This window comes from Erpetoichthys calabaricus, chromosome 4 (assembly GCF_900747795.2).
Source record: "Erpetoichthys calabaricus chromosome 4, fErpCal1.3, whole genome shotgun sequence".
Lineage (NCBI taxonomy): Eukaryota > Metazoa > Chordata > Cladistia > Polypteriformes > Polypteridae > Erpetoichthys > Erpetoichthys calabaricus.
In genome coordinates, this window is record NC_041397.2 from 269141101 (window position 1) to 269429458 (window position 288358).

The window sequence follows — 288358 nt, forward strand, 5'->3', positions numbered from 1 at the left end:
TTCCTAATTAGGAGACAGTCCTCGCTGATAATGAAACTTGGTATTTAACAATTTGGCTTGTTAGTATGCTCATTCATCCAAGGGAAATCTGAATTGCTGTATAGAGTTTCCTTTTCTGAGTACATTATCCATGTGTTTCGTGGACCAGAACAGATTTAAACTTAACAGTCCTTCCAGTTCCTCTCTCATTCATTCATTCATTCATTCATTTATTTATTTTTAACACAGATACCTGATAGTGCATATGGACAGGTTTAAAAGGAAGCCCGTTAGCTGGAGAGCTGCTGGTTTCTTGGTTATCTGCATTTCATTATTAAGTAATGTCTGGTTAATTAAACAGGCAACAATTAGAACTTAAATGCAGCTGCTAAAAACTAAAATAGGCAATTAGGGGTTCTGAATTGTAACAGGCCAGATAACTAAAATCCCAAGAACTGTATTGCTTTAGTAGTAAATAAGTGGGTTCAAATTTAGAAAATGGTCGAAGTGAAAACCTGCAGCCACTGTGGACCTGCAGAAATGTAATTGAGGACCTCTGCATCAACAATGTAACTAAAATTTGTCTTTGACGAATGAAAGCGCTAACAAGGCCTCGAGTTAAATACCAAGTTTCATTATCAGCAAGAGCTGAATTCTAATTGGAGAAACTGGCTGGAATGAAAACCTGTAGCCACTGTTGCCCTCCAGGACTGTGACTAAGGATCCCTGGATTAAAGTCTAAGTAAACTGCCATACTTCTACACTGAATAAATGTTTAGTGGGCCTTGTAAAGAGTGCAATGGGTTACCTTGATTTTCAGAATAGGCAGAAAGGCAGAATATTTTGCTAAATTGCAGCTGAATTTTGCCCAGCTGAACAAGGATACAAGGGTCACATTGACTAGCAAAGTTGGCATATTCCCATATCTAATGAAAGGAACTATGACGTTTAATGGGCCACGTATTGCAGGAGACTGCAAAGTCGGTCCAGGAAGGCTGTAGTGGCAGCAGATTTTTAATGCTTAATGTAAAAAAAATCCTTGCCAATAACGGATTTTATTTAATTTTACGGGTTGTTAGTGTTTTCATTCTGCCATGTTTGGACATTATTATGTTGTAGGTTTTTTCCTTTTTATGTTCAGTTTAGATGGCAATTCTGTTCTCTCAATATATTTGCCCCCCCCCCCCTTTGTTGTGGTAATCATGAATTGAATGATTTTATTTCTTTGTATTTTGAAACATGTGCTTGTTCTATATGTAACCTTTTTTCCTTTTTCTATATAAAATAAATGTATTCAACGTAAAATAAAAATAGGCACAATACGCCAAAATAGATTAAGTGATTAGTAATCTTTGCTCTTCTACCATATCTAGTAGTCATTTATTAGAGGCAGTTTATGATTTCATCCATATTGCTTTTTTAAGACTGTTTAATTTCTCCACAATCTATGAATCCTAACTCAATAAAGACTCTTGCTTTCAAACAACGAAAGCATAACAAGCTAAACTCTATATAAAGATAAGTTAATACTGTATTTCTGTACTGCAATAAATAAAGTCACATTTTAGTATGGCACAGAAAACACCTTGACACCAGCTGGATTCCATTTCTTGAGGATACTATATCCCAACACACTGTTTGTGAGTGCCACTGCAAGGTCTCAAGGCATGGTGTTAGACTGACAAGCCAATTGAATTAACTTCTGTCTGCATGGTTACATGAATGTGCCAATGTTGGATGGTCATCTGTTCAAAAATGAGTCTCATTTTGCCCTTATTGCCACTGGTATAGGCTCCCTAATGATCCTGTACTGGATAAGCAGGTACAGAAAAGGGGCAGGTAGAAGGACGGAGTGGGAAGTGTGCTAGATACAAGGCAGACAAGTCGAAAAAGCACCATATGTTGCTATCTTTGTTCACTACCAATCATTAGGTTCTTACTTGCTACATTCATGTCAAAAGTATGGAAAAAATTCATGAACGCTGACCACCTGTTTCAACAGATGTTTGTAAAACTTCCAGCAACATAATCTGTGCATTACGTTCAAGTCTGTCTGCACATAATGAACAAGTAAAGATGGCCTGAAAAGTATACTTACTGTCTAAATACTGCCTCTGTAAAAACCATTGCTTCTTAATAATAAATAAGCAGACTATTTGTTATAAGTTTTTTAAGAAACTTTATTGGCATGTATACCCAAAGAACCTAAAAAAACCCCAAATAATGTAATAAACAACCGATGAACAAAAAGACTAATCAAAATTGTAATAACCTTCACAAGAGTACATTACATTATAGATCAATTTTACATGACAAAAATAAAAGACTGTAAATGGGAGGTAAATTACCTGCCAATGACCTTTGCGTTTTGGTTTGGGAGAACATTTCTTGTTCTGCAACATCAAGCCTTACATTAAAACATTTGAAATGACCTTTTCTTTTTCAATACATTAAACTTCTTGGTCAACAGTTACAATTTAAGGCACTGATACTGCAATAAAATTATGTTAACAAAATGGTGCAAAAAATAATAACCTAAAACTGTTAAATACCTATAGATGACATTGATAATACTAACCGATATTAACTTTATAACAAAAGGTATATTATAGTTGCTGGGTCCAGTGTAATTTAATACCTGGAGTGATAACACCAGACAGATTAACTTCTCAAGTTTTGGTTTCCACTTTTTCATGTTCAGTAAATTCTACAGAAGTACTAATAACACATGGAAGGTCAGAGTGGACTGCAACTTCTCTTCTAGCTTGTTGAAATATAACTAGCAACATCTCCATTCTGCTATATGCATTTACTTATAACACAACAAAGATCCAACACAGATTACATTGCACAAGTCTTTTATCTAACATGCTGTAGAAATTGTTCAACGTGTACAACTATTCTATACCTGTTTCGCCTAGGATTCATTGTGATGTTCCGAGACCCCAAAATCTGGTATAAATACTGTTTGGATAGCTTTAAAACAAATTATCAAGAGCACCATTTAAGTTACAGTCTGACTGTTTGCCTTCTTGTCTAAAGTATGTTTGTAAAAAATTATTTTCCTCATTTTATTTTATTTGCTTGTCTTTTTTCCAAAATAGAGACCTAAAGAACTACAAAGACATTAGTCACTGGTAAAATGTTAATTTCAATACTGTCTTAACAATAACCTGTTACTAGCAAATGAAAGCCATGGATCTCTACCAACACAATGTTATTTTACCAAGCTAGAATAAAAAAAGCAAAATCAGATATATGACAATCAAATTAAAAAATGTCTATCATAAAATTAACGTGTGTAAATGTGATTTGACAATATGTTTTTCACTCTCACATCTTTCCTGCATTTTGCTTATTTATTGATAACTATATAGTGACACAAATATTTATAGTGTAGAAGAAGAGTGAGATCAATGCACAAGCAAATAAATGAAGGGAAAAGCTTCAGCAGTTATTCCTGAACTTTTTACAAAGCCAAAGATTATTAACGCTGGCAAAAATAAGCAGCAGGTACAACGCAAATAAAAAATAACTAATTGCATACAATGTGTAGACTCATAAAGCAGTTATATATATATGATAATGGAATATTTGTAATGTGGGAACTTCTCATAGAAGGGTAAAATATCACATTACAAATTACTCCTGTGCTGACAATGTTAGTTCAGTTTAGAACAGGTTTTCTTAATATTTGCTCTGGACAGCTCCATTTGAATGCACCTGCTTAGGACAAATCTCCCAATTCCCAGGAATCACCTAAATGAATATGCCGCTATCTTAAGCTATGCTCAGCCTCTGACTTGGTAACTCAGTCTTATGTTGGTTTACTCTAGGGTGCCACCACTCTCTTGAGATCTGTTTACACTATGTTGATGAAAATGTGTCAATAAATCTGCATGCGAACACATGAACCGCTTCTATATAACTCTATTTTTCATGTAAGGGTGAACAACTCAGTAAGTGTTCAACTGTTTAGAAATGGGTAACTGTAAAAATTTCTGGATAGGTGTACATGACTAGGGCTTTAAACATTAACAAAAAGTGTGACTGGACACTATTTTAACAGTGAATAAAGGCTCAGCACATTTTGGTAAAATAAATAGAATGTCAGGCCAGGATCCAGGTAAACATCTTTTTCATTCACCAGGAAGGCAGAAACCTTTACCAAACTCATTCTATAAAAGGGGACTGAAACTTATCAGATAGTCAGAATTGGCTATAGAGGAATAGAGGAAGTGATACCCTTTAGAACAGTGCAAGAACATCATGACAAAAATATTATCAGCTAGAAGAATGAGCTGCTCGATAGCAGATCTGGGACCCAGCATTTCTTTTGAAGTATGTGAGATTGGTGCACAAAAAAATAAAAATTTCAATGACCAGTGCTTCTGGGGCAGACTGCTGCTTCCTTTGTCACCTGAAAATCTTACTTGATATTAAACAATGTGTATAAAAGCAAATGCATCAAGTATCGTTAAACACAATAAATGGACAGTACAATTGCAAATCAGCTGAGCACAAGTACTCAAGTTCAAGTACAAGGTGAGCTCTTCTTTATACAGCTTTTTCATTTTTTTTCTGTTTGACATATAATTAACTCCATATCCTATTGTAAAACACACCATATATACTTAGAAACAAATACGGTAACATAAAAAATGGATTACAGTTTGACTTTAATAGTCCGATTACAATCTTCCTCAGCGCTTAAAAATTCTGAAGACGGCTCACAATGATGGTATCTTCTCACCATCTGTCTTCCCTAACACAGCTTTACAATGTGCCTTTGACAGCTCAGTTTACACAGTGGGCTGCACACTGAAAATGCAATTGAACTTTGTATAAAGAATGCGGTTTACATTTAAATTTATGAATAATTATAAAACAAAAAGAAGTAAAATCGGACAGAAATATAACTTTGTTCAAAGAGCAGCAAGATCCAAGATTCTTGTCTACTCTCCTTCTGAAGCAGAGTGGATGGCTGCTGGTCAATCTGTGATGTTTTCCATCTTCCTAGATTTCCTTATTGTTCACTTTCTTTGATTTTTCAATGGTTTCCTGCAGAAATCAGAAAAAAGAATATTTTTTTTTACCTCCTCTTTGATCAATCAGCTGCTGGCTTGCTACTGCTGCCGGACTGCGTGATCTGCACTTCACTCTCCTACCACTTCCCCGAGCGCTACACAGAGACGCGGGTCACTCCTCTGAAAACCCCTCTTTAACGGTGATTATCCAATGGAAATCATATAACAGTTGTTTTATTTTAACTCCTCTTTGCTCGATCAGCTGCTGGATTGCTGCAACTCCTGTGTGGGGCGTGGTCTGCATTTTTGTGCGGCGCTTCAAACGTATTAAAGTCACTGCCTTGTCCTCTCTTCTCCCCTAGACATCCTCAAACACTATTCAATCTCTTTTCACTGTTCCGTTATTTTACTGAGTAATTTTCCATTTGTTTGCGCAAATGCGATCTTTACTCTACGGCTACGCACCATTGCGAAGAGGGGGGCTGAATGCCCCCCAAGGAGACACGTTCACTCCTCCAAAACCCCTTTTAAACGTTGATACAATAGGAAACAAATAACAGTTGTATTTTTCAATACTCTTTGCTCAATCTGTTGCTGGATTGCTTCTACTCCTGTGCCGCATTTTGTGCGGCGCTTCGAACGTTTTAAAATCAATGCCTGGTCTCTCTTCTCCCCCAGACATTCTCAAACACTATTCAATCTCTTTGCACTGTTCCGTTATTTCACCAAGTAATATTTTCCATTTTTTTGCTCTAATATGAGAGTTACTCTCATTTTCTTAAGATTTTTGAATTTTCCTACTTCCATTATCTCTAACCTGCTCTGTATGTGTATCATGGGACTTGCTTCCAAAGGTTGTAAGTATGATGTGACTTGCCTGTCTCGCGGGACGTGAAAGTGTCTCTCTGTCTCTCAAAGATCTCTCTTCAAAAGATCACGTCTCGTCGCAAGTTTTTTTTTATAATAGAGAGACTTAAAGTGACTGACATACAGTATATCATGTGCAGCAAGTTACAGTTTTTCATTTTGACTCTCTTAATTATTCAAGAGATGGTAAAAGAGTTAGTTCTATTCCTAAAACTTCACATGGTTCTCCTGCCCACTCTAAAAAGTAAGGCTGTGAGCATGTAACCTTGCCCTGTGAATAAATGATTTTGCCTTTTGTTGTCAGTTCCATGAAACTCTTTTCTTAGGCTGACTGGCAACGCTATACAGGCCAGGTATGTATGTGTTTAGGTGTGTGTCAGTGTACCTTGTGGTGAACTAGTAACTCTGTCAAAGATGATTTCAGCACTTCTCTTTAATATTTTTTTAACAAAGGAAAGTAGTTTGAGAATATAGTTGGATGAAAAATGAAGTGCTTTCAAGGTGATTAAATATAGGCTTAACAAATGAATTATTTTTGATTTATAATTAAATAACCTTTAGAAAAAATGTACCACTCTAGGGCTGTTCCTCACCTGGTGTTTGTTCAGCTCCTCCACACGTCTGTTCCATTCCTCCTCAGTCATTTCCTGTGCATGTAGATCAGCATCATCGTCAAATACTTCTTTCTTGTCCTTTGCTGAAAAAAAAGTATTATTTCATACCTTTTCTCCCACTATCAAGACCTACACAGGCTGATCAACAGAATGCCAGCTTGTTATTTGTTTCCTCTTCTCCGCTGTCACTCACTAACCTTTAGCATGTTCTGTAAATTTGTACTATAAGGTCTTTTTTGAAGTTCTGTTTTTGGTTCACATGGGTATGTGTAGATTTTTTGCACTTGGGGTAGCCAATTCCCTCTCATCTGCAGACAGCAAACTATTTTTTTCCTGGAAGACTACCATGAACTAGGATTTGGAGGTGCTGACTTTCATTCTGACCACTATACATTGTGAAATGTTCCAGTGTGCAATGCAGAGCAAGTTAAAGGAGATTAAGCATGGTGATAAGTCTTCATACTAGACAGCAACAATCATTACTGTGCCTTAATATCTTTTCCATCAAAGTCACAAAATAGAGAGAAGACCACACCCTCTTTGTGAAGCTTAACTGGACAAAACATACAATTCTTCATTATAATTACATCATGAACATTATATACATAAAATAAACATTTCACTAACACCTATAGTTCTTATTCGTAACTCCAGTTCAATTTGTATTTAGAAAATATATAATTCCTTATGTTATTTCTTAAGTTTTATTACATTAAGTCTATGTAAGGTAAAATATACCACCATCTACAGTATATTTTATTAGTTTTAGTCCTTCAATATCTGAAGACATTGCAAAATTTTGGGAGGTCTTAATGTATCACTGCAGTTGCAAATTGTTCGTTAGGAGTTCCATTTTAATCACACGATATACTCAACCATACTCATTCATACCATGCCAATTTAGTGTCACTAATTAATCTGTCATGCTGTCTTTATAATATGGGAGGAAGCTGGAGTCCATGGAGAAAAACCCATGTGATCTCAGGGTGAATGTACAAACTGCACAGAAAGTGAACTAGAAATCCAACTCAGATTCCTGAAATTATGAAATAGCAGTAATGATTTAAATTATACCCTAGTGATGTGGTGCAAGTTCCTATGTGTTTGGCTAATTGTTAATTTTAGATTGGCCCCACGTGAAAAAGTGAGGGTGTACTGTACGGACTGGTCACCATCTTATTTACAATGCAAGCTATGAAGCTTGGTTAGCTATACGATATTGGATTAACTGGCATGTTGTGCTGTGCATCAAATTCTTATTTACACATAAGGGCAGATGGGATAATGAGATTAACCAATGGTTTGGCCAGAAAATTCTAGAATTATGATTGCCATTTAACTTAGTTAGATTTATATGAATATACTATGGATATTGTACTGTATGGTGAAGGTTAATTCAAAAGCAATTTAGTGGCCAATCTTAATCTCCAACCTCACCTATGATCAATAACTCTTCAGTCCAAAAGAATATTGTAGTACTGCATCAAGTCTTTGGGACTGAGGGACTCTAGTTAGAGTAGAGGGTGTTTTTATTCCAAGATGTACACTAATAGGAGACCCAGCATTAGGCTAAAGACATACAGTGGGGGAAGGATATCTCCCAAGTATATTGGAAGCACCTAGTAAATCTTCTAGGTGGCATTGGAGACTGTTGTTGGGGAACAAGGAGCAGTCTGGCTGGCCCTGCTCAGTTTACTACTTGTCTTGGACCAACATCAGGGGAATGCTGCTTTGTAAATGAGAAGAGAAATTTCTCACTATATTAATTAAAATATTTCAATGTGAAAGTGGTGAGCCCAAATTGATTAACATCAGAGTTTCTGAATGACAGTTATGGTTACATCCTATGACTGGGCAGTGTTTGGAAGTGATTTGTCTTTGCTAATGGTATTGATTATGCCAGAAATACTGAAATAAAACTTGCTTCTTCACTTACCATCACAAGTCATGGCAGTGCACACCCAGTTTCCACAAGCACAGACACAACGATTGCACTCCACCTGGGTTTCTGCTCCATCTTCATAGGTTTCATCCTCAAGTGCACACTCTGGAAAAAGACAGGTTAAAATTATGATGGGTATCTAGTTTATTGATTTATTTATGTGATGCCTCTATACAAAGTGACTTACCAGTCACAACCTCATAAAAACAAAATAGGGAGCACAGTGACACAGCGTTTAGCATTGCAGCCTCATTCTGACAGCTGAATGAATTTAAATAGTGGCTGGATTGCTATCTATGTAAAGTCTGCATTTTCTACCATGGCCAATTTGGATTTTTCTACAGGTAGTCCAGTTTTCCCGTATTTTGGAGATGTGCATGCAAGGCTATTTGGTTGTTCCAAATATGCCTTGCATGAATTCACTGATTACACATGGATTGATAAGAGTAGAAAAATACCAGGGCAACTATAAAAATGCCAGCTAAACTGAATCAGGTATGCACAAGTTCAGGCTACAAGCAAAGGCTACCAAATAGGAACTATTATATATCCCTCCATTTTAAAAATCTGTTTCAAAATATCAGGAAGCTGTATCCTATAATGGAAGGAATGAGCACAAGACAATAATCAGAATCAAACCAAGCAAAACTCCATTACTGGTCAGACTCAAATATATACTTAAACTCAGTCATTTCATGCTAATTTGAAAGATGCTATTTAACATTGCATGCAGTACCGTTACTTCATGCCTAACTGTTCCTTTTTTCATAATAATTATGTAAGAATAGTTTTTATTACACTTTATAATGAAGCTATGTACTTTAATATATTTTGTTTATAACAGTCTGCTTTATTTGCGTAAGGATGAACTGCTATGCATCTGTTTCCTCTTCATACTGCACATCCACCCCTGTTCTATTTTCTTCTGTGAATGTCACAAGCAAAAGAAGAAGTAGCTTTAAGAAATGTGCATGTTGTCAAATCTTGTTGAGCATAATTTGTAGTAGAGAGGAGATTTTCTGTGACACATATTCTGTTGTTACCTAATGATTAATCAAGTTTAGATTGAGGTAAAACATCAATATCTAATTGTTAATTCACCTTATGTAAAGGTAAAATGCCAGCAAGCTCCACAAATCAATGATCAAAATAAAAACAAAAATCTGTTAATGATTTCATACGCACTGTGACACTCAATATTAATCATTAGGCACTATATCTTACTTCTAAAATAGTCAGCTTTAGTACAGGAAAAAAACTCATATAAATAATGCAGCTTGCAGCTCCTGCCATGACGTTAACTTGATTTGCTACTGACATCTCCCAAGACCCACTTGTGCTCTCTTTATTTACTGATCAGTTTGAACTGGATGCAAATCATAGGAAAAGTAAAAGATGAAAATAATAAGAAAGACCAAAGCTACTAAAGTGGTTGAAAGTAAAATACAAGTTTTCTTCATTTTATAAGTAGCAACTGGGCAGTTCCGAAATGGAGAGAACACTTAGGTCTCTGGGGCATTGCTGCTTGGTGACTGCTGAATATTTGTTCTTCCTTATTATGCCAGAGGAAGGACACTTTAAATTGTTTGTTGTGTGGTAGGCATGCAGTGTGGGCATTAAGTGCTCCCGATGCGGCTTTATTTTACGCTTAGTGCTGACTTTATTAGGCACACCAGACTTTTAAGTCTTTGAGAGCTGAATATTTTTTCCAAAAAAGAATGGTTTCACACAGAAACCAACATAAAACATCTGTTGCTGCATGCTGTGGCTGTCAGTTTGCCAATGAATGAGTGGCAGGCTTGCTGCCAGGCTGTCTTCACATGGCTGGGACAGCAGCAATGGCAGTCATGGTCACAGTGCATTACAATCTGGTTTCTAGCTCTTATCATTGTTAAGTGGCAGTCCACCCTGGCAAACATTGTCAGTACTATGACTAGCTGGGGACCGATCAGCTGAAGCTGGAACCTCACATTCGTTTTCGATCACTTGTATCAAAATCTGACAAGTCATAGTCCAGTTCAGAGTTAATAGACAAGACGTCGTCCATGGAGTATTTAACTTTTCGCATTTACTTTGATTTCTCACCAGATGTCAGTGCCATTTTTGCCGTTGTGTGCGCCTTGCTACTCACGTGAGCACAGGGGATCTCGGTCAAATCTAGCATTCCTTCTAGCTACGAGAGTTAAATGTAACAGTTGGTTTTGTCACAGTTTACAGTTGATTACCATTGTCAACTCCTCCTTTTGACAAAAGTCAACATCAGCCTTGAAAGAGTTAATACAAATAGCCTGCTCCTGCAAACAGCTAATCACGAGGCCGCAATTCTATATATACAGACATGGTCAGGAGGTTTAGTTGTTGTTCACTATCTAAGAAACTTTGACTGTGATATGATTGTTGGTTCCAGATGTTTTGGTTACAGCATCTCAGAAAAAGCTGACAAGCTGCCCTCTGGAACAGTCACACACTACAGTCTCTAGTTTTAATGAGGGAGGACAGATGTGTTCAAGCCAACAGAAAGACCACAAATACCCAAATAACAGCTCTTAACAACAATAGTGTGCAGATGAACATCTCTAAATACATAATTGTTAGTTTTTTACAGTCATTTTTTGGCCTCAAAAATTGTTATGATATCATTATAGTAATTTTGTAAGATCACAGAATTAAGTGGTGGCATTATTTTATTTTTTTGTGTTTTTATTGATGTTTAAATTAGGGATGTGAATAACAACATTTAAATATTTAGCTGATCTGAAAGGTTAGTTCCTAAGTTTCCCCATTTCCCTCAGCCACAATGCACTTTTCAGAGAAAACATATCAATATAGCTTCCTTGTCAAAATGCATATTGATACTGTAATTCAATATTACAGAACTGAATTAAGTATTATAACTAGGAAAGTGACATCTGACAAATCAGGTAAAATGGGTTAAGGAACCCATCCACGTCAGCTATCCTCCTCATTTTCGTGAACAATTACCATCCATCCATCCATCCATCCATTGTCTCCCGCTTATCCGAGGTCGGGTCGCGGGGGCAGCAGCTTGAGCACAGATGCCCAGACTTCCCTCTCCCCGGCCACTTCTTCTAGCTCTTCCGGGAGAATCCCAAGGCGTTCCCAGGCCAGTCGAGAGACATAGTCCCTCCAGCATGTCCTGGGTCTTCCCCGGGGGCCTCCTCCCGGTTAGACGTGCCCGGAACACCTCACCAGGGAGGCGTCCAGGAGGCATCCTGATCAGATGCCCGAGCCACCTCATCTGACTCCTCTCGATGCGGAGGAGCAGCGGCTCTACTCTGAGCCCCTCCCGGATGACTGAAGCTTCTCACCCTATCTTTAAGGGAAAGCCCAGGACACCCTGCGGAGGAAACTCATTTCAGCCGCTTGTATTCGCGATCTCGTTCTTTCGGTCACTACCCATAGCTCATGACCATAGGTGAGGGTAGGAACATAGATCGACTGGTAAATTGAGAGCTTTGCCTTGCGGCTCAGCTCCTTTTTCACCACGACAGACCGATGCAATGCCCGCATTACTGCGGATGCCGCACTGATCCGCCTGTCGATCTCACGCTCCATTCTTCCCTCACTCGTGAACAAGACCCCGAGATACTTGAACTCCTCCACTTGGGGCAGGATCTCGCTACCAACCCTGAGAGGGCACTCCACCCTTTTCCGGCTGAGGACCATGGTCTCGGATTTGGAGGTGCTGATTCTCATCCCAGCCGCTTCACACTCGGCTGCGAACCGATCCAGAGAGAGCTGAAGATCACGGCCTGATGAAGCAAACAGGACAACATCATCTGCAAAAAGCAGTGACCCAATCCTGAGCCCACCAAACCGGACCCCCCTCAACACCCTGGCTGCGCCTAGAAATTCTGTCCATAAAAGTTATGAACAGAATCGGTGACAAAGGGCAGCCCTGGCGGAGTCCAACTCTCACTGGAAACGGGTTCGACTTACTGCCGGCAATGCGGACCAAGCTCTGGCACCAGTCGTACAGGGACCGAACAGCCCTTATCAGGGGGGCCGGTACCCCATACTCTCGGAGTACCCCCCACAGGATTCCCCGAGGGACACGGTCGAATGCCTTTTCTAAGTCCACAAAACACATGTAGACTGGTTGGGCAAACTCCCATGCACCCTCCAGGACCCTGCTAAGGGTATAGAGCTGGTCCACTGTTCCGCGACCAGGACGAAAACCACACTGTTCCTCCTGAATCCGAGGCTCGCCTATCCGACGGACCCTCCTCTCCAGGACCCCTGAATAGACTTTTCCCTCTGTAGTTGGAACACACCCTCCGATCCCCCTTCTTAAAGAGGGGGACCACCACCCCGGTCTGCCAATCCAGAGGCACTGTCCCTGATGTCCATGCAATGTTGCAGAGGCGTGTCAACCAAGACAGTCCTACAACATCCAGAGCCTTGAGGAACTCCGGGCGTATCTCGTCCACCCCCTGGGCCCTGCCACCAAGGAGTTTTTTGACCACCTCGGTGACCTCAGTCCCAGAGATGGGGGAGCCCACCCCTGAGTCCCCAGGCTCTGCTTCCTCATTGGAAGGCATGTTAATGGGATTGAGGAGGTCTTCGAAGTATTCCCCCCACCAACCCACAACGTCCCGAGTCGAGGTCAGCAGCGCACCATCCCCACCATATACAGTGTTGACACTGCACTGCTTCCCCTTCCTGAGACGCCGGATGGTGGACCAGAATCTCCTCGAAGCCGTCCGAAAAGTCATTCTCCATGGCCTCCCCAAAACTCCTCCCACGCCCGAGTTTTTGCCTCAGCAACCACCAAAGCCGCATTCCGCTTGGCCTGCCGGTACCTATCAGCTGCCTCCGGGGTCCCACAGGACAAAAGGGTCCTGTAGGACTCCTTCTTCAGCTTGACGGCATCCTTCACCGCCGGTGTCCACCAGCGGGTTCGGGGATTGCCGCCACGACAGGCACCGACCACCTTACGGCCACAGCTGCCGGTCAGCTGCCTCAACAAATAGAGGCACGGAACATGGCCCATTCGGACTCAATGTCCCCCACCTCCCTCGGGATGTGGTCGAAGTTCTGCCGGAGGTGGAGTTGAAGCTACTTCTGACAGGGGGCTCTGCCAGACGTTCCCAGCAGACCCTCACAACACGTTTTGGGCCTACCACGCCTGACCGGCATCCTCCCCCACCATCGAAGCCAACTCACCACCAGGTGGTGATCAGTTGACAGCTCCGCCCCTCTCTTCACCCGAGTGTCTAAGACATGTGGCCGCAAGTCCGACGACACGACCACAAGTCGATCATCGAACTGAGGCCTAGGGTGTCCTGGTGCCAAGTGCACATATGAACACCCCTATGCTTGAACATGGTGTTCGTTATGGACAATCCGTGACGAGCACAGAAGTCAATAACAAAACACCACTCGGGTTCAGATCAGGGGGGCATTCCTCCCAATCACGCCCTTCCAGGTCTCACTGTCATTGCCCACGTGAGCATTGAAGTCTCCCAGCAGAACGAGGGAGTCCCCAGAAGGTATGCCCCTCTAGCACCCCCTCCAGGGACTCCAAAAAGGGTGGGTACTCGAACTGCTGTTCGGTGCATACGCACAAACAACAGCTAGGACCCGTCCCCCCACCCGAAGGCGAAGGAGGCTACCCTCTCGTCCACCGGGGTAAACCCCAATGTACAGGCTCCAAGTTGAGGGGCAATAAGTATACCCACACCTGCTCGGCGCCTCTCACCGGGGGCAACTCCAGAGTGGTAGAGAGTCCAGCCCTCTCAAGGAGATTGGTTCCAGAGTCCAAGCTGTGCGTCGAGGTGAGCCCCGACTATATCTAGCCGGAACCTCTCAACTTCGCGCACTAGCTCAGGCTCCTTCCCCTTCAGAGAGGTGACATTCCACGTCCCAAGAGCCAGTTTCTGTAGCCGAGGATCGGACCGCCAAGGTCCCCGCCTTCGGCCACCACCCAACTCACACTGCACCCGACCTCCTTGGCCCCTCCCATAGGTGGTGAGCCCATGGGAAGGGGGACCCACGTTGCCTCTTCGGGCTGTGCCCGGCCGAGCCCCATGGGTGCAGGCCCGGCCACCAGGCGCTCGCCATCGAGCCCCACCTCCAGGAACAATTACAACTTCTAAATACAGCAAGTGTACTATAACACAGGCATAGAAACAATGGTGAGGTTACAGCAGTGGAGAGAAAGCTTGAGACTGAGATACAGGAGTGTGTAGTATGGGCACACTAAGAAAACAAGTGTCACAACTTTCTTGGATTCAGGCCACAGTATTGTGAGTATAATCAGAAATGTTTATCATCATATGCTGCTGTATAGCCACTGTTGATGTCAGTGAGCTTTTACTGCTTTAATAATTAACACCATTTTATGACTTAGCTTGCAGGTAAGCTTCTTTACCTGAATGTACCGAGGTTGCTGCAAGTATAGGCTCTGGCCCGTTAAGACTCTATATTTGAATGAGTGGGCTCATAAAAGGGGTGGCTGGATAGTTATAATAATAATAATAATAATAATAATAGTTGGGTGGCTTTGAGCAAGCTGGGTTTGAGTCCTGGCCTTGCCAATTTGTTTGCCGAGTTTGCACATTCTATCCTAGATTCCTCTCACATCCTGAAGCTGTGTATGTTAGTTTAAATAGTATTTTAAGATAGCTCTGTATGAATGAGAATGTGTATATATGAAGGGAGGACCAGCAATCCATCTAGTCTCGCCTGTTGTAATGCAGTAACGTGACAGTTTTGAATACGATAGATATACATGCCTCTTTCAGAAAGCTCTAAATTCCAGCCCCTCAGAACACCAGTCATTATTGCTAAACCTGTGTAAATCTGTAGGATATGGTCATCTCACACCCAATGGTCTACTTTCTATGAGTAAGCAAAATGGGCTGGATGGACTGAATGGCTCCCTCTTATTACTTATGTTCTCAACAAGTACTCATGACTCATGGATTTGACCAGGGTTGGCATTTCATCCTTTGACCGTATCAAAATATTTTGCTGTGTTTGCCACAGAATTTGCTGCGTACTGATATAATTTTGGTAATTGATTTACTGGATTTGGAAATCATTTTCTGTTAACCACTATTCTGTTTTCCATTAGCACTGATACACACTCTGATTTCACTACAGCAAACTTTAAGCCAATTCTCTAGGAATAATATTTTCCAACAGTGTTAATAATTAATCAGAATTAAATAAACCTCTGTTTGGATCCTGCATTAGTGACCCTCAATATGAAAAAAAAGTTGTGTGTGAAACAGATGGATGGAGGTATTTTTATTAATGGTTATGCAAATAATGTATAAAAATTTACTGTATATTCTGAATTGACTAGCAAAACTGACTTTAATATAGCAGCTAATAGTGTCCATGTTACTTCCTTACATGATGGAGTCCACCTGACAGAAATACATTTATGAGATTTGAAATACACACAGAAGAAGATGAGGTTTTCAGGTTTATATAATGTGTTAATGGATCGGAATGTGCAAATTCATGTTTACAAGGCTTTTTGATTACTCTGGCTGAAGTGCTGATTCAGCAAAGTCATATAGTACTGGCAATGGGCAGATACCCTAAATCAGGGGTGGCAAACTCCAGGCTTTGAGTGCCACAGTGGCTGCAGGTTTTCATTCTTACCATCTTCTTAATTAGTGACCAGTTTTTGCTGCTGATTACTTCTTTTAATTAACTTGACTCAGGCCATATAGTTGTTTCTTTTTCTTTAATTAGCAGCCAAACAATAATGAGACACAAAACAAGCCACCACATGACCAGCTCCCCTGTGCCCATTACACAATTTCTGAAATTAAAGAGAGGTGATTGTCTTGGAAAGGTTGATCTCTCAGGTCACCAAAACATTTTGACGGAGCTCTTAGAAAGAACAGAAAAACATCAGTTTTCGAAATGTGTGCTGTGGCAGAATGAGAGCAGCAACAAGCCATGGAATTAAATAATGGGTTTAATTAACAGCAAGAACTGGCTTCTCATTAAGAAAGCGATTGGAGTGAAATTGGTTGGAGTTTGAAGCCCCAGTTTAGCTGGTCATCTGTTAGCTCGTTTCACAGCTCATTTCTGCTTGGTTGTCATTTAATGAAGAAAGGAATCAATTCAGAGGGCTGAACTCTTCTAACAGGGTTATTAAAGTGATGGGGAAAAGTTAATTAGCAGTGAGAACTGGTCACTGATTAGGAAAAGGGTTAGAATGAAAAGCTGTAGCCACTGCGGCCCTCCAGGCCTGAAGTTCACCACCCCTGCCCTAAATGATGACAGCTTAAAAAAAAAGTAGTCTAATATTTAAAGGGAATATTTTTTATGCACAGATTTGGATATTATAGCATGAAAAAACAGGTAAAGGTATTTTATAAATTAAAAAAGGAAGAGATATGTAAAATCCTCTGAGTAATTCTTTGGGAAAATATCCAGTGATGCCGCAAAAAAACAAAATATAACTGCTGTAACTTTCTTTTTGTTTTATAGCAAACATTATAATACCTTCAGCTTATAAAATATTACTCATAAAATAGCATTTCTCCATAGAGATGCAAAAAACAGAAGGACATTTTCTGCTTACTTTTCTCTGGGGGGTTGAATCCTGGCTTCAGACAATTGAGAAACTCATTGAAGCTCAGTTTCCAGTCAGCATTTTCATCAGAGAGTTCAATCAGTGCATCAACACAGAGGCTCCTATTTATAAAAAGATCATGCAGTTCACAGTTGCAGTACACATATAAACATTATTCAGAAGCAATAAAATCCAGTCTAGAAAGTCTAATTCATTAATTTTTAAATCACTGGGTGAAAAGAGACTGTTCAGGGCTATTCATTTTAATGAGGCTAAAGGGCTTTAAATGCTAAGAAAATGTCAGCAATGCTTTAACATTTAAAGCCCTCAAGACAAATCTCTCAGTAGGACTCATAAATCCCTGACTGATCAATTTACCAAGCCATAGTATGGACCCCTTTAAAGAGAGGAATTGCAATTATCATGATACATGGGAATACAACATGAAAAATATTGTGATTTTGATGTTAATTATTGCTATTTTAGGTTTCAGGCCTACTCATGCACACCGCCTGTTGAAATCATATAGGCAAAACAAGTGTCAGTCTATTACAACTTAAAGGCACTTGACTCAATCAATTATATTTTTATTAAAAATACTTTTAATATCCAGTAAGCTACATGGTTAAAATTAGGAATTTACTGTACACTTATTTTATAAAATACATATGGGTATATAAATGTATCTATTGAAGAATTTACAGTATGTGCGAGTAACCCCGTATGTTTATTTTAGGACTATCAACCAATTATCATAGTAAACATTTATTATTAAACTATGAATGTGCATGTAAAATTATAAAAGACTACTTATATATGCATTCCTACATGTGGTACATTTCACATTTCTTATGTTGGTACCATTTTCACAAAGAAATTACTGTAATTTCATACTTCAATATGCTACTATAATGTTTTAAAAACTTTCTTTTCTGAAATACTATATAAATTCAATATAAATAAATAATGAAAAGAAAAAAAATCCTGTGGTGCTCTGTACAACCTTCCTTTTATTTTTTTTAGTTGCTTGTGATGGACCTTCATTATTTTCTGTTCACATAGATGAGCTTTGGTCAATCAGCTTATCTGAGTCAATTGTAAAAGCACCAAAAGAGCAGCATGATATGTGTGCACATGGCAGATACAGTAACTGAGATGAGCAGCTTCAAATGAGGTTTTTTGTACACAAAATTCTCATAATATTCTGTGAACAACAGGAAGAAAGAGACGCACAATGCAGGAAAAGTGCTTTTTTCATTTTCTCTTTGATTACTTTGTTGTGATTAATGCAAATCCTCCAATTTGATGTGGATAGAGCACTTTGATTCTGAATCTCTGAGTTTCATGCTGCTACGTTAATGTTCCAATCTATGGCAATGCACAGGCAATTTGCTATACAAGTAGAAGTAAAATGCTTTGCTTATAAAATTCCAAAAATTGTGAAAAATGCAAAAGCAACCCAAAAAACTACCAACACTTGTCCATGGTGATATATTTTTATGAAAAATTCTACAATATTACCTGAGAAGTCGATTGTTTTCCTCATCCATGTAGGAGGTAATGTTAACAGCTGTTTGGTTGTGCTGAACAAAGTTAAGAAATTCATTTGAATCCAACTGGGAGTCTCCATTGTCATATTTCTGTGAAACAATCACCAGAAAATGTCCTATTAGATATAAGCATATCCATCACCCCACCACACGGAAACGTGGGATGTCATGATTCTAGAATTTTTATATTTGATACCAACACCAGTGAAATTTTCTGATACTCGAAATCTATGTAATACCATGGCAAAAGCAGAAATCCCATTCAGTGGTGTTTTATTAAAAGTACCTCCATTATTCAAGTGAACAATATTATGCCCTTTTCTGTAACAGAATATAAAATATATAAATACTAATAGTCGTAGCAGCTTTAAATAGTGATATATCCGTCAGGTAGTTACCCAACTATCATTTCAGTAAATGAACACTGATATTCACTGATATTTGTGAATTTCCCCTTGGGATTAATAAAGTATCTATCTATCTATCTATCTATCTATCTATCTATCTATCTATCTATCTATCTATCTATCTATCTATCTATCTATCTATCTATCTATCTATCTATCTATCTATCTATCTATCTATCTATCTATCTATCTATCTATCTATTCATATATAGCAAAATACAATGCATGGCTTAAGTTTTAATGTGTGATAGACATGGGGACTTATTCAGAGTAACAATAAGTGGGGGCAGCAGGGAAGGGGATGTTAAGCATTGAGTTTATAAAGAATTACCGTATATACTCGCAGATAAGTTCTCCCATGGATAAGGCAGGACTTGATTTTATCGTATAATTTCTGGTGTTGTATAATGTAGGTCGTATAAGTCGAATGTGTAGTTTTTGCTTAAGTTTTCCCATGTGTTATTGTGCTTTCTGAAGTAATTTGTCTACTTGCAGTCACGCATGCTTGCATGCATCGGTACTACTAATAATATAAAAAATATTAGTTACATTTTGGAATTTTGGTATTGAACTGGTACTGAAAGATTGGTTCTTGTGACATTCCTAACACACACATCTACAACAGATTTGCTCATCTATGCATTTTTGTATCTACTAATCCTCATTCTGTTCAAGAGGAGTTATTGTAATTTATAAAGTAAAAGACTGCAGTTAAGCACACAGATTCTAAGAGGAAAACAGAACAGCCAGATTCATTCAGATCCATTTTGCACCCATAATGTTTAATGCCAGCTCTGACTCACAATTTCATTCACTTTGGTTATCCCATAAAATACAAAATTAGGAGAACAGTCTGCTAAATATTCTTGTAGTCTCAGAGGATTCCCCTTTTTTGCAGGTTTGTGGCAAAGACTCCATGCTGAGTGCCAGCTCAGTAGCTGATGGCTTTTAGAATATGTGTGAATGAGATACTGGGTCAATTTACCTATTAGCTAGCCAAAAGAGCTTCATGCACTGAATGGTCTCCTTGTAAAACACTTTGGCATTCATCTTAACTGACACTGTGTAGAGGTAGAGATCCTCATTGCTTACCAATAGTTTTTCTCATGTTGGTGATTCTAGCCATCTGTAAAAACATAATCTTTTTCTGTATGTGAGAAGAAAAGTCTCCAGCATGATACACTTCAGTGCAAAACCTCCCACTGCTAATATTCATGGCCTTTTACTTCACATATTCTGCTTTGTTGACTAATGTGTTGATTTCCACTCTAGATTTTCATTGATACAAAATAATAATGTTTCCTTAAAAGCAATGAAAGGACCACCTCAACAGATGGACCACCTACGTGCCTTTTCTTAAGACCTCTAGATCTCCACAGGCAGCTTTTGCACCCATTGAATTGCCTTAACACAAAGATCATCTGTATATAACAGACACTCTAAGCTGTTGTTTCATTGGGCTGTTAAAAGATGATTTGTTTGCAATGCTGAGGACTTTGCAAGATGAATTTAAAAAAAATATATTCCTCAAGGATTTTAGCATCTTCATAACATCACTGTGATTTGCAGAGCCAGGCTGTCTGCTGTTAGCAAGAAGAGAGCTAACAAAAGACAATATACAGCGCTAAATGTGGCATTCTGTTGAGTGGCAGACTTGTGATTGTTCTCATAGTCCCACATACTGAAAGGAAAAGCTCTCCATTCGTCTCGTTTCCAAAGATCACAGGACTGAGGATTTAGGTCTAAAACAGTTGCCTGGTGACAACCATCATTAATTTTAGTCCCATCATCAAGGCCTTTAGCTTACTCTTTTCACCCAGCTGGTTTCTTTAGGCTTTCAATTTAATTCTGCACATTTCCTTTAACTGCTCCAAAATTAAAAGCACTCTCCTTCTCTTTTTCCTTATAACATTCCTAAAGTAACTAATGTTTTAATCCATTTTTTTTCTCATACCTAAACAGCTAGAACAAAGGAGTAGAATATGTAAATGCCATGAGCAAAACGAGCGGTACTATTCAGTACCAGTTTCAAGTGTGGTTGGGAGAAGCCAATGTGCTTCCCGGCTGCTCTCCACTTTACCTTTAGCACCTAATTTATAAGGTAGTAACAATATGTTGGGCCAAATGGCACAAAAAAGCAGACCTTTATGTTAACAGAATAGTACGGTAACTCATATGAAACAAATTGAAATTCTGCCCCTAATATTGCAATTCATTTGTTATTTTAATTATTGCTATTTGTTGTTTATTATTACTGTTATTAATTATTGTTATCATTATTATTTGAATATGATAATTGAGAGCAATAGATGGATAATAAAAAAGATATGGATGAGCTGCTGAGCTACAATTTCTTTGCTGCCTACTTTAGCTGGTGATTATTTGTCTATGATTTTCCTAGCTGTTTTTGACTTAAATTTTTAACTTTAAATTATTTGTGAACAGAAGCTCTGCAAACCTCAGTACTAGTGCAGTTAAAATACACGCTTGAATGTTGCCATTTTCTACAGGCTTTGTAATCTTGTAATGAAAAGTTAAGCATAGTAGATGGTCAACATGAGCTCAAAGACAACAAAAATGATACCCCAATGCAAGTGTTCCTGGGAGTCCTGCATTGGGCCAAAGTGCCTCATTTTATTCCTTAAGTCTCGTCCACTGCATTATGGTATAATTAATGTAAAAAAATCCATCTTTAAGTAAATGTCAAAATAATGGTTGGTCAGAGCTGTCAGGATTTAAAAATTTTAACTTTTCATCTTTATTTCATTTTTGTTTAACCCTTTTTGTTTTTTTCAGTTTTCAGTTTTTCAGACTGGCTCACCAACCTTTTTCTCTTCACTCATGAACAACACCCCGAGTACTTAAACTCCTCCACTTGAGACACTAACTCACCTCCCACTTGGAAAGGACAGTCCACCCTTTTCCTACTGAGGACCATGGCCTCAGATTTGGAGGTACTGATCCTCATCCCTGCTGCTTTACCGTTCCAATACTTGCTGGAGTTCGCAACACAAGGAAGCCACCAAGACCACGTTATCTGCAAAAAGCAGTGACGTGACTATAAGGTCATTGAATTGGACCCCCTCCCCTCCCTGGCTGTGACTTGGTATCCTGTCCATGAAAATCACAAGCAGGATAGAAGACAAAGCACAGCTCCAGCGGAGTCCCGCACCCATTGAAAGTGGTGTTGATGTTTTTCCGAGTATACAGCCATAGCTTTCACTGTGATTATACAGGGACCCAATAACCCTTATTAGGGGTCCCGGAACTGCATACTCTCTCAGCACCCCCCACAGAATCCCTCGAGGAATATGGTCATATGCCTTCTCTAAGTCTACAAAACACATGCAGATCAATTGGAAATACTCCCATGTCCCCTCCAGAATCCTCATAATGGTAAAGGGCAAGTCCACCATTTTATGGTCTGGATGGAATCCATGGAATTGTTGGACAGAATTGTTATAATTCAATTAATAATATTTCGTTTGTTATTATAATTAGAAGGTAATGACAATTCTGTTGGAACACAGACAATTCAGTATATTTATAGAGTTTTGCATACTATTTAGCATGCATTTCACACACATAACATCCTGTTATGGGAAGTTAAGAGCATCAGTATTAATTTTATGGCCCTTCCTTTATCCACCATATCAGATACTGTCCAGTTTTGAGACTAATTTTCAGAAACACTCCATATCTAATGTCAAAAATATGTTTAAAAAATTGGCAAGACACTGAGGAAACATATTTTAAAAATAATTTTTGATGCTGCATTAATAAATGCACAATGTGCACCCAGAACATTTCTGTACTGTTTATCATTTCTTTGCCGAGAGGGATGTGGTGGTGTTAATTATTAGCTGACAAATGAATTAGGAATCTGAGTCTTAACACACTAATCCCACTACGGGGATGGCTCCCATTTCTGTCTGCCTACAGGAATTTACTTCTTGATTTTAGTCATGAATGGTATGCAGACAAGGATTTTATTAATGTGGCAAAGTGATTAAAACCATTTGGGACCGTATAGAACATGCCCAAGATAGAGCAACTGTTATATTCTTTAATTAATAACGAAGGTTTCAAAACACTAGTGATGTAGAGCTCTAAAATTTATAATCAGTAACTCTGCAAGGGTCCACAAATTATAAAGAACATATAATTTCCACTATATAGCAACCACCTCAAATTACCTTTCCATTCATCCTAGGAAACCACTTTTCCATTGTAGGATTCTGAACAGCTAAAATCATTCAAGGCAATATTGGCCACAAGAGATTAATCAGTTCTGTTCAGAACTTGAGACCTTAGCATGATATACTCCACTCACAACCATACTCAAGCATTGTGGGTCCATTTAAAGAAGCCAAGTATCGGTTTTGAGATGTTAGAGGGAAGTTGACATGCACACACTAGGACTTGAACCAATGTCCAGTTCTGTAACACAGTTGTACTGACTGCTGTATCAGCATACCTTCCATCTCCAATTATTTTTAATACCTTCTTCATTTCAGACATTTCTCAATGCTGTTAAAGTTGATGGGATTGAAATGCATGCTGGTAACAAAGCACTATGGTAGCACTGTGGTTCAAATACTTACTCTATCTGTATGAAGTCTACGTGTTCACCCCTTTATCTGCATGAGATGTTTTTTAAATGCACTAGTTTTCCTTCAACAACCCACAATTATACATGAGGTTAAGAAGCCCTATGTGCACGAGTATGTCCCGAGATTGACCGGGGTCCTTTGCAGGGTTTGCTCATGCACACATTCACATTCACACACTGCGCAGATTTAGTGTAGTCACTTAACCTAACATGCATGTTTTTAGAATTTGGATGCAACAACTCCAACAGAACATTCTGCTTCCTCGCAGACAATTACCAGGCTTGCATCCGAGAACAACCTCCTAAAGTTTAGAGGTGGCAGCAATAACCACAGCATTGCAGTGTCATTTCAAAACTGATTTATTTAAAAGGATCACCTTAATGAATAAATATATGAATTTGATTTTTATATTTATTTCTTAAAGCATATGAAATACGTCAATGTATGTCTTTAGTTTCATATTTCACTGCTCGGCCATTTACAAAGATTTACCTTGAAGTATTTCTGCAAGATTTCACTGTAGTTCGAACCCTTAGAGAACCAGCCATCTGGGATGACCTCGGCATTGAGCCACTCAATCACACGGGCCCGCAACTCATTGCGATCAGCCAGGTAGCACACAACTGTGAAAAAAAAAACCAGGAAACAGAACTTTATGAACACTTTTAATTAAAAAAAAATATTGACCCTTTTGTATTTACTTCTTACAGTGTATCATTACTAATAAGTAGTATATCACAAACAGTAATAATCATAATAAAAAAAAATAATTGTGAATTTCCCCTAGGGATTAATAAAATATCTATCTATCTATCTATCTATCTATCTATCTATCTATCTATCTATCTATCTATCTATCTATCTATCTATCTAATCAAACTAAGTTACATACAGTAAAATATTGCACACTTCAAAATGTTCTTTATTGATAGTTTTGCCTTTATGTGTTAAGGGTCTAAAATGTTTTTGTTGATATTGTACTGATAAGAATGGTTGGGATTGTATTTGGTGAGACTCTTTCCTGGAAAGCACAACAAAATTAGTACGTCTTGGCTGGAAAGCTGACATGATAAATATTGGAATGAGTCCTAGAAAAAACTACTGTATTCTGAAGATATTATTTGGCAGCAAGGAAAGCATGTGGCCTTGTCCATGGCCCCCTTCTTTGTTTTCAGGCGTATGCAAGGAAGCTTAAGCATTGTAATATACAATAGGGTTCAAGACAACAGGGACATTTCAGACTGCCAGTGGGCTTATGGGTGAGTGGCTTTAGGAGTTCTGTAGGTCAGTCCTGACCCTCAAAATGGATTGTGGCTTTTACCTAAAAGTGATCATGGAAGGAACATTAAAACCTTCCTCTGTTCTCCAGTATGGCGAGCCTTGAGAGTGGTATAGAAGATTAGCCAGGATTCACCTGGTGGGGAGGAAGAAAGGCCACCATGTTTATAGAGTTAAGTACAGGAGATGGGAAGAATTACTTATCTTGGAGTTCTTGATGCGGGCAACAGGGCCATCTGATCCCCAGGTTATGAAGGAAAATCTTGAATGTTTGCATTTGATGTTCATAAGTATTGTTTAACTTCTTCTGTATTTGTGTGTTTGTTATGTATAATAAATCACTTTTTCATATCCCTGGGCATCCTTAGTGTTTTGGGGGGAAACACTCCCTACTAATCACTATATCAATATCTTTTTCAAAGGCTCTGATTTTTTTCACTTGCACTGAAGCCAGACTTAAATTTAAAACATTGTTTGTTGTTTATTTCTGCGGTGGGTTGGCACCCTGCCCGGGATTGATTCCTGCCTTGTGCCCTGTGTTGGCTGGGATTGGCTCCAGCAGACCCCCGTGACCCTGTGTTCGGATTCAGCGGGTTGGAAAATGGATGGATGGATGGATGTTGTTTATTTTTTCACTTTTTACTTTGGATATGGATATTCCTGTAGGCTTTAAAATATTTTTATTGTATTCTCCCAAAGTACTTTTAAAAGCAATTTGGAGAGTTGATCATGTGATATATCATAACTATGGCCTTTCACAGTGGCCATGAACTACATAGACATCTTAAACCATTTTTCCTGTTACAAAGTGGTGGGGATCAAAAATCAATCCACAAACACTGGTCAGCGCCAAAATCCTCCTGTGCAAAAGATGAACTTTATAGATTTAATTGTGCTGATTTAATTTCTGAAATTGGAATTTCTTTTCCTTATATTAGATTCACTGAAAAATGCTGTTACATTTGCTTTATGGCATATATTCATACTCAAAAAAGTATTTGAAGTATATTTTAAGCTGAAAAATGACAGTTTTTTTACTCATTCGTAATGCTAGTTGTGGTGGAAACAACCCCAAATCAGTTCTTATTCCTTCAAAATAGCCAGGACTGTATATTTAGGAGGTCAGAAAGATGCTATTTTATGTCCAGAAAAAGGAAAGCTGTTTTAAATGACTTTTACAGAACAAGGCAAGGTTGGGCTGATCCATCCATTGTCTTGACAAGATAACAGGTAAGCAAATGGCAAAAGAATACACAACCATCATTTGTGTGAAAAAAAGGTGTGACATAATTTTCTAGGGAATACAAAGGCAGAAAACTGAGAAGAACAGGTTGATGAGCTTCTCTCTTCCTACCTAGCACTTGGGTGCAACATGTCTGTAAAAATCAATTTCCTACAACAGCGAGCAGAAGCTCAGACCTTATTAATAAGAATAACTACACGTTTTCCATCCATTCATATACTTTCCAAGCCAACCCTAGAAGAGACACCAGACCACTGCAGGACACAGTCACACTGACAGCCATTTATACAATGCTATTTACAGTGGCATCTAAATGCTTTACAAAGCAAACTGGAGCAACTAGTTAACAAAATTTAAAAAAAAATCAACTAAAATACTCATTTTACATTTGGGGAAATCCAAAGTATGCATTTAAGTAAAACAGCCCAATGCCACAGAGAGAAGTCCAAGGCCTAAGCCACAGGGCACTATACAGTGAGAGAGTGTCGTAGATAATTTAGGTCAGAGTGCTCATTTGGAAACGCTAATCAACTGATATTTTAATATGTTTCAAAGTTAGGCATTACCGCAAAGTAATTTACAGGGGAACATGTACATGTATAAAACACATTAACATTATCAAACCCGCTTAATTCAGTAAACGATTTAGGGGGTGCCTATGGAGGGAACTTGCCATGGACAGATTATCAGTCTGTGGCAGGGCCCATTCATCCACAAATTTTATAAACCAGAATTGGAGGGCACTTGTCCTCAAGTTTTGACCTTAACTAACCAATTTTCTAAGTGTTTCAGGTTTTGAATTACGTCTATGATTTATCAACAGTACTTTCTGACTGCTATTTTGTCCTGTACTTTAATGATGATAAAAGATTACACTGATTTCTCTGTTTTTTCACTTTAACATGTTCTTGGCTTGTTTCTTTCTTCTGACCTGTCATTAATGGTTCTTGTGGTCTGGTTCTAATATATCTTAGCAGTACACAGTGGATCTATGAGACAGTGACACTAACTTGTACTGTATATGCTCAATTTTGATAATTTACAGAACAGTACAGTGGTGCAATGATTTTCAAAGTTCTAAAGTTCTAGGTTGAAATTTTAGCCATCATTTGTATGAAATTAGCAACTCTGTCTATGTCTGCATGGGGTTTTCTCTGGGTTCTTTGGGTTTTCCCCACACATTTCTATAATAATGCAATAAACTGGCACCTTGTCCAAAGCTATTTCCTACCTTTGCCCAGTGCTTCTATAATGGGCTCTGGCACTCTGTGAACCTTAATGGAACAAGCAGGTTTAAGAATGTTACGCTATGCTATTTTATTGAAAAAAAACTTATATAATGCCCTTGATATATAAATATGTAGTCAATTAACCCATGAAGTATTAAACTAAAAAATGCTTATTTAATAAAGCATCTCTTGTTAAAATTTTTCACTTGCCCATTACTAAATTACTTCACCTGTTTGTGATGTACCTACATCAACATTTAATGCGTAATGCCATTCAAAGAATGTGTATCTGCCCTGGCCGTTCATTTGCAGATGGTTCTTCTTAAACCACTTTTTCTTAAACTCGTTTTCATCTTCTTATGTTATTAAAGAAGCATCTTATTCTGCAGGCTTGACCTTTTACTGAAAGCCTTTGTAAAAAGCCAAGTTTGAAACAGTGCCACTAGTCTTATTCAAACTTCTGATGTATGAAAAAATGTCATTTATTATTTAATGAACCACTACTCTTCTCATTAATGTGTAGTAACCTTATCCTTAAGAAACCCATGCTGGTAAGTAGGCGAGACCAGACAGATAATGATTCGAAGAGACAAACCTGGAACAGCTGCTTTGTGGTCAAAAGTGCATGTTTGCCACCTAGCATCTGCAATATGAGGGTGCGGCCTGGCACTGTGCTGGCTGATTTACAACCGGCAGCTTCCTTACAGGAAGATACCATAATGGTTTCATCATTCACCTGCGGTTTTACTTCAGTTTCTTTAAAAACACTCAAAAAGCACCAAAGGTTACAATACAGAACTCAACATGCTGATCACATTCCTACAAGAGAAAGAACAAACTGCTTCAGCTATTTGTTCGATAGTGGAAGTGATGGGGTAGGGATGAAATAGTAAAAAGGTAGCAAGTATCCACGGAAACCTAAAACGAATAGACGTCAAACTAGCATTTAAAATGTGAAGCTGAAAACATCAACTGAGAAAATGTTCATTAGGACAACATGATGATGCAGTGGTTGGAGTGAACATATCTTAAGATGAACTAGCACCCCATCCAAGGTTAATTACTGCCTTAATAATAATAATACATTTGATTTATTCGTAGGCGCCTTTCTAAACACTCAAACGATAGATAAAACACACATTATAAATAAAACTAAACATGTAAAAATTAAAATCAGACAGAGCAATTGTAATCAAAGAGAAAAAACAGTCTTAAACAGATGAGTTTTATATTTAGATTTGAAAAGTGAGAATGAATCAATATTTCTAACCTCAGATGGTAATGAGTTCCAAAGCTGGGGAGCAGAGCAACTGAATGCTCTGCTCCCCATGGTGGTAAGAAGGGTGAAGGGGACAGTCAAGTGGATGGAAGAAGAGGATCCAAGGGTGCGGGAGGGAATGGCAACATGAAGGAGGTCAGACAGATGTGGAGGGGCAGGGTTGTGGATAGCCTTAAAAGTTAACAGGAGAATTTTGAATTGAATGCGGAATTTAACTGGAAGCCAGTGAAACAGCTACAAGATGGTAGTGATATGGTGAATAGAGGGGTTCTAGTAATGATACGGGGAGCTGAATTCTGGACCAGTTGAAGCTTATGAAGAGATTTGCGAGAAAGACCAAAGAAAAGGGAATTGCAATAATAATAATAATAATAATACATTTTATTTATATAGCGCCTTTCCCATGCTCAAGGCACTTCACAGAGTTTAAAAAAGAACAGCAGGGTATACATTATATAGCATTGTACTAAACCAGATAAATAAATAAAGAAGAGTAAGACAGTAAATTCAGAGAAAAAGCCTAACAGACAACATAATTGACGGTCTAGCACACACACATACAGGTTACATTAGCATCTTGACAGAGAAGTAAACTGACAGAAGGGTAATAAAGTCAGGTAGAGCTAAAAGCCTTCCTGAACAGATGAGTTTTGAGTTGTTTTTTTAAAAGAATTCATGGAGTCAGCTGACCTGATTAATTTCGGTAGGTCATTTCAGAGTCTGGGCGCTATACAGCTGAAGGCCCTGTCACCCATGGAGTGTAGATTAGTGTGGGGTACAACAAGACTGGCAGAATCAGAGGACCTTAGTGGGCGGACAGGCACATAGTGATGGAGAAGGTCACTGATGTAGTTTGGCACAAGGTCGTTTAAGGTTTTGTAGGTTATTAGTAGGATTTTATATTCAATTCTGTAGGACACAGGGAGCCAGTGAAGACGGAGCAGGATGGGTGTGATGTGCTCGCTGCTGCTAGTTCGAGTAAGGACTCTTGCAGCCAAGTTTTGAATAAGCTGGAGGTGTGATATAACATTAGAAGGGGCACCTGCCAGTAGGGAATTACAATAATCGATGCGGGATGTGATAAAACATAGACAAGTTTCTCAGCATTAGAAAAGGAGAGGAAGGAGCCAACACGGGATATGTTACGGAGGTGAAAGTAAGAAAGTTTCTTAATGTGATTTATGTGGGCGGAATAAGAAAGGAAGGAATCAAAAATGACACCAAGATTCTTTACAGTAGAGGCAGGTCTGATGAGATCACTGCCAAGATGGACTAGGAAGGAGATCATTTTATTAAGTTGCACTTTAGTTCCTAATTTGCAGGAGTTCAGTTTTGTTGCAATTTAATTTTAAAGAGTTCTGCTCCATCCAGGTATTAATTTTACTGAGGCAGGTTGTGAGCTGAGAAAGCTCTGGTGAAGTTCCACTTTTAACATTGAAATAGAGTTGAGTATCGTCTGCATAAAAATGATAACCCAGTCCAAAGCTACGGATAATATGGCCAAGGGGAAGCACATAAATACAGAAAAGCAGAGGACCGAGGACAGAGCCCTGAGGAACTCCTTTTGTGACTGGTGCTGTGCTGGATCTGCTGTTGCCAAGACTAACAAACTCTTGCCTATCAGTCAGATAGGATTTGAACCACTGGAGGGCAGTGCCAGAGATACCCAGCATGTTCTCCATTTTGGACAGTAGAATGTCATGTCTGACAGTGTCAAATGCTGCACTGAGGTCTAATAGAATTAACATGCTGGTTTGTCCAGAGTCTGCTGCCATAAGAAAATCATTGGTTACCCGTAGCAGAGCAGTTTCACAGCTGTGCTGAGCCCTGAAACCAGACTGAAAGCTTTCCATCAAATTATTACCGGTTAAGTAATTGGTGAGTTGGGAAGCTACAACACGCTCAAGAACTTTTGACAGAAAAGGTAAGTGGGAGGCCGAAAATTGATGATTGTCAGCATCAAGACCAGACTGTTTTAACATTGAGGTTACAGAAGCGATTTTAAAAGTGAGCGGCACAGAGCCAGTGTCAAGGGATGAGTTTATTATTGTTGTAACAGTCGGGATGAAAGCATGAAAGCAGGATTTAAGTAGTGTGCTGGAGATGGGGCCCAGTACACAAGTAGTCGGCATCATCTTACAAAGCAGGTTATTAATAAACGCATATGTGACTGGTGAGACTGGAATCCAAATGAAAGGTGACAAGGCTATGAACAAGGATAGCAGTGGTCTGGGGAGTGACGGAGGGGTGAATACGATTAATGTTATGCAGGTGGAAATATGCAGACCGGGAGATGTTATTGATGTGGGACTGAAAAGATAGAGTACTATCAAGGATGACACCCAGACTCTTAACCTGTGGGGAAGGGGAAACAGAGGAATTTTGTACTAATGAGGAGAACCTCAGTTTTGTCACTATTTAATTTAATAAAATTCCACGATTTAATTTCTGCTATGCATTCAATAAGTGAGGAGGGTGGAAAGGAAAAAGTAGGTTTGCTAGTGAGGTAGAGCTGGGTGTCATCAGCATAACAGTGGAAGTTAATGTTATACAGTATATATGAAAGATATTGTTGAGGGGATGGAGGTAAATAATAAAAAGGAGCATCTGATGCTGCTGGCATAAGTTCCTGCCTCCTGTGATCCTGATCTAGTCTGAGAGCTTTCAATAAGGAAAGATGGAAAATTATCACTGCTGCATGCTGGGTATGATCCAACCCAGTGATTCAGTCGCACCCTATAGAATGAGGCATGATGATGTGGTTATAGGTACATATCAGTCCACTCTATAATTTACTTGCCTGATTCATTTTGCTTTATTGTTATATATCTAGTTGATTTATTTCATGTATTTGTGTAGATCTTTGGCTTAAGAATAATATTGCAGTTTGGAAGATTTTGAAGAGTTCTCACATATCACAGTGCTATATAACAAATTAACAAAAGTAAAAGACAGTTTAATTCATTTTTTAACATTCATTAATTGAAATATACATATGGAAGGGTCTGATAGAAGAGGCAACCTCATAAATTAAAATCCTTCACCCATGGAAGCGCTTCATTTTGTAGTTTACCGATTCTCTGTACTACAGAACCATATGGCTGATAGGGAGTTTTAGCTTTACCATTCAGTCATTGCAGTTGGGGCCTTGTACACTATTAGAGGCAAAAGAATCACAGGAAAGATGCCATGCTTGTAAATCCAGGTATGCAGTTTTTCAGGTAACCCTGATTGGTCCATCACTATTAACAAAACCTTCTGCCTCTGGCTGGTTACATGAATGGGTGCTTTGTCTCTCAGACTACTGTTGTGTATTTTCCTCAGACTTTTGTCTGGGTTTTCTTTGATGGACATGGTCATAATACCAGCAATTGGGAAGATCTTATTATGTCAGTACCAGGGACCTAGATTTCTATCAAAGATCTGCAGGACTTCAGCTGTCTTCCTCACAGTGTTTATGACCAGTTGAGTCAGGCTTACTGAAATGCATGCATCCACTTAGCGTCTCCAGCGTGTGCAATTCAAACAAACTTTAGAATGAGATTTCTGATCTTGTCAGGAACACGAGACCAGCCTACAACTATTTATTTATGGCAGTGAAGCTATATGCATGGGGAAAGTCCAATAAGAGCACTAGCAGACCAGACCTCCAAACAGCTAAGCAGTCACCACTATGTAAGGCAGCGTGGCACTTTTAATATAATCTTAAATACAATATGCAGTCAATCAGATAATCAATTTTCAGTTTCAGTTTCCTTTTATTGCGCACACATATGCTTAAAAACTTAGCACAATATACTCTGCAACAAATATACTATAATTAAAATAAAGCACAATAATATATAAAACAAAAACACAAAATCAATTAACCAACAAATCAGCCAGTGAATCTTCAAATTATAATTTCAACATATTTTTACAGTAGATATTGTGCTGATAAGCCTAGCATAGCATACATGCATACATAGATACATCCAAATCAGGGTAGCGGTGGCATTTGCACACAAACACTTGGGTCAATTTAGAGTTGTCAATTGTCATGTTGTGCCTTTCTTGGTAATGGAGGAAAACCCACTCAGACATGGGCAGAATATACAGACAATAACAAAGATAATAATTGGTCTATTGTTATGTTTCAGCCAGGATTTCTCCCCTGGCTAGGGTTCAAATTTTTGTTTAATGTCTGTTTTGTCCGTTTATTATTTGCATTCGTATGTCTTTTAATGTTATCTGTGTATGTATATCTTTGTTATGTGCCTTGTGTTCTGTGAGTGGTTTCCCAAGATGCACAACCACCAGCCCATCACCTCCAGGGACTGCCCTCATCCCTATAAAGGCAAGAGTTTCCCACAGTTTCTGGTGGTTCATTGAAACATGCTAGGGACTTGGTGAGAGTTTATTGTGTTTTTACTTTGCTTATTGTGATCACTGGATTTTTAACCTTCTGCTCTGTTTTTTGACATCACCAGGGATTTTGTATTGGGACTGCTGCCTCGCAGTAAGGAGACCTGGGTTTGCTTCCCGGGTCCTCCCTGCGTGGAGTTTGCATGTTCTCCTTGTGTCTGTGTGGGTTTCCTCCGGGTGCTCCGGTTTCCTCCCACAGTCCAAAGACATGCAGGTTAGGTGCATTGGCGATCCTAAATTGTCCCTAGTGTGTGCTGGGTGTGTGTGTGTGTGTGCCCTGCGGTGGGCTGGTGCCCTGCCCAGGATTTGTCCCTGCCTTGCACCCTGTGTGGACTGACTAACTGACTGACTGACTTTGTTCGCCCTGTATTGCCTTTGATGGCAACTCCTTTTTCCCTTTTTGTGCTCCAAGGAGCTTTGTGTTCTTATAACGCATTTTTGTATTAATAAGTCATTTATTTAAAGCAATTTTATGTGTCCCTCTGTGTTACCAACTGGGGCTTTTGACAGTATTTCCCCCTCTAGTGGACATTTTTGGTATTGTTCAGAGACTCTCAAGCAGCATAACATCTATTAAGAAGCAACCGCTAAAAATAAATTCATTCAGTTTTTAATTTGCTGATCATGTTTGGATTAAGAAGGGTACCTCTACCTGACAGTATTGGGCACAATTCTGTAAGGCAAGAAACCCAACCCTACACACTGAACTGGTGCAGAGTTCCAGTTAATGTTGGGATGTGGTGGAAGTGAGTGGGGATAGCATATTCTACATGGACAACGATCAGGCCAGGGTTTAAACCATTGCACCATCATACTTTCTCGTAACAAGTACAGTATAGCTAAAATAAAACACAAAAGCACAACATCATTCAATCAACTAACCAAACACACAATTAGTAAGTAAATTTAAAAATTTTAACTTATTCTTATTATTACTCTTGTCTGAATGTCAGTTATATATAATTATTTATTATTTAATTATTCATTACTTTGATAATTTAATTATATTAATCAGTTAATAATTTTAATTTAATCAGTTCCTTAATTGTTAAATTAATTATTCCCAAAAATGCAGGTAAGCCCAATCATAATTTCTGCACTAATAATTCACTTACTTAATGTATTTGATCAATAACTAATGGATCATTGGTTAAGTTACCAAATAATTAAATAACCTAATAACTAATAATTGTTGTTTAACTTTTCTTAATAAATATATCAGTCAGGTATGAAGTTATCTTAACTATCAAGTTAAGTTACTCACATAAGCACATGATACTGTATTTTGCTTGTCGATTACTCAAGAATGCCTGAATATAATTTATCAGTGTAATAATAATTGTGAAATAGTTAAATAGTCAAATAATCATTAATTATGAGGTTGATTAATTCACCCTGCACCCAAAGTGCAACTCGAAATGGTTGGTTGGCTAAATAACTATAAAGTAATCAGTAAATTAATTCATGAAATAATTAATTATAAGGCTTGTTTAACAATCAAGAAACCATTTATTTGGTTGAAGGATTGTTTTGTCAATTATTTAAACAGCCTATTAGTATGATTATCATTCAAACACTTAATTAGTTGATTCATTGCTTGATTAATCAATTTTGTCATAAAGGTTTTATTAATTTTGCTTCCTGACTCTATAGTCCATAGCAAAGCACCCTAGTTTTCTCACAGCCTTATAACAGAAGCTCACTCTTTGCGTGTCCTGCTCAAAAGGGACGAGACTGCTGCCCTCTTCCAAAAGCAAAGCTAACAGAAACTCAATAAAATCAGTGGGATCAGCCCAGCACGCAGCATACAAACATGTATAAAATAAAGCCTTCATTACGCTCAAGCCATTTAACTAGCCTGTAGTATAATTCAAGTGAAGCAAAAAGTAAGTTGAGCATGTCTCCTGCAGTAGTATTTAACAAACAATTTGAACTATTTTATCTTTTATGACAAAACTCTCAACAAATACTGAACTGACTGAATTTGTTTTGCTGGTATACTGAGAATTAGCAGTCCAGGTCATATATTATTTCTTTTTTTATTTTTCATTCTGTTGTTGTTGTGTTTATTGTCCTTTTTTGTCTGTTTTTACAGTATTAGTGTCACTACTTTGATGGAAATATGTATGTAAGAATTTAATTGTACACATGACAGTGAACTTGAACAAAAAGTCTGCAATACAGTAGTTCATAAAAGAGAGAAGCAGCTCCCTGCAAGTTATAAAGTTGTACTCACTTGGACTTGCTGCTGCCTTTTCAGACTTTTTCTCTGTAAGAAAAAAAAAATCATAAATGTTACATAAATAATCTCAGTTGTGCCTAAAAATAATACAATAATATGACATTTAAACTAAGCAAGGTCTACTATCATCTACCTGTTTCTTTGTTAGCTTATTTAATTAATTTATTAGCCTTTATTTCCATAGTTTTTCTAAAAATGTCACCTGCATGGAATTTGTGTCTGTGAAGTTCATACAAATTAAAATATGAACACAAACATATAATATAAGGAGAACAGTAATTATGCCCCAACAGTTGTAAATATGTAATTTAACACTAATACACTCAGACATATTCTTCTAATTATTGTTGACAATTCTTATGATCAAGGGTTTAAAGTCATAAATGTCACAGATTTTGGGTCTCTACTGTAATTAAAAGGTTGTTCTGGTCTTGACTGAGTGGAGCTGTTTACTAGACATAAGGAGATGGATGGAGGGAGGGACGGAGGTGTCTGATTGGTTAGACTTGTTTTTCATTCTGGATAATTCATTTTTATTTTTCATTGATCCACTCAAACCAAATTATAATAGAAAGCAGCTAAACAGGCACTGCTAAGTTCTCATAATGGAAAATACTGTATATACTCGCGTACAAGTCGGGTCTTGAAACCCAAAAAATCGAACATAAAGTCAGACCCCGACTTATATGCCCATTCAAAAATACGACACTTAATTTTTTTTTTTTTTAGCATCTTCTTGCTTCCTCCAATCTTGCACCAGTTTCTCAGACACATCGATTTTTGTTGCAGCAGCGCAGTTACCAATTTCTTTCACCACTTCAACGACTTTGAATTTAAAACCAGCTTCATATTTTCCTCTGATCGAATGCTCCATCGTAGATAAGGAATCCTCTTACAATAAAGATGTATGAGGGTGTGAGATACAAAAAACACAAAACAGTGCAAATGTCGCGTTGGAATAGTTCAGGTATTACTGTGTGGTCATGTAGGCACAATACATAGAAAAAAAAGGCGGTGTGCTCTGTGGTCACTCTCTCTCTGTTGAGCGTTAGCATATCGTAATTTTTTGGATCAATAGTGTGAGTTTTCCGCATTCGAGTTATACGACCGTCATTATAAAATACCAGAAATTATACAGTATAATCAAGCCCCGACTTATCCACGGGAGAACTTAAACATGAGTATAAACGGTAGCTCAATAATTGATTGATTGATTGATTGATTGATTGACTGGCACCATCAGCACACTGGCATTGGATCTACTGTTTGACCCATTGTTGGGAGGACTCCTTATAAGATTGATGGCTTCACAAAATAAATGCATGAATGACTGATGAGTAGGAAGATGGCTACTCCACAAAGTAGTATTGCTACCTCTTGGGATTTGGGCCATGAATGATTTTTGGCTGTTGCATCTTATTTGCATGTTCTTTCTGCATCTGCAAACTATCCAAAGACAGGAAGATTTACAAGAAACACGAAGCCTCATGAGTACACAATTGAGAACTGTAAGCTGAATTGCTTCCTGCGCAGTGGCTGTTCCTACCTGGACAGGCTCAGTGTCCCTGTGATCCTGATCAGGCAGAACTGAGTTCAGAAAATGGACTGATAATATTATATTATATACAACATATAGTCATGTTATATACATAGTCCACTATAGTGAAAGCACACACATACATCAACACTCACATTTTGTAGAGATGGGAATATCATTACTAGGCAGAGAATGGATCCTGGGTGTGATATTGGCACTGTACACTAAGCAAAGACTGTAACTGCAGTACTATTTCCATAGTGGGTGACAATACTAGGACCCCAAAATGTCCAGGTGGTCATTAACAGTGACATCACGCCGCTATGCCCCAGTTCTGTTTTCAGACAGTTTGGGAAGTATATATAAACACATGCATGTTAGGTTCACTGGTGATTATAAAACTATCTGGCACCCTGTTAAGGCTGGCTAATGCCTTGCACCCAGGGTTGTGGACTCAATGAAAAAATATATAAATGCAACTCTAGGAAACTTAAGAAATACAACTTAGAATCTGACTTCAGCTTTAAGACATACCAAGTTTCTAGTAGTTTTATAGAGGATATTACTATTCTAATTAGATGGTAATTATTCATTTATGGTACTGTAAATCACAATACACAACCTCATCTTGTATTGAATTTGGGCGACTGAAGAACCTAGCTAATAAAAATGTGCATTGGGATTTGGTGTAAAATTTATTGGTGCAGGACTTTTGTCTATAATGTGTAATAAACATTAATAATGTTACTGCTTTGAACATGAGCAAAAATCATTACAGCAATTCTTGTCTATGTTTTAATGATCCAATCATATTTATTTTTAATGATGTTATGGACTAGGCAGATGTGCAGAGGACAAAACCGCCCAGGATCACAAGCTAAAAAGATGGGGAAGTCAGACATCTGGAGCAGGTCTTCACTAATTTTAGTTTCAGATGAAAGTTCTGAACTATCTGAGCTATTTTAATTGTTGCTGGCCAAATTCAATTTTGTTTCATAGAGAAGCACAATGTGCTCCCTACTAGCATTAAGCAAGAAATAATAGCAAATTATGTTGAACTTGTATGTGCAAACACGTGTCCTTATGATTTTGTACTTGGGCTCTGTGGAGCTTGCTCAATACTGTATTGATAAGGCTGCGAAATATGGCAGATTTGACATCCAGATGTGAATAATGCTTGTAATTGCAATATACATCAAAGTATAACCAGGCATATTTTGTTTTTTCTCATTTAATTCTGAGTGGCACAGAAGTGTAGATGTTACTGTCTAAGGGAGACTGTGACAAGTCTTTGACAAATGTGTGCTCATCAGGAACACAGTTTTACTACATGGAATGCAGTTTCCATATCAACCTTAAGTAAACGAAAGCCAAATTAGTCAGTAAATGAAAATGTGTGTTTGTGTTAAACATACTTAGTTTGTAATTGTTAACCCAAAATTAACTCTAAATAACCCATGTGTCCTCATGTACTAAAATGCTACACTCCTTGCTATTTTTCCAACAAGCAATATAAAGCAGCCAGTCACTTTTTTCAGGCAGCTTACAGCAGATAGTCCTTTGTAAAGTCTAAACGTAAGTTTAATCTTGGTTATGGAAACTCTAGTTTTCAATTTTGGGCTTTGTGTACAACTATACTGTGTTTTTGTTACACTTATATTATTTTATCATTATTCTGATTAAGTTATTTTATAATTCTGAAACTTGGGTGGTTGTCATCATTTTATGACCTTCTCTGCATAACCACAACTATATTGTCAATAACTGCTATGTCTGTTGAAGGCTGCAACATGAACTGTTGCCATTATGATTTGTTTGTTCCTGACAACCATGCACTGGATCTCATTCTTGGATATCTCTACCTTTTTTTTAGGATTAGAAATTTTTTGGCAATGTAGTCTGAATTTGAGTTCTGGTTAGTTTTACTGGCTCATTCTTTCTGCAATGTTTGCTCTCACATCCTCACCTGTTTTTTGACTTTGTTTTGCTAGATCTTTTATTTATTCAGTTCCTGGTTGCAAACTTCTATTCAGTCTCCTAGAGATCAAAACAATTGCTGCTTCAGCCCCATTACCTTCACCAGTGTCACAATCAATTATTGATTTGCCAAACTGCTGTTTACACTAATATTCTGCATCTCAGTACACTTTCCAAAGTACTGTATATTTATATAGTACTTAGTATACAGTACTATATATTTGTGCTGTGCACTAGTGATGATGCCTCTCTATTTTTTGATCTCAATTTTGCATTCTCATCACACTGTGTCAGACACATTGTAATACTAGAAATAAACATATATTGATTCAGAGCTTCTTATTAAATGTGAATGTGCTTTTTCATCAGTAATGCCACATTATTATAATTCTTCAGTTTGTTGTCTATAGTTTGAGCAATTTCTACTCACATCAATTTACAATTTTTGTTTGATCGGTTATTTATTTGTAATGTAAAAGCAGATGATTTCTTGATTAGGCTTAATTGTTCATAATTGTTTGATTAGGCTGCTAACTTCTCTCCTTGACATTTCCACATAACTACAGTAGGCTGACCAGTACCTGTCTTTTATACAAGAGTATATACAGGACTAGGATAAGAATTTGTCCTACCTCAGAGTAGGAAATGACAAGCAGTTATGAATCATCCTAATTCCAGCCCCGGTGAGGTGTAGGAGGCCACATGTGAGAATGAACGGCATCACGAGTTTACTCTGCCACCAATTGACATTTATAATGATGTTGTACAGTTTTCTGACACTGACGCTGAGGCTTTACCACAAAGTAATAATAATAATAATAATAATAATAATCGAAGAAGAAGAGGAAGGAAAACATAATAAGGCATTATATTGCACTATGCTGCATGAAATTGTTGCCACTTCATAACATCATGAATAATATTGTAATGAACACTGAGATGGAAAGGCCGAGACACATCCACGGCATGAGAGTTAAGCCCGATAACAGGCAAATTTCTTTACCAATAAATGATCCACAGCCATAATTCCAGAAGAATCACACAGGAAATGCCTTGTAATGTAACTGCTATATGGAAAGCATGTCACTCTTCCAGTGTTCCTAGTCATCTTCCAGAATTGCATGTCGTGTCTCTCTCTGCGATCCCTCTCTTATCCTCTGAAGTTTCTATTCTGAGTTTCTATTTATCCAATGCCCTAGAAATCTGCCCCTGTGTTCTTGAACCTTCCCAAACTTGTAAGGTAAAACGCAAATGTTTCAAGGGTTCATGGAATGCAAAGTTCTGTGTACCTGTGTGACATTTTACTGTCAATCATCCATCTAACCCCATCTATCTTCCGGGTAATATACTGGCTACTACGATACAGTTTGCATCATTGTTTAAGATTAACATACAGTATGCATGCTCATCCACACTTGGGGAAATGTTCTTTATGTGCGTGCTGATTTGCATGGATGCGGCTTGTTTTTCATGTGAAAATACTGGGATTGGGCAAACGTATAATCTACGTATTACCTCATGTGTTGTATGGGCTTTCAAAGTTTGGTGCAAAATTCGGGAAATGCTTGGTTGTGACTTACCCAAATCATCACTATTACAAAGCTGCCTTTTTACCATTACCAACACCAACACTTTAATTTTGGCTGACAGCACATGGCTTCTCCACATAAATGAATCAATAACATAACGTACAAGATTTGTTAGGAGTACAGTATTATTATGCCTCTGTCGGAGTTAATTGTCCAGCATTTTCCAAAAACCTTTCCCAGGTTGTGTGTGCTCAGCTCTGTCTGAACTCCATCTTCTGGCAGATCCTAGCAAGTCAGGACAGCTTACGGGCTCTTTTAAATCCTGGTGAAGTTAGGAGTAGTTTCTTAAATTACAGAAATTGATACAATGCGCAGGAACAAATCTGGGTCACTTTGAGATTTTTGAGCTGGTTAGGACTGCTTTCACACTCTAAAATGCTTGATAAATATGGGCACAGATGTCCCATTTTTCTTGCGACACTCCCAATTATCAGCCTCATTTTAGGCGTCTTAAATATTATGAAAAAGAAAAGTTTATTTCTCCTGTATTTTTCTGAGTTTGGTTCCTGGCTTGTCCCTGAAACTGCCAGGATAGACTCCAGTTCCAGAAACAAGAATGGGATTAAGAGGGTGTAACAAAAGTTGCATAGATGGATCACAGCTAAAATATATTTGTTTCCCTATTTAAATAATGTAAGTACTGACAATTTCAGTGGCATAAGAATTTTTATTAATTTATTTGTGACCTACTTGGTGCCCTCTGGATGCTGCACAACCATCTGACTTTTTTGAAGATCTACCATTTCAGGTGTTGCATTACCCATGGCAGGTGATTAAATATAAAGTCATGAAGAAATACAATGACTCACTGAAGACACAGTCATGCTGTAGTAGTATAAAGGTGCCAGTAAGCAGTTGGCTGCACATGTAAAGGTGAATCTGCTGGGGTATACCATTAGTGTGAGTTAGCAACTGTTTATATCGTCCAGCCACATGACCCCAGGGGGTATGAATCTTCAAGCGAAAGAGTCACAATAACAACATACAGCAAAAACATATCATTGTGAGTAGGCGGTATACATAATTCCTTGTCTCATTGCATGGCATAGAGCAGGATGCTCATGTGCAAATAGAATGTGGATGTCATATTTAGTTTTCTTTCTTTTTTTTTTTGCTACATGGGATACCACTATTACAGCAGTATATTAATCTTGATTGACAGGAGTCAATATTGTATCTGAGAGGTACTAGATGTAGAATTTTCTGCTACGTTGGAGCATGGAGGTTGGTATATTTGTGTGAAGTCTGGCATGAAGGTTTACTACGTTCTATTTTCTATAATACTTTTACTGGTGGAGCTTTTGGAGGCCACAAATTGATATTGTCCTTTTCTTCGACACAAAGTCCTAGTCAAATGTCTTAAAATCAGTGAAGTTTATCCTGGATCTATTTTAGGGTCTGCCCTGCCCGGGGTTTGTTTCCTGCCTTGTGCCCTGTGTTGGCTGGGACTGGCTCCAGCAGACCCCCATGACCCTGTAGTTAGGATATAGCGGGTTGGATAATGGATGGATGGATATTTTAGGGTCTCGTCCTCAGACACCTACCACTACTTGGGCTAAGTAGGAAGCCTTAGAAGATATTCAGAAACTATGGTCTCTTTTCGATCAAGACGGACATTAGTTCTAGTCTGTTTCTCTCCTGAATTTCTGAGCTCAGATCCTCAACTTGTAGCCTGAATGCAATATTTAGTTTTCTTATAATAAACCAACCATTATTTAAAACAACATTTTTACAATCATTACCAAGGTCCAGTATAGCGACCAAAGCACTGCAACCATTGTCTCTGTTTAGGACTCACTCTTCAATTTCTGTTCACTTATCTTATGTTCAAGACCCAAGATCTATATCCTTAACACACAACAATTAACTTTATTTATATAAAAAATGTATATAAAGTGCTTCTTTAAAAAGCTAAATTTCCCCCAAGGAACAAATAAAGTTCTATCTATCTATCTATGGATAGCCAAAAGAATTCATTGCCAAAAATCAGATTAAAACAGTAATTAGAATGCTAAGATTTTTTTGTGTTGCATCCACAAACTTGGACAACAAGAAGTGCACTGACCTTTATACCTTCAACATGGTGATGGCACACGCAACATAATTGTGGTTGAGCTTACCTAGCAACCATCCAAAAAATGGTGGAGCCCACAAGATAGACAACATGGCAATGCTGGAGAACATATTTTATCTATCTATCTATCTATCTATCTATCTATCTATCTATCTATCTATCTATCTATCTATCTATCTATCTATCTATCTATCTATCTATCTATCTATCTATCTATCTATCTATCTATCTATCTATCTATCTATCTATCTATCTATCTATCTATCTATCTATCTATCTATCTATCTATCTATAACAATACAAAAAAACAAAAAAAGCAGTAACTTAAAAAAAAAAAAAAAAATCAAAGCTGAGTGTTGTGAGATCCAGAAAAGTCTTCTTCTTCTTTGGTCCCAGCAAAGAGCTGGATAAGGGTGACCTCAGAGCCAGTATGCTGCTGTGGGTCCCACTGTGTCCGAGATTTCTTTCATGATGCGTTTTTGCTCCTGTCGGTCGAGTGCAGTATTCTTAGCTTCACTTACAGTATGTTAATTCGGCAATTTCTGTTGTCAGCTTTGATTTGTTTGATCTAAGTCTTTTTCGGTGCTGCCTTCTGCACCTTCCACTGTGGTGATTGTTACCGCCATAGCAGCCTATGTGGAAGCCTGCTGTCAGCCATCCTGCATACGTGTTTGAACCATCTCGGTCTGTGTCTCCAAATTTCTTCTTCAATTGTGGGCTGCTGCTTGCATCAAATTCAGAAGGTGTCGTTTTGGATGCTGTTACACAGCCAGACACCCAGAATTTGACATAGGCACCACGTTTGGAAAACTTCAGGTTTATTGATGATGGATTGAAGCATCGTTCAAGTCTCTAATGCATAAAGCAAAATAATCAGGATCAGTGTTTTGAAGATGTGGACTTTGATCATGGAGAATATGTTTTTCTTTCGCCACAAGCACCATTTAAGGGATGCAAAGGCTGCAGTGGCTTGGCCAATCTGGCTGCTGATTTTGGTGGTGCATGCAACATTTTGCTCATGGACCAATGATCCAAGGTACTACAATTATTTGACTTTTTGGTCTTCTCCACATTGATCTTCATGCCATAGGACTGAGTGACATGGGTGATATTGTAGAGGATGTCAGTGGCCTCAGTGTCAGTTACGGCAAAGATGGAGCTGTCATCAGCGAACATGAGGTTAGTGGTGAAACAGTTTATGTTGTACTGGGTCCCACATTTGCCATTGAAGGCTTTCCTCATAATGGTATCGATCATGATGTTAAATAGCACCGATGATACTCTATCGCCCTGACGAAACCTAGTTTGGATGGAGAATTCTTCTGACAGCTCGTTTTGGACACAGACACAGCTAGCTGAATCATGGTCCATTGCTTGAAGAAGGCCGATAATTTTCTGCAGCATATATTAACTGAGTGTCTGGGTTTGCAAGTGTCCTGGATAAAAAACAAGATCCAGTCCTTCAATGACCTCTAGGGCACAGCCACCAGCTGTGTATTTGTCTGTAGAGAGAGTGTCAACCTTTCAAGAGGCTTACTTACCTTGGCAGCGACATTCATGTCTCTGGTGACTATTCCTATGAAGTCAGTAGACAAATTGGAAGAGAACGGGGGTGCATGGTGTTCCTGATATCTTTGCAAAAGGACGAAGGTCCAACTCTTTAGAATCCTGGTGCTTCCCTTTTTGCTGTATGGTTCTGAGAAGTGGATGCTATCCAGTGACCTGAGATGAAGACTGGACTCCTTTGATACTGTGTCTCTTTGGAGAATTCATGGCTACCGCGGGTTTGACTTTGTGTCAAATGAGCAGTCGCTCATGGAGTCCTGAATGAGGCACATTGCTTGCATTATGAGGGAGCATCAGTTATGGCACTATGGCCATGTGGCATGATTCCCCAAGGGTGATCCAGCTCACAGGATCCACATTGTTGAGGACCAGAGCAACTGGACCCATAACACCTGGCTGCAGCAGATAGATGGTCATTTTTGGTAGGGGTGGTGGTGTTCTGGACCACTTGTCTGCCTGGGGAGGTTGCCAACCAGGATCCCAAACTGTTTCGTCATGTGATGGGTGCAGAAATGCGCTGTACCAATGCATGCTCCCCAGCCTCACATGACCTAATATTAATTCTCTAATGATCTCCAAAAAACTGGCCAGTGGATGCAGCTGAAGGCAGATTTAAGTCGATAAACATGATCACAGTATTTTGGTCACAGCGAGTCATTTCTTCCATAAGCTGCCTAATGACGAACATTTGGTCACAACATCCCCTGCTCGGCCAAAACCCTGCCTGCTCTTCACAACTGGTTTCTTCTTGATGTTTCTACAGGTGCATTTGAACAATTTTAGCAAAGACCTTGCCAACAATAGAAAGCACACCAATGCCTCGATAGTTTTTGTAGTCCCAACTGTCTCCTTTCTTCAGTATTGGCACAATGATCTCTCATTTCCATGTCGCGGGTATTTATTCAAATCAGCCTTAGCAGACTATGTAGTTGCTGGAGCTGGGTGTCTCCATCAGATATTACTTTACTGGCACTGTGACAGATAGCGGCTCAGCAGCTGATTGTTGTGGTAGCTCTTGATGGTACAGATCCAGAAAGAATTCATTCCATCATCCAAGGCTCTTTGCTGGAGATCACACAAACTCTATGTGCTTTTCTGATGATACTTCGTTCGCCCACTCAGAGGCCTCAGGGTGCTATACAGCATCCTGCTTGTTTGAGGTCTTTTGCCACAGTATTCCAGTATGCTTCTTGTTCAGCTTTCATATTGTGGCATACTTGGCGGTTGAGTTGCATGTACTGGACATGGTCCATCAGCTTTGTGTGTTTGCATTGATCTACCAGATTGAGGAAGCCATCAGAAATCCCAGGTTGCATTCGTTGGTGAAGTGGTGGGCACAGTGGCCTAGCGCATTCTAGAATCACATGTGAAATCTGTTTTTCCTCTTTGTCTGTGTCATCGGATGGTGCAAGTGCTGTGAATCAGTTGGACAATGTGATCTGGAAGTCCTGCTTGCATCCAGAGGTCAATAAGTTTATCCAGTTCAGCTTACTAGGTGGAGGCTGTTTCTGTTTAGCATGCTGGAGTCAGAGCTTCACCACTGCACGGACCATGAAATGATCCAAAGCGTAGTCGACTGCACGCATCACACCAACATCTTTGAGCGATGATCAAAATCGGGAGCTGATTAGCACATAGTTGAATAGGTAACCACAGCCTGTCCCAAGCCAGGATGAAAGAAGAGTGTTGGCCTCATGCCAAGGGACTGTAGAAACCAGGCAAGAAACCAATGGGTATTCCTGAAAATATTTATTTTGCTAATGCTACAGTGTCCGGGGTATCCAACGCACCAGCACTGAGGAACCAGAATGCTGCTGAGAAGAGGGCTACAGTTATCGCGCCACCGACTTATCACTCTGAAATCTGAAATTTGGCTCACATCATGGAATGTGAGAACTGGCCATCATGCAGGCCAGAATGAAACAATTATGTAAGAATTATTGAGATACTAGTCATTTAGCCCGTTACAATAACGGGCGCTAGAACAGTAGTGCATAAACATTAGTAGGAACAGTCTATATTACATGGCAAGGGACTTTGACCTCATTCTTTTTGTTGGTCGTATTTTTCTTTCTTTCAGCCTTTCTTTTGTTGATGTTTACTTGCTGAGCTGACCGTTCTTCGTGGGCTGCCGCCGTGTATTGTGTGTCTTTAATTTTCTGTGACAGTAATACTGTCTTGTACGGCTCTATTCAATAAGGGTGCGTAGATAATTTAGTTCAAATGGCTCTGGAATATGTGAAGAGCAACAGGTGCAGATCTTTATTTACGCGCACCTTTATTCGCTGCGCCCAATTGAGGATGCCTGTGCGCGCCCTTATTGAAGGATACCATCTTGTACGTCCGCTGGCTTGTATGTCCGTAATATACGTCCGTAATATACCTTTAATTTTCTCTGGCGGTAATACAGGCGTGCGCGTCGGTAATATGCCTTTAATCTCCTCTGACAGTAATACTGGCTTGTATGTGGCTGTAATATGCGTCACTGTATTGTGTACCTTTAATTTCCTCTCGCAGTAATACTGGTTTGTATTTCCGTAAAACGCCTCTAACTTTCTCTGACAGTAATATCGCGCATAGCACCATGCCCCGCGCATGCGCACGTCACCAGAAGACACCCACACACGGACACCTGGACGCACATAAGGATTTTATATATATAGATGTAATATTGATTGCGGTGTTATCTGAACTCAGACTTACAAAATCGGGATCTATGACTATTCAAATACAAGAGAGTGATGACACAATGATGCTGTATTACTGTGGCGGCAAGAAACATGAAGCAGGGGTTAGCTTTATAGTTGATATTGGGACCTCTAGAAGTGATACTGTCTTTCAGCCACTCTCAAATCGCCTTGCACTCCTACAGATTGGTGGAACTTTCCGGACGCACATCTTCTCAGTCTACACACCAACAGAAACGAGCCCGGATGACATCAAGTACAACATAATTTACCACCCTAACATGAGGATGAACTGACTTTTGTTTGATGTGATTTTGTTTCTTATTTACATATAAATATGCTTGCCTGAAAAATCATGTAAGTTCTACAACATCCTCTGCTGTACTATGGTTCACAGTGAAACATAGTTTACCTTAAAGTAATACCTTTCCTTTAATACTTACTGACATTCCAGAAAAAATAATTACTAATTTAGGGGGCCATATACACAGTTTGTGGCAAATTAATTGGTACTATACTGCATATTTAGGGAGATACCAGTGACAACTCTATATTGATTCAATGCTTCTTATTAAATGTAATATGTGCTTTTTCATCAGTAATACCACATTATTATATTTTTTATGCTTTTTATATATTATTATATATGTTCAGTTTGTTGTCAATAGTTTAAAAAATCTCATCTCACCTCAATTTGCATTTTTTGCCTGGTTTGTAATTTAATTGTTATATAAAAGAAAATATTTAGCTGTATAAATGCAAATTACTATTCTGACCTTAATTTTCACTTCACTGCTATCAACTAGACAGCCTCCAATGGTCTGAAGTTAGCTTTTCAAAATCAAGAAGAGTATTGTTCATGATTTCTTGATTAGGTTTTATTATTCACAATTGTTTCATTAGGCTTCTAAGTTTTCTTCTTGACATTTCCTTTTAACTAGACTGACCAGATATCCCATGTTACTAGTGTCAGTCCCAATTATCAGCCTCATTTTAAGTGTCTTACATTATAATTCTTAAAATAAATCTTTATTTCTTCCGTATTTTAGATATGACTAATTTCTTAGCGCTGTAACTCATGCAGACATTGCATTGTGCATATTTTGCATGCATACTCTTGCTACTGTAGGTACACTCATGCACGTTGTTTCATTAAAACAGGTCTATTCAAAACACACAAGGCCTGACCAATGAGATGGTCTGTGATTGTGTGGTTCACAGGCTGGCAACAATGCTAGCCCTAAGGAAGTGTGCTTACTAGCTACAGAACTTGATTTTGTCAGCAAAGTAATATTCATTTGCTTGCATTGTTTCCATATGCTTCTGTATGCATTTCATTTTAATTTTACTTATTTTTATTTTCTTATCAGTAGCTTCGTGATATTATCCCTTCACTAGTTTGTGAATTTGTCTTTCTGTGTTGTTACCATCTTATGTGGTTGTTTGCATGAGTGCTACCATTTTGTGTGTCTGATCATTATGTTGTTACATAGTTGCTGGACATACGACTCACATTCCATGTGCCCCCTGATGTCAGTTTTGGTTCTGACTTTTGTTTTGTGGTGACTTTTTTCTTCTGAATTAGTGAACAATTGTTGCGCTCACTGCATGCCGAACATTGTTCTTGTTTTTTCTTTTGGAAAATCTCTTACATTCTACCCTTATTTCTGTTCTCTGCCACTTAATTAAAGATCTTACCTTTGTAACAGCTTTAGCCATGTATGCAAAATGTAGAAATTACAGTTCACTACTGCTTTTTATTTAATGTGTTTTCACTTAGTTTCATATTATAAAGTATTCTCTCATGTGCCAAAGCCATACTCTTAAATTGAATGCTGTCTCTTAGTTACTCTGATGTAAGTAAGCCTGTGACTGGCACCCCATTCCAGGGCTGCCCATTGCCTTTTGTTGCTGGGTTAGAGTCCAGATCTCCATAAACTAACTGATTTAGAAGATCATAAAACAGATCAACAAATATGTTAACGATAATAGCCCCTTTCAACATCTAAATCTCCTGAATAAACTCACAGAAACATATTGTAAGACCCTGCTGCTCCCTACAGTGAAGATATGAAATGATAGCAAGAATTTTAGTACCTTGCAAATTGTAAGCAGCTGACAGTGCAGGGTTATTTTTCGATGTATAAATCTCCCTGTTAGGATAACCTCACTCTCCTCAGGTACTTAAGATAAAGCAGGTATATGAAGTATGAATGGATTTTTGTGAAGCTTTTACCTCACTGATAATTTTTACTTTTGACATTGTATCCCAAAACCTTTTATCACTTTATCCATTGCTCCATCCATTTCAGTAGCATTTTAATCTAAAATGGAGTTGCTAGAGATAAAGCCTCTCTTGGTAGTACCTGGTGCAAGTCAGCAATCAACCCTGGATGGATTGCCAGTTCACTGCACACCCCTGTGCTCACACTTACACATACCAAGCTAAATAAAAGATGTCAGTCAGGTTAGCCTGCACAGTTTTGAGATGTAGGAGAAAACTGACGTACCCACTAAAAAGTCAAGTGGACATGGGGGAAAAAACACAAAGTGATGAAAGTAATCCAACCAGAAAGTGAATCTGGCTCTTCAGATATGTAAAGCGACAGAGCTAACTGTTGTGCTACCCCTTGATTACTTTATCTTTCTTTATAATTTAATCTGTGCAGCATTCTGGGGCAACTTCCTAAGAAAGGGGCTATGTTTAGAATAAATATTCTGCTTGCTCTCACCTTCACATTGTCCATCATGGAGGACCTGGATCTTCAAGCCAGTTAAGCAAGCATCACGATGGAGTTCACAGTGGTTGCGGTAGGTCTTCCCATTGCTGCCACAGACTGGTCTCTTGTGAATTTTGCATTGCTGTTGAGAAATGAGGTGAAAAACGAAATTAAAAAAAACTGAACAAGGGACTATTATAAGAAGAAGCACTTCTTGGTAAGGCATTTGTCTTCCTTCTGATTTATGACCTGGATGTTTATATACATCCCCTCAAACAGAGCTTTATGGTTTATCTTTCATCTATAAAGAGCGCTTTGAGTAGTGAGAAAAGTGCTATATAAATGTAAAGAATTATTATTATTATTATAAAAATATTTCACCTAGGTGCATTATTTCTGCAGTGTAAGTCAAAGACTGAGTAAGAGATACAATTCACTAATTGTGAGTTGAAATAAACAAACTGATGGGGATACACCTGAATCACTTCCATTATCTTATAAAGGACTACTTGACTGTCAGGGGGTTGTTGGGAAAGAAGCAGAACATACAAAGCATATGACAGAAAGGGCTGGATAGACCATATAGAAGAGAAGTCTGCACATAGATCAGATGGGGATCCCTGAAGAGCACAATGTATGACAGGCTGTTGTCTATTACTGACGACAGTTAACTGGCTCAAAATGTTACCCCTTAAGCAAAAGTGTGGGTGTAGGAAATATGAGAACAATGTAGTCTGGTGGCCTGAGGACTTTTTTAGAGAGGCACTAGTTATCCCCATAGTGGATTTTAAATGTCAACAGCAATACAAGCCTGAAGTCAAGATACAAGTTGAAATTAAGTGTCACTGGCAAACAAGCAAAGAAAAGATAGATAAGGAAGGTAATAGGACTTGTTTTTGATGTTTTAGTGTTGGAATGAGTGAATGAGCCCCACCACCAAAACAGTCATCTACTCTATATAAAATCCTAAGCCTAAAAGTGCAATGATTTTGTGTGACATTTTTATGTGATGTTTTTTTGTCACGCTTTAAATCGGGCTTATTTTAAAACCTACATATACATCCATCCATCTATTATCTAACCCGCTATATCCTAACTACAGGGTCACGGGGGTCTGCTGGAGCCAATCCCAGCCAACACAGGGCGCAAGGCAGGAAACAAACCCCGGGCAGGGCGCCAGCCCACCGCACCTACACATACATGTTTGGTATAATTCTTTTCAGAATATATCAGACTTTAATGTGATGTTCTTAGATTTTTATTCTGTTTTTAAATTATAAATTAAAATATCAAGAACTCATGTCCCGCGAGACAAGACTTTGTGCCAACAGATTTAACCATGCCCGTGGCTAGAAATAAAAGATAAAGAGTAGACAAAAAAGACAGCTGCTGTACAGGCTTTTAAATGTTCGAAGCGCCGCACAAGATGCAGATCACTCGGTATGGCAGCAGCAGCAAGCCAGCAGCTGATCGAGCAAAGAGGAGGTAAAAAAAAAAAACTGTATGTGTTTCACATTGTATCACCATTTAAGAGGGACTTTCAGAGGAGCAACCACATCTCCTTGGGGTGCGTTCAGCCTCCCTCTTCACAACACGAGCGGCAGAGACGCAAAATGGCTGGCACGTAGCACAGGCCATGGGGGTGGGCGAGCAAAGCGAGCAGGGGGCAAACACCCTAAAAAAGATGTAACTTTCATGAGAGTGACTGAGCAGGACAGGCAATGTTTTATTTTGTGTGTCCTCATTTTTAGGTACAATCTCATAAATTGCAAAACAGACACCATATACAAATTATTGAAATGTGGCAGAATTTAACATAGATATTTCATTGTCCATTCAATTTGTATTTAAAAAACTTTTTGTTACAAATTATTACCTACACTTTGTCATAGACCCACTACGACCAATAACTAAAAACAGGACATCAGTTGATTTGTAAGTCACCCTGAGAGTCTATGAAAGCTATTTCATCTACCACAAGCCATTCTGGGCCTGGTTTTATTTACATGATATTGTAAATTGCTATTAAAAAACATTAATTTACCGTGTATACTGTATATACTCTAGCAGGGCGGCACGGTGGTGCTGCTGCCTCGCAGTTGGGAGACCTGGGGACCTGGGTTCGCTTCCCGGGTCCTCCCTGCGTGGAGTTTGCATGTTCTCCCTGTGTCTGCGTGAGTTTCCTCCCACAGTCCAAAGACATGCAGGTTAGGTGGATTGGCGATTCTAAATTGGCCCTTGTGTATGCTTGGTGTGTGTGTGGGTGTGTTTGTGTATGTCCTGCGGTGGGTTGGCACCCTGCCCGGGATTGGTTCCTGCCTTGTGCCCTGTTTTGGCTGGGACTGGCTCCAGCAGACCCCCGTGACCCTGTGTTCGGATTCAGCAGGTTGGAAAATGGATGGATGGATATACTCTAGCAATGCATGTAATTAATTCTATTATAACTTATTGTTGAAAATTAATCATTATTATGAAATATGTAATAATCCATCCATCCATCCATTTTCCAACCCGCTGAATCCGAACACAGGGTCACGGGGGTCTGCTGGAGCCAATCCCAGCCAACACAGGGCACAAGGCAGGAAACAATCCTGGGCAGGGTGCCAACCCACCGCAGGACACACACAAACACACCCACACACCAAGCACACACTAGGGCCAATGTAGAATCGCCAATCCACCTAACCTGCATGTCTTTGGACTGTGGGAGGAAACCGGAGCGCCCGGAGGAAACCCACGCAGACACGGGGAGAACATGCAAACTCCACGCAGGGAGGACCCGGGAACCGAACCCAGGTCCCCAGATCTCCCAACTGCGAGGCAGCAGCGCTACCCACTGCGCCACCGTGCCGCCTATGTAATAATCAAAAATGCAATATCTCTCCCTTTTGATTAAGTAAATGATCACAAATTAAAAATGCTCCATTTTTCAAAACAGTTAAGCAAGTTCTGGTGCGCACCTTAATGTTAGGCCATACAACTTGTTAAACCTTGTATTCTGTCTTTGCTCATCCCTTCATGTTTTATTTTGGACTGATAATAATGATCTGATCTCTTGGAGCACCAGTGTTGTTTGTTACCCAGTTCGAGGCACCCATTTAGAGACCTGCTGTTCCAATTTGAACAAAGCACTTTTTCCTTCCGTTAATTAATACCGTATTTTAATTTGGCACTTTCACTTGTAAGCACAGCACAGTAATTGTATTGTATGCATTACTCCCAATTTGAATTACAGTGATTGGAAGAAGCAACACCAAAACGAAAGGGTTATGGTGACAGGAACTTTTTCTGAATTAGGCAATGTTAAAAATGAAGTACTGTTTAGTCCGCTGCTCTTTGTAATATAAATAAATAATTTTGGTAAGATTGAAAATAACAAGCTGGTTATGTCTGCAGATAATACTAATTCAATTGAGCAACAGACAATGTCTAATTAGCTGAATTATTACAGGGAGACTTACAGACAGAATTACAGGTTTGGGCAGATGAAGCTGAGTTTAAGTAAATGTCAAATATTACACGCAAGATGTAAAAATGTTATATTTTAAATGCTTAATGGTAGGTTTGAAACTTGAATGAACGCTTTAGGTGAAGGACCTAGAAGTAGTAGTGAACTCTTCACTTTCTTTATCTAAATAGTGTGCAGTGGAGATTAAGAAGGTGAATGGAATGTTAGGATATATACTGTACTGCAGCTTAAAGTGTTGAGTACAAGACAAAGAAGTTGGTGATAAACTACAGTATACCTGTATAACACACTAGTGAGGCCATTCTGGTACACAGCAACACTACAGGAGATTAAGAGTTGACATACTTGAATTAGTACAGCGAATTCCAGCATCCATCCATCCATTATCCAACCCGCTATATCCTAACTACAGGGTCACGGGGTTCTGCTGGAGCCAATCCCAGGCAACACAGGGCACAAGGCAGCAAAAAAACCCCAGGCAGGGCACACGCACCCACACACCAAGCACATATTAGGGACAATTTAGAATCACCAATGCATTTAACCTGCATGTATTTGGACTGTGGGAGGAAACCCACGCAAACACGGGGAGAAAATGCAAACTCCATACAGGGAGGACCCAGGAAGCGAACCCGGGTCTCCTAACTGCGAGGCAGCAGTGCTACCCACTGCACCACCATGCCGCCCCATTCTGGCATTTACTTTAAAATTAATTCTTCTGCAAGAAAATGGACATACAAATGGAAACTTGTTAAGGTTAGATTTCACACAAACATTAGAAAGTTTCTCTTCATACAGAGAGTCATACACATACGTAATATATCACTAAGTAGTGTTAAAGATGATAGTACTTTAGGGACCCTTAAAATTCAACTTGATGTCACTTTGTAGTAATTAGGTGAATAGGACTGGTGAGCTTGATCGGCTAAATGGCCCATTCTCATTCTCAAAATTCTTCTAATATTCCAAAAATGTCTCACAAAATTATACATCGTAATTGCTGGATTGAGTGGACTAACATCCCAAATGAGGTCAGGAATGATTATCTGCCTGGCCAGGAGGCCATAATGGATGAAGCCTAACTCTTTCACCCTGACGTCCTATTACTATTACATAAACATGCATTTTGCAAAGCACAAGTATGTTTGCAAGCATTGGGACCGGGCATGCTACTATTAGTGCAGACTGGAGAGACTGGCATACAGTCCACGAAACACGGAAGTGAAAATGGACACTTCTGGACTGTGCGCTCCACTTTCAATTTTACTTCCTCAAGAAGATTGCAGTATTTGGCAGCTATTGTATAATAATAGCGATTTATTTATTTTTTTTTTGAGCTTCCTAGACACCCCAAAGGTAGACTATCTCACAAAATAATTTTTCCCTTAAAAACACAAAATCCAGGGCCGAAAAGGCTAAGATTGGAGACACAACCCACCCGGGATAGTCCTCAGTTTTTATCCCAGCTGTGGTGATCAAATAATGGATGGACAAGGAATGAGTGGACCTTTAGTTCCCCAGCACGAGAGGTTGCAGTGCTCTTCAGGCTGGAAACCAGTATAGACACCGACAGGGTTGCCTGGGTATTGTAGTCCAGAAGGACGATCGTGTCAGGGTCCTTGGGCACCACAGGGGATGGCACTGTGAAGAATGGATATCATTATTTTGGAGAGCTTCTGTATGACATGGAAATGCTTCTGGCATGCGATGCCATGACACCAGAAGTGCTCCCAGGTCTGACATAATAACAGAATTGCTCTGCTTCATTCAAGGGTGAGAGTCGGGAGACAGAGGGCAAAAGCTTATGTGGAGGAGTGACAGGCGATGGAAAAGGAGAAAGGGGCTTCATTAACAACAAACACAGTGTTGGATTGTTAAGGAAAGTCTGTGAACATGTCTCTGGGTAATAAAAAAAACTTTACTTTATCCTTAAACTGTAGTGAATTTGTGTCTAATGTTTGATGCTTCATGGCTCCCCCCTGTGGTCAAAATATATTATCAACATTAAAAATAAAAAAAATGGATTTCTTCCATTTATGATTTTTTTTTAGGTTTTCATTGAAGGTTTAAAAGGTCTGAGCATTTCAACTACTGTAATTTTCCTTTTGGCAAGGTCACATATAAATGTTAACCTCAATGCAACATGAACCTTATTCTGCAGCTGTACCTGCCATGGATTCTGCATTCTAATGAGGCTTCAGTGCAATCTCTCACAAGAGAGAAACTCTCAATGTAAAATGTCTTTTGGCAGGCTCGGTGTTTCTCAATGTGTAAAGAGCAAAATAGCACAACATAAATGGGTTTCATTTTTGCATCAAGATTTTCACTTATGAACTAATTAAAAACATCAGAGCCTCGCAGCTTCAAATTCAGCTAGTTTTCAGTATAAAGTCAATAAACATCATGTAAATTCTTTTATACAGCATTGTGTCAGGCATGTTAGAATCCTTCAGCAAAACAGCACTTAGTGAGTGGCAGAGATCCTTTATAAGGCTGTAAAGCAGTTACTCATCAACATGTCAGTGAGATCGTTATGTGGAAAGATCAGCTGCATAACAAAAGGGCAAAACAAACTCAAAGTTGTCAGACAAGCAGCCTACATCTCTCTATTACAGTAAAAAAAATCCTGAGACGATATGAGACTTTTTAGCCTGGGACGAGACGTGACTTTTTCAGAGAGATACTTTCATGTCCTGCGAGACGAGACTTTGGGCCAAGAGATTTAACCATGCCTGGTGCCGGAAATAAAAGACAAAGAGTAGATGACAAAGTAGAACTTCGTAAAGAATTCAAAAACGTTGGCACGATACACATGCAGAGCAGGTTACAGATAATGAAAGTACTAAAATTCAAAAGTCTCAAAAAAATGATAGTAAAGATCACATTAACGCAAACAAATGGAAATTATTACTCAGTGAAATAACGGAACGGCGAAAAGAGATTGAATATATTGTTCAGATTTAAACTTTAAGTCAGAGACTTGTAGATCATCTGATTCGTGTTGCCATCAGGGAAAAGTAGTTTCTTCCCAATGAAGAGGCGTATCCACAAGAATTAAAAGATTTGTTGTTTGGTGAAAGTGAAATCCACATACATTAGCGGCAGAGACGTGAAGGGGCTGGTGCGTAGCGCAGGTCAGGGGGGTTGGCAAGCGAAGCCCCCTATCCATCCATCCATTTTCCAACCCGCTGAATCCGAACACAGGGTCACGGGGGTCTGCTGGAGCCAATCCCAGCCAACACAGGGCACAAGGCAGGAACCAATCCTGGGCAGGGTGCCAACCCACCGCAGGACACACACAAACACACCCACACACCAAGCACACACTAGGGCCAATTTAGAATCACCAATCCACCTAACCTAGTTATTCCTAAAATTAAATGACCAAACTGCATAATTACTGAGTGCACGGTTTACCTTTAAATACGAAGGCTACCAAAAACGTGTCCCTATGCTCCCCAGCGTTCAAATGGCGACACTTAATGACTTGTGTGACTCAACAATAAGAAACACAAAAATAAATACAAAAAACATAAGTATTCCTGACACAGTTTCCTGCAAATGCTTGTGATCATCTAACTGTAAACTCTTCCTATTTAAAAAAAACAAATACAGAAACAGATTCTGTTAAATGTTTTTTTCTTAAATGTACATACTGTGTTTATTTTAATTTATATTCTTTATAGTTAGTTTAGTTTTGTTTTTTTAATGATTAAAGCCACGATGAAGAACTTCTGCTCACAACACATTGGCTGCCCTGAATAAACCACATAACCACATTTTTATACCTTGTTTATAAAAACATCCAAAAATAACCATACTTATCTTCTGTTGTAACTTTTTAGTTAGTTCATGCATTTTTAATACTTAATAATAATTCTTTGCATTTATATAGCGCTTTTCTCACTACTCAAACCGCTCAGCAATTGCAGGTTAAGGGCCTTGCTGAAGGGCCCAACAGAGCAAAGTACTTGGAGCTTCAGCAAGTTTGCAACAATTGTTTTTTATTGTGTGGTTATCTGCTGTATGAATAAAATCTTGGGAACGCCTATCTTAAAACATAAATATGTTCAGAAATGAATTATGGGGCATTAAAGCTTTTGGCCATGATTAATAGATTTAATGTCTAATACTCAGCTGGTCATTCAAGTGAAATATTAGAAGCTGAGGGTTTTAATGCTAAGCAGTTATTTAAGTGAGCCCCTCACATGTCCCCAATGATTTAATTTATGGCGCTCACTGGTGTTGCAGATGAGAGAGACTGAAGAATGTAAAACCTTTACATTTTAAAGGAAAGAAGTGCCTTAAAAGTATGAAAATGAAAAACGTCTAATTTGGTTGTGTCAGGAGTAGCTGAGCAATCCCAGTGGGGCATCAGCACGGAGTGGTTACAGCTAACCCCAAGACCCCAACCTTTGACCTGCACATTATTAGTTCACAAGGTTACCTGCTGGGCTGCTATTATTAAATTCTGACAAGTGAGCTTTTACTTATAAACCAAATCCTGTTTAAAGATTTTTTTTCAAAACAATCAAGTCATCAATTCAGAAAAACAGAGACGACATATTAATAATCAATAAAAGACGATATTTATGACGGTTATCAAATTAGACAGAAAGAGCCGTGTGCATTTTTCCTTGGCTTTATGTGCATCAATTTTGTAGGTGACTTAAAAAAGAAAAACTTTTAATGAGTACTGCTTTTTATCTTCTCTAATTCAGTTTCTCAGCTTTACTTCCTGCACCTAATCCAATTAAAATTTAGAGGTTTTATAAATTCTTTGATGTTAGACGTTGCAATAATCTTCTCTGGGCCAGCTTGACACCAACTGAAACCTTACTTGCTTCCTCCCACAAGGGCTTTCCGGCTTATATTTGTGAACCGCACGCTAAGGATTCATTGGAACAAAAGGGTCATTTAGGAAAGTCAGCAGAATGGAGGCGAGCTTCACTGTAAATTGCGTCAATTAAGAACTGTGAACATCTCCTGCATTCGTGGAGCGGTTTTCAAAGATTCACAATAAAAATGTTGTAAAAAATGCAAAATAATTTACAGTATACAACAATAAGTGGAGTTCACAATGTTAGAAGCAGTAGAGAACATCTTGGTAAGTTCTATGTACTTGACTTAAATTGTATTATTTTAAGCTGTGTTTGAATTTTAAAAATATATCTGGATGCTAACAGTCATACAATGTTCTTTGTGTATATTTAACCAAAATGTACTTTATGAATACATTCTATTAAAATATAAAATTGAACAAGCCTGATGGTAAGTTAGTTAACCCTAACTCCATTAACCTTTATATTATATTGCACATTTAATAGTTAAAATTCATGGTCTAAAACTAAGCATTAACGTAACCTGAGTATTTATTGGAGCAGCTTTCTTTGAAAAATAAAACCGGCTTGATGCTAGCCAAGCCAGTTAGCCTGCTTGTCCCCATCCTACTGTACCACACTTCAAAAAAAGTTAAATCAATCAATCAAAATCTTAATTTATTCACCTTTACTTTATATTGTGCCTGTAGAAGGTTCACAAAAACACACGTCCTCATAGACAGCACCTAAAGCTGTGAAGCAGCAGCAGTAATACTGACGTCAACAGTGCTGACTCCAGCATCCCGGATCTGAATCCCATGCTCTGATGTTATTCTTGTAAAGTTTACATGTTCTCTGCATGTCCGAGTGAGGTTTCTTTGAGCTACTCCGGCTTTCCTCTCAGATCCCCTAATATGAGAAGGCCACGTTAACTAGAGATTCCAAATTTGCCCCGTGTGCCTGTGAGTGTGTGTGCGTGAGTGAGCACTATGATAGCCTGGCACCCTTCCAGGGCTGTTTCCTGGCTTGCATCAAGAGTGACTAGGAGAGGCTCCAGCCCCTTCTAACCTAGGACTGAATTAAGTGTGTTTGGGAATGTTATATGCTTTGTAAGTGCCTGAGAGGAAGGGTGGGCAACCTGGCCCGGAATTTCTTGTCTTGATGGAAGACCAGAATGGAAGGACAGAAGAGCATGCCAGCTGATCAAGGAAACGGCTTCTTGCCTGGCCAGAATAATATAAACAATGGACCAGCGGATGCCAGAAACTGGAAGCAATTCCATCCCTCATACGACAGGTGGCAGTGGTCCTCCTGTGGGTCTCTCAGTTTGGACACCTGCAGAGGTACTTGGGAATTGGTGTTCGGAAGTGCAATCCTGTTGGGGTCTCTAGGTGCTCTTAGAGGAAACTGTCGATGGAGGAACTCCCAGGTTTCTATATGAGGACACGCTGTGGGCACCAGAAGCATTAAAAGGAGCCGACTGCCTCACATGCAGGAGTCAGAATCAGGAGACAGTGGGCGACACTCTTGGGGGAAGGCAGGTGAAAGAAATTGTATTGTGTATTTGTGACTGATCTTTGCATAGGTGTTTTAATGAGAAGGATGGTGGTTAAATAAATCTTTTATTTAAACCCAGACTCGTATTGGGCAATACTGTGACTACAGTTTGGGACTCAATGGAGTCCCCTAGTGGTTACAGTTTATAAATGTGTATACATACAGTACATATATACTATTGTATATTTTGAAATTGTCTAGCATTTCATTTTCTCATACAAAGATGTAATTAAACGGGGTGTTTGCGCAAGTGACATAGCTGCAGAAGTTTACCTCAATACAAAGGCAGGTGGGCTCCCCTTTCTCTGTTACAGTGCACTCTCTTCCAGCACCACAGAAAACATTGGCACAAATCTTGGATTTGCTCTTCACTTCTTGCTGTAAAAGAAATAAAAAATAAGTGACGGTTGGTTGACAGAACCATTGTAGAAAAAATAGAGACTGAACATGATACTGTATCATACCCAACCTAGTACTTCCAAAATGTCTGGAGCAGGAGTCTTCCACTTCTCTAAGGACTAACAAAGGACTGCCATAACTACACATGTTGGTTTCTACTGTTTTCTTAATCAAAGGTTGATTCCTGATTTTAATTGAGACATAATACTGCAAATATGCCACAGTAAAGTGTAGCAAATGATCTGTTTATTCGCAATGCTATAGGAGGCATCATCATCATTGACTATTGTGGCAGGTATTTTGAAAATCGACAGACCCTACTGAAACACATTCACAGATGTGATACACAAAGACAAAGCAGACCCTGGCAGACATTACATATCAGAGAATGTCATAAAAGGTAGCAGTTCCCAATTCAAAGACTTTAACATCAGAGTAAGACCAGGAGTTAGAACTGAAAACCAGCAGCCACTGAGTTCTACAGGGACAGGATTATGGGAGCAGCAACAGCAGTTATTTAATTCTATTGATAATGCTTATGAATGTCACTGCCAGAAACTTGGGCACTTTGTCTTATTAGAAAAACTTATCCCAGCATTGAAACTTTGAAAGAAATTCTAACATAAAATAATAGTTTCTAAATGTTAAAGACTGAATGAGATATGACTGAATGGGAATTAAAAGAAAGAGTTTGATTGGACTGAAAATAGGGATTCCCCATGGTTAGATGGTGAAAAGAGTGTTGTAATGTTCTTAATGAATATACTTCAATTCAGAATTCAAGACAATAAACAGACACATAGCAAGATATTAAATGCCAAATACACTGTAAACAGTTATGCATATAAAAGATAGATATATAGATAGATATTTTCTTGTAATTACATGCCAATTGCACTACTGGCATTTGTTATTTTCCCTTGTAGCACCTTCTAATAATATAACCAAGGGAAATAAGAGGTATTGTGTCTTTTGCTAATAATTTACTAAATTTGACCCAATACCTCCATCTTGTGGAGAATGTGCATGCAGCAAAATACACCATTAATGCTCAGTAGTGCCACTAGAGGGCAGTCAGGATTACACTTTCATGAACTTTCCATTTTAGATTCTTTCCTGATGTCTCAATAAAAGTTCAGTTTCTTCCCACAGAAGCATCAGGCACAAGGCAAGAATCACCCAGACAAGGGCAACTACCCAGCACTGAACACACATATAATAACTATAGACATTGGCTGATTTGGTTTTTTGAGTAATTCAAGATGTATAGTTCCTTGATCAAGTGAATACAGACAGTTACATGATGTGCATTGTTGTAAGTTATGAGATATACATGGATTATCATCAAGTGCATGTAAACATTGAATAGTACTGCACATACTAACACAAACTTAGGTGCTAAAAGCTAATACTCTGAACTAATTTTTTAATAGATTTTACCTCCCACTGCCACCTTCTTCCAATGACCAGTCTCCCCACACCATCTCTACTGCATCTACAACTCCTACCACGTTAACTGGAAAGGCCAGTGACAAGTTCACCTCTGACCATCAATGTGGACTGTCCATAACTGAAGGCCATGGAAGGAGACAACTGAGGAAGCTACACACAGGCAAATCTGCAGGACTACAGAGTCATTCCTTGAGTTCTTAAGGTCTGTGCTGAAAAACTTTGTTGTGTCCTCTGTCACCTGTACAGTTTTCCCTAAGGCTTCAGAAAGCGCCACTGCAATGGAAAATACCTTGCATTGTTCCTGTTCCAAAGAAAGTAGGTGCCTCTACACCTAATGACTACAGACCAGCGGCACTTACATCTCACATCATGAAGACCTTTGAGGGACTGGTCCTGGACTATAGGTGTCCTTTTGTGGTAGACCACCTGGACCCACTGCAGTTTGCCTATCAGACAAAGACAGGTTGGACTGGCTTTGGAATATAGAGGAGCTATATAAGAAAGGACAGAGTAGGCTCTTTTTTCTAATGAAGCTGTGTTCCTTTAATGTGGGTAGTGACTTCTTTCACATCTTTTAAAACTCTGTGATGGCCAGTGCGGTTGTCTATGCTGTGGTGTGCATCACTTCAAAAGAGGCCCACCGAATCAAAAAGTTAATTAAAAGGGCTGGCTCAGTTATAGGACACACTCTGGACCCCCAGGAGGAGGTTGTAGCAAAGGAGAGAATAAAGACAAAACAGAATGTCATTATGAACAATGTTGCACATCCTCTCTATGACACACTAACACAGAGGACTTTCAGTTAATGAATTATTCAGCAGAAGTGTGTCAAGAATGACTGGGGTTCCCTTATAGCAACAGTAATATGTCTGCATAATGCCTCACTGGGACTGTGACAGCCAAGTCAGAAGTTTTCTTTTGTTTGAATTTCCTCACTTTATAGTAACATTTGAGTGTATGTTCAGACCAAAATGTGTTTTTATATTTATTTATGTATTCACTTAATTATCCGACTATTTATGCATGTATTGTTTTTTCTGTTAAAAGCCAAATTTCCCAGTGAGGACAAATAAAGCTTTCTTTCTTTCTTTCTTTCTTTCTTTCTTTCTTTCTTTCTTTCTTTCTTTCTTTCTTTCTTTCTTTCTTTCTTTCTTTCTTTCTTTCTTTCTTTCTTTCTTTCTTTCTATTCACCTGTATGTCTCAGATTTAATGTTTTGATCTGAGGTAGTCTATATGCGAATTTTGGGAGCACGGAAGGTTGTGTCTGAGTGCTGCTCAGTCTGAGTAAACAAAAGGATTGCTTTAATGCAATTTGGAACTGCAGAGATGAAAACGTTTGACTATTGTCTATTTGTCAGCGGCTGATAGCTACAGATTATATAAGAGGGAGGATGAGGTGCTCAGTAGTGGGAGCTTTACTTGAATTTGAGGAGTCTATCCAAGCAGGGCTAGGAGCTAAACAGTAACCATTCACGTAACCTGCATGTCTTTCATGCATTAAAGCAGCTAAGCAAGAGTTTGGCAAGACAATGAAAATTCATAGCCATTTTCACGATATCAGAGACAGATGGCACATGTGGCAAGGAATCCAAGCCATCACAGACTGTAAGGCCACACGACCTGTCTGCAGTGGTGATGGCTCCCTTCCAGATGTTCTAAATAACTCCTATGTGAGAGTTGATGCCCTGGAGGTTCCTGACAGAGAGACCCCAGACAGTCTGCATTGGAAAGACCATCTCAAACACCATCACCATCACTAAGCACTGGTGCACCCAGGGTTTGTGTTCAGCCCACTTTGGTTCACTCTGCTGACTGCATTTCAAAACCAGATTCTGGAAGTGTGAGAGAGCAGCACAAACCACTGTGCCACTATTCCATCCACAAGCTAATAAGTAAAGTAAAAATGAAGCACTGAGAGAAGAATTAGAACACATTTAATGAGAAATACCCTAAAAAGGAGCTTAATAACTAAAATAACAAAGAATGCTGTACAGAAAAAGTGAATAAAGTTCTGCTGAAACTTGCCTCATAAGGATTTAAAGTCTGCCCAAGGCTTAATCACCAAATGATAGGCTCCTGCAGTATGGCTACTCAGTATGGTGATGACAGAGCTCACCGTGCTTTCATGTCTGAAAATTAGAGGGTGAACAGAAAAACCCACTAAAGAAGCCTTCAGAAAGTCATAAAGAAGCCCTGATTTTCAGCACAACCCTCTCCTGACAGAGGCTTTTAAAATACCTTACTTTTAAAGTGGACACCTACTCAGAATATTTTGAATGAAGACACGGTAAGAGCTAGAGGTCATTTGATGACTCAGGATGAATAAATAAGATGCCACTCAGACTATGTAGCATCCCACCTTGTCTGCTAACTTTAATTGGAAGGATTCTCGGAAACAATGATTTTGGAAATATCTTAATAATGAAAGGATGGTAGGAGTTGCTGAACAAGGCATTGTTCACCCGCTGGGTCATTAGGTTGTCGCCATTGGTTGCTGCTATTTGTGTTATTTAAACTTCTGTGGGGTCACTTGGCCATTTATAGTATGGAAGGACCAGTGAAGTTGAAGAGATGCTAGGGGGCTGACAGGTAAAGCTCTGCAAGGATGGCTCATGAGCTGTAATTTCCAAGTTGACCAGCAAGTGATTTAGGGCTGGGTCTTAAAAGGACCTCAGTGCCACAGGTCCAAGGAGCTTGCAGTCAGATATTGAGAGCTGGCAAGAGCTCCTCAGGCAGGGAGGAAGAAAGAGGCCATTTTGGTGCATGAAAAAGACAAACGGAGGTAGAGAAGAGTGCTTGCAAATACTCTGGTATGGTAAAGTGAATGGGAGGCAAGACAAGGTCTCTTTGTGTGTAGAGACACCCAGAAAAGCTATGGAGTTTCTTAGTTTATTTTCCTTAATCACTCCTCATTTAACATCACACCCATGGTACCAATGTGCATTTTACTGTTGTATAATAAGTGTCACTTTTCTTTGGTAAAAAGAGCCCAGATGTGTTTTAGTATGGGGTTCAAGCAAAAGCCTCCCCTTGAAAATTCATATACCCAACCTGAGATCAGGAAACAATGGACTTCATATTTGCCAATTCTGTAGATCAAAGTTAACTTCAGAGGCAGGTTAGTTTTGTCATAGAAAATATTTATTTGACCAGTTGCTCTATAGGGGAACTTGTGGCCTCACAACTACAGAATCATGGGTTCAAATCTCACACGTGGTTGCTGTGTGTCGCATTTGCACTCTCTTGCCATTTCTGCATGGGCTAATCTCTATTAATAATATAGATAGATAGATAGATAGATAGATAGACAGATAGATAGATAGATACTTTATTAATCCCAAGGGGAAATTCACATACTCCAGCAGCAGCATACTGATACAAAAAACAATATTAAATTAAAGAGTAATAAAAATGCAGGTAAAAACAGACAATAGCTTTGAATAATGCTAATGGTTACACACCCCCAGGTGGAACTGAAGAGTTGCATAGTTTGGGGGAGGAACGATCTCCTCAGCCTGTCAGTGGAGCAGGACAGTGACAGCAGTCTGTCGCTGAAGCTGCTCCTCTGTCTGGAGATGATACTGTTTAGTGGATGCAGTGGATTCTCCATGTTTGACAGGAGCCTGCTGAGCGCCCGTCGCTCTTCCACAGACGTCAAACTGTTCAGCTCCGTGCCTACAATAGAGCCTGCCTTCCTCACCAGTTTGTCCAGGCGTGAGGCGTCCCTCTTCTTTATGCTGCCTCCCCAGCACACCACCGCGTAGAAGAGGGCGCTCACCACAACCGTCTGATAGAACATCTGCAGCATCTTATTGCAGATGTTGAAGGATGCCAGTCTTCTAAGGAAGTATAGTCGACTCTGTCCTTTCTTACACAGAGCATCAGTATTGGCAGTCCAGTCCAATTTATCATCCATATCTATATATGGATGATATCTATGGAATTTATCATATCTCCCATGTCCTCAAAAATGTTACTTTTATAGATGGTTCTAAATTGTCTCAGTGTTGGTGTGACTATGTGTGTGGTTTATATTATGTGCTGACCCCCCACATGTGGCTCCTGCCTTGTGCTCAATGCTGCTGGGTTGGCTCTAGCACCCTGCAACCCTGAATTGGATTAGTTTGGAAATGTCATGAGGATTAGTATCTTGCTTTGTGAAAAACTGATCAAGCATCTTAACATACCAGAGATAAAACAATTCATCACTTCAGATATGTTAGCTGATTTAAATCTAAGGATGAGTTAAGTCAATAAAAGCTTCTGGGGATGTGCATGTACTCATCCGTACATCACTTGCATCGACATGGCTGCACCACAAGAGGAAGCCACTTGCTGAAGGGCCTAGCACAGGTTTCATCTTGTTCATCTGAGAGGGGTGAATAAAACATTTTTAAAGGGGTATTCTAAGGTTTTGATTCTGTACGTTAGCTCCAGTGTACTAATATACTGTATATCAATTACCACTTTCTAGCATTTGTTGTTTATTGTATGACTTTGTTCTTGCAGAACCAAACTGTTGATGGCAAAAGCGGCAAAAACAAGTACCATGACATTATTGAATTTCAAATCTTATATAACAATATACTTTTGTAGACTCATTTGTGCTTAATTAACGTTTTCCAAGACGGGTCCACTTCATATGCCACAATTAAGAGATGGGCAGCAGAATTCCAGGTTGGCGGGATGTCTCTCAAATATGACTCAAGGTCTGACCAGCCGTTGTCACTGATGACAGAACGAAAATTTTTAATGGAGAACAGAACATTGATGGTGCATAAGATAGCAGGCATTACATGTGTTATGTATGGGTCAGTTGAATCCATTCTTGAACAGTGCATTTGGATGGAGTCGGAAGACAGTTGGGATGAAACCTTGGCACACAACTATTGTCCAAAGTCCAAACAACAATTGTAATAATGGAAACATGGGGATTCTCGAAACAACAAAAATTTCAAGGACCAATCAAGCATAGGAAAGGTCAAGTATACAGTTTTTTAAGATGTCCAGTGTGTTGCTTCAAAAAGGCCTTTATAAATGATCCTTATTGCGTTGATTTGCTTGGGTGTTTACACAGTCATCCAGGGACAAGCAGAGAAGAAAGCTATTGACTGTCCCAATTCTGCTTTATGATAATGCCTTCAGTCACACAAAATGAGCTGCTTTGTGAAATTGCAGATTTAAGGAGATCTATCACTCACCCTATTCTCCATGTCTGTTCCCCAGTCTGAAGGCCTAAATCTGTGGCACGTGTTACCGCATTGATGAAGACGTCAAGTCAGCTACAGAAGAGTTTTTGCACAAGCAAGACAAAATGTTTTATTTGAGTGGCTTAGAAAAAGTTTGTGAAAATTATAAAAAATATATTCTTGTATCTGCGGTGGGTTGGCACCCTGCCCGGGATTGGTTCCTGCCTTGTGCCCTGTGTTGGCTGGGATTGGCTCCAGCAGACCCCCGTGACCCTGTGTTCGGATTCAGTGGGTTGGAAAATGGATGGATGGATGGTATTCTTGTATTCAGGGGGATTATTAAAAAAAAAATCAAACATTTTTGGTTTTACTGGGGGTTTCTTTTAATAGGTCCAGCTCGAAAATATTTTGATCATATATTTGGTAGTTTGGCTAAAACAGGTTGGATATAGGTGTTTTCTCTTTAATTCTTGAATTCTTGACTTTTCAAATAATCCCAAGATGCCATTTGGTTAGTGTGATCAGTGGCTGTTTGACAATACAAGACTTGAGGTCAGGCGGTAGCCTCATCCATGATCCTGCAGGGCCTTTTCAACAAGCTCTACAGAAAGTATTGTGCCACTCTGAGGCTGGTTCCCATCTTAAGTGGCAAATTGGTCAGCAAATAAATGATGTTCTGCGACTACAGTATGCTTCATCCTGTAACAAAAACCTGGCTGTAACATGCTGGCAGTTTGCTTCAAGTTCCCTCCCCAATTAGCAGACGAGGTTTGACTTTCTGCAAGCAGATGCTGTTAACCCAAATACTTCCCAGCACATCTGCTGACGCACAGATGGGAAGGGCCAGATTACAAGCAGCAACATCAACCAGTCACAGATGTGGAAGTACACAGGGAGACCAATAGGAACTTGCCAGGCAGCCTAAAGAATGAGAAGCAGCCCCCTTTAATTACCCCCCTAAAATTCCTGCACTCAAACCCCAGGAGAGCCGCCTGCTGTCGTGAAATGCTGCTCAGTTAACCCACATGCTGCTGCGGTCATGTAGGCAAAAGAATGGAATTTGTTTTTTGTTTCAAGTGGACGATGACTGTTAAAAGAAGGAGTTTATCATTATTATAGACAATACATTGCTATTGTAAACATGAGGCCTAAGTCATATGATGTGGCTGAAAACTCCACCTCTCCTCACTTTGAAGCCTACAGTCCAATGCACGCACCTTCATCCTGCAGAAATTCAATTTTGTTTTCTGGTTGCTGATCAGGCTTGAATGGCTCCAAATTATTTAGTAAAGCATAAAATATTCCACAAGTAAACCTGCTCAGTTAGGGTTACATTTATTTTTACAGGGTTAAGGATTGGAATCAGCCTATAAACTGCCCACCCACAGACTGCACTTGGGGTGATTGCTTCTAGTCATGGGGCACTACAGGTAAATTAATGGGAGGACAGTGAGAGTCTGTGATTAATGATTAATGCTGTGTCATACTTGATACCTTCTTATCCACTATAACAGGCAGGTGACTTGAGGGTGTCACACATATGTGCCTTTGGATCACCTTCCTGGTTCTATTGAAGTAAGCAGTACCACCCCAGGACGAGAGGGGACTCTGTCATTAACACTTCCTTTTCACTCGCAGTTCCAAGAGGCAGCCCACGGAAGAAGCCTAAGCCCGCATTCAGTCCTGAGAAGGCTCCGCCCCTTCTGGCCAGGATACCATAAAAACAAACAGTTTCCAGAAGATGGCGGCTCAGTCTGGAACCAACCAGCAATGGAAACGGAGCCTTTTTTTTTTGTTTGTTTGTGTCTTTGGCTCGACACCTATAATTCAGCAGGGTAGCTTGGGTGATGACCCAACTATTTTCTTTGCTCATTTACGGTCTGTCTACTGATCATAGAGAGCTGGGGTGTGGAGCTGCATGGACACCTGGGACTGCTAAAAAAGAGTGTGAGAGGTTCCAAAATCAAGTCCTGACTCTGGAGCTTATTCCTGAAGGAGTAGAGGATATTATTCTTGGCTGCATAATAAAAGTCCTTTACACCCACAGCTGATTTGAACTTGACATGGATAGTGGACAACAGTATAAGAACATAAGAAATTGAACAAATATGAGGAGGCCATTCTGTCCATCACTCTCATTTGTTTAGCTAGTAGCTAACCTGAGACTGACTGAAGGAAGCAAGGCCAAAGCTTTGTGAAAGAGATTCAAGATGTAAGCAAGGAGCCTTTTGTGGTGCCCTCAGTTGTGAAAATCACCCTGCCAGCTAGATGGGATTAAAGAATGTTTAGTCAGATCCAATAGCACCATTAAGGGTTATTTTCTGTTGGCTTATTTCATACTTTACTTTTGTAACTGTTTTATCATTTCTGTAATAAACCAGAATTTCTTAGACTTTTGTCCTTAGTAGCTCTTGAGTGTCCACTCAGATTACTAGCCAGTTTGTTGTTCAGAGCATCAAACCACATGTAAAAGTAATTTAGAAATGACAGCAATAAAAAATGTATCCAAATAAGATCAATACACAAACATTTTATCAGTATAAATAAAAATGTAAGGCAGTTGCTAGTAATGCACACAGTCTTCTTAGTACATTAACTCTTTCCTAATTCCTTTTCATTGCTCTATCATCAATAGCTAGTTATAACAGATACACTGGACAATACTTCTTTATTTCAATATTGTACTGGCTCCTGCCAGGCAGCACCAGTACTGAAATAAAAAGGGAATCGGGATGAGTCGTGGTGTTATTAGCAGACACAGGTTAACACCAGGAAGATGATAAGACCAGGAAATGAAATACAAATCATAATTCAAAGAACATAGGGGAAGAGATGGAATCCAAGTCAATTTCAAGTTAGTCGAGCTAAAGACAAAAGAACTCATTGCCAAAAATCAGATTAAAACACTAATTAGAATGCTAAGATTTTTTTGTGTTGCATCCACAAACTTGGACAACAAGAAGTGCACTGACCTTTATACCTTCAACCCAGTGATGGCACACGCAACATAATTGTGGTTGAGCTTACCTAGCAACCGTCCAAAAAATGGTGGAGCCCACAAGATAGACAACATGGCAATGCTGGAGAATCTATCTATCTATCTATCTATCTATCTATCTATCTATCTATCTATCTATCTATCTATCTATCTATCTATCTATCTATCTATCTATCTATCTATCTATCTATCTATCTATCTATCTATCTATCTATCTATCTATCTATCTATCTATCTATCTCTGTGGAAAGGGTGGTGCTGCTGAATTTATTGCTAAAGATATTTGCAGACTCAAATGTATCAATTCATCCATTTTCCAATCCTGCATACTTTAACTAAAGCCAATGTCACATTACACGACATCATGAGGTACAGTATGTCAGATTTACTGACTGCTTCACTGATCTTGTTGATGTACCCTTTCAAATTACATGACTGAAAATTGTAGCCAATGTCATATTTACATGACTGAGTGCTGTTCTTACAGCCATTCTCACACCTTTTTCTGACAGCCAATAGCATGCTGCTTGATGGAGCTGACACTATACAAAAGGGTAACGGGTATAGCGCGTTCAGAAGAAATCTTGGCCCTTTATTTTTTTTTTACTCTCTGTTATGGTGTGTAAAATATAAGACATCTAACAGAGGAGCTTCTCTTTCTGTTTGTGAGCTCCACAGCCTTCATGCTGCCTTTTGAAGCCGGTGACAGTGAGTTCAGCGGCAGTCTTAGTCCCTTTTTCTTTTTATCATTCTATTTTAGTATGAAAAGCATGAAAAAGCAGACACATAAGCTTCTCTACTATTTGTGATGTTCAAACCACATATTACTCATTTCTCATTGCTACATTCTATGCATTATAATTCCACATGAGTATTCATTGGTTGTCTGCGCTCTTGCATACACAACCCACCCTTCCAACTGAAAACAAAATCAAAGCTCTTTGGTTTTATCATAGTGAGTCACAGACTAGTTGGACTGAGTTGCAGGGTATGTCACATTAGGCGATTGACTCCATGGAAGATGGCCTCCAACTCACTAAGATTATGTAAATAAAGGCTACAACTGAAAATTGCTAGAAAAGTCACATAATGTGAGATAGGCTTAAGACTGACAGACACCCTGAGTCAATTATTATTGCTATATAGAACATATGCTTACAGTATGCTCAAATTGAAATATTGACAGTTGTTGTTCCTTCTTGCTAAGCTGGTGCTTTAAATTTCAGCCTGTGTAAAATTATTTGAATGTTGCCTAATGTTAAGTTACTACCCATGCATAGCAAGCTTTATCCCCACACCTCACCATCACTTATTCCCATATAATAATTGAAATTCTCAGACGGATTTGCCACTGAAATGCTCCTAGCATCCCTACCTTGTAATCAGAATGTCCCATAAGGCACATGAAAGTAATTCCAGTCAGACATTAATTGAATCCAATTCTCTCAATCATGTCCTGTCATTAAGCTCTCTGGTTCAGTACCCTTAGTGGATTGTTTCTCTGCTTTTTAAGTTTAAAGCCTTTGAGGAAGCCATGAGGGGACAATTTTTTTTTTTTTTTTATCTTCACAGCAAATTGTCAGAAGCTTCGACTTTTCCATCTGCCTTTGTCCTTCAGGGTGGGCCACAGACTGCTACAATACACTAAACTAAGCAAAATAAATTCAGCTTCTAAAAACCTAGAACAGTTGAAAGCTTTGTTACTTATAAATACTGAGGTCTCCTGGCAGCTCCAAGTACATTGTGTTAAAATCAAAAATGAGTCATACCATCCCTGAGCTCTGCTGCTAAGGACTAATGTACGCCCCATCTAGTGCATGAAGCCATATGTTTTCTTAAAGCAAAGAACATGAAAGAATATACTGTCACAAGCATAATGCCCCGCACAGAAATCTCGTTGTTCATGTTCAGGAAAACGTCCAGGTTTTTCCACTCCACATCTGACCCAGTTCCTTTAAAACAATCTGTCTAAAAAATCAGGCCCATGAACACTTAAAAAAGTAAGCTCGATGACTGCATTCAGCTTGTCTGACTGTAAGGGGTGTGTGGGGGGGGCTGTGGTTAAAGAATGCCACATCTGGCTTTCCAGTCATGTTTTCTTTGCTCCATTCCCACGGAAACTATAATTTGTGCTGCAGTTAAGCCCCCCCCCCCCCAACCCCACCTCGACCAGCTCCTCTCCCTGCCAATTCATTAGTCATAAAGTTTCCTGACTGAGATGGCAGCAAATCTCTATTCTGAGGCTTTGAGCTCACCCTTGCATTCTTTGTAGCTTGATTTAATTGGTTAGAATATTTATTTTGGTGAAGCTTTAAAACCCCAGGAGCATCATGAAATTCCTTATCTCCGTCCACTTGTGCAATGAAAAATGAGGGCCACATGCTTATTTCTTGGGACTTAATTACCTCTGTGCTGTAACTGCATAGTCACCCCTGGAGCCACATTTAAGCTGAGAGAACAGTCCAATGTCTAGTTTGGGAGAAAAACAGGATTACCATGAATCTATTGTTATCTTGGTTCAAGAAAACTACAAGAAATGTGATTAGTGAAGCTATGCACAGCAATTGGCAAAGCTGGGATGATGAGTAGCTGTAAATGATTTGCATAAACTTGGCATCTCCGTGCAAACCAGACTTCTGAAACCCCACTGGTATGATAAAGTATATCTCTGGGGATTCAGCTGAGAACAGAGTATTTCGAAGGCATCTCCCTTAGAAATCAGGTTAGAGATAACATATATAAATAATTATCAAATTCAGAAATTCATCCAGCAAAAGGTGCTCAAAATGAGATGCACCCAGAAGATGATGATGCACATTATGCAAACTGATTAACGGAGAACTAATAAATTAGAAGGATGTGTGAGATGAAAAGAAGGTGCAGTCAACATCTGACAGCCCTCATAATCAAGATGTGATGAGCTGTCTAGTGGATAAGTGGTTGTCATGTAGGAAAAGTGGAACCTAACAAGGTTGTCAGAACGTAAGAAGTAAAATTGAAATGTACAGCAACATTCCTGTGAAGAAAGTAGGGCAACAACTCAGGGTAAGCATACCAAGTGTCCTTGAAGGGCAACAGGAAGGGATACACTTGAGAAATACAGTTGCAACCTATAAGGAAACAGGCAGTGTTTTCATGGGGCACTAATGGGCAATCATTTCAGCAGACACCAGGGGTACATGACCTGATAGATGTTATGGAGGACTGGCCTAAGGCCAAAACATTTCTCAGGAAAGAGATGGCAGAAAATGCTCCCAGCTTGTAACTGGGATCATGCATTGCTGACCTTCTCGTGGTGGAGACCAGGAGTCTCATTTATAAAACTTTGCATGGATTCAAGTATGGATAAAAATATGTGTGAATCAAAAAAAAACCCTATTTGTTGGCAATTTAAACCTTATAAATCACAATCGTCTTGTAAATGTGCTTACATGAATGTGCTGTGAACCCTGTCTGGTTCTCACCCTAAAACAACTATATATGCACCATGATAATCAGCCTTAAACATATATAATGAACAGATTTACAGTACCTGTGACAAGAGAGGCAAAAAGTGAAACTTTGAAGATTCCACGGTCAGAGTGTGGAAGATTATTATGCTGTGCCACGTTATGTAGTACAGCACATGCAATCATGTTGATGCAGACCTTCCATGGTTGACCAAGCAGCATCCCACCTGATGCATCCAGACACCACCCCTTACATCTGAACAGTCTTATGTGCCTCTCCTCTGAACTCCGGGTTAGGGGAAAGATATAAGGCATCAGAGTCTGAGCAGGTTCCCTTCATATATGACCATTTGCATAGTATTTTAAGCAAATCCAAACAAGCCATGCTGTGTCAAACCATTAGGCAATGAGTAGATTGTAGGGCATGATATTTACAGCCTTCTGTATGCAGGGAGTGAATCATGTCTGTGGTTATACTTCATGCAATTACTGACAAGTGACTGCATTGGTTTCTAATCCTGAGAAGTGACAACATGTAGTCTTTAAAAAATGAGGAAAACCCAAGTAAGTTCTTCAGTGCAAATCCACAGCCCTCTTAAACATCAGCTACAATAGAGTCTACACATCATATTCATCGCTTTTAAGGTTTAACATGTTTGGCATGTCAACGCACATTACAGTAACGGCTTGGTGATGTAAAATATTATACACGTGAGTCGACACTTTGCTGGTATGGTTACATTTCCCTACTTGATCAAGGGTACCATCGTTTCCCACTTTCTCAGAAATGTTGTGTACACATGGGTCAGCGTTGCTGTAAACAAGTTCTCCTGTCAAGTTTCTTTTAATACTGTAAATCCCGACTTCTGTGTGGAAACCTGCATATGCACATTTTGGGCCTCTTTTTGTGCATATACAAATTTTATAAATCTGACCCCACATATAAAGACCATGATGACTACATGTAATTACTCACCAGTCTTTCTCCCAAAATACTTTATGAAGACAATATATAAAATAAATTGAGATAAGGTGATTTCAAGGGTGCAATAATTTCATAGTGTATAGTGCCACTGTCTCACAGAACCAGAGAACTGGCCCTTACTTATGTGGAGGTTTCTTATTCTGTGTATGGCTGCTTGATTTGTTTTCCAGGTATTTCTTGCGTTCCTCCTAAAGACATGCATGTTAAGTTGAATCAATTATATCTGCCATGATGACTGCTACAGCTGTAACAATTATCTCTTGTGTAAATGGTTGATTTCTGGTATTTTCCTTATGTTTTTTTAAATGAATGTTTAAATGAATGTCAGGACCTCTAGGAGACATCCATTGCATTGTGTGCAAAAACTGGATATTTTATTAGATCACTGCCTGACATGCGCACAAAATGCTATTAAAATCTACTAAGGTACTGAAAGAAACGTTCTCTCGAATTCTATACCAGAATTACAATATTTGTTTAGCATTCATTGACCTTCAACATTTTTTTGTTATTTAATCAATGTTATTCTACAGTTACAGTATATACACTCTGCTTTTTCTGTATGTACTGTATGTTCTCACAGTTCAATCTACCTGCTCTTGCTAGACCAATGGTAGAACATGAAAGAGGGCTGGGGCAGTGGATAAAGCACTCTTGATGCCTTGGAATCTTTTCTTGTTTCTCTGTCTCTCCTCTGAGGAGGTGAATGAACATTGGTAGCCTTTTGTCAAAGCCCAGGAAGACCTCTACAAGGGGAAGGCACATGATCACCACCTAAGAAGGATGAGATAGGATCCAAAAGACCACACATTCCAGTGTTGTCAAGGTAACTGGTAACCTTCTAGGTGAAATCTAATGCTAATAAATTAATGGAACCAGAATGGCCACTCTTGCTTTTTGCTTTGCGCCCTCCCCCACCATAACCTATCATCTATGGAGGAGGAGCTTTAGATTCATCACAAATGTCGATCTCTGGTTTTCGATGGATCTCAAAATTTTAGCGTCCCTTGATACCTAGAACATTGATATCTTGATGATAGGGATGTGTGTGTGTCTGTGTGTCACAGTTTCTTGAGAACGGTCTAGAGCTAAAAGAGCTGGATGGCAAAATTCCAAACTCGAAACTTGAGCCTGTTATGAGATGACAATGTGTTGATTAGTTTTTGAGCCAAATCATGCAAGAGAAAGAGGCACTCTAGAGGAACCCTCAAATATCATAATTCTGCAATTAATTATGAATTCTTCTTGTCAATTGCTATCGTAATTACCTATTTTGTGATCACGAAGATCAGCATCAGAGTGGTAAATAATTACTATAACGATATAGAATAGTTCAGGTAACTCGGTTCCAAGGGTGCAAAGCCAACTGACACTCAAATCCAAATTTTCTGATAATTGTTGCCAACCTAACTGCTGACTATCCCAAACCAGTCATAATGTAAATTTCACATGTTAGCAATTAATTATTGCTTGATTTTGATTTCCAATTAAGTATTTTAAATAAAGTTTTATCAGTTCTATACTGTAAGTAATTTAAATTTGCACTAGAAAATGTAATTGTCCTGCTACATTGCAACACCTGATACAGATGTGATTTAGAGACATAATAGACACATGAAGGCATTGTAAGCAAAACCTCAGATTTTACATTTTACACAGAACAGTTGTTTTTAGCGGAAATGAAGCATGCTTAACGCAATGATTTTGAACCACAAATTCACAGTTTGCGGCAAACTGTCTAATCCTGTCCTGAAGAACGGCACATCCATTACCACGTGCAGAACAAGCATTCTGCTAACCAGATCTGACCACAGTAATCTACCATATTAGAGGCACTAGCAAAGAAAAACTGTAACACTCAGAGGAAACCAAACTAATGCTGCGTGCAGTGTCAAAAAACATTAAAAATGAACATAACCGATGGAAAAGGCTTCAATAACTAATCAGTTTTCCTGAGCCATAGTGAGACATTTCATCTACAATCACTATCACATTTTAAAAAGAACAGCTGAAATTTCAGGTAGCCACAGCTAAAAAGCTATGATTCACAATTAATTTTTAAATGTGCTAACACCAAGAGGGGATACAAGAGTGGATACACTTGGAATGTGCTATTTTTTGTTGGAATCCCATCTACCCATTGACACGAAGCAAGAACCTTCTGCAAAAGACATCATGTAGACTTCTTAGTCTTATATGTTATTCCCCATGAAGTGTGGAATCTGAACAAGTCCCTGCCTAAAATCCTGTTTGTCTGTCCTTCTTACCATTTCTTTTCACCCCTTCAGTAAACTTTGTACCATGGGGAGTTCTTGAAAGCTGTATGCCTTTCCTGGACCTGCATTATATTTTGGTCCAAGGTGTGTCACCACATCAGGGGCACACAGGTGCAGCCCTGGTTGACGGTATAGATAATATACTGTGTGGGGGTTGGTGTCAAAACCTAGAATAAACTAATACTAATATAATTCATTCATTTCTTGTACCCACTTAAACCCAACTCTCGGTGGTACCTTCGCCCACAGTAATGCACACTCACTCATTATGTTCCGGTTCATAATGCTAATGAGTTGCTAATGAATCTAAATTGGACTTTTTGTAGTAAAAAAAACTTAAATACCTGAAAAAAAGTTAGAAAGACACAAGGCGAACATGCAAGGAAAGTGTGCTTTTCCCCTTCTCCAGCCTATTTCTTTGATGAATATTTCAAATTAATACTTTAAAAATGCTGTGAGGCTGACAGAAAGAGTCAGTGAAGGTGGCTTGGAAAAAAAAGATGAATTGAATCATCAGCAACCTGTCTTTAAATGTACAATAAGAAAGCAAAGCGGCACTTAATTTTAGCCCAGCAGCTCATTTTAATTTGTAGCTTATTGAAACAAAAGAGAGTGAAATGTAAAATCAAAGCACATTCTCAGTCACTAATGTGTGAAGCGCGGGCACCAGTGAGAACACTGCGACTTAAGCTAAAAGTCAAGGAACAGACGTGCGTGACCGTTCATTAAGGAGATCTATTCTGCACAAAAAAGGGTCAGCGTGGGAGGGCTTACTTGTGCTACTTCTGTCTAATGTTTTCATTTTCTCTGTGGAAGAAATGTCCTTTTGCCCATTTCTTAAATATCTATTTCATTTGAAAAGCAAATATGCTCTGTACGATGCTGAGTAACCTGTTTTAATGTACTACATTGTGTAAAATTACCTCAAGTGAAAGGAAATAAAAATTGCAGATGTGTTCAGGTACCTGATATTTAAGGAATTACTAGCTTATACACTATGTAACAAAACCACAATTTATAGAGGTGCAGTATTGAGCTATCCTGCCTTATATGTGTCTGTTGCTATCTGTGTGGAGTTTGCACATTCTCCCCATCCCTGTGTGGGGGCGTTTCTCTGTTTATTGTGCTAATTTAAAGCATAAATGTTAGATTCCCTAGAGACTCTTAACTGACTTTAGTCTGAATAAGCTTGAACACGCCCAGGGTGAAGAGACCCCCTATCTAAGGCTGATACTTAACCTAACACCCAATAAAGCCAGAATAGGCTCTGGCTTTCTAAACTGGAAATAAGTAAGACTTGTCTGGACATAATTAGTAAGTAGTACATAATTTTGAAAGAAAAGTGCATTGCACTGGCATTCAACTCAGATGATTACAATACAGTATGGAAGAAAAAATGGACTGGGTTGTCAGTAGGTGTTAATCAGCACCATGACTGGTTGATTCCAATGTACCATCTCTCAAAGTTGCATTGCTCAAGAAACTCAAGATGTGAACCATATGGTGTGCCCAAGTTGTACGCGTCAATGAAGTACACTGGTGTGTTACAGGTGGAACAATGCTCTGAGAATAAAAGTTGTCATGATCACAGGGTTCAGGCAACTCTCAAGGTGACATTTGTACCTGAATCAGCAAGCCAATAATGAGAAATTGAGTGTGAGTGTGGGTGTCAGTGGAAGTGGTCTGGTCTGGTCTGTACAATGGAGTGGCTTCCCATTCAAGACTGTTTCCGGCTTTGCACCAAGTGCTGCTGGGATTTAATTGAATGAATAGGTATAAAACCATGATATAATATAATTTAATCTGTGATAGACCACATAAAATAAAAATGTAAACATAATAACATTTACAGTAGGTAAATCGTGAGTTGAACGCTTGTATGTGTTATTTGGAGTACAGTAAAAAAACAGAACAAGATGTGTGACATTCAGGCACGTTTGGAAGCTTAACTTTTGTCTGTTTACTTAATCAAAGAGACAAATATATTTTTTGTTTATTAAATATTACTGCATCAATAGCCAGGTTTCCATCCAAGGAGTTTTTGCGAAAAAATATTTAGCGCTTCAATTTTTTTACCGATATAGCGGATGGAAATGCTAATTATCGATAAAATGTTGTACATGTCGACATAATATTTTTCCGTTTAACTTTAGCGCATAAATTCCATATCGATACTTCAGATGTCGCAAAAACTACATTGGAAACAGTTTTTGTCGCAAAAAAGGGCTTTAACGCAAATAAATGTGTCACATTTTCATCACGTGCAATCAAAACGAGAATGGCGGAGCGGTTCGCATGGTCTGATGAAGAGAGGTTTTTTTTTGATTAAACGTCGTTATTTTGTATTAATTCAAATTTCAGTTTTAATTAAAAACCTTAAGGGAAGCAGGTTAATTCAGTTGTTATCGCACTGTGAAGGGATGTTGAAAGGTAGGCTCACCTGTACAGATCCGATGCAGCAAACACAGCTGCATCATGGGCACTTCCAGGAGTGCCAACGCAAATGTCTCATATCATGCACCTGTCATCAACAAGGGCCTGGAGAACAATAGATGGCCACCCTTTGCGATTAATGTAATCGCGGTAGCCTTCCGTCGGGGGAAGAATAGACACATGCGTGCCATCCAGCGCACCGTAAATCTGTGGCACAAGATGCACCAAGGAATTGCGGTATGCAATTTCATTGGCCTCCGCTACAGTCGGAAGTCTGATATAACGCCGCATTAATTTTTCTTTAATAGCGGTGCACACAGCATATACACATCGATGGACGGTAGTTTTACTAACCCCGAAAGTTTCTCCAACTACTCTATACTCGGCGCAGGTTGCCAGCTTGTAAAGGGCGATGGCAATCTGCTTTTGGGTTGGAACCGGTGGTCGGTGGCAACCTGTGATGGGCGCAACATCAGGACTGATGAATCCACACAATATCTCAAACGTCGGCCGTGTCATAAAATGTTGCAGCCAGAGATTTTCTGTTAAGTGTCTCTCCACCACCTCCTCCCAGAAGGTCTTATTCCGTCGTCTCTCCCATACCCGTGGGCTTCGTCGCACTGGGGTACTTTCGAGCTCTAGGGCTATCAGACAAGCAACTGCTTCATTCTGCTGTCGTCTTCGGATATTATGTACAATTCCAATTATTTGTGAAACTGAAATAACAGTAAGCTGGCAAATTTAAAAAAACTGTCTGAATAATCTCTCCATTTCTTTGTTTAGTGGAGGGGGGTGTAACGTGGAAAAACATAAGGTAGATAATTTGCGACATACACAAAATTATGTATGGAAACGGCTCAAGGGCAGATTTTTTTCGCGATACAACAAAAGTTATGCGACAGTTCGTTTTGGGGGAGATGACGTCATCACGCACACCATTTTATCGATAAAAAGCCAGTTTGATGGAAACAGGCTGGAGACAGCAAATTTCGCACATTTTTTTTACGTATATTCTGTTTGTCGATAACAAAACGTCGCAAAAAACTGGATGGAAACTTAGCTAATGATTCCTATTCTAAAAATACAGTAATAATACAATGTAATTACATGTATTAGTGGAGTAAGTAAAAGTTTTTTAATACTATCTATCTATCTATCTATCTATCTATCTATCTATCTATCTATCTATCTATCTATCTATCTATCTATCTATCTATCTATCTATCTATCTATCTATCTATCTATCTATATACTGTATTTGTAACTATATATATATTGTCATGCACATGCGAATGCGAAGCAGCTAAAGGGCCTGAATAATGATAGTTCCATGCCAGACCAGGGGGTGGTGAGGTGCACTGACTTTCTCTCTCGATCTGCCGTAGACCATTTATGGGAAATCTTATCCAGCTCTGGCGCCCTCGATGATGTCCGATGATGTCACTTTCCAGTTCTGAAGACGTCACTTCCGTTTTCAGAGCCCTCAAGGACACCACTTCCGGCCATAAAAATGGCATTTCCAGTTCCGGCGCACACAATAACATCACTTCCTGTCCCAATTACGTCACTTCCGGTCTCGGCCTTTAAAACTGCCATTTTGACAAACTTAAATTAGTTATGTTTTGGACTCTGACTTCTGAACAGCACAATTACTTTACCCATTTACAGCCAGGGCATTTGATGTGTATGATTCATTCTTGTGACTATATATATATATATATATATATATATATATATTATATATATATATATATATATATATATATATATGTACACAGTCATGACTTGGTTAACACTGTCGTATTACAGTATTAAGATCGTTATTAATGTATTATTATTATTGTATTCCATTAATTATTCATTTATGTGATGTACTGTATATACTGTATTATGCTAATGTTAAGTTAGGTTACTTGAGGTTAGGATGGTTTAACACACTTAATAACAAAATCAACTAACGACGCACTGGTCAGAAACATATTCTGTACAAAGACAAATCTGTATATACAGTAAGTTTATACACACACACACACATATATATATATACATATTGTATACATATATATAAAGTACGTAATATATATATATAATATATACTGCACATATACTGTATATATAATACAAAGTTGACATAATGACTGTCTGACTGACTCACTCACCAACAGAAACACTGTTTTCCATTTATTTAAAAAGTTGAAATTAGGCAGGATGGTAAATCTAGGCCAGTGTGCAAAGAAAGGGCATTTTGATATAGCAATATTTAGGAATAAAACCCCCCAATACAATAGAAACACTAAATGACCAAAAATCTCAAAAATGACTTTATGTATTTGATTGAAATTTGGTGACATTATAGGAAAGAAAATTAGCTGACACGTGTTTTTACATTTACTGATAAATTTTATTATTTGTTCATATTAATTAATATTGTGCTAACTTTCATGCTCTGCACTGCACTAAGGGTATGCTTTATGCAAACAAAAGACATAGCAGAAGCCACTGACAGGCCACATGAATAGCACCACTAACCAAAAGTGTGTATAGATGACTGAAGACAATGCATTGTCCTGGACAGGAAAAAAGAGACATGATTATGTTATGAAATGGAAAAAAGAAAATTTGGTTGAAGCCAAAGAAAGATTGTTAGCAAGTGTTTTTTGTCTGCTGACTACCTCCTCTTTTAGATGATTATCTGTTCTGCTCCATTGACCTCCAAGTCCCCACCTGTGGCACTGTAATTTACAATGGGAACTAACCCCCCAACCCTGCTCTTCGATCGTGGTGCTGTAAACTCTAAGGAGACCCCCTTTTAATTGTGATGCTCAAATCATGCAATACCCCAGCATCAGTCTTAGAAAGTGCCGCATGAATTTCTAATGGGGAAGCAACAGCAATTGTGTCATGACCGTGCTGTATCAATGCATGCTCCCAATGTCCTCTTCCTTGATGCAACTGTTCTGCGCATCTCTCTCTTTACATTAATAATATGTATATCCACTTTAAGCGCTACTTTGAACGTACAGTTATAATTGTGGACTTTAAAGGCAGACTTCATACAACTGACAAAAAACAAGAAATGCCACACCTGAGTGAATGCCATAAATAAAGAAAATTTAGCAGGTGATTAAGCTGAGCTTTAAAGCGTCAAACCAACATACAATAAATGCCTTACATGGTACAGCTGACAGATGGCGGGTCATCCTGCAGAAGCAAGCTTTTAAGCTGTGTTTCTTCTGTTTTGAAAGTGTGTATGAAGGAGTGTTTTCCCTACGGGTCAACGGACTCCTGGGAACATGTTACAGTGTGATTGGTTGTAATATTTCAACAAAAATGGAAATTTCCTCTAAGAATAAATGTACCGAATTTCAAAAAAATCGGTCCAATGCAAGAGCAGTTGTTTAATGCAAAGAGAAATGACAACAATCTTACAAAGTTACAAAAAGCTAGAAATCTAGCGGAACTTCAAATAATTTGTTTATGCTTTAAATCCCTCAAATGTTGAATAGTTAAATATTTAACCTTGGCCAATTGGCCAAAATTATTCCAAAGAGATACAAGAGACTTGTTGACTGTTGCAGTTAAGATGGCATTGCCATTTATTCTGTCTGCAGTAGATGAGGGATTTATTACATACAGTATGCATACTGAGGTAAGCATCCAAACATGCTTTAATATATTCACCAACATTCTTTTCAATTACTAAAATTTGGATGATGATTTGATAATAATCAGTGCCAAATATTCATGCAGGTTTGAACAACTGGAGGAAGAGGACTGAATATCTTCCACTGACACTTTTTTAAATCCTGCATAATCCAGTTTAGAGTTGTAGATGTCTATATCGGCAGCATATCACCAGCAACCCCAGATATGGTCACGCAGACTCCCACAATTATACTTGGTCAGTTTTTATACACCAATTAACCTGAGTTGTGAGCTTTTGAGAAGTGGGAGGAACCTGAGTAGCAGAAGGAAGAGTTACACCGACAAATGGAGAACATGCAAAAGCCACACATAGAAGGTAGTCAGGCCATGACTAAACCATAGGAACTCTTTGTGCCACCATGCCTCACATTTTAATGAACTGCAATGTCATGTCAAAGGACTAAAGATATGCGAAAAAGGGATGACAGTATGTGAATGGCTAGGCATTGCTATTGTGTATCTTCTAGTTATTAGTCTTCGAAAATCCAGTTCGCTTATTCAACAAAGCTGAGCCCAATGTGGCTATGCTAGTGATAATTGTGAATAAACAATTACACTGACCTTCAGCTTGAATGCTTACAATTTCATTTTTTTGTTTTTTAAGGAAAGTTTCATCAGTGGTCAGAATTTCAGTTCTACAGCACAAAAAATAAAATGAACATTATTACATTAATACCTTTATACCATATGCGTGGGCGAGCAGCCCCATTCAATAGTCTCTTTACATTTTTTCCCCCGCAGATTTCACTTAAAGGACTTTTTATTTGTATTACTTTTGAAGGACTTGATGCACTCTGCACCCAGCCATTAAAATGAGTACAATATAAAATGTCTCTTACACAAATGAAGCAGTCATCCTGACAGGCAGCTCTGGGTTTCATAAAGATGTGACAAATGGGAATTTTTACTTAGGAGAAAGAATTAAACCAGAGACGAGTGACCTTTTTAAAATATGCACAGCATCACAATTTTATTTAGCCAATCTCCTCTGTAAATCATTTCTTTCTATCACATTTTACCTTTACCATGAGTGAAACTACACTTTTAATAATCAGTTAGCAAAAATGCAACACTACAGTCAACTTATAAGGCAACAGGAAAATTTATTTGAAATTTAATGTGTGCTCCATGAACACCGATGTACATCTAAACTGCCTAGCTTACAAAGGGGCACATATTAAGATTAAGGACTATGGCAAACAATGAAAGGACACATGGCTTTAAGGGTGTCATAGTGGTTGGTGTTGATGCATTACAGCACCAGAGTCCACTTGTCCACTCTCTTATTTTGTGGGTCTTCTTTTCTGCCAAAGTTTGCCTAGCCAGACTAAATTGGACTTTCACTAGCAGATCTCTGTGTCTGAACGGTGCAACAACCAGGTTTGTTTCTCACCTTGGGTCAAATGCTGTCAGACCCCTTAATGACTCTAAAGTGGAATATGTTAGTATGATAGATGGATGTATAATTAAACTGTTCCTGTATATTGCTGAAAGTTGTTTTAAGAATGTTAGGAAAAAGAAGCATATTGATGTGTTCAGGAGTCAGTTAGTGTGCATAAGTTATTCATCTTCAGGCTGGAGACTTAGAAAAGCTACTTTTTTAGCATCAATGTTCCTAGCAAGCTCATGAAACCTCACATCATGATTAAAATTTATGTTAAATCTGCCATTTCCTGCGACCTGCAATGTGAAGGTGAAATATGATACTGAGAAATGTTCCAAAGAATTGGTTGAATCACCTGTCAAAATATTTCATATGTTATTGTGAGCACAAACAATCACTCCGCCTGTAATCCCTCTGAATAAATAGCAATACATAGACACTCAGCAAGGCTGTCAGTTCAACGTCCGGTTGGAAATGTTTGCGCCTGCAATACATTTTATTTCATCTGTCAGTTTTCATTGATTTAGTGGCATATAACTGTGATAAACCTCTCACCTGTAAGTGCAGTCCACAAGTTAAGTTATGAGTGCAAGCTTTTGGGGCTGTGCCTTTGGTTACTTAAATATTTTCTTAAGGATGGTGACAGTGTTGCAGATGGAATGTCGTACCCAGACTCAAGATTACGTATGAGCTGCTAATAGCCTTTGTTTTCAGCCACATTGATCTGTAATACGAGGTGTGTCTATTAAATAACGAGACTGATTAAATATCTCATCTTTATTTATATGGATTACACATTTAATGCTTGTCCCCTTCAATATACTCCCCATTTGCACTAATACATTGCTGCAGTCTTGTTTTCCATTGGTCGAAGACATGGAGGAAATCAATTTCTGTCAGCTGTTTTAACACATCCGCCATTTTCTTCTTTACAGCATCAACTGACTCAAAACGTGTCCCTTTAAGCACTGATTTAACTTTTGGGAAAAGATAAAAGTCGCACGGTGCTAAATTGGGCGAATATGGAGGATGTTCAAGTGTAGTAATGTGCTTGTCGGTCAAAAACTGCTTTACAGAAAGTGCTGTATGAGCAGATGCATTGTCCTGGTGAAGAATGAAACCATTTTCCCACAGTTGCGGCTGTTTTTTCCTGACTTTTTCTCTCAGCTTTATCAGAACTTACTTATAATAATGCTGGTTAACTGTTGTGCCTTCTGGAACCCATTCTTCCAAAATTACACCCTTGATATCGAAAAACACAATGAGCATGGCTTTGAATTTTTACACTTGCTTTGACGAGCTTTTCTCATTCTTGGTGATGACGGTGTTTTCCAGTGCATTGACTGCCTTTTGGTTTCAGGATCATACTGGAAGATCCAGGTTTCGTCACAAGTACTTTATGAAACAGGTTTGGATCTGCGTCAAGTTGCTGCAGAATGTCAACACAACATTCCTTATAATGTTCTTTTTGCTATGGTGTGAGAACCCTTGGGACCATCTTTGCACAACTTTTAAACTTAGCATTTTTTCAGCACACTACAGAAAACACAACCAAACTAAATGACGACTCACAATCAACTGAACGTTGCTGCTTGTCATGCAGGTTTAGACATGGTCAAGGTCACCACGCATGCAGTTATAACCGGTTTTGACTGCTTTGTTTACTAGGTGGAATCACCGTCTCGTTATTTTATAGACACACCTTGTATGTCTCATTCTATCATTGTGCGTGCAGTACCTGCTGTGTGATTTCCTTTGACTGATGGTCATAACAGTTTTTCCTTCCCATCTTGTGTTTTTACAATGTAGATTGTAACATCCCAAACTTGCAATTCCCATGGTTTTTGTTTTGAGGTAGTACATTTCAGATGTACTACTTTGGTAATTTGAAAGTCTGCAGCAAACATCATTACCGTTTGAGTCAAAAGGTTCCTAAATTGAGTTACATTTATCATACATTTTTTTTGTTTTTCACTGAAAACTAAAACAAAAATTGTCATTGATGAACCAAGTTTAATGTTGTTAACTGAAAAAAAATTTAAATGGGAAATCAAACATGAAAACAAAACTAAAGTTCTATACTAAATTATACACAGTAAATTGGTATAATACTTGGCATGTTGCATAACATAGGCTGATGTTTGTGTTATGGAAAAGTATCCAATCAAGGGGAATTTTAATATTCACAACATGTATTAGTCTGCTTAATGTTCATGTGAGAATATGCCGTCACCAATGTATTCAATAAAGTTCTGCAGCTGTAATGTTGGGTTAGATAAGAACATTCAATTTTATGTATGTGTGAAATCTAACTGTTATCTGCCTTTACATTGAGCCGCTACATCAACATATGTCTTAATATGCATCAAATCACTGATCCTCTGGCATTGTCATGTAGCAAATTATAGCCTAAAACGTTAAATAAATGTGAATGGCATGAAAAGCATACCATCCTGCACAAAGGATTCGAGAATTAGACCAGGAAATGAAAAGCAATTCAAACGGAATTGAGTTTTTAAATTGATGATCCACCTCTCCCACTCATTCATTGGTCGAGTCCCATCTTCAGTTCAAATCCCATGTGAATTGCATTTCCTTTATATGTACTGAGTTTTCTGAGAGTAACTATATAATAATATTTTAGCAAAAAATGCATGTTGTGAACAAATGACTGGATAACTGACAGGTTGATTATTCAACATGCGCAACGTAAGATTTTTTTTTTTAATTAACGTTTTTTGTATTATTTACTGTAGTACAGCATTTGTTGTCATTGGATTGTATTATATTATGAATGTTTAATCTCTGTTCTCCATGATGACATAAGATCAAATTTTTTCCAAACTATTATTGCAAAACACATGGGGTAAAATAACAAATAGAAATATTTTTGGCAGGAGTATTCCTTTAACTACTGCCTTTAAGCATCTATTTGAAAAAGCAACATAGTAGTCCATATCAGGTACTGCAATACAAGGAAATTTAAATTTAATCTCTTAGTGAGAGGTAAATAAAAAACAAGCCTAGTTTTAAATGATAAAATACAAAGCTTTACGGTTACTAAAATATAAGATCATGTTCTAGATGTGCACAGTCTGAAATATAACCCCTACAACAAAAACACGACATCCTGTGTTGCTGCCCATTTAATTATTTAAATCTGTGTGCTTGCAATTTGTAAATTATTCTAATTAACCATTACATAAATAAAAAGACCTTCTTTCAATGCCAAGTTAAATGTACCCCATTGATATCCTAATAACATGTCACATACCAATTTTAAAGTTCCTAAAAAGACCACCAATTGAAAAAGCACCAAACTGCTTAATTGAATTGAAGACCGATTGAAAACTCTGAATCCATGTCTTTCAGCTTACAAAATCAATAAAATCTAACAAACCGTAGTGAAAATGTTATCTGAAATGTATTTTTTTAGCTGTTAATTACTTGCGATTTAAGCTAAACCACCTTACTGTTTATACTATTCATCATAATTGCTAGCTTGGAAGTTGCCCTGTTGCTTCCGTTTCATTACCGAATATCAAGCACGAAACGATTATTTTAAACCCCCTCACCCTGTTTTGCCCACTGTTAAATGTACCTGGGCTAAATTCCAAATCAGTAACAGTCTAGATAAAGTTTACACATCTTTTTATGTTCAAAATCATGAATGAATGACCCTTGTTCAGTTTTTATGGTTATAAGGGCAGGGATCTAAATTACTAAACACCAAGCAAGATTAACTGTCATATAAGAAGCAGTGTCAAAACCTAACAAAATGTTATCAGATTACTAAATTAAATGGGTAAAAATACAGTAATTCAAAAAGTACAGTAGTGCTAAAAAGTCCTAAAGTCACCCATGCATATCAAACCCACTTAATCTAACTCAGCAAAGCAGGAGAAAAACATGGTTGACACGTCAGTCCATCAGAGAGCACACTCACTGACACACTCATGCTCACACTGAAAAACTCACCTGGACATAATGAGAACAGAAAGACATAGTCACTAGGCTGAGATCTGAACACAGTCTCCTGGAGCTATGAGGTAGACGTGCTACCAAAATAAAAATAATAGCATGAAATGGTCATCCACCACAGTCATAGCCTGAATAGGTTTTCTCTGTATGTAAAAGATGTATGTTAGATTGACTGGTGATGCTACACTGTCAAAGCACCAGCGAGTGAGTATGTATGTGAGACCATGGCTTGAGATGGACCAACTGGTTCTAACATGTGCCCAAAGATACCAGAATTGGGTGACTTTAACCCTGTAATAGAAAAAAAAAGGGTTCAATGATGGATGGATGGATGGATGGATGGATGGATGGATGGATGGATGGATGGATGGATGGATGGAAGGATTATAATCAGCCCCCCTTTTTCTTTACCACACTTATGGAGTCAAACTTTCGCAAATGAGCCTTTTATTGCCTACATGATCTTCTCATCACAAGTAGACGACAATGAAAAGCAGACTTTGAACAGCTGGGAAGAGACATCACATAAAGTGCTTTTCTCTTTAGTTTTATAGACACAAGAATAACAACACTCAATCCAAAACACACACACACACAAACACACTCACACATACAGAGGATGCTGTCATGCTGGGAAACTGGAGAGTGAGCGGTTGGGGGATGGGTGCTGGGGGAGCGGGATTTTAACCGCTGTGCTGACCTCCGTTTGCCAGGACATTCTTCAGATTCACTGACGCCTAACATCTGAAGCCCATCAACAATGAAGTAAACCCCTCACATGTGAGTGTGGTTTAGATGCCTTCAGGTTAAGAGCAGCCCAAATGTTCGACAAGAATGCACAAACAAGCTGCAAATGGAAAATAAGATGGTCATCTTTCCTTATATGTAGAACATCTCTCAAAACTCATTACAGATGAGCTGAGCAGCCAACAGCAAAGTGGACAGACAAGCAGAGACTCCCAGAAAGTACTTAGCTAATGAAAGCCTACAGGTAATATAAAAAGTATAAGAAATAGAGACACTGATTAGTCAGGCTGCCCTGCTTGTATTATAGTTCAGCTGAATAAAAGACATTAAATGATGAGGTGTGGTACCATACATAGAGATACTCCTACAGTACATGTGCATCTCCCACTGGACTGGAGCGAACCCCTCCTTCCAGGTGTGGTGTCTACTGATTATAAGAAAAAGGAGTTTAGAGAGTCAGGTTCTTTAGAAGACTGAGAATCAGTCAGCATTACAGGTTGATAGAACCCTCGGTTAAAGTAATCTGTGGGAGAGACTGCTGTCTGGTAGAGGGATTGATGTAATGAGGAGCTGTCACTTAAACAAATACTCCACCCAAAAAATGATGTTTTTGTATATGTTACTTACCCCATGTGGTTTGTAGTGATGGCAGAGAAAAAGATTTAATTCTAATGTTTTCATGCAGGATGAAGATAACAACGTTTCTAATATCATAGTGGTCTATAGTTGGACAACAGCAAACAGCATCAAAAATGTCCACGGAAAAATCTCATGTTACTTGTATCACATAATCTAGAGATCAAGCCATATAATCGCATGCTTGCAATATGCAAAGTGCATGCATTATGTGCTAAAATATTGTTATGTAAATACCTGAAATATGAAAGTAGTCCACAAACAGGAAGGATCACACTCATTCTTTTGGCCAAGATTCCTGTCTTCAGTTCAAAGGCATGAACCTATGTTACTGGGCCAAGGTCAGCAATCAGGTCAGTGCCTACCAAGCAAAGGTATGGAATATTGCCTGCTTGTCCAGCTTATGAAAACCGTGACTAAAATACTTTCTCTAATTTCTGTATCTCTCTCCTAAATGCTTGCTTCAACACCAACCTACCAAGTGGAACTACTCTAACTCCAGCTTTGGGGTAACCATTTATATCCAGCCCTGGAAATCACTTGGAGAGCCACAATACATTTATTTCATTTCAGTTAATTGTTTTATGAAGTTCTCACCTCTCCAGACCACAGTAGCCATTGGATGCTTTTGTTTACCCTACCACCTGTTTAGAGGCGTTTTCGAACAGCCTGCCTTTTACAATATAACTATAGATTTCCTAACTTAGTCCTCTAACAGAATTTAGGAATAGAGCTGGCATTATATAATCCCTAACAAGATACATCTTCATGTTTCTCCTTACAGATAGAAGCAACTGATCCCAACAGCATCTGTCTTTCTACGCCATCTGTAAGAGGTCCTTTCTGTTGGGATTTTCCTGTCTCCAGTTTTTCCCGTATATCCTCTACCACTAACTCCACTCAGAATCCTGCAAATGAAGGTAATTATGGAGTACAAGTCAAGGGAGGTAATGCTTAAACTATATAATGGACTTAACTGTTATATTTAAGCCAGGGTACAAGCTTATATTTAACTTTATTTTATGTCTTTTTGTTCATTTTAAATGTGTTAATTGTTATTGTTTATGTTAATATTGTTTTTTCTGTTTGTGTGTAAAAATTTGTTCTATCATATTTGTATTTTATGGGTGGTTCTCCAAGAGGCGGTGTGACCTGTCCATCTCCCTCTAAGGAATGCCCTCAGCCCTATAAAGGTCGAGGAGACAGGCAGTTAAATGCGGTACATTGTATGCACTTGGTGTTGGTGACTTCCCTTGTATTTTAGCTTATTGCTACTATTGGGCCACTCTACTATATTCTGATTGTGTACTGCAGTCTCTGTTTATTACTGGATTTCCCTTTTTTTAATCAACTCCTTTTGTTCCTTTCTGCTCTTTGAGCTTTTCTTTTGTTATTTGGGGCATTTTTTGAAATAAATCTTTATCCATAAAGAATTCTTATTTGCCTTTTTGGTCCTCTACACCAGGTTTACGGTCATCCCTTCACTAGTCTGACATTTTTGATATAATTGGGACATTTAAGAATATATTTTTGAACTTTGATTTAGAAGTGCATTTTGTCCCTGGTGTATCTCTGCCTGCCTAGGTGTGCACCCTCTCTGGGCAGACTGGTGGAGATTCTGTCTGTAATGTTGGAAAGCAGACAAGATTTTTAAAGGGCAAATCAGGAGAGAGATGCAAAACAGAAAAAGGTTCAAAATTGGGAAATTGAAAAGTGCCAAGGAGCAAACCAAAAATCAGGTGAGAAGAACAAAAAAAAGTCAGGAACCACAGAGATCAATACAGAAAGCAAGAAATATTTAAGAAGAGGTTAGCAAAGTCATGGCAAAATGGGCAGCTTTTTGAATCCACTACTGCAATACCATCTGGTGATTACCTGGAGGCCATGCCCCCCAATGATGGCAAATGTTAATCTACAGCTGAAACATGCTGTAGTGCCCATAAGGGACATGAGTGGACAACAGAAGAAATAAAATTCAAAAATATCCTACTGGCTTACTTTCCTGGTCACTTTGGAGACCCTGCACCACTGCAGGGATCAGTACACTAGTAAGGCCTCACCTCGAGTTCTATCTGCAATGTTGATTACCATATTACAAAAAAGACAGAAAGTCCAGAGAAGAGTGACTAGGCTGAATTTAGGACTAACAGGTAGGAGCTACGAGGAGAGATTGAAGGAGCTGAACCTTTTCAGTTTATGAAAATTATGAAGGGGATTAGTACAGTAGATCTCAGATATTACTTTAAAATGAATTCTGCAATAAGAATACAAGTATATGGTTGGAAACTTGTTAAGGTCAGATTTTGTGCAATTGTTAGAAGGTCTTCATGCTTCAGACCTTCTTGACTTGATGGTATTTTGGACAATCTGGATTATAATGATGTAATGTATGCATGTGTACACAAAGAGATGGATTTGGATTGTTTTATGATAGATAGATAGATAGATAGATAGATAGATAGATAGATAGATAGATAGATAGATAGATAGATAGATAGATAGATAGATAGATAGATAGATAGATAGATAGATAGATAGATAGATAGATAGATAAAGGCTAAAGTGTTACATTTATATTTATTTTGGTAAACTGTGGAATTCAAAATGGTAGGGAGTCAAATTCTATCCGAAGCAAGGCAGAAGTAAGCACTAGATGGGGTGCCAGCCCACTGTGGGGGCTACTTACACATGTGCCAACATTCATATCAGGTGCTGAATTGAAGCTCAGGACTCTGGATTTGTGAGGCAGCAACAATAATTAAGCTGCCACTGTCACCATTTATTTATTTATTTTAGGCTTCATAAGCCAAGTTAACTTAATTTGATCTCCCGTTCATGTTCGTGGTCAATGTTTCTGGGATTAATTTAAGAAGTAATGAAGTATTTTTCTAATTGATTTGTACAAATCAGCCATACCATGCTGATTACACTGTATTTCACATGCTGTATGCTGTATGTCAACATGTAAACTGAGAAATTTAGACCAATGGTATTTTGATTTTTAAACTTTTTTTATGATTTTGAAAACCTTTTTTTTTAGATTTTTTCATTGTATTTAGAGATACAACTGATATCCCTAGTCCACTGGCTAATAGGCCTAATCACATAAGCAGCCCTTGGGAAATACATTCACAGATGGAAGTCTTTGCTGTCATTTTGTGTTCATCGATTCATTTATCGCATTGCAGAACCTGCTTTCTCCAAAGAGCCTGTTTCACCAAACAAGGCATTTCAGAGTTGCTAATCAACCTAGCATTAACATCCTTGGAACACAGGGGAAAATTACCACTTCTTGAAAAACCCTTAGAGGTATCTGGGGAACATCCAAACTCTACGTAGACATTGACCAGATCAGGAATCCAGCATCCAGCCATTCCATTTTCTAACCCATTAAATTTTGAGTAACAGGGAACCAAAAGCAATCTTTTCAACACTGGGTGCAAAGCAGGAAACAACCCTGAACACAGTATCACTTCAATGCCGAGGTAACTCATGCACACTCCCATACTGGGCCAATTTAGAATCACAAATAAACCTAACAGGCTCTTCATTGCTAATTTAATATACATAAAAATAATGTTACCCTGCTTTAGTGCTGCACTGTGACATGGTGTCAAGCTTCCTCACACTAGACATGACTGAGTATGATGAAGAGTGTCTCAAATGATCATAATTTTGTTTACTGGTGCTTTGTAGACCATTCTGTAACATATGAAAAAAGGTGAACTGGGACGCCATGATAGTTCAGACTCCATTACACTGCATTATTCACATTCAGTGCCACTCGCTATAGTAAGCTGAACTTTACTTTGGTGTTCTATTAGCTATAAATTATGTGGAAATAAATTGATTTTAGAGGAGCAGGAGGAACTGCTACTACACTTTGAATCATTTGCTGGCATCAGCATCTTCAAATGCTGCTCTGAAACTTTGTGCATATGGAAGGCATATTTAAAATTAGGGCTGTCTGTCTTCTGGGAATGAACAGATGAAAGTGCACACATTTGCCTTAAAATAATCAGTCATACCAGCCTTGAGCACTGATCTTCTGCATGATCATTAGTCACTTTCAGAAAGATGGAAAGCTGCTCAAATCGGGAAGTTAAACAAATACATTTTTAATCAGGTACATTCTCGCTTACTTTACAAATCTTGACGTAAATAAAATTCTGCTGCATTAGCCTACTCCCCACTCAATGTGCAGCATATAAACAGAACTGCACCCTGTCAATGAATGTGACTTTCCATTAGACATTCTTATAAAATTTCAACACTCCACCCAAAAATTATATTTCTTATATTTTGCTCACACACCATGTAGTTTGTACTGATTGCTGAGAATGTTTTAATGCAGAACAGAGATAACAAAGATTCTGATATAATAGGAGTCTATGGTAACCAATGCAGGGCAATAGCAAAGAATGCAACAATAATCCACATGTGAAATCATCAATTGTGTGCTCACAAAGTACAAAACATTTGCATTTTTAATTAAAATATTGTTAAATAAAATATTAACAGTAAACACCATTGAGAATGAAAATGAAACACTCTGAGACATGCCTTGAATTGACAACTCATCTCCATGTCTCAAGCAGTGGTCCAGAATCCAGCCTCGTCATAGCTTTTTCATTAGCTAACACTGCACCCCACATCACATCAACAAAAAGCGTGCACTGAGAGACATATACAATTAAAGATTAAAAGTTAAAGTAAAGTGATTGAGCACATTATCAGTAAGAGAATGTGCCTTGTACATGTCTATATCCAAGATGTTTCAACAAGCAGAAGGTCAACTCACCCACTTTAGTCACTAGGTACTCTTGGTAATCTAGATGTGGTTCACCGCTATAAATATAAGAATTTCAAGGGGGTCTACAATTCAAATGCTTCTTTGCGTTCCATTTCTGTTCACGACAATGTTTTCCAGAGTTGGTTTATTTCACAATTATTTTATTTTAATTGTTGTGAACATCTGATTGAATGGTTTGACATGAAGATTATTCAACACATGTCACATCAGATATTTTCAAGTACATTTTTATATTGTTTGCTGTTGCTCACCTCAGACACCTATTATATCAGTCTGTCAGTCATTTTCTAACTCGCTTAGTCCTTCACAGGGTCACAGGGGGTACTGGTGCCTATCCCAGCAAGCACAGAACAGGGACAAACCCTTCTACAGGGTGCAAGTTCATCACGGAGCAAACACACACATAACCCCAACCACACACTAGGGCCAATTAAGTATCACCATTCCACCTAACCAGCATGTCTTTGGACTGTGGGAAGAAACTGGAACACCCGGGTGAAACTAAGCAGTAGGGGTCAGTTTTTAAAAAAAAAAAGTAATTAAATAGCTGGCTTGAGCTCCATGAGTGTGCATGCTCGCATGGCTGCAGGAGGATGTTGGGGGGTTGAGACGGAGCACACCTTTACATGATCAGTGTTGATTGCTCCATTGGCTTTCTGCTGTTTGAGATTGAGACGTTGCATCCATGGAGGCACATAAGGGAACCCTGGTACGAGTCAGGAAAAAGAGAACGAAAGAACAATTGAAAGAACAGAGAAGATATTGAATAGAGATAGAGGTTAAAGAAAGGAGAGATAAAGGCAGGTCATGGAGAGAGCTGGTGCGAGAGAGAGAGAGAGAAGGCAGGCATCCGGGAGGAAGTCTCCAGGGGAGTGTGTGGCCGACACACTGGGGCTGAAGTAGATCACTCCAGCTTAGCAATCAGGTAGCTTGATGGAGTGACTCACTGTGTTAGTCCAGGAGAAAGGCAGCGGGAGCTGCAGGTGAAGGAAAGCTCAGCATGTTGTCCTGTGTGGGAGCCATGGACTGCAGGGGAATGAGCATGGCAGCAGGAGTTGGAGGCTCGGCATGGTGCCCTGCTGGGGCCACAGATGTCTGCAGGGGCCTGAGACTAAGAGCAACATTGTTTTGTGTAATGATCTGTTGGGAGCCAGGGGCAGCAGGGACCCAAAACTGGCAGAGAAGGTTGGCTAGACTGTCGGTTAGGTGTCTCTTCAGCTGTGATCTTATTGTTACATCTTTGATGTCATCATCTAAACTTGGCAGCCTGCTAAGGATGCCTCCTTGACGTGTAGGTACTTGACAGCATGTGTCAATTTGGTGATGTACTAAATGTCAAGTTATCAAGAGCGAAAGGGTGTAGTAAGTGCACGTGGGTTTTCCCAGGGTGCTCCAATTTTCTCTTACGGTCCAAAGATATTTAGTTAGGTTGACTGGGTATCTACCAGTGATATATTTCTTCTTCCTTCTGCATGAGTGTTAATTAGTTGTTATTATGCTTTATTTTTGTAGTGTATTGTTATCTTGTTAAATCTGTTAAGCATATTCTGATAGCATATGTTATTAATGGTGCAATATATAAAATAGATTAATTGATTGATGGCACTAAATTGAAACAGTATAAATGAGTAAGGGTGTGTCTTGCCATAGTTTACCAGTCTGTTGGCTCCTGTACTGTGCTTGAGACTAAATGCTGAACTAAAATAAGAGGGGTGAGGACATAAATGACTGAATGAGAAAACTTCAACGTAGTGCCTTATGGGCTGATAATGAAAGAATGTGACCTTGTTCTTAATTTGGCACCCCTAAACAATATATGCAATGATATGCATTTGAAATCGCCACCTAGAGGCCACTGTTTATCCACACTGACATCTGAACAAGTGTTGGCTCATCCCAGCCTCATGCACTCATGCTGCTCATCCTCCAGCAGTACAACCTATAATAATATATACAATATAGACACAGCAAGTCAGCATGAATTAATAGAAAATACACAAAAATTCAAACAAAAATTTACAAAGAGTAGCTCTGACTGAATTACCAAAGGGAAATTGGCTGCTGTATGTATTGTATTACATGGCCCGATTTGGATAAAATTCACATCTCCACTGAAATATTTTGTTTACATTTCTGCAGCTCAAACACCTCTTAATACATACAGATGTTGTGGCACCTCCACAGATAAAATAATACTCAGTGAGTGCCGCATCACCTACACGACAAGTCACAGTGCCTGCCTCTGACTTCTCTGCTTAATTAATCGGATTCCTGAAGCTGGAAGCCCACGTCTGATGAGCAGTCCTGTCTCGTCTGTGCTGGAGGTGACACTACACTTCTCTCTTTGCTGGCACTCTTCCTAATGAGTCCTGTGTTTGAAATTTCTCCTGATAATATGCTACATGAGTGAAAAGGTTTACAGCCACTTGTCATTCACATAGCTGATATTTTATCCAAATCAAAACATAAACCACAGCTCCCTTTATAGCATTTCATGATCTCCAGTTGACTATTTTATCTTTTCTTCTTTTTTTGAATGTATTTTTATTACCATTTTGTGTTCTTTTTGTTGTATCTTTGATGACATCATCCAAACCTGGATGACTGCTATGGATGCCTCCCTGGAGCGTAACTACCTGTATCAGTTTGGTGACATACTAGATGTCAAATGCTATCAACAGCCAAAATCTGCAGCAACATTTAGATCAAATAAGGAAAGCTTTTCTGGAAAAGGAACTGAAGGTTTTGTTTGACACAAAATTTCAGGTTCCCAATTATAGCAGTCATTTAATTACAATTCTTGTTATGTCCCATCCTGAAAGTTCACTTGATTGATCAACCAGCCACTGCCAAATTAAACAAATAAACAAACAATACATTTTTGTTGATAAGAGTTACTTCCATCGGTCATAACTAGAGCCATACCACCCAACGTGTGTCAGAAGTTGGGATTAAACTGATGCGACTTCTAGTCCAACACCATGGCCACTGGATCACGCTGTGTATTTTTGTACTGCTTCCTAGAAAAAAAAGACCATCTGACTTTGTGGAAGTGCAATATAATAAAATCTAAAATAAACTACAATGGTCATTTATGCTTATTGTATTTTAAGGCAACAGCTTTATTAGTCACTGCAACCTCTGCTTTGAGCCTAAGGGTGGGTGGTATGGCCAAACATTTATATCATGGTATAATTAAACATTCCGATGGCTTTAGTAGATTCCAGCGTTATATATTTGTATATACTTTATACTCATGTACTACTGGTTAATTGTGAACACAGGTGCTCCTCTTATCTGTCAAAACACTTGATAATTTATAATTTAACTTAATGCTCAGCTACTCAAACAGACAGAAACAGTAAGAGTTTGCCTCCTTTCTCTATTTCCTGCTCAGGCTGCTGCTGTTGCATAAGATGCATCTTCTTCCTGTCCGACCTTCCTGTTTTCATGGACTAACCAAACAGGTTGAACTGCACAGCAACATCACACATAAAGCCATTACCTTTAAGACCCAAATATCTTAACAAAAAATAAGTTCCTGTTTCCTTTTGAAGGTACAGATTTGCCAATTTTAAATGTGTACCCAATTTTCCCACTGATTTTGAATATATCGGTAAAATGTTTTTTGAAATCCATACCAAAATAAGAATTTCATCGGTATACCTGATCAGCTGTTATATGGCCAGCTGAGTCCTCACTGAGGCTCACAAACGTTACCTTAAATTGTAGTGAACTGGCAAGCAGGCTGGTGGGATGACTTACTGGAGGTACACAGAGAGTCACTGGTCATTGGAGGGCAGCATTAACCACAAAGCCCTGGACAGGTGCCAGCCAACTAAAGGGCACAATCATGGAAGCACTTGTACAGTTATTTCTGAGATATTAGAAAATGTGTACTGCATTTTTAGACATGTGAAATGTATTTTTTTCCAAAATATTCCAATTAGTGCACCATAATCTCCTAGATTTTCCTATCAGCAATGTCCTAGATTTTACTTTCAGCAAGTCAAGAGAAAAATAAGGCAAGCACAAAAAGGAGATAAGCCATTTGTATATTTGCATACTAATTAGCCTGCTTTGACATAAAGCCAAACTAACAACAAAAACAAATCTCTTTAATTTTATTATTAATTAATTTTTCACATTATCAGATAGAAACACGATTAAAAATAAGTGTTGCCTGCAATAACTGTGGCCAAGCACTAGTTTCTTTAACAATGTTAGGAAGAGGATGAATGTTCAAATATTATATCATAAATGACACCTCTAAATTCTAAGCATTCAGATGCCTGCAGATCTGGGACAGCAGCTCAGACGTACTGCTGGAGTTGATGGAAAGTGCCGCTGCTCAGTGACCTGAAACAAGCTTGCTCAGGCTCTGTTTGTAAATGTGCCCTATACGTGATTTACATAGGTGGAAGAAAAGTGAGAGAGACACGTCTATAATTAATAGAAAGCCCTATTGACTGGTCACATTGCAGAAATACGTAATTTGTGTTTATTAGTGTTGGTTTTCAGGACAAAAATACTCTAAATAATCAATATTGAATCAAGTGGTAAACTTGTGGCTATCTCAGAGTAGCCAAATCTGAACTGATTGTTTTTTAACTACAATGTTCTCTATCAATAGAAAAGTCACAATATAAAAAAAGTTTTAAACGGTGCCATAAAATATTTTTACTCTGTAAAATGTAATGTGCAAACACACTGTGGGGGGCTGCTCCTCATAAAAGATGTTATTCATCCTGGGTTGGCTGCTGTATTGAACCCAATGATGCCAAGATGGGCAAAAGCTCCCCACAACCCTGCACAGGATGGATGGGCAGATGATCAGAGTGTGACAGGTAACTATTCATTTATTGATCCTGATGACCTGCCTAGTTTAGTTGTTCCCAGTAGAGCCAAAGATCTCTCTGCACCCCACATAAGGGATTTAAAAAAATAGTCATCTTTCTTCCCACATCCTAATCACATTTGTTTTAGGTGGGAGAGATATCTAAGAAAGTACAGGAAAGTAGACTGAAGTAGTATGGACATCTGATGAGGAGAGACAATGAATATGTGGGAAAAAGAGTGATGGGGATGGAAGTACAGAGGAAGAGAAAGTGAGGGGAGTCAAAGCAGAGGTGGATGGATAAAGTAAAAGAATGTTTGAAGGAAAAGGATCTGACAGGGGAGGAGGCACAAGATCAAACTCAGTAGAGAAGGTTGATCAAGCACATTGACCCGCACAGAAAAAGAAGACTAATAATCAGTGTGAATGGGCATTTGTGAGTGTGTGCTATAAGATGTATTGGCATCTCACCCAACCTTGGCTACCGACAAACTGGAAATAGAAAAAATGTAGAATATACAGGGTGGCCCATATTTATGTATATGATTGAAAAGGTGTTATTTTGTCAGGAAACTACCAATGTTATTATCAAGTAACATAATGGAACATGAACATTTAGAACCTTAAATGTTTTTACACCCCCTGTTCTTCATGGCATGGTCTGTCAGTGTGCCATCCAGATCGATACACACCTGAAGAAGAATCCAGCTTTGAAAGGCATTTGCCACAACAGCTGTATTGGCTTCGGTACACACACTCCTGGGCCTACCCGCTCCCTTCACTTCTAAAACACTACCACTGATGTTGAATTTTGTGATTATTCTTGCGATGGTTAGCACACTAGGGCCACTGCCTCCAAACTCAACTGCCATCTTCTGTTTCACCACCACATAGTTGTTTGTTGCGGAGTATGTACACACACAACATATGCGCTGCGCTAACGACAATAGATTTGCTGCCATTCTGTATTCAAAAGCAGCAGGGGTTGCCCGGTCCAGTACATCGTTACTTCCATTCTCAGGCTATACAGTGATGCCATTTTTGATATGTTTTTCACAGTAGTTTAAATGCTACAGCCTGTGAAACGTCATATACATAAATATAGGCCACTCTGTAGGTGGGTAAGAGAAAACTGTTATTTGTAAAACATGTCCGCCATGAATGATGCAAAATAAAAGTATGAATCAACTGCACTTTAACTAAGATTATCTTTCTCTGTAAACAATACACGATAAGGATGACACTCATCATGAAAGATTAGGACCAAGTAGAGAAAGAAACAAATGTTCCAGGGAGAAAGGAAGGATTCCTCAAGGGTGCAGTATATCGCGTCTAGTTAGAGAGTATCCTCAAGGTACAGTGCCTTTAAAAAGAATTCACCCCCTTGGATGTTTTCACATTTTTTGTACAACATTGAATCAGAGGGGATCAACAGAGAAAGACTCTTTAATGTCAAAGTGATAAGAGATCTTAGCAAAGTGCATCTGAAAGGTCGACCGTGTGGTGAGTCAGTATGGTGGCCTAACCTACAAAATGAAGACAAAAGGACAGTCTAGACAACTCCAAGAAAAGGTGATTGAAAAGCACAAGTCGGGAATGAAGACAAGTAAATATCCAAGTCACTGAATATCCCAGTGAGTCCAGATAAATCAAAGATTAAGAAATGATCTTAATCAGCAGGCTGTCTACAAAAATTGAGTGATTGAGGTAAAAGAAATGCAGCAAAATACAAGAAAATCCTGGAGGAAGTCCTAATGCAGTCTACAAGAACCCTACACCTTGAGGGATGATCTGCTTGCCTGCAAGACAACAACTCCAAGAATAAAGTCAGAGCTACACAGGAATGTCCTGGAGTGGCCGAGTCCAGATCTCAGTCCACATAAGAATCTGTGGCTGAACTTGAAAAAGGCTGTTCACTCATGATCACCATGACACTTGACAGAGCTTGAGTAGACATGTAAAGAAGAATGGCAAACAATTACATTGTTCACATATGCAAAGCTGCTAGAGAGCTGTGCACACAGACTCAAAGCCGTCATGACTGCTAAAGGTACCTCGACAAAATACTGACTTGAAGGGGGTGAACACTTATGAGATCAATTATTTTGTGCTTTATATTTATAATTAAAATAAAACAACTTTGCAGAGATATATTTTCACTTTGACGTTAACAAGTCTTTTTCTGTTGTCCAATTAAAAAAAAACAATACAAATTAAATCCACTGTGATTCAATGTTATATAGAAGTAAAATGTGAAAACTTCTGAGGAGGTTAATACTTTTTACAGGCACCGTAATTACTTGGTGGGCACTCAAGTGAGAGAGATTTTGCAGGGGACATGGAGGAGAGAGGGATAAACCTTCAGGTGGCAGCATAAAGTTCTCACATTAAAGAGGTGAGACAGCAACACATATCACAGACGTCAGGCAACCAGAGAGATACCAAGAGTGCCCTGACCTTTAATTAGGAATTGGGGGTTAGAGATGCACAGACACCTGAGGGCTATAAGCCAACATTCCCTTGGTTTGAGAAAGCGGCCTTAGCTTCTCCCTGGTCCCTCCTTTCATGTGCAGCTTTCATTCAAGCACCTCATCAGCATACTGGAAAATAAATAAGGGCAGCTCTTCACTCTTGTATTGTGTGGTTTGAAAATATGAACGTCTTAAACTGAGTTTTGCTTTTGAGTTCAGCGGTTAGTGGTTTTGACCTTTGTGATTAGATGTGATTTTAGTGATGTGGGTGAGAGAGAGGGTACCTCTAGATGGAAGTGGGATCAAAGTGGGATATCTATCTATCTATCTATCTATCTATCTATCTATCTATCTATCTATCTATCTATCTATCTATCTATCTATCTATCTATCTATCTATCTATCTATCTATCTATCTATCTATCTATCTATCTATCTATCTATCTATCTATCACATTGACACTGAAGTTAATTAAGCTGGTTTAAAAATGTTTTGTAATATTACCTTTGCTAAATTTTAAGCTACCAAAAACTGTACACTGTAATCAAGGATTAAAAGGAAAACACACTGTAAGAAAAGAAATCTGTTCTCATTATTATCTTCATCTTACATCTTTTTTGCCTTAACAAAAACAAATCTGCATAATTTCACTTTTTTTGTTCTTTTCATAGCAGTCAATGCAATCGCTTTGTGTCACTCTGTGAGTAAAGATTCAAGCAATAGGACACTCACTAACAGTTTTCAGCCTAAGCGCTCACCCGTGCATTTTGAGAACTACTTGGAAACTTGCCTAGAGAGTTTAGTGCCAGTATTGTTAGTCTGCACTAGGAGGGGTTGGGTGGACACTTGGCTTGGGTATATAAGGCGTTTCTTAATTCAGGCTGAGTAAGTCTACAGGGATTTGTTTTTTAATATTTTGATTTTAATTTTTTGTGTTACCTCTAAGACTTTGGGATGTTCTGTATACACTTATACTGTCTGTAACTTGCAAATTTGGTGTTTATCTTTATGCCCTTATTAACAGTTTTGTGTTGATCGTCTTGCTGAGCATTGCAAATTAAACATATTTTATTTAAGTCTTCTTCTTCTTTTGGCTGCTCCCATTAGGGGTTGCCACAGCGGATCATCTTCTTTTATATCTTTCTGTCCTCTACATCTTGTTCTTTAACACCTATCACCTGCATGTCCTCTCTCACCACATCCATAAAACCTTCTCTTAGGCCTTCCTCTTTTTCTCTTGCCTGGCAGCTCTGTCCTTAGCATCCTTCTCCCAATATACCCAGCATCTCTCCTCTGCACATGTCCAAACCAACGCAATCTCGCTTCTCTGACTTTGCCTCCCAACCGTCCAACTTGAGCTGACCCTCTAATACACTCATTTCTAATCCTATCCATCCTCATCACACCAAATGTAAATCTTAGCATCTTTAACTCTGCTACCTCCAGCTCTGTCTCCTGCTTTCTGGTCAGTGCCACCGTCTCCAACTCATATAACATAATTGGTCTCACTACCATCCGGTAGACCTTCCCTTTCAGTCTTGCTGATATCCGTCTGTCACAAATTACTCCTGACACTCTTCTCCACCCATTCCACCCTCCCTGCACTCTCTTTTTCACCTCTCTTCCACAATCCCTATTACTCTGTACTGTTGATCCCAAGTATTTAAACTCATCCACCTTCGCCAACTCTACTCCCTGCATCCTCACCATTCCACTGACCTCCCTCTCATTTACACACATGTATTCTGTCTTGTTCCTACTGACCTTCATTACTCTCCTCTCTAGAGCATATCTCCACCTCTCCAGGGTCTCCTCAATCTGCTTCCTACTATTGCTACAGATCACAATGTCATCAGCAAACATCATAGTCCACGGGGACTCCTGTCTAATCTAGTCTGTCAACCTGTCCATCACCATTGCAAATAAGAAGGGGCTCAGAGCCGATCCCTGATGTAATCCCACCACCACCTTGAATGCATCCGTCACTCCTACCGCAGACCTCACCACAGTCACACTTCCCTCGTACATATCCTGTACAACTCTTACGTACTTCTCTGCCACTCCCGACTTCCTCATACAATACCACAACTCCTCTCGAGGCACCCTGTCATATGCTTTCTCCAGGTCCACAAAGACGCAATGCAACTCCTTCTGGCCTTCTCTAAACTTCTCCATGAACACCCTCAGAGCAAACATCGCATCTGTGGTGCTCTTTTTTGGCATGAAACCATACTGCTGCTCACTAATCATCACCTCTTTTTAACTTAGCTTCCACTACTCTTTCCCATAACTTCATGCTGTGGCTCATCAATTTTATCCCCCTGTAGTTACTACAGTTCTGCACATCCCCCTTATTCTTAAATATCGGCACCAGTACACTTCTTCTCCACTCCTCAGGCATCCTCTCACTTTCCAAGATTCCGTTAAACAATCTGGTTAAAAACTCCACTGCCATCGCTCTTAAACATCTTCATGCTTCCACAGGTATGCTATCCATTCTTCATCCTCTTCATAGCTGTCCTTACTTCCTCCTTGCTAATCCGGTGCACTTCCTGATTCACTATCTCCACATCATCCAACCTCTTCTCTCTCGTTCTCTTCATTCATTAGCCTCCCAAAGTACTCTTTCCATCTGCTCAACACACTCTCCTCGTTTGTGAGTACGTTTCCATCTTTATCCTTTATTACCCTAACCTAATTCATTTTATTTAAGTGCATAGTGTAATTTGTTCCATATTTCCACAATGGATGCAGAGGTAGGATAAGGGACTTGCTCACGATCACATCATCAGCCCTGGTGCAGATTGTACCAGCCACATTGTAGGTGCAGTCCAGCACCTTTGCTGTTAGGTTTGGCTTTATATTAAACATTGAATGCCAAAACACAGGGTTCAGCTAGGCTTCTAGAATGGACACTGAACAAGATCAAAACAGTTTAGTGGCATTTCATAGCATGTACCATCACAAGGTATTTTACAAAGCTATTAGGGTAACAAGACACCGACTGGCGGGACATCAATACCCAGGACCAATCCAGATGAAAGAACAAAAATCTGTGGCCTGGTTTGAAGTACTTTGAAGATAACTAACAAGAAGCATAAAAACGGAAACAACTGACGACCTTTCATACCTGTCAGAAACACATATTTGAACTGTGGCAGTGTGTGGATCTTGGTCTCAGTAGCCATTTCAGAACCCACAAGTAAATCATTGTCAACCAGTGGGGATTGACATTGAGGATGAGTAACAATATCACAATACAAGAGGCAACTCTATGTAAAAGCAGATTACAAAACCAAATGAAAGTGGGAGCTCCAATACAGATGGAGCAGAGATCTGGACTCAGGCAACACATAGCAACAAACGTCCACTTTCTGTCTGCTTTTCTCCCCTTTATATTGCTTTCCCTCTCTGTCTCTCTCTCCCAGTTTTCTCTTTCTTTCTCCTGCCTCTCTAATGTCTTTCGTTCCCTCTGGTCACATTAGCTTGTCATCACTGAACAGGGAGGCTTAGGAATAGCAAATGCAATAGACAGAATTCTCATCATGCCCACGACTACAGAAAACTAGGTACAATACACCATATTTTATTCTGACTACAAAAGGGACTTTTTCACTTAAATCTTGAGTACAAATGTTACTGGTGCTCTCAAGGGGACCAAATGGCAGACTAACGTTTCCCAATGCTCTTCAAACAGACTTGTAATGATTTCACTCAGCCCTTGGCAAATATAAAAGGAAAGCCTTCAGCCTGCATACTCTGTAACAAAGACTGGGCACATCTGCTAGCAGTTAAACAGCACGCACAAACACTCGTACCTTCAGGCTATGATTAGCAAAGCCTAAACATTGAGGCCCCTTCCCAACATCTAAACAATGGCAAGTTTATACAGAAAGGTAGATAAATCTTTAAAAACAATGTAGCTCTAAATGCCCAAGATTTTATACTCCTGGAAAGAAAGTGGACAAGGATTTTTTTTTCTTGTTAAGGGTGTCTTTAAAAACGTTGAAGCATTACTTTCGGTATGTGTATAAAAGCCTGCTGCTGAATTAATAAGAAAGCATAAAATAATTACTTTTCATCACGTCCTTGAAGCAGTTGCCTAGTTTTCATAGTGTTAGAAAATTAAAATACTTAACTATTTAAACATTAAACCATTCCTAGCTCTAAATATTTTATCTAACTAAAATATTCAGGAACACAAAAAATTTCTGTCCTAGATAAGAATATAACTTCAATTATAACCAAATGAAAAAAAACAGAGCAATGACATACTAGCCTTCTTTTTATCAAAAAAATTGCTTAAATATTCATAACAATTTTATACAAATCCTCACTCTATTCCTAGTTTTCTGAAAACACGGCATTATTTTTTTCATGTATTTGACACTTTAATAAGAAAAGTTAGATTACAATGCATTGATAACTTAGTTTAACCTGCCTTTCACATTACTTAATAAAACTGATGGACTCTCGTAGGACTTGTAATTAGCTCAACATAACATGGCATAGCGTTTAACATAACATTCATTTGATTCAAGTTTGTGGCGGGTGCAGAGTTTTTACCAGTAGTGCTTGGAACAAAGGAGGCTGTATGATGAAATTCTTTCTTTTCAATAATAATTTAAACATTGAAATATTTCATCCATCAAACCCCTTACTAAACATTCGGAATCCAGTTCTAAATTTTTGAGGAGCTGCAGCCAATCCTGGTTAGTACAAGGCAATCTTGTATCACGCAGATTCACTCAGATGTCTTTCACTAGCAGCGTGATCAACATGCTGGTTTGTTTTTTTTTGCACATACATCATTTAAGAACACCTGGCAATAATTTTCACAGATGTCTGAGGTTCACAAAGAGTGAAGTAACTCTGCAGTGTCTGACATGATTGATGAATCTTCGTTCTTACTTGTACAGAATCATTTACTTTAAGTTTTGGATTTCATTTCAGTATTTTGGAGGATGTTTACTATTAATAATGGTATGTTGGTCACGTCAAAGCAGCACTATCTTAGTTATTTTTGTGCAGACACCATTTTGTGAAGTATATATCTTAATACATAATTCGCCTGCCTCCTCACTCACTCACTCACTCACGTCCGTCCGAAGCCGAATGCGCAGTCGCCTTCTGTGCAGCTGCCCGAAAAACCTTACGAGACCGACATCCAACCCCAACATCGCGGCAGGTGGCGGATTTACAGCCGCAAAAATTCAAAGAGAAAGGCGACTTCGATTAAAGCTCTAGAGGCCTGAAAGGCGATTTCGACTACAGCTCGAGGCCTAATTACGCATTCTGATTCAATTACGCATTCATTCAATACACCTATATCAAGCTTGTGGTGCTTATACTTATTACTATTCCATATTGTACTGGAACATTCATCATTCAGTATTATACTACAGGCCTGGAAAATTAATCAACTAACAGTACAAGCCTGTACAGTAATGAGTAAAGCGGACTACAATCATTACAAAACAACTTCTTCGTTACTTATCATTTGTTCTTCATACACTGCTGACACAAACTCGTGCCCGTTTCATCTTATGTTGTCGAAACGGGCTCTTTGTCTAGTATATAAATAAATAAAAATATTACCTGAAAAATTTCAGAACATGTTTGTCATAAAGAGAGAGAGAGGGGTTGGGAGCATGCACTGATACAGCGCATTGCTGCACCCACCACATGACAAACCACCTCAAAATCCCAAATTACGACTAGAGTACAGGATTTTGTGAGGATTTTTACAAAGGCTGGAGTGCCAGTCCTGCCACCAACCCCTGCAAGTTGAAGGACTTGCTTGCAAGGCTGGATGCAGATTAACGTTACACTCAAGACAGAGCAATTCCAGGTTAAGAGCCTTGCTCAAGGGCCCAATGGAGTGAAATCACTTCTGACAGTTATGGCATTCAAACTGGCAGCCTTCCGATTGCCAGCACCAATCTCTAGCCTCAGAGCCACCACTCCACCCTATAAATATAAATATATAGTACCTGAAAAAGTTCAGAACATGTTTGTCATAGCAATACATCATTAGGCCAACATTCACATCCACAATCTTGGCAATATGTGACATCATCATGTCAGACTTATATTTACGATGGTGGTGTACTTGTTTTTGTTAACCAAAATTACATACAACAATTTCTCAAGATTTAGTTAAAGGTAAGACCTCTGAATTTCTGGTTAGCATTTTGGTTTTGGTGCATGCATTAAAATATATATTTGGTTCTAGCCTTGGGAAGTCTCCTGCCTATGATTCTGCATCATCCCCTAAGTTTTAGTTCTGTCTTCTGCTTTTTTAAATTTTTTTTGGCCTTTAATGATAATAAAATGAACTGCGTGGGTGTTCATAACAACATGGACCGAACATGGACTGCTTCAGATTTACAAAGCGGTTAACTGTAGATGACAGATTATCTGACATTATTGCTTGCATCACATCAACTTGTCAGACAACTGATATTTTCCATCTCAGATTACCAAAGGCTTGTGCTTCTCGGCAAGGACACATTTAAGCCTTTGCCTCCTATAACTGTTGGTATAACTGTATGTTTTTCTTTTGATATGAATCTTTGATACCTGCAGTGCTGATTCTGATTCTCCTGTCCTGTCATCTCATACTGTTAATCTACTCCCCTTATGCTGTCAGTACGCCCTTATTTATGTAGACTTTTCTCATTTTTAATGTACTGAAAGATCTTGTACTAAATTTTACTTTAGTAGTTTGAATTGAATTCTTGAAAGGAGACTTCAGAAAACTTTCCTTCAGTTTATTAGGGCTGCTGCTTCTGTTAAGGCCCAGCTCAAGACCTGTTTAGTTTTTAAGGTTTTTCTGGGTTCTTGATTCCTTCTTTTATTATTCATTAATGTGTTTTGCTTGCATGTATCTGGATTATTTTACTTTTATTTACTTTAAATTGTATTTTTAGATTGCAATGTTTTATTATGACGTGTAGCACTTTGGTTTAACTCTGGTTATTTGAAACTGCTATAAAAATAAATTGACATTGACATTGTTTACCTTGTAAAGCTTCTTGTAATGGTGAGCTTTGTATAAAATAAACAAATTAAGTGATTATTCCCCATAAAAATGTGAGCTAATACGTGTTAAGATTGTATCTTTAGTTTATTTTTGTTTTTTAGTAAATTTTGTAATTTGTCTCCAGCTCCCCTGTTTATATTTTTTTCTGAATTACTTGTAATTTACCTTTATACTTTCCCTCAGTTTCTCAATTAGGGCCATCATGCAAGACCTGAACAGCCTTTTATGTTCCATCTGATGGTCTCAGTTCTTTGCTGAGGCATTAGATAGTTCTTGTTTTTTTGTTTGTTTGGCATCCCTTTGTACTTTCCCCATTTTTGAAAGTCTTTTGATCATATTTGTTTGGATCTTTTGTCATCCTTTGATATTGTCCCTTGTTTTCTGGTTTTGATTATTGGTTAGTGGTTTTGGTTTTGTCTTTATTTGGATTACATTTTCTCTTTTTTATTCTTTGGTATTTTGGTTTACTTTTGAATATTTTTGTATTTAGCTGTGCTTCCTTTAATGTAGTTAAAACTTTAATTTAGTTTTATTTGAAATGTTGAGATTTTATATTTGTTGGTATTCTTTTACTGAATACTTTACTGAAGTTGCTGATTGTTTGATAACATTTATTTCCACAGACCCATTAAAAAACAAGTCAATTTTAAAAATTAAATAAAGGTCTAACATTTTCAAATGTAAAAATTACTTTTTCTAATATAATTATGAAGACTGGCAGAGCTGAAAACAGTCACTTCACTGCATGTCGCACTAAAAGACTACACTAATATGGCTCTTGGGTGTGCTAATTTCAGAATAAGGAGTTTCCCAAACAACAGAGAAAGCAAAAAAAAAAAAAGTACTGCCAGAAGGATGATAAAGACAACTCCCGACTAGACAAAAAATATAATCAATTTTTCACGGATTGAACCCACTGCTCTCTCTTTAGAGCTGTTTACCCAACCTGCAGGCCACAGTCTACTGGCGGGACACAGAGCCATTGAAGGTGGGCCATGGCCAACCCCGGATAAAATTCTTCCTCGTCCACCACTCCAACAATCACCCTCGATTCACGTCCTTGAAATGTTTGGGACAAGTTCTACATCTTTTCTGAGGTTTTAATACCCAACAAACTCATTTTTCACTTTTATTTTGTGATCTACGCCTTCAAAAGAAAGTTACTTATTTTTACCATTATGCCATTTTCTTTTTCTTGTGGACATTTACACCACCATATAAATATCAGGACATTGTTTACATTGTATCTGAGATTGGATAAACCTTGTTAAAATGCTTGTGATCATTTCTTTGGATTTTTTTTGGCATATTTTGATATATAATTCTGAACTCTTGGCTACGATTCTTGCTTCACTCTTGTTCTGACGAAAGATCAATTTGATATCTGTGTTTCAATCCTTGTGTGTCTCTGGTTATGGCTTTTTCCTGGTTCTTTACAAAGAAAAAATCCCCTGTCTTTTAGACAGAACACCCTGGATGAGGTGATGGTCCATTTTAGTGTGTATGGTATGTCTTTGGGTAAAAACACAGTTTACCTCAAGGAAAAGTCATGCTAACCTGGGGAGAGCACAAAACACTACATAGATGGTGCCAAGTCTAGCAGTTGATTCTAGGAATCTGGAGGTGTTAGCCTTTTTTTCATTTCTAGATAAGGTTTATCCTATAATGTATTAATTATGTCAAACTAGTTGTCTAAGCTAACGTGAGCACTAACAAAAGTAAGAAGCTTTAAATTTAGTCCTTGCTGTTTTGAGGAATATTTAAATAAATACATAACTAACAAAAATACTTACCAACAAAAGGTACTTAAACCTGTCCATGCAATGAGTCATCTACAGGTTGTACAGAAAAGAGAAATTACAGACGTATGCAATGCATCTGTGGCATTGCGCAGTGACTGCTTCTAAACATGTATACCATGCAAATATGTCATAAAAATGTCAGAATTTAAATTAATATCTTAACTGTTACTTATGTACAGGTATCTATTATAGTGCATCACATTCATATGAAAGATTAAATGAATGAATGTCGTGTTAGTCTCCAGCCTATTTCATCCGCCGCTGGGTCACAGGTGGCTGGAGGCTATTCAAGCAGCAGTAGGGACAACACATAAACAAACCCTGGATGACGTGCCAGGTCATTGGAGGCCTCGCCCAACCCACACACGCACCCACACTCGCACAGGGAGCCAATTTGGAGCTGCCAATTAACCTAACTTGCATATTTTTGGGCATGTGGGAGGAAAGCCTCAGAAATCCCAGGGAAATAAGCGATGTAGATATGGGGCAATTATGCAAACTTCACACAAACAATGACCAGGGGCACGTTTCAAAATGAGGATGCTGAATATATGAGGAGGCAGCAATAACCACTAAGCCACCAAGTTAATTTTTAAAAGTAAGTAAAAATACAATTAATGAAATATAGCACATCACAATGGGGATACATAGAAGGGATATAGTGACTGTGAAATGACCTGATATGAATGCATAAGTGCATACTGCGATGGACTGGCATCCTACCTACATAGGCTCGGGCTCCCTGCAGGCATGCATTGCAATAAGCAGGTTTTGGAAAATGGATAGTAAATCAAGATGCAACTGTGATATCTGGTATAGTTACTGACAAGAAATATACCAGACATTGCAGCAGTTTAACAAAAAAGACAACAGCTGTCCACACTAGCCACATCAGAATATCAGCTCTCTAATGTTAAATAATGTTGAACAAGGTGAATTTCAGTCATGTTTAAAAAGTGGACATGGAGTAAGGTGTTCTCATTTTGATTGACACGCTGTTCCCTTTAATATTGTAAGGTTAGGACTGACCGGTTGCCATTCAGCTTTGGCTGACAGTGGAAGACAAGACAAACTCCATAATTTGATGTATTAAATGTGTCCCAAGAGATACTGTTACCACTATCCAAAAAAACTGTGACTTCATCAGCTGTTTCTACAGAACACCTACTACTTCCATAGGGTAAAAATATATTTATGTGTAAGAATCTAGGTTCACACCTAGTGATAGGTCCAATGTGGTATCTGAGGTGTTAGGTACCAATAAAAAGTACTCTTAAAAAATGCATAATAAAGTCATTTGAGGAAGTCTTTCCCAGCTGTGAGAATCTGTACTGTGAGGTAAAACAATTACTTTCACAAAACAAGGCTATGCTTTTGTTCCTGGGAAAATTTTAAAATAAATCACTCAAAAGCACTGAAATATGCAAATGCAGACATGCTGCAAATGTGTGCTTGGAGATATTATTTCTTAAAGTATTTGCCATAACAATCTTAAACAACACATACAGTAAACTCCTGCAGAGGCAACATCCTATACATACTCTCAATAAGCCTTTTTTCATAGAAAGTGAGAAGGGGGGAAAGGGGCTTCTATAAGTTATTCATTTTTCCAACCCAACTTAATCCAACATGGAGTCATGGAGGAGCTGGAGAGCTGGAGGGTGCAGGGCACACTCAGGCACTCACCCCTAAAATTTGACAATCAACATCACATCTGGTATGCAAACTTTGCAGGTCAAATTCTTTTCCAGCCATTTATACCATAGCCCAATGCATTAAAACACATTAAAACAAAATACCTGTTTGAGGTTTTCATGCTATTTTATATTAATAGCTAGATAGGTAGATAGGATGGAGTGGTAGCTCTGAGGCGAAGGATCTGTGCCAGCAACTGGAAGGTTGCTGGTTTGAATCCTGTAAATGCCAGAAATAGCTCTACTCTTTTGGGCAATTGCTTCATCCTGGGTATGATGTTAATCTGCATCCAGCCCTGCAAGAAGGTTGTCCAACTTGCAGGGAAAACTTGGGGGTTGGTGGCAGGACTGGCACTCCAGCCACCATAAAAACCTCACACTGTTCCAGTGTGGTACTGAGGTGTCACCCGCTACACTTGGGTCCTAATCCAGGTGGTGTGGGGTGGGTGCAGCAATGTGGTATCAGCGCATGCTCCCAACTTCTCTCTCAGGTAGACGAAAATGGCATTCTTTTGTAATTTTAGAATTAAGTCCTATAAGGTAATTTTATATTACCTTATATTATTATATTAAGGATGACAAAAAAAATGGACTAGTATTCTAACTTAATCCCAATGCTTCCCAGGATATGCTACAGCCCTGACCTGGAATAAGAATTTGTGAGAATCTTATGTTACCGCATATTAACAGTGAACAAGTGTGAACATGTTTTATGCTGCGTTCACATGCTCTCAGACTCTTTGGGGCTCCAAATTGTGATGTTTTACCATCCCAATTCACTCTGTTCACATGAGAGTCTAGTCTGACATCTTGGAAAAACACATTGATCTGTTGATCAGATACAATTTCCATCATCCATTATCCAACCTGCTATATCCTAACTACAGGGTCACGGAGTTCTGCTGGAGCCAATCCCAGCCAATACAGGGCGCAAGGCAGGAACAAACCCCGGGCAGGGCGCCAACCCACCACAGCAGTTACAATTTCTGTAAAAAAAAAAGCAAATTAAACTTAAATGGCCTTTTCTGTGAAAATAAGGAGCAAAATAAATGTGTTCAATGTGTATCACTTCACTCCAAATGGAATTTGATGAAAAAATAGCATTTTGGACTAACCATGCTATATGTCTGTGGTGGGTTGGCACCCTGCCCAGGATTGGTTCCCTGCCTTGTGCCCTGTGTTGGCTGGGATTGGCTCCAGCAGACCCCCGTGACCCTGTGTTCGGATTCAGCGGGTTGGAAAATGGATGGATGGATGGATGCTATATGTTTTATTTTAAACACTCGACTAAGGTGAAAGGTCAGGCTATATTATAGCTCGGACAATTTCGATAGCTTTGTTTTGTCCAAATTGTCCGACTTGTGTTTCCAAGTTGGCAGAGCATTTACATGGAATTTCTAACGATCTGCAATTTGGATTTCCTGTCTGTGTGAGAGCATGTGAATGCAGCACTAGCTTTTGAATGGTTTACATTTTTCCTAATATATATAATGGGAACTTTTGGTTCCCAAACGTCCACCTCAAATAAAAAAAAAAAAAATTACAGAGCAAACAGGTTTGTAATTTGGGTTATTGGAGTGCATATAAAACAGAGTTAGACAGTCATAGTCCTAAACACTCCAAGGCAAAGAATGACAAATATCAGCAGATATACCTTCAACAAGATTTAGGAGAGAAAGTGAGAACTCAAGCTGCCTTTCAGAAACCCTTGTGTCTCTCAGTATCTGAAGATAACATCTGTGGTAAGAAGGCATTTGTAAAAAATACATAATAGTTTGGTGTTAAAAATAACTAAAGAGACGATCAAATACAAATGAGTTATAGGAAGAGAGATGATGCTTGGGATCCTGTACAGTTATGAATTTTTATGTGGATCAACTAACTGACACTAATGTTAACGTGGGATTTGTCAAGATTGATCCATCAAGAGCCTTATAGTCAAAGTAACACTGGTTTGTGGTTTGTAAACCCACCACTTTTAAGGTTAAAGAAGATAAGCAATCATTTACTGATCAAAACGTGATACATGGCCAATACCAAGCTAAAGTATTTCACTTGAACAGGTCACACTAGCAACCTATGACCTCTTGCAAAAAAAATTGAATATAAAGTGGGCCAGAGTCAGAAGATTCTTCAGAAGCAACAATTTTGTGCTATCAAAACCAGCTTTATCCATACTGACTGCAATAGCTTTTATTTTTCAGACATTATAATGCAATGTTTTCATAGGCATCAACTATGGTTAATCTTTCTTACACAAGCACACTTGCATATCGGAAGAAGATACTAGCAGATGTTTATTTCCTTCTTTCATATGGAGCATTTAGCAAAATAAATTAACAAGTCAATACAAACCATCTGCAGGCAACCACTAATGCTGATCCACCCACAAACCCCCATCGCATTTTGAATCATTTTCCATTTCATTTTGTTGTCTTAGATAGATAGATAGATAGATAGATAGATAGATAGATAGATAGATAGATAGATAGATAGATAGATAGATAGATAGATAGATAGATAGATAGATAGATAGATAGATAGATAATTTTGGAACACATGAAGGATGGATCTGAATTTAATTAGTAGGTATGAAAGGATTTCAAAGTGTTTTAAAAAAGGCTTCTCTAGGCATCAAAAATGTCATTGTTTCAAACCAGATGTCCGACAGCTGTAGTCAGATGTACCCCTCTATTGTCAGACAGCTCGGCAATTATGCAGACCGCATGACAAGCTACTTCAGGTCCTGTGGCTCATTGAGCAGATGCGCTTGTCGTTGGTCCCTTGTCACCCCCATCCCCAAATCTCATGTCACACCAAAATCCCCAATCTCCACCCACTGGACTCTCATTTGGGTGGCTTGAACGCCAGGCTCGGTGTTTATCTTGACACGTTGCACAAAGCTGATACCCGTCAACAGACAGCAGCTGAGCTCACAAAGAGGCAGCAGGCGCTCAGCTCACCTTGTGCAATGCAACTAAACCCTAAATATAAAAAGCTGACATTTGAGCTCTGATCTTACACACTGCGGGAACACCCAGATTGAGGCAGAGTCACAGAGGGGGAACAGCATGCAAACACTCATGTCAAGAAAAGAAAAGAAAATTGCAGTAAGCAAAGAGGAAGGAATGCAGAACATGGCCTGCAGCTTGGTATCACTCCTCTCCCCCATCACTAAAAGCTAGTATATTTTTTTCTTTACTTATCCAGAGCAACCAAAAATGGGCAACATTTTCTTTGCATTGCAGTGAATAACTTGAACACATTCTTTGAGAAAGAGTTTTCACCATATGTCCTGAACAAATATTTAGGAACATGTGGCCTCTGACACTCAGGGTGGTCTGGCTGCCAGCTGAAGAAAGGAATGTAACGAAAGGACAATGCGGCCAACTCAGTCCAGGTCACTAAGTGTCAACACGGTGGTGAGTTAGTGAGTGTGTCTCCCTCTCTCTTAACGTACGTTTCATCTTTGTCATTAGTTATTCCTTCTCTCTGTCTGCCTCTCTTTTTCTTTCTTTCTTTCTCCTTTAGGTAAATTTTTATTCTGCAGTTTTAACTCTCCCACTGAAAAATGTCTAATAGGCTCAATATTTCATATATAAATAATTTTCTTCTGTTTTTAAAGAGCAATTAATTTTAACTCTGCAAACAATAGTGTATCAACTCTTGAATAATATATGCACTGATTTTACATTTGAACTGACATCAAAGACTTATTCTCCTTTTAAATTTTATCTGTTCAAGATATGCCTAACTTAAATTACTGTGTCAATATCTGCAGTTTCCATCCTAATATGTTCATGCACTTTTAATTTATTAACATCAAAGAGTAAGAGACTTTCATAAAACAGATTTAAAACATCATTAAAGTTGTTAAAGTCTACAGTTTATTTTTTTAGCTCAAATATAAGAACTAACTCTACACTGGGGACCATTCCATGCCCATCACACACACAAACACACACAATCTCATACTGGTCCAGTTTAGAGTCGGCAACAACATCACCTGCACTTTTTGACATGTGCAGAGTTCACAAAAATTCTGACCTGATCCCAGGTCTCAGGAGATGTAAGGTGGGCATGCAAATATCATCTAGTCGTCTGATTACTGGGCCTTCTTTATCCAGTGTTATGGATACAAGGACAAGAGCTTGTTGTTGTAGCACCGAGTGCAAGGGAGGAGACAGCCCTGGTTTGAGACACCAATCCATTACAGGTCACACTGATTTTTATATCCACCCCAAGACATTTGAATTTAATAATAATAACAATAATAATAATAATTATTATTATTAAAAGAGTGCTATTCATGTTCTCAGTCCACCTAATCACCAATCAATGAAACATAAACATTTTGGGATAGGAGTAAAAAAACTGATTTAACCAAACTAAAATACACACAAACAGAAGAAGAACATGCAAAGTGCACACAAACATTAACCAGGCCGGAAACTGAATTTAAACACCCTGCAAACTGTGCCCTAGATTAGCTTAGATTATAAAGTAACCTTCTAAAACCTATTTAATCCAATTAAGTTTTGCAGCAGGATAGGACCGAACTCAGCAGCACAGGAGACAAGGCCCAAGTATGTTACAGGACCCACTTATGTGCACCCAAACTAAAACTTGCACTGGGCCAATGCAAACACAGAAAGAAGACCTAAAACTCCATACAGACAATGATCAAACATGGGATTTAAATGAAGAATGCTTGAGGCAAAACTCAGAATCAATGTGCAACAGTGCCTCACTTATATTATAGTACCAAATACTAAATACCATCCAGCCATCCATTATCCAACCCGCTATATCCTAACTACAGAGTCACGGGGGTCTACTGGAGCCAATCCCAGCCAACACAGGGTGCAAGGCAGGAAACAAACCATGGGCAGGGCGCCAGCCCACCGCAGGGCACGCACACACACACACACACACCCAGACCCACACACCAAGCACAATTTAGAATCGCCAATGCACCTAACCTGCATGTCTTTTGACTTTCGGGGAGAAGCCCATACAGACACAGGGAGAACATACAAACTCCATGCAGGGAGGACCCAGGAAGCAAACCTGTGTCTCCTAACTGTGAGGCAGCAGCGCTACCTACTAAATCCATCCATTCATCCTAACTGAATCCTAACTACAGGGTCACGGGGGTCTGCTGGAGCCAATCCCAGCCAACACAGGGTGCATACCTATTAAATACCAAATTATATTATATTATATTATATTATATTATATTATATTATATTATATTATATTATATTATATTATATTATATTATATTACTCCCATTAACACTTGCTAGGTGTCAGGTATAGCTCCAAGGTCCTTCTTGACACTACAAGTCGCATGTTTCTTGTATCTTCTAGGCGCGTGTTTATTCCTAATATTGAACTCTTCAATGGTTAAATCTGATAAGATTTTGCCAGCCTTGTAAAGCAATCAATAATGGCTCATGCTGTTAATGGTTCTATATATAATAAAGATTGACTGATTATATGCACAGAAATGTACCCTGTTATGCATTAGTATTTAAAAGCAGTCTACCTACTAAGTGTGTGGTGCAGTAGTTAAGGATTTGGACATCAAACCCTGTGGTTGTGGATTCAAATCCAGCTAACTGACACTCTGCCATTCTAAGCAAGTCACCTGACCTGCCTGTGCTCCAATTGGAAACCCAAAAGAAATGTAACCTATTGTATCATAAATGCTGTAAGTCATCTTGGATAAAGGAGTCAGCGCAAAAGTAAATGTAATTCAGTTATATCTACTGTAGATAAAGTAAATCTATCACTGTTATTCACATAGACATCGTGTTTATAATACATGGAATATACAGTACACTCTAAACTAAAGACTGGAGGTGGGAGGCAATAGCAGAAATAGCAGCTGTACTAAGCCATCAGAATGGACTATGTAGAGCACTCACTGCATTTTGATTTTCCCAAAGAGAATCGTGAATTTCGGTATAATCTGTATATACCATACACAGTATGTTTATATGTACAATTTATTTCTGTATACACAGATACATCAATTATATATGCATATGAAGTACAGTACATATGACATAGATGCAGAAAACCATAAATGTACCGCACTACATCACGTCAGTCTACTGTATTTACATGTTGTTATTTTTCACTGTGTATTTAAATCGACCTGACACAAAACAGTTACACCAATCAAGTAATGATGTGCAAGTGCTCTGAATATAATTAATCAAAAATGACTAATATAATTTTTATATTTTGTAAGGTTTTTTAGATAAACACCCTGTTTAAAGCTGCACTGCATTGATATTTTTCTTTTACGTAGCAGTAAGCAATGTGCTATCCTTCCAGAACAGGATAGTATACATATAATTTATAATTATATACTTTATAATTCACATCCTTAGAGGAGCAATGTGCTTTCCAAATCATTAATTATGGGTAAAGAAAAATGTAAAAAACAATCACAATAATTTGCAGATACCATCATCTCATAGTAAACCTATAACAAAGCAACATGACTCCCTGATGAGGCACTGTTGTCTCCATTTATTGAAAGAGTCACTTTAAAATACACCTTGTGGTACATACAGTATGTACCTTGTATACTGTGTGCACATACTTACACTGTATATCCATCCATTATCCAACCCGCTATATCCTAACTACAGGGTCACGGGGGTCTGCTGGAGCCAATACCAGCCAACACAGGGCACAAGGCAGGAAATAAACCCCAGGCAGGGCGCCAGCCCATTGCAGCTTACACTGTATACTTTATAGTAAATACAAATCACTATCAACTGCAGTGAGAGTGGTGTAGTGGTTAAGGCTTCGGACCTCAAACCCTGAGGTTGTGGGTTCAAATCCCGCTACTAACACTGTGTCACAATGAGCAAGTCACCTGACCTCCCTATGCTCCAACTGGAAAACCAAAAGAAACATAACCAATTGTATCATAAATATTGTAAGTCACCTTGGATAAAGGCGTCAGCCAAATAAGTAAATGATTTCAACTTGACCCTAAACTGCAAAAATCAAATATGCTGATGGAATATGGTGAACAAAAGATAAGATTTAAGAGGTATTTTCACATACAGACTTGAAAAAAAGCAATTGCCTACTAAACGCAGTGGCTATTTTCAAAAGTAAATAAGCATGCAGATAGTGTACTTAATGCATTTAACATTAATACTTAAAGTCATAGGATGTCATTGGAGATGCATTAATGAGAGTAAGCCATTCAGCCAGAAAGAATGAAGTATTTAAATTTGCATTATTTACATGTTTTTCTTCATTTAAGACAGCAAAACACTTAACAGAAATCCATAATAATAATAATAATAATAATAATAATAATAATAATAATAATAATAAGAAGAAGAAGAAGAAGAAGAAGAAGAAGAAAAAGCAACTTCCCATGGATGATCATACAGTAAAAATAATAAGTGACCTATTTAATACATTTTAATAAAAAAAAACACATAACCAACTTTATAAAACTAGAATACTGATATTACAGATGCATAGTGTTTCCTATTCTTGGTAATCAGCTGAGCACCCAAGAGTGACTTTTAAAAAATATTAAAAAGTTGATGTAAATGCCTGTGCTATCTATACTTTAGTCTTTTCAACCACTTCCAAACCATTTAATTTTTCTTTATTGTTCATCAGAAGTGAGTACATAATTTAATTAGTTCTGATGTTTCTTAGTGGCATTCCAATGCCAATTCCAATTTTTGCAGGCATTACTAAAAGAAAGAAAGAAAGAAAGAAAGAAAGAAAGAAAGAAAGAAAGAAAGAAAGAGAATTTCTAATATTGTTATGCCTCCACGGCCGATTAGAAAGCCCACTTTAACCATTTGGTTATAATCTGTTTATCTAGTCAATAAAACACAATAAAACATGATCTTATTTCGGTTACTCAAAGAGCGTGTGTGCGAGCGGACCGTTATGACATACGATGACATCATTGGCCACTTATGGAGGACCTTTTTTTTTAACTCTTTCCATTCTGGACTTTTTTTCTTCATTAGCACTGAAGGAATTCCCAGAGTGGATGAGGCAGAATATAAGGAATGCGAATTGTATATTCCCAGCGGATATCTGAAGTGCCCAGCTTCGTTAAGGCGGGCAGTATATAACTTTTGCACATCACATCATTACTATTTACGGTTAACTCTCTTCGATTTCAAGCTGCTTTTGAGTAACGAAAACTTATTTTTTTCTGCCCCAAATTGCAGTTCTTCTCAACTTCAGCGGACATTTTACAGGATATAACTCGCATGCTTCATAGACACATATAGCGGTTTCAAACGATGTTTTTGCTAGTCCCTGGATTTATTTCTAGGCGTGCCACTTTTCTCATTAGAACGACAGTTTCAGAAGTCTCCCCTCATGGACCCTCTAGGATAAGCTGCATTTTCTTACACTGCGGGGTTGCCCGTGGGTTTTCTTTGGATCTTTGCCATAACGGATGCCTAAAACTGTGGCTGTAGAAGACTTACTTCCGGAGACCCTGACAAGCGGTATCACCTAACGGGAGAGGGAAATCTTCAGGGCACAAATCTCCGAGCGCAGATCTGAGATTCCCACCGGAACAGACTGTACCCGCACCCTCCCCGCCAAGAAAGTTAAAGAATTGGAAATCAAAAGAAAAAGCTGCAGTCGCGATCACCAAAAGAAAGATGAGGAGAGGAGGACACATCCATGAAACATACCTCAGCGAGAACGCAGGCGCCGGCCAAGAGCAAGAGCGCCGAGATACTTTTCAACATCTGAGGAAGACAGAAAAATAGAAATCGCATGAGTTTACTGAAGGGCGAAAACCTTCGGTTCACAAGGATGAAGAACAGCGCGCTACATCGTACCATTTCTTCGGCTTCACTTGAGACCAGAGATGGAGACTCCGCGACTACAGACTTGAGGAAACTGGAGCGCCGCTCAGGAATTTAAGAGCACGCTCCCCCCAGCGTGACGTGGCCGCCTGGCGCAGACGAAACCCACCAGAGCGCTGGGGGGAGGTGGTGGGAGGTAATGGGAAGGGCGCACAAATAGCGGCTGTTCTAAGCCATCGGAATGGACTGTGCACAGCGCTGGCCGCACTTTGATTTGCCGAAAGTAAACCTGGCACTCTTGCTTCTCTCCTTCACCTCACATACTCCTCTTTGTAAGCGCAAACGGACTGTTAATCTGTCACTTAAGAATGAACGAGAAAGCAAACACCAATCATTACATAAATGCAGACCAGTGAATTTTGTGAATCCACTGCATTCAGTGCAAGGGCACGGAGACCCGTGATCTGTCGGTGAAAGAGCAAGCGATGTGCGGAGTCGATCCACTCCAGCGCAAGGCGCACTGACGCTCAAATCCTGCTCGGTTTGGAGTCTCTGAACAACTAGGCATGTTTTTCCACTTTGGGAAGAAATATTGGGAAATTAACCTGCCTTCTTGAACTTGGAGAATCATTGAATCAGATCCTGTAAGCTGCAAAGAATTCTTCGAGAGCTGCAAAGGGGATATGGTTTAAAACTAGCAAGGACAGCCACAGTTGCAGCCTTTAAGAGGGTCCCATTCACTGTGAAACTGTCTAACTTCCTCCAAAATACGGTACAGATGTTGACGCTGATGTAGAAAAAAAGAGCCATACAAAATTTTGGAAGACATTTATGAATGGCACACTTTGAATTTTCTGGATACATTCCTTCCTGTCAGATGTCTTTTCAAGTCTGTATTGTGTTCCTGGAATGTTCAGCAGAGTGCTGGTGGCCAGGCGGTGTCCCATACACGTTCAGTTAAACAGTTAGATCAGATCGAGGAACGTAAGAGCTTCACTCAGAAAAATTAACTTAAGGGAATGTTTATACATCTGATTAAAGTTAAATTAACTTAAACTAATCATGTTTGCTGGTAACTCTTTCTAGTTATATTAACACAAATCTATTTGATGCCACATTAGCTCACGCTGACACAAAGCCATCAGATTATTTGCTCTTAATCAGAGGCATGATCCTTCTTGGGGACTGTTGTCATTTTTTACCTATTTTAAATTAATGTTACTCACAATTGAGACCTTTTTATGCCACAAAAATGATACTCCCATATACACATTTGGCGGCATGGTGGCACAGTGGTAAGACCAGGGTTCACATCCTGGGTGCTCCATGCATGTAGCTTGTATGTTCTCCCCATGTCTTTGTGAGTTTCCTCCCAAAGGCATACAAGTTAGTTGGATTGGCAATACTAAATGGACCCTAGTGTGTATCTGAGGGGTGTGTGTGTATTTGGATTGGCACCAATCTTGCTTTGTTCTTGCTTTGTAATAGCTGGGATAGGCCCCAGCCCCCCAAAAACCACCACATGTCACTGTTTAGGACAAAGCGGGTTAGTAAATGGCTGACTGACATTAACATAATACACGGTTGCATTAATTGACTTATTTTACAATACGCTTGTTTTATGTACAAGGCTATCCTATATTTGCATATATTTTGCACAAATTACTGCTTATTTCATTGTATTGTGTTCCATGGGATCCCTAACACCTTTATACAGTTGGAAAGAAGACTTTCAGCAAATTTATTTCATTGTACGTGCTGTGGATTGGGTATGGTTGTAGAAGCTGATTTGTGATCTTTTTTGATAAACTGTAAACTTGTTGCCTATCCTATATCACAAAACCTTATTTTTCTTTTTGTTATTACTCTGTAAGTACGATCGGTGAAAACAAAACATGCTTACCTAAAAAAATATGTAAACCATTACACAGTCTTATATAAAAAGTGGTGCATATTCACTGGTGTCAATATGGTATAAATGTTTGGTTAGAATAAAATCTACATATTTTAATGATTATATACCTAACATGCCTGGGTAGCTTTAAGTAACCTCAATGTAATTAATAATAATAATAAAGTAATTAAACTCAATGCTTTAGTTCACTTTAATATACTTATATTGAGTAAATACATGTTTGTTTTTTAATTGGGGTGCACTTAATTCAATAAAGTGGAAATACTTGACAGTAAAATTAACTAAATCCAAAGATTTATTTTTGTAAAAATGCATTTATGATATTTGGAAAAACTTTTATATCCACGGCAGAAATTCATGGCTGTACCTTTTCATTCCTTATTTTGATGATACCCATGAAAGATATTAGAACAGTGTAGATGACTCTATGGACATATTTACTACTGAGTGGCTGTGGCATCATCAGTGATAATCATCTGAAGTCTGGTGTCCTCTGCAGTCCAAAACATTGTTCCTGGTGTTGGTAATACATGCTATTACCACAAATGGGCACCACTATGTCCCAAACCAATGACACAGTGTCAATCAACACAACTCCAGATTCAAATAAAGGGGTTTTATGTGTTTCCAAAATGATCCAAATAAGCACCAACCCTCACTGACTCCAGAATGTGACAATCAATTTCTTCTTTCCTTCCTGAGTGTCGCCTACTACGTTCAGACACTGACTCCCCAAGGTGAGGCTCTGGGCTTCTTTCAAACTGGACCCAGAACTGCTTCTTGGTATTACAACATAGGCTGTCTGAAGCACCAGAGAATTCCCCCTCTCGGCAGCACCTTCTGGTGGCATCCAAAAACCCTCCAATTCCCATGCCATCCTTCAGGCTTCCTTAATGAGTTCAGCCCAAAGGAACCCTGCTATCTGCTGTGTGAGAGGGAAAAAAACTGCTCCTGGCATCCACTAATGCCCAGTCCATCCATTAGTCTTATGCCCCAGATGGGATGAAGATTGTCAGGCGTTCCAGGGTTAAATTTCTATTCCTGGTCTTTCTTCCATTATGGCCTCCTTTGGCTGGGCAAGAAATCATCCTCCATCCTGGCCAGGATGTCTGTTATTTCTCAATGGCACAATACTTTTTGATTATGATCTTTGGAAGAGTCTATCACCCATTGCCCTTACTCAGACAGAAATATAACTCATCACTAAAGATGACACGGCACTACACTGCTACCGGGTGTAGTGTTTCTCAGCATATGACAAATGTGTGATGAGGTGTCAGACAGAGGGAGAGATTGCCTTGGAGTTCTGAAGTATTAACATTAGGCAGATGGCAAAAAATGTTAATGCAGTATGGCCTATATGTAGCTGTTGCTCCACCAGCAGTAATCTCTACCAGAAATATGGTCAAATTTACCCTGTCTATCATTTTTCTAGATGGTCCTGTCCAGGATCTGTAAAAGTGGGCGCCTATAGCTACTCACTGGTGTGCTTAAATGCTAAATGCTTCATATGCAGAAATATTGAATATTTCTGATGCACTTGTGATTTGTTTGCCAGTCTGGGGAAAGACCCCAGCTAAAGAAAAGCAAACATGGCTCACCCATGGGACATTGGTTCCGGTACTGTATGGCCGTTTGTATAATGTAGCACATCATTTTGTAATTACTTCTGGTGATAGTCAATACATTCTTAACAAGCAATTAGAAAAGGTTAATGAGCTGTTTAGAATTATTCAGTTTATTTCAACATATTCTTGTATTTCATTGCACCCTGGGGACAAAATCAGAGCACATACACAAATTTATAAATATAAACTAGCCACAGTAAACACAACCCCATGCATCATATACAAAGATATATACGCAAACATCTATAAAAATGCATTGGTTAATTCATTTGTTTAAACTTAGTTATTCTAATTTAATTGTTACATTGGTGGAAAACAAATATATAAATTAAGCTAACAATAAATAGGATCTGTCAGCAGTAGAGGAAGGTGAAACAAAAGCTATAAGAGAAAACACTGCCCTCTTGGATTTGTCACGCAGGCTCCATGTAATCATTTTTTCTGTCTTTGCATATTATTGCTCCTCATGGGGTACGTCATGTTACTTTATGATTTTCATTAATTCTCTTCAGAAAAAAATAGAAGCAAAAATCTTAAAAGAGAAAATAAGCCTATGTGGCCCTGTAGTTATTTAGGAAAGCTTAAATCAAAGTCTTTCAGATGTAGGCAAACTGGCCACCCATTAACTTTAGAACAAGTAAGATAAGAACAGGCCATTCAGCCCAACACAGCCCATCAATCTTTATTTAAAGGTCTTCAAGTCCTGCTACCAACCACAACTACTTAGTAATATACTCTGTGTATTGATATGCTCATCTGTATGAAGAGAAACGCTCTAACACAATACTATATTACCCCATAGGCCACAATACGTAGAAATGTTGTGGAAGCAGCAGTGGCAACACTACCACAATGGGGTCTTAAGAAGAAAACTAGAATGAGAGACAGTCAGTGAGGGCCAGACATGATGATTAACTCAAATATACAGTAGCTTAGAGAAGTAACTGCACAACATTTAGTTTTTTAAAGAGAACACAATCCTAAGATTATGATGTTTCCTCATTTATTTAAATAATGATGAAGCATCCCCTACACTGTAATGTAAATCATTCTACATTAACAAAAGGTACCCCAGTAGTTCTTATCCTTGGAATTTTCAAACAATTTTGATATCTGACTCATTGTATGTTCAGCCAAGAATTTATTTTATTAAGAAGATCTCTAAGTAAAGGTTTCGGTGGAACAGACAGTGGTTTAGGTAGAGGTGTAAACCATTCAGTTTTACATTTCTTTTGACAGAGTGAATGACAGACATCCACCTTAATAAAGGACAATTGTCTATGTGTCTATCTGGTCTCTATGTCATTCCAAAACATGGTACATCACAAACATTTTTAACAATAAAATGCATTGCTTTTTTCATTTCAATAGGTGGTACATCACAAACATTAACACTGCTTTTACAAATGCCATACCAGATGGCATATCACAGAGACATATTCATTACATGGTGCACTGAAAATGTCAACACTGAGATCTATGTTGATTACTTAGATTTCAACCCGCCTTAGATGGGTAGCAAAGCTAGTATGGAATAAGTTACCAAATAGTGTCATAGACAGAAGGGCTTCAGAAACCTTCAAAACTCGACATGATGTTATTTTGAAATAATTAGGTGAACAGAGTGGGTGAACTTTGCTTGGCTGAATGTCCTGCTCTTATCAATTCTGTTCTAATGTTCTACTGTTTCTATAGTTCAAGGTATTTTAAATGTAATGATAAATCAGAAAAGAGAATTACAAACACAAGAGTCAAACCTCCTATCTGTTCCTAGCAATATTTTGAAGTAATTGCAGTTTTGGAAATGGGAAATGAATGATATAAAAGGCCTGTGAGTGAAATATTTCAGTCAAATTTACTTCAAATTAATAAAATAAAAATTTCTGTATCCTTCTTCTTAGATCTTACATAGTGCTATAAGGAGAATGTGACGGGAAGGATAAAAGTCAAAGATAATATCTAAATACACTAAACTAAAATCTTGAGAGTTTACAATATTGACAGTGTCATGGTGATGTCTCCAGAATTTCTGCCCTCTAATTCAAGTTGTGTTTTATCTAAATTTAAAAATAAGTAATTTTGACTTAGGGAAGATTTATCGTTGTGAATCTTATTATTTTACGTGCATGTTTAAATTCCCCACATCATATTTTTGTATTACTTGGAATTTTTTTGATTTACACATTCTTATCGTTATAATGATGACATCATGTTTCTGCATTCTGAAAATCGATTTACTGTTCTAATCATCATTTTGTGACATCTCCTATTGGCTGCTGCAATATTTTACTAGTTGCCGGGTGGGATGCCATCATGTGATGACGTAGTTGCAATGCATGGTGACTGTATGTGTTGTTCTAGTCCTGAGGTAAATGACAGCATGTGATTTTCTTGTTTTCTTTGCTCAGGATATGTTTTTGATCAGTTTGGCCTCAGAGTTTTGCTAGTACCTTTTGACTATGAGCTATGAGGAGAAAGAGAAATGTCATGCAATATATGAAAAATAAATATATAGTTATACAAAGACACATTCTGAAGAAGATCATTCCATAAGCAAACAACAAAAAATGTATTTGGCTAGAAGACATCAAAAACATGATTATTACGACTCGTGTAGTTCAGCAAAGACCAAGTGTCTCAGTAGACACCTGTCCAGAACATCTTATTTTTAAACTTTGATATATTTGTTTGTTCTGACATGCTTTTCATTTTTATTTCTTTTAGTTTAATTTTTTTTATCATTTACCTAGTGATGTCATCACAAAGACTTGTTGTGTCATTATCTTTCAGTGGTCACTGGTATTTTTCATGGATAAAATCACAGGAAAAGTATTTTGATCCAATAAATGTGGATTATTGCCAGAAAATTGATGAGTTATAATCTCTTCTGGACTATTAAGAATAATGTTGTGCACAATGATGTGTTTGGATTCTGATCAAATAAAGTGAAGACAGACAAGCACTTAAAAACAAAGAAAATTCAGGAAAGAAATTGTTCATGGTGGCACAGTGGCACAGTGGTAGTGCTGCTGCCTGGCAGTAAGGAGACCTGGGTTTGCTTCCCGGGTCCTCCCTGCATGGAGTTTGCATGTTCTCCACGTGGGTTTCCTCCTATGGTCCAAAGACGTGCAGGTTAGGTGCATTGCCGATCCTAAATTGTCCCTAGTGTGTGTGTGTTCTGTGATGGGCTGGCGCCCATCCCAGGATTTGTTCTTGCCTTGCGTCCTGTGTTGGCTGAGATTGGCTCCTGTGACCCTTGGATTGGATCCTGTGTTAGGATATAGCAGGTTGGATAATGGATGGATGAAATTGTTCATTTTGACAAGTGTCCTATTTGTTGTATTTGAATCTGGTTTTCTCTTAGTAACATGTTGAAATATTATTTATGATTTCTGTGTAATGATATGTTCTCTACTTGTTGAGGGCACATTAATATTTTATACAGTACATCTCACATTATGTACAGGCTTGGTTTTATTGCCGAAAGTGCAGATAGCTTCACTTGCCAAAAATACTAATGTAGAGTTGATGGAATAAATATGTATTCTGAGGACCATGTTTGCAATTTTTCTGATAGCAATTACACAAACAAAAAATGTACTGGGTTTGTTTAGGTAATTCTACTATTTCTTATTCAGTGTCACGGTCTTCAGGCCCCTCCACATGTCAGTGCATTTGTCAAAATATGGGACTGTACTCTAAGAAGATCAAAGTTTAGTTCCCCCAGATCCAGGTCACCCATTTGGACCTAAATGCATTATTCTGCTCTCAGCAGTACATTTGTTGAGGCTGACACTAAGCAGGTGCTGGTCATTTCCATTTTCATAGTGTGACAGAATTGCAAAGTGCTTATTCCTAGCAGTTAAAGAAAAATGCATCCAGGTATGAAGGTTTAAGAAACTGAGGTTAATATGTATTCATTGGCCAGCATTGACGTGTCCACCTTATTGCTACATGTTGGTACTAATGGTATTATTTTGCAGAAATCTGAGGTAGTAAAGAGCTCATACTGTATCACTGTGCACCAAGGCTGAAAAAAAAAGTCGGAACCTAATTGTGTCAAGCACCTTACCAAAATTCTATAGAGGGTATGTGGTCTATAGCAGATTGCATTCTTTTCACTGCTGGTGAGAGACATGGTATGCAAATAAAATATTAATTTCTAAAAGAAAACCTGCAGCCTGTTTCTTAGGGCCAGTACTAACAAACTGGAGAAAAGCTCAATGCCTCTCTGGACAGTGTCTGTTCTTAATGTTATTAACAGATCATTATTACCTTGTATAATTAGTAGTGCACTAAAAATGCAAATTATTAGACCACTGTTGACAAAATCAGGAAAGACCAAGTATGCTTAATAAATATATCAATATTTCACATTTTCCTTTTCCTTTTAAATTACTTAAAATAGCAGTTATCATGCAGCTTTAGTTTCACCTTATACATTACAATTTACATAAGACATTCTAGTCTGACCTTCTTGTACGCAGTACTGTCATTTTGTATATGACATTTTAATAAAGTCTGATGAAGGAAATGCTACAGTAATTATTTTGTCAGATTTAAGCTCGGCCTTCAACACCGCAGACCACTCCATTCTGTTACATAAATTTGAAAGTTAGGTTGAGCTCTTGGGCATGGTCCTTGCATGGCTTAGTTCGTATTTATCAAGTCAATTTCAGTATGTATAGAAATTTATTAACGGTACTCTGTAATTATCTTCAAATGTTATATATGGTCTCCCCCTGGTCTCAGTACTTGGACCATTACTGTTTTTAATTCATGTGCTTTCATTAGAAAACCAAATATTCACCTTCACTCAATCTATATGTCATTCAACTATACAATCTTTCAAACCAAAGGACAAACCAAAGTATCTTTGAATAATTGTGTCTGTGAGTTAAAATGTGGATGAATGATAACTACTTGTCTCTGAATGCAAAAAAAAAACAACTTTATGTTATTAGTTGGGTGAATAGTGCAGACCACAACAGCAAGCTTTCACTTTTTAACTCAGGAGTGTTCAGTGTTTGTTTAACTGAATCATCACACATCTTAGGTGTTATATTTACTACCAATTTATCTTTTAAACATGCATTACAATACTATCAAAATTAGTGTTTTCCCAGTTTAAAAATAATGGAAAATTAAGATGGTTTCTAAAGGAAAATGAGATATTAGTTCATGAATTTATTTCTAGTAGAACTGATTACTTTAATTTGTTATTCACAGGCTGCTCAAACTGTTCTTTATGCAGCATTCACAAACTTCAAAATGCTGCTCCATGAATCATTACAAGAGCTAGAAAGTATAAACACATAACACATAAAGATATGTTTAAAATGAATTCCAGTTAAGTTTAGGCAATTTACAGAATCATTCTTCTTACATATAAAGCTTTAAATGGTCTTGGACTGACTTACTGTATCTTTGTGAACTTATAACTATGTTCAAACTGAATTATGATCCCAAATGCTGATCTACTAAACAGTATAATAATTAATAAAATAAAAGTGAGAGGTTGAGCTTTCAGAAGAAGTTACAGAACCCCAAACCCCTGGAATTTGTGGCCAACTAATATAAGAGATGCCCCATTGGTGTCAGCTTTTAAATCTGTGCGGAAGACTCTCTACTTTAGGCTAGCACACCCTGACTAGAGCTGCTGATTAGTTGGGCTTATTGACTTCCTGGTTGTCAGTATTTGTTCAAAACTACAAGTATTGCAATAATAATACACTGTTACTGACCTCGCTCTATTCAGTTTTTCTTCTTGGTGTCCAGTTTTGGTACTTTGTGCCACTGCTCTACTGGCAAGCTATACTCCTGCCCATGGGAAAGATGTCAGAAATTGTTGGGAGCCACGGAATCCAAGGATGAAAGGATTATGTTGTATTATTAGATGGTCCGCACAATGTAATATTTATACTGTAGAATACCCAGGGAGGGGTGGGTGGCCAGTTGGCTGAGGTTTCCAGGCCTTTGACAGATTTTGCCTTTTGTTCTAACAAGCTGTGGAACCCCCAGAGGCTTAGTTAGTTGGGGGTGCTGTTGACTGGAGTTTTTTTTCCTTTCCTTTGTTTTAGCTCACCATATCTAAATGATAGTAATATTTTAATAAGTTTGAAATTGCTTTGCTTTACTTTATGGTTAATCAAATCTGTATTCTTATGTGTGTACATTATGGTTTTACAAAATTTGTAATTTGTATTTTACCTCTAAACCTGTTAAAGTGCTCAGCAAAGAGTGCTATACGAAAAATGGAACTGAATTAAAGATTAAGTACATTTTTGCAATAGCTGGTAGAAAACCAAGACTAAAACCTTTAAAATAGTTTGTATTACATTGATAAGGCTAAAAAAATATCCATGCATTTATTCTCCTACTTCAAGAATGTGCAGTCGTTTTCTTTATGTAGCTGATTGTTTAGACATTTTCTATCAGCCCCTGCTCTTTTCTGACTGCTCTTCCTGTCCAGACAGTTCTTCCTGTTTCACTCTTGCAAAAATTCCTTTCACTTTTTAGGAAAATTTAAGTTGGTCATGACACTGCAGTGCCGTGTTTAGTGCTGCTGCCTCACAGCTTCAGGGGCTGACATTTAATTTCCTAAGGAAATTAATCAAGTTGATTCAGTGAGATACTTTCACAATTTAGTTTAGCAATTAGTTTATTAGTTTGTATTTCTGCATTTTTATTCTTGTTTATTCTTATTCTAATTCAGAATTTTGTTTTTCATGTGGTACTCTATTATTTGGCGTTTAATGTTTGATAGTAATATGTGTATATTATTGTTTGATCTTTTTCTGTGCTTTTATTCTTTTTGTAGCCTTTTGAGTATTTTTTAACTGTTTTAAGAATCCAAAATGTTCTATATAAATTAAATTATTATTATTATTATTGTTATACTTTCTTCCCTTTTGCCCCAACCTCATTTTTTAAATAGAATTAGTATAGAATTGTGAATATTAAAACAATTCTGTTACATAAATCTGGACTTATAAATACATATAAAATCTGATATCCACACTCTTCTATGCCAAACACTGTAAGCTCCCAGTCTTGTGTCTGATTAAAAGTGCACATCATCAGCTTTCAGACAGGGCTGATCTCACTTTGTTGTGACATTGTGATCTTGAGATTTAGTTTTGTGAAGAAGTTTGTTCCTTTGCCTGTCACTGATTGATTGCTTGCTTGGCCTTAACTCAAAGAAAATCAAATGAAGTGATATTTCACTCAGAAGAATATTTGAAAAGTCACATTTTCAGCTTTCACTGGATGCATGGTTTGTTCTTAACATGTGACACTTAGAAGTGAGTCAGGTTATTTTCCTAATGGCAAAATTGATTGGTTACCTTTGGGATGTGTAAATTGTTATATGAAGCAACTATCATTTTGAAATGCTCTTAAGTTTGTGATATATTGTGTTCTATTAGGCTGCATTACAAAAATAAGTGTGTGCTGGTTAACTCTGAGGCGGCACGGTGGCGCAGTGGGTAGCGCTGCTGCCTCGCAGTTGGGAGATCTGGGGACCTGGGTTCGCTTCCCAGGTCCTCCCTGCGTGGAGTTTGCATGTTCTCCCCATGTCTGCGTGGGTTTCCTCCAGGTGCTCCGGTTTCCTCCCAAAGACATGCAGGTTAGGTGGATTGGCGATTTTACATTGGCCCTAGTGTGTGCTTGGTGTGTGTCTGTGTGTGTCCTGCAGTGGGTTGGCACCCTGCCCAGGATTGGTTCCTACCTTGTGCCCTGTGTTGGCTGGGATTGGCTCCAGCAGACCCCCGTGACCCTGTGTTCGGAGTCAGCGGGTTGGACAATGGATGGCTGGATGGTTAACTCTGTAATCTGCACTGTGAAGTAATCAAATAAAGAAGAAGGATCCCTTTTATATCCCCTGTTGCCAGCTATGTTATTAACTCAAGATACCCCAACAGTATTATTCTCCTTCAATTATTACGGCACCCAAAACAAAATCAAAAGAGTATATTTTGTCTTGGTGTAATTTATAGAGTTTTCATTGTGTTTACTTTGATCTATAAAGTTACAAGTGTTATGTAATATTAAAGAAAGGATGACAAATGGAGAAGCTTTGAATGTCATTTTACATGATGGCAACAGAGGTACATGGACTGAGCCATTTTCATTTAAAAACAAAAATGGCATTGCAGGAAGAGTAAACTCCCAGTATCAACTGAAAATCTGAACATAATTTACCTACTGGTATTTGTCCCTTGCTTTTTCATTTTTATTGTTTATCCTTTTAAACTTTTCAACTTTAAATCAAGTACACTCATCTCTTTAACTACATCACTATCTTATTTTATATGTGTTATGTGTTTACTTCCTTCAGCAAGGCCAAGTGTGAATTGAAATTCCATTGAATATTTGGCATATACAATACAAACTGTATAAATATAAATGTTTGTAATAAAATAGATAGATAGATAGATAGATAGATAGATAGATAGATAGATAGATAGATAGATAGATAGATAGATAGATAGATAGATAGATAGATAGATAGATAGATAGATAGATAGATAGATAGATAGATAGATAGATAGATAGATACTTTATTAATCCAATAGGGAAATTCACATACTCCAGCAGCAGCATACTGATAAAGAACAATATTAAATTAAAGAGTGATAACAATACAGGTATACAGACAGACAAAAACTTTGTATAATTTTAACGTTTACCCCCCCGGGTGGAATTGAAGAGTCACATAGTGTGGGGGAGGAACGATCTCCTCAGTCTGTCAGTGGAGCAGGACAGTGACAGCAGTCTGTCGCTGAATCTGCTCCTCTGTCTGGAGATGATACTGTTTAGTGGATGCAGTGGATTCTCCATAATTGACAGGAGTTTGCTCAGTGCCCGTCACTCTGCCACGGATGTCAAACTGTCCAGCTCCATGCCTACAATAGAGCCTGCCTTCCTCACCAGTTTGTCCAGGCGTGAGGCGGCCCTCTTCTTAATGCTGCTTCCCCAGCACACCACTGCGTAGAAAAGGGCGCTCGCCCCAACCGTCTGATAGAACATCTGTAGCATTTTATTGCAGATGTTGAAGGACGCCAGCCTTCTAAGGAAGTATAGTCGGCTCTGTCCTTTCTTACACAGAGCATCAGTATTGGCAGTACAGTCCAATTTATCATCCAGCTGCACTCCCAAATAACAGAACGTGATTAATTTTGGATGATAGCTAAGGACTTTCAAACATTTTCATTAGGACATCCATGCATTATCAGTTACTGTTAAATCTAGGGTCACGGTGGTCAGGACCTCTCCTGGGTTTGGGTATGACCCAACTTGGAGTGATGTGAGGCACCAGTCCTTCAAAGGGCATATTAATGTCACATGAATAACAAGCCAATTTAGAGCTGACATGATATGTCTGGGATGTTAAGAGAAGAATGTAATAACTCCAGACATGTCTTACACTCTCGAGGATGGTACTCAAGAGTTGGAACACGTGTTTGTGGCTGGCATAACTGAGCCTGTGGATGCCTCCTGGTCACAAATAAGGGTTCTGGCAGACTGCATGTCTGTGTGGAGCCCCAAACAGTGAACAAGGCTGTGGTGGAAGGCAAAATACCCTGGCTTACTCCTAAGAAACTGACAACAGTTTTTTATGGCTCCTATGGTGTTTCTACAACTCATGATTTTTAACTCAACTGTGATGCCAAGAAATGTCATTTTACTGAACCACAGACTGATTTTGCCATTTTTTTGTCTGTTAGCAAATAGTGATGTTCTTACAACTTGCCTGATCACCCCAAAGAAACTGAATTAGCTTGATTCCTTGGAATGAATGTACATTATATCCACTCTTTGTCTAGTTATTCCATCATGACTGTGTCACTGCAAAACACTGTTACAGAAAGGTACACTTTGGGAATGGTCCCCTTCTTGTTGTCCCTTAAAGTAAGAGCTCACATCAACCCAGTCCTGGCACAACATTGTAACTTTCGATTATAATGACTCTACCAGGCGGCCGAAAAATTTAAATAAGAATAAAATCAGAAGACGAGTTGTTGTTTTATTAACAGGCAAAGGACAATACAGTGAGGCCAATATCTAATAAACAATCAAACCCAAGACATGAAAGGAAAATTATAATTCAGAAACCATAGCAGGGAAGTCAAAAAATGAAATAATTTCATGTAATAATAATAATACGGTAATACATTTTCTATATATAGCCAAAGCAAAACACAAATGTTTAGTCAATTAACAAAAGAATTCATAGCCAAAAATCAAATCAAAGAACTAATAAGAAGTGCTGTGATCATTATAATTAATAATTTAATGAATGAAATTCACAGATTTCCCATTCAAACATCAGTTCATTGAGATATCAATCGAAGAACCCAACCTATCGCAACAGGAGATTCCTCAGTTTCTCTGATGCTAAGACAGGAGCTGTAACTTCCCTTGCACACTATACATGAACAAATTAAATTGCCCACTCACAATTTAGTTAACGGTAAGGTGTCCGAGATGAAAGAAAGAGCGGACATCTACATGACTGGCTCTGCACAAGAGAATCTCAAAGAAATAATTTGTCACCCTTTTGATCGCCACTACTCTGTGTAGGCCTTGCAGCTGGTGGACGGCTCAAGATGGCTCAGTCAATGTCTCACAGTGTAACTATACCAACTTTACAGTCAATTCTGGTAAATCTTGATTTAATTTAGTTGAGTCTTTCTTGTTTCACTTTCTTCTACTACTTGTGTGTGTGTCTTTTGTTTGAATTGTATTTTTATCAACTGTTCTGAGGAGACATGTAAGTAGGAAATCTTTTCTACTGAGCACACATACCAATACACCTGAACTTGAACTTATTCAAGGTCACATTTACCTGAGTAGCTTTGTTAAATGCTTCCATAAATATTGGCCCCTCAGGAGAGGCTGCTGTGAGTTTGATGTCATTTCTTTTTTGATGGAAGGGTATGTGATGCTAGAAGGATACCATTCATATAAGCAGAAATGAAACTGGTTATGGGTTACACATTAGGTTAATTTATGTGTGTGCTCTGTAACAAAGAAGGCAATAAAGATTTAGAATTGGGAGAAGCTGCATTTTATTTCTTTTTTACTGAAATCACTAAAAACGAAGCTGAAAACTCGAACGCCTCACCACTTATTCTGTCCTCTTGTCAGGAGAAGATGACAAGTGTGTCATCCATGACTTGCAACCAAAGGGAAGCTAGGTGTCCAAAGGGAATTAGCTTAGCTCATAATGAACTCAAAGCCTTCACTGGAAAATGTTAAGGAAAGCAAGCTGGAGAGAATGGCTGTTCACTAGTAAAAGAGTGCTAGAATCAGCTCTGAAGGAAAAACAAACTAATTTCATGGCCCCGTAACACACTGATACAATCGGCATGACTGTTTTTAAAAACTTACTATAAGGTTTACCTTGGTACATCAAGCGCCCACAAGTGGTAAAATCAGGAATCTGAAAGTAACCTGCACGTTAGCGAGAAGAAATTATGTATGAGATGGCAGGCAAGAGTCCAGTAATAAAGACTGTGTAGTCAAAAACCAGAATCTATAAAACAGAACAGACAAAACTGAAACTGAGAAGAAACAAATCAAGAATGTAAAAGACTCAAGGGACAAGAGTGACTAAATGACAGAGCCACTAAGCAATGCTCAAATCTTGGTTAAATACATGTGACTGTGCAATAATCCAAACCGAGAGGCACTGCTCAGGTCACGCTACACTATAGAAGGAGAGGAATTGACACGGTTAAAGTGATGTGTCATGTCACGTCTTTTACTTTTATGATACATCTGTCTATCAGTTTTGCAAGCCAATCCTGACAGCATCAAGTATGTGGCAGGAACCAACCCTGGATAGAATGACATTACAGTATATTGGAGGTGCAAACATGTACCCAATGACACTAACCCACAAAGGGACATGTTTAGACTCACTTACCAGCCTAACTTACATGTCTGTGGGATGAGGTGAGAAAAAAGAAAACACATATGAGTACGCAGAGAACATTCAAGCAACTCGAATTTGAACCTTGATGTCTGGAACTGTAAGGCAACAGGGCTGTCAACCCCAGTTAAAATAATTGAAACTGTAGAAACTATAACATTCAGGTAGAATAGAAAACCAAGGAAGATTTCTTGGCTAAACTGCCCCAAGCTTATCACTGCTTTTCTTATGCATTTTTCACAAAGCAAGATGATACCAAACATATTGTGCTGGTCTTCTCGTTCCAATTTTTCCCTTTCTGTCACTTCCCAGATTTTATAAACGCAGATGAGGATGAGCACAATCAGCAACATAATACAGTGCCGTCAGCATATCAAATACCGTAAACAATCAATGGATCAATCAAACTATCATCTCTGCCATCACATATACACTGTATCTTTATTATTGATCATCAGCCCTTTGGTTACTTAATGAAAAGAGGGATGGATAGGTGGATAGATTCCTTTTGTGTTCAGTTTTATTTTTAGGTGATAATAAAAGTCAAATTCATAACACAGAGGCTGGATGGATGGGAAAGTAAGAGGCAGTCTGATAGTATGATAAGATGAGCCTTCCTTCTCTGTACATCAGTAATCTTTATCTCTTCAGACTTTTAATGTGCCTTCCTTACAAGACAGGTGTCATTTGGGAGCACACTCTGAAAGGAATGCTCCCACGTGGGCGTTGTGTCTCTGATGCTGCAGCTTGCTGACAGTTATTATTTACATCTCGGCTTCAGCATTGCAAGTGCTATAAATAATTAAAAGAAACTTGCAAGAAGGTGTTTTATTCATTATGGAATAAAATTTACTACTTCAGGTTAAGCAGAGCACAACTTTGGTCAACAAGCATTTCTGCAAATGAACTAAGATGTATGATTGGAAAGGATAAATTGCTGTAAGAAAGTGAAAACAAGAAGAGTTTATGTCTTACTCTTGTAAACACATACTCTGTGTAAACAATACATCCATTTTAAAATGAATAGACCTTGACTCCAAAGGAGGTTTGGGGCAGCCACCTGTATACATGTGGTGGCTCTGACGCTAGGGATCTGTACTGGCAATCGGAAGGTTTCCGGTTCGAATCCCATAAATGGCAATAGGGCCTCTGCTCTGTTGGGCCCTTGAGCAAGGCCCTTAACCTGCAATTGCTGAGCACTTTGAGTAGTGAGAAAAGTGCTATATAAATGCGAAGAATTATTATTACTTGAATAAGTCTGCAATAATTGAGATTTGGCAACACAGAAGTGTACAGGTTAAGTCCAAAACAGAACTGAATACAAGTGGAGGTTGTCTTGCTTTTAAAGCATCATTGGGGGGCTGGAACCCGTCATTGGGCCGGAGGCGGAAGTGATGTCTTTGAACTGGAAATGGAAGTGGTGTCATCGGAATCAGACAGATTTCCCATGTTTGGTCTGCAGAGATAAAAGAGAAAGATTTACTGCACCCTGCCACCCCCTGGCCTGGCGTGGAATTACCTTCTTTTGGTCCTCCTAGCTGCCTTCCATGTGCACGTGTGTGACACCATCTATCCAATACATAACCCTCTTATTGCTATTCAGGTCTGTGGTTACTGGAGCCTATTCCAGCACCATAATGTGAAAGGCAGGGTCTGATCCTGGACTAGACTTGTGAATTTCCCATTGGGATTAATAAAGTATCTATCTATCTATCTATCTATCTATCTATCTATCTATCTATCTATCTATCTATCTATCTATCTATCTATCTATCTATCTATCTATCTATCTATCTATCTATCTATCTATCTATCTATCTATCTATCTATCTATCTATCTATCTATCTATCTATCTATAGACACCAGACCACTGCAGGTCAGACTTAAAAGGGTTCAAATTAGGCTCTCCAATCTATCTAACATGCATATATTTAGTGGAGTACCTTCAGAAAAACACATACGAACACAGGGAGAACACGCAAACTTTATACAGGTATTGACGTGCCTGGGAATTGATACCTATTCGATGGAGCTGTGAGGTGGCTATGGCAACTAATGTGGCACCTTACCATTCATCTTGGATAATATTTATAAGTTAAGTTTTTGAACACTGTTTGCTCCATTTCAGGGTCACAGGAGACATCCATAGCTAAATAAATGTTTTCTGCATATATTATTAGGGTGAAAGAAAGATCAATTCACTAAATTGGTACTGTACATAAATCTGTTATTTTTTACTCTATATATTTTGTATCTTATTTGAATCTCTTTCCTCAAACAACATGTTTTGTTTCGCATACAAAGTACTTTCAAATAATGTGTTTTACAGCGATGTTATGATTACTAAATTGGCAGTGATGTAGTTCCCTATCAGCTAAGGTGTTGGACTGTAAAGCAATGCAGATTCAGTTCCCACCATTTTGGAACATTAGAACAATCTAGACAAGAACAGGCCATTCAGTCTAACAAAGCTTGCCAGTCCTATCCACTTAATTCTTAATAACATCTGGCCTAGTTTTGAAAGTCCCTAAAGTACAACTGTCTACCATACTACTTGGTAACTTAACTTACGAGGGCTCACGTTGTTTAAAACATAAAATTTACAAACATTCATCTTTCATTTTCAAACTCACTGATGCAGGTTAAGGTCGCCGGAGCCAGAGCTTATCCAAAAACAGTAGAGTGCCCTGCCCTGAATGCAATACCAGTACATATACACTTTAAAACCATCCATCCATCCATTATCCAACCCGCTACATCCAAACTACAGGGTCATGGGGGTCTGCTGGAGCCAATCCCAGCCAACACAGGGCGCAAGGCAGGGAACAAACCCCAAGCAGGGCGCCAGCCCACCGCAGGGCACACGCACATACACACAAACACCAAGCACACACTAGGGACAATCTACTATAGAATCGCCAATCCACCTAACCTGCATGTCTTTGGACTGTGGGAGGAAACCGGAGCACCCTGAGGAAACCCACGCAGACACGAGGAGAACATGCAAACTCCACGCAGGGAGGACCCGGGAAGTGAACCTGGGACTTTAAAACCTTTTACAATAATTAGTAGTCTCCTAGCTCAGGAGTTAGATCACTGCCTGCATGGAGTTCACATGTTCTCTGTGGGTCTGTTCATGTTTCCCCAGGCCTTGCTTTTATGTTTATTTTCATTTTGTTTTACATTTTCTATTTATCACCAGTTCATTACCCTGTTTATTATCAGTTAGTGCTCTCAGATGCTGCAGTAATTAAGACTACAGTTACATGAGAAGTCTGTTTAAGACTCAGCTTGCGCTTTGCATCTTCCTGTTCAATTAGCAAGTAGAAGCTGCTTTGTTCTTCAACCGCAGTTTAATAATCTCTGTACGTAGTGTAGTTAGCTATTTTTAAGACTTTTGAGTTTGGATTTTGGATACCGGTAATTGTTTCATTTTTAAAATCTTCAATATTGGATTGTCATATTGTGAATTTTGTTTATTAATTCTTTGCGTTGTTCATTGGTCAATTAGTTAAATTATTATTTTCTGTTTTAAACAGCTTTTCTTTTTAATTTCTAGTTCTGTCAATTACTGAATTATTCATTTTCTTTTGGTTATTTCTTATTTAAGAAATAAGTATTCACTTAATTAATATTTTATTATGTGGCTTTAATAAACAATTTCAGAAAGATCTCGGTGAGTGTCCCTTGAGTTTATCCGTAATGGTCCACCTTGCATTGTAATACAGTATTTCAAGATTAAGCTGCTGCATCGTCCAGAATGTATTACATTGTTTTTAAAAATGAGCACCATTGGTGACTTATTGTGTACCTAAGAGTCCTCAATGACATTTCTTGAGGCAGCCTGATTGCCTTAAAAGAAATCTGATTTTTATGCATTTCCTTGGCCAAGTGTAGAGACAGATTTTAAACTCAGCAGTTATGCAAAGTGCTGCACCAGGCAGGATGAAAGCCTTTGAAATGCATGTTCAAAATATTTATCATCCCTTTAATCTCACATCCTGAGCCACTCTGGGGAAATGCTACGTTTTCATAAGAGGGATGCAGGTGCATAATGTAAGTTTAATAAATCAGATAGATATACTCACCTTTGGTTTATTTACTGTTCAAGTAGCAAAATGAATTATTTAACATAAAGCAATGCATAAAAAATGAATATGGCTTTGGAGTTAGTATTATGTTAGTGCTAAAACAAATTAATGTTAATTGAAAGAAGTGCAACCCACGCAAGGCAATCAGAACAAGACAGAAAATGGGGTGAAAGTCAAACTCAAAGAACTTTAAGCATACAAGTGCAGAAGAAAATAGCAAATCAACTAACCTCGGACTGGAAAGTAGCAAGGAACACAAAGACTTAAAGGCAGCAATGCTTTAGCCATACCAAAATACCTGGGTCTCCTTTTCATTTAAATGACCACCTATTATGTGAGCACCACAGAACTAGAGAATATCAGACATGCCAGGGAAGCTCAGCACAATAAGCCAGATCAAAAAAATAAATAAAAACCCAAAGATAATGGTTGTAATACAGAAATTGACATAATGGGCTGAAACTAACTTTAGCTTTGGTTTTCAATGAAGACAGATCTCCTGCTGGTGGACCTTTCTATAAGTGTTTTAGCAAGGCTGAACCAAGACACCTTTCTTTTGTGCCTCAGGGCACTGTTTTGTTATTTTTGTTTTATCGATTAAATGGAGTAGAGCTGCTGGTGCCCTTGGTCTGTTCCTTGGTCACAACAGATATATACTGTATATAGAGATTTGCCTGTCCCCAGGGGGCACTTATGCTCCACACTCTTAAAAATAAAGATGCCAAAACAGGTCTCTAGAGTGATGTTCCCAAAGGACCCATCCACATAAAGGTTACTTTATTTAGATCAGTATCAAGTTACATAAATAGCCATGAATAGATAAGGAAAGCTTTGTGAAATCACATTGTGTTCCTGATTTTATAAGGACTCTTACTACAGTGCATACAATAATAGAGGATGTCTTCATCTCTTAGTATCTTGCTAGGTGACCTACTATACATTCAAGAGTTTTGCATTTTTTCCACACATTAGGAACCTTTTCAAAGCCCAAAGAGCCAATTTTATAGGCAAACAACCCAGAATGAAAGACTTGTTTTCAAGAAATGGTTCTTCGAGGAACCACACAACCCAAGACTAGCATACTGGGCAAAATGAAACAGAACAAAATATTCAATTAAAGATAAAGTTAGGGTTCTTACTGTACATTAGAACATTACAACAATTGTGAAGAGAACATACCATTCAACACAAAAACTCATCCTCCTATTCACCTAGATTATCTAAAATAAGATCAAGCCAAGATCTTAAGGTCCCTGAAATTGTACTGTTCACCAGAATTCACTTGGTACTTTATTCCACTTGTCTATGGTTCTTTGTATTAAGAAAAGCTTTCTAAAGTTTATGCGAAACTTGCTCTTAACAAGTTTCCAACCATGCCCCCGTGTTCTTGTTGAAGAATTTATTTTAAAGTAAGAACTGGGATCTATTGAACTAATTCTTTTTATATTTTTCAACACTTTGATCATGTCACCTATTAATCTCCATTTGCTTAAACTAAAAAGGTTCAGCTCTTTTAATTTGTCCTCATAGCTCATGTTTTAGTCCTGGAATCAGCCTAGCCACTCTCCTATTGACTCTCTCTTGCGCTGCTACATCTTGTTGTAATACGGAGACTAAAACTGTATACAATACTCCAGATAAGGCCTCACTAGACGAACACTCAAGAACAACAGGAGCAGGAATGGAAACTTAAATCTTATCTAACTTAAACATAACCTTACTTGACTTGTACACCACGCATTATGATGTATAACCTAACATCTTATTAGCTTTCTGTACAATGTTTTGATGTAGATCATGATGAGTTCATTATAATTCCTATGTTCTTCTCATAAGGTGTACTTTCAACTTTTATTCCTCCCATTATGCATTTAAATCTAATATTTTTACATCTGTTGTTTTTACTACATTACTGCTTCAAATCTACCTACCAAATTTTGTGTGTTGTTAAAGTCCCTCTGTAACAGTTTAACTGATTCTACATCATCTGCCCTTCCACCTAGTTTTGCAAGATTTGCAGACTTAACCAACCTGTTGTTCACATTCTTATCCAGATCATTTATTTATATTAAAAAGAGCAATGGCCCCAGCACTGATCCCTGAGGGTCACCACGCCTAACATCATCTAATTCTGAAAATGTTCCCTTCAACATAACACTTCTGTTTTTGAGCCAATTTTATCCCTTACCTTAAATTCTCACTTCTTTTAGTTTGATCACTAACTTTTCACATGTTACATTATCAAAGCCTTTGGAAAGTCAAGATAAATAATATCAAATGCTCCTCTTTTATCATGTGATTTTTTTTGCTTCCTTATTGAATTCCAGCATACTAGTGAAACATGACCTTCCTTGTCTGAACCCATGCTGAATATTTACTAATACTCCTGTTCTAGAGATAAGGTGCTAGATCATTTCCTTAATAATTACTTTTATTAATTTACTTGTGTCACACACATGCACATTGGGGACAGATCAAACACTCTGTCAGTGGTAATTCCTCACCAAACCACAGGGTGGTGCTGTATAATAACACCGCTTATCTTATTCTATCTGCAGACTGGATAATTGACAACCTTACCACCTCTGACGTCATTTCTGATGTCTGTCCACCAGGATCTGCTTCTTTCTGCATCACCTGTATTTAATCTGAAGTGTCACCATCCTGGGCAGTCTATTTGCAGGCATCTATAGAGATATTTTTCTCTGAAAAGCATTTATTATTTTTTGCACTTAAAATATACAGGGTCACACTGTGGCCCCAAACCTTTCTCTTGTCTTTGTCCTGTTTTACATTTGTGATGCATGTTAAGCTTACTGGCCTACACTTACTTGGAGCAACCAGATCACCCTTTTTATACAATGGAATAATATTTGCCAGCTTCCAGTTTTTTCAATCCAGTTTCTAGTTTCAAATATCTCCCGACAAGACTACAATGAACAGTCAGACTTCACTTCTCTTGCAGCCACCCTGTTAAATAAACACATATAAACCATCAGACTACCTTGCTCAGTTTTGACAGTGCCTGACCATGGCCTCCTGCCAGAACACAGATTGTTTGACTCCACTTTGCTTTTTGTTGCTCTTTCCATGTACTGTGTTAGAGAGATCTAACACTTGCTTAGAGTTTATTATTAGTAAAAGGTTAAAAATATGATAATTAGTGATGCCAGGGCTGAATGTTTACAATAATTAGTGGGTTTCACAGAAAATCCCCCACAGCACTACAATAAATAGCTGTGATGTCATGGCCTGCATGATTTCCTTAACAGCTTCTCAGAAGTCTTGATACTCACCAGTACAGCAGACAAGTTCAGATGTGCTAAAAGGAGCAAATATTGTCCTTGTGAAATGGTCACTTGTTTTTCATTATTTTCTTTTTATTTGATGTTTTTAGCTAACTAAAAGAATCAGACTTCTGTGAAACAAGCAATGAACATTCTTGAAAGGATCCATGGAAAATGTGTCCTTATTAACTACTGAGAACACCATACTTTATTATCATGTAGCTTGTTTGAACACTAAAGACAGAGTTGTCATATTTCTTTATTCATAGTATTAAAACCAACTTTTATATAAATTAAAGAAATATGGGTTAATGTTGGAATGTTTGTTAGGTAATTAGAAGAAATAAAGCAATATAATTTATTGAGGGTCTATTAAAAGTATACACCACATACAGTGGTGTGAAAAACTATTTGCTCCCTTCCTGATTTCTTATTTTTTTGCATGTTTGTCACACAAAATGTTTCTGATCATCAAACACATTTAACCATTAGTCAAATATAACACAAGTAAACACAAAATGCAGTTTTTAAATGATGGTTTTTATTATTTAGGGAGAAAAAAAATCCAAACCTACATGGCCCTGTGTGAAAAAGTAATTGCCCCCTTGTTAAAAAATAACCTAACTGTGGTGTATCACACCTGAGTTCAATTTCCGTAGCCACCCCCAGGCCTGATTACTGCCACACCTGTTTCAATCAAGAAATCATTTAAATAGGAGCTGCCTGACACAGAGAAGTAGACCAAAAGCACCTCAAAAGCTAGACATCATGCCAAGATCCAAAGAAATTCAGGAACAAATGAGAACAGAAGTAATTGAGATCTATCAGTCTGGTAAAGGTTATAAAGCCATTTCTAAAGCTTTGGGACTCCAGCGAACCACAGTGAGAGCCATTATCCACAAATGGCAAAAACATGGAACAGTGGTGAACCTTCCCAGGAGTGGCCGGCCGACCAAAATTACCCCAAGAGCGCAGAGACGACTCATCCGAGAGGTCACAAAAGACCCCAGGACAACGTCTAAAGAACTGCAGGCCTCACTTGCCTCAATTAAGGTCAGTGTTCACGACTCCACCATAAGAAAGAGACTGGGCAAAAGCGGCCTGCATGGCAGATTTCCAAGACGCAAACCACTGTTAAGCAAAAAGAACATTAGGGCTCGTCTCAATTTAGCTAAGAAACATCTCAATGATTGCCAAGACTTTTGGGAAAATACCTTGTGGACTGATGAGTCAAAAGTTGAACTTTTTGGAAGGCAAATGTCCCGTTACATCTGGCGTAAAAGGAACACAGCATTTCAGAAAAAGAACATCATACCAACAGTAAAATATGGTGGTGGTAGTGTGATGGTCTGGGGTTGTTTTGCTGCTTCAGGACCTGGAAGGCTTGCTGTGATAGATGGAACCATGAATTCTACTGTCTACCAAAAAATCCTGAAGGAGAATGTCTGGCCATCTGTTCGTCAACTCAAGCTGAAGCGATCTTGGGTGCTGCAACAGGACAATGACCCAAAACACACCAGCAAATCCACCTCTGAATGGCTGAAGAAAAACAAACTGAAGACTTTGGAGTGGCCTAGTCAAAGTCCTGACCTGAATCCAATTGAGATGCTATGGCATGACCTTAAAAAGGCGGTTCATGCTAGAAAACCCTCAAATAAAGCTGAATTACAACAATTTTGCAAAGATGAGTGGGCCAAAATTCCTCCAGAGCGCTGTAAAAGACTCATTGCAAGTTATCACAATCGCTTGATTGCAGTTATTGCTGCTAAGGGTGGCCCAACCAGTTATTAGGTTCAGGGGGCAATTACTTTTTCACACAGGGCCATGTAGGTTTGGATTTGTTTTTCTCCCTAAATAATAAAAACCACCATTTACAAACTGCATTTTGTGTTTACTTGTGTTATATTTGACTAATGGTTAAATGTGTTTGATGATCAGATCAGAAACATTTTGTGTGACAAACATGCAAAAGAATAAGAAATCAGGAAGGGGGCAAATAGTTTTTCACACCACTGTAGGTAATTTTCACATTTTATTGCTATGCAATATTGAATCACAGTGGATTGAATTTGGCTTTTTTACATTGGTCAGCAGAAAAAAATCTCTTTAATGTCAAAGTGAAAACATATCTCTGCAAAGTGTTCAAAATTAATTACAGATATAAAAAACAAAATAATTTATTGTATACGTATTCACCCCATTTAAGACAATACACCTAAATCATCATTGGTGCAGCCATTTGGTTTTAGAAGTCACAGAATTAATTCAGTGGAGCTCTCCTGTCTGGAGTCAAGGGGTTTCAGTTGATTGTCATATAAATGCATCTTATCAGGAAGGTCCAACTTGTGGTGAATCAGTATGGTGGCCTAGCCTACACAATGAAGACAAAAAAACACTCCATGCAAATCCATAAGAGGTGATTGAAAAGCACAATTCAGGAAGTGGAAATAAGAAATATCCAAATTCAGTCAGTCACTGAATGTCCCTTATCCCATACTGGCAAAAAATTTAGGAAACTGATTTTTTTCTTAGTCTACTTAGGTTTAATTATATAGTAGTATAGTAGCAGAAGTAGTACTACTACTAGTAGTTTAGTAGGTCTACTCCCTCAGGCCCGGCCTTAGGCATAGGCGAAGTAGGTGACTGCCTAGGGCCCCGGTGTCCGAGGGGCCCCGGATCGACGGCGTCCAGGCCCCCGGCCCACCCCTCCCCTCGCAATGCATTCCAAAAGTTTCAAATATCCCAAAAAATAAAAAAGGAGAAAAAAACTAAAAAAAGAAAAAATACAAAAAAAACTAAGCTGGGCTTAGCTACATACCGCCACGTGGTGCCCAGTGGGAACAGTTCAAACTGGCTAAATTGTAGCAGCTAACTACTCCAGGTGAAAAAGGGTGATGACCTCGTAACGTTACAAGAAAACGTCTCCTTGGTCTAATTTTCACGCATTTCGCAGAGCTTCCAGGGGGGCTCCGCCCCCCTCAGGGGGCCCCTGGACCCCCCTTTCGCCTAGGGCCCCATAATACCTAAGGCCGGGCCTGACTCCCTCTTGCTCAAGTTTTTATCTTGATCTCTGTTGCTTTTGATTCCTGTATGTACTGTATTATAACTTGTTTTGTAAGTTTCTTTTGATAAAGGCATTAAATAAATAAGTAAATAATATTAAAGTAATAAGCAGTATGAACAAACTGCTTTAAATGCACAACTGGAAGTCTGAAAATTGAAAGTACTGCTGATGAATTCAGAAGTCGTACTGGACTTGACACTATCATTTCCCAGACTGTGTGTAAAACCAGTAAGAAAGCTAATAGAATGTTAGGTTATATAGCACGGTGTGTGGAGTCCAACGAGGTTCTACTCAAGCTTTATAACACACTGGTGAGGCCTCATCTGGAGTACTGCGTGCAGTTTTGCTCTCCAGGCTACAAAAACAACAAAGTAGCAATAGAAAAGGTCCAGCCAAGAGCAACTAGGCTGATTCCAGGACTGTAGGGGACGGGTTATGAGGAAAGATTAAGGAGGCTGAGAGGATAGAGACTGTTACTTTAAAATTAGTTAATCAAGAACACGGGGACACAGTTGGATGCCTGTTAAGGGTAATTTTCGCACAAACATTAGGAACTTTTTATTGACACAGAAAACCATAGACACATAGAATAAGTTACCAAACATTGTGGTAGACAGTAGGACTTCAGGAACCACCAAAACTACACTTAATGTTATTTTGGTGAAATTAATTGGATAGGATTTGCTGGATTTGTTAGGCAGAATGGCCTGTTCTCGTTAAAATCTTTCTAATTTTCTATAAACCATTGTACATCTGCAAGACCCACCACTCTACATGCCATATACCCAGAGTTCATTAAGAAAAACTGTGCCTGTGCCAATGTCCACCTTTAAACTGTCATGAGCACAATTGGCCATATATTAATTAATGTTATATATTCAGACACTATTTTCTCCATCATTCCCTTTTCTGTCAGTGCCTTCACTAAGTCCAGTGCCAGTCCTATAGTATAACTGGCCTTATTGCTGATTTTAATCAGTCATCTGACATATTCTGAGCTAGTGTTACTCCTCCCGTAGACCACAGTGTAGGACAATGCACTAGCAGCTATGGACAGGCATAACAATGCAGTCGGCTTGTTGCACACATTAAAAAATCCTGAGCCTTCTCTTTTTTGTGCAGCAGATCCATGCAGTCCATCCTGCTGTTTGAACCCAAGGTATATCTAGGAATTAGCACCTTAACAAGAATGTCCAAGAGACATTGGGAAGGTTTGGGGCAGCCACCCATATAATATTTCTCGGCTGCAATATTGATTAAATAGAACAGACATGTTCACACGACTGAGTCCAAAACAGAACTATTGTCTTAAGATGGCAGCTATTAAATGCTTGCAGAGGATGTGATGTCATCAGGACTGGAACCAAAAGTGACATCATTGGTTACCCCAGAACCGGGCGGGATTTCCCAAGAATGGACTGCAAGGAATTGAGAGAGAGAATCAGTGCACTTCGCCACCCCCCTGGTGCGACGTGGAATTACATCTATTCAGGCCCTTTAGTTGTCCCCTAATCACGCGTGTGTGACAACACCCTTCACCTTTTTTCACATTGTGGCAGTAAGAAAAACGTATTGTGACACTGCTTTATGGCATTGTCTATACTACTTATTTATTACTGCAAAAAGAAGAATGAAAAGAAAAAAGAATACAAAAATAATGACAGAACAAACTTCTTGTAGATTGCACAAACCAGTACTCACATAAAACTCAGACCAGTTCTTTAGAAAAGAAGGAAAATGTGAGTATTCTTTGGCCTCAGGCCAGCATGACCTCATGTTGTGCTTTGAGCCTACGAAGGGAGTTTCTTTTTCTTCTCTAAAATAAAGTCTGGTCATCAGGCATGCACTATAAAGCTACTGCTCTTTGACCATACTGTAGCAAAAACTGCTTTAGCTTCTTCTAAGATAATGGGCTTCAGTTTTGCACTTGGCAATATGTGGAAGGATTTTTTCATTCTCTCTCTCTCTCCATCTTTTTTATTATTTTTAATACTTAGTAATGATCTTCATTATTAATAGTTTGCATACCTACAGTGGATAATTATCTCTACTTGGTTACTGCTTTTGTACAGTTGGCATGTTTTCAACGTTTCTACGTGTTTTTTCTCTGGCTGCTCCTGTTTTCCTCTTACATGTAAAAAATAAGTTTGTTAGGTAAGTTATTGCTAGAGTTAAAGAACAGAAAGATGATTGTGTGCCATAAAAGAAGATGTTGAAATGCATCTCTGAGATTTGAAAGGAGTTGTCATGAAGACTCAAAAAAAGTAAATAGATAAAAAATTCAACTAACAGCAAGTAGGGACATTTCTCTCACCACTACATATAAATTAAGAAATACAAAACCTTTACTTAGGTCTAATAGTGTAATATGAATTATCTCACTGAATCCAGTACATTCAATGCCAGATAGAGCGGATGAAGGTTATATAGACCATCATTAACAATTGACTGAGTAAAGAAGAAATAGGAAAATAAGTATGAGTTGAAACCATTAAAAAAGTGACAATTAATGAGTCCTTTAAAGAACTAAGTGGGGACAGCAGTAAACTGCACTCAGATTGTTTCATCCATATATCCAGGCCTTGACCGTGAGGAGTTTAAAAACTATTGTCCCATTTCTAATCTCCTGTTTCTAAGTAAAATCTTAGAATGTGTGCTGCAGGTCACTTGAAAAACCATTTTGTTCAGGACCAATCACAGTATAGAGACAGTTCTTTCAGGATGACTAATGATCTTCTGGTTGCATCGGATTGTGGTCTGTTTTGTCTAAACTTGAGCATGAATTAAACATTACTGGAAGTGATCTTGCTTGGGTGAAATCATACCTTACAGGCTGGCAGGAATTTGTAGCCATCAATGGGTTTAGGTCTGCCCCATCTTATCTGCCTCATGGTGTTCATAAGGAATCAGTTCTTGGCCCTGTACTTTTTATTATTATTTTATGCTTCCTCTTGGTGCCATTATTAGATTTACATTTCCATTGTGATGATGTTGATACTGAGGCCTATCTACAAATTCATGCTTTTGTCACCTCCTAACTTGATATAATGTGGTTTTGTTTGGTGTCTAAACAGACTACAATATGTGCAAAATTCAGCAGCAGCAGTCATCACACATTTAAAACCTTGGCAGTACATTACTCCTTCACTTCGAAAATTACATTGGCTACTACCTGCCCTTTTCCATATTCAATATAAATTTCTCCTCTTAGTTTATCTGTTTTCTTCATATTCTCCATTGAGCTCACTTCATTCTGTGGACTCCATGCTGTTAATTGTTCCACTGTGCAGATTGTGAACTATGGTCGACAAAGCTTTCAGTGTTGCAGGCTCATGGTTTTGGAATGCCCTGCCTTTGGAGCTTCATATTTCTACTACATTTTCTGTTTTTCAGTCTAAACTTAAAACATATCTTTTTAGCATTGCTTTTTGTTAGTTCTGTTAGACTATGTATATTTAATTTGGATTGTTTAATATTTATTTTAATTAGGTTTTTGTATTTTTTATGTGTCCTGAAAGTTGCTTTTAAGTAAAATTTACTGTTGTTATCCATCCATCCATTAACCAACCTGCTATGTCCTAACTACAGGGTCGCGGGGGTCTGCTGGAGCCAATCCCAGCCAACAAAGGGTGTCGGGCAGGAAACAAACCCCGGGCAGGGTGCCAGTCCACCACAGACTGTTGTTATTATTATTATTATTATTATTACCCATCATCCACTTTTCTTTTTCTTCATACTGCCTGTTGTTTACCCTCCTTCCACACTCTCCTTCTTGTTCCTCTTCCACCTGCCTGTTGTGCCCTTGTCCACACAAAATACCCAACCCTAAACTCACTGGTCTGGTGGCTATGAGGGGATTTTAACTCCAGATAACTTCTGGGGTCAGGAATAGCAATGGAAACTCCTCTGGCCATCCTCCCCTTAATCTCTCTAGAGGCTCCAAGCATGCCTGTAATCTTAGGCACAGTGAGTGCTATCCCCATCGTGGACATTAGGTAGATATGTAGCAGTTCCTGTCCTACATTCTGTGATCCCCCACTCTGCTCCTACCATAATCGTGGTTTATGGATTAGGTAAATCCTGGGCACCACACATTTTAGTGGCTAATGGTTGTCTTACGGCAACCTCAGCTGAGCTGGAATACACCTCCAGGGCTTTGCAGCTATGAGGAATCAATGCCAAACGCTACTCCGTCATCTGCCATTTCAAATGCAAAGTAGCTTGTGAGGGTGCTTGTTGCAAAAGTGATTTATCTCTAGAGCAGAAATCATCTTCCTTGTAAACTAATTGCTTCCCCTGCAATTCTCATTATGCTATTATTCTTTTCATTTTTTGCAGGTAAAGTAGGTTGATTTTCTTTTACATTTTTTAATTTATGATTGTGGACTAAAATAGATATGAAGCTTGTAAAGTGTTCTCTGTGTAACAAAGGGGAGATAATATGCATTGTCTTTGAATCTGTAGCTAATTAAAAATTCATCTTAAATGACAATATAATTTCCTGTTATGAGGAGATAATATTATGCTTTAAATGACTCCATCTATATGCCTCTATTATAGAATGTAAGAAATAAAATCCAACATAATAAAACTGATTGAAAAAGCAGATGCATTTGAAAGCAATTTGTTAGTCCTGCAACACAACTCATCAACTTAATTAAGTTTACAATATACAGTGAAACTCTTGAAGTGATGTAAGCTTTTAGAAAACTTTCTCTGCCAATCTTATAAGAATATTGATTTACATTTTCATTTATGGAATAATCTCTTTTAATTGTACTTACTGTGCTACAACCTTGAAATGGAGAGAAAGGTTAGAAAATGAATGGATGGATGGATGGATGATCTTATTGCAATTTAAACTTAATTCATCCCCAATCATTAACCTGTTACCTACATTACAGATGACATTGTCTGGATCTCATCTCATTTAAAATCGGTGGTTGTGATGTTGCTAACAACAGGAAGCTGGGAGGCTAGGTGGAGTTTGTTGCTTTTTTAACTATTTGTACTGTGATGTTGATGTAAATGTCCTTTACCTTCACTTATATTATTGACTCGTACAACCTAGCAGTGCTAATCAGCAATTATTCAGAAGGCCCTAACGACCCTTATTTGATATCCTCAACTTATTGTCGTAGAGTTTTGACATTTCTTCTCTTTTGGACTTAATTTATGTTTAGCTTTGCTGTTTTTGGACCTGTTTTCCATTTATTGATTTTTTTGGACATTGCTATCTTGTGTCCATTTTGTATGGCCATAGCCACACTTCGGCCACACTCTTGAAAATAATGGTTCTTTAATGGCATTTTACGTTTTTTTGCTGGGTTGTGTGGTTCTTTGTAGAACCATTGCTTGACAAAGCACCATTTTATTTTGGAAAATGTTCTTTGCTTGTTAGGTTTGTTCTTTTGGCTTTCAAAAACATCCTACTATAATAATAATAATAATAATAATTCATTACATTTATATAACGCTTTTCTCAGTACTCAAAATAGAAAAAAAACCTGAAATGTTTAAGGTATGTTAGGTTAAATAGTGGGACACTAAAAGATCAAGAAAACCTGGACTTCGCCTGGGTTATTGTATGCTGCAAGAGTCTCTTTAAAATCATGACCCGCTGGTATTTTACAAATCTATTATCATCTAGTCATGGTTATTTACTTTATGGACCCTGTTATGGATCTAAATAAATTAAGCTTCCTACTGGAGCCTTTATGTGGATGGGTCTTTTGGGAACCAAAAAATGGTTCCACTGTGGCATCACTCTGAAGGACCATTCTGGCTCCTTTAATTTTAAGAGTGCAGGGTGGCATTTTCAAACAAGAGTATTTTTGTTAACATTGCAAAATAATAATTCAAAAAAATGTAAATGACATATAATATATAAGTTGTATACATATCAAGTGCCTAAATTATTTACTGCCTTTAAAAATCTTATGAAATTGTGGTGCCCCACAGTTTTGGACTTGGGGCATTTGGAGCCATAACTGAACAGCCAGGGGATGGGAGAATAGAAACACACACAATGATCACTGAACAAAATAAAAAAAAAAAGGAAAGAACCAATGAACATGAATTCTAGTTTATTCCACTTGGCTTATCACAGAAATATATTTATTTGAAAAGTTCCAAAAATCTCAAAACTAAAGTTCTCACCACTTTGCGAAACTCTGAGCATCCGAACATCTAAATGCAGCATTCGAGTTTTAAAACTTCATGCCAGTAACTGATATTGGTGTTCTTTTTCCTGCTTTATGTATATTGTCATTTTTTAAATGTTAATATCTGGATTGGTACTAAGGTGCCTCTCACAGGTACAATGTCTGTTAAATGTCTTGTAAGTTTGTTAAACATGTGTTTAGTTAGAAAGGGCAGGCACCTTTTAGGTTGCACAACAGAGTTTGAAAATGCCTCTCTCATGCCTCAGGTCAGTGCTCATGATTACACCTAAATTCTTTACTTCCACCTTGACTTTTAATGCTAAGGGATCAAGTTTCTTTCTAAGACACTTTATGATGCCCTGTGCAACAGAAATGACTTTAGGCATCTTGTAGTTTGTGAAACTGAGGATAAATCATTGTGGTAGAGAAAAACTACAAACAAAAATGATTAGTAGAAAGATATAAAAATATATCTTTTCCAGTGACAAATCAGTTCACAAATCAGTGCCAAGCAATTACCATACCATTCAAAATGCTATTAACAAATTTATTAAAATACAAATCTATAAAAAGAAACAAAAAAATAAAGACTCCAGATTTCTTCTATTCTGCCTTCCTGTAAAATAATCAAGGCACTGGAACAAAAATAAAAAACATTCTGTAGATTTCGCAGCTCTTCCATTTGTCAATCAGATTGGAGGATTCTTCTCCCACTTAGCTTTCTCCCTTTCATTATTTCCATTTTTCCAACAATTCAGATTTCTGTTTTTTTTCTTAATACAGTACCTTGAGAAAATTAATGCTCATTAACTTAGAAATGCAAATAAGACATTGGATCAGAAGGCTCAGAACTTCAGGATCATCAGGTGCTATAGACAGGTAAAGCTGTGTGTCTTCTGCATAGCTGTGGTAGTTTACCTTCATCAATAAATCATATTGGAAAGAGCCTTGAACTGCCTGCATAGGTTTTCGGCGTCACTGTTCTGGCTTGCTTATGCAAACATGAAGGATGATACATATTACATTCAATTCTGGTCACCATCACTCAAAAATAATAACTAGGAAATGAAGCAGGGAAAGAAATACAAGTGCATCTCTGAATGGAAAGACTGGTTCTACTTTGAAAAGTTCTTATGTGAAAAGAGACTACCATGTGTGCTGCCACAAGTGACTGACAATAGGAAAATTAAACTTAAACTATGGTAGGTCAAAGCCAAAAGCACCCAGAATGGCAAAGCACAAATTTCATGCAAAGTCCTAATTCTTCTAGATATGATTCTGTGTATTTAGTGCTCTATGTCCTTTGTAAAAGCTAGCCTGGCCACAGACAGACACAACACCAATGTCCAAAACACACGGGTTTATTTACAGGAATATTTACAAGTTGGTTCTACCCACGCTCACACTATTGCTCAGTCCTTCGTCTCTCTTTGGCTGCCTCCACTTCTCCCTCACAAGCTCCGTCTTTCTCCTCCCGACTCCGGCTCCTTAAAGGGAGAGAGATGGCCCCTTTTATCATGCCCCGGATGTGTTCCAGGTTCTTGGTGATGGTCTTCCGGCAGCACTTCCTGGTGTGGCGGAAGTGCTGTCCTCCAGGGCTCAGGAACCATCCAGGCAGCCCCTTGTCTGGGCCACGGACCCCCACCGGGTTGAGCTTTCAAGCTCCATATCCGTGGCCCTTGATGGAAACCAGGGGGCCTGCCCTCTTGCGTCCAGGGAAGATATTGCCCCTCTCCTGGTGCTTCCTTGATCTAGGTGTCCCTGTGCGGCAAGATCCCTGGCCGTCTGCCACACCTTGCATTCTGTCAGTCAGTTCATAATAAGGGACAAGAAGGGGAGATGTTAGTCAAGATATTAAGTAAAGTTTGTAACCGGGAAGTCAAAGTGATTTGTTGTCAAGCGCAAAAAAACAACCCAAAGTTAAAATAGAAATACATAACCTTAAATTGTTTTGCCTGGAAACACTTACAAAAGAAATTTGCACCATGATCTTCAAAGACATATTTGTAATTTTGGATAATCATGAAATGCTGCCACTGACCTTCATACCAATGCTGTGGTGAAATCATTCACTGTGCACTTCTGGTCCAGTTTCCTAACGACATTGTGGCAACTGCTCCAAAAATATGGTGGTGCCAACAAAAAAAAAAAAAAAAGCATTTATTAAAGATGACAAAATATGTGAACAATGCTAAATATTTCATAAAAGAATGAGCAACCCCACAAGGTAAAAAAAATTTTAGGGCAGTGCAGTTTTGTTTTAACTTTCTGTGCACTTTGTCTTCTTCTTGTGTTCTTCCTGTTGGGATTGTGTAATTCAAAAATGAATTTCTCCGGAAATACATTTTCAAAACAGATTTCTTACATAGTGTTTGGGATTTTGAAACTCAGAGAATAAAGTGGTGTGTTTTTTGTGTTTAAAAATAACTTAATCACCATATGTTAAAATGAAAAATTGTTTTTTTCCATGGCGTCATTTTGATTTGTTTCTGGGCACTTCCACGTTGTTTTGCAGTTGTCAAGGAGACACATCATGTTAACACGGTATAAATGGCAACGTGACAATTCCTGCAACCTTGTAGATTATTAGATTAACCCTAAAAGAGCTTTGTTGCTGATAATTATAATCCTGGTTTGAATCAAGCTACTGAAATCTTCGTTTTTCTATCTCGTCTTTGTTTAACAACACACACAGGTGGCTTGGTGGTAGCGCTGCTGCCTCGCAGTAAGGAGAACATCGGTTTGCGTCCAAAGTCCTCTCTGCGTGGACTCTGCAAAGTGCTTTCAGTAGTGAGAAAAGCGCTTTATAAATGTAAAAAACTATTAACTATCAGTGATTTTGATTTGATTCCAATATCTTGCCAACTTTGCTCTCCCTCAGACTACGTTTATCATTTGGTCCTTCATTCTTTAATTAGCTCATGTGGCCTGTTGTATTCCATCACCAGTGCAGGACACTTCCCTCCTTTGAGTTTATTTTTTTTAGTAAATTTGCAATAGTTTTTTACATTGGAATCTCTTTGGTGTTTGTCTGGTGTAGACAGTTACCACAAATGGGAGTAACACATTTTTCATTTCATTTTCTTAACAGTTGTAACAAAGCGCTAATATGCGCCCGACCCGACACAGATTCACACTGGAGGCACACGTATAAAATAAACAAACTTTTTATTTACTTCACCTGTGGGGCACGTCTTCCCCGTAATCCCCACAGGCACAACACAGTCCCAAAAACACCAAGTACACCACACACTTCTTTTCCTGCATCACCACTCCTCCCAGGCAACCTTGTCCTTCTCCACCTGACTCTGGCCACTGAGTGGTTATTGCTGGCTCCTTTTATTGGGCATCCAGAAGTGCTCCAGGTGCTTGATTGCTGACATCTGGCTGCACTTCCGGGTGTGGCGAATATGCTGCCCAGACAGGCTCAGGAGGTCCAGCTGCAGCACCCCCTGGTGGAAACCTATGGGACCCAACAGGGCTGCACCCAACTCCAATTCCCATGGAGCCCTGCAGGAAACAGAGGCACCGCTCCAACTCTGGGGGGCGGACATCCAGCGTCCTGGGGGAGGTATTGCACTGTCCAGGGCTGCTACCCCTGAATATACAATGAAGGGGCATGGACCCCGGCCTTCCACAACACAGTCTACTAGGTCGCCCAATGTCAACATTATGATTGTGATTTCTTTTTCCTTTTATTTTTGGGCTATTTCTTCTTTCATGTATAGATTTTATTTAACCTTGTTTATTATTTTCCTCATGGAGAATCCAATTTTGTTATTCATTTTAGTTTTTTTTGACTTTTTAATAATGTTACTTTTTATTAACATTATGTTCTTTTGTGTTTACATGATGCAGCCTAGTCAGCATGGATCACATCTCTTATACAGTATTATATTGAGGGCATAACGATACCTCACATATGACAGCGGAGAATAACATCCTTGTGTTTCCTCAGTAGCTTAGCTACAAAGCAAGTAGATAGGATTGTTTTTGATTTTTTGACTTCATTTTCAAGAATTTTCTATTTTGGTTTCCCAATTTAACATAGCGCTTAGTATTATTTGTAACTTTGGTTACAACCTCTACCTTTTTGGCTACATTATGGGTCTCATGCATTCATCATTTCCTGGTTTGTTTGCCACTAACAGTAATTCTCAAGTAATTGTGTGTGCGCAGGACAGTCACATCCAACTTCATACAAATGACTTCTTCCAGCAATGAGAAAAGACCTCACAGCAGATGACAAGGTATCAAATTATATTTAATAGCAACACAACTCAAAAAATGGCATCACCAGTGTGGCACACTGCTTTTGACTGTGCAGTTCAGATTGTCCAGAGAGTACATGCTAAACTAGGGCCTGAAATGTTAAAAAAATTCATTCTGAAACTTCTATGAAGGCAGGAGGCTCCTCAAACTTTTCACTCTTCCTTTACCAGTAGATAGATAGATAGATAGATAGATAGATAGATAGATAGATAGATAGATAGATAGATAGATAGATAGATAGATAGATAGATAGATAGATACTTTATTAATCCCAGGGGGAAATTCACATACTCCAGCAGCAAAAAATATTAAATTAAAGAGTAATAAAAAATGCAGGTAAAAAACAGACAATAACTTGAATAATGTTCAACGTTTACCCTCTCTGGTGGAATTGAAGAGTCGCATAGTTTGGGGGAGGAATGATCTTCTCAGTCTGTCAGTGGAGCAGGACAGTGACAGCAGTCTGTCGCTGAAACTGCTCCTCTGTCTGGAGATGACACTGTTTAATGGATGTAGTGGATTCTCCATAATTGATAGGAGCCTGCTGAGTGCCCGTTGCTCTGCTATGGATGTCAAACCGTCCAGCTCTATGCCAACAATAGAGCCTGCCTTCCTCACCAGTTTGTCCAGGCGTGAGGCATCCTTCTTCTTAATGCTGCCTCCCCAGCACACCACTGCGTAGAAGAGGGCACTCGCCACAACCGCATATAAAACATATGTTATACTATGTGGCACGCAGCTGGGGGTGATACACAGGATGACTGGAGGAGGGCTTGCGCCTTCTCCAGACCACGAGGGGGCGACTGCCCTGGTGGCTTTGGGGACCATGGGTAGAGAGCTTTGAAGCTCAGCCCTGTAGGGGCCTGTGGTCACCGCCAGGGGGCACCCCGATGCCTACGGAGCCCTGGACCTCAGCACTTCCGCCACACCCAGAAGTGCTGGGGGGAAGAGGATCGGGGACACCCGGAATACTTCTGGGTACGCAGCCGGCACTTCTGTCACACTGGGGAGTGCCGGCGGAAGATTGTCGGGAGGCACCTGTAGCAAATCCAGGTGATTATAAAAGGGACCACCTCCCTCCATTCGGGGGCTGGAGTCAGGAGTGTAGAGGACAGAGCTCAGGAGGAGAGGCAAAGAGGCGGCCTGAAGAAAGAGAGAGGCAGAATGAGGCCTGGACTTTGGGGGAGTCTGTGGGTTGTGTGGCACTTTAATTGTAAATGATAGTTGTAAATAAACGTGTGGTGGTGCTTTTAAACATGTCTACTTGTCTGTGTTTAGGGCTCGTTTCACAACTATTATAAATGAACATTAAGTTTTATTATTTCTGTGTGTCGATTACTGAAGTCTATGAGCCAAAGAGATCTAACAAGCCGTATATAAGAATGAATCATCTTGAATAGGGATAATGAAAGGACTTCATATAGAGGATTTTTAGGGATTTCAGATATTCTTGAACACATTTGTACCGGCACACTAGTAAACCTATGTGAACGTTAAAGTGCTTGCAAGTGTTACTTTGGCACAACAGAGACTTGTGCCTGTCAGCAAGTGTCAGAAGAAATCAAAACAATGGACATTTCCTTAGTGTGCCTAACTAATTTTTCACATTATGTGGAGAAACATTGCAAACTCATAGCACTTGAACCCAGTTCACTTCCATTTGTGGTATTTTTGGAGATTCTCTCTATGTGTTCCAGCCAGTGTCTTCCTACAATTCAAAATCCTGCCTTCTGGCATTGTCCTGTCTAGATATACCAAGAGGCAGTTTGATTTGGGACCAGAAGGTGAAACACAATCGAAAAAGAGGAAGTCTAAATGAGAAATGATTCAAATTAAATAATAAATAAAATTCTAATCCCTAAACATAATAGAGAAAACAAAGCAAAATTATTTAAAACAAAAAATCGTAAGCCACGAAACACACACTCTAAAAGTCCTAAGTGGAATCTGCAATCTCAGATGACCAGGAAGTGTGTGTGACAATGACATTTACTGTTGACCCAATTAGATCAAAGGTCATACCTTCTGGTGATCCCTCGACAACCAGCCTAGCTGGTTCTAAGAAAATGTATTAAATTGTGGCGCCCATGACAAAAATAAAGTGGAGTCAGAAAACTCTGAATACTTTTCAGCTAAATTTAAACAACATATAAAACAAATAATGAACATCAGAATTGGAATTAACACCACTAATTAATAAAAAAAAAAACAGAAAGGAAAAAAAATTCGGACTAATGAGATAAAAATTTAAAATGAACCCAAATTATAACAGCTGTGCTCTCTTTGTCCCCTTAAAATGGCTTCAAAGAAGGGATAAATGAGATATGACTCAGGCGTCGTTGTGAGTGGCAGCCATTCTATTTCACTGTTCACTCCTACCACTTTCTTTTATGTGGACTCGTTCCCTGGACACTTTTTACTTTTTACTACTTGGACATGGATTTTTGCACACCGAGACTCGTCTATTCAAGTAGTCAACTTCAAGCGCTGAGAACAAATGCCCGCGCTGGTGTGGTTCCCTATTTACCTGGCGAGGTAAGAAGGTGGTATCGCAGCAGCAGAGACAGTGCTAAGATAAAAGCCAAGCGTTTAGCGAGAAAGTGGCGCTACAAACCTTCTGTGCCTTCTGTGATCCTGGGAAATGTGAACTCACTACCAAATAAAATCGACGAACTGGCTGCGCTGGTGAAAAATGTTAGGACCTACAGAGAATGCAGTTTGTTGTGTTTTAGTGTAACGTGGCTAACAACTAACATCCCAGATGCTAACGTGGAGCTACCTTGGTTTAGCACAGTTAGAGCGGACAGAGATGCAAGTACCTGCGGGAAGCACAAAGGAGGTGGACACGCACTCTATGTCAATACAAGATGGTGCAACTCTGGACATGTTAATGTTAAAATCTCCACTTGCTGCAGTGACATCGAACTGTTGGCCGTAAGTCTGCGTCCCTATTACTTGCCCAGAGAGTTTGGACACGTCATTGTTGGTATTGTTTACATCCCTCCTCGGGTGAATGTGGAGATAGTGGGTGACATCATTCATTCTGCTGTTGCTAAACTGCAAACGCAGCACCCCGAGGCGCTTGTGCTAATCGCTGGAGACTTTAATCATGTAACGCTGGACAAACATCACCTGCCTTCTCCCAGTATGTGTTATTGTAACAAACGGGGAAATAGGATTATTGACCTACTGTATGCAAATGTTAAAGACGCATACAGCTCCACCTCGCTGCCTGCGCTTGGGAAAGCAGATCATAACCTGGTTCTGCTTCAGCCTCACTACAAACCAAGAGTGAAGGAGCTACCTACAACCACACACTCATTGAGGAAGTGGTCCCCTGAGGCAGAGCAGGCTCTGAGAGACTGCTTTGGAACTACAGACTGGGATATCCTTCAGGGATCTTATAGTGAGAACATTGAGGAGGTTGTTGACTGCACTACTGACTACATCATCTTCTGTATGGACATTGTAGTTCCAGTAAGAACAGTACGCTGCTATGCTAACAACAAGTCATGGAGTACAAGTGACATCAAGGGCCTTTTCAACCAGAAAAAAAGGGCTTTTAAAGGCGGTGATCAGCATGAGTTTAAGCGCATGCAGAAGGAAATCCGAGTCCAGCTCAGGGAGCTGGGGAGTCCTCTACAGCTCATCTTCAACCTGAGCCTGGAACAGGGGAGAGTCCCGAGGCTTTGGAAAACATCTTGCATCACCCCAGTCCCAAAGGTATCACGTCCAGGTGAGCTGAATGACTTCCGGCCTGTTGCTCTGACGTCACATGTGATGAAGACCATGGAGCGGCTGCTGCTTCACCACATGAGGCCACAGGTCCACCATGCCCTCCACCCTCTGCAGTTCGCATACCAGGAGAAGGTGGGAGTGGAGGATACCATCATCTACATGCTACACCGATCCCTCTCCCACTTGGACAGAGGCAGTGGTGCTGTAAGAATTATGTTTCTGGACTTCTCTAGCGCCTTCAACACCATCCAGCCTCTGCTCCTTAGGGTCAAGCTGACAGAGATGGGAGAAGATTCATACCTGGTGGCATGGATCATGGACTATCTTAAAGACAGACCTCAGTATGTGCATCTCGGGAACTGCAGGTCTGACATTGTGGTCAGCAACACAGGAGCGCCGGAGGGGACTGTACTTTCTCTGGTCCTGTTCAGCCTATATACATCGGACTTCCAATACAACTCAGAGTCCTGCCACATGCAAAAGTTCGCTGAATACACTGCTATCGTGGGCTGCATCAGGAGTGGGCAGGAGGAGGAGTATAGGAACCTAATCAATGACTTTGTTAAATGGTGCGACTCAAATCACCTACACCTGAACACCAGCAAAACCAAGGAGCTGGTGGTGGATTTTAGGAGGCCCAGACCCCTCATGGACCCCGTGATCATCAGAGGTGACTGTATGCAGAGGGTACAGACCTATAAATACCTGGGAGTGCAGCTGGATGACAAATTGGACTGGACTGCCAATACTAATGCTCTGTGTAAGAAAGGACAGAGCCGACTATACTTCCTTAGAAGGCTGGCATCCTTCAACATCTGAAATATAATGCTGCAGATGTTCTACCAGACAGTTGTGGCGAGTGCCCACTTCTATGTGGTTGTGTGCTGGGTAGACAACATAAAGAAGTGAGACGCCTCACGCCTGGACAAACTGGTGAGGAAGGCAGGCTCTATTGTAGGCATGGAGCTGGATAGTTTGACATCTGTGGCACAGCAAAGGGCGCTCAGCAGGCTCCTATCAATTATGGAGAATCCACTGCATCCACTAAACAGTATCATCTCCAGACAGAAGAGCAGCTTCAGTGACAGACTGCTGTCACTGTCCTGCTCCACTGACAGACTGAGGAGATCGTTCCTCCCCCACACTATGCGACTCTTCAATCCCACCCGGGTTTAAACGTTAACATTATACAAAGTTATTGTCTGTCTGTATACCTGCATTGTTATTACTCTTTAATTTAATTTTGTTTTTGTATCAGTATGCTGCTGCTATCTATCTATCTATCTATCTATCTATCTATCTATCTATCTATCTATCTATCTATCTATCTATCTATCTATCTATCTATCTATCTATCTATCTATCTATCTATCTAGATTTTGAAATGAGAGGCAGATATCATTTATGAGGAAGGACAAAGTAGCAAACATCAATAGCAGCCATCAAAGAGAGAAACAACAAAACTGGAAATGCCAACCAAAGTCAAAGGACAGAGCAAGAGTCTAATGGCAAAATTTCATTAAAAAAAACAAAACATGTTAGGAAATTTTGGATGAACCAGAGATGCAAAAAGTGACCTTTATACTTGCACTAATGATGCCCGAATGCATTGTGAGATGTGTTACCAAGGTAACCCTCAAAATGGTGGCGCTCATTATAAAAACAAAATGGTGTCAAAAATAATGTTAAACAATGAAAAACTTTTAAATAAAGTAAACCAAATGTCAGAAACTGATTCTCTGGTTCAGAAAATAAGAGAAAAGATAATTATTCAATTTTAAAACTTCAGAAAAGTCCCACAAAATATATAAATATGAATTAAAATAGCAATTTTAATCACTTTATTTATTTTTAAGTCTGTCACCATTCAGAAATAAAGCACTGTAAAGGTGTTTGAAAAGAAGCTGCCGAGCTACTCTGAAGTAAAAAATGGCCACAGTTTTATTACAACACTGTACAAAATAGCTTTGCCTTTGGATAGTCTCCTTGTAATAAGCCTTCTACGTCATCATTCTGATCAAAAACAATGGCAATCAGTGGTGTAATTATAGGCAGCATGGGTGGGGCCCATGGGGCTGGAGGGTCCACTGATGTTAACTAATATTTCATCAGTCTTCTGTAAAGTCTCATCCAGGCTTCAATCCTGCTTTCAGAGTAATGCTGCTGAGGATGATTTTATGTCCCCCTGACCCCAGAGTTGGATTATGTGGGCTCAGTAAATGGTGGATGAATATAAACCATTTTATTATCTTGAGCTGCTTTGTGTTGTATTCCTGTTTTCTTTCCAAGTTGTGTCTTGTGGCGGGATTCTGTGTGATAGGTTCTCCAGACTGATTTATTATACCAGAATGCATAACCTGAAGCATTGTGTATTATATTTCAGCCGTGACTGGTAATGATTAATAAGAAAGTTGTGGTAAAGTACACAAAATTATTTGTTTTATTTTGATTTTCTTGCCACCCAGGAAGCCATTATGCTGCTCTTTACTAACTCTTAGAATTTTATGTTAACTATGACTTTGCTCCTAATTTCAGAAAGGGCCACAGTGGCTTTCGTTCAGCCCATCAGACACAGACATGGCATCTAATTCATTGTGGTAATAAATGAATCCAGGAGGGAGATGAGCACGATTTATGGCACACTGTTATGGTCTGTAATCAACACCGTATAATTTCCTCTAAGCTATATCATGGTTAGAGTTGCCCAGCTTAAAGGAAGTGACATTTTTATTACAACATCAAATTCAGAAAGATTATTATCAGAATATCACAAAACAAGAATTCTACATTGTGTGAATATGGTTTTACAACATAACGCAACATCAACATTCCCCTTTTACATATTTGCCATTCTGATTAACATTTTTGTTTCCATGTTTCATAAAATATATTGTTGCATGTGTAAAAAAGAAGAGTCACCGTCAGGGTGTGAAGTGAGCAGCACTGCAGGTTCCAGACAACGCTAATTCTGCTTTCTGGTCATATTCCACTCTTAAACAGGCATCTGTATATTATCGTGAAAACTTTTACTGAGTGAAACTGATGGAAAGCGTACCTGTTCTTGCTTAACATTCATACCTGTGAATCCTTAATAACAATAAATTCTAAACTTTATGTTATCACTTTATGTCACTGTTCTTAATTCTATGTGTCTCATTCCACTGCAATTTGCCCAACAATGCTTTGTAGATGTCCGTCCACTGCCATTGGCCTACTTTTTGTATGTTGTAGACACATCCTCCCACAACCCAAAAGATATGCAAGTCTTGTTGATTTGCAGTTTTAAACTGATCTAGCATGAGTAGGTGTGAAATTAGTTAGAAATGGTGCAGGCTCTTGTTCATTTTTGGTTCCTTCCTTGTCCCTGGTGCTGCCAAGATTGTCTCTACTATTCTATGACATATTGGATTGAATATACAGTAAAAGCAATGAATGAACTATCTTATGGCAAAAAACTTGAAAAAGCAGAAATTATGTTAGTGCAGTTGAGGTTCATGTAAAGATATTTTGTTCAAGACCAACAAGGTTCTTGAAGTTCGGGACTGTAATAAGAGTTCCAAATTACAGTAGATCACAGTTCATTGATCTTTCACAAGTTATGAATCCCAGACATACACAGCATATGTCACTCTGGAAATTGAAAAACCATGTTAAGATGCCTAAAACATGTTGTCATGCATGGACATCTGAGGATCACGTTCTGGACTCGATTAAGGTGTGTAATACCACCCCAGGATGAGAGGGGATTCGGTTGCTAACCATGTCAGCTCTTTCTGTTTCTGCAGCTGCAAGAAACTGCTCCATGGAGGCAAATGAAACTATACTCACAGTTCCCCAGAGACCCCGTTCCTGTAGACTGGGACTCTATAAAGCTGAGACATTCCCAGAGGAGGGCAGCTCACTTCAGGGAGAAGCCACCACATGCTGGAACTCCCTGTGACTGACCCACTCTGGTGAGCCCCCTTTTACAGAGACTAGTTGGTTAAGGCGGCTTATTAGAAGCCTGTTTTTTGTGATCATTAAAGAATTAGCGTAATTAGCTATTGACATTCAAATAGAAAATATAAAATTAAACTGATAGAAATAAGAGATATATGTGGAAAAAGTTTTTGTAAGACATACCGTACATGGTAGGAGAACTACATGAGGGTGATTAGTGCAAAAGGAATAGATGATGACGTGATTAAAAACAGAGCAAAACTACCAGTAGATGACAAGTACATATCATTGTGATAATGTGTAGTGATTGAATTTCTTTAGAATGAAGAAATTTCCAATCTAATAGTCAACTGTTACATTAATGTTCATATAAAAACATCTGAATGAGCACTGGAAGTGTCATATAGCCGGCAAAGCACTTTAAAGATGGGATTGTGTGGAACTGTTATTCATTCTACTGAGATTAAGAATCAAAAACATTGTGCAGTGAATTTGTGCTCTGGTGTCTTCTGATGCAGCTCATTTCATTTCTGTAATTTTTTTAACATGTTTTTTTTCTGTTTATATTTTTATCATTTGGATGGTGTCGTCATGTCAGTGTCTTCTTAGATGATGGGTTTTCACTGGTGCTGCTATTTTGAGTTTATGTCTGATGGCTCTGGCAGCATTGTTTATAACTGCACCATCCACTGCTGGCCAAATGGTGGGTTGTCACCTTGATGGACAACTTCATTATGCAGATTTTATTTTAAGGTGACATTGTGCTATAATTGGCACCCTCGCATTGGATCAATTTCTTATTTCAGAGATTGTTTCACAGAATATTTTTCCTGTTAGGACTTTGCTTTTGTGAGTTGGGTTTAGTGATTCAGTTCAAGTTGACATTTTAGTTTCTAATTTCTTCTTTGTTTTTGGACTCTGTCTTTGCCCAACCCTTTTTGTGCTTTCCAACTCTTGGTCATTTTTGTTACATTCCTAAAACTGTTCGGAGCCTATATTTTATCCAGGCAATCTTAACACACAATTCATTTTATCAGAGAAAACAGATGCATGACAATCAGTGAAATATCAGTTTTGATTAATTTATAATAGATCCACCAATATAATCATTGAACAAGAGGAAAATGATGAATATTGTAATATTTGTGCTGACTGGGTAACTTTCCTTGTGGCAGAAGATTATAAAATGTGTCAAAAATATGTTTATAATAATTTACTGGAATGCTATACTGTCTAAAGGAATAAGTTACTTCACAGCCTTGGGGCAGGGGATTAAAGCTGGTTTAATTTATTTAATCTGGAAACTAAATGACAGAGCATGGAACACAAAATAAAAAAAGAGAAAAGAAATTGAAAACAGTAGCCTGATCTTCCACAATTAAGAGGACACTGTTCTAGTATGCTGAGGGATTTTTTAGAACAATCTAGACTGGAACAGGCCATTCAGCCCAATAAAGCTTGCCAGTCCTATCCACTTATTTCTTCCAAAAAAACATCAAGTTGAGTTTTAAAAGTCCCTAAAGTCTTACTGTCTACCACACTACTTGGTAGCTTATTCCAAGTGCCTATCGTTCTTTGTGTGAAGAAAAACTTCTTAATGTTTATGCGAACTATACATTTAACAAGTTTCCAACTGTGTCCCCGTGTTCTTGATGAACTCATTTTAAAATAACTGTCTCGATCCACTGTATTTATTTTAAACACTTCAATCATGTCACCTCTTCATCTTCTTTTGCTTAAACTGAAAAGGCTCTTTTAATCTTTCTTCACAATTCATCCCCTGTAGCCCTGGAATCAGCCTAGTTGCTCTTCCCTGAACCTTTTCTAGCTCTGCTGTGTCCTTTTTGTAGCCTGGAGACCAAAACTGCACACAGTACTCCAGACGAGGCCTCACCAGTGTGTTATAAAGCTTGAGCATAATCTCCTTGGACTTGTACTCCACATAAAACCTAACATTCTGTTTGCCTTCTGAATGGCTTCTGGACACTGTTGGGAAGTCAATAGCTTAGAGTCTACTATGACTTCTAAATCTTTCTCATAATGTGTACTCTTGATTTTCAGACCATATCAGTTTCAATATTGTCATTGAAGAGAAACCAATCAATGCACTTGTAAACTCTAGATACTTCAAAAGCTCCTTTGTAGATTGTGTGCCAAATGTCCATGAAGGAAAAGTTATCCTGTTACAAGATAACTTCTCTCCCACCTATTCTACAGGACAGGCTTAACCACTTTGGACAACCATCTATGAGTCTGGAGAGGCTATCCAGTCAGCATTGTGTCACTGTTTACACTGGGCTGGGATTGTCTGTAGTTCAAGGAGATCTCCAGACTTCTAGAAGATAGAACTTTATTTGCCCTCAGGGGGACATTTGGCTTTTCACAGAAGAACTTTAAATAAATAAATAGATAGATAAATAAATGCATAAGAAAATCAAAAAATAAAGGAAATTTAACCTTTAACACCAGTAACTGTGACAGTTGCATCACTTCTCCACATAATCTCCATGCAAGTTGATGCACTTCTTGTATTGTTCCACTAACTTCATCATTCCTTGGGAGAAGAAGCTTTTGAGCTGCTCCTGAATCCACTGCACTGCTTCCTTGACTTCATTATCAAAGGTGAACCTGTAACTACATTGAGCCTCTTTAAGTGGACTGAAGATGGGATAGTCCGATGGTGGTAGATCATGGCTTTAAGGGGGATGTGGAAGATGTTCAAACTGCAGCTTTTGTGTTGCTTCCACCATTGTGGCAATGCATTGGGGCACGTGTTGTCAAGGAGCAGCAAGACTGTTTTTGACAACATTCCTCTTCTTTCACTGTCATTTTATTTTCTCAATAAGCATTGTGAAAGATAGAGGCACTGTCGACCCCTTGAACCCTCAGATCAGACGTCAGACACCAGATCAAAGTCCAATATGACTTTATTTTATAATAATTATGTGCACCAAGCACACTCCACTCCACTATACTCATAAATAACACAATAATAAATCAATAATCAATCAATCCTCCACTCCCAGATGCGTTGCCACCCTTCCACCCAGCTCAGCTCAACATCTGGGATTTCACTGTCCTTTTTATAGTCCTTGTTGCGGAAGCATCCACCTGGTGGCCTGGGGGTGTTGCCCGGGATGACACGCCAGCCATATCCCAGAGCATATCACAATACATTGCACTGATCACTGATTGCCTGTGTTCCTTAAAACATGCCAGAATTGGATCCTACATGTCCCAAAAAAAAGGCCATCATGATTTCTTTGGCAGAGGGCTGTCAGTTGAGTTTGTGGCGGAGGGGTGTCATTTCAATTCCTTCTTTACCGGAGAAAATGGGTGTTTTCACTGCATGCTTTGCCTCTTACATTCCAGCTCACAGCGATGGACCCATGTCTCATCTCTGGTGCCAATCCACTCTGAAAACATTTGGATTTTTTTCATAATGCTTCAGGAATTGGGTCACAACCTCCACACTCTTGCTTGTACAGATCAGTAAGCTTTTTAGGTTCTTATCTAGCACAAACTTTACAGTATCCCAAGTCATCATGCACCATGGCATGTGTAGATCCATTGCTGATATCCAAATGTGCAGCAACAGTGGATAACATAAAACACTGATCTTCTCTGATGAAGGCATTTACCATTTGATGTGGGCTTGTATGCATGATGTTGATGGTCAACCAGATTGAGATTCGTCATTTACACTTGTTCTTCTCATTTTATACCTTTCTTCCCATTTACAAACGTTTTGTTGAGTCATGCTGTTTTCATTACTGTACTTAGAAAGTTTTGTTTCCTCTGTCCACAGAATTGTCACTATGGCACATTTTTCAGCAACGTTGCAATCCCACAGTGGAGCATCTATGCTCATTTGACCTTGGTTTCAACTAGACTAAGGGTAGAGCAGTGTGCATGTTTGAAGTATCCATAAGCTATTGCATCAGCTTCTATCCATTGCAGTTACCACTTAATTTTCAAATAGCTTTTACTTTGTGTTGTATCACATACACTATGGGCTGAACTCCCAACAGAATGACTAAAAAGGAAGAAAATTAAAAAGAAAGAGAAACTTTTGGCTTGGTTGTCACAGTTACAGTGAGCCATCATGCAGGTGTATTACTGTTGATATAAAGGAGCCTCAGTCGTGTTTCTTGACACACTTCTGCTGAACAAGTTGTTGGCTGAAAGTTCTCATTGTTAGTGTGCCAGATAGGATGTCCATTATTTAAAATGGCACTCAGTTTTGTCTTTGTCCTTTGCTACAATGTCCAGGAGGACCAGCGTACAGTATGTCCCATAACTGAATCTACCCTTTTACTAGCATGTTGATTTGGTGGGCCTTTCTTAAAGTGATGTTACCGGCCCAGCATGCCTCAGCATTGAAAATCGCACTGGCCATCACAGAGTTATAGAAGATGTGAAAGATATCACTACCGAAACAGTAGCAAATAATGATTTTGTAGAAAAGTAAACAGAGGTCATGTTGTATTCACATTGTTACCGGATCCAAAAATCAATATGCTCATTACATTTTTATGACTGATCTTCCATTGCATTTTTCCACTTTGAATTATACTCTTGTTTGATTTTCAAGAAACTTGTCTGAACATTAAATAAAGACTGACCAATACAGTAGCTACTTTGCAGATACCAAAAATACTTATGACTGCCACATTGATTTCTAGCATTGTCTGCATAATTTGTTTGGTACTCCAGTTGTATGGTAGACCAAGTTCTTGAAACTTCCTGTTCTGTGCTTTGACTTTTGAGAGATTCGAAATGAACTTTCTAGAACTTCCACAAATCTTTGCTTTGTCATATTGATTTGGAATTTTAATTATTATCTGTCCATGTTAATGTTTTCTATCCCTTTGCTTAATGCACATTTTACAGTTAATTTTGTTAACTCTTTTTCTATATTTGTCACACTTCAGTTCAATGTTTAGAACATTAGAACAATCTAGACGAGAACAGGCCTTTCAGCCGAACAAAGCTTGCTAGTCCTATCCATGTAATACTTCCAAAATAACATCAGGTCATGTTTTGGAAGTCCCTGAAGTCCTACAGTCTACCACATTGCTTGGTAACTTATTTCTTCTGTCTATGTTCTCTGTGTATGCTTTACATGGACAGTATGGAGTAGTAGCCGAGACACTGGAGTTAAAGCTACAAGATTTCTTTTTCAACTTCTGCCTGTAACCCCAGGGCAAGTCATTTAAACTTCTAAACTAAAAGTATAAAATCAGTCCTGTAAAAGGTTCCATTGTACCCTTATTTTATAAGCTGCCTTGGACAAAAGTAACAATCAACTATATAAGAATAATATAAACAATAATAAAATCAGTTTGTTCATTGTTCTCTTTGTTTGCCATTCATGTGACTTTGTGTCTTCACTCCATATTAGAATGTCATTAATTATATTGTAGGTTTGGAAGCCATAAACATCTACTATCATGGACACCTCTGAAACACTTTAGGTGATGATGAAATTCTGAACAGGCTTTTTCAACAATATACAAACTTATACCTTCTGAAAAGTTTCATTTTCATCATTTAATAAAATTCTTGGTTTGTCTCAATAATTAAGAATGCCATTATTTCAAATATTTCTGCGGATGCAGCTTCTGAGGACAGTGTTCTCTTTTCACAGGCATGTTTAGGTCTTGGGAGCCAACACAGACTTTCTTGGATGGGTGAAACACTGGCAAGCTTTTTTGTATCAAAGTCCTTCATAATTCTCAAAATTGTTTTGAATGTTGTTTCTAAAATCACTGTATCTTAAAATTAAACTTAATCCACTACATCCTAATTTTCTAAGTATTGAACATACTCCTTGTTCTATTTCTTGAAATTACAAGGCACTCTGCTTCTTTCTATTATATTTTGAGAATGGGTGGCCATGTAACACAATCATCAGGGCTGGATTAAACATTAAGCAAAATAAGCACATGCTTAAGGCATCAAAGGAAAGGGGGCTCCACAAAAATTTTCCATTGCCAGATCTACCATGGACCATATGGTGCAAAACTGCAAATGGTGCAGCTGAACTAGGTTCCACAAAAAAGGGCCTCCACTTTAAATGAAAAAATTACATGCACATATATACAATAATAAAAATTATAATAAAATAGTAATAATAGAGGTTGGAGGGGCGGGCACCAAAATCTTTTAAGTGCTTAGGGCCTCTAAAGGTTTTAATCTGGCCCTGGCAGTTGTAGTCCTGTTTCTGCAATATCCTGGGTTTAAATCAGTGCACTTGAAACATCAAGCGGGGCACTAAAGAGTCTATGATGTAATATACATTTAACAGTACAATCAAAACTCCAAACTCAATTACGTAATTGTGTACAATTTACGATGCATTGCGAGGGACGATGAAGCCATCCAAACAGTGAGTATGGGCAATTATTGAAGCACTGGATATTACAACTATCTTTATTTGATCACCGGAGGGACTTGTGTTTGCTAGTATCAAAAATAAAATGCCATGGAAAGTACACATAAAATGTTAGTCCAACTAACATGAATTGCAATTTTGCATATGAAAATTCATTGTCTATATGAAGTTTATACATTCTCCTTTTGTCTGCGTGGGTTTTCCTCTGGGTACTCCAGTTTTCCGCACACATCCCTAAATACGTGCATGTTAGATTAATGGCCGATTCTGTATTGACCCTTTGAAAAAGGGAATCTGAGTGTCTATGTGTGTGTGTAAGTGTGCCCTCTGATAGAATGGCACCTTGTCTAGCACTTTTTCTTGTTCTGGGTCCAGTACCATTGGGATAGAACCTTTCCAAGTGGCCCTGAAGTGGATTAAGGGAACAGAAACTGTTACATTATGTTGGTTTTGAGACTTATGTTGCTCTTTGGCTACCTCTGGTGGCCAGAATATCACACCATTTTGCAGGATGAGTTTTTCTCTTATCAACACATACTTTCCACTTGCACTTTACGCAGCTTTAAAAATACCCAGATAAGCTATTGGGAAAGCCAAACAAATTTGATGGCCTTCGATGGTCTATTTTCTTAGAGTTTTTCAGTTCTTCTCCTTACATTACCTGTAGTAGTTTCAACCTTAATTACAAGCAGTATCTAAATGCGTTGTCGTGTATTTCTTTCCTGCTTGTTTCTCATTGGATTTTGCTTTGTCTGACTTAACTATAAAATTTCAGTTGTCATAATTAGATAAGATTCAACTTTATTGTCATTGTAAAGGTACAATGAATTGCAGTTTTGCATCTAACCAAAAAGTACAAATAGTAGAGTGATGTACAATAGACAGTAAGCTGCCATAAGGCATCATACAAATGAGAATATATATCTATATGATATTTGAATTTACAGGTAGCAGTATATACAAGTAAGAGTATATAGATATGAATATGAGAAGCTTAATATTAACTGTTTCTGTATTCTTTATTTAGTGTATCTCGATAAGAGTTTCAGTTCAAATTCACTTCTCAGATTCACAATACAAGGAAAGAGTTTCCATTTTGAGTATCAATGTCTCCCTGTATCTGCATGAAAATATTGTCATTTGCCACTGTGTATCTTTGGATATGCACACCGCATGTGCAGACAGCTTACAAGGACTATCCCAGCAACAAACTGAAATTAAAGGAGAGCTGATGATGAAAACGCTTCTAATTTTGCAAAAAGCCATCCTTCTCCCTCTGCAATGAAAAAATCAATATGACACACAAATGACCTCTGAATACTTGACCACTTGAACAGGAACACAAAAAATGTTAAAAATGAAATCTAAGCAAGTCAAAAGTTTTTATCAAGCCAATAAATCTTGTTTTCCTTATTACAAGATTTATTGACTTACTAAGAAATGTATATTTAAGATTATGTAGCTTATTTTAAGTAATCTTGTCAAGTACATTTTGCTTACCATATTGGCCTTTTGTTTTGCCAAATCAAATAGTTTTTTTACTTTACTTTTTTTCCACAATGGCTAGTGGATGACTGTCGGGGTGTGAATGAGTATGGCCCATGATGGACTGATGTCCTATCCATATTGGCTTCCTGACACTCATTTGTTTTTTTAGGTTGTAGTTCCAACTCTTCACAGCACGTGAATGAAAAATGAGGGCTAAGAAAGTGAAAGAAAGAAATAACCAATTAAAAATTGCACATCAGAAAATGATTAATAACAAATCAATAAACAATTTAGATGATCTAATCAAGAATGACGGTTCTATTTTCAAAGATTTAAGATATTTACTTCATTCAATTCTTTTTATTTTTCAGCTACAAAGATTACATAATAATTAGAATTATCAAAACATAATATGCAATTATGATATAAGGAACAAATAGTGATAAGAATAATCAATACATAATTCACAAAGTAACCATACAAGAAAGAAATGAGAATAAATTCAACTCAATCTATGTGAAACAGAACAGTTCTTCAAGCCAGCCAAACCTTCACTCCGTTGACATTGTCCTTCACTGCAGCGAACACAACAAACTACTTCAGTCCCCAGTCTTATCAAGCTGATATGTGAATTGTATGATCTCATAACAAGTCATTCTCGTCACTTTTGGTTAAATAATTTCCATTGCCTTTGACTTTCTAGTAAACAAAAGCACAACTCTTATTTAGTTACTGCATCTACAGACCTCTAGTGGTGACAAAGGATATAGCAGAGGTTTCTATTTCAACAGGAAGTTATTGAAGAATGCAAAAAAAACAAAATAATAGTAATAATGAAAAATGTTACTCTAAATGCTGTGAATTACAATATTTTGTACATGTGTGTTTCCTCTGGGTGCCCTTTTTTATATTCCTACAGTTCAAAAACATGCAGGTTGGGATGAACTGGCATTAGTAAAATGACCCCTTCTCTGAGTGTGAATGTGTTTACTAAAGTGAATGGACTAAAGCCCTGCAACACAGCTCAGGATAAGAAGGTTTGGAAAATGGATGAAGGTAAACCTAATAATGGTAATTATTTCCCTATGATTACTTATGTTATAAATTATTACGTGTCATAAATGGAGTACCTTATGAACGGGTACTCCATTTACAATGAGATTGTGGTTTTCCTTTTGGAGTCTATACATTCATCTTTCAAACCTACTTTTCCAGAACAGGGTTGCCAGGCAGTGGTAGCCAGTCCTAGCAAGCACCAGGCATAAACAATCCGTGGACGGGATGCCAGCCCATTGCAGGGCAAACATACTGTACACGCACCAGGTCCACTTTAGAATCATCAGTTCTCCAAGGCAGTATTTCTTTGGACTTTGGGGTGAAACTGGAGTGCCCAGAAGAAACCCACATGAACATGAAAAGAACATGAAAACTCTGTGCATGGAATACCTGTGGCAAAAACCCTGCACTTGCTACCACTGCTGCATGATGCTGCCCTTCCTCCTGGAGTCTTGCTTAAATATAGGCATTTATCCAATGACAAGTGGACAGTGTTGTTTCTTCCATATTTTCACAGTATGAGTGGTTTGGGACAGCTATTGAACTTGAAGCATTTTGCTTCACATTCTAATATTGGAATAAAACCAGTATATTGTACCAAGCCCAATTGAAGCTTGGTTTTATGATCACTTTGTCATAAACAGGTCACTTTGCTGTCCTTTATGGAGATTTAATGAAGTTTCATATTTGATTATCAGTAACTACAATATTTACTCTTGAGAATGAATTCTGAACGCGCCTTCCTATGATAATGTTCTCCATTATGTCATTGGCCTCTGTGATTTCGTTGCTACTCACAAGGTGTCACTGGTGTTTTTTTGTTTTTGCCATGCTACTTCATTTGCCTTTTTTCTTTGGTATAATAAACCCACAAGCTCAGGTCATTTTTAAAGGTTGTCACCACTTCAGATGTTTGCAAATTCCAGTACATGTCAGGTCATAAGCTTTCAATCAAGACTAACTTCAAGGTTCAAGCTCCAGTAGTTTGTGAGTAATCATGTAAAGGAATGGCAGACCATAGCATTTTATAGATAAATCCAAACTTTGGAAGTGAGTAAAAATCTGGAGAATGAAGATTTCAAGCACAATTTAGTGTTTATTTAGAGACAACCATGCCAAGTAAGATGATATAGCTGGCTGAACTATGCACGATATTCATAAATAAGATAGGCCATTAATCATTCATTTATTTTTTTAATCAGTTTGTTACCAATCTGTGTCACAGGAAGTCAAAACCAATGGCAATAGATATAAAGTTGGCATCAAATCTAAATGGAACACCAATCCATCTCTGGATGAACTTACCCAAATATCCATATGTAATCATACTGGATGGTCCAGAGCTGGCAGTCGACCTAACCTGGATGCATTATGCAGGCATATTACTCTTAGTATTAAGGAGTCTTAGTAGTGTTTCTTCTACTTAATGACTTGTTGGCTGAAAGTCCTCAGTGTTAGTGTGTCAGAAATAGGATGTGCAGCATTGTTCATAATGGCACTCAGTTTTGTTTTAATTCTCTCCTTTGCTACAACCTCCAGGGGGTCCACAGTGTGTTCTGTGACAGAACCTACCCTTTTAATTAGCTTGTTGATTCAGTGGGCCTCTCTTGAAGTGATGTTACCAGCCCAGCACATCATTGCATGGAAAAATTGCACTGGCCATCAGAGAGCTGTAAAAGACATCAAGTATGTTACGTCTCACATTAAAGGAATACAGTGTCCTTAAATAATAAAACTCTATATAAATATATAAATCTATGTGTAAACTCTACACAGAGGGGGTGAAGTGGGGATACCGTATAGTAATGTACTGAACGTATAAATATGACTGCTACACAAGGTCATTATAGTTAACAAAAACTAAAATCAAAACTGATACTACAATTAAAAAGACATTTTCGTAAACTGAAATAAAAAAATTAACAAAACAGAAATGAAAAACTAAAACTGAATGAAACTGTTAAAGTAGCTGGAAACATTAACTGAAACAAAATAATAATTTATTAAAAATACAGTATATATATTTTTAATTTTATTGATTTATTAAAATCAAATAACACACCATACACATAACTCGAGTTTTACAAAAAGAAAAAAAAAAAAGAAAAAAGTTTGAAACAAATCAGTCCCCACCCCTGAGAAAGAGAGCTAGGCCAGCAGTGTAAAACTGTATGCTAGTAAAGACAAATGAATAAATATAAATGGAGTAAAAGAGGGGAGAGAACCTGCTCCCTCAATTTAAATGCTTATTCTAAAACATTATTGATTTGATCCTGCTGGGTTTTGAAAAAGATTTGTACAGATCCTCTAAGTGTAAATTTGATTTTTTGCAGTTACAAATAGTATATAACATCAGTTACACACTGACTTAGAATAGGTGAGTTAGGATTTTTCCAATTAAGCAAGATATGTCTACATGCCAATAGTATAGTAAAGGCAATTACAGTTTGTTTGTCCTTCTCCACTATAAGCCCATCTGGAAGTACACCAAACACAGCTGTTAGTGAGTTAGGAGGGATTGTGACACCAAGGCTGTCTGAAAGGCATTTAAAAATTTTGGTCCAGAATGATTTTAATTTGGTGCAGGCCCAAAACATGTGACCCAGTGAGGCCAGAGTCTGACTGCAGTGTTCACAGGTTGGATCTTGCCCTGGAAACATTTTGAACAACTTTAAACAAGAGAGATTCACACGATATATAATTTTAAATTGAATAATTCTATGCTTTGTGCATATGGAGCTTGAGTGAATTCTCTGCATTGCTACTTTCTATTCCTTTTCTGAGATATTGAGTGAGATCCTTTTCCCACTGTTCTCTTGGATCTTTGAAAGGGAGGGATTGTAAAACAGTTTTATATATTACAGAAATGCTGTCTGAGTCCTCGAGACTGATCAATATTTTTTCTGGTATAGAGGTAAGTGGGAGGTGAGGAAAATTGGACAGGTTCTGTTTAACAAAGTTTCTAATTTGAAGATAGTGAAAGAAACGTGTTGCTGGAAAGTTAAATTTGGAATGTAATTGTTCGTAGAATGCAAAAACGATTTCTATGTACAGATCTCTAAGTGATTTAATCCCAAATGTTTTCCAGGCATTAAAAACTGCACATGTTTTAGAGGGTGGAAAAAGGTGGCTCATGTGCAGAGGTGCCACAGATAAAAGCTTCTCTATCTTAAAATGCTTCCTACATTGGTTCCATATTCTGAGTGAGTGAAGCACAATTGGGTTGTTAGTATAGATAGATAGATAGATAGATAGATAGATAGATAGATAGATAGATAGATAGATAGATAGATAGATAGATAGATAGATAGATAGATAGATAGATAGATAGATAGATAGATAGATAGATAGATAGATAGATAGATACTTTATTTATTGGCAATAACTTGTATTTATTGGGGTACAAAGCAAGCAATATAAAAAAGTACTGCAGGATTTTATTCCTATTGTGGACCAAGCCTGCGTATGTTCATCTATTTCTGTCCATGTCCAGGTTTTTATAGTTTGTATGTTTGCTGCCCAGTAATAAAATTGAAAGTTAGGTAGAGCAATGCCACCTTCCGGGTTAGGTCTTTGTAGGGTCGCCATTTGGATATGTGGATGTTTTGAATTCCAAATAAAAGAGGTTATGGTTGAGTCTAATTTTTTTAAAAATGATCTATTGATGTATATTGGAATGTTTTGAAATAAAAAGAGAAGCTTAGGAAGGATATTCATCTTAACAATGTTAATTCTTCCAGCTGAAGTGAGAAGGAGGGTTGACCATCTATGCAAGTCTTGCTTAATTTTTTTCCATACAGACGGCAAAATTTTGTTGATAAAGAGTTTTATGTTTACTTGTGATGTTTACCTCTAGGTATTTAAACTGATCTGCAATGATAAAAGGTAGGGTGTCCAATCTAATATTATATGCTTGAGAATTCACTGAAAAGAGCACACTTTTATTCAAATTGATTCTGAGACCAGAAATCTTTTGAAATTCTGTTAGTGCTGTTAGGACTGCAGGCACAGTATTTTGTGGGTCTGATATATACAGTACCATATCATCTGCATATAGAGAAACTTTCTGCTCCAGCCCTTCTCTGATAATCCCCTTTATCTCAATAACACTTTCACAGTAAATTGCGAGTGGCTCAATGGCGATGGCAAAAAGCAGTACTGATAAAAATATTTTTAGCTTTCGTTTCTGAATGAATATTCTTGCCATTAGTCTTTAACCATTGTAACATTTAACCCTGAAACAGAAAGTACTCCATCATGAGCCACCCGCTTATATTCATCCAATGATCAGTGGCTGCTGACGGAGGGCGTCTGTTCACACAGCATTTAGGGTGACAGAGCGAGCTGACTACTGGTGCGTAAAGGGTGTCAAATAGAAAGCGATTTATGTGCTGCCTTTCTTTGTGCTTGTTGTATATCAAGATGTAATTCAAAGCCTGAAATCGGGATGGGCTGGTCAACAAAACCTTTGCCTTATGGATAGAAAAGTCACGAGGTAGTAATGTTTTAGTTTATTTCTCAGGTGCCTGCGTTTTCTTGACAAATAATTCACCTGTCACTTCACATATGAGAAATACTTTGTAAAAATAAAACAACACTGGTCAAGAGACTGACTAGGTCATCATATACGATCAGCATATTGTTACTGACCAATTACTTTTGCTTTAAAAAATTTGTTTAATAACATAGCAAAACAAACCTTGTAAAATTCCTGAGTTGGCAATGTCTTTACTGAACGTAGGTAGGTGAAGAGAGTCTGCCAATCTGGTGAAAAACTAAACATACTAATGTGTTTTTGTATTTATTCTATATTTATTAATTTATCTTTTTTTAGTTTGTTTTCACAGCTCAAAATACCGGATATTGTGATAATAATCCAATAGCAGAATTATGTTTTAAAATATTTGTCCCCCTTTTTTCAGTTTTTCTTTCTCTCTCTCAAAATAGATAGTTGAAATATATCTTTTTGTTCTTGACATTGGCCATATCATACATATAGCATATCAGGGATGGTTCCTGCCTTGCTTCCAAACCTGCTTTATAGGCTCCAGGTTTCCTGCCATCCTGCTCTGGATAGTTGCCAGTCTCCCAAGTGGAAGCAAACTGACTTGACTGGAAAACGGGACTTGTCATCCCTATCTGGAAACGGAAGGGTGATCGCCTGGATTGCAGCAACTACAGGGGGATAACACTGCTCCCTGTGCCGAGTAAGGTCCTTGTTAGGGTTGTCCTCAATGGGATCCGTGATCACTTGCTCACCTACCAGCAACCAGAACATTCTGACCCCCAAAACAGGAATGTTTTAACAGGTGGAGGCCACTGAGATTTTTCCCTCCTCATCTTTTCTGACTGTTTTTTAACTAATTTTGCATTTGCCTATGGTCAGTGTCACTACTGGTAGCGTGAGGTGATACCTGGACCCTACAGAGGTTGCACAGGTAGTCCAACTTCTCCAGGATGGCAAATCAATATGTGTCGAGGGACGCACAGACCTCTACAGGCTACACAATGGCACCTTGACTGCCATTAGGTATTGGGATGAAATCTTTGAACCCATTGTCAGACCCTATGTGGGTGCAGTGGGTCCTGGGTTCCTCCTGTAGCACGACAACGCCCAGCATCATGTGGCGATAGTACGCAGGCAGTTCCTGGAGGATGAAAGAATTGATATCATTGACCCCACACTCGCTCCTTCTTTGGCCAACAGTAGCCCAATTTCTGCCAGCACCTTGTTGGCTAACAGTATTTGTGGCGGTCGCTGTTAACCCGGGACTCAACTGATCTGGTATGTCAATCTGTATTTTTGTCCGCATGTTGAGCTGGCGAAATTTTACACCAGATGACCTTCCTGATGTAACCCTCCCCATTTATCCTGGCTTGGGAATGGCACGAAGAAACACAATGATTTGTGCATCCCCTGTGGCATTAAACATTAAACTCAGATTATATCCAAACCCGTTAAGTATACAGTTCTGTCTGATTGTGACACAAAACTAAACTCCATAGTAATAACTCTTTAACCGTACCATAATTACTAAAACTAAAACTGAAACTAATAGATATAAAAATAAAATAGAAATGTCTTTGTGAAATAAAAAACTTAATTAAAACTAAAAAATATATGATGAAAGAAAACTAAAATTATACTGAATTTCCAAGTAAGGTCAGAAAAAATATAGAAATAAAAACTAATATACTGCTACCATGTTTTGCTACCAGGTGACTTGGAAAAGGAAATATCTGATTTTTATTTTTATTAAAGTGTGACTAACAATCATTTGGGACTTTTTCTAAAAGCAAAAAAGATTTTAGCTGCTTAGGATGTTATGTTTTTAACATTCTGCAAAGTTTCATAAAATAAAAGGGCAAAATGTTAGATTGGTCAATATCACAAAATAAAAAATAGGTTTCCCAAAACAGCTGCAATATTGGTTTACACATTCCTCCTGCACAATCCTTTTGGGATTGTCCCAGCTGCAGTCTTTTTGTGATCAAGACTGTGATATCAAATAATTTTCAGATTTTGAATGAACTGACACTACAGGTCTTTCTTTGCATTTAATCCACATTGCTGGTGTCAGATTGTAAAGCAATGTGTTATTATCTTTCTCAAAAGCTGTCATGACTTCTTAAGGCTTCTACCTTGGAAATCCCAAAGAATGCACCGCATTTATTTTCTGTTAAACTTTGTACATGGTGGAGAAATGTATTTCAAAAGGATGTGCTGGTGCATAGTGGGTAACCACAAGGTTGTGGATTCAATTTGTTACATTGTCTCTGACCTATTCGCTTAGTTTTCTAAAACTGCAAATGGAGAAGTATGAAAACAAAAGTAATGTTTTATATACAGTACTTCAATTTTCAGTATGTACTCTGAGCACCCTGTTGTGTAGCCACTTTTAGACTCTTCCTTCAGTGATGAAATTGCATAGTACAAATCAAGTGATTCAAATCCAGTGTAGGAAACAATAGCCGGGAGTTAAAACTTACCAGTATCAGGTTCTGCCTCTATTGCAGTGTTGAAACAGCATGTACTTTATGAGTGACATCACCACAGTAAATAAGGGCCATCAGCTCAGTTTTCAGTTATAACTGCTTTCACACCATACACATTTCATTAAGAATTTTGAACTTTTATATTTATTTTTTGGTCCAAAACCCTTATTGGTTTAAAGATCATACTGTTTTCCTGTTGAATGTAGTAATTTTTTTTTTACAAGTTATTACTGTATCTGACATATAGGATTCGTATCTGGCCTAAAAAAAAATCTCCTGTTGGCTGTAAAAATTATCTTCACTCACCAACACCTCTTTTTGGATGAAAATCTGCAAAAAAAATTCACCTGGATGGTAAATTCTGCATACCACATGTGGCAGTACCCTGTACTGGGAGACAAGAACTTTGTTCAAGAAATTTGAAGGAAGCACCTTCACCTGAAAGCATCATTTTAATCAGCACCAGATACAAAGCTGGATAACTAAGCTGCATGACCAGATTATCAAATATGTTTTGCAGAAATATATTAAAGTCAAGTGATTTTGTCATATCATCTATACATACTACTGGAGCATGAAGTGGTACAAGACAATGTTGCCCAGGACCGCGGTTGCAGCATACTATATACATGAACAAATGACAAGTGCAAGACAAGTAATGAGCTGTACTATACCATGCTATAAATAAATAAATAAGTAATAGGTAGCTATTAATACATTGGAATAGATGGTAAGAAATTGAAATAGACAGTAAGAAATAAATGCTAACCACAACTAATAATTAAACAAATAAAATAATACTGTAGCGACCTCCGCGTCAGGTTCGAAAAGGAGAAAAAAAAAAACAGACGGACAAACTAAAGTTCACAAAACAGTTTACTTGAACAGCAAAGAAGAAAAAAACCACAGGGTTGTAACAGCAAAAAAAATGAACGTCCTCAACTTTGAACTATTTACAGTCTCCTATATTTCTCCCATATCTGTGGTCCTGAGAGACGCTGTTAAAGAAAAGCAAAACAGAAAAACGGCGACTTCGTAACCCCACAACACAACCTTCTTGCCTCTTCTCCAACAAGCCTCCCCAAACCTCCTCCCATCCCCTCCATCCCAGGCACCGAATGTCCCGAGTACAGATGCTTTTATTTGTCTCGCTCCAATTAAACAGTAGGACAATGCCTAAACCGGCCAACTCAGTCTCTTTCTCTCTCTCAACTCTCTCTCTTTCTTTGCCCTCTTCGGCCACCTCCTCCTTCTGATTCAGGCTCCCGTCTTCTCCCTCCCAACTCTAGCCTCGAGTGGAGTTGCGATGGCCTCCTTTATACAGCACCCGGAGGTGCTCCAGGTGTTTCTTGATTAACATCTGGCAGCGCTTCCGAGTGTGGGGGAAGTGCGCATACGGATTCAGCTCCTCTTCTGGCAGCACTTCCTATTGTGACAGAAGTGCTGTCAACCATTGTTCTGGAGCTGTCCAGGTGCCCCCTGGTGGTGGCCACGTCCTCCCACAGTGTTGAGCATCCCGGCTCCATGGACCCCATGCAACCCAGGAAAGCTGCCCTCATGTTCTGGGGAAAATACCCCCCTCTCCTAGTCCTTCCTGTCTCCCGGCGTCCCGGTGGGGAAATGTCCCTGGACATCTGTCACAGCCTTTACTGTCGAACCTGCAAGGGCTTGCTTTGCTTACAACACTCTACATGGTTCTTGTGAATACCTATATAAAAATACTTAGCTCCTAATAATCAAAGTACAGAATTAAATAATATTCACAACGGAAAGAAAAATAAATTGGTAAAAGGTTATGTGCAAAATCAAACAACGCAGAAGATGTTGTGTTAAACAGAAAAATAAGAGCATCAAAATGATCGAATCTTGTGGTTTTGATAGCTTAGTTTTTTTTACAGTTTTAACATGTGTTTTTACAAGTGTGATGTATTTGTTATTACATTGTGTCACTGTTCTGAATGTTTTGATTTTAATGCAGCATTTTGATCACATCCTTCTTGTTTAATAGCAATGCTGCTATTATTGATCACTAGATGCATAGAATCCTAATTTAAACATTAAAAAGAGAAATCAGTGAATTGGAATTTAATTATTTTTCACTGTGTTTTTTGTTAAAGATTTCTGGTATAAAGAAAGCAACCCTACAGTATGTGAATGTTTTATGGGGGCTGCTTAAGAGGACAAGTGGAAGGGAGAAGATGAAGCGCAGTCAGTAGTGTGGTTTACACTACCATCCTAGAGTTGAGGAAAACAGGCCTGTCATGTCTATTCCAGGGTTTTCTCCTGGCTTGGGTTCAGATTCCTGTGTTATGTCTGTTTGGTCCATACTTGATTCTTTCATTTATACTTTTGTTGAGCATGTGCATTATTCTTTTGTTTTTGATTTTGACTATATATGAAGGCTGCCCATTTTACATTTCATATGTTTTGTTGGTCGTCCCCTCAAGAGGTGGGGCCACCTGCCAATCACCATCAGAAACTGCCCTCCACTTATTAAATCTGAAGGGTTTCCCACAGTTCCTTGTGGTTAATCTTGAATGCGCTTAGAAGTGGTGAGTTCTCATGTATTGCTTTGCTTGAGCTTAGTGTTTTTCTGGATTTACTGTTCTTAGGAATTCATATTGGAACTTTATTTATTTTTGGTTTTGCCTTTAACAGGTGTTGTATGCATTTTGTGCTCTTTGTTGCTTCTCTGTGTTACAGAGCATTTTTCTGGTGAAGAGCAAATATTTTTATATATAAAGATTCTTTGTTTGCCCTTGTTACTAGCTGGGATTGATGGTTTTTCCCTATAATGGACATTTTTGGGATTGCGTGCTATGGAACTCTTTAGTGCTTAGGACTCCAGTTCATAACAATTCCCAAGGAGCTGTGATGTCACTTATGCTTCACCCTCAACTCCACCTCTTCCAGCAGCTTAATATAAAACAAAAGGTGGGTAGTCATTTGATGGACAACACATTCTCAAGAGCATCTCCACTTTGAGATATTAAAAAATACAGACAGACATCTTCACTATTCTTTATTTTTTTATTTTTCTGCCTACTGTAATTAAACAGGGTTTTTCCTTGATGAACTCAAACCATCTCATACATCTCTTCCTCATTTTACTCACCCATATTTTCCATCCTTTTTGCTTGTTATTCACTTAGATTTTTGCCTTCTCTTGCTTCTTGGCAAATGTTTTTGTTTAGTTGGATGACTTCTGGCCTCTGAGAAACTTCTAGTTTTGGGTTATTCTTTCCTCTGGTCAGAGTCATTTTGCTTCATTGTGCAAGCTGACCTGTACAGTTCTAATCAAATCTGCCATTTCCAAAACTATCATAGTATAGCCACACATCACAACTCTAAGGCAATCTTAGATCCTAGAAGACAGCAGGAAATTGCCGGGCAGATAAAACAACATGAGAATAAAGAAAACAATACGATGTACAAAACAGAACAAAAATGTTCTCAACCCACTGATACACCTAACAGCAGGCAGAAGCATTAGAAATATTGTTAACTCACTGGTGTAAAGCATATGGTCAAACAATCAAACAGTACTTCAGCAGCAGAGCTCTTAACCTGCGATAACTCCAATGTTAACATGTTTGTTCCATTTAGATTTCAGAGTCAATTTGTCAACAGGATTATCTAAATACCAGTAACGGCACACTGCACAATAACATATAGTGAACACACTTGACTTGAGCATTCAGGATTTTAAATCACTTGTAGCTTGCAAACCGGTTGACCTATTGACCTGAAATTTGGTACACATATACTACATGATGTCTACTATCCACTTTTGGGGTGATGATTCACCTCCAAGGTTATCCCTCTTTTTATTTTTATTTTATTTTGTGATAGAATCAACTCTCGGCAGTGGGCAGCAGGGCGGTCGTGTGGCACATATGTACGGGTGTCATTCTCATCCCTACCACCTTCGCTGTCACTTCCCCTACCTCTTTATATCTCAAATCATTCTTGAGGCAGATTGAGACTTAAGCGCCAGATTAAGTGAAAAAATTAAGGAAAATGTCCTAAGTAATTGAAACGCAAACACTGACTTAATCAGTTTTAATGTGGGTCGCTAGGGTGGAGAAAAGAAGAGCTGCTCAGGAAGCAGCAAGCATCAACCTCTGAGCAAACGAATGCTAAATGTACAGAGAAAGAGGATGAAAACTAGGAATAGACAGGTCAAGTGTATTCACTGCATGTTATCATGCAGTGCACCATTACTGGTATTTTATAATTTAATATCAGCAGTGGGTGTTTTAATGTGCCCTGTAATAGACTGACACTCTGTCCACTGTTGATTCCTGTTGTGACATTGATGCATTTGGTTAGGCTTGATCTCCGGAGACCATAACTTGAATTAAGTTGCTTCAATAATGGATGGAAAGAAGGTTGGATTATGTTGACAGCCCTCCATGTATCTGTCTTCTACTTTTCACAGGCTCAAAGATTGAAGTCTTTCCACAGAACTTTGCATAATACTCAGGATAGAAGGTGGTACTTTGCATAGTAAAAATGTAGAAGTGTGAATTAATTCAAATTAATTTGAATTTGTATGGTACTCTTCGCTGAATACAGGCTGAGAGCACTTGTTTTTATTTTCAACTGTAAACCACAGCAACATTTATGTATGTGAAAACATAAATTACATTAAAAACACAGTAAACCAGAGTAATTAACAACTGAAGATTTAAAATAAGTATTAAAAATGTACTTTAAAATTAAATTTATTTAGACATTTTCATTCAATAATGAAACAAAAACAAAGTGGTTCTATTAAGAAGTAGATGTCAGTTGCCACTGCGAAGTGTAAGCCGCGGTCTGAGTGCGAATGATCACACACTAGAAATGACCTACTTAAGTGCTCTTCACAGATTAGTCTCTTCTTAACATTTCATAGTGGTGAGTGAGTGGAAATGCTGTTTGTAGTGCTGGCCTCATTTTTTGTAACTGAAGGACTTGATTCCAGACTTACCAACCACTACTCTTCAGCAGGTAGATGGCCTCAATGTGCATAATGTATTACTTGTGTTCGATGAGCCTCTGTCCCAGTTCTAGAGTTCACATTTGGAATTTAGCACATTGTATCTCAGCACATTGTATCTCATCGTAATGCATTCTAATGGAGTTTGCAAACTTAATTCTCCATCAAAGTCAGTAAATTTCTTACTAAAAACTTAGATATGATTAGATTAGAACTACTTAAGATACTTTGATAAATAAATCTTATAGGAGATGTATCAGTCACATCAACGTGAGGGGAGACCCAGGAGCACATTCTGATCATGCTAGAGGGTTTCTGTTAGTCAGATGGCCTGTAAGAACCTTGGAGTTGCCTAGGAAGCACTGGAGTCTTGCTAGAGATAACAGTCTTCTGGCTTTGCTTAGGCTATTATCAGCACCATTCTCATCAGAAAAGTGGTCTGAAAAAGGGCAGGTGAGACACTGAAAGTGTTTAATGTAAATTAATAAGAAATGCATACAGTCATGAAAAAGTAAGTACACCCAATAGCAACTATTGACTTTTTCAACATATTTGAAAAGGCAAACAGTAGATCTTCATGGCAATAGTGTCTACAGATAAAGGGGATATACCTCATTAAAAGCAGAAGAAAAATATGCCTTTTCAATCATATATTCAATTAAAATACTGTATAAATGGATGTAATGGTGAACTGGGGAAAAAGTATGTTTGCTCTTGACCTCAGAAGCTGGTATTGCCCGCTTTAGCAGAAATGACTTCTTAAAGACATTTTGCATAACTGCCTGCCAGTCTCTGACATTGACTTTGTGAAATTTTTGACCACTCCTCCATGCAAAATTCCTTCAGTTTCAAGAAGTGTATGGGATTTCACATATGTACTGCCCATAGGATTCAAAACAGGCCTTTGACTAGGCCATTCTATAACCTTCCATTTCTTCTCTTTGTGGCATTCCTTTTTGGATTTAATAGTGTGCTTATTGTGTTGAAAAGTCAATTTCTGGTTCATTTTAAAATTGGGAGAAATGGCCTCACATTTTCCTCAAACACTTTGATACAATGAATAACTGATAGTTTACTTAATCACTGCAAGATGCCCATGCCCTGAGGCAGCAAAGCAACTCCAAACCATAACATTTCCACCACCATGTTTCAGAGTTGGTATTAAGTTCTTCTCCTGAAATGCTCTTTTCACTTTGTACCAAACATGTCTACTGTTAGTGTGACCAAACAACTCTAAATAACAACTTTAAATAATATGTCCATAGCACATTGTCCGAGAAGGCTTACTCTTTGCCTATATGTTCTATGGCAAACTGTAGTTGTGATCAGTCTCTTTTCATTTTGACACCAACTGTTGCAAGAGTTACCTGCAGATCCTGCAATGAAATTTTGGGGTTGTTGGAGACTTGGTTTAGTATCAAACATTTACTACAACTAAATTCTGGCCTATTTAGAGCCATGGATTAACACAGAACAACACCACGGGTATTAACATTTGCAGGAGAGAACAAAAAAGGTAAGAAATCGCACAAGGCTTTGAATTTCGAGAGGATTAAATAAAAGAAAACCCTAAAGGATAATCAGGTGAAAATGAAGGTGAAAAAAGGCCACATTACCTGTTCAGAGCCCATTTTACTATAAGATGTATGCTGCTTCTGAGGCATGTACAGTGGAGTCAGAAAGTGTTTAGACATCTTCACTTTCTTCACATTACTGTGCTGTGGATTTAGCTTAAAACCGAGAAATTTGCCGTTTTTGCCATTTGCTTTACAAGGCAAGATATATCAAATATTTTAAATTTTATTCTATCACCTTTCTTTCACAGGTAATTTAGCTAATATATACTGTACATAGTACATGCTATTTTCACTTTTTTGTGTGCAAAAATAGTTAGTGCATCTCTTCCTTTTGGCTTTTGATGATCATTATACTTTTGTTTGTCTATCTTACAGGCCCCAGGATGTTCTCAGACCATTCTCTGCCTGCTTACCTAAGGTTTGGTTACTTTATTTTGTCTTGTTCCTTTCTCTTTGACCAACCACTTTTCCATTTGACCAATTAAGTTTGTCTTCCCCATGCCAGTGTGGTGATGCCCCAATCCTTCCTGTACTTCTAGTGGAGAAAAAAAAAGCAAGCCACATTGTCAAATTATTAGGAATGGATTAGGACGTGAAAGAGAAAAGAATGTGTGACGATGCTCCCCTTCCTTTCTGCGAGCCTCTTGAACCTGACACTGTCAGTACCGTAACTGAGATGAGCCGGGCAGAAGAGGACACACTAAGCAAGGGAATTGTGATAAAGTGCAAACATGCTTTTAATAAAAAAACAAGTCCAAAACAGTGTACAAACTACAGTGTTTTCAAATCCATAATACATAATCCAATAAAATGAAGGCGTCAGTGGAGATTAAAAGTTATGATAAATAAATCCATTAAAAGCAGAGGTTAAAAAACACAGTCATTGGATCCTTAATGTTCTTTTTAGAACAGGATGATCCCAGCCAACCTCCTTCTTCGTCTTCCTGGCTCACCCATAACTCGTGCAGCCAGTGGAGACTCAACAGCCTTCATCACTTGACCCCTGTCTTGGTTGCCACCAAACAGCTCCAGCCAGACCATCCGAGGTTGGTACTCTTCCCGTCATCCTTCATGCACCCACAGTCATACCTCAGATCACTGGAGAGGTCATCTGCTGTGCTCTCCCAACTCCACACAAATGATCAGTGGGGTGAACCAGCCCCTAGAGCGCTAAAACCTACGCTCCTTTGCAGGTCCCCTGATCATGTTGCCTTTCCTCCCAAGGTGGCCGGATCGTCCTGCCCGAGACTGCTTTTCTGATTCTTTTTAACCTCCAAAGCCAATTCTCGTCTGACACATTCAACCAAAACCAAATTAAAATACTATATACAATACTATAAGAAAATTCTGAACAAATTACAAAATTTTTGATATAATACTCACCCAGATTATCCTGAGAATCTGGACAGAGAGGTAAACAGAAAGAAAGGCCGGAATGCCAGTGTAAGTTAAATGCCATCAAGGACAAATGAGTTTTAAGTTGTTTTTGAAACAATGAATTGAGTCAGCTGATCTCATTAATTTAGGGAGGTCGTTCAAAAGTCTGGGTGCTATATGGATAAAAGTTCTGTCACCCCTTGAGTGCAGATTAGTTTGGGGCACAGCGAGATTGACAAAATAAGTGGGCTTTAGTGAGTGAACAGGAGCATAACGATGGAGGTCACTGATGTGTCCAGTGCAAGGCAATTTAAAGCTTTGTAGGCTATTAATAGAGCTTTATATTCAATCTTGTAAGAAACAAGGAGCTAGTTAAGGCAAGGCATGATTGGTGTAATGAGCTCACTGTTATTGTTGTTGTTAGGACTCTTACAGCAGAGTTTTGAATCAACTGGAGCTGTGATATAAGATTTCAAGGAGCAACTGTCAGCACAGAGTTACAATAATCGATGCAGGATGTGATAAAAGCATGGACAAGTTACTCAGCATTAGAAAAGGAGAGGAATGAGCGAACACGGGATATGTTATGGAGGTGGAAGTAAGAAAGTTTCCTAATGTGGTTTAATAATGTAGGTGGAATAAGAAAAGAAGGAATCAAAAATGACTCCAAGATTCCTTGCAGTTGAAGGTCTGATGAGATCATTACCAAGAGTAAATGAGAAGGAGCTCATTGTATTACGTTGACCTTTAGTGCCATTTTGCAGGAGTTCAGTTTTGTTAAAGTTTAATTTTAAAGAGTTATGTTCCATCCCAGATTTAATTTCACTGAGGCAAGTTTTGAGCTGAGGAAGCACTGATGAAGTTTCACTTTTAACATTGAAATAGAGTTGAGTATCATCTGCATAAAAATGACAAACCAGTCCATAGCTACAAATAATATGGCCCAAGGCAGCATATCGATACAGAAAAGCAGAGGACTGATGACAGAGGAACTCTTTGTGTGACCAACGCTGAGCTGGACGTGATTTTGCCAAGACTAACAACCTTGTTCCTATCAGTCAGATAGGAACTAAACCACTGGAGAGCAGTGCCAGAGATGCCCAAATGTTCTCCATTCTGGCAAGTAGGATGTCATGTCTGACCATGTCAAATGCTGCACTAAGCTCTAACAGAATTAATATGCTGGTTTGTCCAGAGTCTGCTGTCATAAGCAAATCATTAGTTACCTGAAGAAGAGCAGTTTCATAGCTATGCTGAGCTCTGAAACCAGACTGAAAGGCTGCCATCAAGTTATTGGAAGTATTGGTGAGTTGGGAGGATACAACATGCTTAAGAACTTCTGACAGAAATGGTAAATGAGAAATAGGTTGAAAATTGTTAAGATTGTCAGGATGAAGACCAGACTTTTTTAACACTGGAGGTGCATAAGTGAGTTTAAAGGTGGCTGGCATAAATCCAGCATCAAGGCGTGTATTTATTATTGTTGTAACAGTTGAGATTATGGCATGAAGGCAGGATCTGAGAGGTGTGGTGGGGATGGGGTCCAGTACACAAGTTGTAGGCCTCATCTTACAAAGCAGGCCTTTAACAAATATAGATGTGACTGGTGAAATTTTAGAAAAGTAGCGTGATGGACTGGAAGACTTTGAAAGATATAAATAATTGGTAGATTTGTGTTAGTTGAATTATTTAGATTTTTTAATTTTATTAAGGAAAAAGTAGAGGAAATTTTCACAGTATTCAGTACTGAAGGTAATTGGGCCACATGCAGGCTGAAGTTTAGAAACTACAGAGAACAAAACCCTCGGGCTACTGTTTATTATTCTGCTATAATGTGTGTTCTTGGCTGCAGTTAGTGCATCTCTGTATGTCCTTTTATGGGACTCTGGGAGAAACACCAATTCTTTACTAACTTATTTTGTTAAACAACAAGATTTGTATTATTAGAGTAGAATAATAACAATTAGTAATACTCAGTAATAATTAGTAATAGTAATTAATTTTATGAACTTGAACTCCTGCTGATAAAATGTTTTTTTCTTTAAAGTGGCAGTCACTACTGTCCATTGGTAAGCATTTTAAAGAGGAAGTGGGCAGCAGTAAAAATGAAACTAAACGGTTTTGAGTTCATTCTAGAGTAAAAGTTTTCAGTGCCTCATTTCTTTATTACTTTCCATTAAATTAAATGAAGGACCAACATTGTTTGTTTTGGTAATTAGAACAAAAGTATGAAAAGATTACATTGGCAACTGATGAAACAACTTGATGTGCATTACCTGGTCATTCATTTCGCAGAGGTGCAGTGAGAAAGGAGAACATCTAGGTTACTTCATGGAGAAACAGCTATGAATAACAAATAATAAAAATAGGCTTTGACTAGATAGATAGATAGATAGATAGATAGATAGATAGATAGATAGATAGATAGATAGATAGATAGATAGATAGATAGATAGATAGATAGATAGATAGATAGATAGATAGATAGATAGATAGATAGATAGATACTGTATGCAGTTTTGGTCTCCAGGCTACAAAAAGGACATAGCAGTGCTGGAAAAAATCCAGAGAAGAGCAACCAAGGTCATGCCAGGGCTAGAGGGGATGAATTATGAAGAAAGATTAAAAGAGCTGAGCCTTTTCAGTTTAAGCAAAATAAGATTAAGACATGATTGAAGTGTTTAAAATTATGAAGTGGATCAAGACTGTTATTTTAAAATGAGTTCATATAGAATACAGGGACAGAGCTGGAAATTTGTTAAGGGTAAATTTCGCACAAACATTAGGAAGTTTTTCTTTACACATGTGGTAATCCAAGTTCAGTGGCTGTAGAAATAAAGCAAATATAGAGACAGTCGCTTAGCTTCTCATGGACATTTAAAAAAATGTTGGAGAAATAAAGTTTTTATTTACCTGTTTTAGTGCCCCTCTTCCCAGATTAGCACAGCAGTGGCACAAAGTTGCTCAAAGGGCTGCCTGGAGGCCTACAAGGGCTCTGAGAGCAAGCCGTTGAGCTCAGACTAGCCAACCCCTAGGCATGCGTCTGAAGCTGTCTTTTGAGTGCACGCATAGTTTCTAGCACCCAACTGCAGAGGCACGCTCCTTTAACCACTGAAGGAGAGAAGGTGAAAGTGCTATGTTTAAATTCAGAGGAACAGGTCAGAAGGATAGAGAGCACAGTTTCAGAGTAGCAGGGAATGGGAACGGAAGTGGAAGCGGGAGAAAATAAAACAGCAATCACATATCAGAGGCCAAACAATAAGCCTTCACGTCACCAAGACAGATGGATATGCTCACATGCACGAGTGCGGGAACTTTTAAATAGGGTGGACTGCATCTGAGCAGGTGTGGATGAATGGTACACATTTTGATGTGACGATTTATCGGAAGACATTGCTTTTATCAGTTCATTCATGCACATCTCAACACTCCCAAAGCCACTAAATAACCTATCAGTCACATCTTTGGGGTTCTAGAAGATAGACCAAAATGCCTCAACATGACACAAGGAGAACTTTCAAACAATACATGGACAGTGTCCAGGTGTGGGATTTGAACCCACAACCACAGCTGTTCTACACACTATGCCACTAATAGTTTTGGGGGTCAGTTTAAAAAATAATGAATAATGTTTAGATGATAAAGTTATAAAAATAAGTAAATGCATGCAAATATGATAGCTACTTCATGAAATACTGCATTTAAAGAATGAGGTACTAGAAATGCTAAATTTATGAAAAGTCAGTCTTTTTATTTCTGCTAAGCACACTAAATGGGAACAAAAATTATAACATCCTTCTTTATTCTTTTTTTAACTCAGTTCATGACTTTTTGCTTCAATATGAAAGTGCAACACAGCGCACTGGCTCTATAAAGTCAAATTTTATTAGAAAGTCAATTTTTTGTTTTTGTATATGAGTTGGAGACAGTGGCACTGAACAGAAAGCAGGAGACAAAGCTGGAGGTAGCAGAGTTAAAGATGCTAAGATTTGCACTGGGTGTGACGAGGATGGATAGGATTAGAAATGTGTACATTAGAGGGTCAGCTCAAGTTGGACGGCTGGGAGACAAAGTCAGAGAGGCAAGATTGCGTTGGTTTGGACATGTGCAGAGAAGAGATGTTGAGTATATTGGGAGGAGGATGTTAAAGATAGAGCTGCCAGGGAAGAGGAAAAGAGGAAGGCCTAAGAGAAGGTTTATGGATTTGGTGAGAGAGGACATGCAGGTGATGGGTGTAACAGAACAAGATGCAGAGGACAGAAAGATATGGAAGAAGATGATCCGCTGTGGTAACCCCTAACGGGAGCAGCCGAAAGAAGAAGAAGAATATCCCTTACTAAGGACAATGCTGTGGTTAATAAAGAGCAGTAAAACAGACTAATTATAGGAACATTTAAAAAATGATTATCTGTTGCTGCTGCCTGCCTTGCACTGGATAGTACAACCCGTTAACCCAGACGTGAAGAAGTAGGTTAGACAATGAATGGATAGATCAATTTCTGCATATTGATTTAACTTAAGCTAATTAAACCAGAAAGAGGGTTGTCTCAAATAGTGGAGCAGCTGTTAAAATGTGGCTTCAACATGAAAATGTGAATTTAAGTTACAGGTACCAATGAATGTGTTCATTCACATTAGTAATGCAGTACCAATTAATACAACTGTGCTTTCCTGGTTTGGCCTGCTGAAGGAAACCTCAGCCTAGCTGAAGAGGTGGTGCAATACTCACAAATTAAATATATTCCAAAAGCCTTCAGAGTGCTTTGCCTCTGTAATTGATCTATTTCAGAATGATTCATTTTTTAAAGATTTAGTGGTTTTGGCTTTAATTATTAAAGCACAAAGTGTTAAGTGTTTGAATGCTTTGATTCAGGATATGCTGATAATGTACTAAATAGTTAAATATATAATAATAATAATAATAATAATAATAATAATAATAATAATACATTTTATTTATATAGCACCTTTCCCATGCTCAGGGCACTTCACAGAGTCTTAGAAACAACAGCAGGGTATATGTAACATTGGATACAAATGTTTTCCTGAATAGAACAATGAAACAGATAACAAAGTATTAAATAGAATAAAGGATAATAAACCAGAGTAAAATACTAAATTCAATACTAAAAGAAAAAACCTAACAAATAACCTAATTTGTGATATAACAGACACACAAATTATCCTGATCACCTGGACAGACAGGTAAACTGAAAGAAAGGGCAGAATGTTAAGTTAATAGCCTTTCTAAATAGACGAGTTTTAAGTTGTTTTTTAAAAGAATGAATGGAGTCAGCTGATCTAATTAATATTGGGTGGTCATTCCAAAGTCTGGGTGCTATGGAGCTGAAGGTCCTGCTGTCACCCATGGAGTGCAGGTTAGTGTGAGGCACAACAAGATGACCAGAATCAGAGGACCTTAGTTGGCGAACAGGCACATAGTGATTTAGAAGGTCACTGATGTAGTCCGGTGCAAGGCCATTTAAAGCTTTGTAGGTTATTAATAGAATTTTATATTCAATTCTGTAAGACACAGGGAGCCAGTGAAGGTGAAGAAGGATGGGTGTTATGTGCTCGCTGTTGCTGGTTTGTGTCAGGACTCTTGCAGCCAAGTTTTGAGTCAACTGGAGCTGTGATATAAGATTAGTAACTGTTTCTGATGAAAAGCAAACTTTCGGGATGTGGATCAATCCTAAAATTTTGTAAAAATAATGTTATTGACAGACTTACAAATTCCAGGCATGGAAAGCTCAGATAGTTTTCTTGGTGGATGTAAACTTTATGATTCATGAGGTAAGAGCCTGTGATATCAAGTCCACTACAGCACCATTTTTAGATTCTTATCTATCGACTTTGCTCCTTAAGCCCAAAAATTATATAGTGTAAACTGCAAAAATGCATCTTAAGAGAGGTTCTGGACTATAGGGGTCCTCATGTAGTAGACCACCTGGACCTACGGCAGTTTGCCTATCGGATAGATTGGAGTGGAGGATGCAATTATAAATCTGCTCCATAAGGCTTATTCTCACCTGGACAAAGTTGGCAACACTGTGAAGATTATGTTTTTTGATTTCTCCAGGAACTTCCAGCCATCCCTTTTAAGGGGTAAACTCAGAGGTATGCAGGTGGATGAGCCAATGTGTCCTGGATGATGGACTATGTGTTGGGCAGATTGCAGATGTGAGCAACACTTGAGCACCACAAGAAACAGTTCTGCCCTTTGCTCCTCATTCTGTACACTTCAGACTACAAATATAATACCAGGTCATGTCACTTGCAGAAATTCTCAGATATTCTGTACTTATGGTGTGCATTGATAAACAGGATGAGACAGAATATAGGAGTCTGTGGAAAAGTTTGTTTCTTGGTGCAAAGAGAATTGTCTGCATCTTAATATCAGTAAAATCAAGGAACTGGTTATTGACTTCCGCTGCACCAAAGTACCTCTATGTTCAGTTACTATTCAGGGAGTGGATGTAGAGGTGGTCCACTCCTACAAGTACATGGGGGTATACATCAGCAACAGACTGGACTGGTCTCAGAACACAGAGGAACAAAATGAGAAAGAGCAGAACAGGCTCTTTTTTTTTAATGAGACTGGCATTCCATTAATGTGGGAAGTGATATCCTTCACATCTTCTACAACTCTGATGTTCAGTGTGATTTCTACACTATGGCACTCTGGAAATTAACATCACTTCAAGAGAGTCCCACTGAATCAACAAACTAATTAAAAGGGCAGGTTTGGTTATGGGGCACATCTTGTCCTTGACACACTAACACTAAGGACTTTCAACCAATGAATTATTCAGCAGGAGTTTTTCAAGAAACACTACTGGGGCTCCTTTATACCTTTATACGTCTGTATAATGTCTCACTGTGACTGTGACAGTCGAGTTAGAAGATGTCTTTATTTTTAACTTTCTTCCTTTATAGTCATTCTGATGTTTTTTTTCAGACCACAGTGTGTCTAATTCTTTCTTTATTTATTTAATGACCTTCTGTAAAAAGCCAGATTTCTCCCTGAATAAATAAAGTGCTATCTATCTATCTATCTATCTATCTATCTATCTATCTATCTATCTATCTATCTATCTATCTATCTATCTATCTATCTATCTATCTATCTATCTATCTATCTATCTATCTATCTATCTATCTATCTATCTATCTATCTATCTATCTATCTATCTATCTAATCAACACAAAAATGTCAAAGTTCAAATTATAGTAGTTATGTAATTGATTACAACTTAAAACAACATCAAATAAATTCAATTTCTTTGCCATGACATTCTTTACCTCTAGAATGTATATATTTAGAGTGCCTGTCAAAGTATTCAGTGCATTTTTGAGTGTCAGTACTTTGACATTGGCTTTTATAGTTTATAAGGTCAGCTTTGCCAGGTATATGTACACTGCAGTTCTTACATGTATATGATGATCAACATACAACACTCTGTCATGATTACAGAGCAGAAATAGATTGCCTTGAAAATTCAGCCTTCCTTCCCTTAAATAAGTATGTTACACATTTACTATTTATTAATTTAAAACTTAAGGTTTCTGACCTTATAGTCAGTCACATCAGCACCTTGTTTAATATTAAACAGCCAACATGCAACAATCTAAGGATTTATTTGAAGAATTTATACATTTTTGAAGTACCAGAATAATCCAGTTTCTTATACTTAATTGTAAAGTGTTTAAAACATTTTGGAAAGTGCAACAGTATGTGGAGGAACGCTTTAATTTAAACATTTTAGACAGAACTTTCAGATGAATTCACAAATGAATGATGTAAGTGAAATCTTTGAAGATGTGAAATTGTAAAGTGGCTCAGATTGTGTATCTCTGGCCATGGCCCCATATTTACCTGATGATAACCATCAACTCATGTTATTTTTGTTTTTGACCACCTACACTTAAACACCTTTATGAATTATTTGGGCTACAATTCTCGAGTCTCTTAAATAATAATAATAAGAAGAAGAATGATAATTAACAGAAGTCACGTGATTCTTGTGTTTGTAACTTTCAGGTTTTTGGTTTTCTTTCGAATGTATTCTAGCTTATTAGGACGTTGACCTGTGAGTTTCTGTTCCTTTTCCTTTTTTTTTTTTTCAATTATCTCAGTTTTGAGTTCAGTGTAATTTGTTTTTCACTTTATTGCTGTGTAATTGTACTTTCGAAAACACATTCTCCTTTACCTTGTAATTCTAAGTCAATTGTTTATTTTGTGAATATCACTGTGAGTAAAGTGTGAATAAAGAGGTAAATCAGTGGGGTAGCTAGTTTCGGGCGGTATTGGGGGTGGCATTGTTGGCCAAAAGGCTCAGTACAATTCATGTGTAAGTAGCAGGGTTCGGAAAAATATCACTCATGAATGAAAAAAGTAAAATTCTCTGATTTTTATCCACAAATGCTTCAAACATAATTTTCAGATTGTGTTTCTGTGAGAGTGCAAGCAGGTCTTCCAACTTTCAGGGAAAACTCGGTGGTTGATGGCAGGATTAGCACACAAGCCCCTGTAAAATAAGAAACCTCACACTGTTCCACTCCATTCGGACTAGTGTGGTGCTGAGGTGTCGCCCATTTATGAGGGGCGGTGCAGCAAAGCGCTGGATCAGTGCATACTGTACTCCCAAACTCCTGCTCCGTAGAGTCGGAGAAAGGAGTAGTGAGGCCACGCCCATTTTTCACATACGGTATTATGTGACACCCTAAACATTCTTTCCCTTCACGCTGAAAAATACAAATTTCCTTCACGTAGTCTTCTTTAAAATATCTATTATTATTCCACTCGACCCTTTTATGTATCCTTTGTCGGTGGGGTTTTAGAGACTATCCCAGTATCCACTGATTCAAGTCAGAAACCATCCCTGAAACCACCCCATAACGCCGTGGACAAATTTGGAATCGTCACTTAATCTGCAAGTCCGAATGATGCGAGGTGAAAACCCACGCACTCATTCTGAAACGAAAAGAAAGAATAGTATAAAAAGGTGTGATGAAGTTGCGCTGCTTTCGTGCGTGAACACACAGCCCTCCTTCGAATTTGACTGGGCTTCGCCGCTGTAGTACCCTATCCTGATACCTACACTAGTAATTATTGTTAGTTATGAATATGATACATATGAAATTAATAACTAGCGATATAATAAATCATTGTGAAAAGATGGAATCAACAGAGAACTATTAAAAGAAAAAGCCCAATCTGTAAAGCGCGATCACTTGACATCTTCATCCAGTCATTGTAGTCCAGTTCAAAGTCGAGGAGAGCCCGTGAGCTCAAGGCAAGACCAACCCTGGACGGGACGCCATGCAGTTCAGTGCACACAACCCTTACGTGGCCAACTGGGGGTGTCCGCGTAACATGTCACACACAACAATAGGACGTGGAAAGAAAATCGAAACACACGGAGTAAGTTATAGTGCTCGGAGTTAAAGAACAAGCGCAAGCTTTACACAGGTCCGGCCCAGGATTCGAACACAGGAATCAGAAGGCCATTGGCAGCTGGGCTAATCGTTGCACCAATGCCCAAATGTGCAATATATTTGTCAGTTTACGAAGTGAAAGTGCTCGGATTCTTGTATTGTTTGTAATTTTACTACTGGGTGATCTTTATATTATTCAAACAAAACGCGGTCTTTAAGTATGTTTCGATTACATTCTTGTATTACAATATAAGAGTGATTCCACCCCGAAGAAGAAGTGGCCACTCCCGGGGAGTTGTCCACGAATTGTCCCGGATATTTAAGCAAGTGCTGCTCCTGGGGCTATAGTCACACGCGCAATAAACAGGTCAGTGACGATGCGGACTTATTCTCAAGTGACCCTTCTCCTGCTCTTCGCTAAATATCTTTGTGGTCTGCATACAGGTAAGTAACGTTTTTTAACCGCATGCTACCATGTTGTTAGACTAAGCATTTAAAGGCGTGACGGAGACTGAGCAAAGCAGGAGGGGGCAAATACAATTCACACATTCTGCAACTAATGCAACGTTTTGCCTTCCCATTGAACAAGCATTATAAAAACTGGGATGACCGCTTTCGCTATTAACAATCTTCATTTCACGAAACTGCTATTTGTTTAACTTACTTTTTCAGAAACCGTACCTTAACATTATTATTGTCATACAACGGTTTTTGATTTAGAGAACGATTTACAATGTGCAAAAGTAGGCTATAAGCTCGGATCGATAAAACAAACTAAAATTAACGCGTTAAGTAAAGCAGCGGCGCTCCTTTATTTATATGTATGATGCAGAATTGATACATAGGTATAAGCATTTCGTTTAAATTAGAACAAACTTAAATATATTTTTACATACCAAATAATAAAAAAACGTAATGCTTTTGAATTACACACATTCTATTCATATTAATTTATAGTAACATAATGTGAAAAATTGTATAGTATATTATAGTATAGCTACTGTTGGCCGAAGAAGATGAAGGAGAAGAAGATGAGGGAGACATGTCCGGAGCAGGAAGAGAGGAGGAAAGTAAAGAGAGTGGAACTGAGGGTAGGAACTTTGAATGTTGGCAGTATGACTGGTAAGAGAGTTAGCAGATATGATGGAGAGAAGGAAGGTTGATATATTGTGCGTGCAAGAGACTAAATGGAAGGGGAGTAAGGCCAGGTGGATTGGAGGTGGATTCAAATTGTTATATCATGGTGTGGATGGGAGGAGAAAATGGGGTAGGAGTTATTCTGAAGGAAAAGTATGTCAGGATTGTTTTGGAGGTGAAAAGAGTGTCAGGCAGAGTAATGATTATGAAGCTGGAAATTGGAGGTGTGATGATGAATGTTGTTAGTGCATATGCATCGCAAGTTGGGTGTGCAATGCATGAGAAAGAAGATTTTTGGAGTGAGTTGGAGGAAGTGATGAACAGTGTACCCAAGGGACAGAAAGTGGTGATTGGAGCAGGTGTCAATGGGCATGTTGGTGAAGGGAACAGTGAAGACGATGAGGTGATAGGTACATATGGTGTCAAGGAAAGGAATGAAGAAGGTCAGAGGATAGTGGATTTTGCCAAAAGGATGGACATGGCTGTGGTGAATACGTATTTTAAAAAGAGGGAGGAACACAGGGTTATGTAAAAGAGTAGGGGAAGATGCACACAGGTAGATTACATCCTATGCAGAAGAGTTGATCTGAAGGAGATTGAAGACTGCAAAGTGGTGGCAGGGGAAAGTGTAGTTAAGCAGTATAGAATGGTGGTCTGTAGGATGACGTTGGAGATCAAGAAGAGGAAGAGAAGGATCAAATGGTGGAACTTGAAACAGGAAGACTGCAACATTGAGTTTAGGGAGGAGGTGAGACAGGCACTTGGTGGCAGTGAAGAGTTACCAGACAGTTGGGAAACTACAGCAGATGTAGTAAGGGTGACAGCAAGAAGGGTGCTTGGCATGATATCTGGAAAGAGGAAGAAGGAAAAGAAAACCTGGTGGTGGAATGAGGAAATACAGGAGAGTATACAGAGGAAGAGGATGGCAAAGAAGAAGTGGGATAGTCAGAGAGATGCAGAAAGTAGAAAAGAGTACAAGGAGATAAGGCGCAAGATGAAGAGAGAGGTGGCAAAGGCAAAGAAAAAGGCATATGATGAGTTGCATGAAAGGTTGGACACTAAGAAGGGAGAAAAGGACCTGTACCGATTGGCTAGACAGAGGGACCGAGCTAGGAAACATGTGCAGCAGGTCAGGGTGATAAAGGATAAAGATGGAAATGTACTCACAAGCGAGGAGAGTGTGTTGAGCAGATGGAAAGAGTACTTGAGAGGCTGATTAATGAAGAGAATGAGAGAGAGAAGAGGTTGGATGATATGGAGATAGTGAATCAGGAAGTGCAACGGATTAGCAAGGAGGAAGTAAGGACAGCTATGAAGAGGATGAAAAATGGAAAGGCCGTTGGTCCAGATGACATACCTGTGGAAGCATGGAGGTGTTTAGGAAAGATGGCAGTGAAGTTTTTAACCAGATTGTTTAATGGAATCTTGAAAAGTGAGAGGATGCCTGATGAGTGGAGAAGAAGTATACTGGTGCCGATATTTAAGAATAAGGGGGATGTGCAGGACTGCAGTAACTACAGGGGAATAAAATTGATGAGCCACAGCATGAAATTATGGGAAAGAGTAGTGGAAGCTAGGTTAAGAAGTGAGGTGATGATTAGTGAGCAGCAGTATGGTTTCATGCCAAGAAAGAGCACCACAGATGCAATGTTTGCTCTGAGGATGTTGAAGGAGAAGTATAGAGAAGGCCAGAAGGAGTTGCATTGTGTCTTTGCGGACGTGGAGAAAGCATATGACAGGGTGCCTCGAGAGGAGCTGTGGTATTGTATGAGGAAGTTGGGAGTGTCAGAGAAGTACATAAGAGTTGTACAGGATATGTACGAGGGAAGTGTGACAGTGGTGAGGTCTGCGGTAGGAGTGACGGATGCATTCAAGATGGAGGTGGGATTACATCAGGGATCGGCTCTGAGCCCTTTCTTATTTGCACTGGTGATGGACAGGTTGACAGACGAGATTAGACAGGAGTCCCCATGGACTATGATGTTTGCTGATGACATTGTGATCTGTAGCAATAGTAGGGAGCAGGTTGAGGAGACTCTGGAGAGGTGGAGATATACTCTAGAGAGGAGAGGAATGAAGGTCAGTAGGAACAAGACAGAATACATGTGTGTAAATAAGTGGGAGGTCAGTGGAATGGCGAGGATGCACGGAGTAGAGTTGGCGAAGGTGGATGAGTTTAAATACTTTGGATCAACAGTACAGAGTAATAGGGATTGTGGAAGAGAGGTGAAAAAGAGAGTCCAGGCAGGGTGGAATAGGTGGAGTAGAGTGTCAGGAGTAATTTGTGACAGACGGGTATCAGCAAGAGTGAAAGGGGAAGGTCTACAGGATGGTAGTGAGACCAGCTATGTTATATGGGTTGGAGACGGTGGCACTGACCAGAAAGCAGGAGACAGAGCTGGAGGAGGCAGAGTTAAAGATGATAAGATTTGCACTGGGTGTGACAAGGATGGACAGGATTAGAAATGAGTACATTAGAGGGTCAGGTTAAGTTGGGCAGTTGGGAGACAAAGTCAGAGAGGAGAGATTGTGTTGGTTTGGACATGTGCAGAGATGAGATGCTGGGTATATTGGGAGAAGGATGCTAAGGATAGAACTGCCAGGGAAGAGGAAAAGAGTAAGAGAAGATTTATGGATGTGGTGAGAGAGGACATGCAGGTGATGGGTGTAACAGAACAAGATGCAGAGGACAGAAAGATATGGAAGAAGATGATCCGCTGTAGTGACCCCTAACAGGAGCAGCCGAAAGAAGAAAAAGAAGTATAGTATAGTATACAAACATACAAAATTCAGCAATGTGAGAGAAGCGCAATTATGTGGTTTTACATATTATGGTATAACATGCACACCTAATCCTCCCCGTTCCAAAATTAGAATAAAACAACACATAACAGATTCTTCTTTGTCATTATTTTTTCAACACAAAATAAGTCAACGTGCAGAAGTTAGGTTTGACAAATTAAGTGTATGATTCAGCAAGTTGTAGAAACAATTTACTGTAAGTAGCAATAATTTGATGCCATTTTCTTTATTGGATGGCCTCTTCTAAAACGTTTGAGGATTTTTCAGCCATTAAATTGTAGATTTGTTGTTGTTTAGGACTGTTACCTGATTAAGTTTCAGTCAAACCTTAGATGTCAGACAGATGGGTTATTGTTTATATAGAATCCTCTTATGTATAGAGGAATTTGTGGTGAACTCAGTGATTACAAAATGTTTGATCTGATGTCTGTAAAACAACTTTAAATTGGAGATGATAGATAGATAGTGTGACAGATGGCCGGGGCCCATGCCCGGCCGGGATGCCCCTGCAACATATGTACCAGGGGAGCAAGCATGGGAAACACAACATCTCCCCCTGGACGGTAGATGGCAGCCTTTTTGGGACTGTGTTGTGGCTGGGGGACATGGGGAAGACGTGCTCTCCAGCTGAAGAAAAATAAAAGTTTATTTATTTTATACGTGTGCCTCCGTGTCCAATCTGTGTTGGGTCGGGTGCATATATAGCACCTTATTACAATAGATAGATAGATAGATAGATAGATAGATAGATAGATAGATAGATAGATAGATAGATAGATAGATAGATAGCACTTTATTTATTCAGGGAGAAATCTGGCTTTTTACAGAAAGTTAAAAATAAAGACATCTTCTAACTCGACTGTCACAGTCACAGTGAGACATTATACAGACGTATAAAGGTATAAAGGAGCCCCAGTAGTGTTTCTTGAAAAACTAGTGCTGAATAATTCATTGGTTGAAAGTCCCAGCGTGCGTGTATCAAGGACAAGATGTGCAGCATTGTTCATAATGACACTCAGTTTTGTTTTAATTATGTTCTTTGCTACTACCTCCAGAGATGCACAAAAATGTTGCGTACGCCAGTTTGCACACTCACATTAAGATGTATAAAAACTAAACTTGGCGTAATGCTACTCACATTTTCATGGCAGCCTTAGACCAAGCATACACATGTTTCTGCTTGGTTTTGTAAATGTGCAGCACTCAGCGTCAAAGCACTGCTGCTCTTTCTGTATGGTTTCCCTTTCTTTTTTAGATTCGCATCATTGATGTTGGCTTTATCAAAAACGTAATTGCATATAATTTACAAATTTAAGGCTCTTGATTGTAATTATTCTGTAACAATATAATGGTGCATGGAATGGCTAAACTATTCCACCTACCATGGTGGTTTTAGTGTTGTTAGAAGACATTAGAAGAGAGCCACCAAATAGTATGTTTTTCCTTGCCTCCTTTTCACTGAGCAGACCTCCATTTTGCATTCGCTGAAATTCTTATTTTTTGCGTGTGCTTTTGCCATTTTCTTTTAACAAAACACTGAACGGAAGGGGCTATTTATATTGATTTGCATAATCAAATATGTGAAATTCTGGGAAGAGTTGGGGTGGGGCTGTAGGCTCATGTGCATTAAAATTCATGTTGATTGGGTTTTGTAAAAAGAAAGTGCATAGAACTTTGCTTACACACAGTTTTATGCATCTGAATGTTTTTGTGTGTTCGCACATTTTTAGTTTTGCCTGTATGCCACGTTTTAGTGTAAATTCTGTGCAAGGTGTTATACATTATAGTCTGAGGCGTACGGAGTAAACAGGAAAGGAGAGAGGATTGTTCCTTATGGTGCTCCAATGTTGCCCACATATGTATCAGAGACACAGTCATTGATAGTCACAAAGTGGATGGTATTGAATGCACTGGAAAAATCAAAAACATAATCCTCTCAGTCCTGCTGGCTTTGTCAAGGTGTGACTAAACCTTGCAGATAGACAGTTGCATCCTCCACTCCATTCTTTGTCTGATTGGAAAATCACAGTAAATCTAGGTGGTCTACCAGAAGAGGACTATGTGGTCTACCAGAAGAGGACTCTTATAGTCCAGAATCAGTCTTTCGATGGACTTCATGATGTGAGATATTAAGTGCCACAGATTTGCAGTCTTTAGGAGAAGAGGTTTCTGCTTTCTTTGAAACAAAAAAATGCAGGATGTTTTCCACAGCAGTGGCACTTTCAGGAGTCTTCATGACAGGTTGAATAGATGACATAGGATACCACAAATCTAGTCAGCCCAGGTCTAAAGAATTTGAGGACTGACTCCATGTGGTCCCGCAAATTTGCTGTGTGTAGTTTCCTCAGTTATCTCCATACTTGGTTTTCAGTTATGGGCAGCCCATACTGATTGTCAGTCACTGATGTCACTGGCCATTCCATTTGAATTGGTATGACTTGTTGATGTAGTAAGGATGGTGTGGAGGTACTGGTCATTGGAAGAAGGTAGCAGTGGGAGGGAAAATCTATTATAAAATTGGTTCAGGGTGTTAACTTTTTCAACATCCCCTTCTAGGACGTGAGCCCTGGATTGACCAACTATGTAACACATGTTATTATTATAGTGTTGACCCCAATTCTGTTTAAGAACTAAACTTTTTTTTAGTTTCACTATATTTGCCATCACAATCGGAATTATGATTCTGTAAAAATATTTTTGGTTTCATTATTATTAATAAGCTGCATGTTTCAATATATTTTGTGCTTTATTTGCAGACCAACAGCAGACTGCAGCTCAGTATCCAGAACAGATAATAACAGAGACTGGCAATTCAGCTCAAGTATACTGCATTCACACATTACCTGGACTTGATCATTCCAACAGCATTGTGTACTGGCTAAGAAAGTATCCTACGTTAAACACAATTACTACATTCAGAGGAAATTCAATGATATATGTCTCCAAAGAGTATCACGATAGAGTTACAGTTCAAGGAGAGATAAGAGGGAATATTTCTCTTTTAATCAAGAACCTGACAGTAATTGACTCTGGAGTTTATGCATGTGAAATTGTCAAGACTAATCCACCTCCATCATGGGTACAGAGAGGAACTGGAACTAACATCACAGTGACAGGTAAGGTAGTTATGGTACCATATTTATTTGGTATATTTGTTTTAGCATACACAAATTTTGTAGACCTAGTCAGGGTGATGAGACAAGATCACTTAGCACTTTTTAAAATGTTAACCACCTGTTGAGAGTCATTTTTGACTTTTAAAAGCAAAACTGAGTCAAATAAGAAAACTAACAAAGTAATTAATTGATAGCTTGCAATGAGGAACAACAGAGACAGTCATTCTGTTCTGACCTCTTTTCTTAACACTAAAATCCCTGAAGCCTACGAAAGAACTCGTAATCTCGGCCCACCTAAATTCCTTCGCACCTCTCCATCAGCATCTTTTGTTTTGTAAATGTGTCGATCAGCACAAACAGCAAGCATCCTGCTATCCCATAGCCCCCCATCCACCCCCCACCCCCCCATCCCGCCTCAACGGGGCTCAACTCAGGCAAAAATTTCTCCCAGCTCAAGGCTCCTTATCTGCGTGTGAGGTGCCTGGAGTTGTATAGGATAAATAATACAGTATATTGTTATTTGGTGCACATGCATTTCATGTGTGTTCTGTGTCTACAAAGATCTGTGTAAATGTAGGTTGAAATACCAGGCAGGAGTTGTTGAATGCATAACTAAATATGAAATGTTTTTCATATTTTAGTAATAATTGACAAAATGTAGACATGAAGTGTATGATGTGTGAATTCCAAATATCAAATAAACAGTTTCACAAAAGGTACAAGTATTCTAAAACAAGTGTGCTGCATTCACTCACAGAGCACTCTATCTACACATGTTCTGCTTTCGCAACGTAAACTAATGCTGGCAGTGCACTTCATGTACTGACAGTTTTGCTGCTATATCAGGCACTTGGCCATAAGTAGGGGCAGACATACCCATTGATGAGTAAGGGATCAACATTATGTACTTGATGGGGGGGTTTGGAGTATCCCATCCAACATTGGCTGCTATAGCTCTGTGATCTTACACTGGCCTTGCAAAGCATCATGGGGCACTGAACAAAAGTCACGAAAGTCATATTCACTGGTTTGCTTGAAATGAGAATGTCCTTATAAAAATCAAATAACTATTGTGGCATTAGATTTTGATAATGTGTTAAATTGTCATAGGCATACCAACTTTATCTATTTAATGTTCTAGCCCATCCAACCAATATAGACCAACACCTATCACCATGTTTTAAATAATTGAAAACACAACTAGAGAAGTAGTATAGAATAATAATTAATACATTAGTTCTTATACCTTACAGGGGTTTCTGTCTTACCCTAAATTGTCTTTTCAGAGGACCCAAAATGTTTACCACCTTACTTGGGTTCAGCTTCTGACACTCAGTTGGTGTTAACTTGTCTACTGTGACTCTTTGGGTCACTTAAAACATATACCACAACCTGACCACCTCAGTTTAGCTTTATTTTTAGTATGTTCTATTTAAACTAAAACAGAAGTCTTGTGGTAAAGAAAAGGTCAAAAATGTATTATTGTGAAAAGGACCGGAAGATGCTGTTCAGCTGTTACAGAGGTGTGAATGAATGCTTTCCACCAGTTGTCTTCTGCCCCTGAAGAGAGCTGCTGCAGGGTGTGCAGTCATTCATATGTTTACTTTAAGGACTGAAAGCTTGAGATTAACTTGTGTACCAGAGTCAAAAGAAAAAAGGAATAAAACCTCAGTGAAAGTTCAAGATTGGAGATGATTTGTGCATTTTGTCGAATTATGTTTTTCCTGTTTGTTTCAAAAGCTGCTTGCACTCGACATGCAGGCAAGTATTGAGGAAGACCCTGATGTTTTTTGGTGTCTATCTATCTATCTATCTATCTATCTATCTATCTATCTATCTATCTATCTATCTATCTATCTATCTATCTATCTATCTATCTATCTATCTATCTATCTATCTATCTATCTATCTATCTATCTATCTATCTATCTATCTATCTATCTATCTATCTATTGCCAGATACTCACTAAACATGACATTTTAATGAGGGTGATACTCTTACATAGAGAGTTAATTGAAAGATGTATAGTAGAAAAAGTCCTATTCTGAAGTGTTATCATTTGGTTTGGATGATGCAACTTCAACATCGAGAATTCTTTATAAACTGTAGAACAGTGGGAGGTTAAGTTTTTCATCTTTAATACTGTAATACTAATAATTTCTTAAATTGTGCTGGATGCAAAATTCTTGATAGTTGCCAGTTTTGTGAAACTTTCTAAAATTTTTTTGTAGTTTATCAGACTAAAACAATTTTTTTTTTCATTTTACTATTTATTCTTCAAATTGATTTTTGAAAATAGCCGCCACTCAAAACATAGTGTGTATTTGCTACATTTTTGGGATATTATCACTACTTTCAGGGAGTCCATCATCTAGTATCTGAAGCATTGCTATGAAAAAGAAAAACACAAAAAAAACAGCTGTAAAATGTAAAGATGAAAGATAATTTTACTAAAGTTATAAAACGTATTACGGAAAAGAGATGTGCATATTGTAGACTTCCAGGTGTCTGCTTAGGCATCAATTCATTTTTTCTTCTAGGAGAAAATAATGTAATAATGTAAATCACAATAGTTTACAAAATACCATTTTTAGGTATTTGTTTCAGATATATAATTTTATTTTTAAACAACTAACCACAACATGTAAAGCTGTAAAAATTTTTGGAAAAGTTTATATTTATCCAATGAAGTGATTTAAATCAAAAACTACTTTAAGTCTTTTTTATATATGAATTGGACCAATAAGTCAATACAACTAAAGCAGATACAATGAAACACATACACACACAGTGAAGTCCGTATATTACTGTGTTGTGCAAGGCTTCATTTGACAATGTTGCTTTCTTTGTTATCTTCATTACTTGGGTTAAATGTATGTTTATTGATATATTTTTTCATTAGTTTTATTTTTAATGTAAAAGCTTAACTCTTAGAACAAGTGAAGAAAAGTAATTTTGTTTTGCAACTCATCTTAAAGGGGTTGCTGAAAACAAATATATAGTATTGTTCCTTAAAAGCTGCTTGGTTTGCTATCTCTTGACTGAAAGTGCGTATCAGTGTGGATTGTGAATTGTGAATTAGCCTTTTGTCGTGGATTGTAATTCCTGAAGGTACCTGAGCCATTTAAAGTGTATACTTCCTTGAAGTTAACAAATGACCTGTTTCCTATATAATACCTTCCATCCATCCATTATCCAACCTGCTACATCCTAACTACAGGGTCACGGGGGTCTGCTGGAGCCAATCCCAGCCAACACAGGGCACAAGGCAGGAAACAAACACTGGGCAGGGCACCAGCCCACCGCAGTATATAATACCTTTTATAATGAAAAATGTAAAAAGACTAGCTTTGGAAATTTACCAAGACAACGGGTTTCAGTTAACTATAGTCAAAACAAACCAAAACTCAACTGATGTAATAAACGGAAGGTTTTGCTGTACCTGAGGAAAAAAATAATTACAATACAATAACGAGCTGTTACTCAGCTTCACTTGGGACATTTCCTAAGCTGATGGATGTCCGTTATAGTGCCATTGATTAATCAAATGCATCAGAATTATGATGTAACTAATTGAACACTTTTCTGTTCATGATATTTGGTATTTTATTTATTTATTTATTTATCAGGGCTAATATTATTAGTTCATTGGAGCTCCTTATTCTGGAATACACTAGATTGTGCATGAGTAAAACATTCCTGCCATAAATCAGTTCCTGTTTTTCCCACTGTCTGACCTTGGCTTTTGTTAACAGTCACTGCAAAACACAATTTTACACGAACCTTTATTTTTTGGAATTTAAACAGGTAATCAGTAGGAATAATGGTCATTTTGGGTATACAGTAAATATAATTTCGCCCAGTAGCACATCCTGATCAAATGGCAGGTTCAATCAGGTTTAAATATAACACATTGATCTGTAATCTTGTAGCGATACAAAGTTTTGGAGGGATCAGATCAAAAAGCAATAGGCAGTGAATTGTGATTTCCCTTAACTTATTACATACTGTACATCATTGAATATGTTTATAGGCTACACATTTACTTGGTGCAAGCAATGAACTGAACGTTTTAATAGGGGTGCATGGTTATGACAAAATTAATAACTGACAATTATTGCCTTTGCTTTTAGAATATTGCCCTTATTAAATTTAATTAACAGTACAATGAAGAAGGCTCCTTGCCTTGCCAACTGCGTATCATGTATTCTCTTTATACATAGTACAGTGCAATTTTCATTGTGTAGGAAACCACCTAAAAAATTTATATGAAATTGTTAAATGCTGGATTAGTTGAAAAATGAAAAATTTAGTGTATAATATTGTTTCACTGCAGTGGGCTGGCGCCATGCCCGGGATTTGTTCCTGCCTTACACCCTGTGTTAGCTGGGATTGGCTCCAGCAGACCCCCGTGGCCCAGTGTTGGGATATAGCGAGTTGGATAATGGATGGATGGATGGATGGATATTGTTTCATTTTTATTTGTTACAATAAAAATACATCACACTTACAAAATTCATTCCTCTATTTTTAATACAGTAAACAGAGTAAATTACTGATATACAAATATTTATTTAATAAATTTAAGCATCAGATAAACATTACTTCCTTTTTTTCCAAAATGGTATTTCTTCTGAAAAACAGCCTTCACCACAACTCGCCATTCAAAAATTTAAAATGTGGGAAAGTGTTAAACAGGGAATGCTAAATTGGGGTTCTGCTTCATTAAGTAAACAAATGCTACATCAATATGTAAAAATTAAAGTACATGATAAAATCTTAAATGACAGTAAAGTAAATTAAGAGATTAATGTAAACACAACCTGATAGTGTTGATATACATGTATGTAACACATTATATGTAATAATATTAATACATAGCATGCTGGACAAGTATTTTTTTTTTCTTTTTATTAATTTTTATTGTGATCATTCCATACAAACAGATCAATTTATAACCAAACAAAATTGAAGACAGATCAAACCCCACCCCTGAGAAGGAGAGCTTGGCTAAAGGAGAATTGCTTAGGGCTTTTTAATAAGACAACAATAAGCAAAAGAAAGGGAGAAATAAATATACTGTATATGTAAATAAGAGATGGAGAAGGGAATTAAATGCGGTTATAGTTATTTCTCTTATTCTAAAATAATATTGATCAGATCCTGCCAGGTTTTGAAAAAATTTTGTACGGATCCTCTAACTGAGAATTTGATTTTTTCCAATTTCAAATAATATAAAACATCAGTTTCCCACTGACTTATAAGAGGAGAATTAGGATTCTTCCAATTTAACAAAATAAGTCTGCGTGCCAAAAGTGTAGTGAATGCAATCACCGTTTGCTTGTCCTTCTCCACTTCAAGTCCGTCTGGAAGAACACCGAACACAGCTGTTAGTGGGTTAGGAGGGATTGTGACCCCAAGGCTGTCTGAAAGGCACTTAAAAATTTTGGTCCAAAATGATGTTAATTTGGTGCAGGCCCAGAACATGTGACCCAGTGAGGCAGGAGCTTGGTTGCAGCGTTCGCAGGTTGGATCCTGCCCTGGAAACATTTTGGACAGTTTTAAGTGAGACAGATGAGCTCGATATATAATTTTTAGTTGAATAATTCTATGCTTTGCGCATATGGAGCTCGAGTGAATTCTCTGCTTTGCTACCTTCCACTCCTTTTCTAATATATTGATTAAGAGATCTTCTTCCCAATGTCCTCTTGGATCTTTGAAAGGTAGGGACTCTAATAGGATTTTATATAATGCAGAAATGGTGTTTAATTCCTCGAAATTGAGCAGTATTTTTTTCAGCATTGTGGAGGGTACGAGATGGGGGAAAGCGTGGAATTTCTGTTTAACAAAATTTCTAATTTGAAGATAGTGAAAGAAATGTGTAGCTGGGAGGTTGAATTTTGAATGTAATTGTTCAAAAGATGCAAATATGTTGTCTATATAAAGATCTCTGAGCATTTTAATCCCAAAACTTTTCCAGGTATTAAAAACCAGATATGTTTGCGAGGGTTGAAAGAGGTGATTCTCTTGCAGAGGTGCCACGGATAAAAGATTTTCCATCTTAAAATGCTTTCTAATTTGGTTCCATATTCTAAGTGAGTAAAGCACAATTGGGTTATTAGTATAATTGTGATAACTTGCATTTATTGGAGAGCAGAGCAGGGAGTATAAAGAAGTACTACAGGATTTTACTTCCATTGCGGACCAAGCCTGTATATGTTCATTTACTTGTGTCCAGGTTTTTATAACTTGTATGTTTGCTGCCCAGTAATAAAACTGAAAATTAGGTAAAGCCATGCCACCTTCTGCCTGAGGTCTTTGTATGGTCGCTCTTCGGATACGTGGGTGTTTTGAGTTCCAAATGAATGAGGTTATTGTTGAATCTAACTGTTTAAAAAACAATTTATTGATATATATTGGAATGTTTTGAAATAAAAAAGAAGTTTAGGAAGGATATTCATCTTAACAACGTTAATTCTTTCGGCTGGAGTGAGATGAAGGGTTGACCATCTATGCAAGTCTTGCTTAATTTTTTCCATACAGACGGCAAAATTTTGTTGATAAAGAGCTTTATGTTTACTTGTGATATTTACCCCTAGGTATTTAAACTGATCTGCTATGGTAAAAGGTAGGGTGTCCAATCTAATATTATATGCTTGTGAATTCACTGAAAGGATTATACTTTTATTCAGATTAATTTTAAGACCAGATATCTTTTGAAATTCTGTTAGTGCTGTTAGAACTGCAGGGACAGTGTTTTCTGGGTCTGATATATATAAGACCATATCATCTGCATATAGAGAAATTTTCTGTTCCAGTCCTTCTCTGCCAATCCCCTTTATGTGATAAGAATTTCGGCAGTGAACCGCCAGTGGTTCAATAGCGATTGCAAACAGCAGTGGCGACAAGGGACATCCTTGTCTGGTGCCACGTTCTAGCTTAAAGTAGTCTGAGCAAATGTTATTAGTACAAACTGAAGCTTCTGGATTGGTATACAGTAGTTTGATCCATGCACAAATAATTGGGCCAAACCCAAATTTCTCCAATGCAGTGAAAAGGTAGTTCCATTCAATCATATCAATGCTTTTTCTGCGTCTAATGATAGTAATATCTCTGGGGTGTTTGATTTTGCTAGTGAATATATAACATTAAACAAGCGTCAGAGATTGGAAGATAGATGTCGGCTTTTAATAAATCCAGTTTGATCTTGTGATATTACCGAGGGCAGCACTTTCTCCATCCTTCTAGCTAGAATTTTTGCGAGTATCTTAACATCATTATTCAGGAGTGAAATTGGTCTATATGATGCACATTGTAACAAGTCCTTATTTTGTTTAGGAAAGACGGTGATTAATGCTTGTCAAAATGTTTGAGGTAGTATTTGGTTGTCTCTAGCTTCTGTAAATGTTGCCAATAAGAGGGGAGCTAGCTGAGTGGAGAATTTCTTATAAAATTCTACGGGGTAACCATCAGGGCCTGCTGATTTCCCGCTTTGTAGTGACTTTATAGCATCTAGTAATTCTGTTAGCGTTAGAGGTTTATCCAGTTCCTCAGCACTTAAAGCATCTATTTGTGGTGTCTGTAATGCATCCAGAAATGCGTTTGATTGTGTGTTGTCTTCTTTGAGCTCACTCCACCAGCAGCGTTGCTATTTTTTTGCATTATTTGAGATATCTTACATTTTGTCCAATAAAGAAAAACAACGTAAATAATTTAAGGAAGAGTAGAAGGTTTATAAAGAGTCAGGGAAATCGAGGTTCAAGCCAGTGGTGTGGGAGGAAATTGACAATCTTGGCCTGCCAGGCATTTGAATTGTCATGAGCTCCCAGTCCACACACTCTTTATCTGTTGGTGGCCAAGTGCCCAGTCCTGCCCTGAGCGAAGAAGAAAGTGAATCTAGGACTGAGTAGAGTTAACTCATTTATGCTGTGCAATAAAACCAGGGGACTCTCCATTTCTGAGTGAAACTTCTGAAATATGGGCAGCACGGTGGCACAGTGGTAGCACTGCTGCCTCACAGTAAGGAGACCTGGGTTCACTTCCCAGGTCCTCCCTGCGTGTAGTTTGCATGTTCTCCCTGTGTCTGTGTGGGTTTCCTCCAGGTGCTCCGGTTTCCTCCCACAGTCCTAGATCTAGATCTATCTATCTATCTATCTATCTATCTATCTATCTATCTATCTATCTATCTATCTATCTATCTATCTATCTATCTATCTATCTATCTATCTATCTATCTATCTATCTATCTATCTATCTATCTATCTATCTATCTATCTAATTTCCACAAGGAGCAGAATGAAGGAGCTTGGTGCTCACCTAGATAACATTAAACATATGTTTTCAGCCTGCATTGAACAAGTACAACAATTGGTATCATCTTCTAAAAATAATTGCACCTTTAAAAAGTGAAAGTAAAACACTTTGTATTAAAATGACAGAATCTGAAGGCAGATTGAGAGGAAACATTGTCAGAAAGATTGAAGGAGTTGAGGCTAGAAATGCATTCAAATCCTATGCAACATCAGTAAAGAAAAACCCAAAATTGAAAATACATATTGTCTACATGGTAAATGCTCCCCAAGGGCATTTATTAAAAAGAAAATCTGCCATTACACATCAATGAGTTGAAAGAGATTTTCTTTGAAAAATACAGCAGCATGATATAAATCTTCCAGTATTTTCCTGTTTTAATTTTTGCTGTTAAACAACATCTGTAAATAGAGTTATTTAAGATATGGACCTTTATTCTCAGGCAGGCTTAAATTGGTTCTTAATGGTGACACCCACATTTACTTTGCATCAGAGGCAGAAGGAGGTAAAAAGATTTTCTAATTAAGACTTCACATTATTATATACTGTAAGTGTAACACAGGATACCTGCACTTAGGTATATTCACTTCAAGCACCACTTTACACACGTTATGAGCTAAATGCTAAATGATAAGTGCATTTCTAGCACTCTGATCCCTGACAGTATCTTTTAAAAAGTGTGAATACCTGTATGTAACATCTTTTAAAAAGTGTGAATATATTGTGACAGACGGACAGAACCCTTGCCCAGCCGGGACGCCCCTTTAACGGAAAGACCAGGGGAGAGACTGTGTTCAGAGCATTATCTTTCCCAGAACACTAGAGGGCAGCCCCTCTGGCTTGCTGTAGGGACACAGAAAAAAGGGTGTTTGGACGTTGTCAGAGCCATGGGTTGCAGTGCTTCTGCCACACCTGGAAGTGCTGCCGGAACTTGGTCAACGAGCAACCTGGGTGCCTTAAAAAGGAGTTAGCAACCTCTATTCTGGGTACCAGAGTCAGGTGGAAGAGGACAAAGCTTGCTGGAGGAGAAGCGGAAGTGAGAAAAGGGCAAATAGAGAAGATTACGTGTGCCTTTTATACTGAAGAACTTTGCTGTTAAGGTGGGAAGCAGGTGGAAGCTGTTTCCACATGGAAAAATAAATGTGTGTTGCACCTGCACTTGTGTCTTACCTGTCTGTGTCGGGTACGGTGGCTGGTGCCCCCACAATATTTTTCTGTTTGCAGTAGCTCTCAAAAAATGGAGTATACGCAATGTTGAACTTAAATCATGTGACACTTTTTAGACATTTAACTACCAAAATGAAGAGATTCATCTATAATTTGGAAATATTTTGTTTTCAAAAGTGTATTGTGCAAACTGTTAAATCATTACAGGCAGCCACTTAGACCAATATGAAGAATGCTTGAAAGCTTAGTAAGCAGCAATATGTTCCAGTCACTTTAGGTCAGTGACACAGATAAACATTAATTACCTGTTTATCCTAATGCATGTTTGTATATCACAACTACTGACAGTAAAATCAGATAACAGTAGTCGTGTTTTATTTATCAAAAAACAAGGCTCCGATTAAAACAATGCGCAAATAAGGATTTTAAAATATGATCAACATTCAGGGCAACCGAATTCCTGTAGTTGTTCTTCCAAAGTCACATTGTATTCACTTTATTTCAAATGACAGACAAAATCAAATTGAATCTAAAATAAGCAGAGCTTTATGTAACTATGACTGATTTGTGGTGTCTGAGCATAAAGTTTCATTATATTAAAGAGAAAGGTAGCAGCATGTGGCAGTGTGTTACTGTCGAAGAACTTCTCAAGACTTCAAATTATTCATGTTGTTACATATAATGTGTTACACACATGTATAACAGCACTTTCAATCCCAAAGAATACAGTTTCATGTAAAATTGTGTTTTGCAGTGACATTTAACAAAAGCCAAGGTTAGTCAGTAGAAAAAGCAGGAATTGATCTGTGGTAGGAATGTTTTACTCATGGCTAGTTGTATCTAGCATTTTACAGAGTAAGGAGCTCCTGTGAACAATAAATAGCCCCTGGTAAAAATAAAACAAATGAAATTAGAAAAACTCACACAATTTTTGCATACTGTAAAGCACTCAATTAGTTACAAAATACTTCTGATACATAATTAACGAATGGCACTATAACAGACACCCATGAGCTTAGGGAATTTCCGAAGTATAGCTGCGTAACAGCTAGTTAATGTAATATAACTTCTTCTTTCTGCTCCCCCTTTTAGGGGTTACCACAGTGGATCATCTTCTTCCATATCTTTCTGTCCTCTGCATCTTGTTCTGTTACACCCATCACCTGCATGTCCTCTCTCACCACATCCATAGACGTTCGCTTAGACCTTCCTCTTTTCCTCTTCCTTGGCAGCTCTGTCCTTAGCATCCTTCTCCCAATATACTCAGCATCTCTCCTCTGCACATGTCCAAACCAACGCAATCTCGCCTCTCTGACTTTGTCTCCCAACCGGCCAACTTGAGCTGACCCTCTAATGTATTCATTTCTAATCCTGTCCATCCTCATCACACCCAATGCAAATCTTAACATCTTTAACTCTGCTGCCTCCAGCTCTGTCTCCTGCTTTCTGTTCATTGTCACCATCTCCAACCCATCTAACAAAGCTGGTCTCACTACCGTCCTGTAGACCTTCCCTTTCACTCTTGCTGATACCTGTCTGTCACAAATCACTCCTGACACTCTTCTCCACCCATTCCGCCCTGCCTGCACTCTCTTTTTCACCTCTCTTCCACAATCCCCATTACTCTGTACTGTTGATCCCAAGTATTTAAACTCATCCACCTTCGTCAACTCTACTCCTTGCATCCCCACCATTCCACTGACCTCCTTCTCATTTACACACATGTATTCTGTCTTGTTCCTACTGACCTTCATTCCTCTCCTCTCTAGAGCATATCTCCACCTCTCCAGGGTCTCCTCAACCTGCTCCCTACTATCACTACAGATCACAATGTCATCAGCAAACATCATAGTCCACGGGGACTCCTGTCTAATCTCGTCTGTCAACCTGTCCATCACCATTGCAAATAAGAAAGGGCTCAGAGCCAATCCCTGATGTAATCCCACCTCCACCTTTAATGCATCTGTCACTCCTACCGCAGACCTCACCACTGTCACATTTACTGTGCATCCGGAAAGTATTCACAGCGCATCACATTTTCCACATTTTGTTATGTTACAGCCTTATTCCAAAATGGATTAAATTCATTTTTTCCTCAGAATTCTACACACAACACCCCATAATGACAACGTGAAAAAAGTTTACTTGAGGTTTTTGCAAATTTATTAAAAATAAAAAAACTGAGAAATCACATGTACATAAGTATTCACAGCCTTTGCTCAATACTTTGTCGATGCACCTTTGTCAGCAATTACAGCCTCAAGTCTTTTTGAATATGATGCCACAAGCTTGGCACACCTATCCTTGTCCAGTTTCGCCCATTCCTCTTTGCAGCACCTCTCAAGCTCCATCAGGTTGGATGGGAAGCGTCAGTTCACAGCCATTTTAAGATCTCTCCAGAGATGTTCAATTGGATTCAAGTCTGGGCTCTGGCTGGGCCACTCAAGGACATTCACAGAGTTGTCCTGAAGCCACTCCTTTGATATCTTGGCTGTGTGCTTAGGGTCGTTGTCCTGCTGAAAGATAAACCGTCGCCCCAGTCTGAGGTCAAGAGTGCTCTGGAGCAGGTTTTTATCCAGGATGTCTCTGTACATTGCTGCAGTCATCTTTCCCTTTATCCTGACTAGTCTCCCAGTTCCTGCCGCTGAAAAACATCCCCACAGCATGATGCTGCCATCACCATGCTTCACTGTAGGGATGGTATTGGCCTGGTGATGAGCGGTGCCTGGTTTCCTCCAAACGTGATGCCTGGCATTCACACCAAAGAGTTCAATCTTTGTCTCATCAGACCAGAGAATTTTCTTACTCATGGTCTGAGAGTCCTTCAGGTGCCTTTTGGCAAACTCCAGGCGGGCTGCCATGTGCCTTTTACTAAGGAGTGGCTTCCGTCTGGCCACTCTACCATACAGGCCTGATTGTTGGATTGCTGCAGAGATGGTTGTCCTTCTGGAAGGTTTTCCTCTCTCCACAGAGGGCCTCTGGAGCTCTGACAGAGTGACCATCGGGTTCTTGGTCACCTCCCTGACTAAGGCCCTTCTCCCCCGATCGCTCAGTTTAGATGGCTGGCCAACTCTAGGAAGAGTCCTGGTGGTTTCGAACTTCTTCCACTTACGGATGATGGAGGCCACTGTGTTCATTGGGACCTTCAAAGCAGCAGAAAATTTTCTGTAACCTTCCCCAGATATGTGCCTCGAGACAATCCTGTCCCGGAGGTCTACAGACAATTCCTTTGACTTCATGCTTGGTTTGTGCTCTGACATGAACTGTCAACTGTGGGACCTTATATAGACAGGTGTGTGCCTTTCCAAATCATGTCCAATCAACTGAATTTACCACAGGTGGACTCCAATTAAGCTGCAGAAACATCTCAAGGATGATCAGGGGAAACAGGATGCACCTGAGCTCAATTTTGAGCTTCATGGCAAAGGCTGTGAATACTTATGTACATGTGCTTTCACAATTTTTTTATTTTTAATAAATTTGCAAAAATCTCAAGTAAACTTTTTTCACGTTGTCATTTTGGGGTGTTGTGTGTAGAATTCTGAGGAAAAAATTGAATTTAATCCATTTTGGAATATGGCTGTAACATAACAAAATGTGGAAAAAGTGATGCGCTGTGAATACTTTCCGGATGCACTGTAACTAATTTATATATATAAATCTATATAAAAGCCAAATACCACTGACTCACTCATCACTAAATCTCTTTGAGCCATGAGGACTAGGGACTTGAAAATTGGAATGTAGGTTATCCTAGGCCCATTGGTGCTCACTAAGAAATGGTTTTAAAAATTTCGTGGTCCAAGCGCACAATTTCTTATAATTTTTTAGACCCTTTGTATGTCTGTCTGCTTTTCATGAGAGAAATACTTAACAGATTTAGGTCAGGTTTTTTTCTATAATTTGCTTGAACATTCCATTGATTTTGCGACTTTCTCATCATGCTAAGTAGTTCGCTTGTGGTACCGCTTTATTAGCACAAATCTGAGCGAGACTCATCAAGCTGCGGGGAGGGGGGGCGAGGCCCTCCTCACTCACGCGTCTCCCTCTGGGCGTAACTTTAACACTGCTTAGTTAGCAGACAAGAGAACTACTTAACGGATTTAGATCTTTTTTTCTATAATTTGCTTGAACATTCCGGTTGATTTTGTGACTTCTCTCATTGCGCTAAGAATCATAGTTCGCTTGCAATAGCGATATATTTGCACTAAACCGAGAAAGAGGCTGCAGGCCAGGTGGAGGGGAAGAGTGACATTAGGAGTAGAGAGCTGGGTCGGGCCCTCCTCACTGTCCTGTTTCACTAATACGCGGGCAGAGTCGTGGGGGATGGCTAGTTAGTTATATAACTAATTTCACTTTACTACATTGTTGGGTTTTGTTTTGTTTTGATTATGGCTTCAATTATTGAAGGCCATAAATTAATAGAGGGTCGAATGATGGTGTAGTAGTCTGCACTGAATTATCATGGATCCAACATCCTGGGCATGAATGCCATGCTAAGTTTCTGTTTGTGTGAAGTTTGCACCTTCTACCCATGTCTGAATGGCTTTTGTAAGGTTTTCCTTTTATCCTAAAATGTCCATATTATGTTTATTAACAGCCTCTTTATGAATTTAAATGTGAGTGAATACATCAGTTGGCCTTGTAATGGAGTGGCATCAAATCTAGGGTTTAATCCAGCCTTGAGTCTAATGCTCCTGGAATAGACTGTTGCCTTCAGCCACCCTCATTTGAATTAAGCATATTTCAGTACATTAAGATGTGTTATTAAATATAAAGCAGCATGTATTTCTTTAAGATTACAATTAGTAAATCATTATAGTAGAAACTATTTGTTACTGTTGGGATGTACTGGATGTTTCACAAATTTTCACAAATACACTACTAAGGATCATTTATACTACAAAATACAAATTCTATGTCCAATTATTAGTGTGAGAACATGATTTATTAGTACCACCAAATATCATGACAGTTCTTGAACTTACATAACTGTTGGCATCAGTTACATTTCTGTTTCTGTTCTTTTTCACTCTGCCTTTGAAAATGTTCCGACACATTTCCGTCTAAATGTGTTATTTAATCTTGCACCCTAATGCTAGCTCAAAAATATACTCTCACACACCTGAACACTAGAAATAGATTGCAAAACCCTTACACATTAGAGAAAAACAACACCTCGCTTGATTTTGAATAATGACTTAACTTAAAATGAAAATAGCATTGCAACACCAAAACAAAAAAAAGCAATGAAAGCAGCACATCAACATTGAACAAGAGCCTCGGAGACAAAAGGCACACCCGCAGGCAGACTTTTGGCCTTTGTCTGATGCCTTAACTCTTTAGCAGTGTCCAAAGGCTGGATGAGTCAATAACCTCCAAAAAACAGCACTCAGAGGTGGAACATCGTGTGAGACAGATAGTATGCATGCAAGTGATCTGCATTGTTATTGAAATGTGATTTATTATATTAGTCCAATAAACCATACACTTGGATATACTGTATGCCTCCTTTTCCTTCTCTTTTTCCTTCTCCTTTTCTCTGTAATATAAATATTTCTGGTTATTTCTGGTTGTGTATGTTCTATTCCTTGACTGTTTTGATGTTTATCTCTAGATGTTCATATTTTATTGGATTTTATGAGACATGAACTGCACACAATACTTGGGGGTTCTCCTAGGTGAATTGAGCATGATCATCATTTGGTGAGGGTTTAATGAAGCATGATCATCGAAGTGGCGACCCATTACCAATACTCATGACCCACCGGCGGCAGCCCGCAATCCAAAAGTGGTTGAGAAACACTGTTCTAGATGAGCCTGTACTAATTTAGAGCACCTCTGAATCTATAATGACACCAGGTTCTTTACTTATGGCATAATTTGCACGTTTATTTTTTTAACTTATAGGTCATCAGGGGTAATATATATTGAAAAGGAATGACAAGACAACGAAAAAGGTTTGGGGTCCAACCTGGCACCCCATATACTTGGATTGCAATAAAAAAATCAAATAAACAGTGAAAAGGTCTCTTTAGACAAGAATATAGAATGGAATTGGCAAAGATGGCAGATCTTCTGGTTTTCAGTCCTCCTGGCTGGAAGGGGTGGGTCCAGGTGGCACTAGAAGTGACATCAGCACTATCCTTGCTGTTAATTATCTGGTTGTCAGAGGGAGGATGAGAGAAAGGCTTTAAAACACAGCATCAACCCCTGGTGCGGCGGTATAAGTACAGTCACTACAGCCCTACTGCTCTCACCTATGTGCATACGCATGACAATATATATAGCTGTGTGTCATACATTTACCTAAGATAATTTGTCTTATGTTTAGAAATGATCAGACCTAAACAGACCTTGTAAAATGAGAATGATGAAAGGTCTAGAGCTGATCTCTGAATCACAACCAAACGTGTTATTATGAATTTTTAATGTGTAGTTACCAAGACTTACAACTTAAACTAACATAGCACACTATCTGGAAGGTCAACCACAGTCTAAGTGGTGTGATCTAGGGTTTTAAATATAGTGTTCAAGTCTAATCACATCAGCATTAAACTGTTAGGGCATTAACTACTTTGAGGAGAGCAGTATTGTGCTATGATTAAATTTAAAACCTGAACGGGTACTCTTCAAAAGTAGAATTTTTATTCAAGTTATTATTCAATTGTTGAAAAACACAACACTTCTTCTTTACTTAAAAAACAGGTAGATCAAAATGATTTAAAACAGAGCTTGTAAAGGTTAGTTTTTTCAGCAGAGCAGGGCTTATTTTTGTAAATTGTCAGGTGCCTTAGATCATAGTGACTCCTTAGGAGTCTTAATGGCGGTGTGAAGACAATGGCAATTGGGTTACCATTGAATTATTTTATTGAACTCATAAATAAAATCCATACCTCTTATATGTATGCTTGCACACATAAATTAGTATTTCACTTAGATACTTTGCTCTCTTCAGTTCCACTCTCCACAACTTGTGTAACACACTCATATTGAAGTTCTCGCTCTCCTCAACCTCATCTGATGTGTCTTCATCCCCATTGCCTTACTCTTATACCTTTTATCTCTCAATCTCCATCTCTGAATCTATACAACTACTGCACCGGATCTAGCTTTTTTTTTTTTTTTTTAGTATACTGACTTGTCGATTTATTTTGATTTGTGTGACTTTTTCTTTTTCACATCAGCCATTTAAAACTGATGTCTGTACATTAAATGGTTTATTTAAACCTTATAAAATATTTGGTTATAAGTTTTTATAGTAAATATCAGAGTCCCAGAGCACATTTGGAGGTCCTGCAGCACAGAGGGCTCAAAATCAGAGGTACATGAGCTGAACACAAATTAAGTGCTGCAGCAGAGATTGTATACAGTTTTTAAATAATTTGAAATGTGCCAGAATCTACTGAGCAGTTAACTATTTTGAGCATGCTATGACTTAGCAGTTACTCACCTCTTTGATCGAGCCTGTAATGATTGGATGTAGATGGACAGTTTGAGTTGAAAAATTTTTGCTACATTTATTTTCTAGAGGGGTTCAATTCACTGCATCTAAAAAGGGGCAGTTCTACAGGACTATATTATATTAGATTGTACATTATTTTTTTTCTTCATTAAAACAATTCTACAGAAGCTGCACAATTAATCACTAATGTTTTGCTGACCCACTATTTCTGGGTTCACTAGATTGCCAATAGCTAAGAAAAGCAGTTTTGTATTTCCTAAACCATCACTTAGAGAAATAAGACCATCTCTCAGAACGGACTGCTGTATCACAGGTGGCGCAGTGGAAGTGCTGCTGCTTTGCAGTAAGGAGACTGTGGATGATTGTGGGTTCGCTTCCTGGTTCATCCCTGTGTGGATAGCGCTTTGAGCACTGAGAAAAGCGCTATATAAATGTAATGAATTATTATTCTTATTATCATATCTACGTATCCGAGTCCTCGAAATTTCATAGTGTCCTGTTGATTTGGTTTTCCTCCATTTTCACTCAGCTTTGCTGTAGTCCCTTTTTAGTTTACAGACTTCACTGTTCACCATCAGTAGTTGTTGATCTTTTAATGCATTTTTTCTGACACTAATACATTAGGTGCAGACTTTAGACTAGCTCTAAAATTATTCTGCAATGAGTACAGAGGAGCAGTTTAGGGGTGGAAATAAAGACATAATATCACATCAAAGTTCACATTCATACAATCCAAAAGATCTGTTAACGTAGCCAAAACACAAAACCGATGTCATAGTCAGTATAAAGCACACATTTGTGAACAATTACTTTTTCAGCAACATAATTATACACAATTTTTGGGGGAATTCACAATCTCAGATGATTAGAAAGTATATGCTGCTCACCATTAAATCGGTGTACCAGTGATATCCCATGCCATGTATATCCAGTCAACTTTCCCTACTAATATTGTTGCAACCATCCCCACAAAATGGTGGCACACACAGAAAACAATATGGGATTGGAAAAACTTAGTAATTAATTGTAGCTATAAGAAAATGATAATTGAATGAAAGATGAGTATCAAATATATGGTTAGTTTCCCCAAAAACTATGTTAACCATCTTTTCTTTCCAAAAATAAAAAAACAAAGAAACGTAATTAATTTATAACAAAAATTGTCCATCTGTTAAAACCTCTGGTTGTATTAAAATAAGAGTCAAATTCCAACTATTGGTGATAATTGAAAATGGGGAGGCAGCTGTTCCATCTAAATGCCATGTACAGTATTAGTAAAAAGTTCCTTTTTTAGTTCTGGTTTCCCATATTGTTAAGTCAAAGAAGATATAGAAATGATCAGAAATACCAAGGTCTAAGATCTATGTGACATCAATATTACTGAATGTATTGTATGACCATCTTTGCATGCTGCCTGGGATTAAAGGAATATACAAAGTCCATAAACTACCTCAAATTGATTACCTGAATAAAAATTGAAATCACCTGCTACTAGAAACTTTTAAGAATTAGTTATCTGATAAATAGTAAATCTGAGAATTCATTGATAAAGTTATATTTTGTTTTAAGTTATATTGTGGTGGATGATAAGTGCTTAATATAAGGACATTCAAAACAAAAAAAACTGTCAAAGCTGATATCTTTACAATTCAACTGGCCTGAGCAAATATACACCCTCTGTACTCCCTTTGCAAACAGAATTAAAAAAATTTAAATTTGGAGGAGTTGTTTCCATTAGCATGGCATAAATACTATGTTACATTTCGCTCAGAATTTACATAAATTCATCATTTGCATAAATTCTCCTGATAGTTCACATTCTAATATTAAGTACAGCCACTTTAACACTTTCAGGCTTTTAAGTATTTCAGACTGACGCCAATTAAGTTATTCACATTTACACCAAACTGTTTATTTATTAAAGCATCAATATTTATTCCACACTGCTTTACTTAGAATGCTACAGTTGCATCTTGTTTCAACATGTGCTGGTGTGAATAATTAGGCATAAATATGCTGTCCCTCGATGATGATATCCAAAAGGATGCTTGGGCTTTGCCTACTGGGTTGGAGGCCACGTGTGTATGTATTGTATTTCTGAGGTGGCAATGAAAAATAGATCGGCCATCAGTGAAGGGGATTACTTGTGTTCTGTTTTGTGTGTTGTATTTACCCCATTTTTGAAATTCATTGCATACCCAACCTACCTGGCAGGGGGTCTTTCTCTGAATTGCTTTTCCAAAGATTTCTTCCATTTTTCCCCTACAAGGTTTTTTTTTTTTTGGTAGTTTTTTGTTCTTAGGGAGTCAAGACTGAGTGCTGTCAAAAAAAGAGGACCTGTTAAATCCCACTTCTGGCATTACTTGTGTGATTTTGTACTACACAAGAAATATATTGTTGCATGTGTTTACAGAAAATGAAAATTATTTAGTAAACATATGCTACTTATTTGTCACAAAAGTGCAGCAATGATTAAATAAACTAAAATTTCATAAAACACATATCTTCAGTGTTCTACATTACTTCGTGTGAGATATAATGGCTGAAAATGCCCAAACATTGAGACAGTTGTACTGTAGACTTATGATGTACTTATGGCTGCTGGAAAACTCTTATTAAAGTAAAAGTACAGTTTTATAATGATTTCATGTTTTTTGGCAAATTCCTCATGAAATATATATTTCTTTTGCAGAAAAAGTACAAGCAGCCATACAGTATCCATCGGAGATAAAAACAGAAGCTGGAAGTTCTGCTCAAATTCATTGCATTCACTCTCTCCCTAAACTTGATGATTCAAACAGCCTTGTGTACTGGACAAAATCCTATCCTTCATCAAATCAAGTAATGTCATTAAGAGGAAATCATATTTTATACACATCAGATGAGTTTCAAGGCCGAGTACAGGCTCATGGTGAGATAAGCTACAATATTTCTCTGCTGTTGAAGAATCTCTCTGTGAATGACTCAGGAGTCTATATTTGTGAAGTGGTAAAAACAAGCCCACCTCCCACATGGATGCAAAGAGGAAATGGAACCTTTATCACAGTGACTGGTAAGAAATAAATACACTGCTTTTCAAATTGTTTTAGTTGGAACTTAAGTATTTTAAAGTAAATGTCAAATCAATGTAAATACAGTAATTGTGCATAAAATATCTTGAATTATTTTACAAAAAAATAATTGATTATAGTTTGCAGTGGTGGTCATTTAAATAAGTGTCAAGTTATGCCTCCTTGGAAGTCACCCTTGATTAACTACATATTTTTCTTTTACTATATACATGAATACAGATTGATATTTTGTGTTGAATAAAAGTTTGTGCCTGCGGTGGGTTGGCACCCTGCCCGGGATTGGTTCCTGCCTTGTGCCCTGTGTTGGCTGGGATTGGCTCCAGCAGACCCCCGTGACCCTGTGTTCGGATTCAGCGGGTTGGAATATGGATGGATGGATGGATGGATAAAAGTTTGTGCCATCCAAAAAAGATCACAATTTAAAAAGCACTGTGATTTTCTAAGATGATAGTTGAGCATAGTAGTTCATCAAGAAAAATAAAACAGCAGAAATGCACATATACAGAATGTCCTGATCAGAGCCTAATTTAAGCTGTGGAATTGAAAACCTATATAACATATATAGAAGTTCTTGGCTTCTGGATTCAAAATGCCTGTTAACTTCCATTCCCTATAGTTATTTGTGAAGAGTGGAAACTTTCAAAAGGTGGCAGCACAGCCGCATGTCAGAGAAATGTGATGGTGAGCTTGCTACCCCACAGCTTTCTACAACAGCAAATATTATTATGTTTAATGAGTTATTAAAATGGCTGCATAATCAGGGCTGTTACAGTCCTTTTAGTTGCCTGGGGGTTCATTTTCCAAAACATAGATCTCTGAATTTCAAAAATGTGGCATTGCCTGGTGTGAAAAATCATTTTTGTATATGCACAAAAGAGACCAAAATGTAGAATTATCTTTGGTTAAGAGTGTTGCTTAAACGTACACAGATGACCAACTAGAGTGAGTTCTGACACACTTCACCAGTTTTCCTACTTACATTCATTTGAAAAACGTGAACGAAGGACAAACATAGAAGATAATGAGTTTAATTATTTTTTTACACATTTGAAAGGAATACAGATTATGCATTTTTTAAAATAAAACTGAACAACACTTTTATTAAATGAGAACACTGTTAAGTTCTTCTCTTCTTGGATGCATTTAACAGTCTTTTCAAATTTATCATATAAAACAGAAGGATGAAAGAGATGAAAAAGAGTTGGAACACCAGCCCTGAGAGTGTGTTTAATAACCAGATTGTAGTTGCAAGCAAAGCAGAAAAGACAAAATTAGTGAAACACTGCAGCAACACTGTCCTCGTGCAAGATAAAACAGAGCCTTCAGGATTGCTGTCTGTTGTCTCTGACATTTGCAGGTTGTTTAACCATGACGTGTGTTAGCGTGGCAAAGGGCCAGAACAGTCTGAGGCAGAAGAGAAGTGAGAGCAAGCCTAAAGATAACAGAGCAGCCACAGTGAGGCATTTTAAAAGCATATTCTTGACTTATTTTGGTGAACAGAATTTGAAAATTTTGATAGCGAGAAACAGCAGAGAATTTCTGTTTTCATCACTTCTGTTCTCTATGGCCCTTTTCTACCCATACACCAACATACCTCCTGAATGGGAAGGACGGTGCAAACATGCTAAATGTAGCTCAAGGAAAGTGTGGGCAGTGCCATTTCTTGCTTAGTCTTTGTATTATGCATAGAGCTCCTCAAAGCTTTGTAATATAGTCTGGCTGGAGGCCTGGAGTGTGTAGCTTACCTCTCTTAAGAAGAGCCAGACAGCAGATGTGACCTCCTCTGGCTACAGGCCCATATATCATATTGAATTGATTCAGTTAATATTTGCTTCTGCTATACCATCTTTTGTAAAAAGTAGACCACAGGAACATAAAAAGGAGTTTGAAATGGTAAATCCAATGTATTATTGAGCTGTCATGAAGTATTGTTAGAGCTAGCACACTGTCTTTGACAGATATGACATCAGGGATTCAGCAGGATGGTGTGATTCAGTCAGAGTTGTTGAGTGTATTAGGTACCTTTTATATTAATAGATAGGAGGCAGCCTAGTAGCCAAGTCAGTAACTTCCAAGCAGATTGTGGAACAAACAAGTACATTACTACATCTATAACAATATCTATTTGTACCTTTAATTTAGTCCTCATGAGCTTAGCAAAATGATTACATACTTGACACTCTCCTCTAAAATTTCAGCACATTATTAAATAATGCTGCTGTCTTGTTGTGGTGTGCCTTTTTCCGTTTAAGTTTATTGACTGGACTTAATTTTATAATGAACATTATCATTTCAGGATTTAGTTTTTCCATCCATCCATTATCCAACCCGCTGAATCCGAACACAGGGTCACGAGGGTCTGCTGGAGCCAATCCCAGCCAACACAGGGCACAAGGCAGGAACCAATCCTGGGCAGGGTGCCAACCCAACGCAGGACACACACAAACACACCCACACACCAAGCACACCTAACCTGCATGTCTTTGTACTGTGGGAGGAAACCGGAACGCCCGGTGGAAACCCACGCAGACACAGGAAGAACATGCAAACTCCACGCAGGGAGGACCCGGGAAGCAAACCCAGGTCCCCAGGTCTCCCAACTGCGAGGCAACAGTGCTACCCACTGCGCCACCGTGCCGCCCGATTTAGTTTTTATGAATAAAAAAAAAGTAAGAAAATTAAAAACAAATTTATAAATATACATTTTATTCCCATACTACAAACATAATGTAAATATTCAGTTACTGTAAAAGTTTAGAATGTTCTAGAATATTGAATATCTCTGTGTACCAGAAAATGGATGCACATGTACTTTTCATTATATTTGTGTTCACATACAAAGTTTTTGTTTTTCATTTAACACAATTTTCTTTCATAGTAATATGTCTGTATTTTAAGGATTTTTAAATGTCATTTTACTGAACTCTCATATAAAAAATTCAAAATAGATTAAGCAGATATCAAGTAAAACAACTAATTTAGTGCCCTAGACAGCAATGAATATATTATCCATTTGAATGAATAGATTAGGATGGCCGACTATATTAAATGACTCATGCTTGGCTTATGGCAATACTTTCTAAGATGTACTCTCTTTTAGCCACCTGCTCATTCCACTGCTGTACGCTAAGAGGAACTACTAAGCTGGTTTTGCTCACATCCGTTGGACTGTGTAGTGTGTCCACCATATTCCAATTTTTACCCTGGCCAGTAACGACAAACATAATGCAATAGGGATCGTTTTATGTTATTTAGGGACATATACGATGTCTGACAATTAAATTTGCAAACTCATCCTAAAAAAAAGTGCTATATACGTCTTTGCTGAATATCACTATGGTCATCTTTGAAGTACTCCACTTGGGACGCTATGCACCGACGCTAGCACCTAGTCCACCCTTCAAAGCCATTTTTTAACTGTTTTTCTGGAATGGCTATCAGAGCTGTCGTCATATTACACTTGATGTCCTGAATGTCATCAAAATGTCTTCCTTTCAATATTTACTTTATCTTCGGGTAAAGAAAAAAAGTCATTGGGGGCCAGATCAGGTGAGTAGGGAGGGGGTTCCAATGCAGTTATTTGTTTACTGGCTAAAAACTCCCTCACAGACAGTGCCATGTGAGCTGGTGTTTGTTCGTTTCTCTAATGCTCTGACATTCTCGAGATGGCGCACAAGAGCACGCAACAACAATAATGAACACCACTCAGCAAGAAACTGCTACACGTCGACACGAACACAGCTGTGAAACACTGATATACCAATATAATGAATTCTTACCAAGCTGTTTGTACAGTCCTGCCAATGTAAGCGGATGGTGGCAAGTTCGCAAAATTAAATGCCAGACTTCATCTTTTAAACATTTGGTGACCTGTCTGGAGATTATTCTTACCTTGTGTCCTATGCTTGCTGACATAGGTTCCAGCCTTCCCATGGCCCTGCTCAGGATAAATCAGGTTTAGAAAATGGATCGATAGATTTTAAATGTATTCTATCTATCCTAACACTGCACTAAAGCTGAAACAAGTAATAAAGTATTGCACTGCTCACTTCATCTTTTCGTGCAAAAGTCAATAACCAGTTCCCTGATTTTGCTAAAGTTAAGGTGCAGACAATTCTTTGTGCACCAAGAAACAAAATTCCTCACCTGATTCCTCTACTCTGCCTCATCCCCTTTATCAATACACCCCGTAAATACAGAATAATCTGAGAGTTTCTGCAAATGACAAGACCTGGGGCCTCATGTTTGAACTGTGTGTATGCACAAAAATGTTGCGTACAACTGTTTCCACAGTTAAAAACTGAACTTGGCATAAAGCCACACACTTTTCTGTTCGGTTTTGCAAATGGGCGGCACCTACTATCAAAACAGTGCCACTGTTTCTGTGTCGTTTCCCTTCATTGTTAGATTCACATCTGTGACTCAGGCTTTATCAAATACACCGAAATTAATTGCATATTGCCTTACAAATTTAAGGCACTTGATTGTAATAATTCTGTAACAATATAATGGTACACTGAATGGCCAAACCATTCTAAATATTATAGCTGCTTTAGCATTGTTACTCTCAGTGCTCCACTGAGAGTATTTTAACCCATTGTATCTATGTGTAGTATCACAGCTGCACAGCAGCTGAATGGAAAGCTGTACAGCGGGTTGCGTCGAGAGTGCAGAGTGCAGATGATTATCAGGATACAGCTTCCAGCCCTGGAGGACATTTATAGCACATGCTGCCTCAGGAAAGCCAACAGCATGGATTCCACTCACCCATGCTACTGTCTATTTCAACATCTCCGAACCTTGAAGCTCAGAAGCAGTTTCATCCCATGAGCTATATAAATGCACTCAATCTGTCCATTAAGTGCTCCTGATAGAACTGTTTGTACTAATGATTACAACTACCTGACTGTAAACTTGCACTACAGCTGTAATATTGCACAACCTGAGCCACTTTATGAACCATTTGCACTGTCTGGACTATTTGTACATGTATATTATACTTATGCTTATAGTATATTTTTCATTGTGTTTTATAATCATCATCATCATCATCATATTATTATTATTATTATTATTATTATTATTATTATTAGTATTATTATTATTATCATTTTATAGGAAAATTAGTCTAAAGAGGAGTTGTGTATTGAATCACATTGTACCATACAGTGACAATAAAAGAATTTAATTCAATAGAAGAGAGTGTGTATTTACAGATGATGATGACTGGCTTGTTTGATTTAGATTTCCAAGAGCTATTCTCTTGAAGCTGAGTGCTGTTAGAATACTAGGATGTATACATGATATTTTTATGATGAAATGCATTAAAGTAATGTATATTACAATTTACAGATATATTGTTAAATTCATAAAGTACACTGTGTTGAATCCATACCGCAACATGATGACAGAAGTGCGCAGGCAGTGATCACCACACAGAATACATTACATTCTTGACATTAGAGCTCTCTGAATATTTTAGAATACTAAGATGTACACTTTATATCATTTTCATGATGAAATGTATTAAAGCATGTATCAAACATATGGGGACACGGTGGCACAACAGTAGCGAATACAAAGACATTTATTGTGTGGCGATTGATTATGTGGAGAAAGAAAATGGAAGGACAGGAATTGGGGGTTGTCTGACAGAGACAGTACTGCTAAAATAAAGAATAATGAAAGCTCATCCAGAAGAACATCCACTAAATTCCCAGGACACCTTGCCATGAATGAATGGCTGTGGTAATTTATATTGATTTGCATATCCAAATATACAAAATTCTGGGAGGAGTTGGAATGGGGCTTTAAGTGCTTGCATGTGTGTTAAAGTTCATGTTCATTGGGATTTATAAAGGGGAAGTGTGTGGACCTTTGCTTCGGTACAGTTTTGTGAATCTGAATTTTTTTGTGCGTATGTCCATTTCTATTTTTCTTTGTATGCCATGTTTTAGTGTGACTTCTACACACAGTATTAAACATGAGGCCCCTGGTGTTATAGTTATAGTCGGAGGTGTACAGAGTGAAGAGAAAAGGAGACAGGACTGTTCCTTTTGGTGCTCCAGTGTTACTTACATCTGTATCAGAAACACAGTCCTTGAATGTCGCAAACTGTGGTCTGCCTAACAGATAGTCCATTATCTGGATCACCACAGGCTCATCCACCTTCATATATCTGAGCTTACCTTTTAACAGGATGGCTGGATGGTTTTGAAGGCATAGCAGAAATAAAAAAAAAAAGACTTGTGGAGCAGACAGATAATTGCATCCTCCACTCCAATCTTTCTATGATAGACAAACTGCAGTGGATTCAGGTGGTCTAACACAAGAGGACTCATATAATCTAGGACCAGCCTCTCAAAAGGTCTTCATGATGTAAGATGTAAGTGCCACTGGTTTGTAGTCATTAGGTAAAGAGATGCCTGCCTTCTTTGAACTAGAAATGATGCAGGATGTTTTCCATAGCAGTGACACTTTCTGCAGGCCTAATGACAGACTAAACAAATGATAGAAGATAACACAATGTCGTTCAGCACAGCCCTTCTAAACTCAAGGACTGACGCCATCTGGTCCCACATCTTTTGCTGTGTGTAGCTTTCTCAGTTGTCTCCTTACTTGGTCTTCAGTTATGGACAGTCCATACTTATGATCAGATGTGTACTCATCACTAGCGTTCCAGTAAGGATGGTGTGGAGGTATTGGAAGAATGTGGCATGGGGAAGGAAAAATCTATTAAAAATCAGTTCAGAGCACTGGCTTTGTCCAATTCTCCTTGAGGCACCTGAGCCTTGGGTTGCTTAGTCCAGTAATTATGCCCAGTCCATTGCAGACATCTTTCATGTTATTCTATGTGTTTCACAGTTAATAAAATTTTAAAGGTGTATGTAGATTCTAATTTTTAATTGTTACAATATTATCAGATTTGTTTTTTAAATAAAAATAGTATGTTTCATAGCAATGTTTACATTGGCATTTCCTGGATTTTATATGCTGCTATTTTTATATATGAATTTACAAATAATTTGTATTAAAAATATAAATTGGATGAATGGATCAGCAGAGTGTATTAAAGTGAAAGTTTTGGAATTGTTTAAACCATTTTGGTTAATTTTCAAAATATAAAAAGGATAAAAATGCATTCTCGTCTTTCATTTTATTAGTGTAGTAAAATGTTTTTCAAAATATTTGACTGATAGGAAATAATCATCTTTGATATTGCCCATCAGGTGTACTTAGCCAGCTTGTTGTAGTTTATTTTAATGTGTTTTTTTATTAAATCTCTGTTTTTGCATAGCATGATAAGGTGCAGAATTTGGTTTGCAACCAAGTTAATTGTAATGCTGACTTAAAAGAGAAAATGTTATCATACAATAGATAGTTTTGACAAATAAAAGCGTTTCTTTTAAGCTCTCATTCACAGTGGATTGCTTGCAGATAACTGGAAGAATGAGATACACAATACATTATTTTTTCCCAGAGGGGACTCTAAAACTATATAGAAGCTCAAGAAAAATATAAATATTAAAACAAACAACAAAACACAAAAACTTCTGGTATGTTTTAACTAGTTGGTCACCATAGCTTATGAAATACTGTACACAAAATCCATCCATCCATTTTCCAACCTGCTGAATCCGAACACAGGGTCACGGGGGTCTGCTGGAGCCAATCCCAGCCAACACAGGGCACAAGGCAGGAACCAATCCCGGGCAGGGTGCCAACCCACCGCAGGACACACACAAACACACCCACACACCAAGCACACACTAGGGCCAATTCAGAATTGCCAATCCACCTAACCTGCATGTCTTTGGACTGTGGGAGGAAACCGGAGCGCCCGGAGGAAACCCACGCAGACACGGAGAGAACATGCAAACTCCACGCAGGGAGGACCCGGGAAGCAAACTCAGGTCCCCAGATCTCCCAACTGCGAGGCAGCAGCGCTACCCACTGCGCCACCGTGCCACCTGTACACAAAATGTTATATAAAATAATTAAATGACATATCATGAGAATAAAAAAATTGCTTTCATTATTGAATGCCTACTTATTAAAAGTCATTTGAACCTTTGAATTTGTAATCAATATGAATTGCATTATATTAGCAGAATTTAGAAAGATGATCATGTCTTTTTTTGATGCTGAATATTTTGTGCTGATTGCCTAATTCATAAAGAAGTGTATTTTAATTTATGCAATATTTTAATTACACATTTCATACTTACATATTTGATTCTTATATTTCCTTTTAGAGGCAGATCACACTACTTCATCATTGCAGCTGACTTCAAGAAACAGACAAAGTTAGTTTCAGTTTTTATATTTTTGTCAAAATGAAAAGTTAATATTAACTTGCTTTAACACAGAGGATGGCTGATCTGTTTTAGTTTTCAAATTGTTAATATGTGTAATCATTTTGATGTTGTGTACAGCATTAACACCACTGACGGATAAAGTGAATAACATTGGTTATCTTCTTACAGTGACACCCATCAAAGAGTGGGATATTTTAGGCAGTAAGTGAATAGTCAGTTCTTGAAGGTGATGTGTTGGAAGCAGGAAAAATGGACAAGTGTGAGGATCTGTGCAAGTTTGACAAGGGCCAAACGGTGTGGTTCGACAACTAGCTCAGAGCATCTCCAAAATGGCAGGTCTTGTCGGGTGTTCCCAGTATGCAGCGGTTAGTACAGACCAAAAGTATTCCAAGGGAAGACAACTGGTGAACCGCCAGCAGGATCATGCACGCTCAAATCTTACTGATGTGTATAGGTAGCAAAGGCTAATTCATCTGGTCTAATCCAATAGAAGAGCTACTGTAGCACAAATTGCTTAATAATGTAATGCTTCACATAAGAGAAAGGTATCAGAAGACACAATGCATCTCATCTTGCTGTGTACGGGACTGAATAGCTGCAGCCCGGTCAGTGTGCCCATGCTTACAATGGGCATGTGAGTGTCAGAAATGAACCATGGAAGAAGACCATGTGGATGGGCCATTGTGTTTGCATTAATTACATGGAGAAGAAATAGCTGCAGGATGCACAATGGGAAAAAAGCAAGCCAGTGGAGGCACTGTGATGCTCGGGGCAATATTCTACTGGGAAACCTTGGGTCTTAGCATCATTGTGGATGTTACTTTGACATGTACCACCAACCTAAAGATTGCTGCAGGCCACATGCAACCCCTTCTTGGCGAAAGAGCCCTGACAACAGAGGCTGCCCTCAGCAGGATGATGGGCCCTGCCACACTGCAAAAATTGTTCAGGAATGGTTTCAGAAACATGACAAGGAGTTCAAGGTCTTGACTGTGGAGTTCAATCCAATCGAGCATCTGTGGGATATGCTGGAAAAACAAGTCAAATTCACTGAGGCCCCACATCACAACATGCAGGACTTAAAGAGTCTACTGCTAACAACTTGGTGCCAGATGCAACAGGACACCTTCAGAGGTCTTATGGAGTCTATATCTTGATGGGTCAGAGCTGTTTTGGTGGCACAAGGGGGACCTACACAGTAATATGCAGGTGGTTTTAATGTTGTAACTGATTGGTGTATATATTGTAACAGAGCCAAAGAGTAAACTTGTTACATGGTGCTAATTACAGACATATTAACAGTATCTACTGTAGGTTTCAGGGCAAACAGAAATGCCATTTTATCTCAACAGACTTAGTTGCCCCTTTTTCTTCACTGCAGTTGAGCAGACCAGCACAAGGTTGTGTGTTCCATCTGGGGAGGAATCCAGCCTGTAGTACATGTCCTTTGAACCAGTTACAATTTGAAAAGTAAAGACAAAAAAGGGCAACGTTTAAAATAGCAGCTCAAGCAAAAGCACAACTAAACTATTCAAATATAATGAGGTGTTAATTGGAACATGTTAATTAGTTTAATTTATTTTTACACCTTTACCCTTAAATCATGTTCACATTTTGAATATAACCTAATGGTAGTTTTTTATGTTTGCTTACCAGATAAGTTTCTTTTTACGTAAAGCATGTGATGAAGGAAATGTGAAGTTTGAATTTCCTAAGTAATATAACACCCCAATGAACACATTTGCTTTTATTTTTAAGGTATTTTCACAGTAACAAACATATGCGTTGTTGGTGGTTTGAGCACTTTTCTTCTTGTGACAATAACACTACTTGGTGTATTGCTTTATGCAAGGTAAGGCAATGTTTGTCAAGATTACTTGAGGATGTTTATTCATAGTATCCTGTCAGTTATAGTAATTTATCATAACCATGAAGGTGTAAGCATGAGAATTTTCCTTAAATGTTAAATATAAAAGTAGTAAGGCTGTTAACTTGTACTATGCTTCAAACACTCCACAGTTCTAAAACCTGGCCATTTTCATTTTTACTGCTGTGGTTTTTAGTTTATTCCTAATTTTTCCCAAGTTAAGCATCCTTACTTAAAAGTCGTAAGAATTTGGATCTTGATTTAGGAAATAGACATAGTGTTACAAGCATTTTAAAATTGAAATTTCAAAATATGTGGGGGCCTGTAGACACACATGTCCCTTCTCTGTCACTAATATGACTCCTCAGAATGCCTGATTTTTCTAACACACCATGACTTTGTAAACACTGCAGTGTCGACATTTTTCATTGCCAGCATAGCCCATTCAATGAAACATTTTGCACTGTCCTGGGTCTTAGACTAGGATATCTTTATCTTTTCATTTGTTATACAGTATACTGGTTCTACTTAATTTTCTGGTTAAGACTTCACACTTGTAATTTATCAAGCAATGGAAGTAAATCTAATAAGTCATTAAGAGTTGAAATAAAGAGTGAACTAAAGAGCGGATAATTAAATTGTGTTAATGTTTTCTCTGTAAGATGCTATTGGAAATACAATGTCTTCCATAATGTTTGGGACAAAGACAAATTTTTCCTTGATTTCCCCTCTGATCTACAGTTTACAACTATAATCAAACAATTCAGAAGTGATTAAAGTGCTCATAGCAGACTATAATTTAAGGTTATTTGCGTACATTTCAGTCTTGCCATGAAGAAATGACAACACTTCTTATACATGGCCCCCCATTTTAAGGCATCATAATGTTAGGGGACAATTGGTGTCTCAAGTGTTTGTGATTCCTCAGGTGTGTTCCATTGCTTCATTAGAGCAGGAATAAGATACCTCGGCTTGCTTCTACACTTTGGTGTCTGTAGCTGCCATTGTTCAACATGAGGACAAGAGCCATGTTAACTCTTTGAGGGCTGAAATTTTTTCCAAAAGACTCAGTTTTCTGAAAAGCACACAAAGCGATGGTTTCCACACATAAGTCAACATAAAACATCTGTTGCTATGTGCTGTGGCTGCTGTTGGCACATGTTCGGCATCTCTGGTGGCAGTGGCTACATGGAGGCACCTTGATGGTCAGCAGGAATGCACGGTGGGCCGGCTGCCAGACTGTCTTCACACACCAGGTGGGTGGCATTGGCAGTTGCAGTGTGACGCAGGATGGTTTGTACCTCTTGTCATCGTAAGTGGTGGTCCTCCCAGGTGAATGCTTCTGTAGGCACATCAGCTGCTCGAAAGTGTTCAGCACCAGTTGGGGACCGATCAGATGACGCCAGTACCTTACTTTCGTTTTTGATATCCATCTTCAGATCACTTGCATCAAACTCGGAGTCCAACGAGTCAGAGTCCTATTCAACGAAATTATGGAAAACGTCCATGGAGTATTTTTCTTTGCACATTTGCTGTAGTCTCTCACCAGATGTCGGTGCCATTTTAGAGGTTGTTTGCTCTTCGCTACTCACGCATGCGTAGCGAATTGAGGTTAGATCAACAAAGGTAAGGGTGAGTTTTGTTGCAGTTTACAGCTGATTACCATCCTCTACACCTGAATTTTGACAAAAGTCGACATCAGCCCTGAAAGAGTTAATGAAAGTCAAAGAAACCATTGTGAGGCTGTAAATAAAATAATAAAAGCTTAGGATTACCTAAATCAACCGTCTGGAGTGTCATTAAGAAGAAAGAACAGACTGGTGAGCTCAGCAATCACAGAGGGACTGGTAGTCCACTGCCAAAGATGGAAGAAGCCTCACTATGGTAAAGAAAAAGCCCCAAATGTCTCTCCAACAGATCAGAAACTGTCTTCAGGAGGTAGATGTGGATGTGTTAGAGACGACTATCTGCCAAGGACTTCAGGAACAGAAATAAAGAGGCCACACTGCAAGATGCAAACCACTAGTTAGCCACAAAAATAGGATGGCCAGATTTCAGATTGTGAAAAAGTCCTTAAAAGAGCCTACAGAATTCTGGAAAAAGGTCTTGTGGACAGATGAGATAAAGATGAACCTGTATAAGAGTGATGGCAAGAGCAAATTGTGGAGACAAAAAGGAACTGCCCAAGATCCAAAGCATGCCACCTCATCTGCTAAACAAGGTGGTGTGGGTGTTATGGCTTGGGCATGCATGGCTGCCACAGATACTGGCAAACTTACCTTTATTAATGATGTGTCAATGATGTGACGGCAGTGACACAATGAATTCTGAAGTGTACAGAGGCATCTGATCTGCTCACGTTCCAGTAAATGCCTCCAAACTCATTGGACAGCACCTCATCGTATAACAAGGTAATGAATCCCAAACATACTGCTAAGGCAACACAGAGGTTTTCAAAACTAAAAAATGGAAAATTCTTGAATAGCCAAGCCAATCACCTGATTTAATTGTAACTGAGCATGCCTTCCATATACTAGAGAGAAAACTGAAGGGGAAAAGCCCACGAAACAAGCAGGAAGTGAAGCAGTACCTGAATTAGAATCTTGGAAGAGTATCACCAGAGAAGATACTCAGCACCTGGTGATGTCTATGAATTACAGACTTCAAGCAGTCATTGCATGCAAGGGATACGTGACAAAGTACTAAATATGACTGCTTTAATATACCCACCGTTGCTATGCCCCAAACATTATGGAGCTCTGAAATTGGGGGACCGTGTATAAAAGTGTTGCCACTTCTACATGGTGTAACCACAATGTATACAAATACCCTTAAATGAAAGTCTGCAATGTCCACTTTAGTCATTTCTAAATTGTTTGATTGTAATTTTAAATTGTGGAGCAGAGGGGTCAAAGAAAAATGTGTCTTTGTCCCAAACATTATGGAGGTCACTGTATGTATAATGTTCAAAATATATAGATTTTAATTCAAGTTGTTATATTATAATCATGTTTTTGCCAGATTGCATGGGAAATAATACCACAATTTCTCAGAGAATCAATTCCACTTACAAATAACAAAGTGAACAAAAACATCCTAACAGAGATAATAATATTTTTTTTACCTAAATAATGATTAAGTTAAGGCATGTCTACAGAAATCATGTTTAGTCTAATAAGAATGAGTCAATGTACATATATAGAAATAATTAAAATTAATATCTGAAAAATATCATATAATAAGCATCAATAATTAAAAAATGTAAAAATGTAGAAAACCAGATTTGAACTGTGAATTTGCTCTGCTCTACATATATAACATTATGGCCAGTTTCCTGTAGAAGCAGTTGTTGCAGTTATTTTCTGCTACCGAATGCGAGGATTTACATTAGTCACTCAGGTTAGCATTTAACCACTTCCTTTTTCGTTTGTTTCATTTTCCAGTGTTAAACTAAGTCTGTGAACTTCTCTTTGTGTAGTGCTGTCCCCAGGTTATTGTTTGGTTTTATTCATATCACTTTATCATACTTTGACGGTCAGCACTTCAGTTCCTGTAAACTACTAAAAATAAATTATCTGAAACATTGTGTAAAGTCTACCACAGCGTAAATCATTAGACGTGTTCTAAATGTTTGTTGGTGCTTTTTAGGTTTTTATGTTTGATTTGCTTTTCTGCCATGATAAATTCATTTGATTACAAAGGACTAAATAACTTTCCTGAAATTTTAATTATTTTAAGTGAATGAAATCAGTAGTTGTCATCTTATATTCTTGTAAATATATGAAGTATATTCTGGTGTTAATTTAGCTTTAAAGTTTTGATAAGTCCTTAATAATTTTAAGGATACATTTAAAGAATAATTATGTATATGGTTTCAATCATAAAATCTGTGAGGTTCTGTCCAATTATACATTTAAGTGTTTTTACACATTGTACTTATATCATTCAAACTTTTAATTTCATTTTTTTTCTTCTTTCCATCCCTTCTTTTCCTGATTGTGCCTTTCTAATTTCAGGGTCAGGAGACACAGGAGCCTATTACAGCTTAGTTCACAGTGCCAGGAACGTGATAAAAGCTCTTTTTCGGCAGATTTAAAGGTGGGCACTATGCTTCAGTTCTTTCTATTAATTACTAGAGTTTGTGGAAGAACAGTTAGTGCTGGTACCACATAAACCAGCATCCTGGATTTTAAAGCTGCACCCTTTATTATCTGTGTTGAGTCTGTATATTTTATTGGTGTCTGTGTAGTGTTTTTCCCCAGGTACTACAGTTTGTCTTCCATATTCCCACAGAAGTTCAGATAGGATTATCTTGTGAATCGAAATTATCCACATGTTAAGTGTGTGTAGAGCAGTGCTGACCTGTCTGGGTTGATTCCTGCCATCTGCCTAGTGCCACTGGGATGGTCTATGGCTCCCCTTTGACTTTGAATTCATTAAGTGTGTTTAAGCGTGTCATTTTTTGTGTTCAGGGGCCCATGGCATAGTGATACTGCAGTAGTGCGCAGTTCTCCAAATACCACCAGTCAGACCAGGGGCCTCATGTATAAATGGTGCATACTGTGGTCGGTAAAAGTCAGGAATGACAGGAGATGGACACCAATGTAGAGTAAAAAGCAATTTCTTTATTCTTGGTGAGCAGGAGGCCGCAGCAGCTGTCAGTTCAGTTTGCTACAGGCAGCCTCCTGTTAGTAGGAAGTCTTTCCTTTTTTATACCCATCTTGTGTACTTCAATAAAAAGAGGAAGTGCGGCAGTTCTTTTTGAGGTCATACATAGATTACTATAGCTTGTGGTCACATCCTGGATTGGAACATGCAGGAGCACACAGTGTTTCTTACAGAAAAAAGAGTTTTTTAAGAGAATCTTAAGCAATATGCCCCTGTTAGCACCGCACACACACAAGACCAGTTACAACAATTCCTTGTCCTAACTGTCACAGGGTGTGTGCAACTTAAGCAGATTTAGACAATACTCACTTCCTTATTCTTTTTGTACATACATAGCTTATACAATATCAAGGGTTACATAAACATTAGTTCAGTACATTACATTAGCTAAAAGAAATTACATTCTTATATCTTTAGTATCTGCATTAGATTACATTTGTTCGGTTAGCTTAACACATCTTTATTTAACACATAAGTGTCACGCTTCTTATAGTTCTATTAGCACCATTCTTTTATTATTTGGAAAGGCTGAAGCACCTTAATTCTAAATATTCTTTCTCAGTGCGCACAAAAATGTTGTATAAAAACTAAACTTGGCATAAAATCACGCACATTCTCACGCCAGCTCAAATCATTTGGCTCAGTCTTGCAAACTGGCAGCACCCAGCATCAAAGCAGTGCTACTGTTCCTGTGTGGTTTCCCTTTATTTTTTAGATTCACATCCCTGATTCGGCTTTATCAAAGACAATGAAATTAACCACATATCGTTTTTTAGTTTAGGGCATCTGATTGTAATCAACCTGTAACAATATAATGGTTCACGGAATTGTCAAACTATTCCAAATACTATAGCTGTTTTAGCATTGTTACTCTCAGTACACCACTGAGTATGTTAACCCATTGTATCTGAGTGTGGAATCACAGCTCTACAGCAGCTGATCGGAATTCTCTACAGCAGATTATGTCAATCGTAGAGGCAATTATCAGGATACAGCTACTAGCACACGCTGAGGCTGAGGGCCTTGCACACAGTCTATTTGAACTCTTCCATTCCACTTCAGACCCTTTCCTGTAGGGACCTCACAGTTCAGAAACAGTTTCATCCCAAGAGCTCTAAACACACTCAATCAGTCCATCAAGTATTGCGCAACCTGAGCCACTTATGCTTTCATATTGTATATTTTTCATTATTTTTTATCATATTATTATTATTATTGTTGTTGTTGTTGTTATTTTACCATTTTATAGAAAATAAGTTTATGGAGGATTTGCATATTGAATCTCATTGTACCATACAATAACAATAAAGGAATTCAATTCTATTCAATAGAAGAGAGCGTGTATTTACAAATGATGACGACTGGCTTTTTAGATTTCCAGGCACTATCTTCTTAGAGCTCTTGATATCATTTTTCAGATGAAATACAGTAAAATGTATATATTACATTATACAGATACATTTTAACATAATTTAAATAATGTATACTGTTAAAAATTAAAAGTGTAGACAGCGGTAGCGATTAACTTGCACCCCGTTCAGAGATTGTTCGTGCTTGCTGGGACTGGCACGGCCCTAGATGTATAGTTGGATGGAATAATTAAACATGTACTATGAAGATATTCCGATGTTCCTTAAAGGCTTTGTAGAATCGGCATTCTAAGCTTATAGATGGTTTGAAATTTATTAAAGAGCTGATTGTGTGGCGATTAGTTACTTGGAGAAAGAAAAGGAATGATAGGAATTGGGGGTTAGTACATTTGAAAGAGTCAGTACTGCTGCATTAAATTATTTTACTGAGGGTCGTGCACGGCACTGTAAGCATCTTGCGGGAGGCAGGAATAATCTCTGGACAGGGCACCAGCTCATCACTACCACTGCCCCATCATGCCCCCATGTTTTATACATGCTGTAACAGTTGAGGCTGTTATCGACCTCTCGAACCCTCAGGTTGCACGCCAAACACCAGGTAAAAGTTCAAGACTTTTTATTATTATGATAATAATGTGCACTAAGCACCCTCCACTCCACACTACACATACAAATAGCAATAATCAATAATAAAGCACAATAATCACTCCTCCTCTCCCAGACACTTTGCCACCGTTCCTCCCAGCTCAGCTCAATGTCTGGGCTTTCCCAGAGTCCTTTTATACCCCCTGACCTGGAGGTGTTCCTGTCCCACAATCCACAAGTCCTTATTACTTCCGGGTCAGGGTAAAAGTCCATTTCTTCAACCCGGAAGCACGTCGTTTCTTCTTGTCATGTGATCATGACACACTTCTGGGTTATAGGGCACTTAAGAGTCTGACAGCCTCCCTACAGCGACTCCCGGTGGTCCCCAAAGTATCCAGCAGGGCTGTGTATACAAACTATAAGGTCCATAAGGCCCTGCTGGAATTCGGGGAACCTCCATGCTGTTGGGAGGGCTCCACCTGGCGGCCTGGAGGTGTGGGCCGGAATATTTAGCCGGCCATCCATCACAATGCTTTAATTCCTATCATCATTATAGTAATATCAAGTATACATCTTAGTATTTAAATTGTTCAGAGAGCTGTAATATCATGAATGTCGGCGTAAGAGAAAGCCCATTTAAGAAGCATGTAATGATTCACACACACATAGAAGAACAAATAGATTATGCAGCATTTAATTTGCTGCGTTAGTTACGATGGGATTTGGGAAACTAGTAAATGATTTTAAGATGAAGTTTATGACGTTCTACTTTAAATGACAAAATAAACTACGTGATTAAAGTGGAAATTTCTATCTTTTTTTCCACTGTGTCCCTGTTTTTTTTCTTTTCTCTGTACCATATGACACTCAGATGATGGGATACGGCTCGCCTTTTCACGGCGACTTTGATATGTGACCACTTCTTTTTTATTTTGGGCACTGTGCGACTTTCTGAACTTGTACTTTTGAGTTTATCCGCCACTCTATGTCACTTGATCAACTTTCTTTTGTTGTTTATACCACTGCTTAAACCAACAAATAGTATGTTTTTCCTTACATCCAATTGGTATATGCTGAAATTCTTTTTTTTCCCAGTGCTTTTGCCATCGTCTTTTCATAGACATCTGAACTTAACAGGCTATTTATATTGATTTGCATATTCAAAGAGGCATAATTCTGGGAGGAGTCGGGGTGAGGTGGCAGACGCATGCACGTGCATTACATTTCAAGCTGACTGGGATTTATGTAGTGGAAGAACGTGGAAGTTGGCATATGCACAGATTTATGCATCTTTAATCTTTAATTTCTTTCCTTAGAAAAATAAGGCCTTACTACAATGTGCATCATACAGACCAATCTCACTCTAGAATGAATGACAAGATACTCTCCAAGGTTCTAGTTAGAAGGATTGAGAAAGTGCTTTCTTCTTTAATATCACAAGACTAAACTATTTATTAAAGGCAGGCACTTAGCTTCTAATATTGACCATTTGTTTAATGTAATATATTCACCCATAAATCTAACATCCCTGAGATCTTACTTTATTTGGATACAGAAAAACCATTTGATATGGTGGAATGGGACTACGAGTTCACCACATTGCGCAAATTTTATGCTCGCACAAACCTACACAAACATATGTGCATGAACACACTACTCTATACCAGTCCAGAAGCCTCAATTGGACATTACTGTGGACGTGACTGACAGGTGTGTTAATAAATGAAAAGATGAAGGGGGAGCACAGCTCAACAAATAACAGCTAACAGCCAACAACATGTGGGGCAGAACACTCCCCGTCTGATATAATAACATTATATCACTAAACAGTACATAGAGGCAAACATTGTGTTAACTTATCCATTTTCTAGTAGAAAGACTTCTGTGATAGGCCTGATAGAGTTTCTGGAGATGCCTTGAGAGGCAGTCTTAACTTCTATTTTTTGTTCAGTACCATCACTGCTAGGGAATACCAAGGTGACTAATCCCATAGGCCATTTATTGCGTGAGAGTGGACTCTTCTTCAACAACACAATGTCTCCTATTTGTAAATTTCTGGATCGGTAAGCCCATTTGCGCCAGCTCTGCAAAGTGGAAGGGTATTCACGTCTCCAGCGTGTCCAGAATTCATTTGCCAAGGCTAGCACTTGTCTCCACTGACGTTTAAAGAGATCATTCTCTGTGAAACCACCTGGAGGTGCAGACAGTCTGTTCCGTGGCAACATGGAGTCAAAAATTGTCCTTATATGACCAGGCTCCTGTGGATATGTTCTGAAAAGAGGCAGGTACCAGAAGTCTTCCACTTCTTTCATTGGAGGGGCTGCTTCTGCATGTCCATTCTCAAACATATTCTTCATAAAGCTGGTGAACTGCTCTTTCATCTTGAGTCTTCTGTATAAAGAGCACTGCAGAGAAACAAGGCGAGAAAGAGTCTGTTCATGAGTCTTGGGAAGATGAGATTTGGAAAATCTGAAAGGTAGCGAAGCAACAGCTATTTGCTTTGTCTCTGCTATGTTCCTTCTCCATAATTTTTAAAAAGACTTGATCTTCAATTGAGAGGCACACTTATTCTCTTTAGTTTTGTCAAATATTGACATGCCCAGCACATCTTTATGTGCAGACTTGATCAAAGAGGCCAATGGTGTTGGCTCCCCGCTGTAAGTCACCCTCTCTCTCAAGTGAAGGTGGCTGTAAAAAGGCGTGGAAAGTGAAGGTCGCCCATTTTCCAGCACATTTGTCTTGAAAGTACAAACTATTGGTTTGTGTGCATTTCCAAGGCAAACTTCACATAAAAGAACCCAACCTAGGTCAAATCTTTGAGTAAAGGGTGCATTGTTAGGGGCAAAAATTTGCTGTCTGACTTTGTGCACTCTGATGATGTCTCTTCAAAGCAATGGTAGAATGTGGGCATTAGTGTTCAATTCTGGGACATGGGCTGCCACAGACTTTAAGCGAGGGTGGTAAAGTGCTGCCACTGGTGTTGGTATTTCTGAGCGATTGTTCAAAATCACATAGCATTCAATAAGTGAAGGTAGGGCTATACATACTACTCCATTCACTGCCTCTATTTGGAAACCAACTGCTTTCCATCCAATTATCTCTATAACTCCAGCACAGGTTCATTGAGAGTTTGTGAATGGGCTACTCTTTAGAAGAGGGGTCTTGATGTGATGATCAGGTAGTCCTGCTTGGTGGGGCAGTCTTGGGTAAATAGCATGTGCTGACTGTGATAACACTCTTTGGGCATCTTCACTTTCTCCTGCCAGCACCTTTGTAGAAAATGAGTGGTCACCTGAGATGCATGAAGGACTCCTCAGCTTGACGTCCTGTTGTGCTGCAGGTGATGTTTCCATTTATTTGCGTGTAGGTGAGTTAGGTTGAGAGGTGACAGTGTCAGGAGTGAGCCATACCGTCTGGTTCCATAATACTCTGCCGTCCTTCCCTCATGTGCTGACTGTGATGACACTCTTTGGACATCTTCACTTTCTCCTGCCTGCACCTTTGTAGAAAATGGGTGGTCACCTGAGATGCGTGAAGGACTCCTTATCATGATGTCCTTTTGTGCTGCAGGTGATTTTTCCATTTCTGTGTGAGTAGGTGAGTTAGGCTGAGAGGTGACAGCGTCAAGTGTGAGCCATACCGTCTGCTCCTGTAAATACTCTACTGTCCTTCCCTTATGTGTTGACTGTGATGACACTCTTTGGACATCTTCACTTTCTCCTGCGTGCACTTTTGTAGAAAATGGGTGGTCACCTGAGATGCGTGAAGGACTCCTCAGCATGACGTCCTGTTGTGCCGCAGGTGATGTTTCCATTTCCTTGCATGTAGGTGAGTTAGGCTGAGAGGTGTCAGTGTCAAGAGTTACATACTCTGCCGTCCTTCCCTTAGCTTGAGATGAGCTTCGGCGGCTGCAGATCTCATGATTTAGTACATTTGTCGCAGCTGCTTATATTTCAGCTTCAGCTACTGCGGCAGCAGCTTCTTTGTCAGACTGAAGAGCCTCTAGTACTACTTCCAGTGCAAGTCACTCTGACTCCATTCTTGCTCGTTCTCTTTCAATGGCAAGCTGTTTCATTGCGAAGGATGCGCGTACACGCTCAGCTTCAGCCAACGTTTGAGCTTTGGTTGCGGAACTTTGTGCTGATGCGTTGGAATAGCACGTGTGTCTTGAAGTGACCACAGAAGCAGATTCGGTTTTGTATACATTCTCCATGTTTGCAACAGTGGAGTTTGGGCTGTATAAGTTGAACCGAGTGCTTGTGTAGCGAGCTACACCAATAGAAGACCGCCGATTTCAGGCAATTCAAGACAGGCAAAGTGAGTAAAGCTGAAACGCTTAAGGCAATCAGTTCCCAATTCGGCTTCTGTGTGAACTGATTTTCTCATTGTTTACGGCCTCAAGTAATGCCAATTTATATTGAAAAGCAGAGCATGAACAACCCTTACTGCTCTTCAACCTGTCAGTAGGCGGAGTTGATTTAAAAGATGCAGTGGAAATGCTGCACTCCGATTTGCGGTGTGAATACTGTCTTTCAGCCAAGTCGCCCCGAGATCCTCTCTTTGATCCCTGGCACGTAGGCCTACATCCCTTTACTTAGCAGATGTGGAGCAATATTCTGCGGTCTGTCCTGCACCGTGGAATTGCCCTTTTTACTAAATTGCTGTAGGATCCTTCCTTGATTCGCATGCCCAGAACGTTCCTTAACTTAGCTGTTTTAACGATTCTCTTGCAGTCTGTCCCGTGGTGTGGATTCTCCTTTTTACTTTTCTGCTCTCTCCGCGCTGTCCGTGCAACGCGGCCGCAGAGAGCTTAAACAACTCGGCACATCCACATAAAAACGACAAGGGGTGAGCTTTCTTGAAGGCTTTTACTGGACGTACCTTGTTGTAAACTGAAATATATACAAAAGAAACATACAACCAAAGACCACTGTTCCCTCTAAGCTGTGCGCGTGTGCGCGCGCACACGACTTTCCGAACCCGCGCACACAAATTAAAATAGCGCGCACAAAAATTAATTTTTTGCCTAAAATGATTTTTGGCATTAAAGTGAAATGTTGCAGAAGGCCAGCTGTTCTGATTTCCCATTTATCCCATTTATCGAAGCGCTATAAATTTTAAATCATTCACGTGGTTCCGTAATGTTTGGCAGTTGGCACGTGACCCATAGGCTACGAAACCAAAGATGTTATAGGCTGCCGCAGGTAGCAAGATACATTAATCACTGACATAGTCGGAAACTAGGTCAGTCCTACCAATTACCCAGAGTGCCTTGCACACTGCACAGGCTGCAACGAAAGACTACGAAAGGGGGTGTGGCATCGCTTGTGGCGTCGCTTGTGCAGCTACGACCAATCAGAGTTGACTGACCTAGATTCCTGCGTAGCAGGCTACGGACGGCGCTATGCAGTATCTTGCTGCCTGCGGCAGCCTATAACATCTTTGTACGAAACACGCTAACTTTTGATTCTTTGACTTCCGTTGTATTATTTATTTCGTGGAATCTTGGTGTTCAGCCTGGTACTTTGTAGCTAGATATAATTTTTTAAATGTCGAAACCGCAAGCGATGAAAGGTGCAAAACGCAAGAGAGCTGCAATAGCTTTTAAGTCTGAATGGCTTGAAGAAGTTGTTGAAACAGAGACACCGGAATCTCGAAATATAATGCGTGTTCAAATGCGTGAAATATTTACATATGACGAAGACGACGGAGTTGTTTGCTGTTATTGTCGAGATGCCAAAGCAACTGGTGATTTCTCTATGGGAAAAGTGTGGAATGATGTCTGGAAACTGGACTTTCTGAAACGCCATCTATCAAGCAAGTCTCATACCGACAGTATTAGGAAACTCAGAAGTAAAAATCCAACTTTAAGAGGGGGACTGGTTCACATGTTGCTTGAAAGCCCAACCAAAAAAGAAAACAGGCAAATTAGTAATGAACGGAAGCGTTCCAGTCCTGATGAAATTAAGGTTCTTATCGACAGTGTTCTGCTGGCCATTAAGATGAATATCTCATTACTCTCTGTTCAACATATCAATGAGCACATGGCAAAGTATGTTAGTATACCACATAGCTGGAGGAGCAAAAACTATGCGTTCGAATTTCTTGGAATTATAAATGGTATCATGCAAGAGGATCTTATGGCTGACATTAAATTAGCAACGTATCATACGTTAACTGTTGATGAAAGTACAGACATTTCTGTCAACAAGTACTTAATACTCTACTTTAAGTATCGGCCAGTTAATTCAAAGGAGTATAGAACATCATTTGGTAGGATGCTACAGTTGGAAGCATGTGATGCTACATCAATAGTAACAGCAGTCAGGGAATTCTATAGGAAACATAAACTTGACCTGAATAAAATGGTTATGTTCACTTCCGATGGTGCCTCTGTTATGTTGGGCAAAATAAATGGTGTTGCAGAACAGCTGAGAAAAGATGTTCCTCATTTAGTGCAACAACATTGTGTTGCACATCGGGAAGATTTGGGACTTTCTGATTCATAGAAAGAAGTGAAATTAATGAAAGAAGTAGAAACTTTAATGAGAACTGTGTACACCGTGTTCTGTCGGTCTTCTACTAAAAGATACAAATTTCAGGAAATAGCAGATGCTTCTGAATGTGAATCAATTAATTGCTTTCAGACCTCTGAATGAAGTGCGCTGGTTATCCAGACACTTTGCACTTCAAGCAATTATTCGAAATTATGATCCCCTATTAAAATATTTTGAAGAATCCAAAGATAATGATCCTATATCAAAGTACTGCTATAAGAAGCTGAAGAGTGAACAATTTCATATAACATTGGAAATTTTGAATGATGTCTTATCAGAAATGGCTTCTTTAACTATGGCATTTCAAAAACGTGGTTTAACGCCATTGGAAGCTTATCATCTTGCACAGGGTAAACTGAACAAACTTCGAATGCAGTACCTTGGTGAGAAGGTTAAATGGAGTGATAAAGTTAACAGTCTTCTTGACAAGGTGTCTGGAAAAGAAGTTTCAGTGGATACTAATTCCATATTAACCTTCATCAACATCCTATGTTTGCATCTGGGTGAAAGATTTCCTGAAAATGAAATTGAGGAATGGTCTGCTTTTGACTGTACAGCAATAGCACAATGCGACTTTGACTTTGGAATTGAACATATCCGATCTCTTTGTTTAAAGTACAAACAATTTCTTCAGGAGGAAAGTGTCATTATTCAACAATACAATGACTTTAAATTCCTTGTTGCAGAAAAAATCAAAAGCAATCTGATAAACAGCTTTCCAGAGATGATGAAATGTGCATTTCAGAATGATCAATTTGCAGAATTAGCAAAATTGATGGACATTGGTGCCACATTCTTAGCTTCCAGTGCAGATCGTGAGCGTGGTTTTAGTTTAATGAACAATCTGAAAACGAAGCAAAGGAACTGTTTACAGTTAGAACATTTGGAAATGCTGATGCGTATTAAGAGTAACCTTCAAGATGGAGGCACGATAGATCTTGACAGAATTTATTCAGACTGGATAAATATGAAAAATCGCAGAGAAAAACTTTGAAAACTAAATTACTCTTATTTTCGAAATGCTACCTATAAAATATAATTACACATTATTAATAGGTATAACATTTAACAATGAAACTTGTTTGATATTGATAACTGAAATAACATTGTGTTTTTGTAACTTGATTTAGACAAACTGAAAGAGCTGCCCAAAAATGCCCATAACTGAACTCCAACAAACATTCTGTAGCGCACAAAAATTTAGTCTTGCTTTAAAATGCGCACGGATGATATTTTTTGCGCACATAGCCTATAAAAAATTAGAGGGAACATTGCCAAAGACATTAAAGAATGATTTACAAAGCAATACATAGCAGAGAGTATACATTAAACATCCATCCATCCATTATCCAACCCGCTACATCTCAAACACAGGGGTCCGCTGGAGCCAATCGCAGCCAACACAGGGCGCAAGGCAGGGAACAAATCCCGGGCAGGGCGCCAGCCCACTGCAAGACTCACACATACACTACGGACAATTTAGGATCGCCAATGCAGCTAACCTGCATGTCTTTGGACTGTGGGAGGAAACCGGAGTACCCGGAGGAAACCCACATAGACATGGGGAGAACATGCAAACTCCACACAGGGAGGACCCGGGAAGCGAACCCAGGTCTCCTAATTGCGAGGCAGCAGTGCTACCCATTGCGCCACCATGCCGCCTATACATTAAACAATAAAGCTTTAAAAGACACCATCCATCCATCCATTTTCCAACCCGCTGAATCCGAACACATGGTCACGGGGGTCTGCTGGAGCCAATCCCAGCCAACACAGGGCACAAGGCAGGGAACCAATCCCGGGCAGGGTGCCAACCCACCTCAGGACACACACAAACACACCCACACACCAAGCACACACTAGGGCCAATTTAGAATCGCCAATCCACCTAACCTGCATGTCTTTGGACTGTGGGAGGAAACCGGAGGGCCCGGAGGAAACCCACGCAGACACGGGGAGAACATGCAAACTCCATGCAGGGAGGACCTGGGAAGCGAATTTAAAAGACACTTACAAGGCAAGTGATTTCCATGGTTGGATCAAGACAAAGAGAAGTGTAGACAGAGGTTCACATTGTTGAGTACCACAACTAACCAGACCCAGGGGTTTATATACCTTAAAGATACGCTTCGGACATGAACGTAACAAGAGATAAAGAGGTGCCTAAGTGAGACACAAGGGGTGTATTGTATTCAAATGTTTATTATGGGACCTACATGCTTCAAGTGAGTTTCATAGACATTTATGACACCACTGTGAGTGTGGGACGTGACTGACAGGTGTGTTAATAAGTGACAAGATGAAGGGGGAGCACAGCTCAACAAATAACAGCTAACAGCTAACAACATGTGGGGCAGAACACTCATCAATACACTAATAATCCAATTACTCTTCATTCACTCAGAATATGGGACCAATGTAGGAAGCAGTTTAAAACATAGAACCTTTTATCTGTTGTGCCTCCACATGACAACCAGTTTTTTCCACTCTCGTAAACATACACAGTATTTAAGGTTTGGAAAATGTCTGGGATTAAAACATTTAGAGACTTGTACATTGATAATGTTTTGCATCCTACAAGCAAGTTAGCTTCAAATCTTAACTTCTCATTAGCACAATTTTTCCACTAATTTCAAGTTAGAAACTTTTTAAAATTGAACCTGCCAAATTTTCCTCACTTTCCAACTTTTTCTATTCCAGAAGAAATATTGTTCAGTCTTGAAGACTCAGATAACATTGCTACAATTTATCAAAACATTTTAAAATCACTGCTTTTCAAATATCCCAGGGTACAATGGGGAAGGGATATTTCACTTAATCTTTCAGAAAAGGAGTGGAAGGTAGCCATGCACATAATACATTGTAGCTCCATATGCGCAATTTGAAATTGGAAAAAAAACAAATTCTCGCTCAGAAGATCTGTTCAAAACCTTTTTAAAACATGGCAGGATCTAACTAATACCATTTTAGAATAAGCTTCTATATTGGGGAAAAGGATACTCTTCTTTCCTTGGTGCTTTTAAAGATTTGCTTTGTTGGTTGGCTCTCCTCTCTTTCTTTTAGGTGAAGGTTGAATTTTGGTTTGTTAAGTTTGATTTGATTGTGTGAAATTTGCTTTTAATTAAAATTAATTTAAAAAAAAGAGTTGAAATTGGGACAAAGGTCCACTTTCCAGCAGAACAATGACCCTAAACATACTGCTAAACCTTCACTGGACTGGTTTAAAGGGAAACATTTAAATGTATTGGAATGGACTGTTCAAAGCCCAGACCTCAATCTAATTGAGAATCTATGGCATGACTTGGGAAGTGCTGTAAACTATCCATCCATCCACGCAGGGAGGACCCGGGAAGCGAACCCAGGTCCCCAGATCTCCCAATTGCGAGGCTACCCACTGCGCCACTGTGCCGCCCGCTGTAAACTAATGCAACCCATCTAAACTAAAGGAGTTGGAGCAGTTTTACCTTGAGGAATGGATGACTATCCCAATGCCTAGGTGTGCTAAGCTAATAGAGACATTCTCCAAGAGACTTACAGCTGGAATTGCAGCAATACGTGGCTTTACAAAGTATTGACTTTGGGGGTGAATATCTATACATACTCAGGATTTCTGTTTTTTTCTTCTTAATTATTGTTTGTGTCACAATGAAAAATATTTTGTACTTTCAAAATGGTAGGCATGTCGTTTAAATCAAATTGTGCCAACCCCTCAAAAATCCATTTTAATTCCAGACTGTAATGAGACAAAACAGGACAAACACCAAGGGGGATAAATACTTTGTTAAGGCACTGAATTTAGAGTTCTATTTTATTTTTGCACAGATAAACAGTTTTGCAATACCAGGTTTTTAATGATGGTGTCTGATGCTGCCTTTCTCAGCCTTGCTGTTAGGCTCTTTGCTGTCCCCCCTACAACTTCATGGGGAAAAGGATTGCTCTTTGTGGCACTAGAGTGTAGGAGCTTTAGTTTTTGAAGTAATGGTTGGTCCTCTGTCTTCTCAGACTGGGCTCAGTCACTGGCACAGAACTTGGCAGAGAGGATTGTAGATCTAGTTCAGTGTGTCCAGCTCCAAGACAAGAGATTGTTCAGCTCCCTGAAAAAAGGGCACGGCTAATCAACTTTCAGGCTTCAGGAAGAAAGAAGAGATGACTGCAGCTAAGTTTTTAAGGAAGATGTAACCTTGGGTGATCAAGGTGGATCAAGGTCACATCCAGGTACAGAACCAATGCCTTCTTATAGGAGAGTTATTCTGTTCATCACATACAAGCAGACCCAGTTCATGGTCACAAGCCTAAGATGAATGGGTTCCTTTTGTCTGAAGGAGCCTCTGCAAAGGTGCCAGCTCAACTCTGATTTACACTTTTGTTATCAGATGAAGTGCAGGACTGCCCAAATTGTTAGTAAAGCTGTTAGCTGTAGATCAACCATTCATTCTGGAATGCATTTCGGTGCTACGAACAAGCCTAGAAAAATGGGTTGTGCCCACTTTGTCTTTCATGACTTACGAGTGTAATTATCACATTGTCCAGAAGCAAGTAAAACAACTAATTGAATGCTGGGTAACATAGCTGTTTGTGTGAAGTGCAAATCATGGGAGCTTCTGCTTAGGTGATGTAACGCACTTGTGAGAGCACAACATTAATACATTATAGAGCAGTATTCTATATTCCAATAATAATATAGCAGTATTAGAGAAAAGTCAGAAAAGAACTTCTAGGCTCCTTCTAGAGCTGCTCAATTAATGTTTGAAAACAAGGTGAGTTGGAATTGATAAGTTATATTAACCTGAAAGGCCTGTTGTCATGAAAATATTTTCTAATTTTTTTATATATATATTTTGGAGTGTATTCAATTAGTACCTAATAAAGAAAATGTCCAGGATTCTTCTACAAGTACTAACAATACAAGAGAAAGTGATACTGACTTTGGTGATAATAATGTAGCACAACAGAGGGAAGAGTCTTTTATTCTCAACTTAAATAATTTTTTCTCCTGAGGTAGTAAAATATTTGGAACAAATACAAATTATGTTGGGAGCACTTCAAACAGCAGTCCCTGAAAGTAGGGATTATGAATCGTGGCAGCTCCCACAGGTGACCCCCTTCAGAATCCAACAGGGCTGCCCCATGGGACTACAAGTCCCAGCAGGCCCTGTTGATGTCCGTGAGGGAATCCTAACCAAGGGATGCTGCCATCTAGCATATTAGGGAAGAAAATATTAACCAGTGCTCATTTCCCTCAATCCTTCATTGCACCTCCTGCCCGGGTAAGGATCCTTGTTCAGTCATGTGTGCCATCTATTGCACTCTGTTTAATTTCTCAGGAGCATTTTGTGAATTTTAAAATGTACCCAGGCCCTCCATATACTCTGTCAAGTCCATAGACCATATTGATGCACTGTTGGCAGTTTTGTATGCAGTGAGTGTAATCATGGTTATAGGCAACTGTTGAGGACTGACGAACTGTTTGGAGAAGTTTCCATTGTGCTTGTTGATAGACTTCTGTGCATCTAATTACAATGGCATGTCGTATTATGTTACTTATAGGAGGTGATTAGGACTGGAGAAATAATGTTTTATAGAATATTTTATCAATTGAAAAATATATTTCTACATTTTAGGAGAATATGTATGTTGATGGAACAATGGAGGACACTATCCGTTGCGATGTATACCAGGTATTGAAATGATCATTTTTGCAAGTACTCAGTAATCCTATAGACATTATATACTACATTTAAAAATAGAAGCAATTTTAAAACTCATTTTATTCCTTTTATCATTAAGGAACTTATCATCACAAAGACTCCGGTTTATGACACACTGTTGGTAAAATCTTCAAACCAAGACCATCACTAAGAAAATCTAAGAATAAGCAATGATAAACAGCAATAAAAGAGCACCTAAGGTGAGCTTAGACAGCAATTCTGTTAAAACAACGAACATTTATTTAAGGAAACCGTAACAAACCCTTACAGAGATTGTGACTTTGACTTGAATCATTTGTTCAAACATATTTTCTAAATAAACTATATATTGCATTCTGTTTAAGATCATTTTGGTTGCCCTGCCGTGATTTTTGTGGCTTTAACTAAGGTGTTCAACAATAAATCTCAAATGACCAGTTTTAGTCTCCAAATTGTCACAAAGTCTTCAGGTTATCCCTCTGAAAAACAATATATAAGCCACTCAATTTGTAAATCACTGAATATAAGCAATATGGAAAGGTAAATCATCTGACTGTGTTTAGGTTTCCTGATGTTAAGGTGATCATTATGTATTTTGACATGTGGTCTTACCTTAAAATGGCAAAATGTTTAATATTCTAATCATTTCTATTCACATTCAATTACGGAAAGTTCAAGTGCTATTTTGTCTTTAGATTTTTTATGCTAAGATTTCTTCATTAAATGTAAAATATGTACTCTTCTGTATATCATGTTTGGTAACAGTATTTTAATCAAAGCATCAAATTCTGTTGTCCTTTAATTTACTGCTTCAAGGACTAGGAATACTGGTTTTGAATGCAATTAATTTACTGATACACACAAATCAAATGTTGTTCTTTTTATATTGGTACAATAAATCTTTTTAATGGCATATCAGTGCACTTGTAACAACAAATTTCTTTGACAAGACAAGACCCTGTGATTCAACTGATGTTAATACTGTATACTTCATATATGTAGAGAACTAATTTGCTTGAATTTGAAATACAGATGTCATCTAATATTCTTTTTTCTTTTTCCTGAAACTTTTATATGTGAGGTTGGTTTCTCAATAAATTAAATGTTACTTTTGGCTGACATTCTAAATTGTTTCAATAGTTTTCTCCTGAAGAAAATATCATTCAGCACTCTCAAGTGGCTGAACTGTAGTAGAGGAACAGCTGAGCAAACTGATCCTTGGGGCTGATGGTGTGGAAACTTGTGCTTCTGGTAATGTCAGCCTGGTCAAATAAACCAGCAATGATGGGTGCACGAGGATGTGCTGGGAACAGCTAATGGATACCACTTTTTGAGTTTAGTTCAGATGTCACCTATGGAAGAGCAACTTCTATATTTACAAAAGGTAGACAACATGTCTAAACCTCGTGTAACCCTAATTCCATACTTTTCAAATAATCAATTTCTTATTGAGGTTGTTTTCCTATGTTTCCTATAATTTTATAAAACAAATTATGTTTATCCTCTTGTGTCAAACAGTAGACCTAATTACGTTAGTTATTTAACAGTATAATATAATCAGTAACATTAATGAAGTGTTTCATAAACAGGACATTTGCTAAAAATTCAGTGTTTATCTAAACCCCCATAAAACAATGGTGATGCAACATTTTGTAATACAATATAATTTCAAGTGTTTATTATACACCTCACACTAACTGCACAAGTCTGTCTGCACCATGTGAACAAGAAATTGTAAAAGCAAAATTAATAATGTTCAGTCATTATCGTGGTGCTCTCAAATGTGCTTGTAAATTAATGTAATTAAAACAGAAGAACAAAAGGAAAAATTTGCCCAAGGATGGCCTTGTCTAGTGTAGGTGCTGAATAGTCTTAAAATATTAAAAGAAAAGTTACAGCCTTGTGGATAGGACCCAAATCCTCATTTTTCCACAGATATTCACAATAAATTGTGCTGAAATCAAACGTCAGGTCTTAGGAACAGAAATTAGCCAAAATAAACCATGTCTTACCTTTTAATATCATCCTAATGACTTAACACATCCATCCATCCATTACCCAACCCACTATATCCTAACTACAGGGTCACGGGGGTCTGCTGGAGCCAATCCTAGCCAACACAGAGCACAAGGCAGGAAACAAATCCCGGGCAGGGCGCCAGCCCACCTCAGGGCACACACACATCCACATCCAGGACAATTTAGGATCGCCAATGCACCTAACCAGCGTGTCTTTGGACTGTGGGAGGAAACCCATGCAGACACGGGGAGAAAATGCAAACTCCACGCAGGGAGGACCCAGGAAGCAAACTCAGGTCTCCTAACTGCGAGGCAGCAGCGCTACTCACTGCACCACTGTGCCGCCCCACTTAACACATCTACATTATATATTGAAGCATTTACATTAGATATGGATTAAAAAATAAATGTCTATGTTATAACCTACACTTTCAGCTAGAAGAAATGTAATAATTATATAAGAAAGTCACTGTGCACAATACATGCCATCCACCTTATTAAAAGGACAAGTATCTGTGTAAGTGTCACTGTGTCTGTGTGTCTGTCTGGTTACGAAGATTAGGAAGAAAAATATAAAAATAAGAAAAACAAGCAGAAGAAAGGTAAAAAAAAAATAAAAAGGATAGTAAAAATACCAAACAAAGGTCTAAAAATATTAAAATTGGTCTTATTAGCTTATTCTGTTGTCTCACGTTATATGCTAGCAACAGCAACATTGTAGTAACTTTTTTGCACCTGGTCAGGCCACATGAATGAGGTTTATAGCTATAATGCTAATGGACTGATAACTTTGAATGGCTGGTAATGAATTAATAAATATAATGATAAATCGATGTGCATGTCATGATAACAAAGCACTACCATGACTAGTCTAGAATTACTAAACTAGTCCAATGGGTAGCAACCACCATCACACTATCTCAGAATAACTATTTGACTGTAAATGTGGTCAATTCGATGAGCGATGCCAAGAGCAAAACGGGTGACTGTATCCGAAGAGCAAAAGGCCACCATGAAGTAAAGGGATCAGGTGTGTATTATTGTACCAGACCAAATAGACAACCCACATACCAAATAAAAAACATGAGGTCTACTTTAATTATGTAGATTTCAACACGTCTTAGACTTGAGGCAGAGAGATTCTAATATAAAAAATAAGAGAAACATCAACACTATTAAACTGAAATCATTGCTTTTTCTAACAGCAGTTTGCCTATAAACCCTAAATACTGTAATTTTACTAAGATTATCTTTTTCCACTACAGGGAATTATAAACAGATAGGCATTGATTAAAAAAAATCACATTTCTTTTTTATTCTCCAGAAAATAGTATAAATAAGTAACTTTTATCTATATGTTGTGGACACTTGGGGGTGCTATTGCCCTGTGAAACCCAACAGACAGATACTCTGGACACAGGTTTAAAAACACCAAGAAGATTTTTAATCTTTTTCTTCTCTATAGTGCCTCCAAAGCACCACATCCACAATACATACTAATCAACACAATACTTTTCCTCCTCTTCCCCCAGCAAGCTCTGTCACACTCCCTCCCAACTCCGGCTCCTTTGCTGGGTCTCCACCAGTCCTTTATATAGTCCTTGACCTGGAAGTGCTTCTGTCCTTCCATCCATGTGACTTGTCAGTACTCCAGGTCAGATGGAGAGTTGTATTGTTCGTCAGCCTGGAAGTACTTCTGTCCTTCCGTCCCCATGACTTGGGAGTACTTCTGGGCTATATGGGAAACAGAAATCCCTCTGTCTTCCTGCAGCATCACCTGGCGGCACCCACAGTACTCAGCAGGGCTGTAAAGCCAAACTCCATATCCCATAGTGCCCTGCAAGAAGCCGGGGCACCGCTATGCTGCAGGGAAGTCACCATCTAACGTCCTGGGTGCTGGGTTGAGCTGCCGGCTGTCCATCACAATGTAAAATCTGTAACTTCTAGATGCGATTCTGTAAGAGAAGGTGAGGATAGTCCACTACTTTCAACTTACCAGATTTTGGAACTACTTGCCAGTTCTGTTAATAAGACAAACATTAACATATAATGTTGAGCTACACCAACTACATCTTTTTTTTCCTTTCCAGCACTCCACTCCTACTGGCCACACCTTCCTCCATTACTTGCTCCTCTTATTGTTTAATAATAAATAAACCTTTAGTAATAGTATAACATAAACTACTAATTACATGTATAAGACTCTGCTTAACAAAGAACACACAAAAAATGTAACACTTTCAGGTTTGTTATTGAACATGTCAATCCAATTTTTCAGCTATTTTCTAGAAAAGATTTGTGAACCCCTTGGATCCTCAGTTTTATTGAGAAGTCATTATACTCTACAAAATGTATAAACTGAACACTTTTTGTAGTCAGGAGACATTCTAACAGCAAGACAAACTATTGCTGGAGTAATATTTGTTAGTGCTTAAGGATCTGCAAGTGTCTGTGATGTTTGACAATGCCAGTGCTCATTGTTATCTTAAAATACTAAACAAGATGCCCAAGGAGAAAACCCACTGCTCTTGTAAAGATCATTAACTAACACTTTCATCTCAGGTTTGCGACAGACCATCTGGATGGTCCTGCAGGCAAAAGGAAGAATGCTTAGTAAAAAAAGAAGGTTGAAGTTGTTAATACAAATGAGACATAGAATATTTGAAAAAAAAAAAACTCATAAGAGACTTATAAGAGTCATCTCGGACAAAATATGTGGTGGAATTATAACTGTTTGGGACCACTTTCTAATTCCAGGACCGGGGCAACTTAAATCCTGGATTGTACCAGTACATTCTGCAAGGCAATGTTTCCATATCTTTAAATAAACTGTATCTTATTAGAATGTGGGTCATGTAGCATGGCAACAGAAGAATTTTAGAAAAATGTAAAAAAATATGTCAAAGTCATGACTTTGACCAAATTAAAATTCTGAGAAATTTATGAAAAAAGACCAATAATTATTGAGTTGAAATAATTCTGTAGGGGAGAATTTCAAGAAAAATATCTCTTAAGTCCAAGAGAAGGACCAAGAAGAAGGAAATATTTGAATTAAGTTATTGCTGCTAATCTGGAATTAATTTTTGCCCTAGTGCAGTTAACACAAGTTTCTAAATCAATTTTTATGATAAACAGTGAATGTTTTTTCAATAAAGATATGAGAAAGTAAGCTTTTTGTGTGTGGTTTGTTTATAAGGAAAGTTCACTCTTTTGGGCTAGGAAATTATTAAAATACAATGGCCTGCATTGTTAATTCAAACCATTTTTAATCCATGGCTCTGTAAAAAATATATACTTTAATAAGCTTAAACAACCCATACTCATAAAAAAAAACACAATGTATGCCTTCCTGTGGCTGCAGCAGTACTCTAAATCAAGGGTCAGCATTATTTCAGTTGTTCACAAAATAAATGGATTTTTGTTAGCAGTTTGAAGTGAATGAGGTTAGAATATACCAACGAGTGACTTTCCAGCATGGGTGTGTATTTCAAAATGACAGTGGTAATAGATGATGTATCTACAATGAATATGAAAGAGTATAACCAATGAAGATATGGAAGATTTGTGCTGATAATAAGCAATTTTTTAAACCCATAGCTATTTAATAAAACAGTTTTTCAGAAATGTAATGTAAACTATTAAATACTATAAAATACTTTTAATTAACATTTTGTTGCTTTTTTGGCTCTTCCTCCAATTTATTTGTCAATTCTCTGTAGGTTCTGTGGTGTCCTTTCACTTCCTAAGTGCCTATGCTACTTGGCATGTATAAACTGGCCAGGTGTTAATGAATACATACAAAAATGTGTCCCAAGGAGCATCTTCTTCAGTGTTCTTATTGTTTAGTGTCTGATGCTATGAGAATAAGCCTCTGACAACCAAACAGCTCAGGAAACTAGGTGGATCAATGGATGGATTGATTATGGGTAATGTTGGGTTCTTATGCTGTTGACAACATTATTAATTGATTACATTTTTAATTAATTTTAAGCCACTTCAAAAATAGGTTTTATTTTGGGAAAACTATAAAATGATGCTGTTTAGTCACTAAATATGTGTGGAGGTGGAAGTGTGGTGAAGTACAGTGGGGGCTGAGTGAGAAACAGCGAGAAAGAGATGACACCAGGAAACACTGAACACAGTGTTCAGAAGCAATATCTGCTCAGTCAAAGTCAAGGAGCCTCGTTTACCACAGACAAATAAGAACCTGCTTCTGTGAGCCACTGTAATTCAGACATTGTGGCTTGTCACCAGCATTTTTTCCATACTGCAAATCTATTGATTGAGATGGCTTGTGAAGTGTATGAGTGCACAACAAAATACTTGGTGTAGTCGGTAGGATTTGCACCGTGGAGCGGTAAAGTGTGGAGGCAGAGGGACTGTGAGTCTGGTGGGGGCTGAGTTAGAGTGAGTTAGAGCTCAGCTGATGTTAACAGGAAGAAGAATTAACTGCTATTCAAGGTCAAAGAGCAAACTTTAGCTCAAGCCAACAAAAAACTGATTCTGAGAGTAGTTCTGCTGTATCTTGGATGTTGTAGGTTAATGGCTGGCCACTGGCACTTGCTACAGGGCAAATCTGTAAACTGCGATGGCTTGTAGTGTGTGACCCATAGACATCATGATAAGCATGATATAAAAATTCTTGATATAAAAGCACTTTTAAAGTATCACTACGATTTAGTTTGGCATCAACTCTGTGACATTTGACAACAATATTTTTTAATAAACAAATATAAAATACGATAAAGTACAAATCATTGCAGTGATAGTAACATAGCAAGTAAAACAGTGTGTTCCACCTACACTATGTGAAAGTCAATATTCACCATCATCCAAAAAGACAGCTTACATAGTCCCATCTAAAACTGTTTGACTACAAATTTTGATTTACACTTTGGTTTATGTTACTTGGTACTTTTTTATTATATTTATTACAAATTTAACAAACTAAATTCAGTTTAACCCCCACCCAAGAGAAAGAGTGGAAGGTCAACAGTCAGAGTAAAACTTTAAGAGTAGAAAAGAAGGACGAGAATCCTTTCCCCAATATAAAAGGTTATTCTAAAATGCTATTGATGAGATCCTTGCCATGTTTTTAAAAATTTTCAACAGATCCACTAAGTGAAAAATTGATTTTTTCCAATTTCAAATAGTATATACATCTTAAAAGAGGTGGGCTAGGATTCTTCTATTTGAGCAAGTCCACATGCTAGTAGTGAAGTAAAGGCAATTATGATTTGTTTGACCTTCTCAACCATTTGGGAGTGCACCAAACACAGCTGTTAATGGATTAGGAGTGATTGTGACACCAAGGCCATCTTATAGGCACTTAAAATGTTTGGTCCAGAATGATGTAATTTGGTGCACACCCAAAATATTACTGTATGTCCAAGTGAGGCTGGAGCTTGATTGCAATGTTCGTAGTTGGATCTTGCCTAGAACATTTTGGATAATTGTAAATGAGAAAGATGTCCTTGATAAAACATTTTAAGTTGAATAAATCGTATGCTTTGCACATATGGAGCTAAAAATTAATTCTGTGCATGGATGCCTTCCACTTCTTTTCTGAAATGTTGAGTAAGACATCCTTTTCCCAATGTACTCTAGGAGCTTTGAAGGAAAGACTTTAAAATGGTTTTATATATTATAAAAATGGTGTCTGAGTCCTCAGGACTAATGAATATTTCTTCTGGAATAGAAATAGGTAGGATGTGAAGAAAATTAGGCAGATTTTGTTTAGCAAAAGTTTCTAATTTAGAAATAGTGGAAAAATTGTGTTGATGGGAAGCTACATTTGGAGTGTAATTGTCCGTAGGATGCAAAGACATTATCTATGTACAAATCTCTAAGTGATTTAATCTCATATGTTTTCCAAACTTTAAAAACTGTATAAGTTTGAGAGGGTGGAAAACGGTAGTTATTTTGTAGAGATGCCACAGATAAAAGCCTCTATCTTGAAATGCTTCCTACATTGGTTCCATATTCTGAGTGAATGAAGGACAATTGCGTTGTTAGTATATTGGCGATAACTTGCATTTATCGGTGGTACTAAGCAAGGAATATAAAGAACTAATGCAAGATTTTATTTCTATTGCTGAAAAAGCTTGCGTGTGTTCATCTATCTGTGTCAATGTCCAGGTTTTTATAGCTTGTATATTGCCACCCAATACTAAAATTGAAAGTTAGGTAGAGCTATGCCACCTTCTGCTTTAGGTTATTGTAGGGTCGCCTTTTGGATGTGTGGATGTTTTGAATACAAAATAAATGAGGTTATGATTGAATCTAATTGTTTAAAAATCATTTATTAGTGTATATGGGGATGCTTTGAAATGGAAAAAAGAAGCTTAGGAAGGAAATTATCTTGACAGTGTTAATTCTCCTTGCTAAAAAGAGATGGAGGGTACACCATCTATGCACATCTTGTTTAAGTTTTTTCATGCAGACAGCATTGCGAATCAATCAAAATGACACCTTGTATTGGGTTGCTAAAAAGATTACAATAAGCAAGCTTTTGAGGCAACTCAAAGCACAATTGTGTTGAAAAAGAGCTCTTCAATGATAAAAGGGAAGTTATTCAATCTAATGCTGTGTGCTAGAGAGTTCACTGGAAAAAGCACACTTTTATTCAAATTAATTTTGAGGCCAGATATCTTTTGAAATTATGCTACTGCTGTTTGGACTACAGGCAAAGTATTTTCTGGATCTGATATATATATAGTACCATATCATCTGCATATAGTGATATTTTCTTTTCTAGTCCATCCATCCATCCATCCATTTTCCTTCTCTGATAATCCCCTTTATCTAAGAAGCATTTTGAAAGTGAACAGCCAATGGCTGTATGGTGATTGCAAACGGCAGTGGTGACAGGAGCATCCTTGTCTAGTACCACATTCTAGTTTGAAGTAGTCTGAAATAATGTTAATTTTAAGCTGAAGCTGCTGGACTGGTTTACATTAGTTTGAACCATGCACGTATGTTTGGGCCAAACCCAGATTTGTGCAATGTAGTGAATGGTTGGTCCCATTCAATCATATCGAATGCTTTTTCCGCATCCAGAGATAATAAGATGTTAGACTTTTTGCGTGAATATATTACATTATACAAGCGTTGAGATTGAAAGCTAAGTGTCTGCCTTAATAAATTTGGTTTGGTCTTGTGATATTACCAAAGGAAGCATTTTTCTCAATCCTTCTAGTTAGAACTTTGGATTGTATCTTAACATTGTTATTCAGAAGTGAGATTGGTTTATGTATTATGCATATTGTAATATGTCCTTAGTTTTCTTAGGAAGACGGTAATTAATACGTGGCAAAAAGTTTGAGGCAGAATTTTATTGTCTCTGGCTTCTATAAATTCTGCTAATCTTTTTAATAAAATTTGTCTTCTTTAAACTGAGTAGAATGTAAGGACTTATAGTAGTCTCTAAATGTGTGCATTATATTTTTTATGGTCAATGATTTTGTTTCCGTCTGTGCTGGTAATTATTGGAAGTTGTAAACTTCCTGCTTGTGGATTTGTTGAGCTATGATCTTATTAGTCTTCTCACCGTGTTCATAGTAATGATGTCACAATTTAAAAATGAGGTTGTTTCCGTTTCTTTTTGTTGTGAAGATGTTGATTTCTGATTGTAAAACTTGTTTTTCCTATAAAGTGCCTCATTTGGGAATTTGGCGTGTTCTTGATCTGTTCTGGTAATTTCACTGATTAACTCTGATGCCTTCTTGGTTTCTGATTTATTTTGTGGGAGAGATATGAAATAATCTGTCCTCTTAAAAATGCCTTCAGAGTTCCAGAGTATTCCTGAAGAGACCTCTGAGGATGCATTTGTTTGTAAAAAAATTAATTTGCTTGGATATAATTCTGTACATTTCTTGTCAGCTAATAACAGGTGGTTAATACGCCAGCTGCAAGATAAGTATGTGGGGCATAATGATAATCAAAGGGTGTCGTCAGAGATAATAGTAGTGTCATACTTGCAAGTATGATTGTGGACAAAAAATGTTATCTATAAAGAAATAATACATTCTTGAGTAACAAAGATGTACTGGTGAGAAGGAATATGCCCTTGAGTTTAGATTTGGAAATCTGCAAGGGTTATGATCAATATTTTAGTTATGATTTAAGTTATGATCAATATTTTTTTGAAGTGTTAGATGTCATCACCCCTGTGGCTGAAAATCTATCCAGGTCTGGATTTAAAACACAATTAAAGTCTCAGGCCATTAAAATTTTTCGAGGGGTTCACATTAGGAATGGATGCAAATATGCTTTGTTTAAAGTCTCTATCATCCACATTGGGTGTGTAGATATTTATCAAAATCACTTTACAATTAAATAAATTACCCATAACAATCACATATTGCCCTTCAGAATCAGATACTACATCTGATACTACCAATGAAATTGTTCTATGTATTAAGATTCCCACACCTCTAGTTTTCTTTTTATGGCTGTAGTGGAATATTTGGCCAGGCCATTCTCTTTTCAACCGAAACTGACCCTTGCTTAATAAGTGGGTATCCTGGAAAAATACTATCTTGGTGTTTAGACCTGTTATGTCAAAGAATATTTCTATAGTTTTCTATAGATTTTCTATAATATCTCTTTAATTTGTGATAAGACTTTTGCCATTCCAGCTCACAAAATTCACTCTTTGGTCATAGAAACATTGCTTCTGAGCTTTTGTTGACATTTTGTAGTCTTAAATTAAGTAGTGCATTATTACATAAGATAGCATTAACCTTAATTTCCAATTTTGCCAGGAGTTATTGCTATGAAGCCTATTTTTGTGTTGGCACTTACAATTGTGGGGGTAAAAGGATGGAATAGAAATATCTTGCTCTCTTTTTCTACTCCCTCTCCAACTGTAGCCACTCTCCACCCATCCTACTCAAATCACCTCTGTAAAAGAGGCACTCAAAGGATTGAAAATCACTGTTGCCTGTGAAGACTGGAGGAAGAAGCTCATCGACTTAACAAGCCTGAAAGTCGAGAAGAGACAGCAAAAGGGAGAAATTAAAAATTAAAACTAGCTCCCAAACAAATACCCACATTACTGCTACTACTGTTAATTTTCTTTCATCGAGAAAGAAACGTATTTAAAATGTGCATGTATAGTGAAGAATAAATTAATGCTTAAAACTGAAGAGAATAAAGTGTGCTAAAGGACTATTTGAAGTAATATTCTTTACTTATTATTTTACTTTGTTGTTGTGTTTTTATGATAGCAAGTGTTTTATGATAATGTGTCTGGTTTTCTGAAAGTAAGCATATATATTAAGGGAAAGGTATAAATAGTCTAAAAATAGGCATTGTACCTTTAGTATTCAGAGTATTTTAGTTCTATTCAGGGATGTGCAATTTTGAAGATATCACAGCAATGTGCTTGTAACCGATTATACATGAATGCTTTGCTATAATCCACATCACCATTGAGTGTGAAGCTGCTTGCTTCTGACGTGGTTTAGAAGCAACACCTTTGAATGCAAGCTGACACTCCTGATATGGTTCAGAAAGTACAATTCTTGAATGCAGAGAATGCTTCAATACTATGATGTCAGGATCATGGATTTATTTGTATGAGCTCTGAATAGACAGAGACAGGTAGAATTTAGAATAGGTTTTAGAAGCAAAGGCTTTCTTCACCCTGCAGAATGAAACCTTGGGGGATTAGAAACAGATTTAGGATTTATGAGCCCAGACAAATGACTAGGACAGGAACACTAAGGAAGTAACCTGTATAAAGTCAAACGATCAGCTGGCTAGGAAGAGAGCAGACCAGATGATGACCTGATGAGGGAGAGAGCAGACCTGACAGACAGCAGATGAGAGACAGCTGTCTAGTGAAAAATGAGGCTTCATTGTGATTAGAAGATTAATATATGCCTGTGAAACTACTGTCTAGTATTATCAGTTTGCATGGGTTGGATTGCACTTCTCTATTTACCCTATTTGTTTCTGGCACTAGTTATACTATTTAAAGATTAAAGCTTTATTATGCTTGCTTTCCTATTTATATGCTTTGTTCTACTTCTCTGCTTGGAGTTGGAAAAACAAGTCCTTTTCTCAGCTACTGTAGGTCAGTCAAGGGAGTAAGATATAAGCTGCTGTAACAGACATGCCTGAATGAAGTCTGAGCTAGTGGACTCTAGTCTTGGTTGCAAGTGGATTGAAATTGTGAGATGTATATCCCTAAAAGCCTGGAAGTGTAAGAATAGACAAACGGGAGTAGTGACAGAGATGTAACATATAACTGTGGTCTACAGGAAAAGAGGCATTTTGATTTTTGCTTTAAGGAACGCTCTCCCGAAATATCTTTTCCATGAAAAAACAATGCTGAAACAGTCAGGAGATTTTCAGCAAAAAGTTATGATTAAGTTCAGCATTGACCATAAACAGATGAAATAGTCTATAATAAATACAATTGTTGGTAAGACTAGATATGTCCTGGAGAAGGAATGTGTAAGGCAAAAACTGAATTTTAATGGAAACAGTAGGCAGAAACAGTAGATCTAAAAGAAGAAACTGGAATGTTTGTTGGTTGGGGAATCCCAAAATACACGAGAAATGTGCCAAGAATATGTAAGAGGCAAGAGTAAGAAATGGGATCAGCAGTCAAATGTTTAGTATGAAGTTTATAAGGTAAAGGTAAAGTTTATGTACAAATTTAAAATGAAGATGCTGATAATTTAGGATTTTAGAGGATGTAAAGATGTTATTAAGTATAGTTTCTCTCAAGAAGGGGTAGAGAAGAAGGGAGGTCACTTTACCAGACTGAAAATAATAAAGTGCAGTGAAACTGTACTTTATACAGATGACAATAAATTTGAGGTTCAGTGGATTCAGAAAGCATTCAAACCCCTTCACTTTCTGCACACTTCATTATGTTGTGGATTTCATTTTAAACAGGTAAGTTTGCCATTTTTGCCTATCAATCTAAAATCAGTAACCCCTAATGGACAAATGAAAAACATGTTTGCAAATATATTATATGTCAAAACCTGAAAACTCTCATTTATATACAACATAGCAAAGTGTGCTGAAAGAAAAGGGGTCTGAATACTTTCAGAATCCACTAAATGTAAACGTTCAGCCATACAAACATCTTTATATTTTGGATATCTTTTAAATTTGGTACTTTGTTAAATTACTAGTATTACATATGTTCAAATTGAGAATATTCACATTTACATATATTTTTCTTAAAACCTAAGAAACTGAATTTTGCAAGTGAATTTAGTTATATTTCGTAATGATAAAATGTATTCAATAAAAATGCTGAAATGTGTTGCTTGCATAAATATTGTTTAGGCAGGGGGAGAAATTGACACCAAAGTGGTTCTGGACAGAAGAGGAGGTGAGAAAGTCAAGAAAGGTAAAGAGTAACCGTCAGTGACCAATGAAGAATGCCTTACACATCATGCTGAGTGCAAACACTTTATAAACAGCGAGATGGTGCACCAGAGCAAAAGAGAAGGAGAAAGGAGAACTGAATGGAGGTCAGAAAAGACACATGGCAATACCGATGGAAAAAAGTCAGATTCTTGATTTTATACCATAATCTAATCAAACAAATACATGAGGATACTCCTGAAGCCACTTTTACATAGGCTGATTCTGGTTTTAAAAATGACTACTAACTCACTGCCATCTACTGGACTACATCTTAATTTTTTATTCTATATAGAACACTACATTAGCAGCAACAAAATAATTCTAATCTCTATTTTTAGTTTTACGCTGTATCTTCTCTTCATTTTTATATCTCTTCATCATTCTTGTTACCAGTAAAAAAGAGTTCAAGTTTGTGAGGAAACAAATGTTAAAGTAAAAGCAAAGGCAGGAACAGTCCATCATAGGGTATTTAACACAGGGACACAAATGAACACCTCTATTAATCAAGCAATCTATATTTTTCATAGTATATTTTACTGATGGTACGATCCCATAGTGCTTCACAAATTAGCTGAAAATATTACAGTTCAAAACAAGTCTTGTGTTTAAAATTTGTCCCAATCATAGTGTGGAGGTTGCACATTCTTCATTTGCCTGCTTTTGCTTTAAATTTGTCTTAATTATCTTTATGCATTTTATGTTTGAGCTGTCACCTTTAATAACAAACTTCAGTGTAGGTGACAAGGTTAATGACATCACAACACCATGAGGTAAATACATTCTTCTAGGCTGATCATGAAGATTCCACTATCTCTTCCAATCGTTAACGTTTCAGTGCTTCTCCTCAAGTTCATATAATGAGCAATGATTTTCTCTATATTGTTTCTTTTAGCTCATATTTCCTTTATAAAATGTCAACCACCTTTTCAGAAAGCACTACGCTTAATTTAAATTTTGCACCTCCAACTTGATAGTTGTGTTTGTAACTGTCTCTGATATATGTATGTGAAAACAAATGATTGAATTCCAAGCAAATTACATTTCATGGAAATTAAATGTTGAGTGATTATGGAGATTAGATTAATTTAACTTATGACCTGCATTATTTAATTAGTATTATGAAATGAGATATATCTGTGAATTTGGTAGGGTTATAACCATGAACACTCAACATATTAAGCATCACATGGACACTGCAAAGTAAGAAAGATTTAAGTTAATTAGAATAAGAATGATTTCAGAAAATATAGGTTATATTTCAACCACTTTTATCAGTAAGAGATAGGCACAGGATGGTAAAGAAGAGGAGAGTGCTTGAATCTGTGTGTGCTAAAAGTGTTGAGAGAAATCAACCCAAGGCATGTTTCATCTGAAGTGGGTACATAAAAGATGTGGTCGTCTGGAAGGTAGTCTGCAGATGGCAAGTGTGAATTGTTTTGTAGAGAGTGTGTGAGAACGGTGCAGAATGCTCATGTGGTAAGTGTAATTTTATTGTTCAGCTTTCAGCATTTGAGTTGTTTTGGAAAAAGTAGAGAAATTTGTCTATTAAGCCAGAAAGAGAAATTCCTGGAGCTTTTCTTAATTCTGACCTCTAAAGGAGTCTTTCTACTTTGGAACATAAAGTTGATGAAAGCTGCATGAAGAGTAGTATGTGTGCTAGGGTGTCCCAAGATGGTAGCTGAGGAGATGAGGCTCAGAGGAAAGCCAATGAAGGTGTTGTGGGAGGTGGTATCAGTTTCAATTCAATTCAATTTAATTTATTCATTAGTCAGTTGATAAAGGAGGAGAGGAAAGTAAAACTCCAGTCAGCAGTGTCCCTGGAGAAAGTAAACCACTGGGAGATCTGCAGTCAGATATAATAGAGAAAGTCAAAGACTTAGTCAGAATCCAGGAGACTTTGGGCAATTGGCTACCCCATCCCTCTTGGTCATTCTACAGTAGAGTCAATCCTGGGCCATCTAATATAATTGCAAAATCTTTTCATCCATTGATTCCAATGCTCCTAGTATCTCAAATGTTTTTTCCATGGGCAGGTAAAACAGCTTGGCAGTTAAGCAGTGGCACCAATTTGCACATCAGGATACTGAGAAGTTAAACAGAATGTAGCAGATTTAGTAACAGTTCATAATTATTAAAATGCTTATATTTTATTACAAATGACTGTCAAGCAGATGCAACAGCTACAATTAATCAGCAGCTCTAGACAGGGTATGCTAGACTAAAATAGTGATTCTTTAGCCTGGATTTAAAAGGTGAGACTGAAGGACCATCTCTTATATAAACAGGAAGATCTTTTTACAGCTTTGGATCCCTGTAACTACATTTTTTACCTCCTACTGTTATTTTGTCATTCTTTGGAATGTTTAATAGGCCAGCATCTTGAGATCTTAAAAAGTGTGTTGGTTTGTGTGTAATAATAAATTCAGACAATATGCTAGCATGGGTAAACCCAGAAAATGGATATTAAACAGGTGATGATGACATCAGCGGAAGTGATGAGCAGATATTCAATACCAATGAACTCTCTCCCACTACCAACAACAGCAATATGCAGAGAATGATCATTACACACAAACAATATGCATAACATGCTGGAAATAGGTGTCACTGTTTGAGTCTAACACATTAATAAATGACATACATACTCCATAACAACAGGTGTAATTTCTATGTAATTTGCCCTTGATTTTCAGAAACAAATTGAAGAAACAAATAAAATCATTTTTTCATCTTGTTCTGAAAGATATTTGATTGACAGTTGCACAGATCATGTTTATACTATACTGTACTATACCATTTTCTAAGCCTGCTTCATCCTGAGCAGGGTTGCAGGAGTTTGATTTTGCCCAGTCCCATCTGGTCCCCCAGTTCTTCTTACTGCCGTTTACTCTTGGGAGACACTTGCTTATCTGAATCATAGAAAGCAGATGCATAAAAAAATTTGTTTTATGAAAAGCACTTTCAGTCGCATTATTGTATACATTATAATGTAGCATTACTGTCATTTATACCATTTTATATGGCTTATAAAAAATAAAGTGTAGGTTATAATCTGATTTGATCTGACAGGATCCATGGAAAAGATACTAGTATCCATCCATTTTTTCCTGCTTATCCAGGTCTGCATCGTATGGGCAGCAGTCACAGCAAAGATGCCCAGAGATCCATTTTATTCCGCCACCTCCTTACAACTCCTCTGAGGGGATACCATATGGCATTCCCAGGCCAGCAGAGAAATATAATCTCTCCAGTGTATCCTGGGTCTGCCCCAAGGTCTCCTCCCGGTTGGATATGCCTGAAACCACTCCTCATGGGGGCATCCTTGAGGCATCTTAATCAGAGTGCCTAAACCACATCAACTTGATCTTTTCAATGTGGAGGAGAAGTGGCTCTAAGTTGATCTCCTCCCGAATGTCACCCTATCTCTAAGGCTGAGCCCAAACACCTCACAAAAGAAATCCATTTCTGCCACATGTATCATCAATTTAGTTTTTTTTTGGTCACTACCCACAGCTTGTGATCATATGTGACGAAAGAAATGTAGATCAACTAGTAAATCGAGTGCATGACTGCCTGGTACAATCTCCGTACAACTGTGTATGCTGCTCAGATCTGCTTGTCGATCTCCCATTCCCTTCTTCCCTCACTCATGAACAAGATCCCAAATTACTTAAACTCTTCCATTTAGGGTAGCGCTTCTCTTTTCTGGCTGGTACTGACGTTCATCCTGGCCTCTTCACACTCGGCTGCAAATCGCCCCAGTGTGTGTCTAAGGGCACAGTCCAGTGAAGTAAACAAGACTGCTACATTTGTTTACTCACCAGTGTATCCATGGAAATGCTCCACAATATCTTAAAGAACTCCTTATACTACAGCCCACTACAAGAAACCTCAGTTTTACAAATACCTACCGCCTTTGCCCCCCTGTGACCAAACTTCATACAATGGGTGACCAAGCCTTTGCAGCCGCTGCTCCACGGCTCTGGAATGCCCCACCAGAGAGGCTAAGAACACAGCAGATTGTGGGCTGTTTTAAAAAACAGCTAAAGACTTTTCTATTTAGGAAAGCTTATTAACAAGAATGCTATAATTATTGTTGTTTAATCTCTGTTTTTATCTTGCTTTGCCTTTGTTTAAACTTTTTATGTTGCACTTTGAGATTTACTGCTAATGTAAAGTGCCCCTATAAATAAAATGCATTATTATTATTATTTATTACATCCTCCACTAAATGTAGAAATGTGATCCAGAGGCCACCAAAATGAACATCCTCCACTCTTTGGCAGCTGACTGGTACCGATAGGCCAATCAGAGTATGGCAATGGCAGTGGTGTATGCAAAAACTTAGGGTATAGGTAGTATTCAGTGAGGCCAAGGAAAATTACTTTTTGTCAGCCACGAAATAATTATGACTAACTCTGTCAGGTGACTCAAAAGAGAGAAGTGCTTTGTCCATGGAATTTATAGAAGAAATGGAGTGATGGTGACTTTGCATGTGATATAGTTGGGTGGCTTAAGAAGCACTTTGAGGACCTCCTAAATCCCACTGACATGCCTTACTTTAAGGAAGCAGATTCTGAGGACCTGGATGAGGACTCGCCCAACACTGAAGCTGAAATCTTCCGCTAGTTAAAAAACCTTTTAGCGGCAACACTCTGAGAGTGGATGAGTTCTTAAAGGATTGTATTTTGTTGTTCTGTCTTGGCTGACACTCCTATGCAGCATTACATGGAGGTTGGGAACAGTGCCTCTGTATTGTCAAACTGGGGTGGTGGTCCCAGGGAATCTCATTCCTCATACTCCTTGAGGCAGCTGTACCAGCGTTCCGCAAAGAAGGATCCTGCTGTTTGTTGAGACTTAGATTCAAATGGAATAGTGTGGATTTTGCAATCCACTGGACTAGGTTTATACCGGTGCAAAGATTCTGGAGGGTTTGTGGAGGTATGAGCAATCAGTCTACCTGTGTTTTGTGCACATGGAAAAGACATATGACTGCATCCTTCAGGGTGTCCTCTTGGGCATACTTCAAGAGTATGGGGTATCGGATCAGCTGTTGCGGGCTATTCAGTGCCTGTACAACTGGAAGCTAAAGCTTGGTTCACATTTCCAGCGTAAGTCAGACCAATTCCTGGTGGGTGTGGGACTCTACCAGGGCTATTCTTTGTCACCAATTCTGTTCATAATTTTTGTGGGCAGAGTTTCCAGGTGCAGACAATGAGTAGTAGAAGTCCAGTTTGAGTGAGTGAGGATTTCATCTCTAGAGATATAAGTAGCATCATAAATATTCAGTTTAGTGGAGGATCAACTAAAAAGGCCTGCAATTGGTAGCCTTACATGGTTTAGACATCATAAACATTTCTTACATTTTTTGAGAGTATTGTCTCTGTTTGTCTGTGTAAAGATGCAAGTCTTTTTACATGCTAAGTAATATCACTAAATCCAAATGAAACCTGGCACAATTATAAACATTACAAACTGATCGAAGCCTTTTGATTTTGATCAAAATTTCTCCAGTAGGTTTTGCTCAACAAAGATAATGGCTTTGCATTTTGTGATTGCATATGTGCCCCAGCTGCACAGCAATCAGGCAATGTTAATATACATTTTTTCAACCCCTCAGCATCTAAGTTTTATAACTCAGATATTTGTATATTGATAATTGCACCTTTTAATATGGAATTCCCTTAAAACACTTATTTGTTTATAAGTTAGGAACTTTGTAAATGAGAATTTGTCTAATTTCTCTAATCTGCCATCAATGCTCATGCTTAAAAATATTTTAACTATGAAGAAGAAGAATTTTGGCAGCATTTTCAGACCTTATCAAATACTGTCATGGAGCTCACTGCTAGACCACCTTCAACAATGCTGGGAAAGAGATCTTTGTCAATATCTCAGACAAAGAGAGGAAGTTGATGGGGTAGAAATTTAACATCTTATTAAAAAAACAAATCACTTATCAGGCAGGAGAAAATATGTTCATTGTATCTTTTAATTACTCCTGGTAATTAAAAGATTACTCCTGCATTCTTCAAAAGCAGTCTGTTATAGCATGGTAACAATGATCAGAGAAGCAAAAAGTAGAGGTATATTTTATAAACTATTGAATTTACATACGGTGTCAAGCAATGCATACATTTTACTCTTGTTAGTTTGTTGGTTTACATCCAAGTGACTTATAAAATAAAAGTCTGTTATATTCTGGTTCTTCTCAAGGTTATTATATTTTTGCCTTTTTATATTAGTTTTTATTTCTATATTTCTTCTGGCCTTACTTGGTAATTCTGTTTAGTCTTAGTTTTCCTTCATCATGTTTTTTTAGTTTTAATTTAGTTTTTATTTTACAAAGACATTTCTATTTTATTTTTATATATATATATTAGTTTTAGTTTTAGTAATTATGGTATGGTTAAAGAGCTACTATGGAGACAGAACTGTACACTTAACGGGTTTGGATATAATATGAGTTTAATGTTAGTGGAAGATTACTACACTACACAACATAACTTACTATTTGGTTTTGTTTTTGTCTGATAAAAACAAGCATAATCAAAAACAGGTACTGAATATGAACAATTTTACAATTACAGTAATCCCTCCTCCATCACGGGGGTTGCGTTCCAGAGCCACCCGCGAAATAAGAAAATCCGCGAAGTAGAAACCATATGTTTATATGGTTATTATTATATTGTCATGCTTGGGTCACAGATTTGCGCAGAAACACAGGAGGTTGTAGAGAGACAGGAACGTTATTCAAACACTGCAAACAAACATTTGTCTCTTTTTCAAAAGTTTAAACTGTGCTCCATGACAAGACAGAGATGACAGTTCTGTCTCACAATTAAAAGAATGCAAACATATCTTCCTCTTCAAAGGAGCAAACAAATCAATAGGGCTGTTTGGCTTTTTAAGTATGCGAAGCACCGCGGCACAAAGCTGTTGAAGGCGGCAGCTCACACCCCCTCCGTCAGGAGCAGACAGAGAGAGAGAGAGAGACAGATAAAAAAATCAATATGTGCCCTTCGTGCTTTTAAGTATGCGAAGCACCGGGCAGCATGTCGCTTCACGAAGCAGCTGCACAGAAGGTAGCCAACGTGAAGATAATCTTTCAGCATTTTTAGACGAGCGTCCGTATCATCTAGGTGTGCGAGCAGCCCCCCTGCTCAATCCCCCTACGTCAGGATCAGAAAAAGTCAGCGCAAGAGAGAGAGAGAGAGAGAGAGAAAAGTAAGCTGGGTAGCTTCTCAGCCATCTGCCAATAGCGTCCCTTGTATGAAATCAACTGGGCAAACCAACTGAGGAAGCATGTACCAGAAATTAAAAGACCCATTGTCCGCAGAAACCCGCGAAGCAGCGAAAAATCCGCGATATATATTTAAATATGCTTACATATAAAATCCGCGATGGAGTGAAGCCGCGAAAGGCGAAGCGCGATATAGTGAGGGATCACTGTATTAAAATATTTTCTATGTCATTTGTGCTGAACAAATCTGCGCTGACTGTTGGCACTTTTTTCTTTTCCTTTTACTGCCCAGAAACGACCAATTTGTAATGAAATTTAGGTGAACTTTAAGGTGGGAGGTTTTTTTTTACCCTAAATGTCTGCAGCATCTCCAACGACAATGTGCTTATAATGAATGCCTTCAATATTGCATTAAAAAATTTCAAATACTGGGCTTTGTTATTTTCTACCAGCCATATTGATCTCTGATTCCATCTCAGGCACAAGCAATTTATAGACAAAATTTTGCCTCCTACAGAATTAGAAAACAGAATCTACTGTGTTCTGACAGGTGTGACCATGAAAATCACAGGGGCTTAAGAAGAACGAGGCTCTTAGGCTTGAATCAGTGTGCAGACCTAGCTGTATTGAGGGAAACAAAGAAAAACAAGCATGTAATATGAAGGTTAGGGGCAGTGAGACTTGAATAGCCCACCATAAGAACAGTAAACCCATAATGAGCACAGCAAGAGCAGGTAATAAGAGTATGGACAGGCACAAAATGACAGAGGCAGCATCTGAGATTATTAACAATATATACTTTATCTAAACCTGTTTATACAGAGCAGGAACACAGAAAACCTGGAGCCTGCCACACCAGGTTTGGATGCAAGGCAGGAAAAATCCCTGGTATGCAATATGTATGATATGGCTGATTTAAGAACAAAAGAATATGATATTTCAACTGTCTATTTTGAGAGAGGCAAATGGGAAAAATGGGAAAAATGGGAACAAATATTTTAAAACTTAATTCTGCTACTGGATTATTTTCACAATATCAGATATTTTGAGCTGTGAATATTAACTAAAAAAAGAGAAATTAATAAATATAGCATAAATACAAAAACACATTAGTATATTTAGCTTTTCATCACTTGGTAGACTCTCTTCGCCTACCTACCTGTAGTTCAGTAGAGACATTGTCAGCTCAGGAATTTTACAAGGTTTGTATCACTTTGTTTTTAAACAACGTTTTTAAAGCAAACATTATTGGTCAGCAACAATATGCTGATCTTGTATGATAAAGTGACCAAAAGTTTTTGGGCCAATCCGGGGACATGGGGGGGGGTTGGGGGTGCTGGCTAGTAGAGCGTAGACTACATACGTCTCGAGAAGAATTCATGCCTGGTTATGAAAATGCAGTTTTCATTACGACGTGCTAGTGTACACGAACAAGCAAAACTTAATGCAAGATTGTGCAAGGACTGGAAATGTGGACAATTTTGTAAATCATAAATACATTCTGTATAGTCTGCATCAGTTCAAGAAACTAAATGTATGGACATTGTTGTGATGGGAGATTTTACATATATCTTGATAAATGTTTTGTATGTCATTTATTTCTAATTTGGGCAAAGCAATGTAATTTAGTGTTTACCCCCCCCCCCCCCCCCCCCCCCCCCCCCCCCCCCCCCCCCCCCCCCCCACACACACACACACACACACACACACACATTTAGGAATGGGTCTGTTTGAATTTTACGACAGGATTTGGGGGATGTGTGTCTTAAACCAGTTTGGCAAGTGTTTCTTTGCTAAAGTCATTTCTACCCCCGCAAATGGGCTAAAGTGTACTTTAACATATGGTTTGGGGGCAGGTGTTAAGATGTTCTATTTCCCCCATTGGTCTGAAGTATGGCTGTTTGAAATTGGCTTGTCTCAGAGGCCTTTAAGTACTACGATGCCCTATTAGCTGTAGGGGTTGGACAGAACATCTATAAATGTTGTGTGTTTAACCTCACAATCTCTCTCTTACCAACCAACATATGATGAAGAAGTATCTCTCTCTTGCTAACCTGTGATGATGTAGAAGTATCTCTCTCTTACCAACCAACATATGATGAAGAAGCATCTCTCTTGCTAACCTGTGATGATGAAGAGAACACAATGAACAGCACAGCTCAGCAGCCATTTTGAACAGACATGTGGCTGAAAGCTGAGCACCAATGATGCCTTAACTAGAGACATTTAAGTAACCACAAGTCTGTGTGCCACCTGAACTACATATCACCATTTAATCAGGTTGTATGGTTGCCAATATTCAAATGTACTTTGCATTTTGTTATTATTTATGAATATTATCAGTAATACATTATTTTATGTGTAACTTAACTTCTGCTTGTCTTTTTACTACATCTAATTGCCTGAGGTTATAGATATAGAAGGGAAGGTGGGGATAAGTTATGTACAATAATACCTTATAAACAGTGGTAAGTCTGTGAGATTAGGCATTCTGACAAAGGCTACATGTTAATAATACAATAGGGGAAAGTAGAGCAATATATTACTCTACCAAGACAAAACAGACATTAAACTTATTCCGTTTACTGATAATTTACATGTTTTTTCCTGGCATCTTCAAAAATGTCGAAATTGACACCGTGATGTGTCCAAAACTGTAAAATAATAATTTGTAACACGTAAGCATCCTTTAATTTTAATGTTAATTAAACCATAGCATTGTTTATTAAAGTGGATAGAAATCCACGTCTTACCTTCCCACGCAGTACAGGCTCATCCTTTTATTGAGTGTTCTGATTGGACTGTCCTTCCGCAATGTATTTTTCAGAGGAATGAATCTTTTTCAGTATCCCTTGTTTTCCGGCTGACAGAGCTTCTGGAAGAATTCTTCGCAAGACATTTAGAAGTTTACTTTAACTGTCAGCAAGGCCTGCATTGTATGCACTTTCATTTGCGATTTCTCTGGTGTCCAGAAAAAGTTCATGTGACTGAAAGTTCTTTTCACTGTCGCATTGCTGGCTGGCAAACAAAATGCAAGTTGAATTACGTTTTCTATGTTGCTATGTGGCAAAACTTGTTCTTTCAAGTGTTGGAATATTTCTTTCCACTTTTGCAACGTTGTTATGTCTTGGTTTGTCCAGTCACTGAACTTCGTGGCCAGGTAGTCTTTTACGTACGTAAATTCATCAAACATTAAGTCAGTATCTACGTTGAGAATAGGGCATTTGGTTTGCAGTGTTTCCACTGCCCTCTCAAAGTCATTTCTTCCAGGAATTGTTCTCAGCAATAGGCAATTTAATTCATGAAGGTTATCCAAGTGTTTGCCCCATGCATTAATGTATTGCTATGCCAAAATTGCTATGCCAAAAAACGTATTTGATGTTCTAAAATACGCTTCCCTTGAAATGTGGCCATCAACTTCAAGTTTACGAAGGGGACCTCGAACCAGCATAGGAATAAATTTGTCTTCTTTCCTGGCTGTCAGCTTTTGGATCAAATCTTTCAAAATAGCGCATGCCTCAATTGTGCTTTTGTGGTTGCCTTCTACATGAAGTATGGTGTCATGAAACAGGCTCATTTGACAGTGCGCAAACAAGAGCCACATTTCTGCTAATGGGTTCTCGAACAAATCCTCAAAGAATTGTGGACATTGGTTCTCTGACAGAAAGAATGATTTTAATGATTGGAAAATCTGCAGTATCCTCTGCAATGCTGGCATTAAAGACAACCAACGCACGTTTGAGTATCCCAAAATTTTGTGATACTCTTCATTAACAAAATCACAAAACTCCTTCAGTCTCTCCACACGTACGGTGTAAATGTGGAAATACCTAAAAGTTTTCTGGACCAGACCTTCAACATCTATGGGCAATGTGTTTAAGGCAGATTGTGCACAATTGTGAATGATATGGGCATTGCAGCCCACTCCAATAATTTCTCTCTGCAAGTGAGACTTCATTTTTGTGAATACATTTTCTTTGCCTCTTCTCCAAAGTCCACCGAAATTTGTGTTTGTATTGTCCGCAGAAAGGGCAACAACTTTGTTTTGCAGTTCGTATTTTTTAAGCACTCCCATCACACTTTCTGCAGTTTCCCCCAGCAACTCGACAAAGTCTAGTAACTTGTTTTTCATAATTTCAGGTGAGTCATATTTAAAGTATCTGATCATGATTGGCAAAAGTTTAGTGTTTTTATGGTTCGAAACATCAACACAAATGCTTATGTAGTTCACATCCTTACCTTCAGCCAAAAGTTCTTCTCGTGCCCATGGAGAAAACACATTTGTAATTAGAGTCTCACATTTTGTTCTGGCACAGGCGAATCTTTTGTCACTAATTTTTTTTTGCAAACTACTTGTACAGTCTCTGGATCGGAAACTGTGATTATGGTTCACCGTGTGGAACGCGAACGTACCTTCATGAATTGCCAGCTGGTACTCTGCATCTGACAGTTCTACTCTTCGAAAAAATTGAGTCACTGCTTTTGAAGATGCTCGACTTCGCAAAGCTAATTTGTGCTTTTCTCTCCCCTCGTGTTCCGTGATTGAAGTTCTCCCACCACCACTACCGATGGAAAACTTTGAGTCACACACACTACAGATCACAACAGAAGCATCCGAGGTCGGATGCAAATATGAAAATTCACGCTGAAGCCCATCATTGAACTGACACTTCCTTTTAGCACTCATGTTGAATCACAGGGATCACTGCGCCAAAATGCAGAAACAACAGGTGGAAGAAAAGAGTCGCCACGCTGCTCTCACATCCAGAAGCTAGCCACACGTAGACACAGCCACAGGCAGAGGCAGAGCATGGTGTTCCTCTCTTAGAATCTACAGATCACGAGTAGGGACTCTAAACACTACAGAGTACAAAGCGAAAGCTTATCACGTGATTTCTCACCAAAGTTGCAGGATGCGGTAAAGCATAACCTCCGTCAAAACACTGCGCATGCGCACCGAGTTCAAATTATCGTGGTGATGAGATACATTCAAAAAAGTGAACTACAACTGAAACTGGGGACAAAATCTTAAACCGGGGACAAAACAGGGACATGTTTCTGAGTGGGGACAGTTGTCCGAAAAAGGGGAATGTCCCTGGAAAACGGGGATGGATGGTCACCTTATGTATGATGACCTTGTCAGTCTCTCAATCAGTGCCATTTTATTTTCAAAAAACAGGAATGGTTTCCCCTAGACTTTCTCGTGTACTCCGATATGGGGAGTAAACTGCAAGACAATGATTATATTATGTACATTAAAGAACCATCAACAACAAATCAAATTAATAATATATTGAAAAATAATTATAAAAGTAACATTGAATAAATCAGACTATGCAGCTGCATGAATAATAAAAAAATCGAGTATGTGCTCAGGTAAAGTACCACTTCCGGTTGAAGGATTTGGCCCAAAAGTTAATACAGATCTACAATTTTGGTGTAACAAACACATGCCAAATTTCATCCATCTATCTAGTTATGTTTTTGCGTTATCTTGTTTACACACACACACATACATAATTCCAGAAAACTGTATTTTAGGACTCGGGGAGGTCTAAAACGTCAAGATTCATCAAAATCTCGAGGTCAAATTTTTTTCATGATTACTATACTTTCTCTATACTTCGTATACTTCATGTGCAAAGTGGCAGTGAATTACTGTCAACAAAAAGCAGGCACCTGAGAAATAAACTGAAACGTTACTCACTTGTGATTTTTCTGTCCGTATGGTAAAGTTTTTGTTGACCAGCACATTCTGATTTCAGGCGTTTGAATTACATCTTGATATACAACAAGTGCAAAGAAAGGTGACATGTAAATTGCTTTCTATTCCACATGCTTTATGCACGTATTCAGCTTGCTCTGTCACCGCAAATGCTGTGTGAACACCCACCCTCCATCACCAGCCGCCGTTCACTGGATGAATACATGCGGGTGGCTCGTGGTGGATGGCTTTCAGTTTTAGAGCTAAAAATTATAATGGTTAAAAACTAACAGCAAGAATATTCATTCAAAAATTAAAACTAAAATTATTTTTAGTAAATTATTATTTTATTTCAGTCTTTCCAGTAACTTTAATAGTTTCGTTTAGTTTTAGATTTTTCATTTCGGTTTTGTTAATTATTTTATTTCAGTTTACGAAAAAATTTTTTTTAATAATAGGTTCAGTTTTGATTTTAGTTTTCGTTAACCATAATAACCTTGGTTCTTCTTATACCTTTGAGTTGAGCCCCCACCCCTGAAATTTATGTGCATATAACAACTGCCCGTTCTGGTTGTTTTACAGGGCATCTGCTGATTTCTTAGTTGTATGTTAGTCATCTTTTGGTATATTTTGTTGTTCAATTGACCTTTATCTGGTTTCCTGATATGCCTGCAAAGGTTTGTGCCATTTATTAACCCTTTATGCTATTTCTTTAAGATGAATTCTATGGTACCCTAAAATTATTATTCCTCATTGATAATTCACAACATTCCTTTTTTCACTTTGTGCAAAACACCCTATAAATCAATTGTAAATTGAACACCAGACAAACCACTCCAAATTAAAACTAAAATTTATCAATTATTAGACCCTAATTATGAACAATTCCAGGTAGCTCTGGCCTCCCTTGGACTTCTGTTTTAGGACTGTTAAACATTAAAACCATTTTGGGAAAAGGCAATTTCTTATTTGTAAGGTGGTATAGGAGGTACAAACAGCAGTCTTTGGAGTTTTTTTCAGACTAGCTTAGACTATAAGGTCATAAACTGACGGTTATTTCCTTCACTACATCATTAGTATGCAGACTAATTACTAATTAATATGCATTCATCAAGACTACAGTAGAAAACTTGTTAAAAGTAAATTTTGCACAAAAATTAGGACATTTTTCTTTACACAAAGAATCATAGACACATGGAATAAGCTACCAAGTGATGTGGTAGACAGTAAAACTTTAAGGACTTTCAAAACTAGAATTGATGTCATTTTGGAAGAAATAAGTAGATAGGACTGGCGAGCGCTGTTGTGCTGAATGGCCTGTTCTCGTCTAGATTGTTCTAATATTTTAGTTCAGGTTAGTTGGAAGAATATGAATGCATCCTTTGTAACTCAATAAGAAAATTATATTTTATATTGTCTGAACCTAGAAAAAAACTTAATTTTCTGGGCATGGAACTGTGCAAAGCTTCTTTATAATTTGCCAATGTTTCATTAATGTTGTTCTAAAAAAAGTTTGCTGAGCTTAAACATTTGTGGTTTTAATTGATAAGAGCTTTTGCTAAATATCTCTCTGTTGTGGGTGAGGGTGGGGTTTTAAGTACAGTTTCTGTGATATATGAGTTCAGTCATGTGACTTCTTAAAACTTTTTAGATATGTTTTACCGAATCTAATATTTGATTGTCATATTATAGAATTTATTCTGTGAAGCATAGATTTGGATCAATTACATTATAGTTACGTTTTTTTTTTCCAACTGCTGTAGATATACTTTTATTCCTTCAGGGTCGTGCAGTGGGTAGTGCTGCTGCTTCAGAGACCTGGCATCTAGGGTGGAAATGCCACACTCGGTAGTTGCCTATATGGAGTTTGCACATTTTTCTGATGCATTGACTTTCTTTCCCGGCACTCTTTTCTTATCCCACATGCCCAGTGATGTTCAGGTTTAATTAGCTATTGTCTGCGAAATGGCCTGAGTGTGGCAGTTTATATGAGTGAGCAATGCGAGACTGATTCATGGTTAAGAGGTGGATTCTGACTTGTACTTCAAGGATAGGCCCACCATAAATTAGATTAAAGGAGGTATAAAAAATGTCATTTATGGTATATTTCTTCCATTTTATTCCACATGGTAAAGCATTGGTCTTAATTGTTTTATTACTAAATCTCACAAATTTATATAAGGAAAGTCATGTATACATCATATTTGAATCAGTGCTTACATTGTCAGCGGACATGCTTGAGCTTCCTTATAAATCATTAATATTCTCAGGACAAGATAGCTGGTAAAACATTTTTATTTAACAAAGTGTGAGAGGCAAGATTACACTGAGGGGAACATAAGGCACAAAAAATCAAAACAAGCATTCACATTTTAGTCAGCATGACAGAGCAAGTTTGATCCTTTAGCTCAAGTGAGAATCACTTCCCCAACACAATACTTTTAAGCAGTGATACCCTAATGTCATTCTCTCAGCCTAGACCTGCCTGGAGTCTGAAACTCAGTTGTTTCCTTCACACCTTGCAGCATACGTTCACTTCAATGTTGTACTGTGGTTAACGTTTAGTCACCCTATTTCTAGAGTCATGTAACATGGTGTGTCAGAATTACTCCTAAGAATTGCAATAAAAGTCTTGACTAAGATAAGATTTTGTACTATCTCAGAATAGGACAAGTCCTATACTGCTAGCAGTAGTTTGAGAATGAATAATGTCATGATTTTACGGCAACCCAAGCCACAAACTGGCACTGATGGAGGAGTTTTGTAGCTTCCTCGGAAATGATGATAACGCTTTGTAGATTTCTGATTCTATCAGTAAGGCTTCAGCACAAATATATAATAATATGTGGCAGATGGCTGGGGATTCAGTCCAGCCTGGGACGCCTAGAAGGACCCGGAGAGGGACAATACCTCTGGTCTGCATGGGGGCCACGGGAACTGAGCTTGGAAGCTCATCCCTGTTGGTGCCCATGATCACTGCAAGGTAGCGCCCGGAGTGTTTCCGGGTGCAAGGGCAGCACTTCCGCCACACCAGGAAGTGCTGCCAGAAAATCATCAGGAAGCACCTGGATCACATCTGGGTCAACTATAAAAGAGGTCGCCTCACTCCATTCGGGGAGCTGGAGTCAGGTGGAAGAGGACGGAGCTTGCGACGGGAGGAGTAGAGGCGGCAAAAGGAAAGACAGAGATAAGGACTGAGCCATTATTGTGCTGGTTTGTGAACTGTGAGTGCTGTGTTGCAGAAAAGACAAATAAACATGTGTGTTGTGGACCTGGCTGTCTCGATGTCTGTCTGTGTCCGGGGCATCTTTTACAAATAATAATAATCAAAGTAGCAGAAGAAGAAGAAAAACATAATAAGGAAGGATATTGTGCTATGGTACATTTAATTATTGCCACTTCACAAAAACATGAAGAATATATCTGTAATGAGCACCAAGATCCAAAGACCAAAACACACACTAAATGTGAATTAAGCCTGATAACAGTCTGTTTATTTAACAATGATTGATCCACAGCCGCACTTCCAGATGAATAACCTTCCCGCTGTTATGGCCATAGGAAACACTTCACAAACTGACAGTTATTAAGACAAAGTCACTGCTTACGCTGTTTCTGAGCTCATGTTCACTATTCCATCATTTTCCAGAGGAGTGTACCGTCTATGTTTTCTTCATCATCCCCATTATCTTCTGAGAGGCTGTATTTATCTAATGCACTGGGAGTCTGCACCTGCCTTCTTGAACCTTTCTGGACTTGTAAAGAGCAAAATGAATATTTCAGGGATTTGTAGAATGCAAAGTTCAGTGTTCCTGTGTGATGTTTCGCTGTCATCACCCATCCAGTACCGCTTATCTTCAGGGTAATGTGCTGGCTACTACAATACAGTTTGCATTTACAACCACCTGTGTGTTCATTGTAAGATATTGCTTGCAATTCAGATATGTATGCTCATCCACACTTGTGACAATTATTTTAATTTGTGTGCCATCAATCACACCAACAACTCCAGGAAGACCAGTAATTTGCATGAATGCAGCTTGCTTTAACATTACCTCATGTGGAATGGCAGAGAAATGTATTAATCTATGTATTACCTCACACGTTGTAAGGGCTTTCAAAGTCTGATGTAAAATTTGAAAAATGGTTGGTTATGACACTTGTATCATCATTATTACAATGATGTATTTTACCTGTGAACAAAAAGGACTACTTTCACCTTGGCTGACAATGCCTGGCTTCTCTGCCTAGATAGTTATGACCATTTTCCTACTCTGAGAAGCTTGATAAATGAAGACACTGGTGTACATCTCAGTTTATCCTACCTAAGCAATGGGCAACATGGATAAAGGTTTGCCTGCTCTTAGTATTCCATGCCCAACAGCAACTATAGACTTGTCCCTGACATCATATTACCTCTGTGGTAATGACTTTCTTCTCACACACTTCCTGTAGTATTTATGCAAGTGAGAAACTGGATTTTGCAGCACTGATGATGCCCATTTACCTCATAAGATCCAGCTCTCTCTCATAATAAGTATTGCCATTGCATAGAATAAACATTACATTAACTAATACATCATAGTATATAGAAAATAGCTGTGCATTGAAAAATCTTTGTGTAAATATTTTCATTATAAAGTTAAGCATATCAGTCTCATATGCTCCGTGTGATAGTGAAAGTTGTAGCCTGTGGGGTCTTCCAAAAAGCCACAAACACGTGGTGGAACAAAACAGCTAATAACTGACTTCTCTTACCAAGCAAGACCCAACCTTTAAACAGTTTCTCTTCTTCACAAAAACACTTCATTTCCAGTTTCATTTTACGTTTACTGTTTATTTACTACTTCTATAGTATTTATTTTACTAAATAACATGACCTGACCAGGATTTTGTGTGGTACACAACAGGGTATGGACTATAAGATGTCCTAGAGGGATATTAACCAGCATTTTGGTCAACTTTTGTGACCACAGCAGAGGAATTGGACTACCTCCAGTAGGGGGGTATTATGGCCCTTAATAATATATAGTACACCAGAAATAGTGGTAGTAGTGATGTCCACAAACTTAAGAACACCACCTGGAAAGTTGACAAAATACACAATGATAATGGCTGTCCCTCTTTATTAAGGAAGATGTTTCCAGGCGGTGGTAGCCAACATGAAGTTACAGGAAGGAAGTTACACGTCAGACAATATTGTGTCTGAATTTCCCCAGTCTAGCAGATGGTAGTTGAGGGGCTCTTAAAGTAATATGCTGTTCTCTTCCATTCATTTTACTTGACAGTTGACCTAGGTTTACCATGGACATTTAAATATTTGATAGGATTTGGGATGGCGTGGACATCTGGGGTTCTAGTCAGATGACCAATGAGTTCAGGAGGGATTCACCAGACCCTATAAGTGACTTGGTAATCTATACTGAAGGTTGAACTGTTTAGAGAATAAAAAATAGTTATGGCAAAATCATGTTTGGGTGTTCATTAGGCAGTAAAGGTATCAGTGAACTCTTGGCTGGATGATAGGAGGAAGGCCAGTGTAATGGTATGGAAGAAGAAGAACGCATATAAAGTATATATGGGTGGGGGTGGATGGTGGTAGTGGTGGTGTTTTGGATAGATGTTGCAGGGCTCATGCTGCTTGAAGTCTCCTTACTTGGACATGGCAGGTCCTTCCATGCACCTCCACACATTCTGTTCAGCCTTATTTACTGATTAGACATGGCTGGCTCCACCTCGCACTTCAGTTGGGCTCAGAAGCAACACCATCTGCCCCACTTTTCCCAGTTCTGTGAGAATGTCATCTCTTTAAGGAAACTTGCTATTGGCCTTGGAATATTGGATCTTAGCAGCAGAGAAGCATCTCCGAAGTGCTTTCAGGTAAGTGCTCTTTATCTGTGCTGCCTCTTCCATGCTCTGCACCGGCACCTTTCGTAACCAGATGCTATCCCCAAAGGTTCTGCAGTGTGGTGCTTTTGTGACAGAATAGGCAAATTATATTTATTACATTTATAAAAAATATTTATATAATAAAGCATGTCTGAAACAACTAAATACATAATGTACAACATGTTTGCGTTCAACAGTACACAGAATATCAATGACAATATCTGTGACAGGGTACCAGCAGACTGGTACTTGAATATACGCATGTGCCATTACACGTGTTATATCGACTTAGTTATGAACGAGCTTCATTTTTACAGGATTTGTTAACTGAGATGTTACTGTATGTATGTGTTGTTTATATACAGTATACTATGCATAATCTGTATAAATAAAATCATAAACTGTTTGTTTGTTTGTTCTTTGTTAACCAGTCACCAAAAAATGGCTGAACCAAAATCATAAAATTCTACTGTACATTGCCGTTGGTCCAATTTAAATAGTAGAGGGATTGTAATGGGGAGAGGCAACTCACAATCCAAACAATGCCAACACGATGGCTACAAATGCCAACAGGCAGCAAAAGTGCTCTGGGAACGGTGAGAGGACACCACTATCAGGGCACACAAGATTTTGTACCAGACAAAGTGGGATTTAATTTAAGGTTGTGGGCAAAGTACTTTCTACTCAACTAATTTGGACAACAGCCTCATTTGGATTACAGCTTTTGACTGACAGTCTTTTTGCCTCATTGATGGTTGTGTGGAATTTCCAAAAGACAGTTTTTCTCCGTTTATATTCATCTAGACCCTTTTCTGAGTAATATACAGGTCTAAAACTGGGGCACTGTTTATACAAACCTTTAGGGAGACACGATCTTTTCTTTCAAAACACCCCAAAAAACACCCCTTACTAAGTGTGATAGAGATAAGCCCCGATAAAACAGAATAAGATGTGATTTTTTAGCACATGTCAAGTCGCTGTTCAGAATATGGTAGAAAGAGAATGACTGAAGACTGCAATAGTAACATTTACTGCTTTTTGATGGCAGACGTTTATTCATATCCATTTTATGATGAGGCAGTTATAATTTTAGGCATTAATACCAATACAGCATTGTGATTTGCGCAAATTTGAAATTAACGTTCAACAAATCAACTTTAATTCCTTTTTTTAAAATGATCAAATATAACCACTGGTGTCGCCGCAGTAATTACTGTGAATCTCAGTTCCCCCAACACTATTGTAGATGCTTTTTGTGGTCCATAGATTCAATTCGTCCAGTTTAATAATGTGGGATTAAATTTCAATTTACGAAACCACACTAAACCAAGAAATACAAAGATGTAGTGTTCATGGTTCCAAACCAGCAATAAGCTACAGTATGGTGATTATGGAATGCATTATACACAAAAAGTGCATATTCTTGACTAATGAAAGCAGAGAAGTTGATAATCAATAGGGAGGTAGTTTAGATGAAAGTGGGGGCACTTGTGTTTCAGTCAGCAATGAGAAAAGGGGCAACATTTTAAAAAATGGGTTAAAATTTGCTTTTTACCTTAACCCATTATAGAAATAAACATGAGCAATGAAGAGAACCTTTGCTAGCCATACTGTATATATGCTTTTTGTACCCTTATGGCATGTTAATTTTATCTCTTTCTTTTTTGGGCACATATATTTCACAGGACCAGCATTGTCCTGCCCCTAGTTGTTGTCCATGTACTATCTCCACATTCCATGTGTCAGTTATCTTCAGGGTGCTCTAGTTTTTCTTCCACATCCCTAATGGCTTTCAGGTAATGCCATAGTTAATTGCTAATTATAAATGGGTCCTGTATGAGCGTGTGCAGGAGTCAGCTGGTTTTGGTCTTAAGCTTAATGCTGCTGGGACAGACTCTGACAGCATCAATCCTGAATTGGATTAAGTAGATTTGACAATATCATGCCGTGATATTTGATTATTAAGGGCCATTCTGTATTTATACACCTATAATTTTTTTCTAATCTCTTCATATACCCAGTGAACTGTAGTTCAAGTTTAAGTGGTTTATTTATAATTCAGCAACTACTGTAACAACTAATTCTGCTTTTTATTTTCACATCCTCCTTCAGGTACTTATTAGCTTATACTAAATTTTATGTATTGTTTTAAAAATATGAAATAGGAATCCAAAAAAGCCTTGTGAAAAAATTCAGTTCCAGGGTGAAGTTCTTGTATTGCAAACACAAATTGCATTACAGTATTCCCTTAAATCAGACATATTGTAAGCTTTTTT

At 38.4% G+C, this 288358-nt stretch overlaps 2 protein-coding genes across 2 annotated transcripts; one reads left to right on the forward strand and one right to left on the reverse strand.

Annotated features, from left to right (window-relative positions):
* Positions 1 to 2134: 2134 nt before the first annotated feature.
* fstl1b (follistatin-like 1b) lies at positions 2135 to 120545 on the reverse strand. The gene is made up of 11 exons (XM_028800779.2): positions 120394 to 120545; positions 120244 to 120300; positions 59507 to 59611; positions 49400 to 49529; positions 35232 to 35264; positions 24055 to 24185; positions 18514 to 18632; positions 17002 to 17114; positions 8424 to 8534; positions 6467 to 6570; positions 2135 to 5040 (listed from the first exon to the last, which is right to left on the reverse strand). Exons 1-11 carry the CDS (start codon positions 120394 to 120396, stop codon positions 4996 to 4998), a joined length of 951 nt encoding a protein of 316 aa, XP_028656612.2. The 5' UTR covers positions 120397 to 120545; the 3' UTR covers positions 2135 to 4995.
* Positions 120546 to 197813: 77268 nt separating this feature from the next.
* LOC114650872 (uncharacterized) lies at positions 197814 to 254744 on the forward strand. The gene is made up of 8 exons (XM_028800781.2): positions 197814 to 198154; positions 204406 to 204765; positions 224401 to 224760; positions 233035 to 233085; positions 234856 to 234949; positions 238981 to 239062; positions 253766 to 253822; positions 253932 to 254744. The coding sequence occupies exons 1-8, from the start codon at positions 198088 to 198090 to the stop codon at positions 254001 to 254003; spliced, it is 1143 nt and encodes a 380-aa protein (XP_028656614.1). The 5' UTR covers positions 197814 to 198087; the 3' UTR covers positions 254004 to 254744.
* The last annotated feature ends 33614 nt before the right edge of the window (positions 254745 to 288358 follow it).

Coding starts and splice junctions, on each gene's coding strand:
- LOC114650872 (XM_028800781.2), top strand. CDS start 198,088: ATGCGGACTTATTCTCAAGTGACCCTTCTCCTGCTCTTCGCTAAATAT. Junction 239,063..253,765: donor CTTTTTCGGCAGATTTAAAG/GTGGGCACTATG, acceptor TCTACATTTTAG/GAGAATATGTATGTTGATGG. Junction 253,823..253,931: donor TCCGTTGCGATGTATACCAG/GTATTGAAATGA, acceptor TTTATCATTAAG/GAACTTATCATCACAAAGAC.
- fstl1b (XM_028800779.2), bottom strand. Junction 59,612..120,243: donor GCGCCTGCGTTCTCGCTGAG/GTATGTTTCATG, acceptor TTTCTTTTACAG/CAAGAAGTGAAGAGCAAATC. Junction 35,265..49,399: donor CCATGATGGACAATGTGAAG/GTGAGAGCAAGC, acceptor TTTTTCTTACAG/AGAAAAAGTCTGAAAAGGCA.